Raw genomic sequence first — 288358 nt, 5'->3', positions numbered from 1 at the left:
ACAAGTCAGTGATTCAATTAAGATGCGCTTCAGTTTGGCTTTGGAAAATACGGTGTTTAAAGTCCAACTGCAGATGTTCCTGACAATATTAGCTCCTCAGCAGGTATGATGTGGACTGTTTGTTTAAAATTAACAGCAATAATTTGGGTTATTTCGCTTGTCATAAGAGAAAAAATGACCATTTTTTTAAAACATATTTTCATCTTAATCATTTGTTTGTAAACGTCACTTTATATTTATTAAATCCAATTTAAATATTTTTCTCTAAAATATTTAGTATTTAGCTCCCAAGCTATAGCTGAACATTTAGTTTACAAACTAAACATTTAGTTTGTAAACTAAATATTGAACTTAAAGTAAAACTTTAATATTTAGTTTGTAAGCTAAATATTTAGCTCGGCCAAATATTTATCTAGAAGGCAAATTCACTTGCTGATAAGTGAAAGTGGACGCATTTTGTGTTATAATTTCCATTTTATTGTTTTTGTTTGTTGTGGGATCCTTTGGGGGTTGGAAGAGACGTTTGAAAAATGATCCATTTCCAGTGTGAATTGACTGGTCTTTAACAGGGCAAACTGCCACTACTCCAGAAACTGATTATTTTATTTCATTTTTATTTATGTATTGTATTCATATGGATCACGTTTTGTATCAAAACAAAGATTCACTCGTGTATCATTTGAAAATGGCCTCAAATCATCAGTATTTTTGGTTATTGCAATTACTGAGTCAATTTATCGCCCACTAATATTTATTATGATATGCCTGGCTGCCTTTCTTCTTGCTCTGAAAAGATTACATTTCATTTCCTGCTAAAATATTATCAATAACTGTGACTGTCATTGTAAAATAAATAAATAAAAAGCAGCCAAACCAGTTGGGGATGAAAATGTCTCCAAAAATCAGACACATTTCCATCTGACACATTATATTCATTCATGGCTACATAAAACAAAGAATGTAAGTCAGTGTGCCTGACCCTGCATAAACACTTGCCATAAAAGTTAACTGAGGATTTGAAGGGGCCGGGCTGGTTGTGGAGCGGCCCAGAGCCGCCGCCTGGCGGGGCCAGCAGCTCTGGCGGGGCCAGCAGCTCTGGGCCGCCTCCGATCCTCGGATGACGCTGCAGCCGATTCCGTGCGAGGAGGTTACGTTGGGAACAGGAACGCCGTAAAGGCAGAGCTGCAGGATCTGGAAACTAGATTGGAGTGAATGAAGCAGTGCATCAAGCCCTGCTGGAGGTTTTTTTTTTCCGTTTTTTAACCTCTTCATCTGTTCAGGTGAAGTTTCATGAGCAGCGACTCTGAAGATTAAACAAAAACAAAATTATGCTTTGGCTCAACTATTGAATGTTTATTATTGTGATTCTGTTTCTAGGCCTGTCTTAATAAGCATTAAATTAGTTAAATGCATAATAAATTCAAAACAAGTTCAATATTTTTCATTTACATGATTGTTTCTTTTTTCTTTCTTTAAACCCTAAAATTGTATAATAAATGTCTTAAGTCTGGTGCTTTGGTCTCAACTAACCCTTAATGTAAATTATAATACATTTTATGCATGTTTTCGGTCATTTTGTTTATATCTTTTGGATATTTTAAATGTCTTCCAGCTCCCAACATAAATGTTCTTCAAAAATTATGGTTTATTAATCCTTGACAATGCGTTCTTGAATGTCTTGTTATGCTATTATTATTATTGCCTGAAAATTGTCTCACAACAATATTATAGTTTATTGCAATAACTTCAGGGACAATTTGACATCCATTTGTTATTATGACAGGTCTATACGTTAACTGTAAATTTGAAATCTCTTCCATCATCCTGGTAAGGGACTACAGATGAAAATTAGCCTTAATCTGGAATATTTATGTGATGAGTTTATGTTAATTAAAAATAACAAGCAGGCATCACGTAAGATTCCCTGCTGAGTTTTCAAAATTAACAAAAAAATTATCTATAGAGTGTTTTTAAACATTAAATATAGAAACTTGGGTAATTAAAAACATTGAAGTAATTTTTCTGAATTAATGCAGTTAAAAACCTTTCAGAACCTTTCATGGTTAAAAGTTTCTGCTGCGACCCGAAAGCGGCAGCGTTGTTGTGCAGAACGGTGAGGATGAGGAGGAACCACACATGGATTGCATCAGGATACTTTGCCGTTGGCTTAACACGGCACCCACAGTAGCTATCACCTTTTTCCCTGGATAAATGATTTCCCAGATGTTCCCAGACAAACGAAGCAAGTGTTCATCAAAGGAAATGTGTTTGCTGGAGTTTTCTGCTGCTCATGTCTGCTCCTCCTCCAAATTTTATGTTGTTTGTGTTTTTGACACAGAAGTTGCTTTGCATCAGAGATCATTACAACACAGTTTACTTTTTACAAAAGTGTAAAGGATAATCCAGAGTCGTGCTTTAAAACACTGAATTGGACACTTTGCATTTGGTAAAGGTCTGATGAAGAGGTCTGTTGCTCCACTGCAAAAACATAAAATCTTACCAAGTTTCTACTGCAAATATCTTAGTACATTTTGAATGAGACAAAACTAACAAAGAAGTAATTTTCCAATTACTTGTAAGTTAATAATTCCTTGATATTGACAGAAAACACACTGGTTTCATTGGCAGATTTTCCTTCACTTATAACAAGACATTTTCTTCATGTTCTAAGTAAAAATAATCTGCCAATAGAAATATTACTTTTTATCAATATTAATTAATTACTGACTTTAAACAAGCTGATACGTCTGGCTAAAAAGTTACTTGCACATTAGTTTTGTTTTATTTTAAGTGGACCAAGACTTTCTAGAAACTAGACCAAAAATACTTGGTAAGAATTTGTGTTTTTGCAGCATCCTGTGATTCATGATTGAGTTTCTGTCATTCCAAATTATTTTCACTTCATTATTATTTGCGGTTCAGTATTCAGGTATTATTCAGTGGAATGCAATTACAAATTATTTCTTGAAGATTAATCAAGTATTCCAAAAATATTGGATGATAAAAGTCTTAAATCTGGTGCTTTGGTCTCTTAATTTAAATTATGATTAATTTTATGCGCGTTTTCGGTTATTTTTTTTTGTTATTTTTTTTTGATATTTTAAAAATCTTCCATCCTTGCAACCTCAGCCAAGTCCAGCCTGCATCAACTAGCAACCAAAATAGAGGTCCAGCACATTTGGTCAGCTGGTTTTACCACTACTTGAAAAAGACAAGTGTTTAGTTGTTGACCTAGCATTCACTGCTCTTCTCTTTGCAGCCATTTTTACGTGTGGGGCGTGGCCAGTAGCAGCTCATTTGCATAAAAGTGACAGCGTCTTAAGCTCATGCTCAAAGGAGTTCAAAATAGGCAGAACTGAGATGTAATGAATATGTTTTGCAAAACCTCCAGACTTATCCTAACCTTCTCAGGGAAGCACAAGCCCTTTAAAATGTAAATACACAGCACTCTGATAAATGTTTGCTGCTGCTGTCCTGGTGATGTGATCTACTGAGCTGATCTTGTTCTCAGATACTCAAACCCTGAAACTAAAAGAAATAAATCAGGAGACTCCTGTCCTCCCCCTCCCTAAAGTAATTTTTTCCAACCCTCTCTTTTTGTTCTGAAATCCCACATGTGCCCAATATATCACTTAGACTGTATCACCTTCTCCCTTTGTTTATCATCTCCTCGGATGTCCATGTGGAATCCTCATCTTATCCCCTTCACCTTGTCTCCGGGACTTCCAGGCGTATTTTACAAGCCACCAGTCACTGAGCCTAATGGTTTGCAGCAGCAGAGCTGGTAGCACACATGATATCTTCAATGTAACAATCAAAGAGGCATGCAAGATTTTGGTATTTCCGCTGGCTTACACATGTGCTGCAGCTTCCAGCTCCAGAAGCTGTAATCTCAGTTTAAGACACGGAGGCGGGGTTGAAACTACTTCAAACAAATGAACATCTTATCGCCATATGTCACGACAGTGTTATGCAGCTAGAGAGAGAATCTCCCCACCTTCAGCTGGGAGCTGTTTGATGGCACATAAATTAAACAGGTTGCTTACTAGACAGCTGAACAGGGCCGGTCTGAAATGCTCTCGGGCCCCTGAGCAGAACCAGCCCCCATATGGCGATAAATTTGCTTTTTAGTTGCGTCAAACATTTGTCAGCTTTGATGTTTTTCGTTAACAAAAAGCATCACATATGTAATTGATATTTTGAAGCGCTCCAGCCCCGTTACCTAGCAACCCCCGCCGAGTTCCAGCCCCGTTACCTAGCAACCCCCGCCGAGTTCCAGCCCCGTTACCTAGCAACCCCCGCCGAGTTCCAGCCCCGTTACCTAGCAACCTAAGAAGAGTTCCAGAATGTTTTTTCAGGAACTTTCTGTTTTTTTTTTTAGGAACTTTCTGTTTTTTTTTTGGAACTTTCTGTTTTTTTCAGGAACTTTCTGTTTTTTTTGGAACTTTGTTTTTTCAGGAACTTTCTGTTTTTTTCAGGAACTTTCTGTTTCAGCTAGTATTTCATGACAGATTTATTTTATTAAATCTTTAAAAGACACTAACGCTTTGACATAGTAGATATCTTAAAATAGGTTTATCTAACCATGTACTGTTTTTATTTGTTGCTTTCATTGCGTTTTTTTGTATTTAGTATGTAAACCATTGTGTTAATGTTGTTATTTTTATGTCCTATATTGTTTGTTTCATGGGACAACAGCATTTCGCTAAATCCAATGTATTTACGACAGTATTATATGTTCATTAATATGGATTGTCCCGTTCAAATGAAAGGTTTTGCTTTATGGTAACTCATCCAGTTACTTTAGGTCAGTAACCTCAAAACTGCAAGAACAATAATGTGGCAAAGATGTATAATATGGCATCAGTTGGTAAACGTTTAGGAATTCCTAGTCAAAGTCCCGATTTGACTCGGTTAGTTTCAAGTTTACTTATTGAACGATATTTCTATTTGTTTGATGCTTTATTGTAGATTAAAGTTACTCTGGATTTACTGGTTGACTTTATATTTTAAATAGCAGTTTGGTCAGTTTTAGTAGCGTGCTGTGAAAATGTGAGCTTGAGGTTTTTCAACAGATTACCTGGAAATAGGTAGGACTGTTTTGTGTCATGCAAGGAAAACAGAGAAAGTGATTATTTTCTATTTTTCTGTACAGGAAGAGTTTGAACATCACACTCAAATTAGACTTTATACGGGTGGAAAATCGATTGTTTTGGTTTAAAAATGATATGTGAAATGTTCCAAGAATTTGAAGCGCTTTAAGAGGGAAATAAATGTTTTTCTACAACCGAAATATTATTTTGATGGTTCTGACCATCACACAGATCTGTTATGATAACAGTTTGCTCTGCGAGATAACTGCTCGCTGTGATGATTTCACAAGATGATTCCATGAGGGCGATAAAAACAGCAGCTCTCACACAATAATAAGAAATATGAATTGCCCACAGGATGACATCTGGGCTATTTTGGAAGTAAAACAGAGGATGGCACATCATCATCCAAATGAGCCATGAGCTGGTATAAAAGTACTCACGTTATGATCGTAACCTTGTACAAAGACATTTTGTTTTGTGGTATAAAAACGATCATAAACCACATGGGTTTAAAAGTTATTTTAGCCAGAAAATGGCATATGTTACTGTTGGCTGGATATTAATAGTAAAGTAATGATCTTTGCAGTTATACAAATGCTATTACATCTGATTTTAAAGGAAGGCTGGAGTTGTTAGCTCTGTTAGCATATAGCTAACTGTGATAATCTGCTCATTGACAGCTTGAAGAAACTTGAACCTCTAACAAATTACTCTGGATGTTTATATAAAATACATTTTATGTGAAAGAACAAGAACAAATTGCAGACATATACTGAGATATATCTGCATGTTCAAGTATTGCAATAGTTACAGTATCCATTACAAAAATGCATAAAACTTATATTACTCAACTGATGTTAAAAAAAAACACACCAAAAAATTGGCGTGTTTGTATTACTTAAATGCCTGTGCTCTTGTTTTTACATAAACTATTATTATTTGATTATTAGGCTCATTGTTTGTGTTCTGGATTTGTTTAGAGCGTTTTCGCAGTCCGGTCGACTCGGATAGATTGGAAGCCATAATTGCAACATTTGTTACATTTTCAGCTGCTGTGGTTCCATTTCTAACCTCATTGGGTCAAAAAAAACAAACCTTTTGAAAAACCTGTTCCCCTCCTCACCTGTGGGGGCGCTGCACCAAGAGCCACTGCAGGAATCAACACAAAAACCTCGAGCTAAGAGACTGAGCGCAACTTCCTTCCTCACAAAATGTAAATAAAAACAGTCGCATCAGAGTTTAGTGGTTGTAGGATGTTTCCATTGTAGTTTTGTGAAATAAACATTGATACAACTGAGAAACTCTTCATGTTAGCACGAAAACTTTTTGTAGAAAAATGTGATTGGCCTGTTTCCTTTATGCCATTTTACACAATTCCAAGTTGCACAGTTATAAGGTAAATAGAGAAACAAGAACACCAAACTAAACCAGATGTTAAAGCTGCTGTGAACTTTGACCTAATTTAAAACTCTAATACCAGTAATAATAAATCAAACCCTGAATAACTGGCTGGTATTTTTACTTCACATTATAACCTTTTAGGAGACATCAAGCATAATGTCATTTGATTTAAAAATATAACAACGAAGACACAAGAGGAGCAGCAGGACAGAACAAAAAGTGCCAGTGGAAGGATATTTTTAAAATTTAACTCCTAAATATTTGCCTGCTAAATGCTTAGAAGCCAAAAAACATACATTTCCCAGATTTCTGACCCCACGCAGAATGTTTTGTTGACTTTGTGAATTAGTAACACCTCATTGCTCCTCGAAGAAGAACCTCGCCTCCGGCTTTACAGAAACAAAATGACCCGGAAAACTTTTTGTTTTTCTGGTGAGGATGGAGCCGCTGGCCTTCCTGCAGGCTCTGCTGTGTCGCCGACATCCTGGTGTTTGGGGGAAAACAGAAAGCGACGGCGGGAAGCGATGAGTCGGAGCGCGGCTCAGTGGTCAGTGGGGACTTTCCGTGAATTTGGCCACTTTGGGACTCGGTTCCACGGGACGAGGATTTCTTGTTATGGTGGAAAAAACTGGCAAGCTGTGTTGGTGTTTGAAACAGCATGTGTCATATTAGCTGCTGAATGTGTTGATGGTTTCATGGAGGCCGGTTGCTCATCTGTGCTGTTTGTTTCCAAAGCAGCTTCGGCTGCGGGGCGAGAAAGGAGGCGGTAATGTAATCCACAGCTTATATTCTATTAACTCAGACAAAAACAGCAGTTCCAGCTTTTAAATCTTTGACTAGATCAGATGGATAACAAATATTTTTTCCTTTTAGAGTCCATGTGGTTTAATTGTTTTGTAAAGGTGTCATAACACTTTTACAGGTGATCGGTTTACTAAATATAACTCTGTTGTGTTGGTCCAATATTTTGAGCTTGAATCAGTTGCAACATGATCCCTACTGAATTATGTAGATCATAGTTTGTTTCTAAGATATTATAAAAAAATAACCTTTGCAAATGCAAATAATGAAATTTGGAACACACGGTTTACATATTAAGACTTTTCACACTGCAAACTAAAAAAGTCAACTGCCTAAAAACCTCAGTCTCGGTTCAGTTGAAGTGAACTCTGGTTCAGTTAGAAATGAGTATGTGAAGGCCAAGCAGACCAGAAAAAGCTCCAAAAGCAGGAAGTGAACTCCAGGGCAAGGCATTCTGGGTAAATACAACCAAAGCAAATGTATGAGCCTTGCGTTAGCAGAAGAAATGACTTGCAGCCTTTTACCAAAGAGAAATCCTACAAACAAAAGACAACTGGTTTGGTTGAAGTAAACGATTCGAATGTGAATACCAAGCAGACTTAAGTCCGATCCAAAAGTGCATTCTTCATTTTATGAAGAATGCACTTCATAAAACGAAGTGCATTCTGGGTAAATAGAACTAAAGTAAACGCGTTAGCCTCCCGCTAGCCGCAGAAATAGCTTGTGATCTTTATGTGTAACAACCATTTGTTCTTAACTTTTATGTTGCTGAAAAAGCATCCAAGGTCCAAGGTGAACAAATTATTTGCATTCACACATCATTAAGAAGTGAAAAGCGGGGACTTCGGCGCACACTGGGATCTTTCATGTTGGCCTCGACAGCTTTTTGAGGCTCGAATCAAAGAAATGCTGACAGTCCTCGTATAACTTAACACCGAGCTGGAGGAAATAAAAACAGTTCTGCGGCCTCAGAGCACTTCGACGAGCGGCGCGACCCAATCTGGTCGGGGTGTAACTGAGACGGCCTTGTCTGGTAAACCCAGGTGCAACAGAGGCGTTAAACGCTGGGAGGAAATAAGCAATAACTGGGAGTGTGTGTGTGTGCATATTTTTTCAAAGCAGTGTCAGAGTCGATAAGAGTCCTGCAGCGGCAGCGAACAGCTGGAAATTCAGCGGACTACAAACCGCTAAACCTGTTTCATACCCTGCAACTCCTATGTTTGGATTAAATTCCCCAATTTATACTTGTAGAACAATAATTTTCTCATTATTTTAGCAATAACATGAAAATCTAAGGAGTTTTAAAAATAATGTTTTGCGTAACATTTCTCATCTTTGAATTGAGAAGAAACAAGTTGACAGAAACCTAATACAGAGCAAGGCAAACATCCAGTTTTTTTTTCTTTTCTACGTTCCAGGTTTGTTGTGTCACATTAGATTATATAGTTCTGAATATGTGAAATTGAATACCGAGGTACAGAACGTTTAGTAAGAACAAATGTCAGTCTGCAGGCCTGCATCTGCTGTCGGGTCGGTGGAAACTTTCACAGTTTCACTGAGCAGGCGTCTGAAGTCACTTTTGGAAATGTTCCTCCTGAATCTTCATGTTCATTATTTCATCTTCAGCTTTTCCAGCTACAGAAGAAACAGAAAGAGTCCCACAGTTAGTAAAGTCCAAACGAGTGAACTGGATCTAATAGAACGTTTTCTGTTTGATTCAGCAGAATATTCTGTTGTCTCCTTGCATGTGATGTCACGCTCTTCTGAACGCTGCCCCGCTCCGCCATGACTGATGTTAAAACAACCTGTCAAAAACCGGCGTCTGGTACCTTCATATCGCTTTTATTTAGTTGATTTCACTTCGAAAATGTTCACAGGGTTCTGCGTGGTCGTCTGCACAAATTAAACTTGTCATTTTGTTTCGTAACTTTTAATCAGGTAAAATAGGGCGGCAATGGATCGCAGCCATCAATCATAATGACTGCTAGCCCTCGCAGATTTGTAACGAAGACCCAACCAGGTGTGTTGCGTTCACAGACAAATGAGATCGACTCCAACGACTAGAAGCCAGGAATAAACTGGTAAAAACCAGTTTGAGAAACAATTTCAGGCGCGCTCTGCCTGTCCCTCACTTCTGTCGTCCATCATGGTGCCAGAATGTTTTTGTGACGCAGCTGTAAAGGGTTAAAGTTCCCACAAGACTAAACTGGAAGTGATTGGCGCCATGTTGATAGGCACAAGCAAAGATGAACAAAAGGAAAATATACTGACACACTTAATCAATGTGAACGAGAAATGTATATCAACAAATTATTAGAAATTTTCTGGAAAAAAACGTGGAAATTTCTGAGTTCCAGAAATCTGCAAGTTGTTTAGGTTTACTGTAGTTGTTCAGGTTTAAAACTCCAAAATGTTTAACTTTACAAGCTCATAAATTTTCCATGTTTGAAAGTTGGAAATTTTCAGCTTTATTCAGAAAATTTCCAATTTTTTTCCTAGAAAATTTCTGTTATTTTCTGAGTTTTTTGGTGGAAATTTCCTGCTTACAAAGGCCCTGACCTGAAACCAGTGTTCTTTACTCACCATCCCTGCAGAATATGCTGCTGCAGCTGCTGTGAAGTCCATACACAGCATTTTGCATCACATCCTGCTAAAAATAATCTGCTAACTGCTGCTTTTAAATCACAGTTGTTATTATCTGCCCTCTGTTTTTAGCTTTTATATTAAGAATTTGAACATAAATAGTTCCTCCAAGAAAACCCAAAGTTGTCCCAGAACACATTTGTAACACTATACACAAGTGTTAAAACACCATGGCAACAATTTACAGCCACTTAAAGCTTATAAATTTGAACCGTATGACTATATCTGCTTCTACATCTGGAGTAGCAATTCTGGTGCTCCAACCACCTTCACCTACGGAAAACCACAGAAGAAATCCTTTAACTTTGGATAAAAAGATTCCTGCTAATCTTGCGTTTTATTGCCCATTTGCAGCACTATTTTCAGAAAAACTACGTCAGCGATCATGAAAGATGTTTTCATATTGAGTTAATTTGTTGCCATGGTTTCACCTCATTAAATGCAGTCATGAAAGTGTACCAGTGTATTCCTGCAGAAGAGGGGCTCGTTTTTCAATGTCCAACTGGATTTCTTTACTGCTCAGGCCAAACTCGTAAACGTCCAAAATTATCAGTCAACAGAAGAACCTTCAAGGCTCTAAAGATTTCAATTATATTTGCGAGCAATGCAGTTCACATAACACAAAAAATAACATAAATGCTTTATTAGACACGGATTATTACCCAAATAGACGTACATTTGTAATCGCAAACTTTTACTGTTAGTTGCAAAAGAAAGTCTTAATGTTTTATTAATCTTGTTTTATTTCAATGTTATAGTAAATATAACCCCAAACATCCAGACTTTTAAAAAAATATTTCACTGAACTTGGCCAATGAAGTGATTTTGAAGGAAGAGTAGCCCATTTTCTTTGTTTATTGTTGAGAGTAGACTAACCGAAAAGTAGACTAACCTGTTAGTAGACTAACAGGAAAATAAAAAAACACATCTGAACCCAACAGTTGGAGATCTCGTACAGTTTACTCCTGTGTTCACAAAATTTTACTGAGAGAATAACTGAAAATATTTGAGATCTCCTCTAAAAATGTTTAGAACTGCCTTTTTTTAAGAAATAGTTTAAACACTAAATTTAACCTAATATGCATCAATATTAAGTAGAAATCAGAAATTGTCGCCAGACCAAAAGCTGAGTCTATGGACTTCCTTATTGTTTTGGGGCTCAGCCAATCAGCACCAAGAACTATGAATGGTGCTCCGGGATTGGCTGCTTTCCATATGCCAGCCAATAGGGTGTCACGTAGCACAGCAGAAGATTTCAGTTTCTGAAGCTGCATTTACTGTCAAACATCTTAGATATTAAAATCTGTCATTTCTGAACCACAAACTGGGAAAATCAGCCTGTTTCATTAAAATGTTGCACATTTTGACTTTTTGTCTGACTCCACATCTCTCAAGCCTCTCCTTCTTTGATCAGTTTGCTAATTTTAATTTTGAATTTTAAAGACACCAAACAGCAATAAAAAATACATTTATATTTTACCTATCATTTTTTACTTAGAGGTGACGCTATTATGTCAGTCTTTGACAAGTAGCCCATCTAAAATAGAATTTAAAAAAATGTTATCTGGAATTTTCAAAATAAAAACCTTAAATCTAATTGTGACGTTTTCACGGTTATTTCAAAATAAACCAAAAATAACTTTAATTGCATGTATTTGATTAGGAGGGTGCACATTAATCATTGCCTAACCAATGTATAAATATGCAAGAATAATTACGATAGCTAAATGTAAAGAAAGCGCCTCACTGAACAATACTTCACACTTACTTTTATTATACTTCTTCCAATTTTCTGGAGGATGGGAAATTCTGCATAAAATCTACTAATTTAAGCTCCCAAACTAACACTCTATTGACCTTTAGGTCTGTTTTCACTAGCACAACTTGCAACCTTGCAAACAGATTCAGAGTTGGACGCCCTGCAGATGGGAAAAACACAGGAAGTGATTAAGACCCCGAGGTCGTCCGTCGCTGTAGCAGCTTCTCGTCGTGACACTTCAGTCGCAGAGGGATGCCGGCTGAACAGATAAAACTTCACTTAAAGCTATTTATTTGCTTACACAGCTTCCCAGCAGCTCACTTGACCTCCAGGGGTCAAAACAACCAAGCAACACCTGTCTCAGTCAACACTAATTGGAACAAAGTCTGTTTCTCTGTTTGGGGACAACAGAAACAACCATTCAGCTTCTTGATCTTCTGCATTCACACGCACGCACGCACACACACACACACGCAGACGTGTAGGGCTGTCTGCTTTTGTGCAGTATTTATGGCGAGTAGACACAAGGGAACCTGACACCACATTTACAACCAATTGCTGTGCGATGATGAAGTGGCCCATTTGGTTTGGATTCAGTGTTTGTTCTCCGGCCGGCAGATCCATCACGACGAGCAGCCAGGCTAACGTCGTTACGCACACAGCCATATTTATCCGCTAAAACCACCCACAACGCTGCAGTAATGACACTTTTTATTTCTATTTCAAGAATTTTTATGTGTTTGTTTCTGTTTCTTTTTGTTTTATATGTCTGTAAAAAGGTTTAATGCAGACATAAATCTCTGTTTTTGCTTGAATGTGTTTAAATTTCACTTCCTTGTATGTTATCATAACAAAGTTTATTTCTGTCGCATTTTTCGGCTTTACAACATAAAATGTGATGATGACAGAAAATGAATTTAATGTGTGTACAAAACCACAAAAGTTGATTTTAAATTGTGTTGAGGGTCGGATAGCCACTTCTGGAAATGACTGGCGACTGTTTTTAATAAAATATGGACTGTAGATGTTGGCGCCTTGCAGCCCTTCACAGATTGATGGTTGGCATCAGTTGCTGATGTCCTTCCAGCAAACATATGAGCAAACCGTCAAATTTCTTCCTTTGTACGGTAGCTCAGACTTACTGATTATCAAATAACTGAAATGAACTTTTTTTGCAGACTTTTTTGTTTTGGCTTTGAATTTGTAGACAGTTGTTTTTTTTAGTTTGTCTCAAACATGTAGAGAAAACGGAGTTGCTCTGTTATTCCTCACCGGAACAGTAAATAATCTTACCAAGTATTTTTGGTCCAGTTTCTGGTGCCAATATCTTCGTGCATTTTAAATAAGACAAAACTTAACTGAGCTTGGCTGGGGTTGCTCGGCAACAAGATGAAGTGAAATAAGTGAAACTGGAAACTTTAAAAAAAAAAAAAGACGTATTAACGTAAAACAAGCTCCTATATGTTGCTGAAAAGTTACTTAAAGTCAGGTTAGTCTTTTTTACGGCGTGTTAATATGTCTGGACTGGAAACTCAGCCAAAAACTCTCGGTGGGGTTTTGTTTTGTCGCAGCGCTGCTTTCTTTTTGTTGACATAATTAAGTGAAACATTGCCGCCGGTGGATTTAAGCGTTCCGAGGCGGATAATGCTGTTCGGTGACATCTAAATCTGCAGAACTCGCGGCCGTTTCAAGTTCCGCCTGCTCCCGGTTTTACTGCCTGACAGATTCTGGCTCTCGCATTCCCTCTTGCCGAGGCGTTCAATCCGCACCAAATGTTTCACATTACCCCAGTGTGAAAACCCTCCTATTCCTCAGATTCCTTTTTACAGGTCCGCGCAACCGTGGAAACTTGATATTTCATATTTCATTCTGGTTTGTGGATGTCATTGCAAGTGGACGCCGGTTCACATGCAACCCTCCAGCCCGCCGCCTTTGATCAGCCTGACCACGACTAATGGCGGACGGAGAACAAATGGAAGAAATATCAGGGGATTTCATGGGAATTGCCACTTTGGCCCGGCGCTGCTCTTTGCCGTTAAAATAGCCAGTTGGCACTTGGAGAATTAGTATGTTTCCTCTTAGATGATTGTTATGGTGCACATGTTGAAACACGATGAAGAAAATGAAGAAGCACTTTACGTTTTCATCTTTACTCTGAAGATTTGGCGACCTGTTTACTTCTTAACTCAACATGAGGGCCAAACAGACCAGATGTGGAGAATCTGCTGAAAAAGAGAATAAAAGGCAACTTGTTGCTGGAAACGTTGAATTTTACGCCTTGAAATGAACATTATGTGATACTGGGTTATATGTTCAGATATATTTATGAATTGTTCACATGAAAAAAAAAAACAGCAGAATGTCTTAAAATGACTAAACTGTTTTACCTGATTGCTTTAAGTTCAAATTGATGGAGTATTTGAGGCAAATTTAATTTAGTCTCATTTTTCCAGTAAATAATTATTTCTGTCTTGTGTTTTAATCACAAAAAAGATCATTTTCTTTAATGTTTTACTTCAATTATTATTTCTGCAGTTTGACTTTTAAAAAAAGTGGTGATATTTATTATTTTTCATGCATTTAGTTTATTTTCATAATTTATGAAACTTTAATTCTTTGTCGATTATGTTTTGTATTAAAAAAATTAAATCACAGTATTTGAACATATTCTGTTTCTCTCTTTGCTGCTCTTGGTTTTAATGGTCATATGCTGTTTTAATTGTTAAATGTAGTAAAGAGTGCCATGCAAAACTGAACAAATAAATACATAAATATTGATTTAAAAAAATTATACAGATGACAAAATAAAAAAAGCTTTTGTCAACTGCAGTTTTATTTATTTATTTTAATATTCTATTTTGTAAAACTACTGTATGTATTTCAGACTTTTATTCTTTTATTTTTAACTTTTCTTTTTATTTCATGATCTAATATTCAAATGAGTTTTTTTTTCTTCTTGTGGGCGGGGCCACTATGTCGCTGGGCGGAGCAACTTAAAAGAAAATGTATGAAACTTTAACAGAAGCTGGACACAGCGTGATCATTCAATGGGCAGAAAATGCAAACATTTGACTCCAGTGAGAGCAGCAATACTTCAGAATAAAATTACTCAAGCGAAAGTAAAAATACTCCTAAAAGTATATATTTCTTTTCCCAAAAAAGATACTTCAATGTAATTAAGTAAATGTAAGTAGTTACTACCCGGCTCTGCAAGTTAGTTGTTTCTTGTAATTTGGCACTCTTCTCCTTCCATATAATTCACTCTCGGTTTCTTGCTTTGTCTCTGTTGCTTTTTGTTTTGTATGTTAGCCGTTTTAGCATTAGCCTTGTCTCTGAATAAACACTGATGGATTGATTAACTGAACTTTCTTCTTCAAAAGGCTTTGATACCGAGAGCACAACCTGAAGTCAACGTTTTCTCATGTCCTGTTTCAGGCTGTAATAAACAGCGTTTGGAAATTTAATACTACATCCACAAAATCCCCATATGTTCTTAAAAGCTGTTCAGCTGAACAGTTCTGGCAAACAAAATTCATTCCATGGACCAAATATCAAGGGGCAGATGTAAAAAAAAAAAAATTAGAGCTGCGTAAATGCTCCAAATGTTTAAGAGTGGCCTGTGGATCCCCAGGGGCTCGTTCGGTAACTCCCTTTGTACGCCTTACAGGATGTAACTTTGCAAGCTGGTTTTCATTCAGCCTCACTTTCCAAAGCGTCACAGCGTCTTTTATTTTTTACCTGCAGGACAATAAGCGGTTTTGATGCATCAGAAAAGTTAAGGTGTGTGCGTTTTTTTTTTTGTCTAAACAGCATGTTGACCCCGCGTGGCCTTGGTTAAAAAAGGCTGATTTTCTGGTTCGCAGGGCAGGTTAGCCACGGTCCCAGCAGCAGGTGACTGGAAGGAGGTCACGATGTGGTCACAGGAGGGGGGTCTGCATGCCGAACCCTCCCAACAACTGCAGGGAGGGAGGTGGAGCAGAGATCCGGTAAAAAGACAAGACCGCACAACGCACCGGCCTGGAAACGTGTCGTCTCCTCTGGACAGGTTAACCTGACTGTGAGAATCTGAAATTAACGCGTCTTTTTTACTTTAGTTAAAGTCATTATGACGCGACAGTATATCATGAAACAGAAAATCTGACAAAATCAAGCTCCTCCACCTCCTACCGGTCAAAAACAACCAATCAGAGCCGGCAGTCTGGCTTTAATGCTGTCAATCAGTATTGTGTACTCACTGCTAAATGTGCTAATGGGGGAAAAACAACTTGCTGCTTTATTGAACTGTTTGGACTGTTTAAAACTCAAATGAAAACCAAAAACATGCCAAATGTAAAATTTTGCAATTGCAACGTTCATAAATAATTTGATTACTGACCGAATAAATAAAAAAAATTGATCAATTGTAACTAATTCTTCACTGTGTAGAATATCAATGAAAGCTTAAAAGCCATCGACCATCCAAGTATTAAAAGATGTGCAGCCGGCTCACGGTGGCGCGTTTCTGCAGGTTTCCTGCAACATGTTGTCTTCTGGGTGGTATCGCCTTTCACTTTTTGCCCTTCATATTAGTGGCAGCAAGGAGGCATAAATCTCCCAAAGTACCTGCTAGATATGAGCCCAGAGGAATCTGAACACAGCACGAATAATAACAAAAGGAATAATGTCCTTATTTTGATCTGAGTGACTTTAAAATCAAGCTGCTACCCGATATGATTCATAGAGCCTGTGTGAAATTTCCTCCGCTTGGCGTTCCCGTCCTTTCACATCCGACAAGATGAATGAGCTTGATGAGCTGCTCGGTTTCTGTCTCGGCCTTCTCACATTTGGCCTTCACGCTTCCCTTCCCTCCCTCGCCGCGGAGCCACGTTACGGGAGCCATGAGAAACGCCAGCCATCAAAGAACGACTCCGTTAGGATATCATGAGAAGGCGGAGAGGAGAAGAGTGAGAAAAGAAAGAAAACTCTGGTAATGCCTCATAAATTACGCTTTTTACGGAACGATGCGATTTGATGTGGGTGTCAGGTCCGCTTAACTGATTGGTAAGATCAGAGCCAGCGGGTTTTATCGGGCTTTGGGTTCGCCAGATGAAGCAAAAAGTGAGAAGGGAAGAGGACTGTTGGCCAAAAACAATTAGTCTCCAAGGACCGGTGCAGCTGCACCGTGCCAAAGATGTGCTCAAAGTCCAAATGTCAAACCAGATTGACTCATTTGTGGATCTGGTTCAAATATGTATGCTTTTCTATCTGGGAAGAACTCAAGACTCTTTACACAAACTCCCTCCAGTCTCAACAGAATCTGATGGCTCCGAACAGGAAGAGAAAGGCAGAGCGAATCGATCCCAGAGAGACGGCAAATGTAGAAATTAAATTTTAGTCAGCTTTTTTTTTATAAACCTTGTTCTTTTTGCTTTCAGAAAACTCTTTCTTCCTCTTTTGTTGGCGTATATTTTTTTATTTTTTAATCAATGTTCCTCCATGAGTCACATGAAGGCTTTTGTCATGTAATTGACGGGAACTTGGAACGAGCATTGTGAAAAAAACAGAAAACTAGCTGACCTGGAAAAAGGCGATTAGGACACAGACAGAGAAACGGGCGGAGAGAAATCCACCGATGAGCAATGAAAACCAGGCGGGTTTAAAAACCCAGGCAGAAAAAATACAGGAACCGGAGGAAGAGATGCTACAGCTGAAATGGAGAAAATATTTCCATTAACTGAAGTAAATTGAAACCATAATTAATGAGGGATTAACTATGAATAACTGGAGCTGTATTGTGCATTAATAAAACATACTGAAATTATAGATGTAATATTTTTGTGTTTACAATATTTTTGTGAATCCATTTTAGCCTTTCGATCTGATGTGAAATTGGTTTTTAGATGTTTAGTCTGAACATGAAAGACTGCTAGCTAAGCTAAAACAGCAGCGGTTGATTAGCCTCTGCTGCTATTAGCTAAGCTAGCATGGTTGATTAGCTAATTTAATCATCTGGTGATGATCTGTGGGTGTCTTTTTTTTTAACTGAACTGAAACACAAATTTCTACAGCACATCTGTCAAAGTCAAGCTACTTTTTTCTTAATAAAACTTTTTTCCTGAACTTGTCATTTTGACAATTATTAGCAAAGCACTGCATCCCTTTTTCTCTTACATGTCACTCATTCATTTTAGCGTGTTACATTGATAACTGATCTAAGAATTACATTAAGATGCAGAACGGCTAACATACAAACTGTTTTCCTTGTGGGTCAAAATTGTTGACTGAAAAATACCAACCAAGCAGTAGCCTGATATTTACAGACGATCTAAACTTGAAAGAGATTTTGCCTTTTGGAGATTTTTGAAATTTTATGATCAATCTCTTAAATTTCATAAAAAATTGGAAATTTCTTAGTTTTAAAATAACATTTTTCACATTTGAAATTCAGAAATTTCCAAGTTTTTGGAGAAAATTTCTGAGATAAATCTGAAAATTGCATTTTTTTTTTTTTTTGTAAATTGTCAACCTTTTGAACTCAGAAATTTCTACTATTTTTTAGAAGATTTCTGGCCTTAATCTCATTGGTGTGAACTGGTGATATAATAAACCTTCATGCAAACTTGGTGTTTTAATACAGTGAACCTCTGTTCAGCCGTTCACGATGCTGCAGGCATTTATCCTCTTCTATTTTTCCAGAAGTGGAATAAAGTCCATGCCGCCATCTAAATGCTCTGTGTAAAGCTGCCTTCTGCATGTTCCCCACTGACGACTTTTAACATTTTCTTCTGATTATTTTCCACCAAATCTCTCTGAACGCTGCGCATTTATTAGCAAACAATAGAGACCGCAGCGCATGGTGGACCCAAACCATGTTTACTGTTTCCTTCGGGACAAATTGCGACAAACCCACTGAATTGATAGACAAGTGCCACCATATCAAAAACATGCCGCTAAGCATTCTGGGAAATGGTTCCCATTATTTTTCTTCTTTCAGTTTTTCAAGTGCTAAAACTAGTTAATTCAACTGTTGGAGGTTCAACAAAATGAATGACAAGTTAACACAACGCACTGCTGTAAGTCTATCTTTTACAAACGCACAGATTTAGGTTAAAAATCTAAAACTCTCCAAATTACAGCACAACTAAATGCAGCTAAATGTTTTGCAGTGTGTGTGGAAACCGTCTCTGGTGTCGTTTCCACACAGCAGCCAGTTTGAGACGAGGATCAGCAAGTGCAGCCGTCACATTCCACATTTTAACAAGTTTCTTACCGCGTTCACGCTGTAGCCAAGCCGAACCACATGTAACAGAGCGGACACGGTGTCCAGTCACACAACACGGCCATAAGTCACGTCAAAACGCCCCAGAGGTCAACAGCTTCACGACAATCACCGACCATGAACACCTTCACTTTACCAAATGCAAGATTCTCATTTTTTACTTTGTTTTTACACTAAAAGGATCTAAAATCACCTTCATGTCTGAATGAGTCGTCCTGTCTTGTCATTTTGAAATAGAAATTATATTATATTTCTGTTTTCTACGCAGCAAATACGTGAAGTCTTACAGAATCATTTTGGTCTTTTTTCCAGCGCAAATATCTTAGTCGACTAAGACAAAACGTAAAAGCAATTTTTCAACAAGAAACTGGAGTTTTTTAAAAAGTAAATATTGATGAAAAAGTTCTAGTTCCACTGGGAGATTATTTGACTTTTAACAGGGGAAAAATAAGTTGTTCTAGGTGGAATAGCGAGCACTTTTTCATCAATACCAAGGAGTTATTTACTGTAAATAAACTCCTATTTCTTACTGATAAGCTCCTTTATATTAGTTTTGTCTTATTTCAACGGTATTATTTTGATGTTTTATCCATGTAAATATGAAACATCTTTTGACTTTTCAAAATGGTTTTACTTATTTTTTACATTTTTTGTAATGTTTGCACTTTATGCTGGTATTTGATCTTTTCCATCCATAGTTTTTGTTTTTCTATGAATATCTAAATATTCCTAAACCCAAAGTTAACTTTAAAATAAATTCCAATCCCAAAATTAGCCATGCAAAAAAAAGATTGTCAGAAAGTCGAACCTTTCATCGAAATGACCCAAACATTCCTGTAACATGCGAAACGTTTTAGTTCTACACGATGTTCTGCCACCTGGCCATGCTGGGTCTTCTTCTTTTTTATCATTTTTTCATGTGGGAATTCTTTCATAATTCAGCCAGGAATGTCAGATGTGTTCTCAAGACGATGCACCTGATACTAAAAAGCAGTTCAGAGCAGCTCCAGTACAAAACGGATCGCTCCCTGGAGGCCGTTGCCGTTCTGTTTTGCTCTGGAAGCCATCTTTTTTTCCACAAAGAAACTTGCTTTGACAGCCTGTCAGTGTGTCTTTAAATGTAGGAGATGCCTTTTTTAATCTGGGTGCATGCTAGCTTCTTCAACATGCATAAGTACCAGGATGAAGATGCATAAAGTAATTTCCTGTGTTTTTGTGTTCAGTGTGTTCGGGTCGGCCGCAGACCTCGGCTCAGTGGGGGGCTGGACGACCTGGCAGCAGCTTCAAAGAGCCCGAGACGTTTCAGGTTGGGTGGATTTAGGTTTTAATGCCCGTGTCAAAGTTTACGGTAACTTTTCACAGGAACAGATCTGAGTTGGACCAGGCAGGTGTTAACGCTCCCATCTCTCTGCCGTTCCTTAACACCAGGTCAGGTAACTCAATAAGATAAACACATCCACACTTGAGGATGAGCCAGCAGCTGTTCTTTAACTTAAAGGCCGATCTATTATGGATTTTCCAGGCACATAGTTCTGCATTATAGCAGAATCAAGAAACTATGTTACCTTCTATTGTTATAAAATGCTTTATACATCAAAAATAACTTGAAGGAAAATTGACTGGTGTCTTCAAATTGGTCTCTGTCTCTTTAAAAACCTTCAGCAGGTCATCACACTGAAGCCACAGTTAAAGATGAACTATTACACTCTTTGAACAGGTTAGGATAAGTCAAACAGGATTCATCAGTTTTTGCACAAAATCATTCTTAGATAAGGAGATTTTAGTCTGGAGCTCCTTTCAGAATGAGCTGCTTTACATTAAATCTAAAAAAGCTACAAATAATCTCAATTACATTCACATATAAAAATAGCTACACAAAGACGTCTAATTTTACAACTCTACATCTTTGAAAAGCAGAAGTAGAGCCTGCTGCACAACCAAGTGATGAAGTAAGAGGTTTATAAATGTCAAGTCAACAGAAAAACCAGCTGCCATTGTACAACAGAAAAACAGGCTGACCAAAGCTGGCAGAGCTCAGCTGGGGTTGTTAGGTGACGGCAAGTGATGTTACATTTTCCAGACACCAGAAAAGATGAACTTACTGCCAAACATCAGCTGGGTGTTGTTTTGTTTTGTTTGATTCCTGAAGCTGTAGAAATGCAAATGGAAGTAGAGAAATGTTCATTTTGAATAATAATGTATAAACACTACTCAGAATAACGTGTGATAGAAAATAAAATAATGTGTCATCAAAGCTATTCTCTGTTTTGAAATGAGGAATTAACCTTTTGCACATTTCTTCATCTTGAACTTCAGGGTAAATAAACTTCTGATTTTTTCCATGGAGGAAGTTAAAAGTTGAACAAAAAAAGTCCAAATTTCTGCCAACCAAACAATACAAACTAACTTCAGATGTTATCTGATATAATTTATTTTTACAAATCATAAATTTTGCATTTGACAGTTGTGAATTTTGTTCCAATAAATACTAATGTTGCTTTTGAATTGGTTACATTTTTTTTTTAAATCAAGCGAAGTGAGAATGAAAAACAAGGACATTATATCATTAATTATTTGATAAAAACTGCCTTTTATTTGCATTGTATTGTCAAACCCTGGATGAAAAAGAACAAATAACATATAAATGAAATAAACATTAATTTATTTAATGTCCAGTTGTCTAAATATTTTGCTCCTTGTTTTTTCTTTATTCCGTCTCCTTCTTGTTCATCTGTTGGAGATGGTACTGAGAAAACAGAGCATCTTCAGTCAGAGGCTTCTTCAGATTTGCTGTAACACAGACTGCTACAGCACATAATCATCTTCAATAATTCTTTGAAGAATCTGACGTGATATGAGCTCCAACAACATTTAATTTAATTTCCCTTTGAGATTAATAAAGTATTTCTGAATTAGAATTTATTAATTATTACATTACAATCAAATCATGTATATGTAAATGAGAGGGGTCCTAGGATCAAACTTTGAGGGACTCCACATATGATCTGTCTCCCCCACTGAAAAGTTACCATTTTTAATGTATTTAAACATAAAAACACCTTTGATTTATTTCCAGATTTAATGTTGGATAATCTGAACGTATTTTCTTTCATTCCTGCAGTAATTCTGTGTAGATCCTAAAGAAGCAGAACTTCAGTCAGTTCTGTGTGGCGCTTTGCTCTCCGCCGGCGTGCGGGCGCACAGATTACATACGATAAACGATGGCCATCAGCAACCTCCAGGCTGGTTATGACTGACGGGCAACCGGGCCGATAAGATACTGATGGAGCCGATAGAGGGGCTGATAGAGGGGCTGAGATACGACGCCTTGTTTCACACGCTCGCGCGAGTAGAACCGTGTTAACATTTTGATGAACAGCCGCGATCTTTATCTCACCGCCAATCTGTCCTGAAGCCATCATCCTATTAATTTTTTGGATGGGCGATAAACTGCCTCGTTGATTTGCAGATGGGAAAAGAAATTCCCCCAGTCCGGGTTTTCACTTTGATCAGGACCTGAGCAAGATGGCTGCTCAGATTTCAAATGAGGCGCACCAACACCTGTGTCCGTGTTGTTTGGCTTTGCTCCACTGGTTGCCTATCAACACCAGCCATGATAGACTGCCTTAAATATGAATGACCAACAAACCTGGAGAGGAAACAGGAAAACACCACTCAGAGAAACTGTGAGTGATTAATCCAGACAAACAAAAGATTATGTCTCCAGATGTATATAGAATTATTTTCTCAGGTAATAATTCTAGTTTGATGGATCTTCACGGTATCACAGCTGCTTCTAGGAGAGAATAAAAATGATCTTATTGAGACTTGTAAGATATTGTATTAAGATATTTGCACTAAAAATTAGACCAAAAATACTCCGTAAGATTTTGTGTTTTTGCAGTGCAGAGAATGTTGTATCTATGAATTTCAATTCATTAAAGATAAGAAAGAATATCACTTGTTATGACTGAATATTGTTCGTAGATGCTGTTTTTCTTTTTTACTATTCAGACTAATAAAAAAGTCCTTGTTCTCATCAGTAATTGGTTAAGAGTTCATGTATTTCCTGAAAATGCCTCTGCAAAGTGCAGCAGGCTGAGGAGCGGCGGCTCTGCAGCGGCAGACGGTCGTTTGTCAGCAGAGTGCTGCAGCTGCTGGAGCACTTTATTATTCTGCAGTTTATGATCTCGCCCATTTACCAAAGTGCTTCTTTCCCCAGGGGGTCTTTACCGGCCCCCCGACTTCATATTGGTACTTAACATTACCAATAAAGCTGGATCCAGTGTCAATAAACAGCAGGGCTGGTTTTAAACTGTTTCTGAGGAGCGACTCCAACAGGAGCAGCTCAACCAGGATCAAAAACACCAACAGTGGCAGGTGGAAATATTTCATTAAAAATGCTGAAATGAAACGAAAACCTGACGGTATCACATCGTCTCTGAAAGCTTTCAGCTTATGTCACTTTGAGCTGATTTGCATGAACTTCTGATCATATTTGCCTTTTGGCCTCATAAGCGTCACTTGTTGATGTTTTTATCCGTCGCTTCAGACAGTTCGGTTCTGCAGATGTAATCCAGTTTAACGTAGATTACCGTCGTTCTGTGTTCAGGACTCTGGGTTGGTTTTGCTTTTCATTTTATTTAACGTCATGTTTTAGTTCATTTTAGGCCTTCATGGTCCGTTTGGCATCATTATTTGAGTGTAATTAGAAATGTCTTATTACTTTGCTTATTTTCAGTCCTTGTTTCTAGTTGGGTTTTATTCTTTAGTTGTCTTTGGTTCTGTCCTTGTTTGTTTGAGTCCATGTCGATCCTCGTTTAATGATTATAGATTATCTCTATTTTATCTCTTCTTTCAGCCTCCCTGCAGTGTTTCTAGTGATGTTTATCTATTAATTTCATCACCAGAGGTTCGGTTATTCTTACATGTCTGAGTCTATGTGTGTCTGCCTTTAGTAATTCTAGTTAGGTTATTTCTTTGTTTAGATCTTCTAGTTTCTCTAGCTCTATGTTCCTTGATTCTTGTTGCTGTTAGATCAACCTGTTTAGGTCGGGTTCTGGTTTCCCTCTTATCTTTCTCTCCTAGTTCATCAGGTTTTCTTTAATCCTAGTGCTTTTGTATTAGTGGGATTTTTCAGTTCCTTCTGTGTTCCCAGCAGATCTCCTTGGTTTCCCTGTTCCCAGCAGATCTCCTTGGTTTCCCTGTTCCACCTTCGCCCCTCAGCCTGTGCCAATTACCCACACCTGCAGTCACTCTTCTCATCCGGCTCCATTTGCTCCCTCCTAGCACTGAAGCTCCTCTTTTTCAGTCTCAACTCGCCAGACTGTCTGGTTTCTCTGCTCACCACGTTGCCAGTCGTTGCCTTTGTTATCCCTCGTGTCTCCCGTTTCACTGTGTTTGGGATTTTCTCGTTTTCCCTGGATTTTGTTCATTTATTTTCTTCATTAAAATAACATCCACATAAACTACGTCTACTGCCGGCTGTGATTGTGTCCACTCCTGCACACATCATGACATTTTCCAGTTTTTGGCAGGAAGAAGAAGCCATTATAGAGTATCTATAGGAGAATAAACAAAGTGCAAGTTTGACTTGTATTTATGCAACAGCTCTTTAATGGGGATACCGTTTCGTTCGTCAGAATTTACTATTTGGCATCAAACAGGCGGCTGCAGTTGTTGTTGTGGTCCAGAGCCGTGTGTGTGTTTAATGTAAATATGTACTCAAGCTTTTCAGGAATATATGCAATGGACTCCATGCTGCTGATCCGTTTCCTTTTAACAACTTTCATGCTTTGTAAACGATCCAATCAGGTACGGAGAAAAGGTTCAGTTCAGCTCCACTTTATTTGTTTGGCTTTTTTAAAACCAAGTGAAACACAAGCAGCTGAACCGACACAAAACAAACAGACACGATGATAAAACAAGTTAAAATAGAGGTTTGTTTACGCAGATTCATTTGCAAAAACAGTAAATAGATAATAAATATTAACAGGACAGACAAAACATGCATCGGTGAAAATCTACATGTGGTTTAATTAAGAGTAAAAATAAATAAATGCAAATTAAAATCTCTTTTCCATAGGAGTGGGTCTAATGAATTAATTTGGTCCAGTACCATTTCCCAAATGTTCTGGACCATCCAAAGAAACAAAGAGGACCAAACATTTCTGGCAAATGAAACGGCACATTTGACCCCTAAAACCCCATGACCTGCATTTCTCTAAAAACTGAATTTTTAGATAAATCTCAGAAGTTTTCTAGTAAAAACAAGAACATTGGTGAGTTTCAAGAGTCAAATTTTGCTAGAAAAAAGATTTCAAGAATAATCTCAAAAATTTTCTAGAAGAGTCAGGAAGTTTTTTTCCCTTTAAAAATTTTTACAATTTGGAAAATGTTTGACTGTTGAAACTCAGAAGTTTCCAAGATTTTTCTACAAAAACTCTGAGATTAATCTCAAAATATCCCTTTTTTTTTCTTGCAAATTTAAACTTTTGAAGCTCGGAAAATTCCCCTTTTTTCTAGAAAATTTCTCAGATTATTGTCATAATTTTAAGGTTGTTTGGAGCTCAGAAATCTCTACAAAACTTTTGAATTTATTCTCAAAACTTCTGAGTTTTGGTAGAAACCTTTTTCATCCATGACGGCTTGCATACACCATAACCCCCACTAATACTTTGGATTCACTCTGACATGTTTATTTGAATTTATTCATTATTTGAAGACAGAGGTATTATTGAATGAGATGATTGTTTGTGTGACCGTGGTATTTTTCCGTACATGCGGCTTTTGATGCTTAATTTAATGTTGAACAGCTGCTATTATTGTAACATTGTTTATTTTGCTTTCACATGGTTCAGTGAGGTTAGTCAACCTGAAGGTATTGAACCAACTTGACATGATAATTATTGTCGTTTTTCATTCCACAGGTGCAACTATGCAAATATTGACTTTAGTCCCTTCAAAGTAAAGCGACTCGTTTCCTGTGAATGTTGAAACTGTGGGGTTTCTCTACTTTGCACCGGTTATCCTGGCCGCTCTTTAAACAACAACCCTTCAGATTGCCGTCACCGTGGCTATGGCTCACAGATCCACATTCAGAGGATGACTGATGCTGTGTTTGTGCAGTAAAGCACACCAAACCCCGCTCTTGCTGCTTTGCGCTAATTCCCTCTGTAGCAAAATGTCAGCAGGTTGGCACTCGCTCAAAAATAAGATACAATATTCCCGTTTATCAAAGACGGAGGACGCGCAAAGAAAACAGAGTTCTCCCAGGCACCTCGCCCTGAAAAACAACAAGAAGTGAAGCAGCTCAAGTGTTCCCATTTAGCGTCATTGTTGACATGACAGCTTGCCTTAGTGCCAAGCAGGTGAGAAGGGCCAGTTACATGCTTCTCTGGCACTTTTCATTATCACCTGCACAAAAGCGGCGCTGAAAGACGGGGAGGAGCAGCAGGGGTGAACCCAACAGTATCCCTGTGCTTATTCATTACAGCCGAAGGCATCTGCATCATGCCAGGGTGTCAATAAAGTTGTCTGAAACTGGAGCTGATTTCTTGCTAAATTGCACCATTAGTCACAGGTGCACATTTCAGGATTAGCCAATCACACAGAAGGTGTTTGTTGCACCAGCAGGGGGTAGTTTGAGCCCTAAATAAGGTTTCCATCTTCTTTGTTCAGGAGTTTTTTAAGACTACTGGCCAAACGTAAAAGTCACTTTTCTCATCTTTTGCAATTTTCAAGCAAAAAAAGTGCCATCAGTTTGAAAAATTGTATAAAAATGTTTTTGCTTTTGCTAATGCTTATGTTTAGAGAACAGTGGTTGCATAAAACCTTTTAACTTCAGTTAAAAGTCCAAAGTTTAAAGGTCTAAAAACATACGATCAGCTAGGATTATCAGTTATTTTTTCAATCCTATAACAATGAATAGAAACAAAACTGAAGTTTTAGCTTCAGTTATTACAGCTTGAAACTCCAAATCAGGAGGAAATCTGGGTTTGAACATTCAGAGCCACATAAAGACAGTTACAAAGTCGGCCTTCTGTCACCTGAAGAACATTTCCAGGATCAGAGGATTAAAGACCTAGAGAAACACCACAAATCTGGAACAAACTTCCAGAAAACTTCCAAACAGCCGAAACGCTGAGTGTCTTTAAATCCAGTCTGAAACTCGGCTGGTTTTGAGGCCCAATAACTGAAACATTGTCCAACATATTTGATGTGTATGATTTTGATGATGGCACTCATGAAATTGTAACATTTGTTGCTGTTTTTCATAACTGTTTTTATATTGTTATGATGAACTACCCTGTTGCTACACAAATAACCTTGATTGATTGATTGATTGATTGATTGATTGATTGGTCCGTCTTTGTGTCATTGGGTCAGAAACCTGGCGTTTGAGCAGGTTTGTACATACGGCCGTCCCTCCCCCAGCGGAGCGTGATCGGGTTTCTCCGTCGTTCTGCGGCGGTTGGAAGACAGCGTGACGCCCCGGCGCTGCTTAAGCTGATATTTGATAGAAGCCTTAATCGTTATTTTGGGGCAAAGCGAGCAAACGGCGCCCAGTCTGGCTGGATTCCACGCTTTCTTTTCTTGTGTTGTTTGGATTAACACATTAATGCGTCACGTTAAATCTCTGCCACTGAGGGGAAATTTTCAGCACTGGGCTTTAAATGCAAGACGACCTGCAGAGGAATAAGCCATCATTTTGCAATTCTATCTCGTTTGATTTCGCTCTCCAGTGAAAGGAAATAGTTCCCATTGAGCTCTGTGAAACAGCGAAACCATAACATTTGGTCAGTCTCTCGTGTGGTTTCAGGGGAAAAAGCAAAATATCCCGACCAGAACAGGCTTCCACAGGCTCACAGCGCACAGTGAACTCCTGCTGAACCGCTGGTTAATGATTATAACCCTGATACATGCTGGTCTGTATTGTAAATGAGGGCACACTTAGGGAAACCACAGGGGCCTTGTTATGCTTTTGCTGTTTTCTTGCAGCCTAAGCAGGTCCACCTGTTCCCTCTTAAGTCATGTTAGCTGGGAAGATTTTAAAGGTAACACCCAGAGGTAAAAACCTAGATGGCAGCGAGTTTCTGCACAACCTGGAATGGAAATATTAATGTCTTCACTCAGTTATTGTTGAGTGAAGACATTCACTCAACATGAGAAGAAGAGTGGTGATGTTTGGTAAGTCTGATAAAATAACAAACAACTCGTTTTACATCATTTACAGTTTCTGAAAGTTTGGATTTGCTTTCTAATGATGTCAAACAAATGAAATGAAAAACAAAAGTTCTTCACTACCAAATATCTTTCCAAGGATTTGTGGGCAAGTTTCTTATATCTCATCACGCCTGAATGAAGATAAAACTAACTTAAAAGTAACTTATCAGGAAGATCTAGAGATTGTTTTACGTAAATTATTAACTGATATTGATGAAAAAGTACCAGTAGTCTGCAAAATATTTATGGAAAAAATAATTATTTACTGAAAATAAACTCCTATATTTGCTGAAAAGTTATTTATAAGTTAATTTGGTTTCATTTTAAGTGTAGTAAATATGTATATTTTACTACATGAGACTGGAAAAATACATTTGTTTTTGCAGTGTAGATCTGAGTTACTTTATCAGAAACAAAAAAATCAGTTGTATTCATTTGCTGATTGAGTCATTTTTCATTAAATAAAAATAATAACTGTTGACGTGAGAGCAGAACACAGCAAGCAAGCAAAGTCGTGAAAAACAAAGAACAGTTCTCATCAGCTGAGACTCGTTCAAAAGAATTGAATCTCTTGTGAACAGAACAGTGATGCTGGGTTTTATCCATTATTAGATTTAACCACAATCCTACAGTCAGCCAGCTTCACGCGTCACACTTTGAGCATGAAGTTTGAGAAAAACTGAAAACTAGGGGGAACGGAGGAATGTTTTTTCTTTTGCGTTGCCTTGCAAAGGTTTTACATTCCCTCCCAATAATGTTCTGGTCAGTTCATTTGGCTACAATATAAAGTTTTAATGTTATTTATAAATGTGTTAATATCTCATTAGAGATATGTCTTATGCAATCTTTTTCTCTAGGATACAAATGCATTATACCTCTGTATAAGTTGTACAATGGCTGCTGGAAAGGACAGAGGATTGTATTGTTGACTTACTATTCAGAAACTATTTCCTCCATTCACATTGATTGTGCAGGAGGCTCCACTTCTGCTTTTCAAAGATGTACAGTTGTATAATTGTGCATCTACTTTCAGCCATTTTTAACAGAAAAATTGGGATTATTTAAAAAGCTCCAGATTGAAATCTCATTCTCTAAGGACGATATTATGAAAAAATGTTACGAACATGGACATGTTCATGATCTCCAAACAATATATTTTTCTTGTTTTTATTCATTTTTAATTTTTGGTCAAATAAAGCATTGAAAATGTATACCTGCGGTTTTTAAGTATCAGCTGTACAGTTTTCAAATAGAAATCGCTCCATGAGCTTTTCACTTGGCGACTTAATCCCTGTGAAACGCGATAAGGAAAGTTTGGTCTAGCAGGAGCAGAGCAACAGAAATACAGAGTTACAAGACGACACCTAATAACCAGCAGTATCATCACACTCATTTCTAGGTGCTGACTTCTGCTTTCGCTTTGGAAATCTATGGGAAAAAATAGACCAAACAAGCCAGTCATGCCCCACTGAAGTTACAGAAGCTGATCTGTTTTCTTTCCTGTGATTAAATGTTCTTCATGTCTTGACGATGCCAAGACATTCCCACATTTAGCAGTCACTTCCTGTTAAATGCCGTGAAAATCCCATCTGATCTGCAACAAAGCAGCTCTGACCTGTTGAGGCACAGACTGAACTCTGCAGGATCGACTGAAATAACTGGATCAAATAAAGGATCTGTGCTATTATGAAGGATGTCAGAATTATTGTACTGTTGCTTATGTGAATGCAGTCCACTGTTTGCACAGAGCAAGACCGAAACTCTGACCACATCATCATCGTTTTTAGGCATATCTTCAAACTCCAAGCTGGATAAACTTGAATATTTAATGAATTTAATCATAGCAGTGAAGAACCACGAGCCTGTGTGGCGCCCCCACAGGCAAGCAGGGGAACAGGTTGCTCAAAGGGTTTGGCTTGTTGGACACGGAGCAGTGAGAAAACGAACCGCAGCAGCTGAAAATGAAACACATGTATGGCGTCAATCGAACCGAGTCTTCCGGACTATCATGTGAAAACAGCTTTAGTCTCACTTCTGATTAGCAGACAAAAGGAGGGAGCTAAGATTAGCATGATGGCAGGGCAGCCGTCCAGCCTTCAAGCCTTAACATGAATAACCAGAGATGAAACATGAAAATACCAAATTTCAGACATGCAGAAAGATAATCAGCGATTACAAGAGGGGCTTCGTTCCTGCAATGCCAGTAAATGTTTTTTCTTTTGAATATTTTCTTCAGAAATGACAAGTTTCTCAACTTAAGCCTAAAGCTATCAGGATGTAGGCCTGTCTTAATATGCAATAAATAAATTAACTTCATGATGAATTTAAACAAACTAAAAAAATTCTATTTATCATTTCTCTCTTTCTACCAAAAACTGGTTGACAAAAGTCTTCAGTCTGGTGCTTTGCTTTCAACTTGCCCTCTTCTGGAAGGAGACTTTATGATTTATTTAACTTGTAAACAGTTTTGGGGTTGACTGTGACAGGCCTGAGTTCAGGACGGTGGGAGGAAGCCAGAGTACCTGGAGAGAACCCACCTGTGCACAGGGAGACTGCAGGCAGGATATTTCTGCAGCACTAACAACTGCAGCATCCGCTAAACTCCCTCTAAAGCTTTCAACAGAAAGAAACCTCTAAGTTCCTGTGAGGCCAGTTTGTCTGAAACGTCCCCAAAAATACTTTATTTCAAGTGTTTTGTTGCTCAGTTTTATTGTCAGTGTTAACACATTTGACTTTCCTTCATCAAAGCATTTCCTGTGGTCAGTTCATCATTCCCCCTTTGCTCCTCTGACTGCACATCGGATTCCTCCTGATGACTGCGCTGGGCCTCCTGGGCTCCTGGCAGCGGGCCAGGCCCGTCTACATTTCACTGATGGGCTCATGCAGCAATTTGCCTGAACAAACTTATCCCAGCTGTACACTTAAAACCTCTGGAAAACACATCACTCTGACAATTTCAGGCATGTTTGGGTTTTCGGGTGGATTTTTAAGGGATGTTCCTTCCTGTAAGCTTGTGTTATTTGAGTCAAAATAAAAATAGAATCAAAGTGACTAATGTCAGCTCGCCTCGCAAAGATGGTGTCTGGCTTGTGTGTTTTCAGAAAAGAAACGGAGGTGAGTGGGGACCTGTCAGGAGATGAACGGTGGAGCAACGCATGCTTTGAATTCACTTCTTTTTATGTTTTTTTTTTTTTTGCATCAGATGGAAGAAGCGACTCCCCTCTGAAGGCTTGAAGAGTTTTAATTTTGAGTTTTTCTAAAAACTGAAAGCACATGTCTGCCTCTCCTCCTTGGGCTGGTATTGAGTTTAGGACTTTGATTGAACTTAATCTAAATTTAAGAGGAAAACCAGGGATTATAACAGAAACATTTTTGCTGCTTATACTTTATTTGGCTTATTTTGTGGAGAATCTCTGTATATCTTTTCCGAAAGACTGAAAATATTTATGGATTTTATATATTTGTAAACTGTAAAGCACATGTATTGCTACCTCTACATATTTGGTAAAATTAAAGTTTGCTTTTTAGCAATAATACTTAGTGAAAAAAGTTAATGACCATATTTTACTGGTCTGTCTGAAGCTGATGAACCAAACATATTTTTAACCAATTTATCCTTTCATTTAGTAATATTAATCTCTGCTTAATATCACTAAAAACAATTGATAATGAAACCTCTGGCCAAAGTGAAGACTTGTGAATTGTCCTTTGCATTTGTGTTCAGGAACCAGAGATTTAAACGCATGTCAGTCTGGAACAGATGCTGCAGTCCTGACATATGAGGAAAGATGGCTGCTGACGCTTTTCACTTATTTTTTATCAGCCCAACTGCTTCAATATCACTCAGAGTGATTGGAGGTCAGCTGTTGGAAACCAACTATCCACTCCAACATGGAAGCGACATGCTGTTCGATGCTTCGTCAATCGATTGTTTCAGGATTGGGATGGGCAGACTCTGGTTTTGTGTTTGCTCTACACTGCCCCCTGATGGTGTGGCATGTTTAAAACGGCGCTCTGTTCAGCGAGTTTGTGTAGATGAAAACTTTTCATCAACCAATCGGGTGTGGACGCCGCTGTCGAGCAGATGTCCAGTCCTGAAGTCCTTCCACTGAGAGGACAGACTTTAATGTTGGTTTATAAATTACTGAACGACTTAAAGACAACCTGCCAGACGTCTTGGTTCTGGTTCTGCTCTGCATCCAGAACCAGCATTCAGCTTCCATGCACCACAAATCTGGAACCAACTTCTAGAAAACTGCAAAACAGCCGAAACACTGAGTTCCTTTAAATGTTGACTGAAACTCCTCAGAGCTGCTTTTCAACCTTAATAAATGAAACAGACCAGCGTATTTGACGTGTATTGATGATTTTGGTAATAAAACTAATCAAACTATAATGTCTGTTTGGTTGTTGACTGTATGCTGTTTTCTTTATAACTTTTTAATGTTATTATGTAGGGCACCTGGAGCTGCCTTGCTGCTGAAATGTGTTATACAAATGACCTGATTGGTTGATTTTACAGAAACTAATACCTCGTCGTTTTAAACCGGGCCTTACGATGAGGCAGAGTGGGAAGGCTGCAGACATAGAAACAATCAGAGACTCTCCACACACGATCCTGCGAAACAAAACACGAGCCTGACAAAAATGTCACGCCGATCTGATGGTGAGCAAGTCGTCACAAGATTCGTGTCCAGGGCTAGAAAGTTCCAGCTCTGACACAGAGAGGAGAAAAGCCTTTTCAGTGGTGCTGGTGCAGAGGGGCTGGGATCTGTGTTGAGAAAGGCCTTGGACTTTTTGACAAGCGCTTTGTTAGCAGAAGAGTCACATATTAATTGCAGTGAAGGGCGGCTGCCACTCGCTGTCAGGGAGCTTTCCTCTGCAGCGCCAGGTGAAATACCGCAGGCTCGTATTCAACATATAAATACTTTTCTTACGCATTGTTCTGCCAAAGTGAGTGTTGAGTCTCGAGTGAAAAGATGAAGGCTGACGAATCTGATCCAGTTTGTCAGAAACGTGTCTCTCCGCACCTGAGTAATGGCTGAAAGCCTTGAAAGCTGTCAAACTGCACAAGGCTGACAAAACATACATCATCATCCTGTGTTTACACACACGCTATTAAGACCGGTGTGCATTACAGCAAGTGGGAACCTGTAGCATAAATCTCGCAGGTTTTCAGGAGAAGAAAGTGATTATGAAACTGAAATAAACTTGTTTAGAATCTAAAATGTAGAGTTAAGAAGAAATGTGACTTCAGTAAAATCGGAGACGAGTCAAATAGGTTACGAGAGATAAACAAAAACATAAAATGCAAAGTAGAGGTTTATAGTTGCATTTAGAGCTTACTTAAAACATTCAGGTGTTTTAAGTGCTTTTAATTAATCTCTACACTGTTCAGCAAAAATAAGACAATTTTATACAAATCAGACTAGATTTTTTCCATGATAATCACCAAATTAAAACTAAATTGACTTGGGCAGCAGTAATTTGGGTTATTTAACTTGTTACAAGAGACAAACGGATTTGCATTTTTACAAAATATTTAACTCTGAGCAAAATATTTAGCTTCATACTAAGTATTTAATTATTTAAGCTTACTAAATATTTAGCCCACTAACTAAATATTTAGTTTAGAACTAAAGCCAAATGTTAAGTTAGAGAGCAATATAATTTTATGCTAAATATTTCGCTTGAAACTTAAAATTTTGTCTGAAATTGTGACACTTATAGATGGATAAAACATGTTGAAAATATGACTTTGGAAAATAAATCCTGATTTTTTTTCTCTCTTATTGCAGCTAAATAATAAATTGCTGCTGCTAATTTCTGACACTAAGATTGTTCTGGATCTGTCCTAATCCAACTTCATGTCTTCAGTCTTTCCGATGCGAAATAGTGCTCCTGTTTCCATTGTGTCTATGCAGCTCAGCACTGCCCCCTATCAGTGTGGCATGGTACTTTTTACACTTTCACTGCACATTAATGTCCCATCAGAAACACTAAATATGTCACATTCACTTGATATATTAGACAGACTGGAACGTTAGCATGTGATCATGCGCTAACTTCCTGCATCAGTAATCCGACGCCACCAGGTTAATTTCAGGGATTATGACGACAAACATTTAAAACTACACAGAAAATAAATTTATATAACCATCAAGTGGACAGAATTTCTCATTGTTAGTATTCTAAGTTGTCAGGATGACAGGTGAGCACGACCTCACCTGCCTGCCCTGTGTTTACCTCACTGGTACAGAGTTTACACGCAGGTCAAAACCCACGTGACAAATACTGCAAAATACCTTCATCTATCACTTCTGTCATGTTGCTGAACACATTTTTTGTTGAACTTTTAAAAGACTCTTTGCCTCTGGTGTTAATAAAGCTTTTCAGTTGCAGTCCAGTAGGGAGGATAATTCACAGTTTACTGGTTCCAACAGATTATTTACACGAAGCGCCTCTTGATAGGCACAAAATATCACATTCTGGTTTGTTTGTTAATTTTCTACAAGCATCAAGGGGTGAGCAGGTCTCTGAAGAACCTGTTGAGCTCTGATCTTCCTTGAAAGCATTTTTTCCAAATGCTTTTTCCGATATAAGAAGAATAGAAAATGCTCAATAAAGATGCGTGAGATTGATCTGACCAACAGTTGGGCTGACATGCATCTTTGGACAGAGACAAATGACAGATTTATGACAGAAGATATGCTTCCTTATGCATTGTTTCTTATACTCTGCTTAGAATGAAATATCAAGTCCCATCAAGGGATGCCTCATGATGGTTTTAAGCTACTTCCTGCAGCCACTAGCTGCGCTGCAGTGCTAACACTGACTTTATATTGAAATAGCTGGAAATGTTTCTGTTGGGGTAATTCTCAGCTCTTTCTCTAAGAAAAACAACAACTGATTGTAAACAGGAAACTTCTGAGGGATCAGACTTTGCATATTTTAAACTATTATGTCTCTGATTTCCTGAAGCCGCTAGCTCTGCTGCGGTGCTAACTACGATGCTAACAGTAGCTCTTACAGAAATTGGAGCAACAAATGGAGATTTAGTTTCAGCTACATAATTTTCATGTTGTTTTTCTGCTAAACACATCTCTGTTGGCATTTCTACAGGAAAAAAACACTACTTTGTTCTTCGCTGCTCATTTATTTATTTTATAGTTAAGTTTCTCCACCTGCCACAAGAGGGAAGAAGCTGCGGCTCCGTCAGTCTCTGCTTCATGTGTTCTCACATTCTTTTCTAAATAAATAGTGCTTGGTTTTCTCCACATCAGGTTAGAATCAAATATTTACATGTTAAAACTCTGGAATTGACAGAGTATTTTCTTTTACCATGACTGCATGATGTATTATAACAGCTGAATCTCTTGGAAAAGACGTAAGAAGATCTATGTCTTTGTTTGATTTGTTCAGCCACTCTGTGGTGGTTTTCTTATCTTACAGGTTGAATTTTACTCAAGATGAATGGTGAATGATGATGGATCACCTTTTTATTTGCCAAGTATTTTTCTGAAAGTACCTACCAAACTGTTTCCAACACTTGCTTCACTGTGTAACTAAACCATATGGTCCTTCAAGTTAAGTTGAAACAAAACCTCACTTGTATTTTATGGGTATGAACTTAGAAAAAAAAAGAAATAGATGAGATCCAGGAGTATTATAATTGAATTCTGTTTGTGGAAAAAGAAAATTCATCCAAACCACAATACAAACCTGATGCCATGTATTAAGACAGACAGCATTTCCCCCCTTCAGATACTTGATTCTCCAAATACAAACAGACATGTTGCCTCTTTTTAAGTCCTTAACACCACTAAGCCCACTTCTGTGCATCTGTTTGAGATGAAGTGGTGCTAACGGCTTGCAGATGCTGACTGTGCGCTGACGATGGGCAGGTATTCAGGGCTGACTCCATCACCCCCCCATCGACTCACTGTGACAAGCCTGAAACACATGCTGGCCTTCAGCTTTCTGCTTCACTTCTGCTACAAGTTGAAAGGCCTGGAAACACATTTGGATAAAAAGCACCAAACTATACAGTCTTGCTCTCTTTCATCTGTTTTCTCTGGTTCCATCGGGTTGTGAGAAGAGAACACAACTCAATTACAGACGTTGCAGAAGCCGCTCTTTTTCGTATACGTGCCTTAAAATGTTGCAGCAAAATGCATTGAGTACTTAGTTCATTCATTTTTTAATTCACATTTAGCAGAGTTAGTTATTTACTTGAATAACTTTTAGGAGTGTTTGTACTGTGCTGTACTTTTTTACTTGAGTAATTTTATTATGAAGTACATTTTACTTGAGTACAGTTTTTGTACCTCTGAAATGTAAACATTTAAATTTGTCGATTTCTAAATAATCTCTCGCACTGTGAGCAGATATAGATTAGATGGATTCGTCATCTATCCATATATGTAGCTGCATCTCTAACTGGCTACATATGTCTATCTAGCTAACCAGAGTTAGCAATCTAGCTATCTAAATAGCACAATAAATATCCAAATTGACTGATATGTTACTTTGTCAAACATGGAAAAAAAATTATTCTGAATCGCAAGATAGCGAATTAGAATAAATCAGCTAGCAACTAGCTGGATTGCTACCTAGAAAAATAGCTATTTATCTCGCGATTTAGCTAGTTGGCTAGCTAGATCTAGAGAGATGGATAAATTGGCTCAGTCAATTCAGATTTAATTGCTTTAGTTATGAAAACTAAACATTAGATCTAAAAGCTAAAATTTAAAGGCTCAGTTGCTATTTTATTTTATCATCTGTTAATAATCAACATCTGCTATTATCTGTCAGAGAGTATCATGGAGCAGGGTCATCATCGTGCTGCTGCTTTCTTTCAGCCACAGCCACCAGATGTCCAGCAGGTTGTAATATTAAACAGCAGGCTTTAACAGTGAATGGCAGGGCACCTGCAACAAAGGCAACTACAAAGAGGCTCGCTCTGACAGCGTTTCCTTTCTTCACAGCCTCCGACATGGCCCCCGCACCATCTTGGAAAAAGATCTCAGTGCTGTTGCTCTGGACCAGATGCCGGTCCCCGGAGAGTCCTCCGAAAGCAGCTTTTGCAAACATGGAGAAACTGAGGTGGAATGATAAAGGGAGGCACTGGACAACCGCCTGTAAATCTGCTTGAAGTTTTCCTTTCATGAGTTGCAGTTAAAGAGAGAAATAGCAAACACTTGTCAGAGCTTCAGGAGATCCAAAAAACAAAACAAAACAAAACAACAACCTGCAGCAATCTTTCTGGTTCAGACAGATGATTTTAAAGAACTTCACCGTGCTCCAAATTATTATGCAAATTGGATTTAAGTGCCATAAAGATGAAATTTTAGTTGTATTATTAAATGTATAAATGGTATTGTGTGTCAGGACTCTTTGAATCACTATAATTCATTTCAGAGCCGGTTGATCAGTTTGTCTGGTGAGTTCAATTAAAGGAAATTACTGCAGAAGGATGTTCCTCATTATTAACCAAGCCGCAGGTTCCAGGCAATATGGGAGACAGAAAAGATTTCTCTGGTGAAGAAAGTCATCAGATAGTGTAGTGCCGTATGACAAGGTCTGAAAACATGAGATATTTAACAAAAACTGAAGCGATTTTTTTTACTGGAAAGTGATTTGTGGCTGATTCAGAACAAAGATGGTTTGTACAGATAAAGGCTAAAGAGGAAAGTTTCTGTTAGACAAATTCATGGGACTAAGAGAGCAGCTGTTAAAATGCCCTTAGAAAGCAGCAAAAAGTGATTAGAAGCTGCTGGAGCCTCAAGGTGGAGGAGCCTCCAGAGGCTTGCGGTGCATGAACCGACTACTGGGCCCTAACCTGCTATTGGGCCCCTAACCGACTATCCATTGAACCGAAAAGTTCAATAGATGCAAGAATTGAGAGGGTGATATCAAAGACTGTTTGCAATTCTTTATAATCCATAAAATGCTTAGAAAACCTGCAGTGCAGAATAATTTGGAGCAGAGCATTTTGAATTTTTTATGTTTGAAACAAATACTGTTCTCATTGGGAGCTTTGGTCAGTAAAATTAGATTTATACTATAATAGTTCATGACTTGAAAATTATGCAGAAGTTTAAACTTGGATCCCAAATTACAAATTGGGGAATCACAAAAGTCTCATGCATATGGTCACCAGATTAGGGATGGGAATTTCTCATATTATCATTTAACATCTAATTCAATTATTTTTTTCCTTTTTTTCTCAGCAGAATCAACAAACCTCACCAAAGATTTTTACTCTTGTTTGTCGTCCAAGACAAAAACCATAAGACAAAATTGACAAAAGACAAAATCAGACATAAATTTGCAGCAAGACATAGAAGCTAAATTAATAATTCCTGAAGAAAATAATCTGTCAATGGAACTAGAACTAATATTGCTTTTCAACAATATTAAGTATTTATTTATTTAAAACAATCTCCTAATTCATGCTGTTATGTTACTTTTCGTTTTCTCTTAATTCAAGTGTAGTGATATATTTTCACTAAACCACATTTCCTTGGTTTAGGAAAATTGTTTTTGCAGCGTCGACATTTTAAAAGTTGACTCAAAATTCTCATGACAACTGAATATAAACAAACCTGCTGTTCAGTGAAAATGAGGAAACAGAATAGGAAAATATTTAGATACCAAAGTCACCAATTTAGCTCTTAGTTTAGGGTTTTAGTTCAATTTGATAAATGTGTAAAATATCATAATATTGATGTTGAAAAGTTGCCATTTAATTATGAAATCTTTTGATTGGATACCAACACCGTAACATTCCAGATGTTGTTTGTTTGATGTTTTTCCCAGTATGACAGTTTGGCAAGACGATTTCACTGTTTAGTCTGATTCAGGCCTGTCGCAGCGCAAACTTCTGCTTTTAAACCTAAATCTGGCAGGATGTATTTCTGTCCCAGTAAGCAATTAATCAATTAATTTAAAGCATGATACATTTAAACAAACTAAAAAAAATTACTTTTCTCTTTCGGTCAAAAACTTGATGACAAAAGCCTTTATATACTTGAATAGAAGTAATTCTTGCTAATAGTCATAAATGATACACTAGATGTGTTAAGGATTGTGAAACAAACTCAAACACAGTCGTGTTTTAAACAAACACATTTGCTCCTCATGACCAACACGCTGCCTGTCTCTGCTGTTTAAACAGTCACTTCATCATCAAACTCAGGGAAAAATGATAAGTACACCGCAATGTGAGCATTGGTTATTCAAATGGGACGCTCAGGTGACACAGAAGAAAAGCAAACAGCATGCTGCCAAATGTGGCACATGTAAAACTAATTATAGCGCACCTTTTGTTTGCACAAAGCTGCAAATTGCTGTGCGGAGCGTGCATCAACGTCTGCGTTTCTGTCGCTGTCTCAGAGGAACAGCATGTTTGAAAGGGAATAATCAAAAAATATTCAATTATTTTATAACTTCATTAACACATAATCCAAGATAATTGAATGTTGTTCTTTCTAATCATTTAAATCAGGAATAATAGGTTTATTTTACAAATATGTAATTCTTTCTTTCACTGTATAATAAATGTTTTAGTTTTGTGTGATGAGACAAACTGGTTTTTATCATATATAACTACCATGAATGTAGTTTACACTCATTCTTCTAGAAAAGAAGTTGCTTTTATTATTCTTTTTGTACATAAGTAGTAAAGAAAGTTTTCTAAATAAACACAATCTATGAATATTTAAGGTGATTTAAATACAACCTTAAAATATTTTAAAATGTATAAATATATAAATGTTTGTTATGAACAAGGATCAATGTTAAAAAACTTTATGCTGAAATCTGTCAGTTGTACAAAATCTGAAATTTTTCCCTTAACTCACATTTTCTCCTTCACAAAGTAACATTTTGAAATATTTATGAAACACTGCTGAATACATTTGAATATAATTGACATATATTTAAAAATTTACGTTGATTTGACACAACTAAGTAATGAACTGGAAACCACATGCCAATGTGCTGCTATAAAAATAAAAACAAGTTTTACATGCATTTTGCCAAACATATAATGTGCACTGAATATTTTTAGTGGTTAAAAAGTGTAAACCTAAAATGCAGCCGCTTAATAAAAAAAACACAATTTTAATTTGATTTGTTCAGGTTTCACACATTAAAACAGGATATTGGAAGACAAATTCATTGTCTTTGTGCCTGAATATTCCATTGTTCAACCCATCCGCTAAAAAAGGCCTTTGAATAAAATGTCATGCCACTGACTTCCCGGAGACTTTTTTACGGCACGTTTCAAGGTGAATGGAAGCCGCAACCACTAATCCTTTCACTGACAAATGACTGCGGCCAAACCCTTTCCTGGCTCTGTGACTCTAAAGACGCCGCAAAGTTGATTTGATTTGTTTACTTTGGGAAACATTTACATTTTGGAACCCTCTGTGCATCCTTTCTGTAGATACATAAGAAAGAAGAGAATTGTTGAGGAGGGGAAGTTGAGATCAAAGTTCAAATGAGCTTTGGTTATTGACCTGCGAGTCTAATCAAATGAGGTTGGTGAAGCCTGTGAGCGTCTTCCCGGGTCATCCCAGAGTCACTGCTCATCCACAATGCACACATAGCAAACTATTATTTGGAATAAGGAATGACGCATTGCAAATCCTGACTGAATACAAAAACAAACATTTAAACACTTACTATTGCTGCAAATGCATCTTTTTTCCCTTTAAATAAAGGTAACCTTTGACAGCGAATGTTTACACAAAAGGTATTTCTCAGAGTGAATGATGAGACATATTTTGAATACACATTTCTTTACACTAACCAACATTATATGATTTATTTGAATAAGGTACACTCGGTGTCAGTATAAACAGATACTGAGCTGCAGGGACAAAAACAGGATAATGATGATTATACGACTGTTGAGGTTTAACAAACAAATATCCAGTGAAAACAGCTTTATCTTTTCATAATGAAATCAAAACACGGTTTCTGATGTCAAAATGATGCAAATAAAGTTTTGCTAAACTTGTGTTTCATTTGCATGCTGAGCCTCTGGATCTCCACAATGCTATAATCAGACTTACTGATATTTAAATACCAGCTACATAGTTTCAGACTCAACTCCTGTTTGTTTTGAGCTCAGGTGCGTGTCATTCACAAAGACTTGCTATTAAACTTCAGGGCTGCACAAAACCCAGTTTTACAGCGACAACTGTGGGTCTGTGCTGCCATCTGGCGTTCATTTAACGAACTGCGTACAGAAACTAAAATGCCACATTTAACCTGGGATACTTTCTCTGACAAAACTTCTCCTTTGACGACAAATATCTGATCATTGTGGCAATGAAAACACCAATTTCGTCTAGTCATTATTTCTTAAGACCAATAAAACTTGAAATCTAAGATTTTTAATCCAGAAATACCTACAAAAAATATGTTAATGTTTGGAAATATGAGCTGGTGTCAAGTTATGCTGGGAAATGAAATTAGCTTCGTGAAGTTTGTCAGAAGAAGAAAGCATGAAGAGAACAACACTCCAGCCCATCCATATGGGACTATTTTGGAAGCGGTTGGATTTAATTAGTAGTATGAACAACTATGCAAAAAAACCCACCAACAACAAGGCTTTCAGTAAAAAAACAACCAAACAAACAGGTGTTCACCAACTTAAGGTGAACACCTTAGGATGGTTTATTGTAATCCACATATCCATATTAAACATCTTGAAGCTTTGACAGTCGCCTCAAGAATAATGTTTTCTGTGTTGTTTCTGTATTTTTTCCTTCCACTCAACTTCCAACTGATGTGGATCCGGCGTTTTGTGAACAGTCGGTTGGCTAAACAATGATTTTTTGTGGCTTACACTTTCTGTGGAGACAGTTAATAATTGTTGACTGATGAACTGTAAAGTCAGTACTTTTCTACGAGAATGAAAGGGCCATAGCATAATTCTTATCAATCAATGAAACCTTAGTTTGGTCAATTATTGCTTATTTCTTACTTTAATAAATAGAGCTAATTAGCAAAGTTAGCAATAAAATAAACCTTTGAATTGCCCTATGATGGGGTTTATATCACCACTCGTGAAAGACAACAGATGAACTTGAATACACATAGTTATTGTGTAATGAGTCTGCGAATTGAATTTCACGTATTGAATAGAAATCTTAGTACCTTTCTGAGAGCCAAACGAGTGTAAACAGAAAAAGTAGATCCAGATCTCACAAAAAGAGCCCAAACTCCTGATAAGTGGCAACAGAGCAGGCACACGCCCCATATAAACAAAACAAAAAGACTGACCGATATTCACCCAATCATCAGCCTCGGGAGGCGGAACTTCCGGTGACATTGACAAATCAGCGTTGGTGAAGCGAGACGAGAGCAAAGTGAATATGACAGCAAAACAACACCGAAGGGGGAGTGAACTTCTAGACACCCGTCATATTTCTGAAGAAACGTTACAGTAATCCCTTCTAACAGTGTACGGTTTCACAGCAACTGAAAGGTAAAATAATTCACGTCGCTCTTCTTTCTAATCTTTACGCTTTTCTAATAACTCTGCGCGGTGTTCAACTGTCCAAACTTTGTGACACGGAACAGATCACAGGCTCCGAAACGACAGCTAGCAGGCTAAGCTAGTTAGCTGTTAGCTAAGTTCTCGCTCGAGCGAAACAAACGCCTTTAAAATCGGCTCAATTATTTGCGCTGCGAAGCCCCGTCTTTCTCAGCGTCGTATTTAACCTGCATTAAGTCTCCAAAGGTGCTGGCACGACGCTGACAGAATCCCGACTTTCATCTTAAGTTAGATTTTTGTCTGCACATGATGGCCACCAGTTTTTAGAGGAAGCCATGATGATCCAATCAGAGTCGCTTCTTCTTCTTCTTCTTCATGGTGATAGTTCACCAGCTAACGGTCATGTAACTGTACAGGAATGTCTCAGAGAACCCGCTCAATGTTTAACTTTAACCTTTATATTTTGGTGTTTGAGTGCAGTGGTTTGTCAGCGGCAGTGTGCATTTCGGTGTTTTAGTCAATAAGACATTGAACTGCGCGTCTGTTCTGTGTTGCTGTTGTTAACCTGGATGAACTCCCTTCATTTCTACATAAAAATCTGCTTTTTGTATTATGGCAGCATATTTAAGGCAATAACATTTCATCAGGAAAAGACAGCAACAAACATTATACATGACTTCATATCGGCTTTTAATTAAATGTTTCCTATTTTGTATTTTTCTAGGTAGCTTTGTAGCATGGGCGGTTCTAGATGAGGGCAAAAGGGGCCAATGCCCCGCAGAACTATACTGAAAAGATAAGATTAAATCTATTCTGACTAATAATTGTCACGGATCAAATTAAATTTATCGCCTTCACAGTTTTAGTTTAACCGTGAATTACAGATTAAGGTGTTGTAGTTTTAGCTTTAGCTGTACTAGGATGACAGTTTTCATCTGCCAGATCAGATATCTGCAATTTGCAGTTATGAAGTTGAAACACAAATAAAGTCAAAATAAAAACCTTTTCTGCTTCCACAGAATTTTAGAAGGAGAAATTAGAGCAGTCAGGTTCCTATGATCAAATAACTTGAATTACTGATCATCTGTTGTCACAATAGCCAGAAACTCTGGCATTTTCAAGGTTTCTCCCAGAAAATGTACAGTCTGGTGAAGACGACTGTCCACCATGTTATTGAGTTAAAAGGTGTTTACAGTTGACAGGAATTTTGACAATAGTTAATTATGTGTAATTGTAAGACACTATATAATCAATGTTTAAAGTGTTAAAAAAGACAAACATAAAAAAATACAAATAAAATTAAAAAAATGTGCACTTCTGTTGTTTCATCCAAGTTAAAGTGTCCACGTTATTTTATGTCCTTATTTGTGACTTTTCACTTTATTCACTGAAGTTTTTGGCATGTAAACCAGTAAAGACAGGAAGTGGTTACAGAGTTCAAATGAAAAAAAGACACCTGACCTGATGTGACTAATACTGACCATACTATGTTGTCATGTTGACAAAAAATGGAATAGTACATGCAAAATGTTTTCCTTCATTTGTTTCCCTTTTTTGTTTTCCTGATTTAAAATCCAATACTTGTTTATTCTCCCTCAGCTGACTGGTGTCCTCTAAGACCGGTAGATGTCCACGCCGTCAGACACGTCAGGTGGCATGTCCCATCCTGGCCCATCACCAGGGGCAGGCCTGTCCCCAGGGCCCATCTTGGGCCCCAGCCCCGGACCTGACCCCTCACCAGGTTCTGTTCACAGCATGATGGGCCCCAGTCCTGGACCAGGGACACCCAATGCACCGCACGGCATGCAGGCCCAGGGACAAAGCGATTACTCTCAGGACAACATGTATCCTATGCATAAGGTCGGCTTTCACTCTACTGCCTCATATTGTGTTTAACAGTTCTTTGTTGTTGCACCGACAAAACATCTGAAGCAAATTCAAGCTATCCGGATGCAATTAATTTTTTTCTAAGTGGAATGAAGTTACATTTTCTGTTAAATTAGATTATTATCAAGTGATCGTCTTCACTTCTATTCAAAAATACCTTATTTGTCCCAAAGTGAAGTCAAATGCTGTAATTCATAACAGCAGAGTATCTCTAAAAGAGTCGTAGATGTTGATGCTGGAGGCAGGAAGGTTCTCCGGTAGCAGTCAGTCTTGCAACAAATCTGGAAATGCTTCTGACTGAAGACAGTTGGTTCTGCTTCTCTCTCTGCATTCATGAAGCCTCCCTTTCAACTCTTGTGAGATTTGGGCTTGTAGTTCAGATATTATGTGAACCTTTGAGATACTAATTAGCTGCTGAAGGTAGTAAAAATAATGCTTTGCTGCTATGGCTACAAATCATAATAAATATTAAAAGCAATGAAAGGTAAGAGCAAATGACCTACCACCTGCAAAAGCAGAGAAATTAATTGTAAAAAAAAAAAATTCAACCCCAATCAAAACAGATAAAACAAAAGCTATAAAAAACTTAATATATTTACTAACAGTCAGACCAGCGTTTTGAAGCAGGAAGAAGAGCAGCATGACCAAGTCTCCTGTTTCTCTGTCTTGTTTCAGCCCATGGAGGCGGCCATGAACGATAAGACGATGGCCGAGGCGATGCACTTCGGACACATGAAAGGTGTCGGCATGCGATCCCTGCACAGCGGCATGGGGCCTCCTCAGAGCCCGATGGACCAGCACAGCCAAGGTGAAGCTCTGGGTGTAAAATTTAAATAAATATACAAAGTTGATACCATAATCCAATTTTCTGTGTCTAGAAGAAATTACAACTAATAACCCAAAACTGAGAAAGCAAAGATTATTATTATTATTGTTAAAAAATAAATATCAGTCTTTACAGCTCTTGAAATTAAACAACCTGAGTCTGCAATGTATTTAATGGTGTTTTATGGGAGAAAGCAACAGGAGTTGTATGTTAATGTTCATTTTAAAAGAGTGGCTAGCATTTGTGTTTATCAAATGGGATAAACACAAAAGGTCATGACCTTTTACTTGAGGTCATGTTATAAGTGAAATAATCTGATATTGAAACTAGCACTTTTTAAAATCAATACTATAAAATTAGTGACTTAAAACAAGCTTCTATTTCTTGCTGAAAAGTTCGTAAGTTGGTTTTGACTTATTCTGCGCATGAGATAATTGCACTAGAATTTGGACAAAAATACTGGGTAAGATTTTGTGTTTTTGCAGTGAACAGAAATAGATAATAAATTTATATATCCAAGAAAGTATTCGAACATCTTCTCTGTTGGTCTGTCACAAGAAAAGAAGTAAAATACAAATTTCATCCTGATGATTGTGAATTTTCTGAAACATTGAACTTTTTGGGGGGTTTTGTGGGGTCAGGATACATGTCTCCACATCCATCCCCCATGGGAATCCATGAGCATGCCTCCAGCCCCATGTCCGGAGGTGGAGGCGGGCCGACCCCGCCCCACATGCCTCCATCCCAGCCCGGCCCCATGATGTCCATGGACCCTCAGGGAGGCATGGCCAGCATGTCGGGGATGGGCCAGCCGGGGCGCGGCCCCTCCTCCTTCAGCCCCGTCCAGCTGCAGCAGCTCAGGGCGCAGATCCTGGCCTATAAGATCCTGGCCCGCGGGCAGCCGCTGCCCGAGAACCTCCAGCTGGCTGTTCAGGGCAAAAGGAGCCTACCCACGATGCAACAGCAGCAGCAGGCGCCGCTGCCGCCGCAGCAGCAGCAGCCGCAACCGCAACAACCACAACAACCACAGCAGCAGCAGCAGCCGCAGCAGCAGCAGCAGCAGCAAGCATCTGGTGCTAGTCCATACAGGCCTTCAGGTAGGAAGAGCAACCAAACGTATATAATGACAGGTTTCCCTTTTTCAATCAATCATGTTTATTTGTAGCACATTTCATCAACAAGGTGGTTCAAAGTGCTTTACATCATAAAAACACAATAACACCAAGCCACAAAACACACAGTCAACCAGTAAACATTACATTGTGTTAAATGTAGTGATGCACCAATTTCAATTTTCTGGCCGATTGCCGATTATCAAACCTGATCTGCTGATTCTGATTTTAGCTGATGTAATTTTTTTCGTCTGAAATATTGCAAAAATGAACAAGAAAGTTGCTGAGTTGGCGACGGTGGAGTGACTGTCGTTAAACTGCAAACATGCAGACATGACCTGACGGGCCGGTTTGTCAGTCGAACCTCTCACTGCAGAGCAGTGAGGTAAACATGTTAATATCAGTAAAATAAAGAAAATCCTCGCTGATTAATTGGCTGATTGATAAATTGGTGCACACATAATCAAGTGTCAACATTGCAGATCAAAATGTTGGTTGGTGTTTCATTAATTATGGTTCAAAAGCAACTCTAACCAGGTGACTTCTTGGCCTTTTCTGGAAGTTTGTTCCGGATTTGTGGCGCATAGAAGCTGAATGCTGCTTTTCCATGTTTGGTTCTGGTTCTGGATGCAGAGCAGAACCAGAACCAGAAGACCTCAGAGGTCTGGAAGGTTGACACAACAGCAGCAGGTCTTCAATGTATTTTTACTTGTTACTTTGCAAAAAGGTTTTGCAACATTTAACACTGCAAACAAACACAGTTTTTTATTATTATTTATGCAAAAATAAATAAACAGAAACAACAAATAAAATGAATTATGAAGTCTCTTAGTTGAAAATAAAACACCAAACTGAAAACTTTCATCAACCAATTTTTGGAAGTAAGACAGAAAATAGAAAAACAATAAATTATGCAAATATTAATTATTGAGTTGTTTTAATTTAGTTGATTTATTGCAACAGGCCTAGACCTTTTTATTACCTACAGTTATAAAAACATGATTTGATTCCAACAAAAATTTACTTTGCTTATATCTTTTATCTGTTTTCCACTTTATAAATGACACAAATACTTGCAAATGTTTGCAATAAAAAATATATAAGTTGAAAAAAGTGTGTTTTTCTACATATGGCTACAACTGATTGCTTTAGGGTTATTTTTACATCTCCAGCATTTATTCAGAAAGCATCTCCTGGATGTTGCTGTTTTCTTCAGCTCACCTTGACATTTTCAGAAAACTTGTGTGTTGGATCTAACTGGTTTTGTCTGAAAGGTATGTCGATGGCTCCCATGAGCGGCCCCCAATCAAGCCCCTGCCCAACACCAGCACTGCAAGGACACAATCAAAGCACCGGACCCAAGCCTTGGACTGACGGTGAGTCAGTCCACCATCGCTTCTGATGCTGGAACAGAAACAGAAAAGCTTCTTCACCGACATATCATGTACACACTAAAGATGAGATTATTAAAAGTCTTATTTTATTTCCCAGGTCAAGCCAGTGACAATCAAGCACAGAAGCACCTAACCCCGGTCCCCAGTGGCCGCCCGTCTCCCGCTCCGCCCCAGGCGCCTGTGGGGGCCCCGGGCCCAGTACCGGGGGGTTCAGGGGCCGGTCACCCTTCAGGGCAGCAGGTGTCCCCCATGCTGCAAATGCAGCAGAAACAGAACCGGATCACCCCGGTCCAGAAGCCCCAGGGGTTGGACCCGGTGGGAATCCTGCAGGAGCGAGAGTTCAGGTAAAGTTTGGACCAGAGCCACAGGTTCACTGCTCTGATTTTTATTTTTTTGTTGTAGTCTAAAATGTGAAAACTGAAAATGAAGATGGAGATCTGGAACAAGGCTTCTTCTGTCTTTCCACACGGCTTGGCTGCTGATTTTAAACTCAGAATGAGCAGCATGAAAACTCAATGAAATGCATTAAAATTCATTGAAACATATTAAAATGCATTTCTATGAGATGTTTATCAGAGGAATTAATTTTCTGGAGCTTGAACTGAAATCATTGATAATGAATCACAAAACGAATCAACAAAGTCGTTTTCCCTTCAATCTGATAGAAAGTGGAGTTTATGGTGGCGGTCCTATTTAGTCTGAATTTGGATAAGTGCTTTATACATTTAGTTCATTTGCTATTTAGTTATGATGAATTTAATGAACATGGGAGAAATTAATCTAATTGGCATCTAGAGGTCAACAGTTTAGGTTGTTGCAGGTCAGTTTGTGACGTACATGAGTCGGAGATCTTGCAGTTTTTGTCGACTGAATTAATTAATTTTTTATTCTCTTTAGTTACTCCCTAACGATCTGTGATCAATGTCTCCATTCCGCTGTTGTTCCTTCTTATCGTTGGACAGCAAAAGCAATAATCGTAAAGTGAAAATGTGTTTCTTGTAATGAATTCCTAGTGATTTCTGTTTTCTAAAAAATATGTGTATTCTGTGGCTTTTTAACGGCGTGATGGTCTCTGTCAGGCTGCAGGCCCGGATCGCTCATCGGATCCAGGAGCTGGAGAGTCTGCCCGGCTCTTTGCCTCCAGACCTCCGAACTAAAGCGACGGTGGAGCTCAAGGCGCTGCGGCTGCTCAACTTCCAGCGGCAGGTAGGAAAGTCTGAACCTAAAGCTGAAGAGTTTCTGGCCTCCAGTTCAGAGCAGGAACTGTAATCCAGCACTGAAAACAACAAAAATAATTCACAGCAACTTTTGCAAGAAAATTAATCTGATTTTCTTCAGGTCTGCCACTACTTGTCTTTTGCTTTTTGGCTCTATCCAACATTTTATGTAATTAAAAAATGAGACATTTCTCTTACAGGCGAGTTTTTTGTAACAGTTTTTACTGCAAACCAGGACATAAAAAGAAAAACATTTGCTACTGCGCTATCTCTAGCATGAAGATTGTTCAGCCATGAGTGAAACCGTTTCCCCGCTTTACTTAAACATCTCCTCATTTTTTCCTCTTTCTCATGTAAACTAGCGATGGAAAAAACAAAAAGTTTTTTTGGATCTTCTCCAAAAGAAGATCTTATGTGACTCGTGCGCGTTCTGTTGAAACCAGATCTTCACTTTCACTGAATAAAAAGTCACACTTTTTCCTGACTGTCTGAAGTTAAATCAGATTAAGCTTCTCCGTTTTAGGTTAGTTGGAATCACCAGTTAGCAAAAACATTTTTTAGATATCTTTTGTAACTTTTTTCACTATGAAATACCTCTTTAATTTCTTTGTACTGATACAAATTTTATTTTATGCTATAGCTGTTTTCATTCAATTGTCACAAATTTTGAGCAAACTTTTCAAATGTGGTAAAAAAAGAAAATGGTAATTAAGTGTTGCCATTAATCAGACTATGCAAAGCTCAAACATTTATAGAAATGTGGTCAGTATTATAAAAATTTAAATAACTAGTGGCTGCTAAACGTTAACGCCACCTTTAGCGTGCTCAGCAGTATTACACATGGCTGTAATATACAGGAAGTACAAGTTGCTAAAGAGCATAAACCACAAATCTCAGAAAAATGAAGAGTCCTCTGCTCCACGATGGACGTTTGGACTTTTTCAGTTCAGTTTTCTGGTGAGGCACAGACCCAGGAGAGTTCACTCTGTCAGAACTTACTAAGAACTCAGAACCTCTAAATTTTGTGAAGTGAAGTCACTTATTTCAAAATTCAAGCCCTTTTGAATGTGATGCATCATAATGTGCATAAAAAAGCATTGATCGAAACTTTTTTTTTCCATCCAGCTGAGGCAGGATGTGGTGGCGTGTATGAGGCGCGACACGACCCTGGAGACGGCCCTCAACTCGAAGGCCTACAGGCGCAGCAAGCGGCAGACGCTCAGGGAGGCGCGCATGACGGAGAAGCTGGAGAAGCAGCAGAAACTGGAGCAGGAGAAGAAGCGTCGACAGAAGCATCAGGTGAGCCCTCTGAGCGGGGGCCAAAGGGTAGCTTTTAGTGTAAAACAGTCAAAATCCTGAATATTTTTAAACCTAAATCATTGTTGCTTGGTTTGCAGGAATATCTCAACAGTATTCTTCAACATGCCAAGGACTTTAAGGAATACCACCGCTCGGTGTCCGGGAAAATCCAGAAACTCACCCGAGCCGTCGCCACCTGGCACACAAACACTGAGCGCGAGCAGAAAAAGGAGACGGAGCGGCTGGAGAAGGAGAGGATGAAGAAGCTGCTGGTATGTCTGTGGCTACATCAGCTACAGAAGGACAAAATTATTTTCCTTGAGATTTTGTTAAATGATGTCTTGCCATTCAGTCCGCTGTGTTTCAGCCGGACGATTATTTCTGTCGCACAACGCTCTGACTCCCACCAGTGAGCTGCTGACCAATGCTAAGTGCTGTTAGCAGCTATGAGGAACATGTTTTAAACCGCCGAAAAGAGAGCGCTCACTCTGGGAAATATTATTTAAAACTTTTATCACTTAAAATGACTGACTTTGCTCTCTCTCGGCTTTGGAGTATAATTCTCTCCATTTTTAGCTTTTGCTTAATATCTTCTAGCTGCATTTTGTTGCTATGTGGCCAAAAAGAGTAATAATGTTTAAAAAATAATAAAACATAGATTGTCTAAAAAAATAAGAAGTTTTGTATTAAATTTTTTGGATCAAAAAAATAATTTTTTTAATCTAAAAAAATATGGTACGTTTTTTAAATAAAAAAAGTTGTATGAAAGACAGCTCCTCATTTTAAACTTGCTTTTCAATTTAAAAAAATTCATATGAAATGTTTTATTTCTCACTGAGCGTGTTCTTTGTATTTTAAGCAATGAAGTGTTTCTTAAAAAAAGGAGCCAAATTATTTATTTGTTGCTACAAAAGGTGAAAATTACTGTTACTAATGAAAGGGTTTAGAACAGCCATGAATTGAATCCATTGACAAAGTTCAGGATTTGTCCCCATATGTTTTTTTAACAGTTTTACATGTTTACAGTCAGCGATTAGGAAGTTGTGTCCGTTTTGAGTTTCTGACCGTTTGATGGCTGCACTAGGAGTGAGAAGGTGAACTAATTAGCCTCCTGTCTCCGTCTGTCCAGGAAGAGGATGAGGAAGGCTATCGAAAACTCATTGACCAGAAGAAGGACAAGCGTCTGGCCTACCTGCTGCAGCAGACGGATGAATACGTGGCCAACCTCACGACTCTGGTGTACGAACACAAAGCCGCTCAGGCTGCCAAGGAAAAAAAGAGAAGGAAGACGAAAAAGAAGGTGGGGAGAAGTTTTGGGTTTGTTCTTTTCTCCTGGCAAAACTATAAATACCAAAACCAAAAATATAAATTCTTTTATAGAAAATATTTCTGTAACACTATTAGCCTGTATTTGCAGACAGAACTGAAAGAAGGTGAAAACATGCAGCAAAAGGCACCAAAACTATTTGTCATTAAATAATTTGTTTGTCTTAACCATAATGTTGTGTATGTAAAACATAAATTCAACGTGTGTCATTAATCTTGTTTGTTTTGAGCACACTTTCACTATTAGCAGAGCTCCTTTGTCAGTTCGCACTTTTTCCTGACTTTTAAAATATTTAGCAGTTAGCTTCCCCTAAATTCATTCTTCTGGATAAATTTGAAAGCACAATTGTTTTTGTTTTATGAACTTAGTTTGACATCTACGTTGAAGTTTTGGCTATCAATTGTTGAAACATCTTCAAGTAGCTCAGCATTTACATTAATACTTTTATTTTGAAGTGGGTGAAGATAATTTACACAGCAGCTTTTCTTTTTCATTTCCAGAAGGTGGAAGGAGACGGTGAAGGTACCAGCGCCATTGGACCGGATGGCGAGGTTTGTCGCTGTGTTTGAATGTTGGTGTTTTTCCACCTTTATTATTGGAATTAAAGTTGTGTTTTTTCTGAATTGTTGGTCATGAATTACTGGGCATTTCTATAGAAATGAATATGCAGCTCTGCTCTGCACTTCTGAGCAGAGAGAAAAACATTTTAGTGACTATTGACTCTTTATTTTTCTCTCATCAGTAATAAATCTTTAAAAAAACATGAGTGAACCTGGTGGTCGTTTAGAGCCGAGACCAAAACAAACTCAGAAAAACAGGGAATATTGCATAAATTGGATGAATCTTTTATCCAACTCCAAGGAAGAAACAGATTTTTCTACTTAGTGCTGAAGTCTAAAGTTTCAGTTTCCTGTTTGGCCTGTTTTATCAAACAGTACAGATTAATTGCTTGGTCTTAATCTGTTTACCTTTTTGTCATACGCATCTTTAGAAACAAAAACCTGTCAGAAAGTTTTTGTGAAACTGCGTCGCGTTTGTTTGCTTGTTCTGCTCAAAGCGTCTCGTTGTGTTGCAGCCCATGGATGAGAGCAGCCAGATGAGCGAGCTGCCAGTTAAAGTGATCCAGACGGAGACCGGGAAGGTTCTGCAGGGGACCGATGCCCCCAAGTCCAGCCAGCTGGAGGCTTGGCTGGAGATGAACCCTGGGTGAGAAGCCGTACTGTTACGCTGAATCAGCTGCAGAAACCTTGACGATATTTCACTGAGCTCTGTTTGTGCTTTATCTGCTTGGAGCACATGTTAAAGGGCAGATTTATATGGAAATAAATGGAAAAGTGAACCAGAGCAGGATCACTGTTTCCCCTACTGCTACTGAATTATTTAAATGTTTCAGGTTGTAAAAAAAAAAAAGTTTCTTATGCTGTCTGGAAAAGACTAGCGTTTGATTCTGAGAAATGTTCTAACATGCATTTGAAATAGAAAGTTTTTTTCTTTTCTGACTCACTCTAATCTTGTCCAGAGCAGTCTGTGATTTTTAGCAGACTGTATTTTTGGGTGTGACAGGCAGAGGTTGAAAAGATGAACCGGAGCTTTGATGCGACGCATTCAGCCTTTCTGGGATCTGCTGGAGTATCAGCCTGAATGAAAAGCAGACGCATTTCTTTAGAAAGTTTTCTTTTAAACAGCTTCTTAATGCTCTGTCTGACTTCACTTGGAAAACATCACTGATCCTGAAAATGGCTAAATTTGATGCAGCTTCTCACAGTAGTAACATCCACACCGAAGAGTGTCATATTTTAAGTGTGGTGCATTCACTGATTACGCGCTTGCCAAGCTGAAAATCTGCCAATACCGGTTTCTAGTAGAATTAATTTATCAGACTGACACCAAATTAAATTAAATTAAATTAAATTAACAGTGCAATCCCTTCCTTTAGTTCTCATCACATCTGAAATTCTGTACAACTCATCGACCAAATTCCGTATCAGAGAACAAACTCATGAAGATGCTCTCTCAAAACTAAAAAAAAAAATAGTTACATATTTTCAGGGAGAAGATTGGAACCTCTCTTAAGTTAGAGAATATGCAGATGATATTCAGTTGTACACATAATTCAAACCAAATGAAAAGGTCTAAACTCCACAGTTAGTTAAAGTTCTGAGATGCCGTTTAATGGGTTTTCTTCAATTAAATTAAGATAAAACTGGAATATTTATCTTTGTGCCACCAAAATGCATAAATAAGATAAAAAAGACTCTTAGGAACCATCTGGTTTTACTTTGGATGGAAAGTCTCTGTTTCGTTCTTGTTTTTAATCATCGTGAAGTTCAGCTGCATTGTCTCGCATCCTGAACAGGGAATAATTATTCATCCTTTTATTCCAAAACAATTGGAATATTGCAATGAATTATGCAAAAGTCTTATCAAAACCTCTTGAGAGCAGTTGCAGAGTAATCAACTTACTGCTGCCAGGCTTCTGGTCAATTTGAGAGTCAGTTATTAACTTGAAGAGCCGTTCAGGGACAGACGCAGGCGGTATCAGAACGTTTCTGCAGGCAGACGGACACGGCAGATCCCTGGTGTTCTGCTGACGTTCTGCTGATGGTTCCTCATCAGACAGTGAAGAAACGAGGAGACAGAGCGTTCTGTTCGTGGCCTCCAGAATCTAGATTACTCTTCCTTTTGATTTAAAATACATTTCAAATCTGCTGTTTATTTACTTGTGTTTTTATTAGGGGTGCACCAATGAACCACCTGATTACTTTCGTTTTGGGTGAGCAGCTGATACATCAAGATGAAACCGATCTTAACTCTGATTTTTCTGTAGAATAATGCAAACCAGATGTGAAATGTTGAGTTGTTACAGACTCTGAGACAAAGCTCATGTTTGAGATGTCAAAAAAACTTTTAAATGATTCAGTATTTAAATGTCTAGATTGACATAAAATCTACTGGAAACGTTAAAAAAGTATGTTTGTCGGAACCTGACGATCTATCGTACTGGCAGCCTTCGATTCTGACCTCAATGCAGATTGAAATGAAAAACCAAACCAAGCGGTGTGCAGTCGTTCCTCAAGATGTTTCTGCTTCTGCCTGTTCTCTGAAATCTTCCCTGATGATGGAAACTTCCTGTGTCTGTTTTTGTTCTGACCAGGTATGAAGTCGCTCCACGTTCAGACAGCGAGGAAAGCGGCTCAGAGTTCGAGGAAGAGGTCAGTGACCTTCATCAGTATCACGTTCCATCCTCAGTTCTTTGAATCAGCTGCCTGCTGTTTGAACCAGTTGCTCCACCAGGGGGCGGTAGCTGCAAGCTTTATGTCCACAGTTTTAATTCTTAGCCTTTGATACATTTGGACTCTTTCTTTAATGATCTGCTTTCAATTTGGCCTTATCAGGACGAAGAGGAAATGGGCAAGGCGGAAACGGAGGAGAAAAAGAAAATTGATCCCAACAAAGAGGCTGAGAACGACGCCAAGAACGTCATCGAGTACTGAATTTGTTTTTCATTATCTCACATATTACATTTTAGCTCTGAGAACACGAGTCCGACGCAGGCATAACGAAGTTAAAGACGTGTCAGACGGGAGCAAAAGCACTTCAGCTGTTCTCTTCCTCTGCACACGTTCAGGTCGGCCAAACAAGACGTGGACGATGAGTACAGCGTCCCCACTGGGCAGACCAGCTCCCAGTCGTACTACGGCGTGGCGCACGCCGTCATCGAGAAGGTGGAGAAGCAGTCGTCTCTGCTGATCAACGGCATGCTCAAACAGTACCAGGTAAACATGCTCGCATCAAACCGCCTCCTACGTTTGAAATGCTGCGAACCAATCCACTTTTTTCACTTCCAGGGCTGATCTCTGAGGTTTACTAGGTTTCTATCCACCACAAATCTGCAATAAACTGCCAGAAAACTGCAAAACAGCTGAAACACTGAGTTCCTTTAAATCCAGACTAAAATCCCACCTGGTTAGAGTTTAGAGCTTTTGAACCATATTAAAGAAAACATTGAAAACATATTTGATGTGTATGATTCTGGTGAAGTTTTAATTTTGGTTTTAAATTAATTTTCCTATCAGACTCCTTTCAACTTCATCCGCAGTCATTTTTGCTCTTATTTACTGTTTAATGTTGCATATTTTCCTGTTAAGTCGCTACGCCAGTGTAGAAAAGCAGTTTGAAGTCTTTTTATGGACTCGTACATTGTCTTGGCAGTAATCAGTCAGAAAGACAGTTGTTTAACAGAAAAAACACACACTGGTGACAATAATGGAGTCGCCATTTTCTGCTCATTAAGATGGATTTTAAAAGCCTATTGGAGTAACAATAATTGTCTTGTTTCCATAAGTGAGAGAGTTAGCTGTAATTTAAAATTCATTCAGCGCACACAGTGCAGCATGCGTTTATATTAGAGCATCTGATTTTAGTTTAAATTCAGCAATTTGGTCAAATAGAGATTTCATGCTGAAAAAAAAATTAACTTTTATAACCCACAGGTTGTAATTTTTCAGCTCTGAATTACAAAAGTTAAAATTTGTAGATTTTCCAACCCAAACTTCAAATTTCCCAAAAATTACTGCTTTTAGAAGTGATTTATTTGATGTTGATTTTTCACTCCCTGAACAAACTGAAGGAAAATACATGATGATCTTAACAGAAGTCTGAGCTGCATAGTTTCTGTTTAACTTTAATATCCAAGCATTTAGGATTCAAACTAGACCTGCAGACTAAACCTGTTAGCCTTTTGCTGGAGTCCTGCTGGGAGGACGGATACGATCAGATAATAACTTCCACTGCTGCAAACACAATTCAGTCCCACACACATCATCAGTTTTAGAAGCATAAATTAACCACTTATGGGCCGAGAGAAGCAGCTTCATCGTCCATCACTGATGTTAGCTGATGCAGGTTTGCATCAAATTATGGGTGTTCCAGGAATGATGGGTTCACAAAGTTCTGTCCTGAAAATAAAAATGAAATTATTTATTGTATATTATTAAAATGATCAGTTAATTAAAATGAATGCATTAAAGTCCTGGCTATAGTAATTTGTGATGCCCGAATCTTTTTGTTGAATTTTGATGCCAGAGATAAGCTGGACAGATACTTTAAAAATCTGATTTAGTTTTTATTCTCCATCTTAGATTCAGCTTTGAACTTAAACATAAAGTTAGGTGAAGTTTTAATGCTTATAGTCACATTATCTTCTCGTTCTATGTTTGAGTCAGAGGTATGAACCTGCAGCTTATTTCTGTCTGTTACGGTTCATCTGTTTTCTTGCTAATCAGCTTTTCTGTGTTATAGCCTCTAGAAATTTAAATTAAAATTTTAAGAGCTCAAACAACACCTGGAAATCTGTATTTTTCAGCAAAAAGCTGCTCAGCGCAACTCTAACAGGAACAGGAAGGAAGTAATCTGCTGGAGATGTTTACTTTTAATAGAAGTTAAGCAGCATCCAGATCATTTGTTTAGGAATAATGGCATCTTGATAATCCTCCTATTCTTAATTAGCATATAAATTATGTGAAGCTGGCTGGCTGTAGCCTAGTTTTGTTGTTGTTTGCATCCATTAGCGTAATGTTTTGCAGCTTAGTCAGACATCTGGATCCTTCTGGAGCCATTTAAGCCGATGCCCATCTTGTCCTGCGTGTCTGTAAATGAGCTTTTACCTGTTGGAGGCAGTCAGACATGACCAAGCAGATCGGCTGTGATCCAAGTTTCACTGAGCCGCAGATTGCTGAGATGGAGGACGAACGACTAAATTGGGAGCAGCTCACATCGTTTTTCCTTCAGCATCCAGTTGTCTCTCTGCACACCCCCCTAATTTACCGTTTGGTTGGTTTTATATGAGCATTGCTGCTGCTGCTCCTTAGGGATTCTCCAATAATTGGATCACTTGTTTCCACTTCCAGCATCAGTCTGCATAACAAACCTGGAGAATTTACAGAGGTAGTAATATTTCTATTGTTCATTTGTGTTAATATAAGAGCTGCCTGCTCTGGGAGAAGGAGACATTGGTGACAGACGTGCTGATCAGAGACACAAGGATTATAATTGGACCTCCACTCTGCCGCCGCTGGCCTCCTTCTTGTTCCGTTTCAACATCCTGCCTTTTGCTCATTGTTATTTTGCAGCTTGCCGTTACTTTTCCACCTGCTTTATTTGCTGCAGTTCTGAAACGCAGCAAGATGGAAAAGCAAACACAGCGAGCTGACCAGGAAAATCTGGTTTGGGTTAGAAAAACTGACATTCAGATTTTATTTATTTCAATTCTGTTGTTTTTGCTTCAAACTGTCACCATAAAGAATTCACTTTTTTAATCTTATTACGCATTCACACCTCCACAAACCTATCAGACCTTCCAGTCAAACATACTAGAGTTGAATTACAGAGGATTAAACAGAACCGGTGTGTGGTTTCATCTGCAGTGTGTCATTTTCTGCGACAGAAACTATGCAGCTCTGCGTGTCGACGCCTGAAATGTTTTTTTGTTTGTATCTTTTTAAGATCCAGGGTCTGGAGTGGATGGTGTCCCTCTACAACAACGACCTGAACGGCATCCTGGCTGATGAAATGGGCCTGGGGAAGACCATCCAGACCATCGCCCTCATCACCTACCTGATGGAGCACAAGAGGCTCAACGGCCCCTATCTCATCATCGTTCCTCTCTCGTAAGAACTCCTCGCTGTGCTGCTACTGCAGATACACAGCAGTACAGAATGCAGGATGTTTTATTGGGTGGATCATTGTGTCACAATTTTATACAAATAAAAATCTAGACCTGAAAGGGGGAAGTGATGCTTTCAGCAGGGAAAACTTTGATTCTCTGCTGAATCAAAGGGAGCAGAGGTCGCGCTCGACTTTTATCTGTCATTCTGACCAACAGCATTAAAACTATCTTTACCTGCCAAATTATATTCATATCATATAATCATAAATAGGTTATTTTCATGTGGTTTAGTTAAGATTAACTGTGAATAAAGATCCCATCACACATAAAGCAGAAGAACAAACCTACATTTTTGTTTGTAGTGACAAAAACCACTGACTTATAATAAATAAAACGACTCCACTTGAATTAGCAGCTCTTCACCCGCTGGGGTCTGAACACGCAGTGCCTCACAAATTCCTCCTGGTCGCATCTGGAGAGAAATCGGCGCTAATTCATTAATCAGTCGGATCTGTCTGATCCAAACCGATCGGTTCAGCTCCCCGAGTTTTTTACCCTGCGCGGTTTTCGATGCGCGCTTTTACAAGGATTTGTTTGCATGGTTTCACTTCCCCGAAATGGACAAATGTTACGTCTGCTGCACTTCTGAGAGCTGCTCTCCGTCTGAGCGCGGGAGGGTAATGTCTTCCAGCTCCATTTGTTAAAACCGCTGGATGAGTTAAGTTTAGTTCTTTGCAGTGGCGGACCCGCGTCCGCACTGCGTACGTTACGGTCTAATTAACTTCTGCACCGTCATTTATTTCTTCAAGATAAACTGTTTAGACTGTAAATGGATAAGCTGCTTTCTCTTTAGTTTCTCTGTTCTGTACTGGAGACGAGAATTAAAGGCATCATTTCAACCAAAGGTTTGGGATGCGCTTATTAACCAGTCGCTCCAGAGCGTCCGGTCCATAACTCTTCAACACGCTGTCAGCTCTCGGTCAGAAACACGCATTTAGTTCTCATGACAGGATATTCAGAAAGGATTTGTTATTGATTGATTTTAGTTGCCTCTACGATTAACTCGATGAATTACAACCTGTCAAAATGACCGACGGTCTTTGCATTGTCCCATCATTTAAAAAAAAAAAAACGGTCATAAAATATTCCGTTAACGTGACTCTGGGAGGGAGAGCTTAATTTTTTAAATAAAAACTTTTGTTAGAAATGTCTTAATGTGAGTTGAAATCCTCCGACCATCTTGCAGGATTTCTTCTGTCTACCATTTTCTCTGAACCGTGGTTAAAATCGCAGATCCTCTCTGCGGTAATCTTCGAGTACCTCTCCACTCTCCCTCCTGTATCTTTGCACATGATGGGTTCAAAGTGGCTCTTAAAGTAATTCAAGCTGCTGCCTTTGAAGAGACACTTTGAGTGCTCCGGGTTCGCACCATCCAGTGATGAAAGTTAAAGCTGCAACATTTCATTTACTCTTTTCCAGGACTTTGTCCAACTGGGTTTATGAACTTGACAAATGGGCTCCTTCTGTGGTCAAAATTGCTTACAAGGTAAAATCAAATCTATTGTTTTATTTCACCTGAGCTGTTTTTCTTTTGTGTTTTTTTTTTTGGCTAACTTTATTTTTTTTCTATTTTTTCCATGTAAGGGAACTCCTGGTCTGCGTCGGGGTCTCGTCCCTCAGCTCCGCAGCGGCAAGTTTAACGTCCTCATAACGACGTACGAGTACATAATCAAGGACAAACACATCCTGGCGAAGGTAAGAGAGATCAAAGATGCCAACGGGACGCATCTTTGATCCGGGACGCTCTGAACTTGTCTAAAAAAACACTCTCTGGTTCTGCTTAAAAAGAAATCTCTTACATTCAGTTGTTTTTCTTTGATTTATATTTGTGTTCAACTTTGCAAGATAAATCCTGAATAAAATAATGAGCTTTGCAGCATTAAGAAAACTTAAAAGCATCAGTCTCTTTTTGCAATACTTAGCTTTTGGGTTCAGTCAGAGCTTTGATGTCCCTCAGAATGAGAGCAGGCAGTTTTGATGGATGGAAATCATCGAAACATTTACATCTTAAAAAAGGTGCATCTAAAAAGATTGGAAAATTATAAAAAATTAATTCATTCTACAAATGTATTAACGTTAAATAGGATAGATTTCAAGCATTTATTTCTGATCACTTTTCCTTACAGCTACTGCAAACCCCATTAGTAAAAATAAAAAGTAAAAATAACTGATACAAAAACAGTATTTTATGCTTTCAGTCGTCAACGGAGGAGAATCCTGACTTCATTCATTGACATTGTTAAAAAAGGTCAATACTAAAGAAACTGGTTGTATTCAAATTATTTTATCTTAGCTAAAATGTTTAGTGGAAGGAAAAAGTGTGGTGCAAAACTCGAGAGGGATTATAGCAGTCTTGAGGTTTCTGCAGAGTTCTTTAATTGTTAGGAATTTAATTTAGCACAGACAATAAGTGAAGAAAGGCCTGGTTGACTCAAAGGAAAGACAACCAAGGAGGAACAATGGAAGAGATTTATTAAATGGAGAAACTGACATTCTTGAATCAAAATGGATACGATGTAGAAACCCCAATGTGAGGGATGCAATGTGTGAGAACATCTTTTATGTTCCACCCATGTTTATTTTCTGTTGGGGAGAAAAAGACAAAGCAGTATATTATGTTTTTCAGCGAATTGTCTGGAGAACATGGTATTTATTCGCTAAGGCAAAGAACTTGCGATAAATTTGATGCCATGGGATAATTTAGTATTTTGCCATAAAGTACTTACTGATATTTCCTCTGAGTTTTCTTCACCGCTGCTGTTTTTGAGCTTTTTAACGACGCTGCAGTTCTGACTCCGCCGCCGGCGTTTTCTTCCACCCAGATCCGCTGGAAGTACATGATCGTGGACGAGGGCCACCGCATGAAGAACCACCACTGTAAGCTGACGCAGGTGCTGAACACCCACTACGTGGCTCCGCGCCGCCTGCTGCTCACCGGGACGCCGCTGCAGAACAAGCTGCCGGAGCTCTGGGCCTTGCTCAACTTCCTGCTGCCCACCATCTTTAAAAGCTGCAGCACCTTTGAGCAGTGGTTCAACGCGCCGTTCGCCATGACTGGAGAGAGGGTAACTGGTTAAACTGCTGCTCTTCTGTTAGCCTATTCTTAGTGGCTTAGAAAAACCTTAAAACTGGGTTTAAATGAACAGTTTTCTTTTAAAACGTGTAGCAAAACTTATTATTCTTCTATTTAGGAAGTATAACTGCCGGGCCGGTCTCTGAGGTTCTGCCTCTCGTCTGTTTCAGGTCGACCTTAACGAGGAAGAGACCATCCTGATCATCCGCCGTCTGCATAAGGTGCTGCGCCCGTTTCTGCTCCGCAGGCTGAAGAAGGAGGTGGAGTCTCAGCTGCCCGAGAAAGTGAGACGTTTACTTTGACTCTTGCTGTTATGACTCTGTTTACGACATGCAAAGTGTTGACTGCTGCTCGACTTTTAACCTGTCAGGATGACACCGCTGTCCTCATGGACCAGTTAAGGCTATTAAATCTCTGACGTGTAGAGATGATGCAGTCCACCGACCAGAGCTCAGAATCCCCAAACTTTCATTTTATTATTTTTTTTATTGGTAAATATAAAGTTATTGAAACGAATGTTCAATAATTTCACTGAACTTCAATCTGGAACCACACGGCATTCTGGGTGATGTAGGCAGAGCAAGAGCTAATTAAGCTGCTAGTTTGGCAGTTTGACAGATATTTAAAATAAAAAAACAATCAATAATTATCTACTTGTATTGATCTGAAACACTTAAACGGTTTTCCAGCCCCGTTTGAAGTCGTTTCTCAAACTCCCTTTAGACACCATTGACTTTACAATGTTTGTGTTCCTCGTCTTTGAAGCTGCTGAAAAACACCTTTTGAAATCTGCAGAAAATATTTTCAACAGAGAAACTTCATGACTGTTTTCCTCCTCTTCTTTAAGGTGACGAAATGTTTTGTTGTGCCACTGCAAGCGATCCCCTGCTTCCCTCAGAGTTGTTAATTTTTATCTTTTCTGAATCACATTTGAGTCTCTGCCCAGCTGTCTCTGAGATGGACTTTCTCTTTAAATCACATTGTCTTTCCTGACCTTTTAGTGACACTTTTCCACTTCATGGGGAAACTAAAGCTGTCAGCCTCTAGCTGCTGATATGTGCAACTTGTCAGCTGCAGCTGTTAATTATCAACAGTGATGGGGTCACCATGTCAGGAATGTGCAGTTTGAGGAAAATTTGGGCTTCAGAGTGAACTAACTGCCATATGAAGTTGTCAAAAATAATTGTTTTGGTTCCTTCCATTCATTCACTTTGTGTTCACTGTTTTCTCTCTGCGCCGTTGAGACAGAAAGTCTCCACTGATTATCCCTCCTGTTTCGCACTCGTCAGGTGGAATACGTCATAAAATGCGACATGTCTGCGATCCAGAGGGTGCTCTACCGCCACATGCAGAAAGGCATCCTGCTGACCGACGGCTCGGAGAAAGACAAGAAGGTGACTTTCATCCTCATAATGGCGCTTTCCTGCTGTTTTTACGTCAAAGGAACCGCTTCTGGACATTTTTCAGCCTGACGTGCATTTTGATAAAATACAAAATAAATATCAGAAGTTCATTCAAAGTTTAGGTCGTAACTCAACTGCTGGTTATTGTCATTGTTAGTTTAGCTAAATTCACAACATAACAATATTAAATTTTCTTCAGGGCAAAGGCGGAGCTAAGACTCTGATGAACACCATCATGCAGCTGAAGAAGATCTGCAACCATCCATACATGTTCCAGCACATAGAGGTGAGCTCTGCTGACAGGAAGACATGTTTTCTGATGTTTCATGACTTCAACTCCTTTATAGCCATTTCAGTTTTTCTCCCAGTAGGGTCTGCTCACTGGGTTACCGCAGGTTTTTGAGGTCTTAGAAGTCGGAGTTGTGTATTTTTGTCGTCAGATTCTCGTTAAAACATCATTATCTCCCATTGTGAACATTTTGATTTATTATCTTTGTTCATTGTTTAGATCAAGATAAACCAAAATGCTTTGAGGCGTATTTTCAAAGCTCTTCTCAGATACTTTTTTATTTTTAAGACTTCACACCTTTCCTAATAAAAATCTGACATTTTCTTTGATTCAGGAGTCTTTTGCTGAGCACTTGGGTTACCCGAATGGCATCATCAATGGGTAAGTTACACATAAAAGGGCCCTTCTTCTCCACAGCATCTCAGCTCATTTCATCATCTCACTTAAAAAGCATTGAATGTGAAAGAAGACGGCTCAATCAGGCATAAGAGTGAAAATGTAGCCGGACTTTCAGAACTTTTCAGAGTTTAAACAAGTTTTGGTTGGATTGACCAGACATATTCTACAGTACGGCTCAGGGTTTTGTTTTAATTAATTATGTTTTTATATTATTATCTTTAATGAACCTTTATTTAACCAGTTTGCTAAAAACCAAACACAGACAGACTGTTTGTTTCATTTGCATAGTAGCTGTATTGTCATTACGTTTCTCCAAAATGTGGCTCCAAAGGACTAATAATGCGCCTGCGCCACCACATTTCTTCTTTGTTTTATTTTACAAAGAAACAGCAGCTGAGCAGGTAGATCGTTTTTAACGCCATGGTCTCCTTCAGGCATGATCTGTACAGAGCTTCTGGGAAGTTTGAGCTCCTTGATCGGATCCTGCCAAAGCTGCATGCCACTGGACACAGAGTCCTGCTGTTCTGCCAGATGACGTCTCTGATGACAATCATGGAGGATTACTTCAGCTATCGCAACTTCCAGTATCTGCGCCTGGATGGTAAGATCACGGATACCTGCCAAGATGGCTGTCAGCTAGAAGGAACTGTCTCAAACATCAATAAACTTTCAATTGTAATGAACATTTATCGCATAAACGGGGAGACATTTTAAATATCCAGAATAAATAACCCAAATCTTTAAAGGAATAACAAGATCCTTGTTTTCAGGAACCACCAAATCCGAGGACCGAGCTGCACTCCTAAAGAAATTTAACGAGGAAGGGTCTCAGTACTTCATCTTCCTCCTCAGTACCAGAGCCGGTGGGCTGGGGCTCAACCTGCAGGCCGCCGACACGGTCGTCATCTTTGACAGCGACTGGAACCCGCACCAGGTCCGTCCATCTGAACATAATCATGTTAACATGTAAAGCAGTTGTTTTAAAGCCATTAACCATTTGGTTCTGACTTTATAGTCTGCGCAAAGTCATGGTTTCGCTTTTGACATTGTTTCCTATCATTGACTTTATAAAAAAACTTTTACTCTCTCAATGATTTTGTGTCAACAGGAAGCTATGACTTAATATGGTTGTTAGAAATCGATTCATAAATTTATAACCAAACCGTTTTCTTTCATTCTTTATAACTTTTAGCCTTATTGCTCACCTAATCATCCATTTGTAGGATTAAAACATCTGTGTTTTATTTGAAGGAAATACATTCTCATGGTGTCTGAAGCTTTTCCACTCATTGTTTTTCACACCAGTCCTATTTAGTCTGCATTAATCAAACTCTGGTCCTTTTGCTTTGGGCTCTGGTTCGTTTGTGGAGGTGAGAATGTATAATCATCAGAAAAGCAAACTGTGGTTTTTCTACAAACCTCGGTTCAGGTGCAGTTTGAATGAACATGTGAACCGAAGACCTATTCAAAAGCAGGAAGTGGACTACAGAGAAGGGCATTCTGGGTAAATAAAACCAAAACAAATGTGCAACTAGCTATAGTGGGAAAAATGGTTCATGGTTTTTCTATCAAAAACAAAAGAGAAATCCTACAGCCACTAAAGTCTGATGCCATTACATTTTATAACATCACACATTGTTTTTGTCACAGGCTTTATGTTGTTCTCTCATGTTCCATGTTTCCTTCTCAGCCACCTTTTGGATTCGCAGCGCAACAGAGATGCATGCAATACCTTTAATTCCTATTAATGACATTTTCTCCTGTAACTGCAGGACCTGCAGGCCCAGGATCGGGCTCACCGCATCGGGCAGCAGAACGAGGTCCGCGTTCTGCGCCTCTGCACCGTCAACAGCGTGGAAGAGAAGATCCTGGCTGCTGCCAAATACAAACTGAACGTGGATCAGAAAGTCATCCAGGCCGGCATGTTCGACCAGAAATCCTCCAGCCACGAGCGTCGCGCCTTCCTGCAGGCCATTTTAGAGCACGAGGAGCAGAACGAGGTAGGAAAGCTGCATTTTGATGCTCTTCATCATTCAGACACGACCCTCCGGAGCGAGTACCTCATTTAAGTTCTGGAGTTGTAAGAAAAGTAAATGGCTGATTGTTCCACTTGAGGTAAATTATGTGTTATGCATTTGGAAAATTTTAATTAAGTCCTTGTCGGCTCAATGAGGGCGTCTCTTTGATGTGCAAACAATTTGCCCTTCAGTCTTTTTTTTATAGCCTTCTAATCCAACCTTAGCTGTTTATTTCCTACTTGAAATCTGAACAGCACACTTGAGTTTTTCTCTGTCTGGCAATAAATATGTTTTAATCCTGAATGGGTGACGCAGAGCGTCCTGATGACCATGTCTTCTGCTTTGTTTCAGGATGAAGACGAGGTCCCTGATGATGAAACGCTCAACCAGATGATAGCGCGTAATGAAGACGAATTCGATCTGTTCATGGTGAGAAACTCATTTACATTTACTGAACCTTCTGAAGGTCTTTCTGAAACACTGATGATCTGTCAGCGCCAGAAACATTGAATCATTTCTATACACACTGCACAGAGACATCAGTTTGCATGAAAACAACCTGATTGCTGCAAACGTCTCTGGAATTTGGCATTTTGGTTTGTTTCTGTGTCGACCAGGCCCACCAGGTCGCCTCTGCATGTTTTCAGTTAACAGTAGTTACTCTGCTGTTACCAACTCAGCAACATTTCAGAACAAAAAAAAGACAGTTATCCAGAAAACTGCCATTTTTATACTCCTATTTATGTGATTTATTAACATGACTTAACCTTTTTCCCTAATAAATACAATCAAATGTAAAATAAAGTGAAAAAACATCAATCTGACCTGCAATATCTTTTCACACCCTGGTTCTTTTGTTATTTTCCAAAAAACTCTCATATTCTGAGCTGCTGTTGCGCCGCTGTCTGTTGTCCTGCAGCGCATGGACATGGACCGTCGGCGCGAGGACGCCCGGAACCCGAAGCGTAAGCCTCGTCTGATGGAAGAAGACGAGCTGCCGTCGTGGATCATCAAGGACGACGCCGAGGTGGAGAGGCTCACCTACGAGGAAGAGGAGGAGAAGATGTTTGGCCGAGGGTCGCGCTGCCGGCGAGACGTGGACTACAGCGACACGCTGACCGAGAAACAGTGGCTGAGAGTAAGAACTTTCTGTCATTTACGATTTATCCAACAAAACCTGCAAACATTGGATTAATTAAACCGAATGTTAATAAAAAAAATCACAGTTAAAAGCTCAAAATGGCTGACAAACTGGAACATAAATATAAAGTGAAACGCAGACAAAGCTGCTCACATTTCCCTACTTAGTAATATATGTTTCTAAATAATAACAATAATCGTTTAAATCAGCTTTTATGATTTTACTGAAGGCTTCTCTATCATTACAGCAGATGATTTGACAATTTAATGCATGGTATTTATAGCAAACTACAGCTTTTTCCCTCTAACTTGAACACAGCTGTTATAAATTTAGGATTAGTGTTGCAAAAAAAAAACAAAATATCTTTGTTTTGATGCCTTTATTTGGCTGTTACTGTATTTATTTGAATATTTTTAATAATTCACAGAGGGACAACAGAATCCTGTTTTTAAGGAACACTAAATATTTTATTTTGCTATAAATATTTTATTTTTATGGCAGTTTAATTTTAAATGTATTCATTGGAGAAATCTTTTGTTTCCTGTTAATTATGTGAATCAATTACAATAGTCATTGTGAGGCAGAGGGGACAGAAAGTGTCTTCCTCCATTTTGATTCACATTCACTTATAAGCACACACACACACACACACACACACACACACACACACACACACACACACACACACACACACACACACACACACGCACACACACACACACGCGCACACACACCCCCCCCCACACACACACACACACACACACACACACACACACAGAGAGAGAGAGAGAGAGAGACTTGATTTCTGTGCTGCTGGTTTTAAATGGTCTCTGATTTACAGAAAAACAAGGGAATGTCAAGTTGTTTCTTTTTTTTCTGCTTCAGTTTTGCTTCTGACGCTTAGTTGGCAGAAACTGCTTTTTAAAAATACTGCATCCCTTTACATTCTCCACTTGTAAATGTATACTGATGCTATTTATTGCTTTCATATTATATAATTATAATGTTTGAACAGAAGTAGAAGTTTTGCTTTGTGGGACGCTGGTGACAAATAAGCACTTTTCCTCTGGAGAAACACCAAAACCTCAGCAAATCAATTTTATTGAGTTGCTCAGACGCTTCAGGGAAAAGCGGAATTAGAACAAAGACACTTTCGGGCCAAGGTGACAGGATGTTGAGACCAGTGTAAGCTGTGGCTCAAACACACGCTCATTAGAGGAAGAAAAATGTGGGCCGACATGCTGGCGGCGTGATGCAGAGGAACGAAAACCACCAGACAAGGTGACACGCAAACAAGAAGATCTGGGTTTGAGGAGCAGATTTAACTCCACGTCTAAAAAACAGGGAAAAAATGCTCTTTTCTGACAAGTTAAAGTGTATAGAACACTGATAGACATGTAAATAACTAAAACATTTATAGTTTCATGGAGGGAAATTATAGCTGGTTGATTCGACTAAAAAAAGTATCATGATTTAATCGATAATTATTAAATGATTTGTGTTTCAAATGTCTGAAATACTGATAAACTAGTTGTGTGACCGAGGTTCATCATGGTAAAAAATTTGCTGGCCGATACATTGTCCCAGAAATGATCTTGATAAACTATAATGTTGTTTTGAGACTATTTTTAAGTAATAAAATGGCAGGAATGGCAAAATGATGCAAGTTTATTAATCTCAAAGATTAATAAACTTCATGCTAATGACTATTTAACACTGTCTTCCAGTTCCACAGTTAAATGTTCATCAGAATTGAAACTTTATTGATTTTGAGAACGTGTTGTTGATTTGTTATTATGCCATTCTTACCATCATCAACAGCAACATCATCATTTATCACAATAGCCTCCTTATTATCCAGCATCATTTGTTACCATTATTGTACTTACTGAGGCTAAGTGACGTTAACCGGGTCTCACTTTCAGGCCATTGAGGACGGGAACCTGGAGGAGATGGAGGAGGAAATCCGCTCGAAGAAGCGTAAACGCAAACGGCGTCAGGACAAAGACTCGTCCAGCAGAGACGACGGCGGCATGAAGGCCAAGAAGAGGCGAGGGCGACCGCCGGCCGAGAAGCTGTCGCCCAACCCGCCCAAACTCACCAAGCAGATGAACACCATCATCGACACAGTCATCAACTACAGAGACGGGTACGGCTTTCACTTTAACGAACTCAACCCAGAGACATGAAAACGTTGTTTAGACCACACTGTGCGTGCGTGTGTGTACAGTGGTGTCACTTCCTGCCCATATAGAAAACGCTGATTGCACTGATTGTGCATTGAGCTGTGTGTGAATGATGGTCAAAATGACTCTGAGGGAAGAGGTGGGAACCCATGAAGCATCTGATGAAGCACTGAAATATGAGGCCTGTGAAAATAGAAAAAGGTTTTCTCACAGAACTAATATTTAAAACTGTTGCAGCAGATTTTGGCACTGCAGAAAAACCCCTTCTTAAGAAAACAGAACTATAAATTTTAATGCGACAACATTTTTATTTTAATAGAATGACCAACAAATGTTTGAAAAGTCAACAGGCGTGATGTTTTGTCTGCAGCGTTGCTACATGTAGCTGGAAATATGAAAACTGATCAGTTTATGTTGATTTTAAATTATGTATAATCTTTCTTTTTTGCTGTTTATCATGTTTTAATGTTATTCATCAAAAACAAACCTGCCTTGATTCTTCCATGCATGTTTGAGAAATCCTTTAATCTTCATGGCAACCAGTCAGCTGTGCAAAACGTCTGGGTGGACCTAGCCCCGCCTTCAAGGACGAAGCTCCTCCCCACAGCTTCAGTTTCCAACCTTCTGTCTCACGAACAGCCCTTCTCTGCTTTTCCCCTCAGCTCCTTCAGACTAGCCATCAGCAATTATCAACACTGCTGATGTCATTATAGGAGCTGCTTCTCAGAGCAACGCTGGTTAAAAATGTTGTTAAAGGATTAACAAGAAGCCATATTGTGATGACTTCCTGAAGGAGGAGTTTCAGAAAGCGTGGGAGTTCTTAAAGAGACAGAGACCCAATTAAAGGGCCTTCATTTATGCAGTCAAATTTCTTGTAGGTTGTTAATAAAAAAAGTTGTTTTTAGAACAACTGAAGGCCACATAGTTACTTGATTATGCTATAAAATGCCACTATCTGCTGGGAAAATACATAATAGTTCTCCATTTAAAAAAGAAAGGTATATTTTTTACTTTCAAATCTGGAGAAAAGACAAAATTATTTTTGAACATCTGAAAGATTTTATTTTTAATATTTTAATCTGAGCTTCCCGATGTGCCGAGTGGACCACAATAAATGTAGCGCGAGGTTTAAGTCTTCATTATTAATCCTTTCATTTTTGACCTATTTTCAGACACATCCTGTAAGAACCTGATAGGATTCAGTCGTAATAAAAAGATCATCACACACTGGGATTCTTTCAAATTCACTCAATAAAGGATGAATCTTTTTCCTTGAATAAGTCTTGGTTCGACTCTTCGCTGCTTTAATGACGGCCGAGTTTTTATTCAGGCAGCAGGAGAGAAACCAGACGGCGAGATGCTGCTTGGGGCCTGAGCTGATTAACAGCATCTCTCTCCTTCGGTCCTCCTATAATCCTGATTGCAGACTTTAATTAGTGCCTCTCCAAAAAAAAAAAATCTTCACCTATAGGAAATAAAAAATGAGTTTTCATGCAGGCTGATCCTGTAATAATGTTCAGGTTTTTACTTTTAGCTAAAAACAACTCAAATATAATTAAGCCAGATATTTTTTTTATAAATCCAGAAGTTCAATTCCTTCCTCTGTCTGTCGTCGATTGTTATTCTCAAAGCACATGTTGGCCTGGATCATTAACAAAGAATAGGAAGGGAAAGTTGAGACTAAAGCACCAAACTGAAGACGTTTGTCTTTTCTCATCCAAATAAATACCAAAATAACCTCCAAACTGTGTGAAACGGTAAAAAATAAAACTCTTATGCATGTAGTCTTGTAGCAAAGCTTCATTTCCTCTCTACAACACATGAAGGTTTGTCAGCATGAAAATCTCAGCAGATAAGCAGAGAACTGTTCTGGGATCAGTTGTTTTCCTGATCTCACATCAAGAGTTGTAAATAAACAAACCGAGCAGCTCTGAGGTTTCTAGGAAGTGCAATCATTCATGGTGGCGTCACAGCGCGAGGCAGACATCTGAAGATATTCTTCCTGACTCCACATCCAGGGAACTTCACAGATTATATCAGACTACAGGGTGAGGTCATATTTCAGTCTTCTGACGCATTCATATTATTTATTTTTAACCTTGACTGTTAAGAGTAGAGCTGCAACAAACATTTTGGTTTCATCTAATTAGAAAGAGACTGAAGCAGAATATTAATAAATACTTGAACTAGAAAATAATTTTTATGACAGCAGGAATAAAAAGTTTTTATTAAAAATATGTGATTTTCTGGCACATTGTGGCATTTCATTGCACACTCATACAACTGTTACCTTTAGTTATTAAAATACTGTATATATGAAATATGACTAAAAAAAGCTCAACTTCCTTATTTAATGCCTTGAATTTGGGCCCCTGTTTCTTTAAGAAGCTCCTGCTCTTTCTGAAACTCCGCCTTCAGGAAGTCATCACAACATGGCTCCTCTTAACCCTTTAACAACGTTTTTAGCAGCGTTTTCTCTGAAATTATATAATGAGCTCAGCAATTCCACCGGGTGTTTGCCAATTGCTCCTGGCTAGTCTAAAGGAGCCGAGAGGGGGAGGAGCTCTGCCTTGAAGGCGGAGCTAAGTCTACCCAGCCGTTTTGCCCAGCTGAATGCATTAGAGCATAATATATCAAAAAGGCAACTTTACATAACAGGTGGGGAGCATTATATTATTTGATTTATAGCACAATCAAGTAACTATTTTACCTTCAGATGTCCTGTCTGTCATTTTGGCAGGTAACTAAATCAATCAAAATAACATTTTAAAATCCCATCACTGATTAGCATATTGTGGCATCTGCAAACATTTCTGCAACAAAGAGTTGGCCAAAACTCTGCCATAGAGATGGAAAAGATTTGTCACCAGCGATGGAAGTTCTTGCTTTTTCTGACATTAAGTAGAAAATCTTCAGGGGGAAAAACTTTGTTTTCTGCGTTGTGATGCTTTCTGATGGGAGACTTGGCGTGTGGGTGTTGCTTTGGACGCAAAACTCTCCAGAAGTCCTGCAGGCATTTCAGCAAACATCCAAACGCAGCAGCAGAGAGTTCACTCCACTAACAGATTGTCATTAAGAAGATTAATAGCAACCGTCGTTTTATGACTCTTCATTAGCCGTATTATCCAACCGTTTCTCAAATCATCCAGGACAAACATGAGAAGACATCTGCTTAAGTGGATGAAAGAGTTGCTGGTTTGTTTTTCTGCTTTTAATTTTGGTCCCATCTGGGCTGTTGAAGTTGTGATTAAAGTCAAAACCTCCGGCCCATTTTTTAAGATCCTATCAAATTTTGGAAAAGTAATAATTGAGGCGGTTGTAAACACGACAACAGGAAGTCTCCTGGCACAAACCGCCAGTGAAGCGGTGAGGTTAACGCTTGTGGGAGAAAACATTTCTGACAGAAGCAATCAAGTGTGTCTGTTTACAAGATGAATGTACAAGAGGAAACTCCTACTTCTGCTGACTGAAGTCTGTTTCTTTCTTTCCCTGGGGAAATTAGCTTTGGGGAAACTTCAGGTAGTAAACAGCCTTGGTAATCTTTGCTTGTACATGAGCTGGCAAATAAATATTCATGGGTTGCACACATATTGGACTTGGTTTTACAACCTTTTCACTTCAACTTTAATAAATGTTGTTTTCTGCAAGATGAATAGGATTGAGTTTATTAAAAATTAAAGGTATAAACTGCAAATATGTTCTTCCCTTTTCCTTTAAGCTTCTTAAAACAGGAACTCTTCTTGTTAGTTGCTAATTATAAAACTGTATATGAACTGAATCGCTTCAGTTAAACGGTCTTTCAACCTGGAAAGTTTTCCGGAAGTTTGTTTGTAAGCTGAATGCTGTTTGGTTCTGGTTCTGGATGCAGAGCAGAACCAGAAGACGGCAGAGATCTGGAAGGCTGACAGAGCAACAGCAGGTCTTTAATGCACTGTGGTGCTTAGCCGTTCAGAGGTTTATAAACCAACAACAGTATTTTGAAGTCTGTTCTCTGAATCCCAGTTTTGAGGTTTGTTTTCTGTGTTTGCAGGTCAGGCAGGCAGCTCAGTGAGGTGTTTGTGCAGCTGCCGTCCAGGAAGGAGCTGCCAGAATATTACGAGCTGATAAGAAAACCCGTCGACTTCAAGAAGATCAAGGTTTGCTGGTGACATCAGCCCAAACTTAACAATAAGAGCCTGATGAAGGTTTAGAAAGGGCTTTAGTTCAATCTCCACCGGCTGCTAAAATGTTTGGTACCACACAAACATCTCTGTGGTTTTTGGGGGGATTGGATGTTTCTGAATAAGTTTTATAGCAGCTTTGATCATAATTATTTGTAATTATACAGTTAATATGAGAAAATGCAGACCTTTAGTGTGAATGTAGATAACTCTGAGACTTGAAGAACATTTTCCTTGCCGATATCAGGAGCGTGTGAGAAACCATAAATACCGGAGTTTGAGCGACCTTGAGAAGGACGTGATGCTTCTGTGTCAGAACGCACAAACCTTCAACCTGGAGGGATCCCAGGTACAAACACCTTTTCTCTGATTAATCCTTCAGCTGCTCATGTTTTCAGATAAACTGCAGCACTTTCAACAAGCCTCACTGTGAACACTGAGTGTCGTCTTTCTGTTGGTTGGTCTGTCTGCGGCAGAACGCCACGTCTCTGTCCATTTTTGACACTTTAGTACTTTCTGCTGTGCTTTGTGTTGAATTGCCGACGGTTCAAACTAATTTTTTGAATAAGAAAATAAACATTTTACTCTCTAAAATGAGACAAAGTAGCTAAAACTGCCTGCTGAGTTATTCTCTGTAAAAATATTCAGAGACATTTTAATATCTTAAATAAATGTGTGTATTTTTGAACAGTTGTGGCTTAATTGCTGCTCTGAATATGTTGTTCTTTCAGTGTTTTGAGTTTGTGTGCTCCAGTTCAGATCAGCTGACAATAATCGATTAATCCGAATAATCACCTTAATATTTCATCACTTTGCACTGAATTCATGTTTTTAAATCCTTTGTTGGGGATTTTACATTTTCACACTTGCAGTTTGTGTTTGTTATTTAATAAGATGGATGGAAATAATGTTTTTTCTTCCCAAAATGCATTTTAACAACTTAAAATTCTCCATTCATGGTTGAGCCTTCTGGTCCCAAAGGGATCAGTCTGTTTGCCTGTGCAGAGAAACGACCTCTGCCGCCACTTTGAATAATTTTCCTGACCTTCGGTTCAAAGACATTTTTATTTTTTGTGAACAGATATACGAGGACTCCATTGTTCTCCAGTCTGTTTTCAAGAGTGCCAGACAGAAGATTGCCAAGGACGAAGACAGCGAGGATGACAGTGATGAGGATGATGATGATGACTATGACTCAGAGGCCGAAGGTAACACACACAGTTTAAAACACTGAATATCAACCGTGTTCATTAGGAATCGCAGCTGGAGGTCGATTCGGCGCCTTTCCACTGAAAACTCTGAGTCGCTGCAGCTCTGAGATATTTAGTGCACTTTTATACTTGGTAGTCTGTGAATCCTACCAAGAATTTACAGAGTAGCTGTAAATACTTGGTAGGATTTTGTGTTTTTGCAGTGAACAAAGTCGCTGCAGCTTGGAAGCGATACTTACTCCTGGTTCTGTTCTCCAATTTCTGTTCAGCCAAGTCTGTGCGGGTGAAGATCAAGCTGGGTCGGGAAGGACGTGGCCACGACAAAGGCAAGAAGAGGCAAAGCCGCGGAAAGGCCAAGCCGGTGGTGAGCGACGACGACAGCGACGACGACCAGGACGATAACGTAGGTTTCTGTTTTTATGGCAGAACTGTCCACTTTCAGCTCTGGCACATTTCTTGTTATTGGAGGTTTAAATCTCTTTACCAGCTGAAGTCAGCAGGTCACACAAAAATCTATACTTCAGGTAAAAAGAAAGTCAAAGGTTATCATTCAGTGTCATTTATATGAACTTTAGGTCAAAAAGCAAACCAGGAAATGGAAAACGGATGTTTGAGGCTAACGCCGTGTGAACTGGTTCTGATGTTAAACCAGACGTTTCCGTCCAGGAACAGCAGGACGGAGGCGTTTTATCCACGGTAGCGTTAGCTTCTGGACGCTAGCCACTAGCATGGGAGGCAGCACTGATACCGAACGAAAACCTGGAAGGATTTCCAGAGATCCTCCTCTGATGTTCGGCTGAAAGCTGAAAACACAAATGCCTCTCTGCTTTCTGACTGCCGTCTCTCTTCCTGCAGGATCAGTCGGATAAAAGCAAAAGCGACGACGACTGAGGAGGACCAGCTGCAGCAGCACCAGCTGCAGTAGCAGAAGCATCTGCAGCAGCAGCAGCTGCAGCAGCTGCAGCAGCATCTGCAGCAGCGTGAGGATGTTGAGCTTTAAAAAAAGAGCAATATCTTCATTTTCTACAGAGCTTCATGCTGTTTTCTCTGTTTTTGTTTGTAGTGCGTTTTATCTTCTCTGTCATCACCTTTAAAATCTATTACTAATCAATCAGTAACTTACAGCAATGCCAATCAGCTTATCATCTTGTTTTTTGGAGTTTTCTAGTATATTTTTATGTCTGGCACAGAAGAAATTCTCTATGAAAAACAAAGACGCACATTTGGTCGTTTTATGAATTCATCTTAAAGTTTGTGAATATTCCCCACATTAATATAAGAAATAAAAATTGATATATTAGTGAGTTTGTTTTCACACTCATGGGGAGGAGAAACAGTTTCAGGTTTTCTTTATTTTCATGTTTTGGTGCTTGAAATGGTAAAAATGAAAAAAATCCTGTTTTTTCCCAAATGCAGCCACTTTAACCAATCCAACTTTAACTGGGCTTTAAAAACGTTTAGTGTTACGCAATTTTCTTTGTTTCATGTTTTAATTGTCTTGGAAAGTCAACAATATTGATAATTACAGTTAAAATATATTTCAGCTGCCATTCTGTCTAAAAACATCTAATTTGACCACAAAATTTATTATAATTCTTAATTATATTCCATTATAATGAATAATTGCTTGGTTATTATATTCTAAACAGGAATTCAATCAGCTTCAAAGTATATTTTAGTTACTTTTACTGTTACTTTATTTAGAAAATAAAAACTGCTACAATGAGCTGAAAAAAAGTATTTACCTCCTTTACAGATTTTATTTTGTTTTTTTTTTGTCAAATTAAATATTTCAGATCAAAATAATTTTAATAGAGTAAATAAAATAAAAAACAATGCAAAGATTGTTGTTTTAACAAACAGTTTTTCTATTTACTCTATTTTTATCTTTTACATGAGAAGTATTTTACTTCTCATGTAAAGTACATTAGAAGTAATGTAATTACGTCTAATGTGTTTTTTTGTTTTTTTTCCTGTGTAAAAAAAACAAAAAAAATATCCAGCAGGCTATTTTTTTTTTTTGTCGTTTCAAAATGCCAAGCTACAGTACAAAACGCTTCTGATTTTTAAAGAATAATAATAGAAACGTACACTTTATTGTAAATTACTTTAACAGCTGGTATACAGATGGAAACGAGTATTTTATTAAATAACTGCTCCTTTCCTGAAAAGCTATTAAAATCTGATCTTTAAAATTTCTAAAATAATATAAATCTTTTATTTTAACGTGAAAGTGGATAAAATAAAAGATTTTAAAAAAATAAACTTTTCTCTTTAGACGTAAACAAACAGGCACAACCATAAAACCATTTTTAAAGTTGATGAAATATCTCGAGTTGAAACATGAAATTCAGACGGTTAGAAATGCAGTCCGCTTTTTTTTAGTTTTTATTTTATGAATGACAAACATCTTTACATGTTATTTTATAAGCTTCTATGTTCATTATATTCTGGTAGTTTTAAAAATGTTAAACACTTTTTCCAGTTCCTTTCTTGTTTATTATAAGAAATGTCTGTTGTTTAAATCACTGCATTGTAACGGACAGCAGCTTCGTAAGGAAACGTTTCGCCTCAAAGCGAGTTGCATGAAAACTAAACGGCGTCTCTCTGGTTTCTGAAGGGAATAAAAGCCCCTTTCAAAGCAGAACCTAAATGAACAGAATATTTTAAAGTGTATTGATTTATTCATCTAGTTTGTGTGTGGCTCGTTGTCCCGCCTCCGTTCTGTGTGTTTGTAGCATGAACTCCTGATGCAGATTTATCACTTCGCTCCGTGAAGCGCTCCGTCAGCGCGGCTTGGTGTTTGCTTTCTTTGCACAGCGTCGTTGTGGTTGTAATCTAAAAGCTCCCAGCAAATAAATATCCATGACTTTCTGCACAAAAAGGTCTGATTTTTAGTATTTTATTGTTTTTATTTGTTGTTTTATTTCTGTGTGTGGAGGGTGAATAAATTACTATTATTGAAAAGTGATTAAATTCAAAAGCAATAAGAATTTTGTTGTTTTACACTGCAAAAACTCAAAAGTTTTACCAAGTATTTTCTGACTATAAAATTGGTTCATTTTGCAAAACTGCAATGGAAACACTGCTTTTGCGTCATGCGAGTCACATGATCAACAACTGGATGTTACTACTGGCAGAAACCACGAAAAAGTAGACGACAGGAAGTGGTAGGAGGAATAATTTTAGCGACTTGTTTCAATTGCGTTTTCTTTTTAATGGAAACACCGTCATTGTGAAATTGTTGTTTTTTTTTTTACATTAGGAGAACATTGACGAACGTCTGCAGTCATTTTCCCACTGTTCCCGGCAGAAACTGAAACATCGCAGAGCAGCAGAAGAAGAAGAGCCTTGCTCTCCACGGCACATCAAAAACCGGCCTCCTTTTTTTATCCCTGCCATTTTAAACAGAGCTTCTCTAAGCCACTGACCATCCATGGCCTCCTTTTCATCCGGCGCTTTGAAGCGCCGAGGTGTTGGTTCAGGCCTGAGCCCGAGAAACGACGGGCAAAGTGGATGCTAATCCTCGTCTGAGCAGCCGGGACGTCAGGTGCCAGGGCCCATTCCTGCTCTCCCTCTGTAGCCTTTGTCTTCGCCTCCACCGCCGGGGATCTGTCCAACTCCAAATAAAATCAGGAATCTTTTTTTTCGCCTCCTGATGACTCATGGATTGTGATCTGAAAGGGCCAGGTGTCCCGTGTTGTGAAAGAGTTCGGTTTGTTTGGTGCATTCAAAGGAGGGAAGCGGCACGATATCGGTGCTAACGCTTGCACAGCTTAAAAGGAAAGCTGCGAGAGGGCTTTGAGTCCCTCCGGATTCCAGGGTTCACTATCAGTTTAACGCATGGTCGGGGAAAATCCTCATGGATTCTTTTCCTTTCAGATCGGAGGGCAGCTGAGGACGCATCTGATGTATCAGTTCACACCTGAACTGGAACAAAAGCAGTTTACATCAGATTTCAATAAAAGAAGCTTTTTACATCTGGAGGACATTTTAGTCAGAAAAAAATGAATTGAATTCAGAATTTGTTTTGTTAATTAATTGATCTCAAGCTCAATTTAAGGAAGTTTTCTCACCTGATAGTCCAGTAGATTCGCTTTGATTTGCTGCCTGTTCTCCTCCTCGCCTGCGGGGGCACTGCACCAAGATCCACTGAAGGAAACAACATAGAAACATCTAAAAAAGACACCGAGTGCAGCTTCCTTCTTCATGAAACGTAAACAAAAATTTTCACCATTTGTAGGATTTCTCTTTTGCGCTGGGCTAGCATGTTTGATTTGCCTGTATTTTCCCAGAATGCCTTGTGCTGTAGTCCACTTCCTGCTTGCAGAGCGGTCTGCGGGCCGCTTGGTGTTCACATCCGCAATCAAACCACACCAGAGTTCAACCGAACCGAGACTGAGGTTTTCAGAGTTCAACAAACAAACTGGACTTTCCAGACAAACTTTCAGAATGTAACTTTTATGAAAATGTTTTTTTAAATATATTTATTCAAACTCATCTGTCAAACCCAGAAGGCAAGTCTTGGCACTGTCAATCAAGCTCATGTATGCGCTGTTAAATGTATTAGAAGCAGATTATTATTACAGGAAAACTGCTGCCATTAATGGCTATGCTAACTAGCTTTAGCATTCATGATGAACCAGCTGTAGTGTAGCAAAGAGCCGCTGGTGCATGAGGGTCAGTCTAGAGCTGCAGGATACAAAATAATTCAGATGAAAAACCTTTTTTCTGACCCAGAACCATTAGTCAATATCTAATCTTTCCTTAATACAAACTGGAACATTTCTCTATGAATCTGACTTGATAAGAGAAAAAATCAATATTTTACTTTTTTCTGTCTCATCGAAACTCAGACGACTTGGACTGAAATGTGTTTTCCAGGAACATTTGGTTCAGTTCTGGAAAAGGAAAACCTGAAGCCCCTGCAGGGGGAAAGGAAGATGAAACGGTTTTGAACCGACAGCTACACAGAAGTAATGATGAGTAAAAAGACTAACTCAGCAGCAAAACAAAAACCTTCATCACTCAAAATTAATTCATTTTTCTTATTCAAAGCATAAAAGTTTATGTGGCAAAAATCTCAGCTTTGATATCAAACTGTTATCTGCTGCTGGTAAGACACTGACCGCTCAGAAACGCTTCAGAGAACCACACCATGTAAAATGAGCCTCCAGTTTTTTATTCACTTGCTTTTGAAGGAGTTCCATGAATCTTTCTGAATTTTCAGTAAAAGAAACTTTATTATTTATGGCAGCATTAAGTTTTTCACTCTTGCATGAAGCTGTCAGAATATTTTCAGTGAGACTTTGTTTCTTTTTCGTCATTTTTAATTGATTCGGCCTTCAGCCGTGTGAAAGCGAACAAGAAAAATAACTTTTAGATTCAGAACGCAACTCGAGTCATGATGTTTGCTGTTCTCATTTCAGAAAATCTGATAATTAAAAAGAGAAAGAAACTAAAAATCAGTCGTTGGGCATCATTTAAAATTCTGATCGATTTAACGGTGTCCGAAGTGCGGTTCGACGGCCATTTGTTGTCCTGAGACTGAGTTTTTTGTGGCCCCCAATTGCAGTTGAAGAATTGTTTTTTAACAGAAAACAAAGTCCAAATGTTTTTAAAACAAACTTTTATAAGCAGTAGAGCCACGTTTATCTGAAGAGCTCTGGAAGACAATGATCCAAAGTCTGAATGTCAAACTGAGCCTAAAAGAAATAGAAAACTTTCTGTTTTTACAGCAAATTAAACATTTGCATTTACAATGGAATAAAAAATGCTGCTTTTTTAGCTTCATTTTTGTTGGAATATTTTTGACCTGATGTTGGTCCAAGTGGCAAGAAAATAAAAACCCCAAATGACAATTTTTGTAAAATATATTTAGAGACAAAAGTTTTTTAAGTGCTAAATGTGTATATTTTTGTACAACTTTTGCTCTGAAAGTGTTGCTTTTTTTGAGTGTCTCCTTCAGCTGACAACGAACCGATTACTTAATTAATTGAAGATTATGTTGTGATTAATCAGATGAACCGTTTCAGCAAATTTAAGCAAAGTTTGCTTTTTATTTTTTCGCTGGTCTGTCAATAACGCACCTTCACTTTTATGCTTTTGATTTAATTTTTTTTAAACTTCACCGAATATAAATATCTCTGGATGCATCAGTGATGTAATTTTTATTTGTCTGTTTTTTCGGTTTATTTTCTCTCAGACTGATGACTTGTAGATTCCTCTCTTCTATTCTTGTCTCTTTCTTTTCCTTTTAATCTTTTCCACCAACTTTCTCCCTTTTTTTCTGTCTCAATTAAACCTGAATAATTTTCTAATCATCTTTTATACGTACATGAAGTGGAGCATCACAGCGAAAGCTGTAACTCTCCACTTGTGAAGGTAAATCTGTTGGCATCTCACTGACAGACATCATACTTTAAAAGAATGAATAAATGCACTTCAAAAATCTGAAAAGTTTTAAAATAACCTGAAGAAAAGTCAAACTTTCTAGATGTTAGTTTTAAAATAGCTGAGTTGGGTTTAAACTTAGACTGGTTTAAGTTTCTCCTGATTTGTTGGTTTGTTTATTAGTGACCATAAAATGACCTTTAAAACGGCCAATTTTATTCCCACCTTCCCTGTTTTTAACAAGCCCAAAGCCGTGACGTGATTCAACATCCAGCAGCAGCAGAAGAAGAGAAAAGGCTTTTTCCAGTTTGGCTAAATGGCCCAATTATGTCTGATCGGTGTGACATCCGGCCGGCGAGTCAAACGAACCTGCAGCAGGAAACGACTCAGAGCGGCTCAATATCTGGGTATGAAAATATGCATTTAGCCAGAATCCGTCTGCTTTCCTTTCACTGTTGTGTCAGAATAAATTTTGCAGGCACTTGTTCTCAAATTAGTTTTGAGTTTCAAGCTGAAGTTGGAATCAGGAGAAAACAACAACAGCAGAGGAAAGATGATTGGCAGCTTTGTTTTGATGCATTCGGTTCCTGGCTGAGGCAAAAACAGACGACGGTTTACAGAGGAAACCTTTAGAGTTCACAGAGTCGCTGCATCAAGTTCAGGCAACATCTGGATCTCTCAAGCGAGATCCAGATGTTTTCTGAAATCATGTAAGATTTACTTCAATGTACTGAGTAATAAATTAAAATAAGCTCAATAATTTTCCATTTTTCTCTTTTTTACAGAAACTGGATGACAAGATTCTTCAATTTGCTGTTTTTGTCTCAATCCTTTTTTGAAGGTCAATTTTGTTTTTCATAATTCATTTTGTTTGTTTTCCTGTTTTAGTTTGGATATTTAAAATATTTTCCACCTCCACTGTTAAATATTTATTAGAATTTAACGTTTGACAATATGTTTTGCATTATTATGCCATTATTATTGTTATATTACTTGTAAATGATCTCAAAATAACAATAATATAATTTATCGCGATAACTTCTGGGACAATTCATCATCCAGCAAAACAGGATTTAACATTAATTTCCTTTGGAGGATTTTTTAATTAAATCATTTCTTATCTGATTCTAAATCTGTAGGCAAATCTGTAAAACTTAAACTTTACAAGACAATTGGGACCAAATTTAACTTTAATGAGCCCAATTTATCTGATCAAGTGTATTGATCACAGAATATTCATCTCAAACACTCTGAAATAGACGAATGCTTGGTTTCCAGTGTGGTTAACTGGATCTTCCTCTGATTTCCAGTCTTCTGCTCACAAAGGCAGGAAATGGAGCGACGGCTCAACAGTCGCCGTTCAGCCAGGTTTGCATAATCACCCGACTCAAAGCAGTCTGGGAAATTAGCTGGGTGAAAAAGATTTCTTGATTTTTTTTTTCAAAAACAAATGGATGTAAATCTTAGAAATTGCTGCAATCATGGAGGTAAAATCATAAATTACCAGCAGCACCAGATGTAACTACCTCCAGCTTCAGCCTCCACAGAAATGGATTTTAACAGCCTTTTCGTTCTGTTTATACATTATTTTCAAAAATGCAAAGAAAATCCTTGAGAATCAGCTTTTTTATGCATATAATAGAACAACGTGAACCTGAGACGGTTGCAGCACAATGGAAAATTAAAGCTACAGCAGCTGAACCTCCCAGCATCGCAGCTGCAGATTTCAATAAACCTTTTATCTTTAATGGCAGAAAATTGGATTTGCAATTTTCTCACATGAATCTACGTTTTCCGCTGCGATACGATGATTATCTTAAAGCAGCTCTCCTGCACTTCCAGGCTGTTAAATGTTTTTTTGTTTTTTTTTATGTTGATGCAAATGGAGCCGTTGGAGCAGCAGCGCTGCTCAGCTGGAGGAGGAGCCGCAGCGCCGAGTCTGGATGGAGGAGGCGTGTGGATCCTCCATCATCTGATGGAGAGTAAAATGACTTTGAGGAATTTAATGTCTGAAAGAGAAGCAGGATTAGAAATGAAGCAGGTGAAAAAAGCAAAGACAATGTTGTCTCAGCGTTCTGATAACACAGCTGCAGCATCAGGACTTTATTGCACTGCAGGCATTTCTTCCCAATCCACTGCAGATCGGATCGTCTCACTGGACTCATTCCTCCAGAGTCTGGAACTGAAATCTGATGAAAATTAATTAACTTGTAAAGAGATGCTTAATTAAAAAATGGAGGAAGTTTTTCTTCACAAACATTTATGAGACATTTGTGTAAAAATCAGCAGGAACAAAATTTATTAATTTGATGAATTAATACAGAAAGTCCAGACTCTGCTTCATGCTTTCTGCTGCAGTAGAAGGTTTTCATGAGGTTTGTCCATATATGTTATTCATCACACAAAACCCAGGAATGGGCTGGTTCTGCTTCACCGGACGGCCAGCGATTCCTCTCATTGTGACCATGACAGCAATATGCTAATTTGCACTGAGAAGAGAGTTTTAACAGATTTATTTAAAGAGACCTTATGAAGAAATAGATGCATGATGCTGAAATAAAACAATCTTTGAGCATCCAGATGAATCCGCTGATGGTCGTCGTGTTGAGGCTCCCAGCAAGTCAAAAGCAAAATGTTCTTTTACTGAATGAGCGGCACAAACAGAACAACTTCCTGTTTTCCACCAGTTACCTGTGAAGCTCGTCTGGCTTCATGACGCGGTTCTGGGTTTCATTTCTTGCCATCATCCTTTCATGTGATTCAGGAAACTCATTTTGCAGGAAGTCCTGCAGCAATGAAACACTCAAACGTCCAGCATCAAACATTCAGAGCCTCATGAACTAAAGAATGAATCACATGAAGCATTTTCACCTGTTTGGGCGGAGAGCAGCACCGGGTCTGGACATGAGCTCAACCTGCTTCTCTTGTTTCACCGGCCACTTTCATCACTCAGATGGATTCAGCAGAATCTTAATTAGCCGTTCCCCGCAGACGGATTACATGGTTGAAATGCTGCTGACGTTGTGATGTGATTATTCTGAATTGTTGCTCAGACGCCAGGCTCACAGGCCGAACGTGCTCAGACTCAGAGTGCATCGGTTGATTTATTTAGTCCACCTGAGAGGTTCATGCTCTCTTCTTTCCACACCCGAACAGTTTTCACCTGAATGTGAATGCCGTTCCACCCGTAGAACAGCATGTTCGGACGTTTTGTTTCGCTCCCTCCCTCAGTTCGCAGCCTGGCCTCCTGCTGTGACGTAAACCAGAATCAGAGCTTTCGTTCAGCAGAACCGGCTGATTGGCCTCAGTGAAAAGTTTCCAGTTTTTGCAATAAGTTGAAGTTTTTTGGTGTCTGGAAAACGAGCCGTTAAAAAAAAATGTAACGTCACCTGTTACCTAGCAACCCCAGCAGTGCTCTGCCCGTTACCTAGCAACTGGTTTCATTGCTGTGCAATGGCTGCTGGAAAAGACACGTGTTTTATTGCTGACTTAACTTCCAGAGACCAATTGCTGCATCTTTGTTGGTTGTGCAGAAGGCTCCACTTCTGCTTTTCAGACATGATGGCACGGCCATCAGCATAAGCAGCTTCTCTTTTTTTTGGTCTTAAAGTATTATTAAATTATTTTGTGTTACTCCATCCTAACCGAATAGGTCACCTTGAAATCATAACACAGTTACAGTAGGAATATAAATAAGTGTCTCTCTTTTGGGAAATGGACTTTTGTTTAATTCCTCATATGTTTTTCAAACGGAGCTGACAGTTAATGATTTTATTGCTGCTTCCTGAGACACATTGGGCTGAAAATTTCTTCCTCCATCACTGAGTTTTGAAGTGATCCTTGAAATGGCCGGGAGAGGAGAGAAGCCAGCTCTGAAATCAGATTAAAAACCTGAGCGTGGCAGAAGAGCAGCAAGCCGAGAAACTGGGGTGAAGTCCAAACCCAGATGGACGAAACCAGTGAAATGATGGGAAAAAGCAAAAGTTTTCAGTTACAAAACAACTGAAGTTTAGAATGAAGAAAATGACACAAAAAGCCAAAATAAATGAGTGAATACATTTAAAGATGAGCCTCAGAGATCAGCTTCGTTTCTGCTTTGTCTTTAAGTTCCAAAAATCACAATAAATACTTAATTTAAAAATCATTTCTGCGTTTCCTACTAACTTCACGTCTTCAGTGATTTCCATTAAACTCTGGATTCTTTGGTTGTTTAAACATTGATCTCCTCCGTCATGTTTTTGTGATTCATAACAGAACTTCGTTAATTACCAACACTTTTTATCTGACCTCCTTCTATAGAAGCGTTTTAAATTTACCCACCATGCAGCGTGATTTTACCCATCATGCAGCGTGATTTTACCCATCATGCAGCATGATTTTACCCATCATGCAGCGTGATTTTACCCATCATGCAGCGTGATTTTACCCATCATGCAGCGTGATTTCACCCATCATGCAGCGTGATTTTACCCATCATGCAGCGTGATTTTACCCATCATGCAGCGTGATTTTACCCATCATGCAGCGTGATTTTACCCATCATGCAGCGTGATTTCCTCTCAGCACTGAAACCGACACGATCTCATCTCTGACTGCATCTCTAAAGCTGCTGCAATCAAAGCTGATCCTGAAAATAGTTTTAGTGTCACAGATGAACTGTTTCCAACAGGACTTGGTTGGAACTATGCAGGTTACCAAAAAGATCTGAACCACTCACAAAAATGATTTATTCTCTCATAAAAGATAAACCCTTAGTTCCTGTTCTATTACTTGGTTCTACAGTTTTTCATTTATTTCTCTGATCATCACTTACGGATTGTTTTGCTCTGAATACATTAAAATTTTGCATCTTTTTGCCTTTTTTCCAGGTAAATCCAAACTCCATGAGGTCATTTTCACTGTTTGCCACACGATTATCGTGCGGATGATGTGACTGAGTGATGACAGCATGTGATACTTCAGAGCAGCCAGGTCATCGTCGGACAGCTGCGCAGTCATCGGGTCGCAGCTGGAGCAGAAACGGACCATCTGAATCGGATCCACACAGGATGGAAGCCAATCAGACCAGCCTCAGTTGCTCATTTCATCTGGTAGAGCAGAAAATGTCTCAGAGGAATCAGGTCTGAGCTGCTGGTTCTGGAGGTTCTTTCATTTTAAAACCCAACATCACAATCACCAGACTGACAATTAAAAAATGAAGAAACACTGAAAATGGCCTTTAAATGTCCCAGTGGCAGCAGAATGAAACAGAAGTTCATTCTGCTACTGCCCACACACACACATACACACACACACACACACACACACACACACACACACACACACAACCACACACACACACACACGCACACACACGCACACACACACACACACACACACACACACACACACACACACACACACACACACACACACACACACACACACACACGCACACACACACACACACACACCCTGCTGACCAAACAGTGGGTGGCGTGAAGCGAGCCCTCTGCGTTCCTGCAGCCCTCTGCGTTCCTGCAGCCCTCTGCGTTCCTGCAGCCCTCTGCGTTCCTGCAGCCCTCTGCGTTCCTGCAGCCCTCTGCGTTCCTGCAGCCCTCTGCGTTCCTGCAGCCCTCTGCGTTCCTGCAGCCCTCTGCGTTCCTGCAGCCCTCTGCGTTCCTGCAGCCCTCTGCGTTCCTGCAGCTCTCTGCGTTTCTGCAGCCCTCTGCGTTCCTGCAGCCCTCTGCGTTCCTGCAGCCCTCTGCGTTCCTGCAGCTCTCTGCGTTCCTGCAGCCCTCTGCGTTCCTGCAGCCCTCTGCGTTTCCTGCAGCCCTCTGCGTTCCTGCAGCCCTCTGCGTTCCTGCAGCCCTCTGCGTTCCTGCAGCTCTCTGCGTTCCTGCAGCCCTCTGCGTTCCTGCAGCCCTCTGCGTTCCTGCAGCTCTCTGCGTTCCTGCAGCCCTCTGCGTTCCTGCAGCCCTCTGCGTTCCTGCAGCCCTCTGCGTTCCTGCAGCCCTCTGCGTTCCTGCAGCTCTCTGCGTTCCTGCAGCCCTCTGCGTTCCTGCAGACAGAGCGCAGCATCAGGAGGATCGTCGTTTAAATCACTCTGGCTGTGAATTCGCTCATCGAGGCTCAAACAGCAGAAGCTCCAGAAAATGTAGTTTTTTTTTTCTTGTGCTTTTGAGAGAAAGCTGAAGTGGAGGATGATGGATGGTTTGGAGATGTTGGGTGAAAGCAGAGGCTGTCGGCCTGTTTTCAGACGTCATTCAGTGACTTTATTCTCTTAGAAACCAAAAGCTGTGCAGAGCGAAGGGCTCAGCTGAAAACGCTCCACACAGGATCCTCTAAAATGCTCAAACTATTCCTGACAGTCACAATAAGGCGTCCTGACAGTGAAGAGCTGCAGCACATTTATCATTTATTTATTATTTTAACCAGAGGTTTGGACCTCAGTTTCTGTTGCCAATAATTATAGATTTGAATTCAGTTTATTCTTTTCTTGGTTGGTTTTTGAACTGCATTGGGGGCCGTAACATTTCTGGCAACCATTGGAATTATAAAATTCAATTTGCTTCATGGAAACGCCAATATTTTAATTTTTTTTAGCAAAAAAATAAATAAAAAGAATCCCAATGTTTTGATAAAAAGTTTTTGCAATAGGATGACTTGGGTATTTTTTGTATTGAAATTAGAATATTTCTCAAAATTGCAACGGAAACAATTTTTTTTGTCCTTTTTAAAGTCAAATGATGATGAAATGAACATGGAAACAACGAATAAAACACAGAAACAGCTGGAGGATGACGGCGTGGCAAATCGCTTGGTTTTTTCCTATATTAACGGAATATGAACAAAGTTTTGTGCACAAATTAAACACAGACGACAGTGCGTCCTTGTATTTTCTTTAAATATGGATATTTCATTGGTTTGGAATAATTGCTTCTCAGCTGTATTTAATTATTGTATAATAATAAAATAACGTGTAATAAACTCATAATTAAACATTATTGCAAAAAAAAAATAAAAATTTCCAGGATCACATAGTTCGTGAAGAACTCAGTGTGTTTTTCCCACTTTATCTGTTTGATGCTCAAATCCTGTTTTGTTTTTTTTCGTCACTTTAAACCTCGACTTTTCTAGGTCTGCGTGGATCAATTGGTGCAAATCGATGGAAACAAATTGGACATGCATTTTGTATATTATGTAAAATATTTTTTAAAATATTAATTGGCAATTTTTTCATATTCCAACAAACTGTCATGTAACTTTAATGTGTTTTGGACTGAAAGACGTTTTATTGAAGCTTCATCACTGATGACACTTAAAGCCACTTCTGTTAAAGTTTCCAAGTTTAAATCTTGGATTTAGAGACACTTAGACGGTGAAGATGAAGTTAATAAATATGGTAATTAGACAAAGTTTGACCTTTGACCTCTTTACTTATCTCCATACAGAAACATGTCAGCTGAGGTTCTGTGGAGTCGGTTTGCTGGAAAACGCTTAAATTACTCAATTTTGTCTTCCTGACGTCCATCTTATCCTACAACCTCCAGATCTTTATTTATCTATAATGTACGGAGAGAATATTTGTTTCTTTTAGAGACGGTCATCCAAGGAAGTATTTAATCCTGTGGAGTCAAATCTGAAATCTGATAAATTATTCCAGCCAGAACGCATCTTTGAATAATCCATGGATTATTCAAAGATTATTCAAAGTTATAGTAAGAGGAAAGTTAGATTGTCCTGCTTGGAGTGAAGCTCAGGAAAGTACCAGAGGTAATAAAATGGACTCCATTATCCTATTAGCCTCCAAGGACGAACACGGAGCGACTCCAGAGTTGCTCTAAACGTCCTGATGTTTCACTGAGAATTAATATTTTCACCGTTTGTCAGTTTAAAATGTGAAGTTTTAGAAACTTTCAGTGTGTTTTTGGTAGTTTCACGTCGTTTCGCCTTCCTGCTGATGAACCAGCAGGGGGTGTAACACACTCAGAATATTTCCACTTCATTCCTGGTGATTTCAGTGAAACGAATCAAAGGAATATTTCAGATTTCTGTCTGAGATGTTCTTTAAAACATGAGCGAATTTAAATGATGGTTCAGTTATTCACATAATCTGTTGGTTGATTCAAAAACACTTGTTGAAATATGAGCCTTTAAAGGTTCTTGGTGTCGTTTATTTTTTATATGAACTGTTGTGAAGCTCAGCTGGTAAATCAATCAGAAATTTCCACAGCAGGATTTTGCAAAAATACAAAGTTTTTCTTTGGTGTGCAGACTGTGCGATATCGATGACATCACATTAGAAATGGAGGGTTGGCAGAAAGCAGAGGATTCTGGGTAATTAGTTGGGCTTTCAGAAAGATCACTGGGGAATAATGGGTGAAGTTTGTAAAGTTACGCTGTTTAATATATTAAAAATTTGGTTATTTGTCATTTAAAAACAACGGGAAGTCGTATATTCAGTGTTCTTCATTTTTAGATCCTAACTGAACATTTGGCTACAATGCTAAATATTTAATTTGCTGCTAAATATTTAGTTAGCGAGTCAAATATTTAGTCTGAAGCTAAATATTTAGCTTACTGCTACATAATGTGCAAATTCACTCCCTGAAAACACAAACTTACAAAATAACTTGTTGATTGGCAGGTTAATTTGCATATTAGCTAAATATTTAGCTCTGAGCTAGCTCAATAGTCAGTTAGCTATGTATTAGTTTTTTGTTCAAACTTGAACCCAAAATCTTTTTTCTTCGTCTTGTTCTATTTAATAGCTTGAAGTTCCTATTAAAGTGGAAGAAAAACAAATAAAATTAGGTTTTTTATTTTTATTTGTGGTAAAACCTTCATAAATAGAGAAAATCGTTTGGTTCAAGTGAATAGTAAACACCGTTACTCTCCTTGTTCAAACACTGTCACATTTCTGTCACGTTTCATAAATGAAGCTAAAATATGCTTCCGGATTTTCAGCGGCTGTTATCAGCAGAGAGTGAATTGCTGCTCTCATAAATCCTTTTATCTCAGCTTCCACATCGCCTGACGTTCTGCAGCCAAGTGGGGAAAAGTTCAACGTCAAGCAGGAAATAGATTTTGCTTTACAAAGAAAGGAGGAAGTTTCCTTCAAATCCTGCACTAAACCCATCTGTTATATCTTATTTATTCTTTATCACATTTAAACTTAGAGTTATGTTGACAACTTGACAGCTGAAACCAATGTTAGTTATCGTTAGCTAGCAGGTTTTGGGGCAGTTATGGAGTAAAATATTGTGTTTGTTTCAGTGATTATTGTGTTTTACTGACTGAATGCAAATCAGTACCAGTATGGCGAGCGCCTGCCAGCAGAAACCTGCATATTTTTACATGTATTGCTTTGGTTTGAATGTCATTTTTCATTCAGTTCCTAAGTTTTGTGAGATATGAGATATGACAAGACACAGCTGTGTCAGTGGGTGTGGTGCAAATAAAATGTAATTTATATCCGACCCTCCGATGACAAAAGGAGTCCTGAAACAGTGACTCTGAGGTTTCATCAAGGTCGGAGCAGCTGTCGGTTGTTTTTCATTTCAGTGACAAGTTGTGATGAGAAAAACATTATCTGCATAACGACGTCTCTGCAGAGTCTGACAGCAGAACGGCACAAAGAGTTGATGGGTCTCATCATTCGCCCATCAAACGCTGCGATTTAAAGTTCCCTGAAATTTCATCACACTAAAAAAAAAAAAAAAATCCATCATATGCAAACATTGTTGAAAATTTCTGCAGCCAATGTATTCGTGTTCATCTTTTTATTGCACCAGTCACTGCAGGATAAAAATGCTCTACCTGCTTTTTCAAAATAATTTAGACATTTAAAGTGATTTTCTAAATTATATCCATCAGAAGGAGTTTGGTTTGAATGATTCTGGTTGAATTTCAGTTTCATCAGATTTTTCATACTGAACGGTTTGAGTAGATTTTAAAAAAAGCAGGAAGGAACGAAATAAATGGAAAACAAAATAGAGTTTCAGGTTGGCGAGCTGAAGCTCATCCACAGGATATTAAATTATATTTACAGTGTTCAATTAAACAAAACTTTTAGAAACATTGAGATTTGAGCCGAATAACAAGCCAGATAAAAATTCAGACAGTTGTTGTTTGACTGCAAAAGGCGATTAAAAATGAACTAATAATTATTCACTTAGTGTTGGTTATATTTAGATTGAAATAATTGATATTTAGTAATTAAGCTGAATATTTAGCTTCATTGGGAGTTTAGGTTCTGAGGAGCCATTTTTTGTTTTGATAGCTAATATGCAAAGTGAATTTGCATCTTACCTAAACATTTAGTTTAGAGATAAATATTTAGTGCTAACTAAATGTTTAGTTCATAAGCTAAATATTTAGGTTACTAGTTTGAAACCCTGACATTAATAAATGAATAAATGACATGGTGAAAATGTAACTTTTGAAAATGAACCTCCATTTATTTAGCAGTTTCGCCTCAATGCAAGTTTTATTTCAATATTATCCCGAATAAAAACCTAATAATGCTCCTAAACTTTTAATTTGAATATCAGATCATCTGCAGCAGACCCAGAACAAGTTTGACATCTTTAAAAGCTGAATTAATTTCTGTTTCCGCTACTTGATCAGGCTGGAAACAAGGCGGAGGAATGCCACAAAAAGACGAGGGGATTGCTCAAACACCTGAGGGAGGGAGAGCTTTTCAGACAGATTGGAGGTCTGACCTCCTCCAGGGAAGCTGCTAAATTTCTGCATGACCCTCCTCACAATCAGCCCAGATGGAGCGCGCTCTGCTTGCATGAATAATGCGATGCTGTTTGAGCCGCTGGAGGTTCAATCTGAGTGACGGACAGCGAGGTTTGCCATAAATTAACAGCTTCTCTTCTTTGGGCAAAGATGGGTGACCCACTGTGTCTTTCAAAAGCAGTGTCTCTCTTTGAAATGTCGGATATTTTCTGCTTTTTAGGATCCCAAACTTCATTGTTTTTCACTGGAATCACACAGAGTAGTGAAGTTGTTTTCCAAACTTTCACCAAATCCGACCAGAAGCTGAGGATGTGTTCCTCTGCTCCGAGTCCAGGAGGTAAAAGTTTGGAGAATAATTCAGGCTCAGTCAGACTGAATGCAAAGCTTCTGTGAACAGCAATTTTCAAATGTTGACCAGCTGCCCATTTTAACGGTTCAAGCAGTAAATATACTTTAACATGCATCAATACGCTCAGTGGAAACCGGATTAGCAAGCCTGTGAAAGCCAGACTTTCCAGTCTTCCATATCGTCAACAACCAGAGCCAATAGCATAGCATGGCATAAAGCACCCTTCATACTATAAGCAGTGCTGTACAAATCAATAAAAACAAACAATTACCACATTGAAAAACATGGAATTGTGTGTAAAATGCAGGAAATGATCTAATTCTGGACATGGAGTTAAAATGGCGGGTCTTAGTTTTCTCTTAGGGACAACAGCATCTTCACAGCATGTCAATTAGAAGCATTTCCGTATCTCCACTTCCAAAGCTCCATTTTAATGCAAATATTTTAGATATGAAAAAAGAAATCCAAGAATATGCAAATTTTCTGCAAATAACTTGGAGTTACGTTCGAATAAAACATCAGAAAAAATGTGACTCAAAGAATAGTAAATGATTAGAGCTAATATACCTGCTTGTTTACACTAAAGAAATGATCCGAACCAACCTTCATAAAGATGCTGCAAGAAGACTTAAAGCAGCAGTGGAGCAACAACACATCCCTGTGGGACACCAGTGTTCAAGATAACCAGATTAAAAACTGTTAATCCCATTTAATCAGAATACTGAGGTCAAAACTCCTGCAGTGATGGGCAGATGTCTAATACTGCTAATATTTTACACCAGGAACTCGTCAGCATGTTTCTCTCTGAATGTTTTCCATAAACATAAATTCTCTTGTTTGGTTTTGCTCTTTTGATCCACATGGATGTAATTAAAACGCGTTAAATGGGCTGTGACATCACTCAACCACAGATTTCTGTTAAAGTCTCAGAAATGTTTCACATCAACATGTGAGCCTGTCAAACTGAGGAGGTTGTAATGTTTGGGCAGCTTTTTCCCTTAACAAGTTAAATCATCGTTTCAAAACCAAAACCTTTGTCTAATATAAAAATGTGAGTTTTTTGCTGTTCAATTCGGTCATCTTTTGTTTTATTAGCCTGATAAAATATTCAAACTTAGTTAAACTATCAGGCCACACAGATTAACCTTGTGGTGCCATGTTTGGCTCCTAACAGGAAGTCGTGGTTGAAACGATCTGATTGGCTTACAGAGGTTTAACCTCTGCGCTCCGCTGCCCCCTGGGGGTTCGGCATGTTTAAACCTTCAAGAGTGGATTTGTGGGGAGAAAACAGATGTTTATAATATGACTGAATTAAACAGTAAGGTCCTAACTTATACTCATTCAGCAACCCGGAACAAACTTAGAGTCCAGAAAAACTACCTTAGCAACTACGTTTTAGATTCTTGTAAATAAAATATAAATAAAAAGTCCTTTCTTTACCTCAGATCAATTTAAACATCTCAGCTGACTGGGAAGCAAAACGGTTGATGTGTATGATTCACTCTTGATGTTCCTTTTAATCCAATATGTAAAACTCTGGGTTCAACAGAGAGAGACAGATGATGTCTGAACAATAGAGACTAAGCAGCTCTTAGATAACCAACTGGCACCTATTAATATCCAGCAGAGATGCATTAGATGACGTGAAGAAGAACGACACCCACTCCACGTCTGAGGCCCTTTGCATAACGGAGAGCAAAGCACTGATGTGCTGAAATGCAACAAAGACTTTTAAAAGCTGCAGGGTGTTTATTGGCCACGCTGTTTCTCAGACTTGACACAGTTTCAAACAATCTAACAGCGTGACGCCATAAAAAGGCCCCGGGGGCTTTGGGGGCCCCTGGGGCCTCTGGGGCCTCTGGGGCCTCTGGGGCCTCTGGGGCTCCGAGTCGTGGCAGCAAAGTCACAAGATAAAACTCAGCGACATTTTTCATCCCTTCACTTTAGCACCAAGTTACGGTTCTGTTACTTTGATCCAATTTTACTGAAATACAAGTGAATTCACTGATCTATAATCTCAATCAATCAAAAGTTCACTTTATTAAAAAGTTACTAAGTTATCTTTTTAGGAACAGCAGAAGATAAAAGATAAAAATGATCCTGGATATTTTTAGTGCATAAATAATAATGTGTTTTTCCTTCACTGCTTGGTTTCATGTAAAAATATTCTTTATTTCTGGAGATGACATTTAAACTGAGGTGGTTTAAAGGTCAACTGTGCAGGAAATCCCACCGACAGAAAATCAAGATCTGAAAACCAAATGCATCTTTTCTTTTACTCTCTAAATATGAACATATAACCAATCTTCATGTTCATGTCGAAAAAGTATCAGGCAAACAGAAAAGAAACGTATCAAACCCAAAAGTTATGGGCAATTTATTCTGTTTCTTCTTCTTTTGTGTCATGACTGTTGTTTGGGTTTTATTATGAATTATTGATGGTTAATTGATTTTGCGTTATCAGTTCCTCCTGATAAGTTATTCTGCTGTTCCTCATCCTGAATAGTTTCTGTTCTAGTTAAAGTTTTTTACTAATCAGTCAGTTTCTTTCATGCCTTTTCATTTTTTATTTTAGAGATCTAACAACAGCATGAAAAGAACAACAGCACAATAACGTTTCCACAAAAGAAAACATTTGCTTGTCAATAATGTCTGTTGACGTATTTTATGGTGAAGGGGGAAAATCGAAACCCAGCAGCTGCAGGAAATGAGCAAATAGTTGCTGGTCGTCTTTTTCATCTCTTGTTTACAAGATGAGGCGTAAAAGGCTGAGACGGCTCAGCTCGACCCACTTCCGCCTCCGCAGGGGGCCGACTAATTTACCTGCTTTACAGCTGTGGAGCCGGTTGCTGCTGCATCCACAGCGAGTGAAAGGAGAGGATGACGGGGGGCCAGAGCGTCACGTTTCCCACTCATCACAGAAAATCAGAGGGAAACCGCAGCAGGAGCTTTAACTAGGAGTTAAGTCATCATAAATTCAGGCAGTTTTATCTGACGAGACTGAAAGAGAACAGAATATGAATTCAGGTAGCTGAGGCACAATATGCTCTTGACATTATTACTCAGAATGTAACCAAGTGTCCATATCCACCTTTTAAAGAAACACATGTGAATGATTTTTGAGCGTGATGGTGTTTTTTTAACGCGGCCACACACACAGATCAAAGGGACGATGCAGTGCAGTAATTAGAAAACGTTCCTGTTGCTAATCGATCACAGCTGGTCTAAAGCCACCTTTCAAAACGTTCCCCTTACAAAAGCAATAACTTTATTTTAAACAAGAAACAGAAGCAAAGAAAATAAGCATGAACATGATATTATCATGGATACAATTTCCAGAGCCTTATAAAACATGTAAATTATGTCCAAATTAAATTAGGGCTTAAAGGTTGAGTGTTAAGTATAATTTGAATTGAGGTTGGCGTTTAGCGTTAGCTAAAGCTAAATACTGTTGGTGATTCAGCATTAACAGAGCTAGCTTTTTAGTTTAAGGGCTTTTTAATCTTTACATCATGTTATAATGTTTACCTGGATTGTTGCTTTGATTCTTTCCTCCATGTTTCAGAAATCCTTTAATCTCAGTAGCAACCATGCAGCTGTACAAAAACCTTCGAGGCGAAGCTTCTCCTCCTCTCAGCTCCTTCAGACTAGCCAGCAGCAAGAAGCAAACCCCTGCTGAGCGCATTATAGCAGCTACTTCTCAGAGCATCGCTGGTAAAAATGTTAACAGAGGAGCCATGTTGGAATGACTTCAGGAAGAGCAGGAGTTTCTTAAAGAGACAGAGGCCCAATTTCAAGGCGCTAAATCACAAAATCAAATTGCTTTTGATTTGTACAACTGAATGTAGCATAGTTATTTGATTGTGCTGTAAAATACAGAATATGCCAACTTTAAGACCAATCTAACTTACATTTAAATCTTCAGCACTATATACGACCTAGTTTTAAGTCAATAATTCCTTAATTATTAATGAAAAAGTACTATTCATAACCATAAGTGAAATAATCTGCCGGTGGAACAAGGTATTTTTCCTTTATTTAAGTTAAAATGTTTCTTACTTTTATTGGAGTAAGTTTTTGCTGAGAGAGTGAAAAACATGTCTTACATCATAATAATATGCAGTTAAATGTTTAAAGCTTAAACTGAATGTTTATGTATTTTTTCAAAAATATTTCAAAGATAAAACACAGGAAGTAGAAAACTTTAGGAGGACTCTGCAAACATCTGTCGTGGTTTTAAAGTGTTCAATTTTAACCATTTATTAGTGAGTCTTCATACAAACTGTTGCTTCAGGATCACTTTTATAAATATTTGATGGAAATATGCGCATTGAAACAAGGATGTTCACGGGACCAGAAAGATGAATTAACACTGCAGGAAATCTCACCATTGCTCAGGGAACGTCGGAGTGACTCTGCAGCTGCAGGCAATTAAAATGTCAGAGTCCTAACAACCAGAAATGTTTGGCTTTCTATTACCGTGTTTACACGAAGCTTTTCTTTGTGCAATTTAATTACCATCAGCCTTCAGAGGATCATGAAGACACATTATGGACACATTACATTTCAGTTGTGGGTCATAAACTGCAGTCAGAACAGATTGAGGTCGTCAGTAAATCAAGACAGAATTACGGGTTATTAGGGACAAGTTGCAAAAACATACATTTATTTATTTTTATTACAAAAACGACATATGTTAAAAAAAATAACTAAATGAAGAGACACAAAATACCAAGGTAAAAAATGGTTCTGTTTGCTCATTAAATTTGCTCATTCTTGTCTAAAATAAGTAAAGAAGTAAAGTTACATTTGGAGTTGCAGTCTGGAGCTACAAACCAATTAATGAGGCTCTGAGGGAGGATTTGACTGGTCCATTTCAGCATGAAACAAACAGATGTACGCAAGTATCACCGCTGGTTTCTGTTTCACACCTGAGGCGTTTCTGCATCCCTGACTGAGCTGGAAAAGTTTCAAACGTTTTAAATAAAATCATCTTCTTTTGCAGATCTGCTGCTGTGATTGGTATCGTTGTCCTGTTGATGACTCAGCTGGGGTCAAAGTTCGTCTGCTGGACAGATGGTCTCCTGTTTGACTCTATCGGTGTTTTCACGCATGCTTGACTCGGTTTAATTAATTGGGACCAAAATTACAACATTTGTTTCCTTTTCAGTTGGTGGGATTTGCTTTCACACTGCAGCGTGTTAAATGAAGCAACCTAAGCCAGTGGAGTAGATTTAAAGCAGCATTAGAGGTGACTTATTACTCTTCCTTCAAGATGATAGCTCTGTGGCCTATTCAAAACATCACATCATTGTCATATGATGAGATTTTGTTCTGCTCATTTCTACCTTTTTTGATCTGTTTTTTTTTTGTTTTTAGGAAGAGTTGTTTTAAGGCTTCTGTCACTTTAAATCCAAATACGCTGCTGTTGGCCACGCCCCCCAATTATGCAACCATATATCTTTGAAAAGCAGAAGTGGAGCCTCCTGCACAACCAACAAGGATGCAGCAAGTGATTTCTGGATGGTAAATCAACAACAAAACACTTTTCCAGCAGCCATTGTACAACACATAAAACCAGGAGGCTAAGGGTTAAGTCCCGGAGCTCAGCTTAGGTTGCTAGGTAACAGGGCTGGTGTCCCCCTGGGGTTGCTCGGCAACAGTGCAGTGTGACTTTTGAAAAGGCTCATTTTCCAGGCACCAAAACACATTAACTTATTGGTTTTGGGGAGTTTTTTATGCATTTTTACAGTTTATAGAAGCAGCAGGAACCCAAATGAAAGTACAACATGTTAAAATAACAACCTCTTTTAAAAGGTTCTTTCCCAGTTAAAAGTAAAAAATGAGAGATCATAAATATTTTATGATTAATTCAATTAATTTCTATAAGCTGCTGTACCTGATATTTAAACCAGAGCCTTTTCAGAGACACTTCTTCAATCAGGAAAGACAAAGGAGCAACATTATTACGATAAAACGAGGATGTCAAGGTTATTTACTCTTTATATATTCATAAAAACACAAATCAGATCGATAGAATGAACTGAATGTGAAAGTTTATGAAGAAAATCAGATTTTTTAACAGAAACCAAACAGCCTGCAGGGAAAGAGATGCTGCAGCTGTTGATGTTTGTTTTCACCAGGTGACCCGTCCAACTGGTTTTTTCCTTGCTCTCATTTCGTCTCCGAGTTTCTGACCCAGTTCATGTCCCCGTATCTTTCCTGCCTTGATTTCTGGATCTCTGGTGTCTTTCTGCCAAGTGGACATCAATTCCCACCTTTCCTTTATGCTGCAATTATGACTTTGTCTTCTCTGTGCATTTGTGGATCTTTTTGTTTGTGTGTGTTGATGATTTTGTGTTTGTTGTCCGCTGTGTTGAGGTCATGTCAGTGTTATTGCGTAGCATGAGGATGACCTCTAGCAGGTTGTTTGTAAATGTGAAAAAAAGCTCCAAAGAAAAGTGAATTTCTAGAAAGTGCAGTAAAAGTTCACACTGCAGGTCTGGATGCTCGATTAAGATTTTTTTCTTTTTCTAAAATCTGATTGTCTTTTAAATTGTGTATTCATTTATTATAGTAATTGATTATTGGTGTTGCACATCGTTGCTCTGCTACAGGAGAAATGATGGACGGAGCCATTTATGGACAGATTGTAAAGTTATTCAGAAATCAATTGGCGAAGGAAGGAAGGAAAAACTGCCATCAAGGTCTTTCACTGACAGACTGCTTTCATAATTTTGTAATTGTTCATGTGCTTTGAAAACAATTTGATACAAATCCGGTTTAGTTCCACATATGGGAGAGAAACAAATCAGATTGTTTGGGTGTGAAACGATCAGAATTGTTCAGACTGCTGTGAAAAAGCCAGATAAAGGCAAAAACAAGTGGGTGTTTGTCAATTTTAACACTCACTGCATATCAGCGCAAACACTTGATGGAAGTTGTTGCCACCAATGTTACTCCAAGGGGAAATTCATTTTTCCACACAGAGTGACAAATGTTGAAAAAGGCAAAACCTTTTTCCCTGCGGTGTCAGAAGGGCTCCTCAAACTGCTATTCTCCATTTATACTTGTAAATATTTAGCAGTTTCTGAAATGTTTAGGTGTTTTGGAAGGTGTTGCTTTGAAGCCACATGAACAAAAGAACTGAGTGCATTAAAATCTGCTGAAGAAATCCATCACAGAAACCCGGAGAACATCCAGAGCAGCCAAATCAACAGTTCACACGTTTCCAAAGAAAAGAGACTCCACTGTACAAAACAGCTTTCATGCAAACAGGAGACAAGGAAGGATTAACACAGGATCCTCTGCATGGGGAGGAAAAACCCTCACACTATGCAGCCAGGACAGCGGCACAGAGTTCAGGTGCAACCCGTTCACTCACATTTCCAATCCAAAGGTCAAATTAACCTTTTACTAAACATGAAAAGAAGCACCAAGAAGATTATTTTGTGGACGGATCGACCTTTGACCTGAAGCAGAAATACAGCAAAGAAAAAGTTTGGAAAATGTTTGATTTAGTGATGAAAAACAAAATCTGGAAAACATGGTGACTGCAGCTTCATAATTTCACATTTCACAGTGTCACCTGTGTTCACCATGTTACCTGTGTTCACAGTGTCACCTGTGTTCACCATGTCACCTGTGTTCACCATGTCACCTGTGTTCACCATGTCACCTGTGTTCACAATGACATCTGTGTTCACCGTGTCACCTGTGTTCACCGTGTCATCTGTGTTCACTATGTCACCTGTGTTCACCATGTCACCTGTGTTCACAGTGTCATCTGTGTTCACCACGTCACCTGTGTTCACCATGTCACCTGTGTTCACCATGTCATCTGTTCACCACGTCACCTGTGTTCACCATGTTACCTGTGTTCACCATGTCACCTGTGTTCACCATGTCATCTGTGTTCACCACGTCACCTGTGTTCACCATGTCACCTGTGTTCACCATGTCATCTGTTCACCACGTCACCTGTGTTCACCACGTCATCTGTGTTCACCACGTCATCTGTGTTCACCACGTCACCTGTGTTCACCATGTCATCTGTGTTCACCATGTCATCTGTGTTCACCACGTCACCTGTGTTCACCACGTCATCTGTGTTCACCACGTCATCTGTGTTCACCATGTCATCTGTGTTCACCATGTCATCTGTGTTCACCACGTCACCTGTGTTCACCATGTCATCTGTGTTCACCATGTCACCTGTGTTCACCACGTCACCTGTGTTCACCATGTTACCTGTGTTCACCATGTCACCTGTGTTCACCATGTCACCTGTGTTCACCACGTCACCTGTGTTCACCATGTCACCTGTGTTCACCACGTCATCTGTGTTCACCATGTTACCTGTGTTCACCACATCATCTGTGTTCACCACATCATCTGTGTTCACCATGTCACCTGTGTTCACCATGTCACCTGTGTTCACCATGTCATCTGTGTTCACCACATCATCTGTGTTCACCATGTCACCTGTGTTCACCATGTCACCTGTGTTCACCACGTCATCTGTGTTCACCATGTTATCTGTGTTCACCGTGTCACCTGTGTTCACCATGTCACCTGTGTTCACCATGTCATCTGTGTTCACCATGTCATCTGTGTTCACCACATCACCTGTGTTCACCATGTCACCTGTGTTCACAATGACATCTGTGTTCACCGTGTCACCTGTGTTCACCGTGTCATCTGTGTTCACTATGTCACCTGTGTTCACCATGTCACCTGTGTTCACAGTGTCACCTGTGTTCACCATGTCACCTGTGTTCACCATGTCACCTGTGTTCACCATGTCATCTGTGTTCACCATGTCACCTGTGTTCACCATGTCATCTGTGTTCACCATGTCATCTGTGTTCACCATGTCATCTGTGTTCACCACGTCACTAGTGTTCACCACGTCACCTGTGTTCACCATGTCATCTGTGTTCACCATGTCACCTGTGTTCACAGTGTCATCTGTGTTCACCACGTCACCTGTGTTCACCATGTCACCTCTGTTCACCATGTCATCTGTGTTCACCACGTCACCTGTGTTCACCATGTCACCTGTGTTCACCATGTCATCTGTGTTCACCACGTCACCTGTGTTCACCACGTCATCTGTGTTCACCACGTCATCTGTGTTCACCACGTCACCTGTGTTCACCATGTCACCTGTGTTCACAGTGTCACCTGTGTTCACCATGTCACCTGTGTTCACCACGTCACCTGTGTTCACCACGTCATCTGTGTTCACCATGTTACCTGTGTTCACAGTGTCACCTGTGTTCACCATGTCACCTGTGTTCACCACGTCACCTGTGTTCACCATGTCACCTGTGTTCACCATGTCACCTGTGTTCACCACATCATCTGTGTTCACCATGTCATCTGTGTTCACCATGTCATCTGTGTTCACCACATCATCTGTGTTCACCATGTCATCTGTGTTCACCATGTCACCTGTGTTCACCACGTCATCTGTGTTCACCATGTCATCTGTGTTCACCATGTCATCTGTGTTCACCATGTCACCTGTGTTCACCACATCATCTGTGTTCACCATGTCACCTGTGTTCACCACATCATCTGTGTTCACCGCATCACCTGTGTTCACCATGTCATCTGTGTTCACCATGTCACCTGTGTTCACCATGTCATCTGTGTTCACCACATCATCTGTGTTCACCATGTCATCTGTGTTCACCATGTCACCTGTGTTCACCATGTCACCTGTGTTCACCATGTCATCTGTGTTCACCATGTCACCTGTGTTCACCATGTCATCTGTGTTCACCACATCATCTGTGTTCACCACATCATCTGTGTTCACAATGTCATCTGTGTTCACCATGTCACCTGTGTTCACCACGTCACCTGTGTTCACCACATCATCTGTGTTCACCACATCATCTGTGTTCACCATGTCATCTGTGTACACCGCATCACCTGTGTTCACCATGTCACCTGTGTTCACCATGTCATCTGTGTTCACCATGTCACCTGTGTTCACCACGTCATCTGTGTTCACCAAATCACCTGTGTTCACCATGTCACCTGTGTTCACCATGTCATCTGTGTTCACCAAATCACCTGTGTTCACCATGTCACCTGTGTTCACCATGTCACCTGTGTTCACCATGTCACCTGTGTTCACAGTGTCACCTGTGTTCACCATGTCACCTGTGTTCACAGTGTCACCTGTGTTCACCGCATCACCTGTGTTCACCATGTCACCTGTGTTCACCATGTCATCTGTGTTCACCATGTCATCTGTGTTCACCATGTCATCTGTGTTCACCATGTCATCTGTGTTCACCATGTCACCTGTGTTCACCACGTGACCTGTGTTCACCATGTCACCTGTGTTCACCATGTCACCTGTGTTCACCATGTTACCTGTGTTCACAGTGTCACCTGTGTTCACCATGTCACCTGTGTTCACCATGTCACCTGTGTTCACCATGTCACCTGTGTTCACCATGTCACCTGTGTTCACAGTGTCACCTGTGTTCACCATGTCACCTGTGTTCACCACGTCACCTGTGTTCACCACGTCATCTGTGTTCACCACGTCACCTGTGTTCACCATGTCATCTGTGTTCACCACGTCACCTGTGTTCACCACGTCACCTGTGTTCACCACGTCATCTGTGTTCACCATGTCACCTGTGTTCACCGTGTCACCTGTGTTCACCATGTCACCTGTGTTCACCATGTCAACTGTGTTCACCATGTCACCTGTGTTCACCATGTCAACTGTGTTCACCACATCATCTGTGTTCACCACGTCACCTGTGTTCACCATGTCATCTGTGTTCACCACGTCATCTGTGTTCACCACGTCACCTGTGTTCACCACGTCACCTGTGTTCACCACGTCATCTGTGTTCACCACGTCATCTGTGTTCACCACGTCACCTGTGTTCACCATGTCACCTGTGTTCACCATGTCACCTGTGTTCACCACGTCACCTGTGTTCACCATGTCACCTGTGTTCACCACGTCACCTGTGTTCACCACGTCACCTGTGTTCACCATGTCACCTGTGTTCACAATGTCACCTGTGTTCACCATGTCACCTGTGTTCACCATGTCATCTGTGTTCACCACATCATCTGTGTTCACCATGTCATCTGTGTTTACCATGTCACCTTTGTTCACCACGTCATCTGTGTTCACCATGTCATCTGTGTTCACCATGTCATCTGTGTTCACCATGTCACCTGTGTTCACCACATCATCTGTGTTCACCATGTCACCTGTGTTCACCACATCATCTGTGTTCACCGCATCACCTGTGTTCACCATGTCATCTGTGTTCACCATGTCACCTGTGTTCACCATGTCATCTGTGTTCACCACATCATCTGTGTTCACCATGTCACCTGTGTTCACCATGTCACCTGTGTTCACCATGTCACCTGTGTTCACCATGTCACCTGTGTTCACCATGTCACCTGTGTTCACCATGTCACCTGTGTTCACCATGTCACCTGTGTTCACCACATCATCTGTGTTCACCACATCATCTGTGTTCACAATGTCATCTGTGTTCACCATGTCACCTGTGTTCACCACGTCACCTGTGTTCACCACATCATCTGTGTTCACCATGTCATCTGTGTACACCGCATCACCTGTGTTCACCATGTCACCTGTGTTCACCATGTCATCTGTGTTCACCATGTCACCTGTGTTCACCACGTCATCTGTGTTCACCAAATCACCTGTGTTCACCATGTCACCTGTGTTCACCATGTCATCTGTGTTCACCAAATCACCTGTGTTCACCATGTCACCTGTGTTCACCATGTCACCTGTGTCCACCGTGTCACCTGTGTTCACCGTGTCACCTGTGTTCACCACGTCATCTGTGTTCACCATGTCATCTGTGTTCACCATGTCACCTGTGTTCACCACATCATCTGTGTTCACCATGTCACCTGTGTTCACCATGTCACCTGTGTTCACCGTGTCACCTGTGTTCACCACATCATCTGTGTTCACCGCATCACCTGTGTTCACCGCATCACCTGTGTTCACCATGTCACCTGTGTTCACAGTGTCACCTGTGTTCACCATGTCACCTGTGTTCACCACGTCACCTGTGTTCACCATGTCACCTGTGTTCACAGTGTCACCTGTGTTCACCATGTCACCTGTGTTCACCATGTTACCTGTGTTCACAGTGTCACCTGTGTTCACCATGTCATCTGTGTTCACCATGTCATCTGTGTTCACCATGTCATCTGTGTTCACCGCCAAACTGAAGGGGAGCAGAAAGCGGACGGAGATTTCTACTTTTACTTTATGCTTCATATTGGGATAAAGGCGACAGAACGGGCTCCTCTCCAGTTCAAACCTGCAAAAAACCTTTTTAAAACAGCAAGACTTTATTTTTCTGCATTGTAATTTGTAAAGTTTTCACTAGATTTGATTGTACTTACCTACACTTGATTTGTATTTAAATATAATTTTAAGACATGCAGTTTTAGTTTGACACAAAAATATCACATTATTAGGAATTTTAATATTCCTAATAATGTTAAAATGATTTAATTTTAATGTAATAATTTTACATTAAAACAGGAACCTTTATATCTGCATGTTTCTGATACACCCATAAATCTGACGCACAAAGTCTGTTTTTCTGACGCACAAAGTCTGTTTTTCATCGTACATGTTGCTTATTTCGTCAATATATAGTTTTTGATTAAATTGTGATTAATTAATTATAGACCATGCAATTAACAATATCAAACATTTTGACCTTTTTAGAAGAAAACTTCCTCAGTTTTTAAGATTTTTTAAATTCTTTTTTCATATTCTGAATATATTCAGTGAATATGCTAAACTGGATTTTTGTTAATCTCATCTTTCCTTTCTGATCAGCTGCTGTCTATGAATAATTCTGAAGAAAATAAATCTCTAACATTCCCCTGATAATGTGCACAGATCTATCCTTTTGAATTTGCATCTGTTGAACAGAAAAATCCATTTGATTGCAGTTTTCTCTCTAATCTTTTCTCTTCAGTTCATATGTAGATTTTTACACTCCAGTGTCACCTTTTGACCTCGGTTTAATTGTCTTCCTCTTGTTCCCAAACAGTTCTGCTCAGTAGTGGCCGTTTTTTAACATGCGAGCAACAGAAAAGGGTAAAAGGTTTCGTCCCTGAGGGTGCAGTTAGTGGATCCGCTCTCTGCATCACATCCATGTTTTAGATTATGTTGCTGGAATGTCTGCTTTTGCACGGGGATTTTCAGATTTCCAGTCATCCCGCTGTTGTGGTCATAAAATAAAGGTCAGTGCTGAGGTTCGCGTCACCAGTCTGGCATAACTTTGGCAATAGACGTCACGATTCTTTGTCTTCAGGAGTTTTGTGTCTGAGGACAAAGCATGGGAGAGAAAAGAGAACATTTCAGGAACTTTCGAGAAATTTCTATCAGACTCAAAAGTACAAATTTACTTTTAATATTTGGACTCTAAAGGTTATAATGATCAGGGCCACACAAATGTATTTGTCTTTGTATGAACAACACTTAACTGACACTAAAATATGTTTTTTTTCCTTTTATATATGGAATTAAATGATAAAAGAAAACATAACAATTTCATAAAACACTCATTATACTAAGTCGTTTCTGATTTTCAGGTAAAATGTGCAGATAGAAAACATTCTGCAGGTCCAGATCAACAGAACTGAACCAGAGGAGCAGTGAAGTAAACGAGGACGACCCAAAGAGAACCGGAGCATTTACTCTGATTTGGTCCAAATCTTTAGATTTCTCTGTTTGGTGTAGGGTTAGGGTTAGAGTCAGGGTTAGGGTTAGAGTCAGGGTTAGGGTTAGGTTAGGGTTGGAGTGAGGGTCAGGGTTAGGGTTAGGGTTGCTGCCTCCAGCCTGGTTCCTCCTGGTGTTGCTTTGATCAGTTCTTTTGGATTCCTGACTGAACCTTTTAGTTTTTTGTATTTCTCATTTTGAGTAAAGTTGTTTATTTTCACCCACCTGCCTGCATCGGGTCCTGACCTTCACCAAAACATGACAGACTAATGTTTCAGACCAACACACACATTTAAAAACAATCTGGATAAGGTAACATGGCTGTTTCTGAACCAATTTAATTATCACACAGTAAGATAACTAACTAACTTATTGTTCTTTTGCTGATAAGTTATATGAATAAAGAAATATTCCCATCTCAATGTTTCACCTCAAAGTCAAACTCCACTTTTCTTAGAGACGTTACAAAAACCCCAAAATGAGTTTCAAACTCTGCAGGCCTCAGTTTGCATGTTAAATATCAAAATTCATGACTGAACCCTCTGAGACATAAGGCTTGTTTCTGACAGGAAAAAGCTTCTGGACTCCATGACAACACTCATCTGTGACCTTTAACCCGCATTAAAAAATAAACTCCAATTATTTTCTATCAAACATCTCACACCAGCAGCGTCTCCTTCTTCCATTAATCATTTTCAAACTTGTCCTTTTCAGAAATGTCAAAACCTTTTGTTAAGCTGTCCACAGATGATTTAACACGACTCATTGGATTTGTGCTGAGGGTCGGAGGTTCATGACGTCCGTTGGCGTCCGGATGTGTGTTATACGTTTACAAAGTTTAATCTGAATGAACATCAAGACGTTCTGAACAGATGAGACCAAAATGATTTGGGTTTGCAGCTCAGGGGAACCTTGGAGTCTTTGAACGAATCGTTGTTCCAAATGTGAGGCCAAACTTCTGCCGCCTGGTTCAAACTGGGTCATCGACACGACGATGATCCAAACGCAGCAGCACATCTGCTGTAGAACGACTGAAAAAGGAGAAAAAGTCGAGGTGTTTCATTAGCAGAGTCAAAGATCGGACCTTCATGTGTCTCATGAGAGCCACCAAGAAACAAATGTCTGCAAAACACAAGAAGCTGAAGCAGCAGAGGACAGAAAAGCCGTTTGAGTCTGAGAAGACCTGACAGAAAATGCGGCTTTGCTCTTCCTGCTAAAGATGATGCTACCCTGTTGCAATAATCAATAAACCAATTAATCACAGGATAAATTACAACAAGCTCAATAATTTCCATTTGCATTATTTAGTGTTTTTCTCTTTCTACCAAAAACAGGATGATAAAATTCTCCAGTTTGGTGTTTTGTCTCCGGTTGGAACGACAGTTTTGTTAACAGAAATTTCATATTTATTTTGTTTTGTTCTTTTATTTTGGATATTTAAAACGTCTTCCAGTTCCAGCTTTTAATGTAAATCAGGATTTAAAGTTTATTGAGCGTTGAGAATGTGTTCTTGTAGTATTATGCCATCACCATTAAAGAACCCGAAAACGGTCTCAAAACAACAATATTACATCTTATACAACAATTTATTGCCCACGGTTAAATCTACTGCATCAAAGTAGGTTATATGGAAAATGTACTGAAGAACAGTAACAAAGTTCTGGCTCTGCAGAAAACCCAAAAGAATCTGGTGCAATAAAAGCTCTTCCTCTAACCTCCTGAAAAAAAAAAAATTATCTTTCTATCTGCTCTGAAATCCAGTTTCTCCTCCCAGGCCTGCTTTTAATTTGCCTTGTGATTCTCTGCCAGTTGTAACAGCAACTTATTTGTCTGGATGTGCGTCTGTGAGGAGGACCAGATGTCGGCCTGTGAGGCCAGAAGAAGGAAGTCTCTGCAGCGGGTCGACCATGAACAGGATGTCACTGCTTCAGAAAGGAGCCACTCGTGTCTCAGCTGTCGTTATTTCCTTCTTTATCTCCCTGTTGCTGCTTCAGACTCCCACGACGTCTCATTTACCCTCCTCTGCCCTGAATCCTCTTCCTCTCACCTTCCTCATATTTGTCGCCGTGAGGCGGACAGATGTGTCTGTTGATCAGGCTTCCTTACCTGCTGGCCGTCCGGCACCCAAAGGTCACTTCGTCAAACTCCAGCCTGGATCCAGAACACTTTCCTATCGGGGCGAGGAGGAAACTTGGTGTCATGACACTGCAGACGGAGAGGAAGAACCGGCGATTGGAAAGAGAGAAAACAAGCAGAACATCTTGACTCAGACGTCTAATGGCCGTTTGGCTGTTCCCAATAAAAGCAGTGATGTAGGATCGTGTGTCGTCCATGTGTGACCAGCCGGAGTTCAGCGGCTCCATCTCTCTCTGCAAACCGCAAAGGGAAAAACGCCAGACTGATGTTTTCCTGCTCCGGTTTGTTTGCAGAGAAACAAAGGATGTAAACAAGAGAACAGCAGCAGCTGATCATCAGGACAAACTTATTAAAATGATCATATTTGCATCTTTAATGGTTTGATTTTAGTTATGTTAAAAAGAAAGAGCAGATTTCAAAAGGATGTGCAGTTCAACAATTTAACATTAAATTCAAGCAAATAAAGTTACATTTTTAGCTTTTTATTGTGAGAAAGGAATATTTTTCTACAACAGAATATTATAGTAAGAAGAAATAAATAAATAAGGTCAGAATAAAGTCAGAATATTGTGACGATAAAGTTGAAATAATTTTACTCTCATTGCAAATAAATCATTTCCATCTAAAAATGCTGCAAATGTAGGGGCCACATTTTTAAATCGCTACAAATAACCAAAAAATCAGTCCAGGAGCCATAAAAGGCCCCCGACCCGCATTTTGGACACCCCTGATATAAATGAGCTCTCAGCATAACAGCCAACATATTCCACTGTTCACCACAAGTGGAATATAATCCATTATTACTATTACAGGCACTAAATTCAGTCTATTTTAAAACTATCTAAATGAGATTGAACATAAAATATCACTTAGGAAGGTGGAATAAAACAATGATGTATAGTTTTTGTGTTTTTACAAATAAAAATCAGAAGGGTCTGGAATGCATTTGTGCTCAGTTGATTTTATGCTCCTATAACTTAGATAAATCAGCTGCCATTAGCTCTAACTGCCTTTAAAAGTCATTTCATTAGAACGCCCAGGACTGGCGTTAAAAACAATGTACAAGGAATTACAAACTCCTATTATTCTGCATTTTATGGAGTCTGTGGGTTTTGTAATGGGAGTTTGCTTCTGTTAAAATGTCTCTCCAGCAAATTGGAGCGCAGAAGTGAAAAACTAAAACTGAAGAGTCGTGATTTTCTGTGGCGCGCAGCCATAAAAAGGAAAAGGCTCTGTTGTGGAAATGACCGTCTGGCCTGGAAGAGTCAGAACTGACAGGAAGTTTTAATGAGCGTAGATCCATAAACGGGCCACAAGAAATTCCCACTTAACGCCAAAACCTCTCTGGTTTCTCCTGGAAAGCAGCAGATCACAAAGAAACATTTTTACTTGAATGGAAATAAAAAGCTATTTGGTAATCAGTTCACTTTTGTGCCCATAATCAGAGAATCCCTGATAGATCTGAATTAATAAACATGGTTTTGATCAACACTCTGGCAGAAATGCTTCAGTGTTGTCAGATCTATTTCTCAGATGTTTCTGGAGTTCAATAATAAATATTTCATATTCCTCACAAGTTTTTCTTAACAAGCGAATCAATCAATAATTTTCAGTTAGAAATCAGCTTGTAGGCAAAACCAAGCAGATTTGCAACAATACCTGCAGTTTCTCATCTTCATTCCGTCTGCTCCTCTTTTATCAATCAATCAATCAATCAATCAACCAATCAATCAATCAATCAATCAATCAATCAATCAATCAATCAATCAATCAATCAATCAATCAATCAATCAATCAATCAATCAATCAATCAATCAATCAAGTTTATATTTTGCCAGTTCAAAGAGCTTCACAACATAAAGTCAGTCATAGAAAACAATGGAGAAAACATTTAACATTTCATTTCTTACAGTTCAGAAGAAACTCCAGGCAGGTGGGTTTCAGTCCAGATGTAAAGGAACTCGGCGTTCCGACTGTTTTTCACTTTTCTGGAAGTTTATTCCTTCTAATGATTGACAGGTTATTGGTAGGATTAAGACCTGTGCCGTGTCTGGCTCAATGTTTCGATTTTCTGGTCATTTTGTTTCCACTTTTCAAACTTTCCATCGTCACTAAAGTTCCCATCAGAAACGACTCCGGAGTCAAATCCCAGTTCCTCCGTTTTCCAGACGTCCCAGACGTTCTGACGGAACTTCCTGGAAGAAAATGACTTTCCCAGAATTCTCTGCTGTCCATCTCCGCCTGTTGTTGATGTTTCTGTTGCAGAGAAGATTCTTCTTCCTGCTGATCTTCACACCAAACCAGGATTCAAACCTTGAAAGCTGCTGCCATCCCTGAGCAAGCTCTGCACCGGCGGCACAAACTGTCTGGGTTTGGTGCCACCTCCTGGATGGCAGACTCATTTTCACAGAAACCATTAAAACTGTTCATCAATATCTGTCTGTATTCAATAAATGCCTCTTCAAATCAAAGAATTTTGAATCTTTTTACATTAATAAGTTTAATCAGAATTTCATTGTTGTTTTTTGTGCTTTTTTGCAATCAAAATAACTGATTTTGTCAAGAAATCTTGCAATATTTATGCCTAACTCAATACACCTTTGGGCCATTGTTGATAGTAAAATAAATGTGAACATTTCTGCTAGAAAAACTCTGAAATTTTGAATTAATCTTAGAGATTTTAGGAGAAAATCTTGAATTTTTTCTGAGTGCGAAAAGTCAAAAAGTTGTTTGCAAAAAAAGCAAAATTTTGAGATTAATCTCTGAAATTTTCATGCATTTTTCTGCATAATTTCTGAGTTTCAAAAGCCTAAAAATGTAAAATTTTTGAAATGCAGAAATGTCAAAGTTCTTAAAATTTCTGAGTTATTCTAGGAAGGTTGTATTGTTTTCTGTAAAATTGTTGGAAAGTTTGACCTTTGTCATCTTCAGTACAGAAACTTTTTACCCTTGTTTTTGTAATTGCAATGGCTTTAATATACCGTCACACTCTTTTGTAAGATGTCCAATATGATTTTTTGTCACTCACCGCATCGACCAGACTGGAATCTGACATAAAGTTAGTTTGAGGCAGCAGCATCATAAAAGTATGAAACACCGCCACCTAGAGGAGGGAGTTAGCAGTTGCTTAAACCCAGGGTTTGTGACCATTTTTTAAAGGAAAATTTGCAATAAACTCACAATCATACATTAAAAATGCAGGAATTTGTTGATTTTGGATGAATTTCTGCAGGACTGATTGACATTTGGAGACCAGAAGGCCACATAAAATGCTGTGAGGGACCGGATTTGGCCCGCGGGCCTCAAGTTTGACACATGTGTTCTAAATAGTAATTTCACACAGACATACATACAATGTGATGACTGCTTGATTTTGGTTTATTGGACGTAATGCTTCCATGCACATCTGTTATTTTCTAGCATAAAGTCTAAAAGCTGCTGATGAAACTTTTCTGGTCATTTTGAACCAGGACCAAAATACAATCAAAAAGACTTTTAGTAATAAAGCAAACTTTAAAAGACAATAAAACTGTTTCCAACTGGTTCATGCAGTTGATTTCTCTGCACAGTAATATGGAGACAGTGAGGAATGTCACTACTTTCATGCAATCTTAAAATCTGACATTTACTGAGTTTGATTGCAGTAAAGGAGAGCATTAAATAATTGATAGTTTATCAATTAGTTACTCAATTATTAAACTGAAACATTTTCCAGTAAGAAGTTCTGTAAATCATTTTAGATCCAAACCATATAGCTTTTTGTTTTATTATTATTTGGGGTCAATTTTCTTTCTATTACAATAAATGCAAACATCTCAAAGAACCTCAAAATACAAATATTTTTAAAGATGACTTTTATTGAACATTTATTTAATCAGATAAAAAACTAATTGAGATCAAGACTTATTTCACAGGCAGCACACATTATGATAGACAAGTAAATAAAAATAACAAAAACAGAAGTTCATAAATGCCAACAATTTGACTCTGATGGGCAGCAGTTGTGACAATGTTAATTTAAACATTTTTAAAATTTTAAGATTTAAAACAGTCACTGTGTGAATGTTTTATTATTATTATTATCATTGTTTAAAATGTCAATTTGCGCAATTTTAAAGGTTGAAAATGTCTCGTGCCATTTCTCCTCAATGCTCCAGGTGAGATACTGACCACCGAGAGCTGCTCCACACATCCCCACTCAAAACAAGACTGGAAAAGTAAAATCAGACTAGGATTTTAAGTTTCACTTTTAGAACCAGATGATGGAAAGTTTGCAGTAAAGTTTGCAGTTTGCTCAGTCAGAGACATGGTGACGGTGCTGCAGCTCTTCCTCCTCCTTTTCCTCCTCCTCCTCCTCGGTCCCTGGTGTTGGGGCTCGGTGAGAGGGCATAGTCACGTCACGCAGGGCTGGTCTGAAGGCTTATTATCCCGGGGAACCGAGCTGCAGGCTGCCTCATTCTGCAGCTCTAGGCTGTCCGGCGAACTTCGCCCAAACTTTCTGGAAACTCAGTGAAGAAACAGAAACTCTGACAAAGTGACGCAACGCGCGTCCATCAAACTGCAGCTGCTTCCCCCTTAATGATCAGAGCTTCTCCTCTGAATGAGCCTCCTCTCGTTGCGCTGAGACTTTCTTTTAATTTGAGCCTCAGGTTGAGCTCCAGCTCCTCTCGTCATGTTATCACTCGCTCTCCTGCTTGTTGGATTTGTTTTGGCTGCAGCTGACAAGGTAAGTGTCTGCACCGCGACAATTCAGTCATTTATTTCGCTTTATTGTCAACTGGATGCAGAAGAAAGTGGGGCAGCAGCTTTCACAAGTTTCCCAGCACGCACACTGCTTCCTCTGTGCGCTGCGTGTTGACACTGCGCCACGCGTGGGTTCAGCCTGTCACACACACGAGCTGCAACTTACAAACATGTTTCTGTTTGAGGACTCAGCGCCAGCGAACCGGGCCTGCCCGAGGCAGAGTGAACTTTGCGACCTGCTCAGTGGCTGCAGCCCCACAGAGAAGCGAAAGCCCACCTGACATGTTGGGAAATGCCAGGAAGGGCTTTTAGGGCGTTAGCCCAGGGCGTCAACTTTTAGGGGCGTTAAATCTTTTTTGTTTTGTACCTAATGTAAAACTCATAAAATCACACGAGCTGCATTTTTTTTTATGAATACAAACAATATTCAAGTATTTGAAAAATTTATTGGCTCCAGCCCACATCCTCATAAATCCGGCCCGGATTGTCTAACAGAAACTGTGATGTGTTGGGAGAGTCGGGTTTAAAAGCTTGCTTATGTTTGTGTTTTCTACATTGATCATGAACTTTATTTAAAATATAAACTCAGACATAGATGTGACCGTTTGATGTGTGGTTCCAGATTATAGCAGAATCACATCTGCAGTTTCTGGAAAACTTACAAAAATGGATATGCAATAAAAAAGACTGAAAATATAAAACTTACAACCTGCTTTCTAATCGCAATAAACCAAAACGCATGCAACAGATATTTACCATAGCTGCTTATGAGTAACTCTAGTTAACTAAAGTTGAGAATCATGTAAAAAAGTGAAAGCAAAGCAGCTAAAAGTTGCAGAAGAAATGCAACAATCGCTGAATCAATCTGGTTTTACAAGTTCAAACATTCAGCAATAATTTCTTCCTCCATGTTTTTATTGAGCAATGCATATGCTAATAAACAGGTGGGATTTCTGTCTGATTTCCGATGGATCTCATTTCCGTCCAGCATTGATGCTGACATGTTGGCAGGTTTGCATCAGTGCTGCCGTTTCTCCAAACAGAAGAGTTTCTGTGATGCCTTATGCTACCATGTGGTCGTTGTGGAAACCTCACTTTTCTTCACAATCAGTTCAGCGAAACAAAATCATTTCAAGCTAATGCTACTTAATAGTGGAGGGAAATTCAAATATTGACGCATAAATACAAAAAGGAAAAAAGGAGATGCAGCTGAAGCTAATTAGACTGAGGAAACATTTAAGTAAAATCAATAAAACTGATTCTTACAGAAACTGGTCTGGCTGAAGTGAATGTAGAAACTGTAACATGTCCTCATTCTCAGGTCATTGTGTGTTCTTTAAAATCTAATTGTTTAATAACTGTAGGGTAGAAAGTTTTTGTTTTGGTGAGCAGAAACCATCGGATCTCCCCTCAGCTTCCTGGAAAGATGATCTTTTTAGCACAACTCCTCACTTTCCACGTCCATCAGAAATATTCTTCTTACAAACCTATTTATTTAGTCCAGAAATGGGTCAGTTTACCATCTGCAGCTGCAGGAAACGGCAGGTTTGATGCTGCATCGTCACCCATATATGGTAGTATTTTCTGTTTTAGAGCGCGCATCGCTCTGAGCATAATTTAAAAAATAATTTTTGTACACCGATTGCAGTTTTCTGGCCGATTACTTGTTTAAAACCGGCCTTGCTGATTCTGATTTGCTGAATTTGGCAGCAGCGCAGACATGACCTGGCTTTGCTGGCCAACAAATTGTTCCAGAAATTATCGCAATAAACGATAATATTGGTGTTTTGAGACCATTTTCAGGTAATGTGATGGTGATGAAATATAAAAATATAAGAAACTCTAAATTCTAATGAACATTTAACGCTTTATGCTTCTTCACATTTCTGAAGTCTGTTCTTCTTTCCCCTGCAGGCTGGTGAAGCAAACCGTGAAGGTAAGACCTGCTTCTTCCCTCCATGTTATGAATTCAATCCAAACTCCAGTTCCAGGTTTTCTCTTCCAAACTGCTGACAAGTTCAGGAGGAGAACTGCACACTGATCAAAGTGGGAGGAGAGTTTTTTCTGTTGAGCAGTTCTGTAACGCACTCCCGTCCCCTCCCCTCACACACACACACACACACACACACACACACACACACACACACACACACACACACACACACACACACACACACACACACCACACACACACTCCTGACTCCCCCGACTCACACACACTTATACAGCAACTGCTTAAAGGGCTTTGTTATAAAGGAAAGAGAATTCCACCTCTAAATCCTGCACATCTGTTCTCCATTGTGAGGTTAAGGAACCATTGAGCTGCAGCTGAGTCCACGTAGGATCCGTTTACGTCCGCAGTTATCTCTGAACACGTCTGGGCCGCCGCGCAGCGGGGCAGCGCTGGGCTGTGGTGCAGCGTTTGTGGCTGCCACTGTTGGCTCTCTGTGGCCATTATCGGCCTTGTAAAGCAGCCGCCGCGCTCGCCTCATGTGGTTTCTGCTTAACTTTTCACCTTTTTTCTGCCCCCCTTCATGCTGGAACCGACTGAAATCTTTGCCAAGAACAGCAACATGTACCACTGCAGATTATGCCTTTATTTGCCAATAGGACTTCACGTAGGGTGCATTCACACTGGCAACCATGTTAATCCACTTTCCTCATGTTATAAATGAAATAATCGCCCAACGGAACAAATACAATTTCACAAACATTAAGAAATTATTGACTTGAAACTAGCTTCCATTTCTTGCTGCAGAGTTACTTGGAAGTTAGAAAACTTTAAATCAGACAAAACTAAGATATTTGCAGAAGAAAAGAGACCAAAATATTTGCTAAGATTTTGTGTTTTTGCAGTATTTTTACAACACCTTGCTAAAGTATTCATACTTTACATACTGAACGTCCAAACAGTTTCACGTTCAGAACCAGAAATGCATTTTATGGGACTTTGTGTCAGGCCAACAAAAAGTTTTACATAATTTCGCATTTTTCTTCTGTTAAAATAAAAACCTGCACAGCATGGCGAGCGTCTGCACTCAGACGCCCTGAGTCAGCACTTTGTCAAACTGACTTTAGCAGCAAGCTCTCTGGAATATGTCTTTGCCTCTTTGCAGAATAAATCCACTTTGCTCAGATTTAAATGGAGTGTAACTGTAAGCAGCAAAATTTTATTCTTGCCAGAAAATTTCAACTGAGTTAATGTCTAGACAGGATCGTAAACCTGGTCTGAACTGTCCTGCTGTAGCTCTGGCTGCATGTTTAGAGTCACTGCCTTGCTTCAAGGTGAACCTTTTTGTTGGTTTCAGACTGAAAACACTTTAGACTGCATTCACACTGGTCCTGTTTGGTCCGCTTGAATCAAACTCTGGTTTGTTAGAAAGTCCGGTTTGTTTGGGGATGTGCGGAAAAACTCCGGTCCCTCTACAAACCTCGGTCTCGGTTCGGTTGAAGTGAACTCTGATTCGGTTTGGATGCGTATGTGAACGTAGCTGGACTGGAGATCGCTCCAAAAGCAGGAAGTGGACTACAGTGCAGGGCATTCTGGGTAAATGCCCCCAGACCAAAAACTCTAGCAGGAAAAATAGCTTGTGTTTTTTAGCAAAGACAAGAGAAATCCTAAAACAGCTAAAATCTGATGCTGTTTAAGTTTCATAGATTATTAAATTTCTCCTTCAGAGGTTTTCATGTCGAGTCCTTCAGTGGTTCTTGATTTAAATGTTTAATTCTGACAGTTTTTCCTCCAAACTGTGAATCTCTGAAGGGTGAATTTGAGATTTTTGAGGAAAAAAGTCACGTTTCTTTTTTTTTCTTTTAATGGCCGTTAATCTTTTCTGTACATATTAAATATTAAGAGATTATCAGATTTTATACTGATGGTATAAAAAGCCTCATATTTAGTGATTTTACTGAGCGATTTCCAGTGAAGCCATAACATTTCTGTTTGACGGAGTCGACCCACTTCTGGCCCGGCGGGCAGGCGCAGCCCAGGCCGATCGGTTCCTCTGCATTTCCTGGTTCTGCCTGAGCAGCGGCATGTTTGACGTCAACCCACTGGTTTCCTACTGGGCCGAGGTGGAGAGGGACTGGCCTGGCTGCTGCACACCATCAATCCTGCTGGTCTGAGACCCAGATGCTGCTGGCTGCTTGACTCGTGTGTTTAGGGCCCTTTTCTTTCACATGGTGGAAAAAATAAGCACATGGCCTACCTAGCATTACAGCTAAGGGGTTAGCATGTCAATGCTGCACTAAGCCCGACTGTTTCAGTTCAAAGTCAGGTTTATGTGTGGATTATAGTTCTTTAATTAAGTGAATTCATTGGGGAGACATTCAGGGAGAAGGTTGTGAGTTTAAATCCCAGCCTGGGGTCTTTCTGCATGTTTGCTTCCTGTGTGTGTGGACTCTGAACAGACAAAATATTCTTATTAGGCCACCTGGTTACATTAGCTTTCAGTGTGTGTGTGTTTACACTAAAGATGCTAATAAAAATGTGTATGATCTTGAGTAAATAACAGCTGTGTGTGTTTGAAGAACCATTATTTACTGAACTATTAAAGTCTGGCCCCTTTTCCAGGTGCTACATATAAAATCCACCTGACAAACTCGCAAACAAAATGGCATTGATAAATTAAATTATAAACTTAGTTTATATGTTGAAACATTAACAGATGTATCACACACAGAACAGGCTTTCAGCTGCCTATTCTGCTGTACTTTTCCTTCCACTAAACTTTCCACACATACCTAGCTGCAGCTTCTTCATCGGCCGCCGTCTGCAGACGGAGTGTTATTGACTGAATGCTGCCTTCCTTATGGTAGCAAAACATTTCTCCATATTTTAAATTGGCTTAAAGTAACATTATATTATAATTTTCTCAGAAATTAAATATTTGTTATTCACTAGCCGTTAAGTGGTAATCACGCAAATTTCCAGAAATAAAATCAGTATATATATTGCCTTGGCTTTTAATGAGTCTAGATAACAAGGTCTACTTTTTAAATTGGATCAGTGAACTAATTAATGTTTAATTTATTAAGATGCACTTGTGTTTATTTAGTCTGTTTTTCACATTATGCTGTTTATAAACTTTAATATTTAACATACTAAATAAACCTTTAGAGGAGCCTTTGGGTTTTTTGCATGGTACTGTCGGATCTACTACTGTAACTCGGCTGATCAATAAATTTGCATCAGACATTATAAAAGTTATTTTCTGTTCACTGTAAGTTTAGACTATTTTCATAAATAACTTGCCCAGAATCAAAATGTGTTCTCTTTGATTCTTTATGTGGAAAACTCAAATGCACAGAAATGGTTCCTTTTCTTCTTCCAGGTGGGAGAAACGGTTGTTCAAATCCTGCAGGGGTTTACACAAGCGTGACATTTCAGCACACAGAAGTGAATTTAGTTCTTGGCTGCACCTCCAGACCTCTGGCACCAAGAATATTTCATCTTTCAAAGATTCGTCACAGAAGCTTTAGCGTTAAAGCACTCTGTTGGGAAATGCATGTCATGATGCTGAGCATTACATCAGTCCTGCAGATGTTGCTGGAGATTTCAGGTGGAAATCTCAAGCAGTTCTTTGCTGACGTTAACAGAGACCAACGCCGACATGATTTAAGGGTGAACTTTGTAAATGTTCCGTTAAAAGGATGTTCTGTCCCGGATATTCAAACCCCCAGACATATCTGTGGTTTGCTTCTGCTGCCTGTCAGACGTGTTTATAATGAAGGAAGCCGGCGCTGCGTATGGAATTAAAGGTGCTCACAATGTGTATTATTATGGTGTCACAGCTGTAAAAAAGGTGCAAGTATTTTATGCCAAGTGTGTCAAATTTATAATTTTTCTTCCATTTTGCACTCTGTGATCTGCAATCTATGTCCTGCGGCTCAGAAATGTAATTGGGTTTTTGTCTTTGTGACACCTGCTTCAGGGTTTTTTGTCAAGATAATTATTAGATTTTACCGTTGAACAACTTGTTCCCCTCCTTGCCTGTGGGGACACTGTATGAAGATCCTTAACCTCTGAAGAAGACGCTGAGCTTCACTGCTTTCTTTACATAATGAAATGTCAGATTTTAGGTTCTTCCCACCAGCGCTAGCTTAGCATGTTTGGTTTGGTTGTATTTACTAAGAAAACAAGTGTATTAGTTTTGTCTTTTTTCATATTTACTAATGTACAAGTAACTTTTCAGCAGGAAATGGGGAAGTTGTTTTAATTAAATAATTCCTTAATATTTGTGAAAAAGTGTTTGTACTGATATTTTATTTATAACATGAGGAAAATGTTTTGGAACTAGAACTTCTTATAAATACTAATGTATTATTGACTTAAAATAAGCTTGTATATTTCTCTGAAAAGTTGCTTATAAGTTAGTTTTACCTTATTTCTAGTGTACTGAGATATTTGCACTAGAAATTTGACCAAAATACTTTAAGATTTTGTGTTTTTGCAGTGTAACTTTGAAAACAACGTAAAGGGTTCTCCCATCTGTCCTACCAACTTCTGTTTTGGTTTTGTTTTAAAGATTAGTTCACAGTTTTATTTCACATAAAATCCTACAGGATCAGTGAATAAGCCAGGATTTTTTTCGGTTTTTGATCATGTCTGCTTTTAAATATCGGGATTCTTTCTACTTGAGATCATTACTTTGACTTGAAACGATGGATGCACCGATTGCAGTTTTCTAGTCGATTGCAGATTGCCGATCTTTCTTGTTGAAACAGGAAGTAGCTGCCTGTTGTGAAGTTCTGCTGACACTTTTTGAAGAACCTGTTCTGTTTGTTGTGCCAGACCAGCTGCAGAGCCGGCTGAAGGACTACGGCCTGGTGACGCCCTTCAGCACCGACTCCCACGGCCACTTCCTGTCCCACCTGCTGTCCGCCACGCACAAGCAGCGCGTGAGGAGGGACGCGTTTCCCTCCGAGTCCGAGCAGAGACTCTTCTTCAACATCACGGCTTTCGGGAAGGAGTTCCACCTGCGCCTGCGGCCCAACGACCGGCTGGTGGCGCCGGGGGCGATGGTGGAGTGGCACGACGAGGTTCAGGGGTTCAGGAACGCCACAGCGGGCGCCAACCGGACCGACGCCACAGAGAGGATTCTCCAGCGTGAGCTGCTGAAGACGGACTGCACCTTCATCGGTGACATCACCGACGTCCCCGGAGCCACGGTTGCCATTAACAACTGCGATGGACTGGTGAGTCCCTCTCGGCTGTAAAGCCCTTCGCTTCTCCGTCTCCTGAAAGCCTTTCTTTTCCCCACAAAGCTCCATGACCTTATCAAGTGCGGTTAGGGATTGTGGATGTCTGTAACTCTTGAGCTCAGCCTTTCTTTACGTCAGCACTCGGCGTTTTTATGGCACATTGTTTCTGGAGACACCCTGTGACGGGCAGGAGTTTAACGGGTGACTGCTCACAAACACAGGTTTCCTCCAGACCTGCCCAGCATAAAACACAAGTTCCTATTGCGCCTGACAAACGTCTCCTTCCTATCAGCCCTCGTAAAACATCTGAATGGGAATCTGGGAACAACTCCAGCCAGAACCTCTTGGAGTGGAGTGAAGCACTCCAACATCTCCATATTTAGGAACAGAATCAGTCGAGTTCCCAGCTTTAAAAGTTACAGCGTCTGCATTTTAATGGTTTAGGGGTTGATGGAGAAGTTAATGTCAAGTTAAGCCACTTATGTGTTTCAAACAAATCTAAATCTCTTTAGATTTCCTCAAGCAGCCAGCAGGAAACCTGGAAACAAAACATGAAAATATAAAAACGCTGGGAAATATGAAAAAGCTTCTGCACCGAATCGCATTGAAAACCTCCTGTTATTCCACCAAATGTTGATTCCTGAACTCTTCCTGAGTTAAAACATTACTACTGTTGAGTCTGAATGAATATAAACTTGTTTTCTTTGCATTATTCGAGCTCCGCATCTTTTCATCACTTTGACCATTTCTCATTTTTTGCAAATACAAAATTTTTGCTTGGAATTTGGGAGACATGTTGTCAGTAGATCATAGAGTAGAAGAATGACATTAATTTTACTCAAACATGAACCTATAAAGAGTGAAATCAGAGAATCTGTTCAAACAGTCCAACCAGACTTCCAAAGACGTTTCCATCGATTTACTTTGTGTTTCTGTGAAGTTGGTTGTTTCTGGTGATGCGTTTAGAGAAGATGATGCTGCAGAGGTGAAGGTGAACGTTGCCCTAGCAGCACTATCTCTGTGGATGGGTCATGCTGTTCTGCTTTTATTTTGAAATGCATGCTTTAATTTACCAATCTATTAATAGGAATGAATTATTAAGTAATTATTTCCATGATTTCCTTGCAGATGAACTTGTTTCCAGTTCATTTCCACGTCCGTTCTGGGAGGTTTTCTGCCCAGTCAGTGTTCTGACTCCAGACAAGTCGCTGCTGTTTATGTTGCCTGTTGTGATAAATAATTGCTACATTTCTGTAACTCCTGCTTCTGTTTTGTGCTGCAGCAGCAGGAGATGCATGTTTCTGAAAACACCAAACCAGAACCAGGAGCTGCGTTTACTCGTTAGCAGGAATCGTTTATTGATGGGTTTGCTTTCCGCTGGAACGTATTTAGTGACGGAAACACCAGAGTTTTCATTAAAAAGCATTTTGTGACATTCTTCAGTGTGGCGTCTTTGCCCAACTTAGAGATTGAAATGCAACTTACTTTGGTGCTTCTTTGAGAAAATGTGGATCTTCCACACCTTAGTATTAATCTCTAAGTGATTAGCAAAGTTTGCACAATGACTTGTATAATCTGCCTGATTTATGGGTGTGTTTTATTGCTCCACCTTTAGCAGCAATAAATCTGTCAGTAGCTGTTTACTGTCAGATTTGATCTGCTGCTGCTGTTGCTGTGCAGGAAATGTGACTCATCTGTAATTATTGCGTCACTTCTTCAGACACTTCAAACATTAATCTGTTGCATGAAAGCTGCTTCTCCTCGTTTGGTTCTGGTTCTGGGGATGCAGAGCAGAACCAGAACCAGTGGAGCGACTTTAAAACCGGCGCCATGTTTTCCATCTTCCTGGTTTCAGTCAGAACTGCAGCAGCAGCTTCTGGATCAGCTGCAGCTGATTGATCGATTTGTTGGACAGACCTGCGAAGACGCTGCTGCAGCAATCGATGCGACTGAAGACAAAGGCACGGAGGATTTCACGGTCGACCGAGTGATCAGGCCTGTCGCAATATCGATCGGAATAATCAATTAAAACAAACTCAATCATTTCCACTTTTGACTTTAACCCCCTGCAAAAACACAAGATCAAACCAACGGGCAGATTTTCCATCACATAAAAAAAAATTGTTGAGGCATAAAATATTCTGATTATCTGTGTCTAAAACACGTTTTCTATTGGTCAGCACCGATCATTTCTGATTATTGTTTTAAATGCTGCCAAGCCGCTGATGTTAAGTTTCCTGTTTCTTCCACAGTTTTTACGCCGCAGTTTTTTATTTTCAAGCAGCTGTGAGAGACGATGGCCGAAACTAACACTGTTGCAGGTGACTCAGCAGGTTGTTGCTAGGTAACCGAGGTGACTCAGCAGGTTGTTGCTAGGTAACCGAGGTGACTCGGCAGGTTGTTGCTAGGTAACCGAGGTGACTCGGCAGGTTGTTGCTAGGTAACCGAGGTGACTCAGCAGGTTGTTGCTAGGTAACCGAGGAGTGAGTGTGTTCCTTCAGGCCACCAAGCTAGCTTAGCTTGTCGGGGTTGAGCAGCTAATGTCTTTACTCTGCCTACATCTCCCAGAATGCCGTGCAGTTCTGAATTGAATATTGTATCAACGATTGATATCGATCACGTGTTTATTGTCTCATATATTGATATGGTCAGAGTATTGGGTGAGCAGCGCCTCGGTTCTGTTTTCTGACTGTTCATGAGTCAAACAGCAGAGACGGATCGTGTTGCTATTTGCTCTCAACGACATGATGCACAATTAACTCAGGCTTCAAATCAACAGGGGAACAAAATACATTTCTAAAATGTCTGGATCTTTGCTCTCTGAACGGAGGATGTTTGACGGATTCTTCCAAAGCTTCCTGTTCCTGTTTGGGAACAGAGCGTTCATAAGAGACGTCTCTAAACGCACAGTAGCGTGCCTTTAGAGAGACGCTGCTGTGCAGGCTTCACTCGCTTCGTTCTGAGGATGAACAGGTGATCCGCACCTGACTTCCTGCCAACGTGACGCCGTCATGGCCGCCTGGCAGAACGCAGGTGAAGCTAGTTGTTAATGTAACACAGTTGAGAAGGGTACAATATTATTATTAATATTAATATGTTTTAGGTAGATGGGCCAATAGGTTCGGCTGTCGGAGCACGATGGGTGTTTAAATGACACACATACACAGTTGAGTGAATTTAAAAAACAATTAGCTTTAGTAACATGAATCATAAACTCACAAGTGGACAAGACACTTGTGAGTTTATGATTCACATAATAATAATATTATGTAAATTATATAATAAAAATAATAATATTTTTTTATTAAGAAAATAAAATTACACACAATAAAATACATGAAATAAAACAACAATACTTGGCCAAGTGCTAAATATCAAATTTAAATCTATTGGGTGCACCCTGGTAGTTTGCGCTCTAATCTCTTTTAGATGACAAATGAATCAAATTAAATCCTGGTTCAGGTCTCACTCAACATGGGAGGAAATCCAGATCTTTCTAAGTCCAGGTGGGAAGGCTCGCCATCAAAGTCAGTAGAGGAATCCACTCCAGGAACAATCCAGGAGAAGAGAAGAAAAAGCAAAAAACAAAAACACAAAAAAAAAAAAAACCTGATCTGTCAACAGACAAGACCAGCAAAACATAGAATTATTATTAAACCATTCTAGCTTATTATGTTTCATAACTGTTTGAAAAATCCTTTTCCAAGAATAATAAAACATTACATTTTACACAAACTCAGCAAAGGTTCCTGTTTTAATAACTAAGTAGGTCAAATAAAGATCATTATTTGACAACAAGATAAAAGAACAAAAACCAAATGAAAGGTACAAAATATGCTCACCGATCTCAGTGCGGCACGTTCAAAACAACTAGACAGGGACTCTCATTCCAGACACGGAGGGCACTAGACAGTGTAAAATGCATATTTTTTAAGTTTTAACTTAAAGAAAATGAATTAAGTAAAATAAAAATACATTATTTATATAGGCTTTACCTTCAGTTGAACTGAAAACAACTGCCAATCAACTGCCAGAAAGTGCAACAGTTCCAACTGATCTTAGTGGTTCTAACAGCAGAAAAACTGAAGTTCAGTTTTCTGAAACTTATCACTCTTTCTAACTTATAAGTTGGATTTAAACAATAACTATTTACAAAAAAAAATTCCTTCAAAGTCAATAAATGATATTAGAGAGAAACCAAAAGACTCTCACTCTGGCTCAGCTGTCTGATCAGGGTCGGATCTCCCGCTCACAATCAACGCTGCCAACACGGGAAAGAAGGTGGAGCCTCTGTGGCATTCCGCTCTCTGATTGGTCTAAACATTCATGGGAATCAAACTTCCCATTGGCCAGGCAGACTACCCCGCCTACCCAATCTCTATTTCCCAAAAGGCTATCCCCACTTTATGTGGGTTACACCAAAACGGCGCCTCAGAAAAAGAAAACGCTGCTTTCTTTGACATTTCACAAAGTCATAAATATTTTCTCTCCAACGCAAATCATCAGTCCAGGAGTATGAATGTAATTAGTTTAACTAACAAAGTACAATTAAAATGAAAGAAAACCATGGATTTCCTGGCCAGGTTGTAAAATGTTCTGTTCATTTTTAAGTCTGTCATTAATGATAAAATTATCAGTCATTTAATAGTTAGAAATTACATTATCAGATGCACCAAAGTATAAAGTCATGTGAAAATGTTAATGACAACAATTCATAAAAGTAACAAACATAACAAAATCAGGCCAAAGAAAAGATTTCCAAATCAGATGTTTTTAAAATATGAAACTTAACCTAAAACTGCAGGTTTTTGTCTGTCTGGTGAATTTTTGGTTAAAACATGTTTGTTTTTCTTTCAGTGGGTAAAAAATCCAGAAATACTTCATAATAAAATCACTCAGTAAGAGTAAAAAGTGCAGCGTAACAAAAATACTCCTGAAAGTTACTCAAGAAAATGTAAAAAGTTACATTTAATATCATTTATATCTTTTAGTTAATTGACATCTGCAATCCTGTAGCTGGTTAAGATTAGAACTGTAACAATAGTTAAAAATTGAGATAAAAATAGTCAGTAATTTATACCAAACCTGAAAAATCCATGAATATCATCAGATAATCATGTATCATCCTGTGATTTATGAGACCTATCATTATTTTAAAACGTCCTGATCAATGGCAGCAGCTCTTCAACGACCTCATCATTGATTCGCTATAGAAAAGGTTGATGACTAAAACAAAACGCTGAGATCTTGAGTAGAAGATATTGTTTAGAAAACATTAAAAAGATGAAAATATTTTGCAATAAGCAACATAAATGTCAGTTTGTCATAAAGTCAGTTTTTGAGAATTTTGCAGGAATATGAAGTTTCATTCAAACTGTGTTTTAGTACCTGATGTTTGGTTTAATGTATTGCTTTGTGCCATGAAGCTCCACGTCGCCCACGGCTGCACAGAGCACAGCTGACCTTGAGCTGTTTATGGATCCCCGGCTTCATGATTACCATAAAATAATAGTCTGCATCTTTTCAAAACGTCGACAGTCGTTTTTGACATCAACCTGCTGACCTTCAACATGCAGCTGTGCAGCAAAGCACTTACAGCAAGATTTTCTTTCTGAAGAGGAAACAAAAAGAGTCTGAATTTGATTTGCTTTAAACTAACTTTGAGGATGTTAACGTTTTCAAACTCGGAGCTTTCTGCAGTTCAAGTGAAATGTTGAATGTGGATAAAACATTTGAAACCTTCGGCATAAAACATTATAACCAAGGTGTGTTTAGAAAAAGCTGTTTTTGTTTAAAGTAATTGATTTATCTTAAAAAATCTCAGATTTGTGGTGCTTGTTTAAACATTTTAAGGCTCCATATTGACTGAAATGCATCAGATCTGGAGATGAAATCAGAACGGTTATTAAAGTCTCAGCGCCGTACAGAGATGGTCCATCAGCTTACTGGACCTTTTGAACATTTCTCTCATAGATATATGTACCTCAGCTGGTACATATATCTAAATATGTTCCTCAAAGACAGAAATTTACGTTGAATATGAATGAAAAACTTCAGAATTTAAATAGAAAAATTATATCAGTCCTAACTGTACTAAAATAGAAAAAAATCACATAATTTATGTTAAAAGATTTTATGAGGGACAGTTTTCTAAAAATCCTGGGCTAATGTCAGCATGTTTTGATATGACTTGTGTCAAAAAATCCCAGATCATCCCACTCAGGACAGAAAAGCAAACTATATTACCTTTTACCTTGAGTCTGTACGGCTAAGCTAGCATTGAAGAAATGCCCAAATTATTATGTTAAATTTGGAAATCAAGTAAAAAAAATAATTGTGAAAAACTATATAATTTTTTTTGCACTTGAAGAAAATGTTTTAGCAGTTAAACCAGTTAATAATTCAAAGCAATCTTTATTGGTCAATCCTGAATTATTTTTCAAATCTTAAAGAAGTTTTTAAAAGTATTTTATTCGTCGCTTCCTGTTTTGTTTTTCTACAACCTGAAATCAAGATCCAGACTAGATTCAGTTGAAATCCAAGAACCAAATGGAAAAAATAATTTACACTATGTGACTAGAAAGTCTAAACATTAAGCTTTTAAAATATGTGTATTTAAATGACATGAAGAACAAAGAGATGAACATCAGCTGTTGGAGCAAAATAAGGAAAATGTCTGGAAATGCCCTTGTTAGACTATTAACAATATTTTGTAAGACATGCCTTCATAATCTATTTTTTTTGGACAGCACGTTTCAGCAGTAAGGCAGTTCAGAGAACTTTCCACCATAAAACACAAAAATAAAAACTCATCAAAACAATGTGCAGTCAACACATTGAGTGTCAAAATCATCAAAACACGTCAAATATGTTGGTGAATGTTGCATTTATTGTGGTTAAAAACGGGATTTTACCCTGGATTTAAAGGAAGTCAGTGTTTCAGCTGTTTTGCAGTTTTTCTGAAGTTCCAGTTTGTGGAGCACAGAAGCTGAATTTTGTCAAGTTTTCTTTAGGAGTGCACTGATTGCAGTTTTCTGGCCAATCTCTGATTCTCGATGTCTGAAAAGCCTGACAGGCCGACTCCGATTTGTTTTTGTCTGAAATGTCGTTAAATATAGCAAGAAAATGTCTGAGTTGGGCGACGATAGTTAACCGTAAATGTGCAGACATGACCTGGTGGTTATCAAACCTCTCGCAGCAGAAGAACACAGTGGTTGGTTTTTACACCTTTGCTGAGGCAAATAAGATCAAGAGGTAAGATCAGCTTAAGGAAATCGGCTCCAATAAACTGGCTGGCCGAGGAATCGGTGCATCCCTCGTCTGCAGTTCTGGTTCTGGATGCAGAGCAGAGCAGACGTGATAAATTTAATATTTCTTTATTTTTGGATTCCATCACATTTCCTGTCCTAAAGCCTTCGGGGCGACTTTTAGGAAGAACAATTTGTAACGTACCTTCCTATTACTGCCACATAATTTGTACGTTTGCTTTGACGCGGAACGTGAACGGCGCTCCTTCCTTCAGATCGCAGCCCAGCAGCGCTGCTAACATCAAACAGTCACCAAATCAGGGGTTTCTGATGAAAAAGCTGGTGGCTTTGATCTCAAGTGGCAGCTCTGGCCCAAGGTAGGTGTGGGTTTTACTGTTTCTTAATTATAGCCAGTCTGCAGTCTGGAAGTCTTTACTGCAACAAGCAGGCAGCCCGGCGGCGAGATGCTTATGAGGCAGATCCTTCTGCAGCGTGGCTGACCTCCCGCTCTGGTCGGTGTGGGCGTCGGCCTCCATGCTGCCTCGTGTCAGCTGTTCTTCAAACAACATAAAACATCTGACGCTTTTAAATTCTCTATCTGCTCTAGTTGTTTTGTGATTCTGTTATGATCACAATGGCAGGCGAATCAGAACATTTCATTTGTAGATGAATAACTTCATGAAAAGTTGTTTGCCTGCATTTCTCAAGTGAAGTTTTAAAAAATGATCACTTTTCAAAAGCAGTCACTGGGCAGCCAATAAATCAATTAACTCGTTTAATCCCATTTTTTCTAACTTTTGGAAGCTCTGAAAGTGTTTTGGCTTTTAGGTGCTAGGTGAAGCTTTAAAATAAGACAAGCTCCATAGTTTCCATTTTTATCATTTCAATCGTTTTCTCTTTTCTCTCTTTCTCTCTTTCTACCAAAACCTGGATGAAGAAAAGTCTTCAGTCTGGTCTTTGGGTCTCAACCAACAGATTTTATAATTGATTGTATTTGTTGTTTTGCTTATTTATTTCCATATTTAAAATGTTCATTAAAATTTTCAGTTTATTTATCTTAGAGAATGTGTTCACATTTTATCCCATTGTTCCCATTACGTTACCTGAAGATGGTCTCAAAATAAAACCATCGTTTATCATGGGAACAATTGGAAAGACAGGAAGTTTGGTGTTGTGACAGTTCTTACAGTCAATCAGTGTTTCAGCTGTTTTGCACTTTTCTAGAAGTATTTATAGATTGGAAGAAGAAACTGAACTTTTATATTTTACTGCAAAAGATTGTGACATGATGATCAGCCATGTTTAATTACCAGACATCAGGATCGTATATTTACAGATTTGAAGCGTTTTGCTGCTGGACTTTATCATCTAACGGTTCGGATTTGCACCAGGCAGTTTGGAAACGACATGATGAATTTCCTCTGAGGCGATCTGATGCTTTTTGGAAACCTCCTTACATTTTTTGCTGGAGGAAACATTCTGACCCTCCGCAGGCCTCTTTTATCTCCTCTGCGGTTCTGGTTCTGCTGTTCAGCAATGAGCAGATAGTGCACGGTTTGTTTTCCTGCAGCCTGGAGGACAGAGATCACTGAGGACGAACCAAAACAGAAGGCGAGAGGCGTAAACACCGTAGGGGGAAAACAACTTCCTGGCAGCATTCGTGAATCTCCAGAGCTCACAGATTCATGTGTCATTTCTTCCAAGAACCAGCAGAAACTTTTGTTAGTTGAACTCTGGATTATTCCTGGATTATTTAGAAAACCTGGCAGTTATCCAGGAATCAGAATTTGCCAATTCTCCCTTGATTGAAATCAATCAGTGATTGGTACGCTAACTTCTGAAAAATGTATCATTTTTTTGTATTCATTCTACAAATGTATGAATCAACTGGATGTATTGGATGGATGTTTTGAGTTAAATGCATCTTTATCTGGTTCTTGTTTGTCTCTGTAGAAAACATAATGTGATCCCCAGATTAACTAACAGATGCTATTGAACTAAAACTGACAGCCTGACCTGCTTCCTGATTCATTTCCTTGGTTCTATGTTTCTTACTTCTGTAGAAACAAAGACCAAGATGAGAGTGTGAGGGAAAAAGTAACATCCGATGTTAGTTCTGCAGAACATTTTCTGCTCTCATATAGTTCAATGGTTCACATAGTTCTGGTATTTTATTGTGAAGTCATTTCCCTGAAAGGCAAAGACAGGAAGCTTCTGATGTCTGATATATTTTTGGACTGGAGGAGTGAGAGAGGAATCGCTGGCAGAAATAAATGTTCTGCCTCCGAAGTGGCTTCGAGATGAGTCCTGGAGTCGAATACAGAACATGAGCAATGAGTAAACATTCAGACTTTATTTGTTTCCTGGCCATCAAAGGCATATAAAAGGTCTTAAGCTGAACTTCCTGTTATTTTGGGATTTTTCTAATCTAGTAAATGCTTCTGAAATCCTCCTGACGCTTTTACATGAGACTGAAGCGCAGAGAGCAGAAATGACATTAAAGATCATTTCATTTATAGTCAGAGCTTCTTTTTAACCGTTACTGGCATTACATATTGAAACCAAGAAAATATTTTTAACTGAAAGAAATAAAAACAGTAATCAATGGGAAAAACTATAACTGACTGAAACTATGTGTTAGAAAACGAAAACATACGGAGACTATAGAAATCATGTCTATGACTATTTATTAGTCTTTTGAACTGATATTTATATATATATGTATAGATATATATGTATAGGTATATATGTATATATAGGGCCGCCCAGGAACAGGCCCTAAACACCAGAGCAATAGGGGCCCAGATCTACCACACCAGACAAGACCCAAGGTGTAGGTTGTGCAAGGAGGCCCCTGAGACAGTCCAGCACATAACAGCAGGGTGCAAGATACTGGCAGGGAAAGCGTACATGGAGCGACATAACCAAGTGGCAGGCATTGTGTACAGAAACATCTGTGCAGAATATGGACTGGAAACCCCGAGATCAAAGTGGGAAACACCCCCAAAGGTGGTGGAGAACGCCAGAGCTAAGATCCTGTGGGACTTCCAGATCCAGACAGACAGAATGGTAATGGCAAACCAACCAGACATTGTCGTAGTGGATAAACAAGAACCACCCGAGGTGGATGAGAAGGGAATTTTATTTTTTTATATATATGTATGTGTTTTTTTTCCGCACACCAAAAGTTTATGAGAAAACATAAGTTATTTGGTTATTCAACAATTTGAATCTATTTTTTAAATGCTCTCTTCTGTTGCATATTCATTACCTAATTGATGAAAATAATATAGAATAATAATATAATCAGAGTACAATACAAAGAAAATTTAAACCAGTACTGAACTACTAATAAAAACTAAACAATACCTAACTAATAAACAACTACAAATGAGCAAACTTACTCTGAAACCGAACAAAATCAACAGAATTGGACAAGAAATCACAATGAAATAAAACTAAGCCATAATGAAAAGTTCAGAACTGTTATAAACCAGATTACAACAAACTTCATGGCTGAAAATCTGCAGCAAGTTACAAGAAGAGGCGCTCTGTCTTTGTGAATGTGGAGAAATCATTCGTCAAGGTGTGAAGAGATCTCCTGAGATTATTGAAAACTTGAAGTGGTGAGGATCTGCATAGAGACACTGAGTTGTGGAGAGACGGGCAGTGAAGTGACAGCTCGGCTTTCGGTGTGAAAGGCTCACAGCGTGCCCTTTGTTTCTGACAGACAGGCTGACGGACGCTCAGGCAGGAGCCTCCGAGGACGCCGTCCTTACGGTCAGGGAGAAATGGGCTTAACGGAGTTTCACTTTACTTTTCTCCATTTCTTTTTTCTGAACAGGGAACCGTGTTCAGGGAATGTCAGCCGTTGCTGTTTACATCTGTATATTTTGTGCATGGACAACAACTCTGTTAGCTAAATGAAACCTGGAGCTGAAGGTATTATTAATTGAGTGCAGTGCGCCACAACAAAGGGAAAATTAAAGCAGAAAAATTGTTGAACAACTCAAAGCCTCATTTTTCTTGCTCTCTATGTCATTTCCATAGCAGCAGGCAACAGTCAGGATTCAACACCAAAAAACACGCAAACATTTCAAAGAACTGAACCGTCAATCCGTTACAGTTTCATGTTCTTACATTTGCAGTTTATTTTTCAATTATTAATAAGTGATTGGTGTGGTAGATTAGCATCTCCTGGTATTAGCTAAGCTTACATTGCTGTGGTAGATTAGCATCTGCTGCTATTAGCTAAGCTTACATTGCTGTGGTAGATTAGCATCTGCTGCTATTAGCTAAGCTTACATTGCTGTGGTAGATTAGCATCTGCTGCTATTAGCTAAGCTTACATTGCTGGTAGATTAGCATCTGCTGCTATTAGCTAATCTTACATTGCTGTGGTAGATTAGCATCTGCTGCTATTAGCTAATCTTACATTGCTGTGGTAGATTAGCATCTGCTGCTATTAGCTAATCTTACATTGCTGTGGTAGATTAGCATCTGCTGCTATTAGCTAAGCTTACATTGCTGTGGTAGATTAGCATCTGCTGCTATTAGCTAATCTTACATTGCTGTGGTAGATTAGCATCTGCTGCTATTAGCTAAGCTTACATTGCTGTGGTAGATTAGCATCTGCTGCTATTAGCTAATCTTACATTGCTGTGGTAGATTAGCATTTGCTGCTATTAGCTAAGCTTACATTGCTGTGGTAGATTAGCATCTGCTGCTATTAGCTAAGCTTACATTGCTGTGGTAGAGTAGCATCTGCTGTTATTAGCTAAGCTTACATTGCTGTGGTAGAGTAGCTAATTTAACCACCTGCTCTACTGATGATCTGTCAGAGTTGGTGTTTAGGTCGCCTTTTATTTATTTTTTAACTGAACCGAAACACACAAAATTCCACATCACATCTACATGTTAAGTTTTCAAAGTCAAGCTAGCATAAGATAACTTTCCCTTCCCTTGCTATTTTTTTTCTTAATTGGAACTTTTGCTGATTTTATTATCTAGTTGTAGTTTTGTCAATTAGCAGCAAAACCCAGTGTCTTGTTTTCTTTTACATATCAGGCAAATATTTAAGATTAATGTATTATGTTAACTTAACAGTTAGAACCAATGCTGGTCATTGTGAGCTTGCTTGCTGCCACCTAGCAGGTAGATGGAGGATCTTGCACGCTGCAACAGGTCCATACCTAACACATTTCGAAGTAGATAAGAAAAGCTGATACTGGCTTATGAGGAAAACATGATATGATCTACAACTTGATATGAAATAACCCCTCTGTGAAAGCATGATCCCCTCCCCACATAGCAATAGCAGCTCAGGGAAGAGTTGGAGGGAATGTGTCTTTTCACAGATTTTCTGTCACAACATGGTGACAATTTCAACAAATATGCAAAAAAAATCTATTTTTAATGAAAGTTACATGCTGCATATCAACATGAGAAACTGATCAACAAAAAGCAGAGTCGCTTCTCACACAAAGCAGATTTGGCGAATAACAGTTAGCAGGAAAACATAATTGGCCATCATGAAGCTTCACATCTTAAATCTTAAATTGCCAAACTAGCTGGGAATGAATCACCGCTGTCCTCTGTGTCATTTTAAATCCTCACTGCTTGAATCGGTTTGTGACAGCAGCCAATTAGCCAGGAGGTGAAACCTGGGATTCCTACTGGGATCCTGACTGCAGCCAGAGATGATTCCCAGGTGAACCAGGGAATCTGCAGAGCCGGGGTTTTCCTCTGGAGAGAAAAGGAACAATCAATACATGTCAGAGGAGTTTGGCAGCTCTGACCTGATTCAACATAATTGGAGTTGAGCGACTTCAGTTTTCAGCCCCTCATAACGCCCGTTTAGGTCTGACCGTAAGTTTTTACACATTGAGACAAAGTGTTGAAGACTTTAAGATGGACAAAGTAAATTAGGATGAATCAAACTTTGTTATTTTCCTATAAAAAACTACATTTTTTAATGCCCATTTGTGCTTGAACTTATTAATGATCTTACTGAACATAATAAATCAAAACATTCAGGAGCCGATGTTACGCACTGCAAAAACACAAACTCTTACCAAGTAGTTCCTCGTGCAAATATCTTAATACACTTGAAATAAGACAAAACTAACTTCAATTTCAGATTGCAACATTAGGCATTATGTAGCAGTAGCAACACTTTAATTTGTCAGGATTCAGCTTCTATGCACCACAAATCTGGAGAAACGTCTAAAAAACTGCAAAACAGCTGAAACACTGAGTTCCTATAAATCGAGACTATAAACCCTCCTGGTTAGAGTTTCTGTGGAATCATTATAAATAACTGACCATTATTCTGTTGTGCAATATTTACTGGTTTTCTCAGTTGTTGACTTTGTATTTCTGTGTGTTTTTGATGTAAAGCACTTTGAACTTTGCTCTGTTGCTGAAACGTGCTGCACAGATAAATGGAAACTTTGATTATGCCCAACAACGGTGGCTGATAAAGTCCAAAATCACGTATAGTTCCTGTCGTCAGTTCGGTTCGGACAGGTCTGAGTTCACACCAGAAGTGAACCGTACCACAGTTCGTGTGGCTCGAGATCAGCTGAAAAAGTGGGTCTGGGTCCGGTTGTCTGGTCCACACCTGGAACTCTGGTCCGTTTAAGGCAGACCGAATGTTTCAGGTGGGATTGGAGAAGGAGCTGGAGACAGGAGGCGCTGGTCTGTCTGTTGAGACGTAAACGCAACTGATGTGTCGTCAGATGTGTGAATGACTCTTCAGTGGAGCTGACATGAGCCGCCTCCATGCGCTGGCCGCCTGTCAGAGCTTTAATTAGAGCTGCTGTGAGTCAGTGGAGGAGCTTCAGTCATCGGATCTGGATCCCTCCTGGTGAAGCTCTGGAGGTTTTCCCATCCACAACTTTCAGATTCTCAGTGTCTAACAGCGCTTATGAATCATAATAATACACAAATATTAAACATTTCCTTATGACAAGACGGTGAAAATTTAGCACATTTAGGGAACGTTGACCAAAAAGTGTCCATTTATGCAGATGATATTTTACTTTTCATTTTGAATCTGGATGGTATTTTTACCGCTTGTGTTGTTTCTTCTTACCCAGGTAAATAACTGTTTAGGTTCTGAATATATTTGCACAAAAATACAGGATAAGAGAAAAAGTTGAAGTTGCTTGCAACCGTTTCATGCATGAATTATGGTCCTTTATGTGAGGAGTGTTTTCCAAAGTGTTTGTGATTTTCTTAAGGCATAAAAAAATTGTGGTATTTTTATTCCAGGTTAAATATTAAATTGAACAGAAATGTTCGTGTGCTTTCAGTGGATGGCCAGCAGTTGTTGGTGTATTGTATGCTGCTCTACTGTCCACTTCAGTGGTCTGTGTACATTTATAACATAAAAATTTACATGAAACACGAGGAAAAATGTCTGTTCGGTCGCTTTCCACTGCAGCGGCTGCTGTGCATGAAGGGTTAAGACGCTGAGCGGCGTGACATCAGGTGGCCTGGGAGTTTTTAAGTGATCCTGGAGAAGTTTGAGAAACGTTGGTTTCTATTCAAGACGTTTGATGAAACATCAGAGCTGACCTGACAGCGGCCTTTACTGGACGTCTGACTCGTGATTTTCCCTTCTCTCTGTGAAACCTGGCCACCTACTAATGTGTGTCAAGTTGCATAATCCTCCTGGTGTCTGTGTGTGAGTGTAAAGACTCTGGGCCTGATGAGTATCGCGTCAGTCGGACTCCTTTCAGAATAAGAGCGTTCCGGTACCTGCAGTTCCAGTCCTCAGAGGGAAGCTTCAGCAGGCTGAGCTTCATGAGGAGAGACAAACTGAGCAAATAAGATTCGCTGCTGTTTAGCTGAGAGCCGTGTGTTCACTGGCCTAAACTTTTGGCCTCACGGACATAAGAAAGCCTTTTTGACGCACAACCATCCTGACATAACTGGAGCTGCAGCAGACCAAGGGGAAAAAATAAAGAAAATATCCTATTTGATTAGAAGAAGAAAGCGAGCCAGTTCCTCTCTGCAGCGAGCTGAAGCAGCACAAAGGTTTTATTCACTAACAGTTGTTAATGTTTCTTGTTGACTTGGCCGTTCTTGTTGCAGAGGTTTGACCCCGGAGCTGTTTGGGTTTACGGTTTGAGGTTTGCAGAGCCAGGCTGCTCCTCCAGAGCGTTGAGCGCTGAGAGTGTGTGTGTGTGTGTGTGTGTGTGTGTGTGTGTGTGTGCGTGTGCGTGTGTGTGTGTGCGTGCGTGTGTGCGTGCGTGCGTGTGTGTGTGCGCGCGCGCGCTTCCTGGATGCTTTTATTGATATTTGTGTGTTCAAACATTTTTAATCACGACCTGCAGAAACTTGAGAGAAGCCCGCACTTTCTGTTGTCGTTTCAGACATTGAGAGCATTCACCAGCCTGAAGTTTTATTTTAGTCCGACTCCTCAGATCTCTTTAAATGTTCTCTCTGTTCGACAAAAAGACGCAGCTGAGATAAATTAGCTCATTGTTTAATAAACGATTCCTTTTTTTCCTTATTGCGCTCCAGGCTTTAACCTATTTATCTAAACTGACCTTAAATATGGAAGATCAAAAGTGACATAATTACAAATTAAAGCAGAAATGTATACTTACATTTTATTTTTCCGTTTTCTTATACATTTGTTCTGATAACCTTTCCTCATCTCTTTTTTTAAATTTTCTTTGTGTATTTCTGAATCATTATGCAAATGAGGAGGGCGGGGCCTTTAGGCTTCAGTCTCTACCGATTGGTTGGTTAACTTCACACTACTTGCATAAAGGAGCTGGTAATACGGACATTTTGATTTGTGATTGTTTTTGCTTTGGCGTCAGTTTTGTGTTGATATTTTTGTGATAAGCTCACAAAAACATATAGGATGTACAATTGCATCAAATTTTGTAAAATAGTCACGTTTTCAGTCTACAGACTGACATTTTTGGTTGGATTCAATGGAGTATTAGAAAATAAATAAAATTGAGAACAAAAAGTCTGAAAATTAAGATTTCATTCTAATATTATTTTGACCTTATTCCTGTGATTTTATGACTTTATTCTCATAATTTATATTTTTTCTCTTTTTCTTTTTAGTGTATCCATTATCAGTTTTTTTTAAGTGTGAGCCAGTAAATAAATGTTAAGCAGAAATGTTTAGAAACGTTTCCTGATGACTCAATACAATAATCGTTAATATTTTTATTTTCTTTTTCACATCACAATTATTTACTACTCTGTGTAAAGTGTGATAAAATATGAAGAAGTCTGTTGAGTATCAATTCTTGTGCAGATTAAAGACTTTTAAAAGTCGTGTGGACCAGGTAAGAATCCAGCTTGTGTGTTTTCACCCCATAAAGTCGCTTTAAAGGGAACTTTAGGGTGAAAATGCAGGTAATGACGAAGGTTCCCCTACATTTTTGAAAGCAAACACACCTTTGAACAACACCAGGGGTGAAAGGTGGCAGTGTCCTGCATGAATCCAGACCTTTTTAAACATGGCACCCCCCCTTTCTTCAGCTAACGCGCGCTCACACCAACCTCCTTAAGAAGTTTGGACTGAAAGAGGCTGTTTTCTGAAAACTGGAGCCCTTCAGCCGAATCCCATATGTTTTCCTTGGCAGCCGCCTGCTGTCTGCTTGGCTGGGCTCATGTTGGGGATATTAAACGGTTGGAACACAGGACTCTTGATCCCTATTTTTAACAGTTGTGTGTAAGTACCAACTGCCAGAGCTCCTGTCAAACACCTGTGATTGTCACCTCTGGCTGCCAAAGGGAAGACACCTAAAATATTTTAAACCTTCTGCACTAACATTATAAGAATGTAGTGATATATTTTGTTCTGAGTTTGCAAATGAAGAGCTTTTTTTTTTTTTTTTAAAGGAAAGAAACAGAGAAAAGGAATATTGAAATTAAACCTGCTTTTAATAAATGTGATTTTGATAAAATCACATTTATTAAGTTACATTATTTTTTTGCTACTGACTCCAACAGTGCTATTTATGCTAAGACAATAATTAAATAATGTTACGAGAATAAAATCTCAATATTATGACTCTGTTCTTGTATTATTTTGACTTTATTCCCATATTATTTCATCTTTATTCTTGTAATATGACTGTTTTAGTATGACTTAATTTTCTTCTTCTTATTTATTTATTTATTCTTATAATTCCTCGACTACTTTTATGTAGTTTTTTAATGTATTTAATGTATTACTTAGCTTGACCCTAATACTCTGTCATACTGTTTCAAAAGTGATTGAAGCTAATTTTATTTTAACCTTTTGGGTCATTCTGTCAACAGAAGAGCCTCAAACATAAATGCAGCACCTATATATAAAACTGTGGTTTGTAATGATATGCACTGAAATATTGAATAATATTCACTGTATTATTTGAAGTCATGCTGACAGAAAGTAGGCAGCACATTTTGAGACTAAGACTTCATTTAATAAAAGCTATTGTGATGTTTCTAGTTGTCACATCTTAAAAGATTCATTAGCTTCGCTTTTCAGCAGCAGGAACAAACAGAACCTGGGATTGAAATTTTCTGACTCAGATCCGTTTCCTTCTGTCTTTTACAGATTGTTTTAGCTCCATGTAACAGTAAATTATATTGTACTTCTTTGCAGTGCCTTTTTATTTAATAACACTGAGATAAAATGATACCTGTGATGCAATAGTGAATCTCTTGACCTTAGGTCGAGTGCTGATGAACAAACGTGATATTCTTTCTTTTGATCGAATATTTCAGAGCGATCAGCAGCAACTCGGCAGACAGGCCGTTTCTCAAACGCCGTTAATTATGGATTTCCTGCCTTTTATTGAGTCGTCAGGATCACTGGAAGAGGGCCTATGAATTCAGTTTATTTGTTATTCACACCAATATTCACCAATTACCAAAGAATAGGGACAAATATGGAGAATTAAAGAGGCTCATGTTTTTGTTTTCTTTCTTTCTGAAGTTAAATCAGAACAAACTTCTCTTGTTCTAGCTTGGTTAACTAATAATTATTATTTTATTTATCGACAAAAATACGTAATAAGATTTTGCATTTTTTGTAGACTGTTTACCAAATAAGATTTATATTTATTAAAATCACATTATTGCTAAAATCCCAATAAAAAAATCAGTTGGAAGTTTTTTTTGATAAAATCCAAGATAAAAGGTGGAAAATGTTAATGCAGTGATAATGTTTGTAATTTATGAAGTTTAGCTGAAGGTAGCGGCTCTTCTAAATGTATTTTAATGGTCTCGATGTTGTGAAGTTGAGGATTTATAAAACAAATGAAACAATGAAAAATTAATGTAATTTTTTTCCCATCTCTTCTGTGGTGAGCAGGGCTTTCATGTGCAGAAAGGCCAGTAAATCAGGCCTTTCTGCACATGAAAGCCCTGATTTACGGTATTGATTTTGTTTCTTGTGCCTTTTTAATGCTTACGCACAAAAATCCTGTGAAAACTGAAAAAGGTTTTTTAAAGAACATTTTCAGCCAACACTTACAGTTTGAAATGGCAAAGAGCTTTAATTTTCTCAAGCAGTGCTTTATAAGGCTTCATACTGATCCTTCGTCAATATGAATAGTGTCTGCTACGTTTGTTACAGAACGTCTGCTACATTTGTTACAGAACGTCTGCTACATTTGTTACAGAACGTCTGCTACGTTTGGTACAGAACGTCTGCTACGTTTGGTACAGAACGTCTGCTACGTTTGGTACAGAACGTCTGCTACGTTTGGTCTGCTACGTTTGGTACAGAACGTCTGCTACGTTTGGTACACAACGTCTGCTACGTTTGTTACAGAACGTCTGCTACGTTTGGTACACAAGGTCTGCTACGTTTGTTACAGAACGTATGCTACGTTTGGTACACAATGTCTGCTACGTTTGTTACAGAACGTCTGCTACGTTTGGTACAGAACGTCTGCTACGTTTGGTACAGAACGTCTGCTACGTTTGTTACAGAACGTCTGCTACGTTTGGTACAGAACGTCTGCTACGTTTGGTACAGAACGTCTGCTACGTTTGTTACAGAGCGTCTGCTACGTTTGTTACAGAACGTCTGCTGCGTTTGTTACAGAACGTCTGCTACGTTTGGTACAGAACGTCTAACGTCTGCTACGTTTGTTACAGAACGTCTGCTACGTTTGTTACAGAACGTCTGCTACGTTTGGTACAGAACGTCTGCTACGTTTGGTACAGAACGTCTGCTACGTTTGGTACAGAACGTCTGCTACGTTTGGTACAGAACGTCTGCTACGTTTGTTACAGAACGTCTGCTACGTTTGGTACAGAACGTCTGCTACGTTGGTTACAGAACGTCTGCTACGTTTGTTACAGAACGTCTGCTACGTTTGGTACAGAACGTCTGCTACGTTTGGTACAGAACGTCTAACGTCTGCTACGTTTGTTACAGAACGTCTGCTACGTTTGGTACAGAACGTCTGCTACGTTTGGTACAGAACGTCTGCTACGTTTGGTACAGAACGTCTAACGTCTGCTGCGTTTGTTACAGAACGTCTGCTACGTTTGTTACAGAACGTCTGCTACGTTTGGTACAGAACGTCTAACGTCTGCTACGTTTGTTACAGAACGTCTGCTACGTTTGGTACAGAACGTCTAACGTCTGCTACGTTTGTTACAGAACGTCTGCTACGTTTGTTACAGAACGTCTGCTACGTTTGTTACAGAACGTCTGCTACGTTTGGTACAGAACGTCTGCTGCGTTTGGTACAGAACGTCTGCTGCGTTTGTTACAGAACGTCTGCTACGTTTGGTACAGAACGTCTGCTACGTTTGGTACAGAACGTCTGCTACGTTTGGTACAGAACGTCTGCTACGTTTGGTACAGAACGTCTGCTACGTTTGTTACAGAACGTCTGCTACGTTTGGTACAGAACGTCTGCTACGTTGGTTACAGAACGTCTGCTACGTTTGTTACAGAACGTCTGCTACGTTTGGTACAGAACGTCTGCTACGTTTGGTACAGAACGTCTAACGTCTGCTACGTTTGTTACAGAACGTCTGCTACGTTTGGTACAGAACGTCTGCTACGTTTGGTACAGAACGTCTGCTACGTTTGGTACAGAACGTCTAACGTCTGCTGCGTTTGTTACAGAACGTCTGCTACGTTTGTTACAGAACGTCTGCTACGTTTGGTACAGAACGTCTAACGTCTGCTACGTTTGTTACAGAACGTCTGCTACGTTTGGTACAGAACGTCTAACGTCTGCTACGTTTGTTACAGAACGTCTGCTACGTTTGTTACAGAACGTCTGCTACGTTTGTTACAGAACGTCTGCTACGTTTGGTACAGAACATCTGCTACGTTTGGTACAGAACGTCTAACGTCTGCTGCGTTTGTTACAGAACGTCTGCTACGTTTGGTACAGAACGTCTAACGTCTGCTACGTTTGTTACAGAACGTCTGCTACGTTTGGTACAGAACGTCTAACGTCTGCTGCGTTTGTTACAGAACGTCTGCTACGTTTGGTACAGAACGTCTAACGTCTGCTACGTTTGTTACAGAACGTCTGCTACGTTTGGTACAGAACGTCTAACGTCTGCTACGTTTGGTACAGAACGTCTAACGTCTGCTACGTTTGGTACAGAACGTCTAACGTCTGCTACGTTTGGTACAGAACGTCTGCTACGTTTGGTACAGAACGTCTGCTACGTTTATTACAGAACGTCTGCTACGTTTGGCACAGAACGTCTGCTACGTTTATTACAGAACGTCTGCTACGTTTGTTACAGAACGTCTGCTGCGTTTGTTACAGAACGTCTGCTACGTTTGTTACAGAATGACATTTTCAGCTGTGACAGCTGCAATATGGAAAAATGTTTTTGTTAATAAGAGACAGATAATCTGTGAAAAAGCCAATCTCCTCCATTTTTCCCTGAACTGCTATTACTGTCGAAAAAAAAAACACCAAAAACAACCAATCAGAGCTAGGAGGCGGGTCTTATTGATGTCAATCAAGCCTGTGAATGCGCTGCTAAATATCCTAATGACGGGGAAACAGCTCACCGTTATAGAAAACTGTTTCTCCACTGTTTATCTGTGTCCAGGCAGCATTGCACAGGGCAAAGGGCATGATTGACAGCACTAAGACCCGCCTCCTTGTTCTGATTGGTTGATCTAGTTAGTACTGTGAGCACTAGGAGAAGTCAAAGAAGCTCAGTTATTTTCATAGATTCTGTCTCATATTAAACTGTCACAACAGAGGGACTGTTTCAACAAATATGTAGAGAAATATATATATTTTCCAAGTTTTAAAGGGTTGGGAAGACACGACTGCACTGAATCTGAAGTTTATGCTATTTGTGTGTCGGACAGAGTTTCAGATTGTCAGTTGGCCTCTTTGGGTAAATGTCTGTGTTTTCTTTGTTCTTTTATGAATCAGAGTGTAAAATGAGTTGCAGTTCATGTTTGACTGAATTCCAACGTGTCAGAGAATCTCAGTGGACTTTTGTTTGAAGGACCTTTAAAGCGTCTCGGTGACGTCCGAGGCCGTCCTGTTTGAGTCTTTCAGAATAAATTGCTTGTTAATAATTGATGAGTGGAAATAAACGGGTGAATTGGAGGTGGTGGAGTGATTTACAGAGGATCATTTGGTTTCCTCGCGTCTCGATGCTGGTGGCTGTAAAGAATTTGAAATGAGTTCATTGTGAATTTAGTTGCGTTTCTGTGATTGTGCTGCTGACACGCAGAAATCCTGGAGACGACATGAGTCTGCAGGCAGGAGATAAGTGCAGACATAATGCTGACATGGAAACGCCTTCTGTTCTGCACACACATTTCCATAAGACTACAGTTAGAGTAAACTCATTCATCAACAATAATTGGTTTATGTTATCATTACTACACCTGACAGTTCGTTGAAAGCAACGTTGTTATTGCTGTTTTTCTTACAATGCACAGCAGCACGTCTGGGTTATCCGTCTGTCCTTGCTTTTTCTCTGACATGACAGTTCCTGCGCTCTGCAGGGACTTCTGCAGAACACAATAACACACGTATTAAATCAGTTCTCTGGATTTAAATATTCATGTCTTTGGAGCATGAACTGATTTCTAAATCTGCTAAACCCACAGCTAAACTTCATTATTTAAAAACATTAGCTCTCATGAAGAGGCTTTTGAAAGTATCACTGCGTTGACATTTCCCCCCTTTTATCTTGGATTTGAACAAAACAAAATTTCAACAGATTTTTTGTTTGGGATTTTACAATGGGAAGTGACAATAAAGAGTAATAAGATGAAGAGCTGCATGACTTTCTGTGGCTAAATTAGCTTTAAGGCCTCATTGGGTGTAAATTGGTTTTATAGAAACTTTTTGGATAATAATAACTATAATCTCAGACAAACGATGGTTGTGATGGGCGACTTGTCGACGTCTGACTTTCACAGTTTGAATATGACGCACTTTAAAATGAATTTGGAATGCAGTTGCACAAAAGTTGGTCAGGATTAAAATATTTTACTGACTGAAATAAACGGCGTTAAAAGAGCTTGGGAGGATGTTTTTATTTTTGCATCATGAGTCACATAAGCTGGATGTTACTACTGACAGAAATGACAAAGAAGAAGATCAGTTCAAACTTCTTTTTTAAAAATGAGAATTAGCCCTTTTTTTCCCCCAAAGTTTATACTCACAAACAAGGTATTTTTGTAGGTGTATAAACAGTGTTTTACTGAATTACAACAGTTTTCTGGAAACATTCATTATGCTCATTAATGTATGTATTTTGTGTAGAACCAGTTGTAATGGCAACAAATGGCACCATAATTGATGAGTGGAAGTAAACGGGAGTTTCTGCTTGCAGTTAAAGGAAACAGAGCGACTTCAGGATTTGGCTGAAAACTCTGAGGATGATTAATCGCATGGAAATTAGACTCGAACTTCTTTCAGTTGAGCTCTAAGGAGTTTCCCTCATAAGGAATGAAGCCAAGTGGCAGACGGACAGCTAAAATGATCCACTTTCATACGTGATAACTGAAACATCATTAAGTATGGAAAAGATTTTGGCACGCATATCTGCTTTTTGTCAGTAGACCCATGGTCCTGCAGGACTTTCACATCTCGCTGTTTTATTGATGTGACCTGGGAGCAACTGCCACAAACTTTCCAGTTAAAGTGAACACAAACGTGAACTGGCTCAGTCGGCTGCTCCTGCAGAGGGAGGAGAAGAGGAGGCTCTGCAGATCAGGGACTTGCAAAACCCCAAATGGGTTTAGACAAAAGAATGGAGAAAGAATTCACCAAGCAGGCAATATGGGGCCCAAAGGTTCACCGTTCAACCTGGAGCCGGACCCGGACCCGGAGCCGCAGCCGCCGCACCCGGACCCGGAGCCGATTCCTTAGAGTCGGAGGCCTGTACACAAGTTTTTGTGTACAGATAAACATCTTGGTTTCTCCTTTGTCAATAGATATTGCATCATTTGGGTTTCTTTTTCTCATATTTCATGGTGCTGGTTATGATACAAAGTGCAAATAAGTTTTTAAAGAGACATTATTATATGTAAAATTGACTTTTTTAGCTTTTCATTATGTTATAATGTTATTCCATCGTCATAAATATACCTAGAGTGTTGCTTTGATTCTTTCATGCATGTTTGCATCTCCATGGGTAAACCAAGCTCCGCCTTTGAGATGCAGCTCTTCCCCCACTCAGCTCCTTCAGACTAGCCAGCAGCAATTAGCAAACCCCTGGTGGAACTGTTGAGCTCATTATAGGAGCTAATTCTCAGTGAAACTCTGGTAAAAATGTTGCTAAAGGGTAATGGAGGAGCCATGTTGGGATGTCTTCGTGAAGGCGGTGTTTCAGAAAGAGTGGGAGTTTCTTAAAGAGACAGAGACCCAATTTCAAGCTGCTAAATTCCAAAGTCTAATTTATTTTAAGTCATGTTTGATATATACTGCATAGGATTTTTATAACAACCAAGGGTGACAAAGTTACTTGATTGTGCTATAAAGCGGCCCCTTTAAATCCCCAGAATTTGTTAGAGGAAATAAATATGTGGTTCAACAGTTACTCTAAGTGTTTATGTGTGAAAAGGTTTTCACCATAACAGCAATGCTTCTCTACGCCATCTACTGATGCCACTGACAGTCACTCATCAGAGTATTATAGTTCCACCAGAGGTTTGCTAATTGCAGCTGGCTAGTTTGAAGGAGCTGAGTGAATGAGGCATGTGGAATCATAGGGAATGAAACCCAATTTGACATCATTAAGGACTAGAGTCTCAAATTTAAGGTTGGATTATTGAAATGAATTATTCAGAGTGAGATTACATTATTGCAGTAAAACATTAATAACTTAAAGATTCTTCCCACATCTTCCCCAGCAGTACCGGCCTGTGTACGGCGCTGTGTTGTCATCATTGACATTTTGCTACAAACTGTCACCAAGGCCGTTTTAACAAATGCCTGATGTTTCAGGCTCGCCTGCAGACATGACACTGGCTCCACCACATCATTTAGGTTTAATGAGCCGCACATCCAGTTTGTACGTTATTTCACTTAAAAGCGGTCCCCTCATATTTCCGCTCTAAATAAGAAACATGGCTGGTTTCTTATTGCAGGAAATCTGCAGGCTGCAGGTAGCCATGTTTGCTCCACTGTGCCTCTAATGACGCTCAGGTTTCTGATCTCCACCAGCGGTTGTCGGGTAACAAAGTGATAATTACAGACAGATGGGAAACTGCTGAAAAACCAACAGAAACAACGTCTGATGGTGTCGCAGAGACGTTTTCACACTGGAAACAGATTCTTCAGAGGACAAACCGCTGAATATTGCATCAGCACATCTGCTTTTTCTCTCTCCTATATTTTATTCATCTTCAACTGGGGCGCTGTTTTATTAGACATTTTGTCGTGTGTTGATGAGGGCTGCAACTAATCAATTCATTTAGTGGTTAATCAAAAAAATGGTGCATTCTACAGATTTTACAGTATTTTCTTAACAGAACAACACAAAAATATGCAAATAAATAATTCAGTTTCTTTTATTTAATAAAATCAACATTTTATTGCCTAAAGCGTATCAACACATTTTGTAAATTTGAACCAGGTGAAGCTAAAACTATCCAAACATTCAAAGACAAAGGTGGGTTTATCTAAAACGCAAATGCTATTTTTTTAATAGTTTTGGCTTAATTTCTGCTCTAAATATGTTTTTCTTTTTTTTCATCAAATGGCCTCTTTTTGTGAGTTTGTACTTCAGTTAGCGGTTAATTACAAAAATGATCTGATTATCTCAGCGGTCGATTAATCACAATTAATCTGATTAATTGTTCATTGTTAACAATAATAAAAACAGATTGTGAATGCATTTCTTGTCATATTCTTTCAGGTAAATCCAGTCATGCAGTTTCTCATAATGACGGAGAAAATCCTGAAATATCCAGACATTAATATTTGATTACAGTAAATAACAGAAAGACTTGAAGCTTGATCTTTATTTATTTTTCCTCTCAGAACTGCGTCTTTGTGGTTCTGCTCACTCATAGCGACCCGTTCTGTTCCAGGCTGGGATGATCCGAACCGACTCAGATGAATATTTTATCGAGCCTCTGGAGAAAGGCACTCAGGAGATGGAGGACCAGGGCCGGGTCCATGTGGTGTACCGCCGGTCGGCGCTGCTGCAGGCCCCTTCTGACAACTCACTGGATTACCAGCTGCAAGGTGGGAGGCCGACCAACAAAACACTCTACTTACAGGATAGATCAACTGGTGCTGCTGGATTACACAAACTTTATCTCCTTTCTTAAAGGGGGAGCAATAGCTACCAACAAATTTCCCCTGAGATGTTATTTCTTGTATAAAAAATTGGGTAATCAGGTTGAATGATTGCTAATTATTTGTGTTCTGACTGGAAGCAGCAGTGATTTTCTGCTATTCACTAAAGCTGATGAAAACAAGGTAAATTATGGTTAATTTTAAAGTTTTTTGCAGTCAAACAAGATATGGATGGAGCTAAAACAAAAATATCAAAAACAAGAAACGGATTCCCCCAATCGGAGTGGATTCACAGCACACATGTTTTCATTGGATGCTTATCATGACATAAGCATTTTATGTCAGGCAACATTGTCAGTTATTGATTAGGTTTTTTAAAAATATCTGAAATGCTGCCAAACTGTTTGCCTGATTTTTTGTTTTTCCTGTTTTTTTTATTTTTAAGCAGTTATGAGACATGAAGGCAAAACCTGAAACTGCTGCTGTGCAAGATACTCAACAGGTTGTAGATAAGTAACCAAAGAGTGAATTGGTTAGTCGATATGTCCAACCTTGCTTAACTGGCCATGAGAGTTTGAGTGGCTAAAGTCTTTCCTCTGCCTTCATTTCCCAGCATGCCATGCGGTTCTGGATCGGAGTTCAGCAAAATTATTGAACATTGTATCAATCAGACATATTATTGACCATGTGTCTGCTGTGATATCAATAGTTATTGAGTTATTGTCCAGCCCAAGATGTATTACAGACCCACCACTGTTTCTATGGCAGTATGATGCTGCGGGCCGGCTTTTTTATGAAAACGAAAAGGGAAATGATCTGAGCTGAATAAAGGGCGAACAAAGATAAAAACTCATCGTTTATGGAAGAAAACTTGTTTGACTGGGTTACAGTCGAGTGGATTAAATAAAAGCTTTTTTATCTGTTAGCGCGGTCCAGTCAAAGCCCAGAGATGAATCCAATTTGATTTGGAAACTCTGGAAAGACTTTGAAGATTGCTGTTCAGATGAACAATGAGAAAAAACTTCAGTCTTCGGCAGAGACCAACCACAAAAACTTGTTTTTAAATTGTAAAAAACCTAAAATTCACGAATCATGTTCTTCTGCTTTACTAATTCACTACTTTGTGTTGATAGATGGCCATAAAATGAACTGAACCTTCTAGTTTTGATAATACTTAACAATAAGAACAGCATTGTAACTTAGAGTCACAGCCTTTCATTTACCTTTATCATCACTTTTGTTGCTGTTGCAATAAATACAACAAAATATTGATAAAAACTCTGACTTCATAACGCCCACCCCTATGATCACAGTTATGTATGTAGCAACAACATCTTGGGAAAAGCACTTTTTCAGATCAGAGAAACCCAATCAGTTGATTCTCGGGCTGTAGCGACCCCTGGTGGTGGCAAAATGACACAACAGAAAAAAATAGCAATCATGTTTTTCGTTTGAGGGGCAAATTCAACTAAAACTCACGAATCCCGATAAGGCGCTAGCAAGGAATAGAACTGTAGCACAGCAAATGATACAGGAAGTTAGAAAAGTATTTAAAAGGTATTATTTCTGGTCATTTAGATGTTATTCAGTAAGATGAATATCCAACATCACCAACCTGCTGCATTGTCCATCTGTTGATGTGACTCCGTGCCGCCCAGCGTCCACCTCCAGCTTCATTCATACAGAACCAATAAACTGGTTATTACAATGTTATTACATGCCGGATGTGAGGAAATATCTGTTCAGTAATCATGAATACAGAACAGCAGGCATTTTTGTTTTAATGTTTGACTTTCTTCACTACCATTAAATGTTTTTTTTCTGCAAACTATCTGCTGGCAGAACTGGTTACTTTTAGGGAAACCATTTCCTTCAGTTTGTGCGTCCAAAATTATCTTTTTCATTTCTCCATATACCAACAAATGAACTGTAAATTAATGAAAAGTTTATTTATCTCTGAGTTTTCAGTCATTTTAGGTTGAGGCAGGCTGAAATTACAACATAGAGTAATAATCAGAGAAACATTAGCTGCTACAGTCAGTGTCCAATTTTATGGAAATTTGCAAATCAACCAATGTTCTGCATTTATCTATCTTTTTTTAAAGGCCTCTATTTACGTTTCTTTTTAAGACTCTAAATGATTCTGTTAGCATTAAAAAACTGTGACACGATTTCTGCTTATGAGAAAACTAATTTCCAGATGAGTCTGTTCAAACTAGCCTTTTAATTAGCCACAATATTGCTAATCAATATTGGCTTATTCTGATGTGAAACAACAGAAATCCTTATGTAGGAAAGTTGTGAATAATTTAGCAAATCCTTCTTTTTCAGACTAAAACTGCCAATAATGTTTTGCATCGTTAGCGACTCGCTAAGCTTTTAGCTTCTGTTTAACAATATGACGCTAACAAACTGTGGCAGCACAGTGCAGGCAGTGATTATTGATCACTGCCTCATCTGATCACTTTTTGTTCACCTGCTTCTGGGAAATGAATGGAGGCAACAAAGAAAAACATGTTCAGAAAGCGTACGCTTCCTTCTGCGTGAAAACGGAGGAACAGTAGATTAAAGCTGGAGTGTGACTGATCCTGTGGGAGATTATCACTGTGAGGCGCCGCCGCCACGGCTGCCATGTTTTAGTGTTGATTGGATTTCTTACCTTTCACCGGCTCAACTTCTGTCAGAGGATTGTTGAATTGATTTTGGCCGCGACACCAGATCTGTAATTCATCCTTTTTCTTATCCTGAAGCTAAACGCAAAAACTGACCTGAAGAAAACATATTTAATCCACCACAACCCAAAGATGGATGAATGGAGACAAATGTAATGAATACATATCTGTACGTTCAGTTTAGGTAAAGATATTTTTAGAGATGCTGCACTTTGAGTCGTCTTTGCTTAGCAACAGCAGCTGACGTTCAAAAAAAATATTTTGCTAACGTTGAAAAAATGTTGCAATTGTTGTACTCCCATTGCAAAAGAAACAAACTAAAATCACATGTAAATAAGTTTGTTCCTGTGGTAAGTCATGAAAAGACATGCAGCACCGGTTGTTTATGTGCAGAAAAGATTTTCAAAATAAGCTCATTTTGGTGCAGCAGAAAAACCACCTGATGCTGCACAAAAGCTGTAGAAAAACATGACATTTTTTGAAAATTGAGAAGCTGATTTGTTTTTGTAATTGGAATTTGTGCAATTGTATGATGAATGGAAACAGCTGGTGTTCACACTAAGCCATTTTCTCCAATTCGCTGATGTAGATAATTACATTTTGAGTGGGGCTTTATTTTGAGTAAATTGTTCTTTTTTTAAGCTGCAGAGCATATCTGGAAGCGAGCAGATTCGGTTTCTTACAGTCGTTCTGGATGCTGAGCCTTGTGTGCGCTCAGGACGCTGTGTTTGTTTTGGCATCTTCACTTCCTGTTGTGAGGCTGGAGGGTCAGGCTGAAGCTGCTGGGCACTCAGCAGCAGAGCGCTTCCAGTTTACCACAAGCAGAACCGTTACCTGAAAAAGCAGCTGATGGTGTCTCATTGTTTCTGTGGAAGAATCTCTTCATTGCCTCCCAGAACTGGAGTCATGTTTCTGAAATTTGATTTATTTATTTTTTTTATTTCATTAGTTGGATGATACACTTTTGAAATATTCGTTGGGATTGAGTTCAAATATGTTCAGATCCAAAAGGCATACTTTTCTAATTTGTTCAGAAAATATAAATTCAGCCGCTTACCTGCTTCACTAATAGTGTTCAATCTTCTACTGTAAGTGTGTCTGGACATTTCGCTGTTCTTGGTACAATTGATGCAGTTCAATCAAACTACCTGGTTTCTTAATTAAAACATCCAGTTTTAATTATAGTTCTCAAGCTTTTAACTTTGAGATCTATGTTGATGCCAGCTTGTTTCCAACATGCGCCAGGAAACCAACAGATTAAATAAACAGCATATTCTGTTCATCTTTCTTCTGACTGTATGAAAACTTCTGACCAGTTTCTGTTTCTTCTCCCGTTTCTGAGCATTTAGTTGTGTTTTTGTTGCACGTGTTGCAGCTGAGTGAATGAACTTCTGGTTGTGAGAAAAGCTGGGATGTTTTTGTTCGTGTAAATCCCATCGTCTGTTTTTATTGTTCATTGAAATCGATTGTTGTCGTGGTTTGAAGTCAAAAACCTGCAGCAGGATCTGAGCTGCAAGTCAAAGTTTAGTTCCTCCTTCGATCAACGTCAAAAGACCAGAGAACTTAAAAAACTCAACACATTTTACCCTTTGATCTGGATTTGATGTCTGGTTACTGTTTCACCTAACAGCCTTCTCTGCTGCTTTCACTGAGTTTTGATCAAGCCAGTTGGATTTACTGTATTTTGTTTCAATCAGTGTCACAAATCTGTCAGAATCTAATATAAACTATTGAAACTATTTTCAATTCATTGCTTTTCCCGTTGAATGACTTCTAACACACCAGTGATCACCTTTAATCAGAATAATTAATCAGGGATTATTAATACATTATTTACATGTTTTTATTTCTAAATGAGCAAAATATGACTTTCATATACCAAAAAGGAAGATTTGTCAGAGGTAAGAGTATTGGTTTTATGACTCCCACAATAATTTATGGGTAAATTTTTAAGCATTAATCTGCACAAAAACTTTAACTGTTCACTAAGAACAGTCTAAAACCTGTCTGCTGTGTTTTGGTCGTTTGGATCAAATAGGATCAGATTTGTCTCTCCGTCCATCTGAAGAGCAGCGTTGTGTTTAGCACCGTTACCTTGCAGCAACAAGGTTCCTGGTTTGAATCCCAGCTCTGGTTCATTTGGTGAGGAGTGAAAACTTAAGCGGACCAAAAACTGAACTCTGGTCTTGGTTCTGTGAACTCTGGTGCTGAAACACCCTGGAAAACTGGATCCTCACATTCTGAGACGGTGAGCTCAGCTGTGGGAACCGGGCCTTCAGCAGGTCGCAGCAGAGAAACTTTACCTCCTGTTTATGCAACAGGAATCTGAGCAAATAATTCTCCAGATCTCTCCTTCATTTTGGCAGTTTTTCCTCTGAAGCGTGTAGAAACGAGATTCTGCCGACTCTCCTGGAAGGACAAACAATCAGGAACATTTTGTGTTTTCCTATAAAACACATTTCTGTAGCAGAGGTGCCAAAGAAAGCAGATGTAAGGAGGAAGGATTACGCTGCTGAGGTGATAATAATCACCCTAAACATTGTTTCTTTGCAAAGCTGTCGGAGATCAACAGTTTGATTCTTTGGACAGATTTATATCTGAATGTACTGCCACTGATATTTAATAGTGTTTATTCATTTTTAGATTTTATTTAAGTTTCTGTTCTGTGAGGAAAAGCGTTTTTATATTCCTTGATGTACAGCTGTCGTTTGAACTGTACAGCTATTCTTTGTGGTCACAAACTGTAATATTTTGTACGACTTTCTACTTTCACCAGATGCATGTAAACAATTCTTGGATTTGATAGATATTATTAATATTTAGGCACACCGCTCAGAGTCCAGAGGCCACATCCTGTTGGTGTATTTAATTAATCAAGAATACAGGAAGGAAGTGAAGAGTAAAATGTTACAGAAATGCAATTCACTTCCTAAATTCTCCTGTTTCTTTTCATCCAGGGAAAATGAATGATTTCCACCTCAATATGAACATCTGCACCACAAACTGCAGATCTTTGTGTCATTTGTTCTGTTTCTGTGGAGCCGTTTCCTCTCTGACTCTGGAGCGCGTTCAGTTGAAAAGCAATGAACCAGTTCCTGTGTGGATCCTTCGAAGTCCTTCTGAAAACAAACTCTCCAGGACAGTATCCAGGCTGAACCGGAGTCGTAAAGTCGGTGGATGATGGAGTCTGAGCGGCTGTTTCCAGCAGATTCAGACATGAGGTTTTTTTTTTCCGGAGTCTGGCTGGAGTCGATGCCAGAGAGACGAAGACGGAGAGACGAAGACGGAGAACGTCGTCTCATTTGTTGGATGTTGGAGGAGATGAGCAGACAGAGCATGACGGATCAGTCAGAAGTTGCATAACTGAAACCTGATCTGCATAATGTCACTGCTTCAATGCTGTGCATAAGCAGGTTTTCATGTTTCCAGTAACACATCTGAAATTCTGCAGGAGCGGGGTGCACTTTCTCCAGAAAGCTGCAAACTCTGCAAGACGACAGCTGAAATTTCAAACTAATTGTCTTTGCTTTTCTGAGCTCCATTTAATGAACAGCTTGTGTTTTGAGCCGAGTCGATAAATGCAAATGAATCCTCAGTAGCAGCTAATGGCTTTTCTTAATCCACACCTAGCTGCGCTGCGCCGCACTGACGGACTCACCGTCAGGAATGCAAAACCACTTTGCTCTGAACTTCAGACATGATTCAACTCGACAATGAGCTCATAAAGGAACACATCACAGTCCAGTTGAACCGAGCCGCGCTTTGACTCAGTGTGTCGACAGGAGCTGCAGATTATTTCTATAACTTCAAGGTTGGCAGGTGTTTTGCTGGATTGTTAGTGAGGATGGCAGGTAGTAGTAACAGTGTGACTCCATTAGGAGTGTGTGAGTGTGTGTGAGACGGCAGCTTTCAGTTCCTCGGTGAATTGTGAGTCTCTGAACCGGTCCTCCTCACGCCTCCACCTGAATCTGCTCTCTCTGTGTGCATCATAAACCGGCGGATTAAGCAGATATTTTCCAGGTTGCATCACGTCTTCAGAAGTACGAGCCCCGCATGCGTCTGATGAGCTCTTTCCACCTTAAACCTGCTGATAATTAGCCACTGCACACCAGGCCAAGAATCTGGAGGAGGATGGAAAAGACCTTGAGTGTTGTGCAACATCCTGATTAAAAAAAACAAAAAAGAAGAAGGCTTGCTTAACTCTCCTCTAATATGCTTTATTTGTTTTCCAAAAGTCTTCTGGCAGCTGACTGGTGCATCTTTTTTTTTCTTTCTTTCCATTCAGTCTGCAGCAGAAAACCAGATGTTTTGGATTCTTCCTCCTTGTTGCGATCGTACATCCGTTCTGCCTTTTACAGACTGACGCTGTCTGTAAGATGGAGAATGTGATTTTGCAACACTTTGTTTTTCTCTCCCGGCTGCAACCTTTTTGCATTGTGTAAGAATGTGAATTATAGCAGGAGCAAGGAATCAGAGAAACTGGCCAGTGGCATGGATTCTGTGGTGGATTTATATATTTTGAGGTTTTGCTGGTTTTGTTTAAACTTTATGCCTGAAAACATTGATGACTGAGGCAAAGCAGATGTTTTAAACACTGAAAATATGAGTTCAACTCTGCAAAAACACTAAATCTTCCCAACCTTTCACTGCTAGGCAAGATATTGGAGTTTGTTTTAAGTCAATAGTTGCTTAGTTTTGATAAACTGGCAGATTTGTTTTACTTGAAATAAGACGTTCTTGCTGCATCTTGCTGAAAAGTTACTACTTATAAGTTAGTTTGTCATATTTTGTGCTTTTGCAGAGAACATTCACCAACTCGTCATGCAACTTACATAAACCTTTCAACATTTTTTACAACCACAGACTTTTATGTTTTTCATTAAGATTTGATGTGTCGGATAAACACAAATTTTTTTTTTAACGTTGTTTTAACCATTTATGATTGTATTTATTAACTATGTGCCTGTAGGTAACTGGTTGCACTAGACTAGATTTTATTTTGGGGTATCAGAATAGAAATTGCTGGAAACTAATGCACTTTGCAAAGTTCAGAAACTATAAATGGAGTTTGTCTTTTTTGCGGCCATCTCACAAGCAAAAAACTATGGTGGCCCAGAAGGGTGATGAAAATGCAGAAGCCACAGTGGAAGTTGAGCTAACGTCTGTTTCAGCATAAAAGACGTTTCATCAACAAGGCTCTCTGAAGTGCTTCACATAACAGAGATAAACCATGCATGAGTTGCTCCAGATCTTTAACTTTAGGTCTTTAATCCCAGAAACGTTCTCCAGGTGACAGAAGACCAACTTTGTAACTGACTTTATGTGACTCTGAATGTTCAGCTCTGAGCTGAGCTGATCCTGTTCACATAACGTCTGTTGTTGTTTTTGTTATTGAATTTCTCATTTCATCCTTCTGGGCCACTGAAGGCAACGATGAGTTTATGAAAACACAACCAGGTATTTCTGTCTCTGCAGACTGAATCAGTGAAGAAACCCTGAAATTTTGGGAGCAGGTCTGAGTTTGTTTGGGTGTTTTTTCCTGCGCTGCTCATTATCAGGAACTCGACCTCGAGTTGCGTAACGGCAGCGGCTGAACGTTTCCTCAGTCAGTACATTGTATTCCCGTCCAGAACCAGCAGACTCTGAATTATTATGATTCGTTATGTTTGGCCACGACGAGGGAGAATTAAACACAAGTAACAGTTTCAGAGAGATTCCCATCCATGTTGGAAACCCATCTCTCCCTTCTGGTGAAGGATATTTCTCTTTGGTATTTCTGAATCATGACCTCTGACCTTCACAAAGTGAGGCATGCAGTGCTGTTGCTCTGGTCATTATGTGACCTCCTGGATGAATCATCAAGCTGGTTTTGAACTCATTTCCTCTGAAGGTTCGTCATTCTTCCATTTCCACTTACTGGAGTCTGACAGCTTTGGAAAATGATTTTGTAACATTTTCCAGATTGATGTTTGTGACTTTCTCATCTGTTCTTGAAGTTTGATAGATGACTTGTTGCTTTTTTAGGTATTGTTTCATTATTATCAGAACCGTTCTATAAAGGGGTTTATTTTTCTTTTTGTCCGATCTGGAAGTAATCAGGTCTGGATCTGCAGAGTGAAACTCAACAAAAAATGATGGCTGATTATAGTTAATGCAGGAATTAATTTAGCGTTTTAGTTTGGCTAAAAAGCTAAAATTTACAAAACTTCATGTGCAAATAATCAGATAAATTTATTCTTGTAAAAGTAATTCTGAAATAATATCTGTGCATATCCAGTCTGTTTACTAAATGCACTGGAAACTGCTGAGACAAACTCAAATTCAAGGAAGCGGTGAGGAAAAGTTTCTATTTTCAGAGTCTGGATCGTGGATTCTGCGTCGGTTTGCTGACTGCTAATGTGTAGAGGGGTGATAAACAAGTTACGAGAAAATAGACACCCCAAACATAATTTTTGTATCTTTTAATTTCTTGTAACAAATTATTAAGCGTTGTTTCAGTTTGTCCACGCAATTCTCCACATAACCAGTAGGGGCGCATTGCATTGGTGGCATAGAAAAGAGTGAGCTCACAAAAAAAGAATAAATCTTCCATTTGGATGTTAACGAGAACTCAAGGTGTGAGTCTCATCTTTCCTGTGTCACAGCGCCACACGTTGGAGGAAGATCTTTTGTAATGCATTACTCTGCCACCCAGGGTTGCAGGGTAACAAATGCAGAAACAAACAGGACAGAAAACATCCTGTGTTCAGAAACATCTTCATCTCTGGCAGCCATTATTCACTTCACGCTTTCATATCGGTTCTTTATCAGCTGTTTTTTTTTTTTTTGGAAGGGGAAGCAGTTCAGCGATGACATTGGGTTGTTTGTTCTTGGACAGAAAAAAAAACAAAAAACAAATGCAGGTCATGAAAATATCTAGAAGTGCCTGAGAGGAAATACAGTAAAGTTTTCTTCCAGAAAGTGGGTTTGGAGCCGTTATGAATGGAGCCTAAGTTTCGCTGCGTGTTGTAGGTGAGCGACCCAAACAAGGCCCGGCGTTGTTCTGACGGGCCTCAGGCTCCTGGCTCCACAACAGATAAGCAGGAAAGAGAAGCCATTCAAATGCAAACAGCCTTAAAGAGCACATTTTATTTAATAATCTGGCAAATTGTTATTATTATTCTGCTTTGTATTTTGGCAACACTAAATGAGAACACTATTAAAGGTGCTTAAGGAGCTTAAAACAAAATGAACTGCTTCCATCGTGAAAACATACAAATCCACATCATACAGTCAACAGTTGTAAAAACCAACATCAGACGTTACATTTCATCAGGTGCCATCGTTAAAATCATCAATACAAATCACATACGTTGGTCAGGGTTTCATATTTTATGCTTCAAAGAAACTCTAACCGGGTCTGAAAGGAGATCAGCGTTTCAGATGTTTTGCAGTTTTCTGGAAGTTTGTTCCTAAAAACTTTCTTTGTGACGACACCTGGAGATATTTAATGTTCCGATTGTTGATTCTTGTGTTTTTCTGAAGCTCCAATTTATCATAAAGATAATCTTAAGATATATTTTTGCCATGTAAAGTTTGAATCGCAACCAAAATAGATCCAATCCAATTCTGCCTGAGCCAGCAGCCATTGAGTCGGAGCCTGAACCCAAAGAAGTTATTATTTCAGATTTACTGATTTTGTTTTTAGAGCACCATGTGAGGAAGCAGGTTTACTTACTTACTTTGCTTTTGTTCAGCGTCTCGTAACTCTGTTCTGTCACTTGTTACAACTGCAAGCGCAAATCATCTGGGGTGTGGGACTGATGGGCGCGTAAACATTTATTTATTACGCTTTTACAATCTTAATAACTTGCAGCTGGAAAACATTTTAAATACTCAAATAAAAAAAATAAAAATAATTATTCAGTCCCTGTAAGCAAACATTTTTCTTAAAAAATGAAGAGGTGCAAACATATAAAAGAATCCAATTTGAGATCAAGCATCTACAAACTATTTCTCTGCTGATTGGTTCCTGGTATTTGACTTATTTACCACAATTTAATCAGGTATTACTTTAGCACGCATTAAAAATGCCTTAATTATTTTAATATGAGTACAAATGATGTATCAATTTAAATATTATCTCCTAATCAAAACAGTGGTTTGATTTTAAACCATTGATCTGCTTTGAGTCTTTGTGGTTTTACTGTATTCCTTTAAATGTCCTGATGTTCTTCACTGACTGTCTTTTCGTGTGGAAATGCTTAAAAAACATCATTATTGTTGCCCTTTTCCAATCACAAAGTGTTTTTCCTAACAGAGAAGCATTAAATGCCAGACTAATCAGAAACAGCAGCTTTCTGCCTGCCTAATATTTTGTGCTCCTGCTGAGGATCATAAAGGAAATCTTACTGGTTTCTGTGTGTTTTCAGCAGGCCATCTTTAATATCTGTTAAAGTTCATATCTGCAGCCTTTGGCTTCTTCTTATATTGAAATCCCTGATCACAGCGTGAAGCTTTGACCCCGTTAGCCGTTCTGTACTTTTCTTTACTCTTGTTTCTTGTGAGGTCAAATCGACTCTGAGGCCTTTTCTGTCACCTGATGCTGTCGGTAAACTTCTTGTTGAAAGCTGTAGAGTTGCTCTTATAGCCGAGTTGCATCAGCGTGAGCCGCTTCTCTCTCCTTATCCTGTTTTCTCTTTTCACACATTCAGCTCCTCACTTTGATCCTCCTCATCGTGGCAACAGCAGCGCCAGGAATTTAGGAAATGCAGCTTTAGCAAACATTTGAGTTTTCATCTATAAATATGAGAGATGATTGGAAGCTAAGCTTGAATCTGCAGCTATAAACTCCAACTGATGGGGAATAATGTTTTTCACTGCAGGCCAAATATTCACACATTTCCTTTGAGTCATTTTTATTTTTAATAAAGTTTTAATCTCATTTCCTCCCCATTTAGTGGCACCCCTGGATGGAGCCCTTCAAATCAAAGTTATATGCAGTTCCAATTGAACATTTTTAAAATTCTGGCTCTGACTAAACAGGAACGTTTACTCAAGCTGCTATTTTTGTATTTTACGAAGATAAACACAAACTCAGTAGTATTTTTGATACTGATATTTTTGCTCTAGTTATAAAACCAAAATATGAAACAATTTATCTCTCATTTAGAAATGTTGATGTTCTTCATGCAACCTTTAATTTAACACTGTTTGCTTCTTTTTGCTTCTCAGCTTTATGTTTATGCAAATACATTTTATCACTCTATGCTAAAGTTAATCGTGTTTTAAGATAATCGCGATTACATTTCTGTGCCATGGAAATGCATTCAGCTGCAACAATCATTCTGGCTCTTACCAACTTTCCAGAATCCCATAGCAGCTATTTTAAAAAAAAGTTACTAGCAACAAACTAGCTGCTGTGTTTGGTAGAGACGTTAGCAATATAAAATATAATTTTAATGTTTTTCCTTTCCTTGACTCCGTTACTCTAAATTAACAGTAAAATAAAGCGAGTGTGTCCTTTGGTGCTTTTTGGGTAAATTAGATTTTCTACTCTATTGGATTTATGTAATAAAAGTTAAGGTGAAGGAATAGTTCTAAAATTATTTCATAAAGTTCATTTGAATTTGTTTTTGTATGCACTTTTCGTCTACATTTTACTCAGCTTTTTGGCGAGAATATTTCCTACTTATTGCTGCAGATGCAGGAGTTTTGCTGAACTTTTTAAGTTGCTCTCAAACATTGAATGTTTTTGCATTATTTAGCTCATCAGCTGAACAGAGTCTCATGTTTTTCTTTCTTTTCATGTTAACAGAGTTCATAACTTTTTACTGCTTTGAGAGCAGGAGGTCTGGGACTGAGTGTCTGTTTTTGAGGAATTACTGCTGAAAGAAGAGCAAAGATTTGAGTAAATGAGGTTTAGTTTTCATGTACTTTGATGCAAAGAGTATTTAATAATTCATTGTTTTGGTATTGACTGTAGTAAAGGATACACTGATGTGTAAGCGTGTTTATTCCCTCAGTTAAACAGAAAGTCATGGATTACTAAAACTAAAAATCATATAAAACGTTTTTATATATTTTGCTTTTGAACGTTCCAGACAATGAAGCTAATATCTGCATTAGATTAAAGGGACAAACTGCCTTTTACCTTTGCAGTGAAAGTCCCAGAACTGGTTTTGCTAGAAATCATTAGCTCGACTTTAATATAATTCCCAGTAGGAGGTTGAGTTCTGGCTTCAAATTTATGCCCTAAAGCCTCACAGGAGCCTGTTTAGTGATTTAAAAGTCCAGGTGGGCCACAGAGAAAGCACATAGACACACGCAGCGTTTTAACGCCTCCAGCGCTCAGCAGCGCCGAACCGCAGCGCCGCATGGCGTCTCCAGAGCCGGGCTGCTTCTCCAGCATCTTTTGGTCCTCTTGTGGTGCGCCGCTGGTAATTATGCTGCGTTGTTGGTCCTGTCAGCAGCCACTTTCATCTCTATTGAGAAATGAGAAAAGAGAAACGGACAAAGCGTTTCGGTCGTAAAATCCAGGGTAATTATTCTTGGTTTTATGTGCAATAGGAAGTTAAATTCCCTTTTGTGACGCAGCAAATTGCCAGCATTAAATCATCTGCAGGCTTGGAGGATCTTGGTATAGAAACAAGATATTAGCTTCTGGTTTGGCTTATATTTGCTCCGTCTTTTATACCTTGTGAGTTAATTGTTTCTAGTCTCATACAGGGGATAAAAACACAAAGTGGCTCTCAAAAGGGCCCTTTTGTTTTTGTGAGAGATGCAGTGTATGATTTTAAAACTTTTTCATTCAAGAAACTTTGTCTTTCCTACTTGGAAGCCAAAGTTTTAGTTTGCAGAGATGTTGTTATGCAATGTTGTCCAAAGTGTGGCCCGGGGGCAATTTGTGTCCGCTGAACTGATTTAGTGTGGCCCCCAATGGAAGCTTTTTATTTGTAATTGGTATTGGCATTGTGTTAACAATGGAAAATGTTAACACAGTGTATTCATCTTTTTACAGCCAGAATCATCTAGAGACTTTCACTGAAAAACTGACTTTGCTGCTCCCAAATCAGCTTTCATTTAATTTCGGAAACTTGGCTCAATCTAGGAAGTGATCTGAAGAATTGAGCCCCAAACCTTTGATTTTGGTTTCATTCTGTGAAGGTTTAAGAGGTTTAAGAGAAGCAGCTGTTTGCATCAGTCCAGCTGCCACTACCAGTATATAACATCACCTGCCTGAATGACAAAAGCTACATTTAAAGTGAATTGCAGCTGGATAATTTCTTGACATGTTGGATTTGTGATGCATGTCGAATGTTTTGATCGGACGCCTTCTCCTTTGAACGTCAGCGTTTGCCGATCCTGACCTTTTCACAGCCCATGAATCACACCTGAAGCTGTTTCCGACCATCCGCGTCCAGGAAATGAGAGGCTGAGGCTGATGAATGGAAATGTGCTGAAACATGACGGCGTTGTGATGATTTACTGGCTCTGACTCAGAGCTCCAACTCCACTGTTGAGTGAAAGCCGTTCTGACTGCGCTGATGTTTCATCCTCGTTTCTCTGTGGCGCGTTTCCACTTCGAGTCATCAGGCACAAAATCACTACAAAGGGCTGGGAATAAATCACTGATAACTCATAATAAAGTTTATTTGGAAGGATTTACACACGCCTGTTAAAATGCCATTTTTTGGATGCAGAAAACCTCATATATATATATATATATATATATATATATATATATATATATATATATATATATATATATTATATATATATATATATATATATCCTGCTCAGTTAATAAAAACTCGTCCAAATCCAGTTTTCTCTTGTTTACATTCTTGTTTTCAGTGTTTGTGCTTAAATCCAGGTTAATTTAATATCTGTGAGGTGAAGCCAATGATATTTTAGTTAAGTGTAAAGTAAGAATATATGTTTATGTTTAATAGTTAAATCTGAGGACTTTGCATTAAACTGCATTAAAGTGCCCAAACACAAACTCTTACCAGGTATTTTTGGTCCAGTTTCTAGAGCAAATAACTTAGTTTTGTATTATTTTAAAGTTACTAAGTTACTGGTAACTTTTCAGCAACATATGTCAGTTTGTTTTAAGGAAATAATTATTTAAATAAAGTAAATGTATTGATGTAAAAGTTCTAGTTTCACTGGTAGATTATTTCACTCACTGCATGTTTTAGACTAAATCATTTTCATTTATATGAAGAAAGAGCAGATTGTGTCAAAATGTATTCATAAAACCCATCAACAAGTTTTTAAAACATCAATAATGACCAGTGTCTGAATCTTAAATGTACTTTCTGAAATGAAATAATATGAAACATATTTTCACGTTGATTATTCCCTTCAGGATTTTGCAGTTTTTTTATGCGATCGAAATAATTGATTTGTGTTAAAAATGTGTACAAATAATTGTGCGATATTTGTGCTTGTGCACAAATGGGACTTTTTCATCACAGACTTTAACTTCACATGGTCAGTTCGGCTGGGGCAGCTGTGGAGTACAAGTAACAAATCCTGCCACCTGCTGGTGGGGGATTGCAACCACGTGAACCCATTTTTTGAGCTTTTTTATTGAAAATTGGCAACAGACTCAGTTTTAATCAAACAATTATGCATTAGTGTAAGAAAGTGCAGGGATCTTTTGAATTTGTGTGAATTTTTGCAATCGCAAAATCACAAAAAAAAAAAAAAAAATAGAAGGCATGTAGTTTGGCTTTAGGTGGAGAAAACTGATCGATTTGACTGTTACATAATATTTTAGAACAACAATCATGTTTACGCATCACTGTGGAGTCCAGATGGACTCATAAAAAGATATTTCGGCTGGATTTGGCAAAGCAACTCCCGTTATCCATTGCACTCACCCTCGTTATGCATTATGTGCCACCTACTGGTTGAAATTATTACATATGTGCAAAATAATTATTTTGTCACGTTTTGGAGTGATACTGTACTCTTCTGTAGAAATGTGACATGAAAAGTCCAAAAAGAGTTGCATGGTTGCATTTTTTTAACAATAACAACCTGATATTTTGTGGGTTTGCAGACGCTGTTGCCACAGTTTGCAGTGACTCCTGCACTTGATCTTCGTGATCCGCTTTGTTTAAAGCCTCACTAGTTTTGCCACAAGAGATGAATAACTTCCAGCTTAGCGTAGATTTAATGCTAATTCTTGGCCTTCGTATTGGTGAGGCTATCTGAGTGATTCCCAGACATGGCGGCAGAAAATGGGTCAATCCTGCAGCCCAGCGCTGCTTCGCAGATAAAAGGTCTTCGGTTTAATGTAACACGCTGCTTGGGGTTGTTGAAAATTTGGGATGCTGCCCAAATAATGAGAATGTTTTGTTTGTTTCCTGTCAGACCAAATAATATTTATGATTAGAAATATATTTATTTTCTGTGTCCACACAGGGTTAGACTTTGGCCACATTTTATAGTGAAAAAACAAGAACAGACAAGAATGAATCAGGGATACAAACAGTTAATCAAATCAGTTGTTGATTAATGGAATAGTAGATTTAAATGAGTTCCAATCAATTAATAGCATATGTCTAGACCAGAGTTTCTAAAACTTTTCAGGCCACCGGATTTGAAATTGTCCTGCAGTGACACAACATCACGTCTAAAAACAATAAAAGTTCAGTTCAACCCGAGAAACTGAAAAACCTTCCTGAATTCCTCCGATCACATAAATGTCTTCAGCTTTTATTTTGAGTGACCCGCTCTTAAGCTACTTATCTGTTATTATTTTTAAACACGATCTTTAGGTAAGCTAGCTGTGTGCTGAAACTTTACGCCCCTCATTTCAGAGTTGCATTTTAGCCTTCATCCAGCAGAGGGCGCCACTGGTCTTTAAGCAGAGCTGGTTGGTACAGAAACAAAGATGGCGGAGCAATACCAGAATGGGAACAGAGTCTGATGTGGGATAAAAAATGACTTTATGCGTCTCTGTTTATAAATATAAGCAACAAACTGCTGAGCTGCATGATGGGATAGAAACGACTTTATCAACCAAAACTTGCTGAAAAAATGCAGCAAAGCAGAAAAATTGGCAACGACATGCTATTGCTTGGAACACCCAGAAAATAAATGCGTAAAACATTAATATATTTCTAGATATTGCCAGACAGTCTAAGTGGGGGGATTATTGGTGTTGAACAATCTGTTGGCTTGACAATTAATTATCGATAAGCTCAATCAACTTTAGGGATGAAAGTTATAGCTTAATGAGTCAATCTAGTGGGGATTAACTCCGTCACAGCAGTGAGTAGATTTCCACTTGAGGCGCCGGCCGGCCTCTGGTCCATTTTTAGCCTGCGGTAGCTCGCAGCCACCTTGCCCCGCTGCAGCCCGTGTGGGCCGGCGCTGGCCGCTGCAGCCGGGTTCCCCTGGGAGCGGGTCGCAGGCCGGGGTCGGGTCTGCTGGGCGTGGCGCGGCCAGGCGGTGGCAACAGGGGCGCTGCTGAGGAGAACCTGTGCGTTTGAAGTGGTAGACCTGAGAAAAACCCGTTTACTCAGCAGCAGGACGACAAGAATGCCCGAGTCATGACGAGAGCGGCGCAGCGGAGGAATGCGCTGCACAATCCCAACTCTGTGGGAGCCGCGCCGCACTGAGGTGGCAGCCGTCTCTTCCTATTTATCCAGGCTCCCGCTCCACTCAATCACAGGCACAAAGGAACTTTTAAACGTTTCTCTTTTACGGCTGGGAGAGTTTTACACCGTCACTGGATTTCTGTGTAATCTGTGCATCATTTACTGCAGTTTCACCAAGATGTCTCCATGTGTGACCTTTCAGTCCAGGTCATTAACTCCTGCCAACGGTTTGGACCAGAGAGGGGCAGTAACCAGTTACATTTACCCAGGAGTAACGTTTTGGAAAAATGTACTGCAGAGTAATTTTTGATATCCTGTACTTCTTCCTTTAACTTGAATAATTTAATTATGAAATATTTCCACTCTTGAGTAAAGTTTCTTGATTTTCTGTCCACTGAATGAAGAACAAACATGTTTTAAATCAAAACTTCACCAGAAACAGACAAACCTTTAGTTTTTTCTAAAGTTTCATCATTTTTTTTATTGATAGAAACTGATTTGGAATTTTTTTCTCATATTTTAAAAATTTATATAAACTATTTTCATCCTTAAAATATCAAAATTTCCACTTAACTTTATATTTGGTCCATCTTAAGATGTAATTTTTAAATATTGAATGATTGATAATTTGATCAGTTGCTCAGTACTTGAGGAGACTTTTTACCAAATACTTTTGTAATCTTACTGCAGTAATTTCAAGGCAACTTTTTACTTTTACTTGAGTAAAAATATGTTGAACTGGTGCTGCTTTTGCTAAGTAAAATGCTTGGGCACTTTGCTCTCCTCTGGTTTAGACCAATCAGCCTCGTTTCTAAATCTGCTGAATAAGCGTATTCTTGAACACACGAGGTCATTGTAGCTCCATGTGACCTTTGTTTACCGACTCTGGTTTGTTTGCTGAGTGGTCTTCAGAAACTGACACAAACTCCATATTTAGCTTCATGTCTGCTCCACTTCGCTGCTGTGGGTCCAGATTTCTGCCTTTCCTTCTGCTTTATATCAAAATGAATTCATGACACTCTGAAATTTGTGGTTCAAGATCAGTAGCACAGTTCTGCTATTTTAGCTTTAATATTGGAGTTCATATTGGAGCAGCACCAAATAGTTCATTATTGCAGCATCGTCTCTTGCAGCATCATCTCTTGCATCAACCTGATACTAACATCTGTATCAAGCCTCATCTGCAAAGGCAGATCGATTCAGCCTAATTCTAAGCTTTTGAAGGTTTGTTTCAGTTTATTTACAAGAGAGAGATTTCTTGATAAAACAACGAAAACTACAAATACAGAAACAAAGCAAGCAATTAACAAAATGACTCAATTAAATAAGTTAATTAGACGTAAAAATACTGTGAAGGCTCAATCTGCATCAAAGCAGATGAGAATAAAGTGATATGATTGAATTTTTGACATGTATTAAATATAAGTGTTAATGAAAACACTTATATTTCCCAGATTATCCTTTTATATTCAACATCAGTTTTGTATCACATTAAAGTGGCAGCAGTATTATTATAACTTCACTGTGGTTGAAACCAGACAAAACAAGACTTAATGAAAGCCTTTCTGTGATTTCCCTCTTTCAAAGCAGACACTTAAACGCATCACCATGATTCCTTTAAAGCTTATCTGCAGGCTTTAGGCCTGCAGCTCTCCTGCAATATCCAGTCAGTCGGCTGACGCCCAAAAGAAGGATTTTATTTTAGATATTGTTATCCAAAGTTGAATTTTATGACATTATGACCATCAGATCTCTGCAGGAGAGTCTCCGACGGGATGAAGGCTTTCTTATCCACTTTGCCTCTCATTAGTTTTCCACAGATATTACGCCGTCCGAGTGAACGGCCAAGAAATATTTGGGGTGAAGTTAAGAACCGGCGGTCCGTCCATCACAAGCTAAGCCTTATCGGTTCCCCTGGTCTGGCTGCAGATTCAGTTCTCTCAGGTCAGACAGTTCAGTCCGTCTTCATCTGGATTCCAGGGAGAAGCTTGTTTTGAAGTCGGATGGTATTTTTCTGTCATGAAACCTCAGAGGAGGATCTGAGAACTGTAAAATCGCCTCACAGTCGCCGTGAACTGTTGGTCATCTCTGTTCAGAACGTCTCGCCTTCCTTATGCAGACGTATCTGAACGCTCAGCAGTGTCACATTCCCTTTATTCTCCCAGAAAGTCAAGGTTTAAGTCTGATCGGTGGTGTTCAGGGCTGTAGGCGCTGCAGTTGTTGCTATTCAGTCAACAACTCAGAAAGTCGAAGCTCCAGATTTTAAAGTCCTGAATAATAAGTACAAGAGGCTGATGCAATGAAACGCTGCAGGAGCCAAAATACATTCAGATGGAGGCAGGAGTAAATATGAGCTAAATATTAAAAAATGTTGTTAGATGTCACTCATCAGTCTGTAGATTGTTTTATTTTGACTTCCAGTGGAGTCCAACCTGTTTACCGCTCAGTATTCATAGATTACCTCGGAGCGTATCTAAAATACCTGAAACAAAATGCATTTCATCTGGATAATGAAATGCTTGGATGCACAAACAGCCTTCACATTCAAAGGCATCAAAACTGGAACAAATTCCCACAAAGTCTTAAATTTTCTCCTTCAGCGACTGTTAGAAAACCAGCATGAAATAAAATAACTTTGGCATTGATGACCACACAGCAGAAGTTTGCATTTTTATGATTCTAAATAATGTATGTTTGGACTTTGAATGACTGTTTTGTGATATTAGACTGATTCTTTAACTCACCTGCTCAATGTTCTTTCTTTTTTTTTTTTTTTGCTCATTTTCCCTGTTTCAAATAATACACAAAACTAAACACTGTTATTTTTACATGCTGTTGGCTGCTGCTTATGTCACTTATAACAAGACGCAATCTGAAATAATTTGCCAAAAAACCAAAAAAAAAATTGTTTTTTGGCAAAAAATAATTTTTTGACATAACTTCTTAGGTCAAGAAATTATTGACATAAAACAGCTAAATTTATTTGCTGGAAAGTTTCCTCTAAGTTAGTTTAGTCTATTTTCAAGTGTAATGAAATATTTGTAATGGAAACTAGATAAAAAATACTTTTGTGTTTTTGCAGGGTGCATAAATACTGAACATGCCTTTTTAAAAATAAAATGTAAATAAAATGATTATTCCTACTCTTTATGTAGACGCCTTTTTCAAATTTGAATCTGAAAAACTTAATTTAAGCTCAATATAGAACATAAGGGTTAAGAAGAATTTAAGGCTTAAATGTGTTTTTCAGGCAAGTGTTGAAAAAATGGTTCTGTTTGTAGATTTAGTTTTAACCAGCAGCTGTTTGAATCTTCAGAACCAGAGCTGGGTGTCGCCGGGACGCTGGACTCGCTGACGCAGCAGGTGAACCAGACGGTCCGCCGCCGCCGGCACCGCCGCGACGCCGGAGAAAACGACTACAACATCGAAATCCTGCTGGGAGTCGACGACTCGGTGGTTCGCTTTCATGGCAAGGAGCATGTGCAGAATTACCTCCTGACTCTGATGAACATCGTAAGTCTTTCATATTTCAGATCAATACGGAGGAAATGGGAACGAAAGATGTTATTATAACAGAAATACTCCTTGTTTCCTAGAGGCTATATTCAATACCAATCATGGAAGCTGGATTTGTTTTGTACTGTAGTAAAAGTTTCCCTCAGGCAGCTTTAAAGGATTAAATGCGAACGCAGCATCTATTCAAGGAAAACGCAGCTCTGGGCCTTCCTGGTCCTGCTGCTTTAATCTGTCTGAATTCCCCAACCTTTTCCTCAGGATGGAATGAAATGAGACACAATGTTACTGCCTATCATGGCAATACTGGCAGACATTAAACTGCAGAAGACCAACATGCTGACTCATGATTTTCATTTTCGAGTCCTTGCTGAATTCATAAAATGAACCACAAGGTGTGTGAACTCTACTGTTGAGGATGAGGTTTAACAACCTAAAAGCAGACTTTGAAAAGATGGATTTAGGCTTTTTGCATATCACTTACCAAGTTTAAACCTCAGAACGACTCCATAGCTAATTTATGTGAAGGAAGTAAACATGACAGCACAGAAAGTTTAAAGAAAAGTGAATAAATTAACAGAGTTCAGAGTTCAGATGGAGGACAATGGTTCAGTACTTTATCACTTGGATGCAACATGCCATGGAGGTAATGGAGATGCATGTTGGAGAACAAAGAACATCTTGTAGATCCTCAAAAACCTGGAACGGGTCGGTCCTGGGTGGGAATCTCAGGAGGTTATGACCTTTACCTGCATTGAGTTTTTGTTGTGCAGCAGGACAATAATCCAAAGCACATCAGTGAGCCATTCGATGTTTTATTTGTGGATTACCTCCAAAAATCTAAATCAGGGTTTTCCTGTGGCCTAGTCAAAGTATGGACTTGACTCCAGTTGATGACCCTCCAGTGAGGCGAATCGAGACAAACAGTCCCACACAGCTAAGGTTAGCTCACCAGTTTAGCAGACTGGAGTCGCAATTCTGCTAAGTTTTTCAGCATTGACCCAAACCTGTCACAACATAAGCTGTTCAGATCAGTCAATACCGATAATCATTGATTAGTTTTTGTTTTGAATATCTGGATAACTGGTAGTGATGCTTTTCCTGTTTTATCCACATTTTCTTCTTCACTCTGTTTATTTCTAAGCAGTTACAAAGCAGAGTGGAGAAACCTGAAACCGCTGCTGCGCAAGCGACTCAACAGGCTGTTGCTAGGTAACCAGATATTGAGTGAGTTGCTAGGTTACCAAAGAGTGAGAGAGTTAGCTGATGTCGCCAAACTTGATTAGACAGAATCCTTTCCTCGGCCTACATTTCCCATAATGCTGTGCGGTTCTGGATCGGAGTTCAGTGAATATTTTATTGAATATTAAATATTCTCCGATAAATTACCTATTCATATTGATCATGTCTATTGCAATATATATTGTTATTGATTTGTTATCTAGTGCCTTGTGTTTTATTTTTTATCATATAGAAAAATATACTTAAAATCATAATTTTAAAACTAAATTCTGCATTTAATGTGTTTATGTTACAAATTAGTTTAACCGTCTGGAGCAACAAAAGAGCATCAAACCTTTTCTCATCAAGCATAAACAAAGTTTTAGATGATTTAAAATCAAACTACTAGTTTGCAGAGTTTTGACGTATCGGTGATCCAGTGTTGAGTTGAGTGCTGTTTAGTGATGAATGCAGAATGAAAGGCAGTGCAGAGGTTCATGCAGGCTGCAGTCCTGACTGTCCGTGTCACTGGCTGATGCTTCAGACGCTGAGCCACTTTGAGCAGCATCACTGTCAGACGCAGCATCATTCCTGACACGTGTCAGCCTCCGCGCTCATGATGCCGCCTCAGTTCTTCTCCAGAGTTCACCACCTCCGTGTTTTCACTAAGCTTCTTCATCAGGGGTTTAACTTCGTTTTATTTTGCAGTCATCATGCATCAAAGCTGAAAGGAGCATGACACTATGTGTAGGTCAGGCGTTCTCAACCTGCGACTCCGGAGCTGCATGTGGCCCTTTGGATCATCCATAACTTTATCCTAAAATGCTGAAGACTTGAGCGTTGTTTTAAAGCATGGATGTGAAGTCCAATTCGGCACACGCTGGTTGTTCCAGAAAGCGTTGATAAAGCCCATAAACAAACCAAACAACCAGCTGCTTTCAGTAAATACTTAGTCTTTTACCACTGATCAGTCCCTCAAGGATATTGTGATTGTTTTTTGGATTTTATTCACTGATTCTGTGAAGTTAACTTCGGAATATTTGCAGTTTCAAGATATTTGCGCTTATGTACAACAATAAATGTGGCTTTTTGTTAGTGACCACATCATTCAGATGGAAAGTCAAACATAAAACAATAAAAACCAATTTAAAGCAAACAGTAAAATCAAACTTCAGTGCAAACACAAAGTCAACCTGCAAGTACAAGGAAAGTCATTTAGTGCTTTAAAACAAACTTCAGTGAGGAAAGAAAATAATAATTATCTTCTTGTCAGATGCTGTGGAGTGTTTCAGCGTTCACACAATTCTCCGTTTTGTTCACGTTAGAAATACAAGCTCTAACTTTTCATCAACTCTCTACTACTTTTCCAAATCTGGGGTCTTTACATGAGAAAGATGATTATTGAAGTCATATTGTTAGTGTCACTGCCTCTATTTAAAGCGCTCCTTGTTAGGACTCCTACTGTGGCGGCTTGGAAATCATCTGACTAATCACTTCTGGGACAAAGTTATTAATACGTTTAAAAGTCAGTTTTAGAATAGAAAAATGTCAAAACTGTAAAGATTCGACTTTTTCCTGTATTTTGCAGCAATGCCCCTTCACTGGCATCTTTTAATCTAAAGCTTTTTCTGCCTGTTTATATGATGACATCATAGATCTTGAACCCGATTGGCTGGTTTGTGTCCAGATAAAATGAAAGCCTGCAAATACAACTTAAACACACAAGATGCTGTGAGGCGAAATCCATTGAGATTCAATCTTACAAATGTTTAACTTTTGGTGCAGTTTCAGAAAAGTTGCTCACGTAACGTATCAATGTGAACAAAGTAAGTTTCAGGTCAAAATGTGCCGATCCAATAATCTGCTTTATGTGATATTAATGCGTTAATGTTGACGTCCCTCTGAATGATGCCTCTGGTTGAGGATCGTCTGGACGTTTTGGTCACTTGAAACATCCATTCCTGACGTGAACCTGATTTAGCTGGAATCAAACCCTGAGTGACGTGTTGCGATCCAGGAAGCTGCAGGTTTGATGACGTTTCTGAGGCCTGGCAGGTGAAAAAACTGCTTGAATCCAAGAGGAGGAAGTGATCCGAGCACAAAAACAGGGAACACACAAAAATCACGAGCGCAGAGAAAGATAGATTCTGTATTTCCACCAGCAAATACTGTTGATAATCTGACAGGGAGGTCGAGATGGAGAGAGAGAGCGAAGTAGGGAGAGAGAATTCGGCACGGCACAGGTGGGCTGAATGAAACTGATTAGGTGAATTGAATGGGCTCCTGAAAACATGAAAGAGGTTGAGGCTTAATTATTACACATTTTGTTTTCGGTCGCTGTTTTATCTGATGAAACAAGATGGTTTTAGTTCAGTGGGCGTCTTGGCTGCTCCTCTGGCTGATGCTCTCATTACCCGGCCAGTGGCTTCGGGTTTCAGGGTGTCGTACAGCCGCCGCTGCCAGATGATGATTGAAACGCTCTGCGCCTGCTTTTCAGAACCTGACCGAAGCTTCTCCACATCTTTCTGCTGTCTCATGATGTTTTGTTATTCATGTTGGTTTTTTTTTTACTTTGTATTTTTTTTCTGTTTCTCTGAAACTTACAGAGGAAATAATGTAGCCATTTGATTCAGTGTTGCTGTTAGAAACACTACCTTTCAGATTGCAAGACTTCTGAAGGATTCGACTTTTAAAACCCTTTCCTCTGACACGTCAATCTATTTTTACACCAATTTATTTAACCTTAGACATGTTGCAACAAATGTAATCCAGTTAAGAGTGAATCTCCTCCTGAAGTCACTGTAGTGACTAATTGCCATCTAAGCAGCTGAGTTCTCGCTGGTCATAGCGTCGTGTCTGAGTGTCCGCCGCTCTGTGCTTCTGACTCACATTGACTCAAAGTGAGATAACTGGCCATCCAAACACAATGGAGGCTTCAATCAGATTCCTCACAGCCTCAGTTCAGATCCGCTCTGAGCTGGTGTCATGGCCGCCGCTCCCCCAGCAGGGTCATTTCACCGAGATGCTTTTCACGGTAATTTGACAATCGACTGAGGCTATCGCTGGTCTGACGGGGGCTGGTTGGATATGCAGCATTAGATTGTCAAATTGTCAGAAGCGTTTCAGGAATACATCACGACTGCTGGGAGAAAGTGGCTGTGATGCCTCTGTACTGTGGGTTTAATGAGAGCTGCTTGTTCAGACGGAAGATGAGGATAAATGCCCTGAAGCGGCGCTGCTGGTACTTTCTGGCTCCACAAGCCGCATCTGTTTCTCAGCAACAGATGCGGCTTGTCTCATCCTCTAGTGAGGGCTTCATCTCGGCTGGAGATGAAGCCCTCACGGCGCGGCGTGAGGGATAATGGCGGGCAGATACTCTGAGATACTTTTGTACCTTTTGAAGTCATGTCGCCAAGAATTAGAATAGAGGATGGAAGACATCACAGAAACAAATCTAACACCTCTTCCATGTGAAAGTGGACGCAGCAGCGCCACGGTGGCCGTGGCGGCGCAGCGGCAGCAGCGCAGCGGCAGCAGCGCAGCGGCAGCAGCGCAGCGGCGGCGGCACCGCCGGGGCATGTTTGGGCTTCTGGGTGTCGTCCTCCAGCAGAGATTCCTGCAGCTCTGTCTGGCCTCGGCTCTCTGATTACTGGGACTGACAAGAACGTCCAGCTGCAGCCAGTCGAGTCTTTTGGTCTGGATCTGTCTGGATCCCGCCGTTCGCCTTATTCTCCCTCTCTGATCCTCACTCTGCTCACCTTCATCTTCCCACAGCTCTGTCTCTCCTCTCCTCCTTCCTAAATTCTACATTTATATTGACATTTATAGCACTTCCATCTGAATAACTTTTCTCCCTCCATGTTTTTTTTTCTTTCTACCCTTTATCTTCTTTAATGTCTCCTTTTCCACAATTCACTCCTCTTACCTTCTCTGTTATCTTCCTATATGTTTTCCTTTCTTCCTCCTCCTCGTCTTCCTCCTGTCATACATTCTTCTCCTCATTATATTTCTGGTTCCTTTTCCTCCAAATCTCTTAGATTTTTTATTCTAATGAAGACGGAGTTTCTTTTTTAAGGCATATGTGTATTATTAGAGCCTCTCAATGAGTCAGAATATTGTGGAAAAGCTAATTTATTCATCTATTTAATAGAAAAGGTGAAGCTCATATTTAGCAAACAGAGTGATATGTTTTCAGTTATTTGTTTCTATTCATTATAAAAGGGCAATATATGTATTTTCCAGGTACATAGCTCCATTTTGTGGCATAAATAAGTAAATATTTATTTCAATTGCTTTAAAATCCTGTAAACATCAAATATAGTTTTACTTCCTGATTTAACGCCTTGAAATTGGGCCTCTGTCTCTTTAAGAAACTCCTGCTCTTTCTGCTACTCCGCCTTCAGAACTTCATCACAGCATGGCTCCTCTGTTAGCCATTTAGCAACATTTTTACCAGCGTCGCTCTGAGAAGTAGCTTAGCAGTTCCACTAGATATTTGCTAATTGCTGCTCGCTAGTCTGAAGGAGCTAAGAGGGGGAGGAGTTGCGCCACGAAGGTCCATGGTGATTAAAGGATTTCTCAAACATGCATGAAAGAATCAAAGCAACACTCTGGAAATAACTTTACAACATGATGGAAAGCTGAAAAAACTGTACTGTCCCTTTAACAGAAATAAATTATGAAAATATTTTTAAATACAGAAAATGGCCTGGATGCTGACTTCACATAGTTGAAGCTGCTTATTCACAGAATGTTGTATCTGGAAAAATGTCAATAAGAAAGTTGAGAGGAAGGAAAAAATGTGGCAGAAGTCTTAAAGGAATGACGAAGCAAAGAGGTAGAGGGAGACTCAGTCGATGGGCTGGAGTCGGTACATTTTATAGCAGCTACATTAGCTGCATTTTATAACACATTTGGCTGACAGAGTCGTGCGTCCTTCCTGTGTCTGGAATCTTCTGTGTCTGTTAGTTTGCAGATGGTGAAGGTGAAGCCGCTTCTCTCTTTGTTGCTGAGATAAAAAGACACAGGCGGCGTTTCTGCGCCATCAGTTCTCCCTCTCAGGGAGTCAAGAGATCGATAAGAGCTTCACATTTGCCTCACATCTTTCAGAAAAGTGTCGGAGGGGAAGGTTATTACACTCCGCCTCAGTCTCCGAGACAGGCTTCAAAGAAATGTTGTGTCCAGCGAAGATTCATTTTCTGTCCAAACAGCAGCTCCAAGCAGCACTTCCCTGAGAAAAGGAGCAAAACGTCCGTCTGGAGTTTAGTGTTTACAGCTGGAGGGGGAAAATCAGCTTGATTTGGCTTTTTATGGAGTGCATTATTATCAACTGATTGGTAACCAGGTTTGATGAACACATTTCTTAGACAAAATGAAGAAAACCAGAAATTATGTTTTGTTTCTTGTAAATTTTTGACCATATGAACGTTTTTTCTAATTTAATCATGTGATATTGACTTATAAGCCCCTTCAGAAAAGCTGACTTCAAGTTTTATGTGTATTTATGGGAATGTTTGTGTCGCGATTTGACAACAGACAAACTTGACTGCAGACAAAACGCGACAGATTAGACAAGGACCCGACAAGGAACAAGAAACACTGAGACTAAATGAACTGAAAACGACACAGAAACCTAAATTAACACACAGAAAAACCTCACCGTTTGACCATTCGCGCAGAAAGGCATTTCTGAGGTCGGACACTGATGTTGGACGACTTGGACTGGCTCAGTCTCCACATTTATCTGGCCAAAGATGAAAAATCTCACTTTGTGACGTCACAAAACAAATCCAGAACGATGCTGTCGGTTCGATCCAGTAATTAGGATCAGGTCGAGTCGCTGACCTTGCAGCCGTCGCTTCTCCTGGATGATGACGTAACAATTGGATCTAGTAGATGATCTGTGATGAGACAGAAAGATTAGGGTGATGGAGAGGAGGCCTTCTAAGTTTACACCAGAGGATAAAAAGAAAACAAGAAAGTCATGCGAAAAGCTGATTGCAGTTCCTGATTCCTGTAATGATGATTATTAATTGAAAAGTGTATTAAAACTATTTATCATGAAGTTTATTTTAATCAAAATGTAAATCCAAAAGTTATCAAAGTGATTTTGTTTTCAGAGGTGGCTGAACAATTTCTATTTAAAACAAGTTGAATGAAAATAACTAATTAATTCTGTGCTTCATTATATGTAATTATGGTTAATAACTTGGCTTTATGTTGTCAGTTTAGCTCATCTATTCAACTCTAATAACACCTTCAGGTGAGAGTTTTCTGTTGTCCTCATTAAAACTCATCTTAGTTTTCTAAACTCTAAAACAGAGTCAGTTTCTATCAACAGTGGAAGTTATTAATGATTTCACAGCTGAAAAGACATTTATTATATATTTTAAAATGATTGCTGCAGCTTCTAGCCATGTCTTGATAACTAATAATAAATATGTTTGCATCCACAGCAGACTGTAAAGGCATCTGGAGATCCATATGGGGTGTTTGCAAATCGTATTATTTTTCCCCATTGGTCTAATTTTAGACTCCAAAACAGATTTTTGAGCCTCTTTGTTAGGATTTTTCTCCGTTTTCATAGAGAGTGGAGGATTGTCGACATCCTCCCTCCATGTTGCTCACAGACAGGATGAGGCGCGTTTTGCCCTCTGACCCTCCTCACTGCAGCGACCCGATGCTGATGGTCTCCAGTGGGGGGAGTGGGAGTTAACGACAGGAAGAAAGCCTGACGCTCCTCTTAAAGAGACAGAACGCCAATTTCAAGGCCTTAAATTGTGAAGCCAAATTTCTGTTAAGTCATGTTTGATATATATGCAACATTTTTATAACAACTGAAGGTAACAGTTACTGGATTGGGCTATAAAATAACATTAACCCTTTAATTAAATGTGAATTATAAAGAAGACCATAGAAATGCTAATGATGCTAAAAAACATGATTTCCAATTCTTTTGACTGACCTTTTACCCAAAGTCTTGATTTTTCTCCACATGTTGTTTCTGTGAAGATTCTCTCCACCTCCTCTGAGGTATAACTTTGACCCACATGCATGCAGATTTTATTAAAAGCAGAGGAAAAAAGTAGTAAAATAAATATTCAGTTTTATATTCTAAGCTGGAAACTTGTAACATATCACCGTGTTTTGTCCTTCTGTGTTTGCTCTGATTTGGTTTATGAAGTTAAAATCCTAAAGATTGTTGGGCAGGTGAGACTGATCTATTTGCTAATTTATTTTAATCTGTTTTTAGTTTATTTGACATGTTCAAATGTTATAGATTTAGTCCAGATAATATAAAAAGCAGAGAATTAGCCCTTTACGGTTGAAAGTCAGTTTTATATTGTTTAACAATTTTCAGAACCAACTGATGACCAGACAAATTCTGCTAGAGCCCAAATATTCACTGACTGTAATAAAATTAAATAAAATCACAATTCTGAGCTTGTCCTCCAAAACTCCCTCAGCTTTAAGTTTTGTTGCGATCGTCTTTGTGGTGCTGAAAGATTTTATATTTATCATTTGAAAGTCACTCTGACCTGCAGCCGGACTGCAAGCGACTATAAATACAGAGGAAATTACTCCAAAGAGACACAAACGGGCCATTAAAGCTGATATCCGGCGACTCTGTGTGTTTTCCGCTGGATGCATGTCGGCTTCAGTGACAGTAGAGTTTGCTGCACTGATTAGACCTTCAGCTCTTACCTGTTTCCCTTCTTATTGTTTGTGTGTTGGTGTTCTTCAACTGCTTGCATAAAAAGTGAGATTGAACGAATGTGGTGCACAGAGGGAATGAACTCTGCTGTAGCGGCGAGGAAGCAGTTTAGAAACTGCAGCATCAGCATTTCGGCCGATAGTGCTGATTGGTGGTACCGTTCAGATCTGGAGGAGCAGCTGACAGTAGAGCGTTCAGTTTAATCTGTGTCCTCCAGCCTTTTCTGCAGCCACATTCAGGAAAGTGGCCTCATCAGAAATGTGAAGTTTCTGGGGCAGAATGGATTTGCTGTTTGAAGCTGCAGCACTCGAGTCGATGAGGGACAGAAACTGCTCTGAGGACAGTCAGACGACTTAGTGAGAAATCGTCAGACCAGAGAAAATGTGAAGCGCAGAGCGGCGGCGGCGCTCTGGGAGGCGGAGAGCCAGATGTTGATTTATTCACAGACTTGATCGTTGCTCAATCATTTTTCTGCACAGCACGGCTGAACTGCGACCAGTCTGTCAACAAACGTCTCATCTCCATGTTTCCACTCGTTGCATAATATGACATCTCTGCAAATCTCAATATCAGAGAATCAATATGCTATCAACATGATCTGGTTCAGTTATTAGATTAATACACAACGTTTCCCTAAACAAAATCATGTAACTTTTCACATGATCTTGCAAAGCAAAAAGTTTTTTTCTCTACATAAATGCACAAACATCCAGCCGGGCGCTCAGCGGGGCGTTTGGAAGAGTTTGGTGTTCATGCAGACCAAAGATGGATATGCAAATGTTTGGATCAGGAAGGAGCCGGCGTGTGTCGGGAGGCGCCAGAGGGCAGAAGTGGTGGCGCGGGGGTGGGATGGGAGGGCAGATGTCACTGCGGCTTCACGCTGACTCATCACTCTGACTCTCTTCACTCTGACGGGTTGTGGGCTTGAAGGCCAGCCGGTGCAGAACCCTGGACTCCTTCACACACGTTTCCCCACCGGCTTTTACTCTGTTGCTCGTTACGTTTCCTGCTGGGATGAAACGGGAGATGAACAGAAACTGATCCGGTTTGTTGTGGGGAAGAAAAATCTCGGTGCACCGGTCCGTTTACATTCCAACCCTCAGCTATCTGGTGATGAGGATGAAGGTACAAGTTGGGCTGAAACAATTAATCTGATTAATCACGATGTCCCAGGATTAATCCTGTGCTAGATGCTAATTGCTGCTGGCTAGTCTGAAGGAGCTGAGTGAGGAGGGCTGCTCTGTGAGGCAGAGGCTTGGAAACTCTTCTTAGGAGGAGCTGAGTCTCGAGGGCGGAGCTAAGTCCAACCAGGCGTTTTGCAGCAGAATGGTTGCCATGGAGATAATAAAGTTATTCAAACATGCGTAACGAATCGAGGGAACAATCCGGGTTTGGTTTATATATGATTATAATGTGATGTAAAACTCAAAACAGGCAATTCTCATTCTGCCCCTTCAACTGGAGCAAACAAACTCAGAAAGAACAAAAACTATCGAGATTTTAACATAAGGTGAAAAAACAAGACTTTGACTGGAATTAAGTTCTGCCCAAAATTCATCAAGTGGCCATTTTAGCTTCGCCTGGTTCAAATTTTGCAAAACAAAAAATCTTCTATGAACTGCTTTTTCTATTTAATTATTTATTAGTTATTCCACAAATGGTTCTGCATGTATTGATATTAAGTCTTGCAGCTTTTCACATGTTGATGTTGGACGTTTCATGCTTTGTTTCTTGTCCTGAATTTTCCTCGTTCTCAAAAGCAGCACCAAATTCGTCTTAAGACGTTTTAAGTCAGTACTTTTGTCTGCAATTTCAGACGAGGGTCCAGCCGCTGTTGTTCAGATGATCTCAGTTTATTTTCCTCCTCCAGCAGCCATGAACCCTGATAACAGGACACAGTGATGGGCTGTTTATTGCTCCAGCGGCGGCTCAGGGCTGTGATTACAGGTCGGCTCACAGACTCCACCGATCGGGCGATGAAACGGGCCGGTGACACGGAGGCTGTTTGTGTAAATAACTGAAATATTTTCTAACTCTCCCTCCTGCCGCTGCATTTCCAGGTGAACGAGATTTACCACGACGAGTCGCTGGGGGTCCACATCAACGTGGTTCTGGTCCGGATGATCATGCTGGGTTACGCCAAGGTGAGTCTGAAAATCCACCAGTAGGAATCGTTTTCACACAGAAGGACAATATTCCCTTTAGTTTGTTCATATGCGACGTTCTAAACACATTTACAGACTTTAATCCTGTTAGAGCTACTAATTACATTTACTTTTGTTTTTTTTTTTTTGGAAAAATTTACTTTTAGGAGTATTTTTACTGCGCTTTACTCTTTACTTTTTTTGGGGTAGTTTTATGATAAAGTATTGTTACATTTATTTGAGTAAATTTCTGGATTTTCTTCCCATTGAATGAAAAACAAACATGTTTTCACCAAACTTTTACCAGACCTGCAGGTTTTGGAAAAAAATCTGCTTTTGCCTGATCTTATTTGTATGAATTGTTTTATATTGTTATATAGGTAATAATGCAGTCACTGACATTCTCAACATAAATCATCATTAGAATCAGATTTTGGTCCATTGAATGATAACAATATTTCACTAAATGCAAGAGTCATCCACTTAACATTTAATATTTCTTGTAATATTCAAACCGACTGGTGAAAAAGATTCAACTTGAAGTCCTGACAGCCAGGAGCTTTGATATTCACATGAATCCCACGGAGAGATTTAATTAGCTCTGTCTGGGATGATTTAGTGCAGATTGTATTGAATTAGTAGAAAAACAAAAGTATCTGAAAGTAGAAATAATAGGATTAAACAGAAATCAGTAAAAAGTAAAATAATAAGGCTTAAAGTGAATGTGCTTGGGTTTTATTTAATATTCGGCCATTTCTGGGGTAAATATACAGATAATTAAAACTAATTAAAACAAACAGCCAGTCTGAGATTTCCCAGTAAAATCTCCCAGAGACAAAAGAGGAGACAGAAAGAGTCGATGGATCTGGGAAAAACCTCAAGTTTTTTCTCCCAAAGCAGAAAAACCACAAAAGATTCATGTGAACTAATGGAGGTCATGCAGTTCAATGCCTGTGGAAGATTTAACGTCCAAATAAATCATTTATTTTTCAGCTTTTTTGTCAAGCATTGAGCCCCATATTTTTATAAATAACTGCTTAATGATTTTGTTAATTCTTCATATTCAGAGCAGAGGTTATGTCGCGCTGTGTGTGGGAGACCATTTGTTAATGGACTTTAGCGCCTTATATCAGTAATTAGCATCGTTATGCTGGCCTGCATCACAAAAAAACACAGTTTGCTCAGAGGAAACCTGAATTTTACACACTCTGTACAAACATGAATGACCTTTTCTCTTTCTCTGTGTGAGGTCAGGTAGGATTCCTGCAATGATTTATTTTTGCATTGTCAAAATAATTAGGAAGAGGGGCTGTTGCTGCGTTTTTATTACTGTCTTTAAATCCAGACGAGAAGCGTAGAAATATGTATTCCATGTTGGAATCGTGTTAAACGTTTCCACAAACAGCTTCCTGGATTTTGAACCCATTCCTCCTGATGAAACTGGCATAAATATCAGCATGATTCAGTTTTTTTCTCTTGGAATAAAATGTGTGATTTTCTTCCTGATCATTGACGTTTTTGTAGTTTTTGGAAGTTTGTTCCAGATTTATGGAATGATGTGAATGTCAGATTTACAGGCAGAGATCCTCAGCACCACATTATTAAAAAGCCCAAATTATGATTTACCTGTCTGTATTAAAATCAGATATTCACATTTTATGTGTCTTCAAATCAAACAAAGATAAAGTAAAATAATTCTTACTAGTGACTTATTTCCCTTTAGACTCTGTGCAGAGTTTGTTACTTTGTGTCCTCAAGGAAAATGAACCCGTCATGTTGTGCTGCTGCCTGAGAGGAAATAACAAGACACAGTGATGGGCTGTTTATTGCTGAGCTCTTTTCCCTTTTCCTCGTCTGCCAGTCCATCAGCCTCATCGAGAGAGGAAACCCATCACGGAGTCTGGAGAACGTTTGCCGCTGGGCGTTTGTGCAGCAGAAAGGCGATCCTGATCACGCCGAACATCACGACCACGCCATCTTCCTCACGCGCCAAGGCTTCGGCCCCACCGGCATGCAGGGTAAGGCCGGGGCCCGAGGGGGCCAAAGGGGGCCCGCTTCTAGTTCCAGTGTTTTCAATCTTATTTATGAGTTATCTTTAATTTAACACACTGCATTGGAATATATATGTCCATATTTTGCAGAAATATTTGTATTTTTGTTGAACATATGAACTCTTAGTTGATCTGATCAAATTGTCTGAGAAACCAAATTCTCTTTATCTGTGAGCGATAACCATCACAGTTGAATTATTTCATTCCAAAAGGCCGGCCTCAGTGAATCCATGATGTTTTGACTCCAAGTGAGAAACATGCAACTTTTTAAAATGATTTTTTTAGAAGCCTGACTTGTTTTTTACTTTGAAAAACATCATTATTTTCTCTTTTCCTTCATTGCTGTCAGAAACAGACACACACTGAAAATGACAAAATCTGAAAATCAGAGCTTCTGAGAGACACAAACACTGACATAAACAGATTTATCCTGGTGAGTTTAATATAGGATAATCCTGCTGGGTGTGTGCAACTATTTCATCATTTCTTTGTTAAAATAAAAAAAGCCGTTAAAATGAAAATGCATCTTATTTTTTAAATCATACTGTGGGAAACGAGCTGCTCTGCATGAGGCAGAGCAAATTCCTCTTCTTGCTAAACAACTCGCTTCTTTTTACTTCCACAACCTTGACGGCGAAGCCAGATGCTCTTAAAAGCAAGACTCTTATAAAGCAAAGGGTTTTATTCGGATACTTATATAATTGAAGGACTAATTAAAACAAAAAAAGTTTTGTTCAAACTTGATTTCTAATCCAAAATGTCCAAAGTTTTTAGAGACAAAGTAAAGTCATCAGATGATAAAATGCAGTTACTTTTGTTTCATCATGTTGCCACTTTGTTCTCAAATTTACTGATTGCCAACAAACAAAATTTAATGCAATTATTCTGGCAATTGAAAGCAGCCATGTTTTATCCACCAGAAGCTCATCTTCCAATCATCCTGAGAATAATGATGATGTCTGCTGCTCAGATGACGATTCACTGCGTCGCTTCTGCAAAGAAACAGAACAAACAGCCGTTTCTTCACAACAAAATCTATATCTAATTTTCACTGCAAAGAAGGTAAACACTGCAATCTAACCAATCAATGCAGATGAAGACGATGTCTGGAAGAAATTACCTTTAAATGAAGTCGGTTCTGACTTTGGAAACTAAAACAACTTATTTAGATGGAAGTTGGATTCAAATCAACTGTTTCATTTGAGCAGGAGGAACTTTTGCTATAAATCCCTCAATTTTTAAAGTTTGTATTCAACCGAAGCAACACTTGTTTCTTATTTTTCCACACCAGCATATTTCACTAAAGCTTCTGGTTTCACGGCGTTTCGGTCTGAAGCGACTCGGCGCTCTGAGGACATGCAGAATTTCAAGACAAAAGCCTTAAATGTAATTGGTTTGTGAAGTTCAGATTTGTGAAAACTCTCCCACATATTGACAAATCTTACATGCAGATTGTTTTCTTTTCATCAGCCTCTACTGCTGGATGATTTTGATTCCTTTTTAATTATATAGGAGATTCCAGATAGAACAATCCTCTTAGATTGCTTTTTTCCATCTGTGTCTTTATATAGTCTGCTTTTCCACTGTCAGGATCCTGACAAATTTAGCTTTTTGTGACAGAAACACAGAAAACGGCACCGACTCCCAGAAGCATCCATTCTGTCATAACATTGGATTAACCATGAGTTATATGGCTGGAAAATGACAGATTATGTAAAAAATAGACAGATTATCTCATCTCTTCAGTTATTTTTAAACTGTAGGTTCACTTCTACATTATAAAAAAGTAAAAACCTCAATTAAATACTAATAACAGATGGAAAGTCTGAGGCAAATCCAGCTATAGAGGAATTTATGTGGTGGAAAAATGGCTTATTTTTATATTTCATTTAATAAACATATGTAAAGAAATGTTTATATACAATATCCCTGATCATTAATAAAGTACAATAATGACGTGACAAATGTAGAAAGTGCTGAGTAATTACATAAATGTCAGGTTCTGTGTTTTTCTGTGTTTAATTCCGAGTTTCTGTGTCCTGAGTCTCCTCGTTGTCCTGTCTTCCCCTTGATTGTTCCCAGGTGTGTCTTGTTCTCCTGATTACCCTCAGTGTATTTAGTCCCTCCTGTGTCCTTTGTTCCTCCTCGGGTCCTTGTCAGATTGTCGTTGTTGTTAGTCGTCGTTCTTTTGTCTTTGTTAACCGCCTGTATGACTAGATGCTACCGGTGTGAGCCCTGGCTTCTGCTCAGCCGTGCTGCCTAGCCGCGGACTACTTTGTTGACGTTGTGGACTATTTTCATTAAATATTTCATCATTCACCATATCTGGGTCTCCAGCGTGCTGCCTCACCACCTCACTACTCACCATTTCATGACAATAAACATGATATCATATGTTGCAGCTCATGCTGAAAAATCTCTTCATGTTTCTGAAGTTCATGTTTTATTGTTATTTTGGACCTTTTTGTTTTTCTGTGGGGTTTGAGTTCGTGCCTCAATAATAGTGTAAATATTTTCCATGTTTGAATCTGAGGTAAGTTTGCAAGCAGAGAAAACCAGCAGCAGGGAGATGAAGACAAACCTGCAGGGTGAAGAGAGACAAATCCACAGAAAAAAACGTTTCTGTTCTCCCAGTTCAACATCCGGTTGGTTCAACATCCGGTTGGTTCAACATCAGCCATTTTGACTGTTTGACTGCAGATTAACTCCAGTCCACCATCTTGGTTTGGGCGCACAGCTTCCATCTCGTCTTTTGTGGTTTTCCTTTTCGTTCCTGTCCATCCTTCTCTAATTCATCCACTGTATGACAGACGCTCGTCTCTTGGTCCTCTGGCTGCTCCTCGGGTTTATATTCTGCTATCTTTGTGCCTCTGGGGGCCATTTTGCTGATCCGTGCTGATTCGTTCTGGGTTGTTGAAGCTCTTGGAGATCTGCCGATCCTTTCTTCTTCACACTTTGCAGGATTTTAGAGAAATGTTGAAAGCTCAGTGTGAGACGCCTTCATGCTGAGAGGTGAGAGTTTTAGCTTGATCCACTACAAAAAAACACTTTGAACTACTTCACTGAATCTTCACTTTTTTTTTCTTTCATGTCTAAAACCAGGACATGCAGGCATTACCGTCCGAATAATATGCCTTTCATAGCAGCACAAGCTTTTATCCCTCTCTTTCATCTCTGCAAATGACAGCATCCTGTTTAAATGAGGATTTATTAGCTTCCCTCTGCCTTCACTGTTGCCGCCACACATTCAGAAAAACGGTGTCCTTTGGTACCCGGCGAGTGACGGATCTGGTTCCCACTGAGCAAAAGAGAAATGAAACATGAGTGACATCTGCAGCCTCATATCCAGGCTTCAGCTGTTTTTCCTTTTTGTTTCTTGTAACAATTTTCTGTTAGCAAAACATTCAGTTTTTGGCTGAATCTGTTCTTCTGCCTCTGTTGACCCTTTAATGTTCTTACCAGCATTTCACTGAGCTGCAGCTCCTACAATGAGATCAGATACACCAGGTGTTTGCTAATTGTTGCTGGCTAGTCTGAAGGAGCTGAGCAGGGGAGGATCTGCGTCTCAAAGGCGGAGACGCAGCTCCCAAACATCCATGAAAGAATTAAAGCAACACTCCAGGTTTGTTTTTGAAGAGAGAATAGAATAAAAACCTGGTGGGTGATTGAAAAGTTTTAAAGGAATTTATTACAATTTTAGTTAAATCCAGGTTAAACTACTTTTTCATAGTTTAGTAAATGAAAAGACAAATTTTAAAGGTTGTCATTCTCAGAACATCCAGACTTTAGCTCTCTGTAACTTTCATCTTCAGAACAAAATGAGATTTGTTCTGCAGGCTGGAGCAGATTTTTAGTTTTTATTTCTTAGCCCATGTTTCCACCTTCTGTATTACATCAATTAAAGCTAAAAATCAATGGGGAGAAACAAACCAGCAGCTTCTTCCTCGTGGCTGATATCAATCAAATCACAATCCTCGCTTTAGTCCGCTTTGATTTCTTCAAGGTCATTAAGATGTGATTGGTTTTGTAGCTTCCTGTAGACGCTACAGGTCCAAACAGAATTAGTTCAGGGGTGTCTGGAGACAAATCATCGAACTGTCAGGACTTTATCGTCTTCCCTTGAGCCGCGGTTAGACTTTGACAAGTTTTGAGCCTCGTTGGAAGCAAAATATCATTAAGCTCCTCTGTTTCTGTGTGTGACATGTTTTGAAATTGAATCATTGACACAGGCTGACATAAACAGAACAATTTACCAAATTTAAGCCCACTGACGGTGAACGAACAACAGGAATTTAATGGGAAACATGGAGAGGAAGAACGTTTTGTGCTTTTCTAAAGTATCAAGTGGAGAAAAAGTGAAAACAATCAAGTGCAAACCTCCTAGCATGAGGCTAGAAGCTGAATGTTGGATAGCTTGACATTTTATTAAAACATGAAACCTATTACTTTTTCATCTAGCAGATAAATAACATTTTTTATTTTTTACACATTTTCCTTCTAGTTTTGTTTGGGGTTGTAGCTTTTGATATTTATATGCAGTTGTGACTGAAGGATCACAAGGTAGTTATGAAAGCTGCCAAAAGTTGCCAAAGAGTTAAATTACACACCTGATGGTTCAACAATCTGATGGAGCACATCTACTCTTCTCAGAGATGAATGTTTTCTGTGCAATATTTCCTAGACAGCTAGTGTCTCTAAAAGCTGAAGATTTATTGGGTAATTAGGAGAAATTTTGCATGAGAGGCGGAGCTAAAGACCTATCAAACCGGCTCCATGCCCAGGTTTTTAAAAGCACTCTGCAGCATACTTAGTCTAGCTGTAGTTTATCATAACCACATGTGGTGAACAAGGAAACCCACATTTTTATATGCAGAATCTGTATTCAGAAAGATATTTCACTTTAAGCCCTAATTCAGAAAACTAGCAACTTTGATGTGATGCATAGACATATACAGCTTTCCCCAAACAGCTGTATGTCAACTACAGCTTACTTACTTCATTTAGGCAAATCATACAATGATTGTGTAAAAACTCACAAAAAGTGAATGGAAGTAGTTGAAAGTCCCCATTTTCTTATCTTATATGTTTTATCCAGTGAATGTTTAGCTGCATTATATTTATCACTCCAACTCTATAAATCCATCTACTGCTATTTATTTATTATTTTGTAAATAGTTAACCCAAAAACACATTTAAAAATAACTTTACACATGTGATGTTTGATAGAAAAGATGTTCATTTCACATAAACACTGGAGAAAATCAACTTTGGAAAAATTGAATTAATTATTTTAGGAAAGCAACATGGAGGCATCACTAACACATTTTCTCAAACTTTATGCTCACAAATTACATTTGCTGTCATCTTTCTGGTCTGAATCTTTTGTTTTTGTTTTTTAACAGCTGTGGAGAAATTGCCATTTTTCCCCAGATGCCACAAACAGCAAGTTAGAGGGAAGAAACTGAAACAAGTGAAGCCAGAAATATTTATAAAAATAAACTAACAAGCCAGTCGGGTCATTCTGTGAAGTGGACACAAGATTTTATGAAAAAGAGAAAATTAATTCTCACACTGACTACTTATAAAGGTCGAATTAAAGTAAAATTAGAGCTGGCTCTGAGAACAAAATGCTGCAGGGACACTCGGTGACCTGAATTACATCAAACAAAGATGCAATTGCTGTTTTGAATACCTGATATTAAATAAAACATTTCACACAGTTCATTTGTAATTGCAAATTTGTCTTTGCAAGGTTTCCTTGGCTTCTAAAGCTATATTTTCTTAAGGCTTTAACGTTTCAGCTCTCATTGGATCCAGTACTTTTGGGCTGTACACAGATTGTCTCCATAGGCGTAAATCCCAGGGGGGTCTGAGGGGCCCGGACCCCCCAATCTTGGAATAGTCTAGAATTGTCTCCCCACCCTCCTCCTAAAAAATCATTTTAACTTTTGCATTTAAATAATGAAAAGACAAAAGAAACAAAAAAAAAAAAACACAAAATAAATCTGCCATTTATCTCAGAATAAAATATGTGTGAAGTGAGGAGTTAGCTGTTAGCTTTTAGCTGTAGCTCTGCAGCACAAACATAAAACCCTCCAGTAAATAAATACTAACAGCAAAAGACACATAAACCTTATATTTACTTTCACTGCTCAGTGGGAAGAAACACATTGACAATAAAAATCAGACTGCAGTTTATTTTACTACTTTGAATCATGATAAACTGCCTCATTAGCTAAACTGCTGCACTGCTTTCAATGGCTGAAGCTTTTTTACTAAAGGTAGCAAACATCTCATTAATATTTAACTCTTTGAGTTTTAGTTAATTAGAAGAGTTTGAAACTGGAGGGAGGATAGAAAAAACACAGTTATTATTTCTCACTGTTTTCAACGTAGAGCCTTTAAAACCACAAAATAAAATCTGAACATTTTTCTAAATGTGCTTTAAATGTTACGTTTAAGTTATGATTCTCCCCAGATATTCATTTCTATCTACTCTTTAGTTCTCAGCAGCCCAGGACATGCCAAAACTAAAAAAGGCTTAAAAGTTATAATTTAAACAGGCCATGACTTGTATTGGGAGCCATTTCAATAAATCGATGTTTATGAGGAACTTTATGAAGAGCAGTTACTCATTAAAGCTTTTCTATTTAGAACCTTAAATGTTTGTAAAGTTGTAGCAGAGATTAAATCAGTCAGACTGAACATTTGACATGTTTAATTTTTCTGCAGGCTGTTTAGTGAGAATAAAACATGTTCGATGTGCATTACTACGCGCTTTTTGTCCTGCAGCCTGAAGGTGGTTTAAAAAGTTTTTAAGCCACATTTTTGCTCTTAAGTTGCTCTTAAGAAATGTTCCTGTTGATGGTCCCCCAGTAATGAGATGGGATTTACGCCTTTGCTTTTCTGCTGATAAATGTTTTGCAATAATCCTTCTGGATTTGAAATGATCTGCTGTTGCTGTATTGGGGCCAAGCTGCAAACAAACTGCTACTTTTACAGAGCTGATTTTAGCAGCACATGGCCAAAAAAGGACAGTCAATTGTCAAACATTTCACAAAGAAAAAACAGAACAATGCTCATGAAGTGAACCACAGACAGGGATTATTGAAAAAGACTAAAAGCCTGGCGCTGTCTGAAAACATCAGAATGGGAAGATGACAGCTTGAAGTTTCTCTGCAATAAAACTGCCAAGAGTCTCCTAGAAGAAGCATAAAAGCAGAAGAGTCTGAATGTTGTGATGGAGAGTTAAAAGCAGAAAGACATTCAAAAGCACTTCAGGCTGATGTGAACCAAGCCGAAGTTGTGTTTTCTAGTCCTATCAAACACTGAAAAGGACCAGAAGAGATGAAAACACTGAAACAAACACGACGGGAAGAAAAATGGAAAATACAAAGAGACACAAGCAAAATCACTTAACTGGAGAGATTTTCTAAAGCTGCCTTTGGAACAGAGGATAGACGGTAATTCACTTCAGTAATTAAACTAAAACACTGTGAAGGCCTCAAAAAGTAAAATACCTTCCAGAGAAGTTCAGGATTCATATGAACGTCCTTTTGGCAAAAATGACTTTAAAAGCCCTGAGAATGAAGGAAAAGAAAAAACACTAAAAGCACATAAACTATTTCTTCTAACTACTTGATAACACAGATTTTTGTTTTTTTAGAACCTTTCAAAATGAGGAAAGTAAAAATGTAGTGTTTCTGCAGGGTCGTAGTTACCAAACTATTATTTTTCTGATTGCTTTATTTTATTTGTATCCAAATTGGTGCCAAATTCACATCCTCATCACAGAGCTGCAGTTTGTTCAAAGTTTTCATGACAACATGGATGGAGGGAGCCTGAACTCGGCTGCTGTTCGCAGACTTTCTTCATCTCAAACACCAAAACTGAAAACGTCTGTGCAGCTCTGAACGCTTTTCACATTCAGCAGGAAAAAAGACAGACGCCACGCAAACCCAGCAGAACCAGCGACGTCCAATAAAACTTTAGACGTTGTCCAGTGTTTCCTAACAGAAAAACAAACTGGAGATTTTTCTTTTTTGCTCATTTATTGTGTTGAACTTCTCTCAGATATTTTCCAGGCTGCTGTTTCTCCCTCAGATCCAAATTGAAACTCTGCTGGCAGTGAAAACGTTTCACACCGAACCGGACCTGACCTCGCGCCTCTGCCGGCCAGTTTAGTTGTGAATTATTTTCAGGTTCTTTTATTCATTTATAGGACTCTGTGCTTCATTTTCTCTCTCTGAACTGATGCAGCGACTCGCTGACCTTCTGTCAGCAGGTCAGAAGGATTTAAACGTGTGAAGCTCTGGGGTGAGAAGTGGAGGATTGGAAACGTTTTCCAGTGAAGATCAGGCAGCGTCCATCGCTAACTGCTTAGATTCTCTCTTTTATCTCTTAACCAAGTTTTTATTGTTTTAATTGTGGAAATTTGTTTCTTCTGTCTCCAGATATTTCTGTTTTCTGTTTGTTTGAAAATGATCTTACTGCAAAACACAACTTCCTCACTGCTTTGGTAGAGATTTCTAAATAAGTTTTGTCTGGAGAAATTTATCTCATTTATTTATCATTTATCGTCGTTTGTGTCAAAGTTTTATCACTAATAATTAACCGTGAAACAAAAACTTAGTTTATGTTTTAACATCTACCTGAAAGACGTCATAACTTTGAGAAAGTCACATGTTTTGTGACGGAGTTCGGTTTTCCGGTCTGGATGTTTCTAATTCCTCGCTGAACTTCTGTCCAGGTTACGCTCCGGTCACAGGGATGTGCCACCCGGTCCGGAGTTGCACCCTCAACCACGAAGACGGCTTCTCGTCTGCGTTTGTCGTGGCCCACGAGACCGGACATGTGTGAGTTCACGCTGGCGTTTCCGTATTTCCGGGCGCTCCTGAACGCAGCAACGTGATCAGGGCTTCATCTGATTGGCTGACAGTTTAATTCATCAAACTGCTTTGGAAATGGAAAAGTTTCCGACCAGAAAAAGAACAAAGGAGCTGAAAAAAACATAAGATGTCATTTATTCTAAATTAATATAGTAATTATTAAATATTGACTGGATTTGCAGTTTGGGAATCCCTTGTCTGAGTCATTGCAGATCTGAAATGTAGAAAGTGTTACGCAGGTTTTTCTTCTAGAAAGGCTGAAAATAATCGACAGTTTTCTGAGCAGAAAAAACAAAATTTCTGTTACTTTTTTTGAAAAGTAAATAACCAGGTTTGATAAATGTACTGAAAGCAGATCAAACCTGATCCAGGTGGTCATAATGTTCTGCCTGTCTGTACTGAAACTGAAACAACCCCATAAATGAACATAACAGATGAAAATGGCGGCAGAACAGTTTAATAACCGCTGAATAATCCTCAGGATCACAACTTGAAATAAATGTGAGAATCATTGATAACATTTATTCAATCACATTTACTTTAGTAACTTTTTTGAAAACAATTATTTTTACTTGAGTATTTTTATTATGAAGTATTTCTACTCTTACTGGATTAAATCTGGATTTTCTGCCCAAACACCTGCAGCTTCTGTTCAACTTTCATAAGTTTTTTATTGAAAGAAACTAATTTGGAAAAATGTTCTTGACTTTATTTTGTTACTTATGAGTTTTTGTCATTTTTGTCCTGAAAATGACAAAATTTGCACTTTACATTTTGGTCTGTCTGATGATGTCATTCTTTCCTATCAAATGACTCATCATTTGATCAGTTACTCAGTTCTTGAGCAGATTTTCTACCAAACACTTTTTTACTCTCGAATCATTTCCTGGACAGAAACTTTTTACTTTTACTTGAGTTAAGTTGAAGTAGCGCTGCTCGTTCTGGAGTTTTTGGGTTTTTCTGCTGAACGGTGATGATCAAAGAATCAGTTGCAACTGAAAGCATTTGATCCGCTCAGCCGGTCCAGCTGGATGCAGAGCTGAGCATGTGGATGTCAGGATTTAGGAGATAACAGATTGTAATCTGGATTAGGACGTCCCAGGTGTTTCGGTTCAGCAGATCCTAACGCCGTCGGCTGCGACGATGCTTCGTCCCGCCGCTTGATTGATTTTCTAGTGTTTCATTTTTTGTTTATTTGCTTTAATTTAAATGTGACGGTAATAACCAGTGAGTTTCTCCTCAAAAACAAACTATTTAAAATGAGTTAAATCCAGTTAAAGATTTTTAAAGTCAGTTCTCATTTTTGTTGGTAGGAAGAAGCTAATAGTGACTTTGAATGTTGTATTTAAAAATATTACATAAATGAAAAGAATTCACAATAAAATCATTTCACAAATTTTATCTAAAAGAAGTGAAACTAAATTGTGGCCCAATCAACTGGCTGGTTTCGTCCCTCAGTGAAAAACACGATTTTCAGCAGATTGTCCCCAAACCGTTGATCTTTCTTACTTTACAGCTCGTAAAACATGGATTTTATCCTCTGGTCAGTTATAAAACCAGTCAGACTTTTATCAGACGTCACCAGGAAAAACTGGATGATCCTGACGGTGATTTCAGCGAGGAGAACTCAGGCAGCAGCTGCTGGGCGTGAATCATCCTCCAGACTCTGTCCGCTGACCTTCACACGTCCTTGAACCCTCTGGAAATAGAAAACAGTGAATTGCTTGAGGAGCCTTTGCATGGCTGTAAATGCCAGCTCCTCCTGTTTGCATTTCCTGGCCACAGTTTCGTATTGATTGCTGGTGTTGCCAGGTGATGCTTTATGTATGGTCCTCTGGATTAAATGTGAGCAACCAGACTTTCTTAGTATCATTAAGTCATTTTGAGCAGCAATTTAAAGGTTTCTGTCTCTTTTCTTTAACATTGTCACATTAACTCTCAAGAAAAGTTTTGCTTTTGCTTCTTGGAGAAGCAGCTTTTTGTTTTTATTCTCAACTGATCTGGAAGTTTGTTCCAGATTAGAAAACAGCTGAAAAAACAAGTGAAAAAAGAGAAAGAAAGAACAAAAACTGCTTTATATTGCTTTATACTTTTTAAGTCTTTAGTGTGAAGAAGAACTGAAGATGCAATTAATCTGAAGTTGTTTTTATGCTTTTAGGAGGACGTCGCATCAGTTTTACTGCTTTTTCTTTTCCGTTGTATTTGGTGCTTCTGCTGCTGATGGTTGTATTGTTACCTATGTCTGATGTTAAAATATGATTTTTAAAAAAAAGATTAAATAAATGCGAAGAAAATGGAAGCTGGAAGGACGACATGAGGAAACAGAAATGATCAGCTGTGAAGGTTTATCTTATGCCACTGGTTTATTCCTCTAGTTTATGTTTTAGAAACCAAACAAATGAATGATTCTTCAGAAAATTATCATAAACTGCAAAGAAAGAGTAAAACAAAGTCCAGAGAGAAACACTTTTAGACCTTCAGAAAGTCTGAAAAACAACCAAACAGTTCAAAAAGATTTTAATGAATTTCTGTCACATTTTAAGCAAATTAGAAACACTTTCACACCGCTGGAGCACAGATTCTTTGATTTCTGATTTGTTCTCATGTAGTCAGGCGTGTTCAGCGAGCTGCATTAGTGAGGAACATGTGGGATGGTTCATGCAGAGGGTCAGAAAAAGCGTTTTGGGACATGTTGTCAGATTTCGTGTGGGTAAATGAGTCGTCCTGCTTTCAACACTCAGAGGATGAAACTCAGAAACCGTTTCAATCAACAAGCTCCAACATTTAGGAGGTTCATTTCACCGCACGTCTAAAATGTCATCCATCAGAGGTGGAGAGTTTTTATTTTGCCTCAGGTTGTTATTATTCTGTCATTTATTAATCAGCAGTTTAATCTAAGTCGCTATTTTTAATAGTACTTATTAAAGAAGGAAATGAAAAGATTAAGTAATTATTCATTTGAGCCAAAAAGCTACATAAAAGCATCAGTCATTAAAGTTCATGTATGATTATATAATTAGATGAAATTCTCTTAGGGTGTTATTTCTATCTATTCCTGCAGGTTGTACCAACACGACGGCTTTCATTTATTCAAATTTAGCACTTAATAAAATGTTCTATCCTGGGAAAAACCTCCAACCAGGTTTAAAAAGGCCTGGCAGTGAACTGGATATAATCTCTACCAGTAGATTTTGGTCAGAAATTCCCAATAATAACCAATAATTACAGAGAATTTATTTTTCTTTGCGGTAGGAGAGGACTGCTACGGAAGCTGAGAGCGGACATTTTCCACATCTACTTTTTACTGATGGGTTTTCTTGAGTTGGATTTAGACATTTTGAAAAAAACTGGATATTTGTCATGTGAAGAAAATCTGAAAAATGGGGAAAAACAAAAATAAAACCAGTTCACTCTGTCCTTGACTGGATCACACCAAATTCAGAGAAATCTGTTTTTTAAAATTATTTTTATTGCTGCTTCTCTTTCTTCTCTCTTCACTGGGATTATTTTGCACCTCGACCTTAAATAACTTGCTGTGGGAGGATTTCTTTAATCGCTTGTTCAGAAGGTGACTCTGAAACCAATGCTAACATTAACAGCGTTTCAGTTCGTCGCTTTGCGGTGAAAAGATTTATGTCGGATGAACAAACTGCAGTTCATTTCTGCAGCAGGACAGATGAGCTGAATATGGGATCATTTCTCACCCAAACTTTGGTTTTGTTGTAATTAAAGCTGCAGTGCCTGCAAACCTCATAATGCTGATTATAAGTTAAAAACACAAACATTTGGTGTCCAGATGACATCAGTCACAGAAAAACTCAGATTTCTACCCATTTAGTGTTTTTTCAGTAACTGAATTGTGGAATGCAGGAGCAACTTTCAGTCTCTGCCTGTGTTGCATTTTCAGAAAGGTTTTGAAAGGTCTTTGAAAAGACCGAACTTGCTGATCGAGGGATAAATTGTCTGCTGTGGTAATAATAGATTTAAATGTCAGTTTACTTATGAAAAGGTTGGATGGCCTCAGTCCCTCAGGTAGAGTTTCTTATCTAATATGTCAACCCTACTTCACTTTAGCTCTTGACCAGACAAATCAAGACGTGGTTCCATCCTGGATGGAGAAATGTGCAGATTCTTCACTGTTTTTTGGTTTAATTGATGAGAAATCTGTCCAGCAGAAACTGGAGATCAGGCTGAAATCCGGGAGAAAATCCCCCAGAATCCCTTTGGATCTATGATAAAAGTTGCTTTTGATTCTTAACTGGAATGTTTCATAATTGGTTACTATATCCATTTTGAACTGCCTTGCTGCTGAAATGTGCTAAACAAATAAACTTGACTTTACATTTGCAACCAAAACGATTAAATAAAAGAACTAAAACCGATCAACTCCTCTTTAACAGCCTACTGATTGGAAGCAAAATAAAGACAACTTTGCTCTTTTACACGGTTTAAAATGGAGTCGACACGAAACTTTGTCACAAATTTCACATTTCCTGAAAAGTCTCAATCTCCCCCGAATCAAATCATGAGATTCAGACTCTCATCTCCCATCGTCTCGCCCTGAGGCGGTGGAGCAAAAGCTGTTTGCTGTGAATCTCATCTCCCTGTGTGACCTTGTCCGGCTGCAGGCTGGGCATGGAGCACGACGGCCAGGGAAACCGCTGCGGGGACGAGACGGCGATGGGCAGCGTCATGGCGCCGCTGGTGCAGGCGGCCTTCCATCGGTACCACTGGTCCATGTGCAGCGGACAGGAGCTGAAGAGATACATCCAGTGAGTTCATCTTTCTGCTCCGTTTCATAAATAGGTGAAGAGAAGGAAACTTTCCCAGAGCTTCTCCTATGATGCACACTTCTCCTTCGGCTCTTTCAGATTCATAAATATTTCTACTATATAAGTTCATCTATCTCATGAATTTTATCACAAAGATGAAACATATTTGATAGATGAACCAACCTCAGTTATGCTCCACCGTAAATAAATAGACAGTAGGACAAAACCTGAATGTAAATGTTGCGTTATCTTTTTAAATGTCAGCTTGCATCCAAACCTGAACAGTTTCTGTTTATCTTTCATCGTCGTTCATAATTTAAAATAGGAACCAGAATCCTGGCATCTGCTCTTGAATAAAAATAAACTGGCTGTTGAGGCTGAGACGTTTCTGGTCTCTGCTCGATTCATTTGTCTCACTCCTAAAACACAACAGCAGATAACAGTAGGCAATCAATCACAGAGTAATCCTGACCACTCTGCACCTCTTTTCATGCAAAACAGACAAAAACTTGAAATTCTTTGCCACCAGTTTTGGAGCTGGTGATATTTATCATTTATTTTGGGGAAAACAGAAAGTTTTGCTTTCTGAAAGCTCACTTGCCAACATAGGAACATTTCTGATGTCACGGCAGCCATTGTGGTTTTTACATGAGGTTTGTTTGCATTTAAGAGCAGAATACCCAACAGAGAACTCTTTTTTTTCTACTTTCTGTTGGTTTCTGGTAATTATACAAATTAATAAACTTGTGTAATTCACTCACCCAATCTTCCTATTCATCCTGTTCGTATTCCACTCATTTGCACAACTTTTATGGCAGATGTTATAAAAAATGGTCTTTTAAAGAGGTGTGTGCATACGTACCATAAGATGTGAATGAGTCTAAGAGCCCAAACAGTCTCTTCTGGGATTCACCATAAGGTTGATGGAAATTGGCCACCTGGCTGTAATCTTATGAATTTACTTGTAAAAGTTCAGTATTTAAAAAAACACAAACAAAACCTTGAGCTTTAATGGAGCTAATTGCAGGATCCAATTAACTAATCACATTTAAATTCAAAATACAGAATATTTTCCATCACAAAAAACGTTTTTGCTGCTAAATTGTTGAATAAATAGACATAAGATCTGAAGTGCAGAAATATTTTTGGATTTTTGAAGCACAGATTAAACCCCAGAGATCCAGCAGAAGCGGCTTTGCTGTCCGTCACTGTTAGCGGATGTAGCTTGTGCGTTACATTTACTGTCGTACCAGAAACACGATAGAAAGGTTCCAGCTCAGGACTCCGTATTGAATCTCAGGTTTCAGCCATGTTTCATTTCCTTACAGCACCTATGACTGTTTGCTGGATGACCCTTTCAAACACGACTGGCCTCAGCTTCCTGAACTCCCCGGCATCAACTACTCCATGGATGAGCAATGCCGATTCGACTTCGGAGTGGGATACAAGATCTGCACCTCGGTGAGTCCATCCCTCAAAAGTATGGACTTTATGCCAGGATATAAACTAAGACCAAGTCAAGACCAGAAACCCATTCTATATGACACAAGAAAATGTAAAACAAATATAAAAACACCTGGATATTAAACACCAACTCTGACAGATCGTCAGTCGAGCAGGTGATTAATTGATCAGACAATCACTAATTAATAATCACAAAAATAAACATCCAACCTGAAAACATGAAACTGCAACAGACTGAATGTTTTGTTGGTGCTGAATCCTGATACATTAGTGGATCTGTTGTCAGTCAGCCGTTATTGGCAACAGCTATGTGTGTAGCGCCGTCCACACAGAGAGCAAGAAAAAGAAAAATACGATTGGTTCGGAGCTTTTCCTGCAGGTGGGAAAAGTTGGGCACAATCAGACGTTTGGTTTCTTCTGGATGCCGTTTCACAGATTGAGTTTTTATGATTTATTACTGAGGATTAGGCAGACATCTTGTTCTGCTCTCAGACAATCCCAGCACGAACAAAAACATACAATCAGCAATGAGTCACATTGTTGCTTAGATTTGAATCGATATGTTTTGCATCTAATAAAAACAAGGATATTAGCAAGTAAATTGGGCAATATTCTAGTAATTTAGTGATATGTCTACAGTTAAGGTGTTGAAATAATGGCCAAAGCTGGTCTGAGAGCACTGCAACTCTTTAATGCCTTAAAAATGACAGCAGAGACAATCCGCAGATCCAGAAGTTTTGCAGAAGATTCCCGATGAGAGAGACTCTGACATTTAGAAATGAGCAGATTCAGGAGCAAAACTGGACGTGTTGGAAAGCAACTGATGTGGTCATCTGGTTATTTCACCGTGTCTCCGCCCGGCAGGCCGCCATGCGACAGCGTGCCACTCATCCTGTCACTGTTTACTGCCATCACCAGGTTTGCAGCGGCTGGGTGGCGGCGCTCGATCGGGCGCTGATGTAACATCAACCGCATATTTTCCTCAATGTTAGCAGCTTGTTGTGTTTTTTGGAGTTCGTAAAGTTTTCTCATTTTAGACGTTTCAAAAGCTGGGAAGTGATTTCAGTTTCTTGCCATGGAAATGTTTTTCCTTCTGCTATAAAGTAAATAACGTTGCTCTGCACAGCTGATAGAGTTTCTGTTAACTTTTATTGCACCTTCTGAGTCTTTTGTGCCCCTACCTGAATCCGGGTCGTGTTTTGTGAAACTTGAAGCTTCTCTTAGTGTTTCGGATTTCCTAGCAGGTTGACATTGTGACCAGTGGTGATTTTCAGCTGTAAGTCCTCGGGGTGTTTTCTCTTTCCTACTTATTTTGGAGGAATGCATTTGTTCAGGGTCTGGAGGGAAACCTGGAGGGCGAGTGTCTGAGATTGTGATTTGATGACTAACCGTTAGAGGTTAGATTCAGGCTGACATGGCTCTAGAATGATGTCGGATTGAATGTAAGGCTTCAGTCGGTCCGCTCCTGCAGTGAACTGGACCTTTTTGTGCATCTCATCCAAACCTTCATGGTGAATTTGAGCTCCTACCAACTGGAAAGAGAGTCAGAAAAGCTTAATGAAGAACCAACAGACAGAAAAATAGGTTTATTATTCAGGCAATTATTCCGACATATTTAAAATGTGATTGCTTTGTCTCTTTGGTCTAATCATTTTTAATTGGAGGTTCATTTACTGTCTGAGCAAATGTTATATAGCCAAGTGAAAACATAAAATACATAGGAACAAAAAAAGTTCCCCACAGGGGCAATCATAAAGTGACGGAGTATTTGGGCCAAATGAAGTTCTGCCAAAAATATCTCAAATTCTTAGACTAATTTCACATGTTTACAAAGAAAGCTTTGTTGAAAAGTTATAAATTTGCCAGAAAAACATAGAAGTTCTCCATATTTAAACTTGTGAGAGTCATTGTGACTCAAAAAAACTCAAGTTTTCATAGATTCTAAAGTTATTTTCAGCATAACATAGGTGGAAGTCCTCTAAGACTGAAATATTAAATTTATGAAATGCAAATCTGAATGTTTTCCAAAGTATAAATGAGTTTGGGAGATGAAATAGGAAAAAAAAAATCTGGATTCTTTTATTAGGAAAATATCCAAATTCTATTTTTTTTCTTGCAAATTTTCATCTTTTCAACTCCAGACGATTACATTTTTGGGTGGTGGAGTTTTTAAAATACCTCATATGATGCTGACAATACAAGCAGCAACTCAAGCCCACAAATATCTGTTACTGAAATGATTTTGAAGTCAGTTTCTCTTCACAAACTGAGAAACATGCAAGTATTTCTCTCTGGTATAAAGTTCTGAATGGCCTCGTACTTTTAGCACATTTTTAAATTTTACAACAACGTAGCGTCACCAAACCTTCGATCCTCTCAGAAAAACATTTTTTGGGATCAGTCTGTATTTTCTGGGCCTGGACTCTGCTGATCAATAATCAATAATCACTCTGCCGATCAATAATCAATAATAATCATTAACTGACATTTGCGATTTGTCTATTTTTGAATGAAAACTGTAAAAACAGTAAATAAGTGTGCATATTTACTCTCCTCTCATAAGCATCTAAACTTGTTGTGATTTTCATCATAAGAGGAAAAAATCCACAGATATTTTTATCTGCTGTAGCAAAAGAGCAGCTCGGAAAACTGCAGCCAAGAATCTGAGAAAATTTATTGAATTTCAAATGTCAGAAATCAAGAATTCAGGTCAAACAGAACAATTTCTACATAACTTTAAGAGGTTCAAACTAAATCACAGAACAACTTACTGTCTTTAAATGTGGTTAGTAAACAACAGAAATGTATTTCATTTCTGGAAATGTTGGATTTTCTGCCGGAGACGTTGTCAGGCAGCGAGTCGGGAAGCAGAACTGGATCAGAATCGCCCGTGTTTGACGCTCTGATTCGGTCTGTTCGGCCCGGTCCGTTGCTCTCTCCTCTGCTCCTGCATTTGTGGTTTTGATTTTGCTTTTGTGTTTTTTGTGAATGCTGATGATTCCTCCCGTCCTCCAGCGGCGAGCCGTTCTGACACAAAGGACTGCTGGCAGCCAATCAGGGCCGCCGGCGTCTGACAGGATGTCAAGGCGCTGAACGTCGGTCCAGTTTTCCTCCTTTACATTGTTAGATTGTTAATATCTGGGATCCTTTCCTCATCATCATTTCCTTCAGTGAATAAAATATCACTAATACTTAAAATAAAAAAATAAGAAATAAAAATCTTTTAGCAATTTAATTGTAGAGAACGTCTGACATTTTTTTCCTGCACTTTTCTTGGTTGTAATTTAGTAAATTAATTATTTTAGTTGGAAAAATATCAACTGAGCATGTCCACGTTTTTTCCTTTGTGAAATTAATCTGAAAAATGTTGTCATGAAGACATTTGCACCAAAAAAACTAAGAATATTTTCATCTTTTTGAAAGAAAAAAAAACAGATATGCTGTCAAATGGGCATCAATTGAACTATTTACAATATTGAAACTGGGATAAAGTCAGATATGAGTCAGAGAAAACAAACACAAGTGGAAAATGAACCAAAATGCAGCTTGTTTTCTTGAGTAGGAACATTTTCCGGGTGCAGAATCGATGCCGTTTATTCAGGATGGTGTTCATGGTCTGGAATTGATTCTCAGAAATGAAATGAAATGATTAAAGGAAATAGGTTTTAATCACTGCCCTCTGAATGCTTAACAAGAAACTTTGATTATACAATCTGAGATGCAGAGGAAATCGTGTTTTTGTAGATGTAGTCATGAACTGATTGATTCTTGTCGCCTTCCTCTTTTCTCCAAGAACACAGCGGTTAACTCTGCTGCTTTGAAAAGGTGATCCCAGGAGAAATATTCACTGAAAAGGTTCAGATTTAAAGAGAACAATAGGATGAATCCATCACCACACGATTCATGTGACAGATGAGAAAAATATGAGACAGAACAAAAGCTGAAGTCAGTAATTTGGCTAAAGAAAGGCGAGAAAACACTAAATGTCTGAACTATTTCTGAGAGTTTTGCTTCAAATTAGATCCTAACCGAATAATAAAGTTCACTCCCAACAACAAACACAACGCAGGTTTTGTTCATAAAGTCTCTTACCAAAGAGTTTCTCAGTGTCCCTTACAGAATCCTCCTTAATTAATCTGATTATCTGCTCTAATCCATGAAAGAGGATATGGCAGCTATATCTGCAGGAAATCTCAGGATTAAGGTCTTAGCAGAGAGAAACTTCTTCATCCTCCATTATTGTTGCTCTGTCACTTTTTAGATGAAGAGAAGTTCACCTGAAAGTCCTGCTGACGATCAGCATAAATTAGTGGCTTTAATTAGAGCTTTAACCTGCTGCTGCTAATCAGGGTCAGTAATTAAAAATAAAACACACGCAAAAAGATTATTTTACTTATAACAAGACATTTAAGTGAAATAATCTTCCCATGAATTACAGAGTTTTTCATGAATATTAAGCTCCTATTTCTTGAAAACGAGTTTTGTCTCATTTCTAAAGTACCAAGACATTTGCACTAGAAACTAGATAAAAATAAGTAAGATTTTGTGTTTTAGCAGCGTTTTTAAAAGAAACTGCATTTGTTTGAATTTTAAAAACTGTGGTTCTTATTGCTGATAATTGCTAAAGAAATCTCCTGTAAAATCAAGCAGTGAATTTTACGACGTGACCTTTTGCTTTTCTCTCTGTCTGTTTTAGTTTCGGACGTTTGACCCGTGCAAACAGCTCTGGTGCAGTCACCCTGACAACCCTTACTTCTGCAAAACCAAAAAGGGCCCGCCTCTGGACGGCACCGAGTGCGCTCCAGGAAAAGTAAGATCCGCCGAGTCAGCTTTCAACGGGACGTTTTGCAACAATATTTCTAATTCAACTTGCAGGTTTAGTTTCTCCCTCTTATCCACAAGAGTGCAGGTGAGCTGCAGCAGGAAGCAAATCCTGAGTCTGGGTTTGTGCTGAGCAGCAAGGCAACAATGTCTGCACTATATGAGCCAGATATCAGGCTCTGTGTCTTGAGAAAAGGATCGTTTTTATTAATGTTACTATTTTATTATTAACAACAAAGGGAATAGTTAGGATAAATGATGTCTGGGTGCAGCAGCATGGTGCCTTACGCAGGGATTCAGAGGAAATAAAAATCACAAATAAGACAAATTTACCACATATTAAAAAATACTGGAAAAATGCTCCACAGTTTTCTCCACAGCGATGGAGAAAACTGTAAATTTATAACTGATGCATTTCTGTAGCGCATAAGAGGAAGGAGAGAGCTGAGGCAGGACGCAACGCATCAGGTCGCCAAGTCCTTACAGAGCAACGAAGAAACGTATAAATAACACACACACACACACACACCCACACACACGCGCACACACACACACACGCACACACACACACACACACACACACACGCGCGCACACACGCACACACACGCACACACACACACACACGCAGGCACTCACACGCGCGCGCACACACGCATCCACACACACACACACACCCACGCACACACGCACACACACACACACACGCACACACACACACACGCGCACACACACACACACACGCACACACACACACACGCACACACACACACACACGCACACACACACACACGCGCACACACACACACACGCGCACACACACACACACACGCACGCACACGCACACACGCACACACACACACACACACACACACACACACACACACACACACACCGATATGTCATTTAGAGCAGGCAGGGATCTGAACATGAATGTTTTTGGAGTAACTCTCAGAAAACCCCCAGATTTACTGCAAACTTCTTGTATAATTCAAATGTAAATCATTCTTGTTGCCCAGCAACAGGCAACAGTAATACACTGCAAAAATATTTCAGACGCACTTTAATTAAAAAAACAAAATCATGCAAGTTTTATATTTTAAACTTCCATGTGTGAGTTGGTGACAGACAAATGGACAGTAGTAAGTTATGTTAACCTTTTTATTCATTCTCTCAAATGTCCATGATTTCCCAGGGTGCTTAGGGGCAACATTTTTTTTTTATAAGACATGTTTTTTATAAGATTACATAAGTAAATATGTAATCTTATTGTAGTTTTCCTCTCTGTCGTCGTGTTTAGTGGTGCTACAAAGGTCACTGCATGTGGAAGAACCCAAACCAGCTGAAGCAGGACGGCGCCTGGGGCTCCTGGAGTAAATACGGCTCCTGCTCTCGATCCTGTGGAACCGGCGTTCGCTTCCGGACGCGCCAGTGCAACAACCCCGCGTAAGTACCGGGATGCATGCAGCATCTCTGGTAGGACTGCTTCTTAGTTTGTGTTTTCAGTCGCTGTGAAAATCTTCAGCCGCAAAAACTGACTGGTTAAGAGATTTGCTTCTGTAACAAATGCATTAGGATTGGAGATTTATTTTGATGTTAACCATTAAAGACTTTTTTAAAGAGTTAAAGTTAGCAACACCAGATTTTAAAAAAAATGAAACTGGAGTGAACAACTTTGTAGAGTTCCTAATTTAAGCTGAATTCCTAATGGACTCATTCTTCCTGATGTGACAGTTCCAGCAAATAAGAGTCTTTATGCAAAGATTTGCATAATGAGTTCAGTGCAGATTAATTCCTGTGTGGCTAATGTTGCCATTTTGTTGTTAAAGAATCACAAATGTTCCATTTCTGCACTTTAAAAGGGAGAATTAATGTCAGCCATGATGTCAGATGAGTTTTCTGCTTTTTAGCTTAACCTTTTACAAAATAATTACAAGAGAAAAAGAAGAAGACATTTTTGTTTTGGCTGTCAGAAGATAATCAGGTTAATATTCGAGGAGTTTCCTCCATCTTTCACTTTTCCTTTTTGGTCTCAGCTGTCCAAAATACTTTTTTGTAGAGCATTAAACTGCATAATTCAACTTTGATCTATTTTGTGTTACTTTGCGTCACACAATGAACAGAAAACACGAAGAAGAAAACGACAGGAAGCAGAGTTTTGTTCACGATTTTAATCGTTTTTCTTATCAGCAGAATATTGACAAAGTCGTATTGGAAACTCAGCCACTGAGATGTGAAGGAAATTTGCAATCAAACATGTTTAATGGCGTTTTAAATGGAGACAGGAACAGCTACACACCGACTTCCTGTTTCATGTACTGTAAGTGACACAGCGCCCCCAGAGGTGCGGCGCAGTACTGCTCACAGACTTCTTTCTTACATTTGAACAGGTAATGAGAAAATTCAGCAAATTTAGCACACAAAATTTTGAAATCATACAGAAATAAATTTGACAACCAAGTGGACGGACTGATCATCTCATGTTTTTACTTGACATGATTTTACTCCTCACTGGTTTATAACAGAAACTGAAAGTAAAAGTGATTTCATATCTCACTGCTCTTGATTGGTTTAAAATGCTTCTGATAATCTGCACACATTTCTTAGTAAATATGAGTTGAAATATGGCGACTTTTCTCTCTTAGCATGACTTTTCACTGCTGTTGGTCATCTGAGTCACATTTGGACAACATCAACGCCGAAGTGATCCAAAGCGCTTCAGGGGAAGCGTTTTTCTCTCTTTGGATTTCAAATAACAATTTGTTTTCCCACCGATCCCTCTGATGTTGATCCCTCTGCCTCCCACAGACCCTCGAACGGCGGCCAGGACTGTCCCGGAGTCAACTACGAGTACCAGCTGTGCAACACAAACGAATGCCCCAAGCACTTTGAAGATTTCCGGGCCCAGCAGTGCCAGAACCGCAACGCCATCTTTGAATTCCAGAATGCCAAACACCACTGGCTGCCGTATGAGCACCCCGACGGTAAGCAGGGAAACGAGCAGCGTGGCATGAAAATCCACGGGTTTGGCCTTGTAAATAGTGTTTAAAGCTGCAGTGCGCCACTTTAAAGAGTATATTTCTTCATATTTTATAAAAAACGTTTATAAAAAGTAGATACATTCTGTAAAATGTAACAGTTACACACTTTGTGAAGAAATCAATCTCCCCCACCTCCTTCTAGTGTTCTTATGCAGAAGAAACAACAATCAGAGCCAGAAGGCAGCGCTGTCAATCACATTCGTGTGTGTGCTACTAAATGGAGAAACAACTTAGCATTACGGGAAAACTGTCCGCAGTGGCCATGCTAACTATAGCCTGAGTGTCATGAAGCACTGAGCCAGAATACAATTGTTAGCAACACAGACACAGGAATGATTGACAGCATTAAGGCCCTCCTCTTGGCTCTGAATGGTTGTTTTTAATCATTTATTCCGAGGAGCTGGAGGAGATTAATCTTTACACAGATTATCTTTTTTATGTTATTCTGTCAGGACACAGTGACAGTTTTACCAAATAAGTTAAAGACCTGTTTGTTGTTATAAAGGTTACGTATTGCAGCGTCAAACTTTATTGCAGTTTGTTGAATTCTGAAAACAGTCGTAGTTTTAAGTGGCAGTTAAAAATAGCAGAATATCATACATTCTACCTTCTTTTATAGATTATTTTGAAAAATATATGTTAATCACATTCACACAGTTTACAATTATGCATTGTTTTGTGTAAGTCTGATCCATAAATTACAAATTGGAGTTTTTGTTGCCGAAGCATCAAAACACAATTATACTTTTTTCTTCAATGTTTTTTCACATTTTCACTGCTTCTTCTGCTTTGTGCAATTTGGAGCCAACTTTAAAATTGACCCTGTGCTTCAAGATGATGGATCCCCGTTTTGCTGCTGCAGAAAATGCTTTTTATCAGACTCCACTTCATGGAGCTCTTGGCAACTTATTACACCTGAAATGGTCTGGAGTTTGAAAGGAAAGCGTATTAAAAATAATGCAGTTTAATCCACGGAGGGAGTGGAAGGAAAGCAGATGGAAAGCAAAAGGCCAATATGTGCACAATTTAACAAAAGACAGTTTAAGACGATCCAGTTTTTAAATTTATTCTTTTTTTGATAGTTTTATTTTACATTAGATTACAAGATATGTGTCATTAATAAACAAAAAAATGAAACAGAAAATGTTTTAATTAATTAATATTGTTAACCACATGCTGTTTTTTTATTACAAATTTCTCACCGTATTATCTAGTTAAACTTTTAGTTTCCTTTTTTCTGAAAATATTTTAAATTTATGCTTTTAAATATGGAAAATGAATCTTAAAATTTAGCAAAAATATACACTCCTATGACCATTTATTATTTTTGTATTTTAGTTGAATTATTCCCACCACTCGTTCCAACATGGTCGTATATTTTCACCATTTTAATATCTTTAAATTGTTTCAGTTTTATTGGTCTATGTGAGGATTTTCAGATCTCTGGTGGAGTTTGGCTGTTTGAAACGATCAATATGACACAATTTCATGCCGCTGCCGTGTCAAATCTGCATCATATTAAGTGGAAATTGCTGGGTTTGTTGTCAATGTGGCTCCTGACACAATACTATTGTGACCTGCCAGACACTATGTCTCGTTGACTTGACTATCAAATTATCTTTTATTCCCACATGAGACGGGTGAGAAAACGGGTAATAACTTCCAATTTTGTCTGGCATCTGCTTTTGTGACATTTAAAACATATTTATTTGGAGTTATCTTATTTAGACTGGATCCAAAGAAGCAATAACTGCACAAACAATATAAGAAAATAGTTATACTGTTTTTTTAAAACAATCTACGACTCTTTGTTGTGATTGCATTGCAAGTATGTTTTAGGTCATTGAATTAAAAACTATCTGTACAAATGTTTGTGAAGCTTTATGGCAATTACTTAGATATTTCCTTCTGAAAGTAATCATACTTATTTTAATAAGATAAATATAATGCAGTAAACATTGTTTGTAGAGACGTAATAATCAGGTAATTTAGTCTGATTCTCATTTTCTTTTCAACACAAACTCATGTCTGATTTAATTGATTTAATTTTGCTATTGAATATAAAAAAAATCTGCTTCAGTAAATTTGAGTCAAAAATGTGAGCAGAAAAGTTTGTTCCTTAAACTGCATAAGACTTTCAGCTCTCCTGAAGTAGCACGTTTATGCTAATGAGCTAACTTTGAAAACATTTAGCACACTGAAATGCTAATTGATTTGGCTGTTTTGAAAACTTTTAGTTGACGTCTGTGTTGAAGATTTGGTATCAACTAAAATTAGCGCGTTAGCTTTAGCTTCCTCTAAACACTGTTGGCGTTGTGCCTTAGTATTAGCGGCGGTAATGTTTGCGATTAGTTCTTTAGTGTTAGCTCAACTCACTCTGCAACTGTTTGAAAACACTTTGCTCTTTATTTGAATTCAGGCTTTTTTTGGATTTTCTTTGCAGTTCAAAAATAAATTGGTATTGGACACTTCATGCTGCTACCCGGTTTACATGAATGCTAATCAGCTAGTTGCTGCAGCAATCACTCAATATTAGCATTAGCATTACATAAGCTTTTGCTCAACCACTCACCTCTACATGTCACATGCTCAAAGTGGCAGAGAAATATGACCTTATATTTAATTAATTTCATTATTAGCTGTTTGAGAACTCGCTGGGATCCAGTGTTTGTGTGTAGAGAGCATTGAAACTCATAAATTAATTAATTTGCTCATAAATATTAATACTTCATAGACATGACAGAACTTGTTGGACTTTATTTTAACATGAAAGACGTTTTAAACCCTGTGACATAGACTTCACAGTTACTTAAGAAACAGAGTAACAACCAATTGTTATTAAGAAAAATTACTAAATGAAAAGCTCTTTCAGGCCATCTATCCATTTTCCATGTGAGACACCCAGAACATCAAAGAGACACACTGGAGGAGGAGCATGCTCACAGGTCCAATTAGGGGACATTTTCCCAATTACATTTATTTGGTCTGTGTGGAAAACCGACCCGCATGGAGAAAGCACAACTCCACACATTTCTCATCAAAGCCCTGCAGATGCCTGGGAGTAAAATCGTACAAGCAGGAGAGAAACATTTAGTTCATCTCTGGCGTCTGATGGGTGATGCGGCCAAAAGTGAGTAGAAAACCTACTGACGCTGCCATGGCGACCTTTGACCTAAGCTGCAAAAGGCCGAGCTGCATTCAGGCTCACAGCTCACGTTTCTGTCACCGCTGCTGCAAACTGCTGCTGATGGAGTCATCCACATTTTCATTTACACACAACAGCAGTTTCTGATTCACATCATAAAAAACTAAATCTCACCAAACGTTCTGGTCCAGTTTCTGGTCCAAATGTCTCAATTCACCTGAAATAAGACAATAATTACTTAATATTGATATAAAAAAGTACCGGTTGTTCTGGTGGATTATATCACTTATGACATGGAAAAATGTTCTGTAATGAGTGAAATAATGCAACTAGAACTTTTTCATCAATATTAAGGAATTATTGATTTAATATTGCTTTAGCTCAGACATTTGTTTTTATTTTCTGGTCCATGTCAGCAGCTGCACAGACAGAACAAGAAGCCCTAAATAAAATGATATGGTGCAAATATGCAGGCATGTGGCAGGTTTTTTCTCTTTCTATTTGCATCAGCCTGCAGTTCAGCCAGGAAGTGGGTCACAGGTGAACCAGCATGAGGTGCAAGAACTGGAGCATCTGTGAGAAATGAGTTCTGTTTGAGATCATACATCTGAATGAAACAGTATTTCACTTTAAATATAAAAAAGATTGAGGTTAAATGTGTGTAAACTTAGTTTTGCTTTGTATTTATGCCATTCAGATAGATTCACTAATCTAATTAGTGCAGATTAATTGAACTTAAATAATAAATGCTCAGCCCTGCAAACAGGTTGAAAAACTTACTGAGTTTTTAACTAGCAGCAAAGCATTGTTACTTTACAGGTAATTATTTTGGCATGTCAATATCAAACAATAGCTGTGTTTCCATATAAATGCGTAATTTGACTTTTCAAAAATAAGTTTGCTTACTGGAAACACTGCTTTTCGATTCAACGTTTTGATGTGGTTTTCTGGTAGAAATTGGTTTATTTTCTCACAAACCTGCAGTGGAGACGCTTCTTTCACATCCGGAGTCACATGATCACCGACCGGATGTTGCTACTGGCAGAAAGCTGAAAGCTGCTTCTTCATGTTTGGTTCTGGTTCTGGATGCAGAGCAGAACCAGAAGACCTGAGAGGTCTGGAAGGTTAATACAACAGCAGCAGATATTTAAGCCGTTCTGTGATTTATAAAGTACCACTAGCTTTTGAAAGTCTGCTCTCTCAGTTTAAGGACTTTCAAATTGCATGATGTGCTCTAACTTCCTGGTTTTAGTCTAAAACTTCCTGGTTTTAGTCAGAACTCCAGCAGCAGCAGCGTTCTGGATCAGCTGCTGCTGCTGGAGGACTGATTTTTTTAGGCAGACCTGTGAAGACGCTGCTGCTGCAGATTTCATCCTGATCTCTGGTTTCCAGCTGTAATAGCTGAAGCTGTTCAGTGACTCTTTTTGATCTGTTCTGCTAGCTAACAAGCGGTGCCACCTGTACTGCCAGTCAAAGGAGACCGGAGACGTGGCGTACCTGAAGCAGCTGGTGCATGATGGGACGCGGTGCTCGTACAAGGACGCCTACAGCATCTGCGTTCGTGGAGAATGTGTGGTGAGGATTTTTGAAAACACATCATGTTTGAACTGCTGTTTGAACAGCGATCTTTAATTAAATTCATATTATCTGTCATCGACATTTGAACAAGTTCAAAGAAAATCTGATGGATTTAAAGACATAATCTGCAGAACCCGGCTGCTAGTGGTGGAAGCATGTTGGATTAGCGCTGCTGCATTAGTTTGTTTTGTTCAAACATTTCAGTCATTCCCTCTGGTTTTGGATGCTGTGCAGCCAAAACCAGATTTTAGCTTTTACTTGCTTTACTGTAATGATTTATAGCCGTAGCAATAAGATTCTTTTTTTTTTTTTTACAACCAGGAGATCAGCTTCTCAAAAACTCCTCAAATAAATCCTGAACTAGGATCAGAAATTCCAGACGAGTTGAAAAGGAGAAGAAGAAAGTTTAAACTTTTCCATCAATCAGATTGGACACTAAATATGATCGATACTGGCCAAAGTTGTTTCGGTCTAATTTCCAGAGCTAATCGTCGCCTTGTTGTGTTTTCTGTCTGTGCAGAAGGTCGGCTGTGACAGAGAGATCGGCTCCAACAAGGTGGAGGATAAATGTGGTGTTTGTGGTGGAGACAACTCCCACTGCCGGACCGTGAAGGGAACCTTCACCCGGACTCCAAAGAAACCAGGTGAGGTCACCAGGTGGGGTACCAGGTGAGGTCACCAGGTGGGGTACCAGGTGAGGTCACCAGGTGGGGTACCAGGTGAGGTCACCAGGTGGGGTACCAGGTGAGGTCACCAGGTGAGGTCACCAGGTGGGGTACCAGGTGAGGTCACCAGGTGGGGTCACCTGGAGCAGCACGCGGCTGCTCCAGGTGCAGCTAGCTGTGTGACATACAGCTAGCTGCACACTTCCTGCTCTATTCAGGATAGTTTAACAAACCCAGACAAAAATACAAACAAAAACAAGGAACAGCTTGCTACATATTTTACATTTGAAAAATCTGAAAAGTGTGGCATGCATTTCCACTCATCTTCCTTGATATTGCTCCTAATGTTGTTGCTGTTTAAATATATTTATTCTATGATTTAGCTAATATGTGTTTTAATTGGTTCTCTTCTGATTACATTGACTGTTTTAGGCTAATTATGAGTTTGTGTCAAATGAATATAATTAATATTAATAATGACCATTATCCACCTATTATTTTAGCAGAAACATAAAATAGTGCATGTTTAAGTTGTACTATAAAATCTCTTGCGTTAACCTAAAATAACCACTTAATTCCTGGATGTGTTCAAGGTTTTGAATGTCAGAGTGAAACTTTAAAACACTTTCAGCCTCCAAGGCCTTTTTTAATGTTGCTTCTCATTCATTCATTACTTCTTGTAATTTCATAATGGAAAGTTTTTAAAACCACATCTAAACACAGACACACACCACACTCTGTAATCACAAGTTATTTTAAAAGTAATTTTCTTGCTACCTTATAATTGCAACAACTAAATATAAAGTACATGACACATCAATAAAATCCTTAGTAAACATTCAGATATTTCTGGTCTAGTTAAAGGTCCTTAACTGTGTTCCTATCCCAGTATTGAACAGATGGAAATGAGATTTTTCTGGACGGATATTAATGTGTGGGACGTTTTGGTGAAACTGGAAGGCTGAGTAAGATTATGGAGGTGTAGAAATTGCAGCAGATTGTTTGCTAATGTGCTAAATTTGCATTCAGAGTGGATAAATGAGCCGTTTAGAAGAATTAGTCGGAGCAAATGAGCCTACATAGGAGGTGTTGTTGTATCGTTTTAATCAAAGCTGCAATTTCATTAAGAATCTTGGCGAAGCTTTATTGGTTGAAGCTCTGTGATTATTATTATTTTACACATTGCTAAAAAACCAGATTGTCTCTTAAAGAGGAAAACGGCTCCCTGCTGAGCCGACAATAGGCTGGAGAAGACGCGTTTAGTTTTTTTAGAAAATGTTTTCTCTGTTTTAGCTGTGGGAATGAATAAATAACTGGAATGGATTCACCCTCAGGTTTCTGTCTCCTCCTAACAGCAGCAAAGTTTGTGAGTGGAGATTTGATCCGAGCAGAGAAACGTTTTGAGCGCTCTCAACGTATGGCAGTAAAATTCCTCCATATAACTCAGTTTTGTTTTATTTCAAGCAAACTAAGACATTAGCACCAGACCAGAAACACGTAAGGTTTGGTTCTTGCAGTGTTTTATTTAACCAATCACCTTTTCTACAGGAAAACAGTTGAGCAAGAGAAATGACTCCCCGCTGATGGAAAGCTCACCATGCAAGTATCCCAGCCTGTAGTGCAGATGGACGTCTAACGCCGTAGAAATCAGAAGAATCGCGTCTCAAACCGCTGTGACTAATTAAGTGTCTGTTTTGGTTCTCCTGTCTTTGCCTCGTAATATGTAGAAGATGTTGTTCGTTGTCATGTTTGTGGCTTTTAAAAAGACAAATGTAGTTTTTCGGTCCCTCAGAACCGAGCCGCCGACCTTTGGAGGCAATCCAGCGTGTAATTGGTGGCTCTGAGTGTGATTCAGTGGAACCGGCGCTCGGTTCGGCCCGATGACTCACATCCACTGGGCCAATTTACCACAAGAGCCTTTTCTTTATTTCTTTATTGCCCTGCTGCTCCGATGGCCTCCAGATTCATTCTTTAAAAACGTGAAAAACGTGATTGAAGCTTTGAGTGCTGAGCGCAGCAGTCCAGCCGCACAGAGCTGCTCTGAAGTGAGAGTCGTACCACTTCAACATGTTGTTACTCAAGTAAAAGAAAAAAGTAGCTGCACAAAAAATGACTCAAAAAATATCTACTCAAGCACAGAGTTTAATATTTCCAAATTACATCAGCAGACAAAACAAAATATAAAGTTAAGTGGAAATTTTGGCATTTTAAGAACAAAAATTTATATAAGTAACAAAAAACAACAAAAATATTTTTCTTTCCAAATCAGTTTCTATCAATAAAAAACTTATGAAACGTTAATAACAGCTGCAGGTGTTTGTCTGTCTGGTGAATTTCTGGTTAAAACATGTTTGTTTTCCATTAATCCTGACATTTTACTCAGTTTAGAGTAGAGATACTTTCTGATAAAGTAACTCCAGTGAATGTTGCTGCCGTTCTGCCTGTGGTTTTCCAACCTGCTGCTCTCGGCGTGTCGGATCGTCCTGAGTGGTTTTGCTGTGGATTAGAAACTTTCCTCCTTGAATCGCCGCTGCTGCCAGGAGAGGCGGAGAAGCGACGACTAACTGATCTGTTTCTGTCTGAAGGGAAGACCAGAGGAGCCTTCTCTCTGCCCAAAGGAGCTCGCAATGTGTTTTTAAATGAAAGTGAGGAGTCTAGAAATGTTCTGGGTGAGTGGCGGCGGGTTTGTGAGCGGCGGACATCTGCAGCAGAAAAGCACAAATAGAGTAGAATAACTCTGCCACATTGAAACGGCCTGCAGAGGCAGTTCATTTACAGGCAGAATGAACTCTGTTTCACTGCAAAAACACAAAAATTCACAAAGTATTTTGGTCTAGTTTCTAATGCAAATATCTTAAACCCCCTTAAAATAAGACAAAACTGACTGACACGGCTCCGATTTCCTCAGATCTGGGATCAGTTTAGACTTAAAGCTGATTTTAGTCAAATTTGTTTCAGTTAACAACAACTGTTGCCAATGAGCAACTTTCTTCCTATATTTAGCAAAATCTGGTTAAAATCAGAATCAGCAGGTCAGGGTTTTTAAAGTAATTGGCCAGAAAACTGCAACTGGTGCACTTTCTTTAAGTCAGTAAATCCTAAATTTGATGGAAAAGTTCTGGTTATTTCACACTGGAAAAAGTACAGATACACCGATCCAATATCAATATCTGTATTTGATTAGACATTGCAAAAAATAAAGGATTGGGTGTCTGTGACAATGTTCCTGATCAATAAAGACTTTATTTATTTTACATTACATGTAGAATTTCTAATTTCACTTTCTGAACCATTTGTTGCAGTTTATTTTAGTTTCTCTTCTAATTGCTAGGACTGAACAAATGAAAGTTGTCTTTACATTATAATCATTTACTCAAATCTACATCCTCTTATCTTGCTAAAAAGTTTCTTATTAGTTAGTTTTGTCTGCTTTACAGAGTATTGAGGTATTTGCTCTAGAAACTACATCAGATGTACTTTGTATGACTTTGTGTTTTTGCAGCGCTGGGCCTGTTTCAATGTGTTTTCTGTAGGAACATTAACTTTTTTTTAACTTTCTCTCTTCTTTAAACGTCGCTGCGTAGATCCAGAGTGAAGAAAGTTTCTGCAGAAGTCTGATGTCCGCTGCTGCAAACAAAGAGTTTAGTTCTAGATCTGCTTAACTTTTCTGTCTTCTCTCGTCTTCCCTAACCTCCCCTTTCTGCTGCTGCTGCTGCGAACTCGCCGAAGGTTACCTTAAGATGTTTCATGTTCCTCCTGGAGCTAGACACGTGCTGATCCAGGAACACGAGGCCGGCCCGCAGATCCTGGGTAAGTGTCTTTCCTCCGGACGCCTCGGCCCGTCCTCACCGCCTCGCTGGAGCTCTAACTGGAAAATGTTCCCTAAAATCAGAGATTAGAAACTCTGCATAATTTATCTCGTCATTTTCCCGACCCGAGAGAATTCACCTGCTCATTCATTATTCATAAACCTGTTAAAGAGTCGCTTCTGGGTAAAAATGTGTTCTTAGAGTTTGAGTCCACAGATATTTCTGGCCGCGTGTCGGATGAGTCAGCGTTATTCAAGCTCAGATTACCAGTCGGGGCGAAGCCGCTTCATTTCTCTAATTAGGGAATAAAACCTCTAATGAAGACGTTGAACTCTGAAAGGTTGCTGAGAGGCCATGGAAAGCTACCCGGCTAAATGACTTGGCAAATACCACAACGCTTTTCAATGTTCAGAAAAGCAAAGAAATCATCAAAGCAATAATTTCCTGAAGACGAAAAGGACCAGCGGAAAGTTTCCACACATTTATTAGAGCTGTGATGCAACTTCTCCCCCTCCGTCTGACAAAATGAGTCGCAAAACTTTGGGTTGAAAGTTAAAGTTATGTTCAAAGTCACAGAGTGATCACCTTTTAATTTATTATTTTTGCTTTGATTTATATTTTAGCTTCATTTTCAACCATTTTTGTAACTTTTTAAATGTGTTTTTATTTAAATCGAAGGTGTTCAACATGGAGGCCGGAGCAGCTGGGGGCTAAAATTTCAGATTAAACATGTTTTGTTTTTGTTTTTTTCAAAATTCAAAGTTGTGTCTTTAAATACATAGTAACATTAATGTTAATCCAACATGTAACAAACTGGTAGGAGGCATAAAAACATGCTTAAATCTATTTTCTCATCAAATAATCTCTCCATTATTCTGACATTTATGAAGAAATAAATAGCTGTGATTGTTTGCAACCTTTGGAATCGAAGAGGAAGCAACACGAGATGTAGAAAATAAATCAAGGACCAGCGAACTTGAAAACCCGGCTCAGCATAAAAGTAATTTATTTTCAGTCTTTACTTCGTGTCTTCACGCTGATCTTAAACAGAAAGGAAGCAATAAACGATGGGTCTCCAAGGCCAACAGAGGCCACGGCTGAAAACAAAACGATGTTTTTTCTGTCAAAACACAAGTTTAATTTTCTGGCCTTTGAACAGAACAAACAGCAGAGAATCCATAACAACATATCCAATAATTCACAAAACAAAAACATCTAATCACAGAATCACAGTCAGGACAAAAGATGAAGTTTTAGGAAGCTTCAGCTTTTCCAGCAGACCTGCAAACAATCGAGAGAAGAAAAGAAAACGAGGTCAGAGGTCGTAACTGACCTGGAAAAGTTTGATCTGATTTTCATAATCGACCTCAAAACGTTTCCCAGTGTTTTTATTTAGTTTCTAGTGTAAATATCAAAGACCTGAAATAAAACAAAACGAACTTAGACGAAATGGGACTTTAAGTAAATAATTACATAATGTTGATGGTAGATTATAAAATGGGACAAATGTCTTGTTATAAGTGAATAATTTCTTGCTGCAAAAATCCATCTGAATTAGTTTAGTCTTATTCCGAGAGCACCAAGATATTTTAACTAGAAACTGAACCGAAGTTCTTTGTCAGATTTTGTTTCTGCAGTGTGAAAACTTTAACTTTAATTTATGTCTCATTGTCTTTCCATTTTATTTCTGTTCTTTTTAATGAACAGCTGAATCCTCTGTTTTCATTTACTGCTGCAAATAAAAGCCAACATAGGTGTCAGTTTATGCCAGGTCCTTTTAATATAAATAAATAAAAGATATAAAAAATATATCACTTTTTCAGCTCTGAGTGTAGATATTGTTTTAACTTTCTCAAACAGTTTGAAGAATCTTTTGCTCCACAAGTCAAATTTCTCGGGTCGTTTTCAGAAAACGTCTCATTTTAAGGACTTGCTGCTCTTTTTAATGTTTTATGAAAATAAAAAGAAATATGTTTCTAAATTCCATGTTAATATTTTTAGATATGACTTTCCCCTTCCTGTGTTCTTATTGATTGTAATACATCTGGAATAAGGTATTTTTCTATCTTTCCTTAACACTCGTTCCAGATTAAAAACATCTCAACTTGTTTCCAACATTTATTCTGCAAAAGCTTATCGGAGCAGCAGGATTCGGTTGTTCATCGGATAAACGACTAAATGCATCAAACATGCAGTTTATCTTTTCCCTTCATGTTTTGGAAATGACTCAATGAAAGCATAATTTATTCAGTATTTAGAACAAAAATAGCCTCTGACTAAAGCTGAGAGATGCTCTTTGAAGTGAACTCAGGAAAAATGACAAAATAACTAATTATTTCTGTTTTCTGTCTGTAAAGTAGAAATAAAAAATAAGATAAACTGTGGAGTGAACCAAACCAGCTGACATAAAGTCTTCTGGGCTGAAAGATGAATAAATCTGACCTGGAGATATTTTTAAAACCAAAATGCAAACCTTCACATTTATGTAACGTCACACTTTTGCCAACTTTCATTTCACTTTATGCTGGAATGAGTTGAAAATTCTTGCAAAAAATGTTTTATGTTTCTTTAAAGAGTTGAGACATTTAGAAAGAGATAAAATGACCAAAACCAAAAGGTCAGTTTTTATCCCACAGAGATTTGTTTATGGATCTGATAAATATCAGATCGGATCAGTCTGAGTTTTCTTTGGCAAAACTGATTTTTATTATAAAAGGAGCAGAAAGAGACTTTAAATGGCTGCTAACTTTTTAAACAGTGAAGTACAATTATTTCTGAAAAAAGCTACAAAGATCCAACAAAAAGAATGAACAACTTAAAATGACACAAAACAGAAAATTGAAGAAATTAAAGTTATTTTACATAATTTGAACATTTTTCAACACAGTTTAAAGACTCAGTTTGTAGCTATAGAAGAAAATGAAGCAACTTTTGCAGAAAGTTATGAAATGTTGAGGTTTAAACTGCGAGTTCATTGGATGTTGATGTTTCCAGGCAACTGAAACTTTAATACCACATGCAGAAACGCTGCTGCCCTGTTTCTGGGTCTGAGGTGGAAACCCGTCCCGAACCCTTTTCAGACACCTGGAACAATCATGTCTGCGGAGCGGAGAGGAGCGGCGCCGTCCGGCTTCTTATCGCCGCTCAATTCAAAAGCCAGCATCTGTGAGGAACCTTTGTGCACGTCGAATGGGTCGCTCTGACGTCCGCAGAGGCAGCAGCGGTGCCAAACGACGAGCAGGAATGGTTCTGAAACGACACGCACGCACGGCTGCCTGCTGCCGCTTTGTCGTGGGAAGGGTTCGCTTCTTTCAGGCGGAGCAACAGGAAACATCCTGGCTTCAGAACAGAAGAACCGTCATGGCCGCCCGCCGCAAACCGCCGGGGAAAACTGCTGGCACCGTTTGGAATAAGAGAAAACTGAATGTGGAGCAAATGGAATCACAAATGAGCTAAAAGTTCTTTAAATCGGCGTTTTCATCTGAAATGAGAGTTATCTTATTAATAGGTTTCTTTTTATTTACAGTGATCCAGCAGGCAGAACGTAACTAAAACACCAAAAATCCAAAATGCACAACATTTATGGATTCATGAGGCGTCAAACGTCACAGATTAAATTTTTCTTCAGGAAGTCCTACTTCCTGAAAATGCATAATCATTAGATAAATATATTAACTGATGTTAATATTAAAATACACAAAAATGTTTCATCACAAACGTCGCGACCCTCTTAACGGACCTCCACGACCCGCCTTTGTGTCATGCCCCCCATGTTGAGCACCTCTGATTTAAATCATACAAATCTTTAAAAAAAAAAAAAAAAGAAATTTAAACTAAAAAAATGTAATTAAATTAATATGAAACATAACTCTAAATAAATGTTGCGATCCGGTCCAGTATTTGGTGATACTGGGACCAGATTTCCACCCTTTGTTTTCCTTTGTTTACCGTTTTTCCGGGTTGTTTACGGTTCGCCCTGCTGCCTGCTGAGGCGCCTGCCGGGAGCCCAGTGAGAAAGAAAACCGCTTCACAACTGATTACCTTTATTTCTTTTATTCTCTTTGGCTGTGGGGAAAATCGATACTGCAGAACAGAAACACAAACCCAGCAGCTGCAAACATTTCACAGAGTCCGACCCGCTCATGTGAAGCGTCTGAACGCCAGCATCAGAATCGCTCCTCTTCATCAGTAAACGCTCTTCTTCTGCCGTCATTACCTGAAAATGACGCTGAGAGAAAGATTACTGGCCTGCTTGTTCTTCAAACTGCTGTTTTCTTCAAAACTCACATCTCCTGTCATGATGCTACAAAATGTTAGAGCTGCCTGAAACAAATAGTCAGGAAAGGGGCCAGTTTCCTCTGGTGCACACACTAACTAATGAGACGTCACAGCAAGCTGTGGGGTTTTAATGACCACAACAGAAATTTAGATTTTCAGAACAAATAATTGTGCTCATTAAATCCTGGAAAAACAACTAGAGAGTCTTCAGGCATCAAGTTTTTTCTAAGGACAATAAAACACCTAGAGCTGCTTTAACCATCTGCAGAAAAACTGGCAATAAAAGGAAAAATCCAAACTGCAAGTTGATTTCTCCCCTCAAGACGCCAAAAGTGATGATCAACGTCTGGTTTTCAGTCTGATAGTCACAACATTTAAGTGAATCTCAGTAATGGAAGTAATTTAGTCATCAATCAGTTTTTCAAGCTCATAAATCATACTTATATTAAACAAACAACTTTTGTTTCGTTGTCCCTGAAACACGTATGGGTTTTCTTTTTTCTTCTGTCTGGTCCCTTCTTGTACTTTTCAGTCTTAAAATTTATGCCAGCTCATTTTAATGTACATAAAGCACTTTAGTTTCGATAATAATGAGACATAAAAACAATACATATGAAAAAATTGAGAGTTGAGACATTTAGAAAGAGATAAAATGACCAAAAGCTTCTTTTTTTATCTCTGCAGAAACACAAAATCTAACCATCTAATTTACAAAAATATTTTCAGAAACATGTAGAAGTTTACTTTAAGTCAATTATTCCTTAATATTGATAAAATACTAACTCTTCTGGCAGTTGTCGTTGCTTATAAAATGGGGAAAATGTCTGAAGTGAAAAAATCCACCAGTGGAGCTTTTATTTTGTTAATAGTAAAGAATCATTTACTTGGTTCAAATGTACTTGTAAGTCACTTTTCTTATTCTAAGTGCACAAAGATATTTGCATGCATTCAATGATGATGAGGTTTTGTCACAAAAAACTTCTTTATATTTCACAACTGGCTTAAAAATAACTAAAAATCCATTTTTGTCTGTAGAAATCTGCCCACAACTCTGAATTTTTGCAAGTGCATAAATGTTAAAGTGTATGTCATTATCCATTGCATGATTTTTTTCTTAGTAAAAATTAAAAATGTTTTTTTTTCATTGTTACTAAAGTTGTGCACCAGAGAAAAAGTGTCTAAAACTCAGCGCCTATTAAATATTTCTGATTAATGTTGATATTTAAATAATCTAAGCTCTATCATAACCTTATGCTTTGCATGGAAGTGCAATCAGTGTTATTGTGTGTGATTAACTCAGACTTAAATGTTCAGGCAGCTTTATATAGATCAGAGCAGAGGTCAGGCTGGCAGAGGAGGTTTTCTGGATTTTTCTCCAGTCTGATGATTTCTCCCATGGAATGATTGATTGCAGCAATCAAGAACCAGGCAACAGGACACTACATCCTCAACGGGAAGGGAGACGAGCTGAAATCCAGGAGCTTCATTGACCTGGGAGTGGAGTGGCACTACATCCTGGAGGGAGACGTGGAGACGCTGCACACCGACGGACCTCTGCACGACCCAGTGGTGGTTCTGGTGAGGCGCTGCAGGGCAGAGGCTCAGAAACAGATTCACGCCACGAAAACGTCAGGAAACTTCTCTCAAAGTCAGATTTGCAAAAACACAAAATCCTACCAAGTATTTTTGGTCTGGTTTCTAGTACAAATATCTTGGTTCGCTTGAAACCAGACAAAACTAACTTAAAGTAACTTTTCAGCAAGATATCGGAGCCTGTTTTAAGTCAATAACTCCTCAATATTGATTAAAAAGTTCCAGTTCCACTAGCAGATTATTTTACTTATAACATCAGAAAATATCATGTTATAGGTGAGATAATCTGCCAATGGAACGAGAACTTCTTAAATAATATTGAACATCCAGGATTTCATGATTGTGTGATTTTGCTATAAAATTCAAAGATTTTGAGATTTTGAAAAAATTTGCAGTATTTGCGCTTATGTATGACTTTTTGTTAAATGGGACTTTTTGTTACTCGTCATATTGATAACCGACTGTAACTTGACACCAAGTGCAGCAAAAAGTAAGAAATACTGCAGCTAGTGAAGTTGTGAAAATTTTGAATAATCGCACAAATACACATTAGTGCTAAACACAACAAACACCTGGAGGCGTCTGGAGTTTAGAGGGCCCCATAAAACATTACGGCGGGCCGTTTGTGGCCCCCGGGCCTTCGGTTTGACAGGTGTTTAACTCCAGCTGTAGCGGTGTGATTTAATCTGAAGATTATTCTGAGACAAAGTGAAAAGGTTTCCATGAACCATTTTTAATGAGTCGTTGAGACGTGACTATGTTATTATTCAGAGCTGCTCTGATGTATTTCAGTAGGAAGATAATAACTTGTGTTTTTATTAAAGATAACACAGAATTAGAGAAGTAAAGAATTGCTTCACCTTCTGGTGTCGCAGTTCTTTCTCTAACCTTCATTCACTCTCCTCTAATTACCCGTCTCATCGCAAGCCAATTACCTTAGCATGGCTGCACAATGAAGCATCCTGGCTTTGTTATTTTCCCCTCCTATTGAAATTATCCACAGTTTATTTGAACAGCTCCAGTCTCTCACTGCAGATTTGCCGTGGATCAGGCTGTAACCCGCCGGCTTTTGTTTTCACTCTCTTCCTGGTTCCTAGATTATACCGAAGGACAATGAGACTCGATCCACATTAATGTACAAGTACATCATCCACGAGGACTCGGTGCCGGTCAACAACAACAACGTGATCCAGGAGGAAGCGTACGAGTGGGCTCTGAAGAGCTGGTCGCCCTGCTCAAAGCCCTGCTCTGGAGGTAAAGCGTCACTTTAACGTTTCCTTCTCCAAGTGCCACTCCGCCAAGCAGCAGTTCAGAAACTATCATCCCAGTTCAGAAACTATCATCCCAGTTTAATTCTCACACTTTAAACAAGTTGAATTAGTATGACAGAGCAAAAATATAAAATTATGACTATAAAGTCCTAAAATTACAAGAATAAAGGCGTAATATTCTATACAAATATAGCCATATGAGGTTAGTCATAATAATACGAGAATAAAGTGGCATTATGATAATAAGCACATAATGTTGCAAGCATGGTTATAAAACTAAAAGAAATAAGATGCATTTTACAAAACAAAGTTGGAATATTAGGAGAATGATTACATAATATTAAGAGAATAAATTTTTAATGTTGTAACAAATTCGGATTTTGAGTATAAAGTCATAAAAATATGAGAATAAAGTACATAATCCACAATAAAGCTTGGTTTTATTTGAATCTTTCCGTTATTTTATTTTATCTTTTACATATTTTCGCCCTGCACGTTCTATTGACTTACTGAATTTGACCCACATTACATGAAGTTTGGACTCCCCTGTTCTAAAGACTTTCCTTTCGATTTGTTTTCTCTTTCCTGATTTACGGACAGTCAGTTGCTATAAATCATCTGACGCCTCATTTGAATAATTTTTTGCTCTCTGCTCGTTTTAATCACTCGATGGGACCCATCTGTTGGGTTTTGAGTGGCAACGCTCTGCCTGCTGTGGTTGAGGATCTTTCCATCCACTCCACTGTCTGCTCAGTATCTGATCCTCTGCTGCATGAACCAAAAATAATGCAGCTTGTTTATTCGTTTGAGCTGGAGTGCTTGAAGCTGCAGAATGTAACTTTTATAAAAAATATATCTATATTTTTACATATTTGCTGAAACTGTCACCATGTTCTGACAGCATAATATGAGATAGAAAATCTGCCTTCTTCGGTGCAAACGAGAAGCAACCAATCAGAGCCTGGAGGCGGGGCTTAGTGCTGTCAATCATGCAGTTGGCAGAGCCTGTTGTAAATTCTAATGGTAGTTAGCACCGCGGATAAACAGCTTTCCTGTGCCGGTAAGTAATTTCTCCTCCTCTTGCACGTTTAGCACCGAGTACATGAGTATGATTGTCAGCACTAAGACCCTCCTCCTGGCTCTAATTGGTTGTTTTTGGTGCATCTCTCCACACGGCAGTAGCAGCTCAGTAAGGAGGGGGAAGAGATCGATCTTTTCACAGATTATTAGCATCATAACAAACTGTAACAACATGTTTTATATATATATATATATATATAGCTATATATATATATATATATATATATATATATATATATATATATATATATATATATATATATATATATATATATATATATAGCTATATAGCTGACTGGATAGCTCAATACATAAGGCATCAGTATATCACCCGAGAGGGCAGGGTTCGAATCCAGTCTGGGTCCTTAGGCAAGACCCTTCAAGCTACTGCCTACCTCATACCATGAGAGATACTAAGTTGCATAACATGCCGGCTCAGACGTCGCCCGGCCAAACAAGGTCTGCGTCAGGTGTTGGGGAACCAGAGCACCTTGATGACAAATGGGCTACTGGAACAAGACGGAAATGGGCGAGAGATGAAAATGTGGATCTGTTGGAATGCTACTACTCAAGTAACCCTAGTCAGAGAGGTTACATGCAAAGACTGGGGAAGGAATGGTTACTTCGACATCCCCAGTCAACACTAAGCGCTAAACAACTTGTAGCTCAGTGTTCCAACATCCGCAAACGGCAACTGCTATCACAACTTGAGATTGACGAGATACAACACAAATGCTACGGCAAAAGGGAGGAACCCGGATGTCAGGACTGTGGGGACTTAACTACAAGTCCCCACCCAGTGAGGGGATACACAGCCCCAATGAGCGAAACAGAGCTGAACGAGACAGCTGCTGACCTGAGAGAGAGAATCATGACCCGAATGACAACCAGGCCTCCCCGGCGCCAATTACAACGGCTGAGTGAAGTACCATCTGAAAGTCTCATTGAGAATGTGAATGCAGCATTGAGAACGATCCCTACCAACACCATAACAGAAACCAATGAGCTGATCTACAACTCAGCATCAGTGATCCTTGAGATACTTGGCTATAAGAGCAACCATGAGACCCAATACCCACCATGGAAAAGACGGTTAGAGGCTAAAATCAAGGTAACAAGGAGGGAAGTGAGCCAACTGTCAGAGCTCCACAAGGGTGCAATGAAAAGACCAGTACCCATAAAGTACAGGCAGATGCCCATACCTGAAGCACTCGAGACTGCCAAACAGAGGCTCCAAGCCTTGTCCAGCCGCCTAAAGAGATACACAAGGGGAGAATGAATCCAGAAGGATTAACCGGCTCTTCTCCACTCAACCAGCTAAGGTGTACTCTCAATGGCAGGGTAACAATAACAACAGAGCAGACCCACCAAGGCTGGAGACGGAACAATACTGGAAAGGCATATGGGAAAGGGAGGCGTCCCACAACAGCAATGCACAGTGGCTGATCTCTCTACGAGAGGACCACAGCAACCTCCCTGAGCAAGCCCCGGTAACCATCACTGTGACAGATGTCCAAGAAAGAGTCTCAGGTATGAAAAACTGGACAGCACCAGGGCCTGACATGATCCATGCCTACTGGCTAAAGAAACTCACTGCTCTCCATGAGCGAATGGCAGCCCAAATGAACCAGCTGCTACAAAGTGGGACTCACCCTGAATGGTTAACTGAAGGGCGGACAATCCTAATCCAGAAGGATCCATCAAAGGGTCCAGTCCCACCCAACTACCGACCAATAACCTGCCTCTCCACAACCTGGAAGCTCATGTCAGGCATCATAGCGGCCAAGATAAGCAAACACATGGATAAACACATGAGCACGGCACAGAAGGGTATCGGTGTAAATAGCAGAGGAGCCAAACACCAACTCCTCGTAGACCGCACAGTTGCCCGAGACTGCAAAACCCGACACACCAACCTGTGCATGGCTTGGATTGATTACAAGAAAGCCTATGACTCAATGCCGCATACTTGGATCATTGAATGCTTAGAGATGTATAACATCAACAGGACTCTGAGAGCCTTCATTGCAAACTCGATGAGGCTGTGGAAAACCACCCTTGAAGCCAACTGCAAACCACTTGCACAAGTGTCCATCAAATGTGGCATATACCAAGGAGATGCTCTGTCCCCGCTACTGTTCTGCATAGGCCTGAACCCCCTCAGCCAAATTATCAACAAGACTGGCTACGGATACAGACTCAAAAATGGGGCCAATATCAGTCACCTACTCTACATGGATGACATCAAGCTGTATGCCAAGAGTGAGCGAGACATCGACTCACTGATCCACACCACCAGGATCTACAGCACTGACATTGGGATGTCATTCGGACTAGAGAAATGTGGTCGGCTGGTGACAAAGAGGGGGAAGGTCATCCACACAGAAGGGGTCTCACTCCCACAAGGAACAATAGCAGACATAGAGGACAGTTACAAGTACCTAGGTATACCACAAGCAAATGGCAACCTCGATGAGGTCACAAGGAAAGGAGCCACAGCTAAATACCTCCAACGAATAAGGCAAGTCCTGAGAAGCCAGCTCAATGGCAAGAACAAAATCCGTGCGATAAACAGCTATGCCTTGCCAGTAATCAGATACCCTGCTGGAATAATTAGCTGGCCAAAGGAGGAGATAAAAGCCACAGATATTAAGACCAGAAAGCTACTAACAATGCATGGAGGGTTCCATCCCAAATCCAGCACCCTGAGACTGTACACGAGCCGCAAGGAAGGAGGCAGAGGACTAGTGAGTGTGAGAACCACTGTCCAGGACGAAACAACTAAGATCCATAAATACATCAGGGACAAAGCCTCAACAGACAATGTGCTCAGTGAATGTCTCAGACAACAGGGAACGGAGGTTGAGGTGCCAGAGATACCATCATGGGAGGACAAACCCCTACATGGGATGTACCACCAGCAAATAACCCAAGTGGCTGATATCAGTAAATCCTACCAATGGCTGGAAAAAGCTGGACTCAAGGACAGCACAGAGGCCCTCATCCTGGCCGCCCAGGAACAGGCCCTAAACACCAGAGCAATAGAGGCCCAGATCTACCACACCAGACAAGACCCAAGGTGTAGGTTGTGCAAGGAGGCCCCTGAGACAGTCCAGCAGCACACTGCACTGATACAGGGAAAGCGTACATGGAGCGACATAACCAAGTGGCAGGCATAGTGTACAGAAACATCTGTGCAGAATATGGACTGGAAACCCCAAGATCAAAGTGGGGAACACCCCCAAAGGTGGTGGAGAACGCCAGAGCTAAGATCCTGTGGGACTTCCAGATCCAGACAGACAAAATGGTAATGGCGAACCAACCAGACATTGTCGTAGTGGATAAACATCAGAGGAAAGCCGTTGTGGTAGATGTAGCAATACCAAGTGATTGCAACATCAGGAAAAAGGAGCACGAGAAACTAGAGAAATACCAGGGCCTCAGGGAGGAACTGGAGAGGGCCTGGAAGGTGAAGACCACAGTGGTGCCTGTGGTCATCGGGGCCCTCGGGGCAGTAACCCCCAAACTGGAGCAGTGGCTACAACAGATCCCAGGAACAACATCAGACATCTCAGTCCAGAAATGTGCAGCAGTCCTTGGCACAGCCAAGATACTGCGCAGAACCCTCAAGCTCCCAGGCTCAGAGGATAAGAACCACCCGCGGTGGGTGAGAAGGGAATTTTTTTATTTTATATATATATATATATATATATATATATATATATATATATATATATATATATATATATATATATATATTTCATAAAAGCCACTTTAAGCCTTGGGGGCCTGGGCACATAAAAATCTAAGATTTCCCTGCTGAGGTGGAGATATTTATGTCTGACAACACGATCCTGCTTCTGGAGCTCTGTGGCTGATTATTGCTGCCGTTTAAACCATTTAACAAATGTCTTCGAGTCAATTGCTTCCTTTTTATGCGCTGCCAAGCAATCCGTAATTAAAGCGAGTCTCCTCTCCCACAGGGTTTCAGTACACCAAGTACGGCTGTAGGAAGAAGGGAGACACAAAGATGGTCCACCGCGGATACTGTGAGGCAAACAAGAAGCCGAAGCCGATCCGCCGAATGTGTAACCTTCAGGACTGCACTCAGCCTCAGTGAGTACAGCTTGCAGTCACAAAGCACAGAAATACAATGATTACAGTTCAATAAAAGGATAAAAATGTTGCATTACCTAAATGTAATTCTCCTTTTTTTCTGAGATTTAGAGGAAAGTTGAAATGAAAAACTTATCCTGTTAAAATCAGCTCTGTTTTTTTATTTCTCAAAATACAAAAATTAAATTGTTAAGAGAAAGTGATGCTAAAAAAATTTGATTAAAAATGTGAGGATTTAATGCAGGTGTGGCAGAAGAGTGAAAAAGAAACTAAAACCTTGTTTGTTTTCTACACAGAAATTGGAAATAAACTCCCTTTGCTACTCAGGGTGAAACTTTCTCTAGAGTGCAGACATACTATGCACACTTTGCTCTCTGTTACAAGGGCATTGAAAGTCTGCATGTAAACATTTACTTCTAAATTCATTGAACATTCAAACAATGTCTTTGCACTTTGAACTACATAGCGCACAGCAGACCACATGTCAGACAATTTTTTATTATGAAAAAATGGAATTACATTTTTTTATTTATGAAAGCAGAACTAGACACGGCTCAGTTTCTGCCACCAAAGTTTTGCAAACTTTCAAAACTCCAACGTTTCCTTTTCGAGACCCTTTCAATAATTGAACGTCTTCGTCATGAGAGGTCAGAGGAAGACCAGAGTTTTCTGCATGATGCATAGTTTGTTTCCTGCATCTGTTACCGCTTACAAGAAAAACTCACGTAGGAAAATATAATCAGATTCAGTTATATTTTACTAGGATGCTAACACACCAGATGCTTTTCGTCTCTTTGTCTCCTTTTCTTCCAAGAATCTTTATAGAACAAATGACAAAAATAAAAAGAAGGTATGAGGTTTACAGAATAATACTTCACTTATAAGAACAAACAACTAACAGGGCTGCTAATAAACAAATCTGCCGGTTCGCCTCTTGTGATGCGGTGCAGCGTTTATTCTTCACCCAGAATGCATTGCTTCAAGGCTTTGCGAAACAATGAAACAATCTGCTGATGTCGTTTCTGATCATGGTCACTTGGAAAATTCATCAAGGACTCAACAACAATAAAACTAGAGTTTTAGCCTTAGCTTTAGCATTAGCACAGTAAAGTGCTAGTAAATTAATGCTTTATGATCAACGTTTTAATTAGCGGTTAGATTGAATAAAGTTTCTACATTGCTCTTTGTTGTGAAAATGTATATTCTGATGGTTTCTGTGATTGGTGTATTCATTACCAGCATGCAGACACTCATGATGGATGTCTGGGGAAAACCGAATATGAATACATGTAGAGTTGCACCCCACTTATAGTCTCAACTCATTTACAAAAACATCTCATTTGAACAATAGCATGTGTTTTGGCAGGTTAAACAAAGTCATATAAAAATACTTTATTATTTGAAAAAATAAATAGCCAAAGTCTTGATGAAAATAGTAATTGTTTGTTTGTAGAGGTTGGTTTCCTTTGGCTGCCAGTCAGGATCAGTTTGTGCCGCAGCAGAAATGACGGCGCCTTCGCTCTAAAACCTCCTCAGATTTTACCGAGTTTCATCTGCATAATATATGCAGATGTTTGCCTCAGAAATGCGTCCAAATTACAGGTGTTTGTTAGGCAGACATGGCCGTCTGCCCTGACGACGCGTTGATAAGACAATGGAGGTAATTTACAAGCTAATGAAAGCGGTGAAATTACTGCTTCCATTTCTGTTTAAGTCTAATGCATCATTTGAAACAGCTTAGCATGCATAAACAGAGGCTTATTTACTCACTAATGTTTTGAACTTTTTGTCAGTAACCCAGAAGTTTGAGAGAATGATTTCTCGCTGAACGTAGATGCTGTAGACAGACTGTAAATCTTCTCATTTCCCTTCTGCTTTTGCAAGAGTTTGAATTGGAGTTTTCTAGCTGCACCAATATCCTCTACCAGAATGAATAAACAGAGTCATCAAACTCGCCTGTGATGCATGTAAGGAGGAGTGTCTGTCTGCTAGTGCTGCTGAAACCTATTAGGAAGCATCAGAGCGTCATGTCAGATCAATACTCCCTGGTTTTAAGCAGAGCTGAAAGAAAGACTTTGGACTCTTCGGGTTTCTGAAGGGAAGATTAATCATGTTTTTCATGAAATCGTTGCTGTTTGATGAAATCCCAAGTTGCTGCTGAACTTTTTAAAAACTTCCTCAGAGCCGATGTTTGATGCAGTTTTCACTCAGATGTCTTTCTCTGAAATGCTTTGGTCTGTTTCTAAAAACAGATTAATTGAAGTAATTTTTAGTTGAGGCTGTAATTCAAAGTGCTTTACATGATGAAAGCAGAAAGTAGTTGCAGTGACATAACAAAGGGTAATAAAATTGCACTACAGACTTAAAGATATCACAGAATTTAGCTTTGATTTAAAGGAAGTCCGTGTTTCGGTTGGGAATCTTTTCATTGTAGTTTGATAAACTTGGGGCCCCCAAACAGCATCTTGCTCAGGGCCCCCATAAAGCTAGAAACAGCCCTGTTAGCATACAGCTAAACTAAAACAGTACCCTCCATTATCATCTGATTTTGAAGTTTGAGTTTTTATCCCCACATCCTTCGTCTTCCCTGGGTTTATCTGCTCTGAGCTCTTTGCTGCTGCTGTTGTCGGGCGTTGAACCGTCACCTCCTCTGCCACCTAATGCCTGCAGGAGTGTTGCTGATTGTGAAAGTGAGTGTAACACTGCTGAACTTTCAAAAATAAAGCCCTGTGATTTTCAGCTGTAAAAGCAGCATACGCCACCTGGACAAGGCCAACAAGAACAAGGTCTCTCAGAAAAGCTCTAGCTTTGATTATGGCGTCTATTCGCTGTGTTTCCAGAAGCTTCTGTCACAAGAGCTGGTTCCATCCTGTGGTGCATTACTTCTCATCAAAATCTTGTATTGATGATGGGAAAATCTGACTACTGATTGAACCTACGGTGGCTCTGAAGGGCAAACTGCATCAACAAATCACTAAGCTCAACTACAAATTAACAAGACAGAATAGGAAGTCGTGTAATCCGTCTTATTTATGGTTTTGTGGTTTTTATTTCCTGTTTATTTAATGTGTTTGGTTGTTTGCTTATTGGTCTTTGAGAGGGTAACCTTGCATGATTATGCTACCATCAGTATATTATTTGAAATGATCTCAAAACAACAATATTATCATTTATCGCAATAATTGCTGGTATAATTGATTAATTAAATTAGTCATTCAGGAGACATTCATGTTTTCCATCCACATTTTGTCCTTATAGGTGATGCTTCCACACTTTCCTTCCAGTTTATAATTCATTGTTTCAACATTTTGTTCTACAGAAATCTTATTTATTTTGATAGTATAAAGTCACACAGATGAAATATTATAAACAAAATAATCTGCCAAGTATTTTTCCATAAATATTAATAAATTATTTTCTATGTCTTGCTGAAAACGTGAATTGTAAGTTAATTTTTACTTATTTGAAGTGTATGAAGCAAACCTGGGCAAAAATACTTGGTAAGATTTTTAGTTTTTCCAGTGCATGAAAAACTGTTTTAGGACAAATAAGACAAACACAGAAAGCATAAAAGCTAGTTTATATTTTTGAACAAAATATGAGACAAATGACTTTTTATGTATTATTAAACCTAATACATGTTTTACTAAGATGAATGCCACAGTCACCACAAGATACATTTTTTGGGTTGTTTTTATCATTTCTTGCTTATTTTTCAGGCTTGTTTTTAACTAAACTCAGTCCAAAAAAACGTCTGATTTTTCTCCACACAAATGTTAAAATGAATATTGAATATAATATTAATAATAAGTCATAACTGTGAGTTTATCTAAAAATTCAGCATGAGGTATTAATTTTACCTCATGCTGAGCCCTGGTTCTTGTCATTTATAATGAAATAATGAACAAATTAATCAAATGATCAGATTCTAGCTCTAATCATGTGCAGGAATAATAATTTCCTCTTTGGAGAAGATTGTTGGAAGAAAGACGTGAATAAAAGACAGTTAATGATGAAACTACAATATGTCAACTACTGAGGTCGAATCCCGGTTATCAAAAAAAGAGAAAGTTTTTAATTCACCAAATTCAGGAGGATTTCTTAGTTCAGCTCCGCTTTACATCAGTGTGAGTCATATTGGAAAAGATCAAGCAGAGAAAAAGCAGCTGTGTGAATGACAGCAGGTAGAAGCAGCACTTTGAGGAGGGGAGCTGTTTGGCTTCCTGTGAGGCAGAGCAGAGAGCTGCTGCTGCTGACAGAAACGCTGTGAGTGCGTCTGCAGGGAGGACGCTCATTGGCAGCCTCGCCCACCCGAACGGGGACGCAGCATGAGGCGGCTGCTTCAGGTTATCATAAACTTCAATGCAGGTAACGTTTGAGAGCGCTAATGTTAGCCGCCGGCTGCTCCGTTCGGCTCCAGACCTGCAAAGTATGAAAAAAACTTTCAAATCTGAGGAACAACTTTTTTGAAACCAACTTTTATTTTCTCCCCTGAAACATGAACGTGATAAGTGTAAACTATTATTATTATTTTTATTTGGTAATAAAATCCAGTGCATATTGTTTTAGTTTAGAACATCAGGTAGTTTAGAACATCAGGTTCTGCAAGATATAGGCGCTTGTTTTAAGTCACTAATTCCTTCATATTTATGGCCAATCATTTCACCGATAGTATAAAAAACAATACATGAAATAATTTGCCAATGAAACTATTATTTTTCATCATTTTTAATGAATTATTAAAAATGATGAATGAAATATTCATCATTTTTAATGAATTTTATTGACTTAAAACAAGCGCCTATATCTTGCTGTCACAATAATCCATTTTACTGGATGATAAATTGTTCCAGACGTTACTGTGACAAATGATAATATTGTTGTTTTGAGACCATTTTCCAGTTAAATAAATCAGTAAGCTTTAGATTCTAATGAACATTTAACTCTGGAGTTGGACGAGGTTATAAATATCCAAAATAAATCAACAGAAACAATGAATAAAATTAATTATGAAGTCTCCTTAAAAAAGGAGATGGTTGAATCCAAAACACCAGACTGAAGACTTTTGTCATCCAGTTTTTGACAGAAAGAGAAAAAAAAACCCTATAAATTATGCAAATGATTTAGTTTATTTAGTTTTTTATTGATGCAAAACAAGCTTTTTTATCTTCCTGGAAGGGTATTGTGTTTTTTCACGTTTCATGGTTTCAGAAAACAGACTACTGCATTTTCAGTCAAACATTTTTGTTATGTTTTCCAAAGAAATGCAAAAATTTTCTGCAAATAATTTGAATACTGAGCAGCAAATCTGAGAGGGTCCAGTCCACCACTCCCCTGAGCTGAGGGCTGCAGCTGCAGACATTTCAGATGCGTTAAAACAACTTTGTGTTCAACATCAGGTTCTGCTTTTCTTCCCTGCTGCTGCTCCACGGCTGAAACAGTCGTCAGATCTGAAACGTTATTGTAGCGTCGTGTTTGGAGAAAACGTTCTGAAGAGGCAAACTTCATCACAGCTACACATTCAGCAACAAGAAAACAAAAAGGATATTGAGCGACATCCGAAGCAGCCCCTTGTGAAAGAACAGAGGAAGCAAACAGAAGCTGCACAACCGTTACAGAACACAAAAAATAATACGCCGCAGTGATTACAGAGTACAACCTCTCCCTTCAGATGGGATCCAAACAGCATTGACATCCAGAAAATGGATACTCACGTTTTATCCCAGCAGTTTTACTAGAGATCTCTTCAGACACAGAGACGCATCATCTCCACTCTCCCAGTAGAGTTAGAAATTAATCTGCAGCAGCTGGAATCTTCTACTTGAAAACAAATCTCAGTAAATCCATAACTTCACAGTTCAGACATGGGTCAGCATTCATCATTAAAACAAAAACTTCTTGCAAAAACATAAGAATGTACAACATGAGTTATTGTTTAAACTGAGATGTGCATTAATTTTTATAGCTCCAATACTTCTATGTACTCAAGTATTTAATAGTTATTTTAATGTAATGCACAGAGAAACATGAAGGGAGTTTAATGATCAACCCCATCAATTTATTTATGCTTCATTTTCTGCACATGTTGCCATGTTAGCATGTTTCCTGATTGTATTAAATTAGTCTCTTGGTTTGACTAGCTTCAACAATTATTGTAAAGTTTATTTTGGACGTTTTTTATTAAGATTGCATTCAATCACACCTGTGTGCGCGCTGCTCAGTCCTTTCCCCTTTGCTCTTTAACTAGAGCCAATGCTAGTTAGCAAAGCCACCGTTGGTTATAATTGGCAGACAATTAGTTTTCCTGTAATAATTAGTTCTTTTTACCTTATTAGTACATTTAGCAGCACATTGATGAGGATGATTGACAGCTCTACAGTTCACCTCCTGACTCTGATTGGTTGTTTTTGGTGCATTTCTTCAGATGGCTCAGAAAGGAGGTGTAGAAAATTGAAACTTTAACAAATAACAGATAAAATTGACATCAACTGAACTTTAAGTACAGTAACAGCCTCTCAGCTGAACTGAACCTCTTCAGTCTACAGTATTTTCACCATTTATTAACACATTTCACCACCTGGAGGCCATTTCAAATTGAACCTCTGCATCATTTGGTATCTTTCCACATTCACCTTTGACCTGAGGCAGTGGAGCCAATCCCAGCGCTAATACAACCGGGTACATCTTCAGATCCATGTTTCCACCATCATGCGGAAAGTGGAGCGTTGAACCTCAACAGGGGGAAAATTATGACCAAAGTAAGAATAAGACTGGGGTCAAAACTAAAATCCCAGCATGCATCAGCACTAAGGACCGGGGGGCTTTCCTTTACAACACTGGAGCCTGAAGAAGATCCTGTTGAATCTTAACAGGATTTTAACACAAGGCTGTGTTTTTTCCAATGGTCAACTACATTTATCTTTAAAGAAAGGAGAATATTTACCAGAATCAGTTGTCTTCAGCAGGCAGCCTGATGGCGCAGTACAAGTAGGTCATAGTTTCACATCGTATTTAACTTTGTCCTGTGAATCATTCAGGCATAAAATGACTCCAAAGCCCAAGTGGCAACAGTTGACACCTAAATCACAACCTAATTAGTTTTAAATTGCTTTTTTAGTCACTTTGTGACTAGCAGATTGTAACAAGGACACACTTTTTGGAAAACAATTAAATGTTAACGAGGTTTAGCAGACAGAAAAAGAAAAAAAATGATTCGGCACCAAAAAGGTCGTTTTCAAAGAGCCGTCAGGTGAAAACCAGAAAACAGAAGAGGATGATAAATACCAAGTGATTGCAACATCAGGAAAAAGGAGCACGAGAAACTGGAGAAATACCAGGACCTCAGGGAAGAACTGGAGAGGGCCTGGAAGGTGAAGACCACAGTGATGCCTGTGGTCATCGGGGCCCTCGGGGCAGTAACCCCAAACTGGAGCAGTGGCTACAACAGATCCCAGGAACAACATCAGACATCTCAGTCCAGAAATGTGCAGCAGTCCTTGGCACAGCCAAGATACTGCAGGACCCTCAAGCTCCCAGGCCTCTGGTAGAGGACCCGAGCTCAGAGGATAAGAACCACCCGCGGTGGGTGAGAAGGGAATTTATATATATATATATATATATATATATATATATATATATATATATATATATATATATATATATAAACTTTTTTCTGCTTTTGAACATGTTTCAGTCTTTTGTTCATTAATGGAAAATGTATTACTGTGAATTAATGAGTCTCTTTTAGAAATTAAGGTGTATTTAAAGTTCAGTTAATTTAAATCACAACACATGATGTCTTTACAAAAGAAAGTTAATTTAATTAATTAAATGTGTGTAAAGTCAATTACACACATTTTAATTGATCCTGGTGATCAAACAATGCAGTCAGTTAATATTTGTGCTGCCAGTCTATTAAAAATTAAAATAACCAAATTAATCACACTCTAGTGATTAATTTTATGTGATCATCTTTTTAATCTTCAAATGTTTTCTATAAAGTTCTCATAAACATGCATATGAAAAGTTTTCAGTTTTCTAGATTTTATTTTGTTTCAGACATTGATTTAGAAATGTTAGTTATAAGCTGTTTAAGGATACTTTATTATAAAATACAACCTGAATTTTATTGTTTCACATATGGAAAAATGTCTTGTTAAATAATCTTTCAGTAGAATTGGTGCTTTTTATTAATATTAAGGCATTATTAATTTAATAACAAGCCGTGTTTATTTTAAGAGAAAATACTAATAATACCTGCAAAAAGAAGCAAAAACTCAGTGAGTTTATATGAATCCTCCATACAAATTTTACATTTCTTCATTTGAGCAGAAATGTAAGAAATATGATTTTATAAAAACACATTTACAAAATATTAATGGAAATTTAACTAAAATATGCAACAATAAAAAGTGACAACGTTCAATTAAGTACGGTTTTAAATGATGTTTCTCTCTGCACCGGAAAGAAAACCGGTTTGATATTTAGGAAGATGAAGGTCTGAACTTTGCTGAGTTAAGTAAGAGTGAAACTTATTTGTTTTAAACTAATAAGTCCTCTTCACTTCCACAACAAATCTTATGAACAAAAATATAAATTTGAAAAGCGTTAATGTGGCTGATGCTAAGAATCTATAAACAATCTTCAATATCTTACTGAAAACTTGGTTTTGTCTTTTTCAAGAGTATTAAGATGTTTACACTAGAATCTAAATGACTTGGTAATATAAGCTCTGTTAATATTTTAAAGGTTATTTACCAAATCTGCATAATAACAGGAATCCATCCATCCCCACCTTTGTGGGGTCGGGAGGTGCTGGTGATTACCTGGACAGGTCGCCAGTCTGTCGCAATAATAACAGGAATATTTTACATTTTTGAAATAAGAGGATTCTCCTGGTTGAACAAACGAACAGTTCTAACACTGGGCTGGAGGGAAACATTTTAACCATGCCGTCTTTTTAATTTATCTTTTTTCTGTCGTTGAGCGTTAATTGGTCCTCCTGCCCGCTCTCCTGCTGAGTTATTATTCATTTTGACGTTTCAAATTTTCACTTTCAGGAACAGTTTTGAATAAAGTGGCATAGAAATAGGAAGCGACAGGTTGATTAGACCGTCTTTCAAAGTCTGCTGAGTTCCTCTTGCCTTGGTGAATATTTTAATGTAGTTTGTGACACTCTCTCCATGAATTTGTTACTTTGGCAAAAACGAGAACAAAGTGCTTCAGAAATACCAGTTTTGTTGGTAATTTGTTCTTTTATGAACATAGAATGTCGAGCCATTTGTCTTTCTTTTGTCATTTGATTGCAAACGATGGATGGAGCATCAGGCTGAACATTGCTGGAAGCAGCAAACAGATATGAAGCTCATAAACAAAAATAGACATTTACCCAGAGCATACAAGCATTTGTTCTTGTTCGCCTGAGCGAACAAACTTGCTCCAGAAAAGGAATATTTTCTCTGAAGGGAGTATTAGCGGTGAGGAAGCTAAGTGAGCGAGCTAAGTGAGGAAAATAACTGAGGAAGCTAACTATGTAAGCTAACCAAGTAAGCTAACTGAGTAAGCTAACTGAGGAAGCTAAGTAAGTTAACTGAGTAAGATAACTTAGGAAGCTAACTGAGGAAGCTAACTGAGTAAGCTAAATGAGGAAGCTAAGTGAGGAAGCTAAGGGAGTAAGTTAACTGAGTAAGATAACTTAGGAAGCTAACTGAGGAAGCTAACTGGGTAAGCTAAGGGAGGAAGCTAACTGAGGAAGCTAAGTGAGGAAGCTAACTGGGTAAGCTAAGGGAGGAAGCTAACTGAGGAAGCTAAGTGAGGAAACTAACTTAGGAAGCTAACTGAGGAAGATTACAGAGGAAGCTAAGTGCGGAAGCTAAGTGAGTGAGCTAAGTGCAGAAGCTAAGTGAGTGAGCTAAGTGCAGAAGCTAAGTGAGAGAGCTAACTTCCCCTTGCAGAGCAGATGATTTGGGGCAGAAGTGTGAGTCAGCTGCAGCTGTAGCTGTGACAGCAGCAGCAGCTGCAGAGCATCAAGTCGAACACAGAGATGACTGCCTCCCTCCGCTCGCCGTCATGATTAAAGGGACGTGTTGGATGTATCAGCAGCGTAGCAGCTCATTTGGAAAAGAACTACCATAAATAGCCACTGGGCTTTGTTTTGTTTTGAACAGAGCCACATCTCTCTGGGAATAAATACATATTTTTCTGTGATAAAATACCTCAGAAAAGCTTTCATGCCTTCTGGTGTTTTTGGATTATTACCAGCTAGAATTAAAATGGCGATCAACCAAGCATGTCTCCACTTTAAATTGAGACATGCTAAAAGATGTCCTATTCTGCAATAAACAAAAGAAGAAAGAAAGCTGACCTCAGGGTAAACATCTATTTAACCAAACCACGTCTTTGCTTCTTTGAACTCCTTCTTTGCAAACTTTGTGCAGGTATCTGAAACTTCTCCAGCTCCTTTAGCCTCCTGGCTGCTTTCTGCTTCAGCAATCTTTAAGTTATTTAGCATTTTCCCAATTGGATATGGGTTTAAGCTTTCTGACAAGGTCATTTTCTCTCATTTAAATATGTTCCCTTTAACCACTCAAGTGTATTTATAAGAGAAAATGGTCACAGAAACCATTTTTAATGGAAAACTCCCGTTTGAGTTAAGAAATTATTCAGGATTCCATAAATCCTGAATAATTTTCTTTGCAATGCAGAAATGATCATTCGACGCTGGCATGTTCTGAACCCGATGAAAAACCTGATGAAAAAGCCTTTTTTCAGTCTCATTAGCTCAGAGTAGCATCAGTAATCATGTCTAGCAATGCCTTTTGGTGAACTTTAGCCTTTTTTGTTTTTATTATTTTTTGTTGAAGCAGAGCTGATTTATTGGTTTTGTCTAACATTTTGAACCTTGATCAATATGTAAAAAGATTTGGCTTGTTTTCTAACCTTGTGGGTTTATTGTTTGATCCTGTCCACTCCTCTGTTCTTTAATTATTTATCCGAATAGTCAAAGATACTAATTTGACTTGCATTGTAATTTACAACTAACAATATATGGTAAATAAAGTTTTCCATGAATACGACCATCATACGTCCAAAATAATTGTTCCTGGAACTTTCATTATGCTTCATGCACACATCAGTCAGACTGTAGCTGTTATTAGTATGAATTAAAAGTCAAGGTGAGTAGGAAACATCTTAATTCTGATTTCATTCTTATAAATTGAATGCGCCATCATTACAGGAAGTAACGCTTCCTTGAATTTGTGCTTTCTGTGCATGCTGATGAATGGCTGATTTGCAACCTTTCCACCTCTTCTAAACATGCATCATTAGTTGAAATGTTAATAAATAAACACAACATCCTGAGGTTTATGGTTGGCATCTTGATCTTCTGCAAACATTATTTTTAAAAACACCCAATAAATGACAACTTGTGTACTTGTAGATGACATTTATTTAAAGTTGTTTAAAAATTACTTTTTACATCATAATTAGCCTGAGCGTCCTCTTTGTTTTAAATTATGCAGATGGATCTCTGAAGACTGGGAGCATTGTACCAAAACCTGCGGCTCCCTGGGTTTCCAGATCCGGACGGTTCGCTGCATGCAGTTCCTCCATGACGACACCAGCCGCTCCATCCACAGCAAATACTGCAGCGGGGAGAAGCCGGAGAGCCGGAGACCCTGTAACAGAACCCCGTGTCCGGCCCAGTGGAGGACAGGCGCCTGGTCTCAGGTACTCCAAAGGCTCTCTGACCAGAATAAAACTGAGGCTTGTATAAAGTTCTGTCCTTGGTCTCAGTTCACATCATTGGTAAAATGTCTGCTGGTCACAGCCCTTTAATTCAACTTTTACACTTGCATGTTTTCTAAAATAGCTGCAAACAGATGTGCAATTCCTCAATCGTACAACTTTGAAAAGCATTAGTAGAGCCTCCTGAACAACTTCAAAATTAGTTTAACAGACTGATAACTTCTTGATGCCACCTTAGGGAAGCAAAAGGGAGTCATTCAGTACCAGCAGAGAGTCAGGTTGTGGTGAAGTGTACGGCTGGAGTCACTACTTCCGTTTCCACTAACCATAAAATTGGGCAAATTGAAATTACAAAAATAGATTCACTCAATGGAAACACTTTTTTCACATCACACGAGTCACAGTATCACCAACAGGATGTTACCACTGGCAGAGACGACAAAGAAGAAAACAGAAAGACTAACAAAACCTAAAGATTTGCGCACATTTGTAGCTACTGATAGATTCAGTGTAATAGTTCAGAGGATCAGATCAGAGCAACAGCTACAGTCAGGTGGCTTGGCCATAATGACAGAGGCAAAGTGGAGATAGTTTGATCATGTTGTGAGGTCAGATGGCTGATTCTCTGGAAAGAGGATGTTGGAAAAAGAGGAAGACCTCAGAGAAGATCCGAGGACATGGAGGTGATTGTAGCAGAGGAAGATGGATGGGGTGAGGAGAACAGCTAGAATATGTCTGGACAACACATTTTTCCACTGGATGTCCTCATTTTTTCACGTAGTTCCCTCCTCTGTTTGCCCTCATGCATCTTGTTTTTGATGCCATAGTTGGAAAAAACACTACAAGTAGGTGTTTTGTTTTGCTCCTCATTTGCTGTAAATTTTTAAATTGAAAATATTTTTATGGACAGCATTCAGGCAAAAGGAAGCAGATTTCAATCAGGAGCTCATCTTTCCATCCAGGCCAGCTGGAGATTTAACAGGCAGCCAGCAACATCCTGCAAGGAGCATCCAGCAATTTAACAGCAGCTGCTGTAACCGAATTTAGCTACTGGCAAAAATAACACCTGTGTGACGTGATTTACACTCCATCAATGGTGTCATTTTATTGGATAAGTTCCTCTTAAAACTGTCATTCAGTTCATGGGGTATATTTCTATTATCTTGAGATGATTGAAGGTTCGTTATTAAAGCCAAAATGATCTTACTCTAAATTTATTAGTTCATTAGATGCATCAATATGGGCAAAATATTGTTCTTTTCTGCAGCACTTATTTTGAAGGGCTGTGCATAAAACTGACATAACATCTGTAATGAACATGAAGGAGAATCTTTATTACTGTTGTTGCATTAAAAGAGCTTTAAAAGTATAAACTTTGCAATATTGAGTAAATAATGACAATACACTGCTAAATCAATTAAAGCAAGGTATCAACTTTGCTTTAAAAGCGTTATTATTTGACACTTCATGACCACAGTCATGATTATGACAGCTGTTATGTCAGTCTGACATTCACCCCTTCATTTAAAGTGTTACTGTATTTTCTATATAATAAAGGTTTTTGTCTCTGAGTAATTCAATAGTACACAATGGAAGTAACCAAAGTTACCTACAACTTTAAGAAACTGTTTCAAAAAGTTAAAACAAAAATCAATTCAGTCAATAGAAAGTTGCATCATGAAGTAAATCTGGTTGGAAAGTCTTCCAGTTACCCAGCAGATGAAATGTTTTGGTTGATTCTGTTCCCTGCAGACTCCACCGTTCAGCCCTAACAAAGCGGGCTGGAGGTGAACACAATGTTGTGAGGCATTTAGCTTCCAGGTGGACGTCAGTTTGTTATCCTGGCCAATTACCCAGACGTTCTCTGGCGCCTGTGTGACCTTCCTCCACTAATTTCTGTTCTGTCCGGTTCCAGTGCTCCGTGACGTGTGGAGAGGGGCTGGAGCGGCGCCTGGTCACCTGCAAGACCGGAGATCAGTGCTACGGGGACAAACCCGAGGCGGTGAGGCCGTGCAGACCGGGACCATGTCATGGTGAGCATGTCACAGGTCAGAGGTCATTCAGTGACTTCTGCAGTTTGATCATTTTGACCATTTATCTTGAGGTCCATTTCATTTTTACATGTAAGTTTGTATTTTATTCCTCCCTTAAAGCTGAAGTGTGTAACTTTTATAAAACAAAAAGTTTTTTCCATATTTGTTAAAATAGTCTCCAAGTTGTGAAAGTTTAGTTTGAGACAGAAAATCTGTGAAAAGACTGAGCTCCCCTCCCAGTGCTAACCAGAAACAACCAGTCAGCAGGTCTCAGCGCTGTCAATCATTCCCGTGCACAGCACTGCCCTGTGCTACGCCACAGCTAGCATGAATGCTAAGGCTAGTTAATGGCAGATAAACAATTTCCCTCTAATGGTAAGTTGTTTCTCCACCTTTATTACAATTAGTAGAGAATACACAAGGATGTTTGACAGCGCTAAGCCCCTCCTCCTGGCTCTGATCGGCTGGTATTGGTCGGGATCGGTTCATTTCTTCAGATGGTAATAGTAGCTCAGGTAAAAGATGGAGGACATTGACCTTTTCACAGATTGTTGACAGTGAATATGTCAAAAAAATGTTTATAAAAGTTACATAACCCAGCTTTTAGGTCTATACTGTCAGTGAGAATAAAAACTTAGTTTAAACTAATAATTTATGTTTAGCTGATTTGCTTGCAGACTTTACTGTGCTTTTAGCTGTTTCTGCTGTTAAATTATATATTTTCCAAATACTGCAAATAGTTTCTGTGTCGTGCTTTAATGCATTAGTGGCACAGGAAGAAGGTTTTCTATTATTCTGATAGTTGCTCCGGAGCGGCTGTAATGCTTCCTGAGTGGTTTCGAACACCAGCACATTTCTATTCCTTAAGTATAAAAAAACCACCTACCATTGTGATTCTGACATATGAATAGTGAGTGACAGCGTGAACCGGAGTCACAGTGAAACCTTCCTGGAGTTCATTTGTGCTTTTCTAAGGTGAATCAAGTCACATTGCCTCACACTGCAGCAGAGCTCTGTTTTTCTGAAAGTGCAGTGAGTGACTTGTGTATAACCTCCATCTCTGAACAAAAGCAGCACTTCTCTGCTCTGCGATGCGTTTCCTGTTAGTGTGATATTTACCGAGCCGTTGTTGTCTTCCTTTTGTCTGACTTTCAGATGAGCCGTGCAGTGGAGACAAATCCATCTTCTGCCAAATGGAGGTGTTGGCAAGATACTGCTCTATTCCAGGCTACAACAAGCTGTGCTGCGAGTCGTGCAGCAAGCGCACTGGAAGTTTGTCTTTGTTCTCGGAGGCGGCGGAGATGGAGGAACACGTCCGCTTCGGGTCAGCCTCCCAGCTGCTGGAGACATTAATGGCCAACGCCACCGACAGCAGGAAGCAGAGCTCAGGAAAAAGCAGCGCTGCAAAACACATCACTACCCCAGCGCCGCTAAAGAAAACCCAGCCAAAGATCTCCAAAGCACCGAGGAGAGTCCCACGAGATTTACCCCTCACCCCGTCGCTCCTCAAGGAGCCAGAAGGTCAAAGGTCAGGTGGTTTGACGGGGAGCCAGCAGCCTACGTCATACTCTAAAGTTGAGAGATGAAAGTGAAGCGTGTTCCCTTTAGGACTCCTCATGGACAGTAGATTTTCCAGCCTCACCAAATACACCACAGAGAGTCGGAAGGTGAAAGGAAAAGTGCTGGTTCACTTTGTTTTTATCGATATTATCGCCCCCTGAAATGGACTTTAAATACGACGACGCTGACATGCCAGACAGCACCCTTAGTCTTTGAGCTGAAAGAGTTCAAATAGAGGCACACGCGATCCAAAGGGAATTTCGTTCCAGTCAAATTACAAAACGGAAAACTGATAAAGAGGCCTCTGTCAGTTTGTTAGTCTGAGTCCAACATGTAGTTTTCCAAAGAAATTGCTGCTTTATCCAAACACAGTATTGAAGTCTGGATTTTGGTCATCTTAAACAATCAAAACTTCAGTGAGATTTTTGATAAAGTTCCCAAATTGTTGTTCTGATTGGTTTATTTTTCAGTTTCTGTCAAAAATAATCTGAGGGCCTTTTAGCAGAAGCCAATTTCACACTGCAACATTCATTCTTAATAAAATCTGCTGCCTCCCACAGACATTTTAAGACTCCAACAACTAAAAACGACTAAAAACAAACATTAAGAAGAGTTGAATTATTTCTCATCTCCTGTTTTGAATCTGAATTGCTTTAACACAAAGATTTAGTTTCTGTTTTCTGCTGTCATCTGAATTTAAAAACCAATCATACATTCTGTTTATTTCGTTTTAATAATCTCTTTAATAGAAATATATATTATTTTGAGTTTTGAAATTGAGCAGTGTGTGCTTAAAGGTTGACATTAGGTTTTAATAGAAAAAAGAAGAAAATAGCTGCAGCAGACAGAGCTAATTAAATCTGTGAAAGGGAAAATTTCAAGCTGCATTTGTGAGGCAAGAAAAAATAAAATGTTTTGAACTATTAACTTCTGTATTAGACATGCATTAGACACTGCTCTTCTTACTAAGGTTTTTTTTTGGAATGCCTTAATTCAAAAAGACGTGAAGTTTTAACCTTTAACTGCCATTTTTCTTGCCAAAAAAACTGAAATATTTAGAAACTTGACTTGGTCAATTATGAGAAGAATTTAAATAATAAAAATTCATCAAAACTAACTTGAAATGTGCTAAATGTTAGCCAGCTTTGTTTTTTTAGATGTGCTGCATGTTAATTTCTATGACAGTATTTCTACAGTTTTCTGTGAATATCGCACCTGAGAATATTAGTATTACCTTGAGAAGTCAAGAAAACTTCGAAATATTCCCTTTTGCTGGCTTAGTGTGGCTAGCATGTTCAATACTGCTGCAGTCAATATCAAAAGGAACGAAAATTAAGTTAAAATATTTAGAACATGTACAAATATTCTGAATCTTTTCTTGTTACAAATATATTGGTTTTGTGTTTTTGTTTTTATGAACGGTGGCATCCTCGATTCTAGAGCTTAGCTTACCGTAAAGCCTCCATCTCTGTCCAAACATTAAATCTAGCATCTGAATCAGCCACGTTCCCCAAGTTAGTGCAAACATCAAATAAATTTGACTTTGGTTCCACTGTCAACATATCACTTTTATTTCATTTTAAAAAGCTTCACAAAGATTAGCTTCCTAGATACAGCGTCTGCAAAAAACATGACATTTCTGCACAGAAGAGCTGGATTATTGCATGAATCCAGAACATTTCGACTTGAAATGTTAAAAAAGTGAATCAAATCAGACACATACTCACAAGGTCACCCTGCTTGTGCTTGTTTTGACATTTTGAAATGCTCCTAAAACAAACATAGTTTCACTAAATTCTCATGAATATTTCTGGGAGCTTTAACTCCGTGTTGACATGATCACATGACCCTTGCTGCAGATTTATCAGATTTTATTAGACGTGAAATCCCTGTTTCACCTCATCCCAAAGCTTGGAACCAGAGGCTGCTAAGTTACAGTTTTATGCAGCATGAAATTGAGTGTTTTGGTGCTGAAGCAACAAGACTTACCAGGTGTTATGGAGTCCAGCATAGAGACAATATCGTCTCACACCATTAAACCAGCAGCAGACTGAACTGTCCTGTTTTATCTGACCTCAAATCAGGACTTACTTCGAGAAAAATGTGTATTTCTCCAGTTTTGGTGAGCTTGTGCGATTTTAAACCTGTTTCTCTTTTTAAACTGATAAGACTCATATTATAATCCATGAGCCTTTGTGGCTATTTGAGCTATCGTTCCCTTCTTATCGTCTTTATCTTCTACCCGTTCTTTTCTGGTATCAACCAGGCCTTTTTGTTCGCACAGCTGCTACTTACAGGGTATTTTCTGTTTTTCTGGCCATTGTGAATCTAAAAGATGACTGTGCATGAAAATCCTGAAATACTCAGACCATCCAACAACTGTGCCAAGTTCAAAATCCTTTAAATCCCCATTTTGTTCCCCATACCTAGTTAGTTTAAACTTCTGTCTAAATAAATTGAGTTTCTCCCTTTTCTGTGACTGATTTGAAATTTGAGTTGCTGAGCTGGTGCAGCCAATCAACTGGCCAGTGATTATATGTCTCATCTGATAAACTCTCGTTCAGATCGCAAGTCTTAAAGACTATTTGAAATTTTCTAAATGAGGCTTTAATTCACTTATTACTAAATTAACAAACTGGCTTCACTTGTTTTTAAAATGACAAAAAATGTGTTTTGTTCTGAGAAATGATCCAGCCAGCACCTCTTTCTTGTTGTTTTGACAGTTTTAACAAGCCTCTCGTTTTAACAAGCCTCTCGTTTTGACAGAAAGTGCTAAAAACTTGGCAGACATAAATTTCTGTTGCTTTTCTGAATACAAACAGCTATTATTTCCAAAACATTATGTAACAGCTCATAGGATAGACATCACATGAGCTGCCTTGTATGCACACATATTAAAGAAATTCAGGTGATGGAGATCTAAAAGAGATGAAATGAAGCAATGTTCTTTTTTGGAACATCAAGTCCCGTTGCATCTGTAATGTGTTGGAATCAAAGATGTTTGATTATGTTCTCAAACTTGTTTTCTTCTTATTTTTGTTAGCTTGTTTGGTTTTGTTTTTAGTGCCCCAAATTGGTCAGATAATGATTCACTAGATTAATCAGAAAGTAGGTCATGCCATCAGTTTCACTCTGTTTCTAGCCTCCAGCATGCTGAGGTGAGTGAATCGTCACCACTGGAAACAGTGTCATTGTTTCCAAAAAGTCATTTTTTGTAACTTGGCTTATCTGGGGGCCAATTTGTATGCATCTTATTGTATTTATGTTGCAGTGTTAAGTGCGTTGTAATGTGGTGACAGCATTATTTTTCTATTTCACCTCATCTACGTATTCCGTTAAAATGAATGTCAGATGCGCTATAGAGTATAAAATTAAGTTATTGTTAGAGTTTTCAAATATTTTTCTTTTAAACACGCTAAGGTGCTGATTTTTTTAATCAAGGATTTTCTAATTTGCTAATACTTTGTGATAATATTGATTAAGGGCATTGTACTGGTGCTTCAGGAACCAAAGGGCTCTACAGAGGGGAATGTGCTTTTATTTTTTATTAATCCTACATAAATACTTAATTTATGTAGGAAATAATTTAATTTTTACTTTCCTCTACTTTTTTCTGTTCAAGTATTAATGCCGAGCTTAATTTCAGCTGTTGGATAAATATTTTTATTTTACCGTGTTATTGGAAATCAAAAGTACAAACATGTGGACCAGAACAAAAAAAACTGTTCAACCTCTATTAGAAAGAATTTACTTTATAGCAATTTAACTTGAATAAATATATTAACTAATTTAATGGATTTACAATAAATACTTACTCATTCCAGTTGATTTATTGTTTTAGAGCTTGACGAAAAAAAGTCTAGAACTCAATACAGTTCAAAACGTTCAAGTCTAGGTTCATTTTTTTTACAGGATAAAAGCCAAACTAAACACAATAAGCTGGACTTTCAACAGAATCTTACTGTTTATAAAACCTTTTTTCTCCTAGATTCTTTAATAATCGCTTTTTTATGACGAACTGAAGTTCTGCAGAGAGAAAACTAATTTATTTCTGAAAAGGATTTCCTAACTACCACCATGCATCTGACTGCAATAGCCAAAGACACGGTTTTGTGTTTTCAGCAAATAGTTTTCAGCTTTTCACACTCACTCCTGTGTGCCAATGTACAGTAAAACATGTATATAGCATTGAGTGGATAAATATTTATTGAAAGTCAAATGGTTCTGCTTTTTTACAGTCTGTGCAGTGAACTGCAGCAGGTACATCATGGAAACCGAATCACCTTCTTTTGTCATTCAGATAAATAAATGTGATAGAATAGAAACAACTTTGTGTTTTTGCATTTAGTTGTAAACATACAGGCTCAGTTTTGAGTCATTTGTCAGAAGGCTGTTTCTTTTCTCAGCTGTTTTGTAGATGTTAAGAATCGTGACTGTACATCACAGCAGCATGTACTGACTGATCAGTTAATAAAAGGTGTTTTATGCTCCTTGACATTTTTTTTTGTTTGTTTTACATTTTCCTCCCCAGTTCCTTGTTAATTTCTGCCTTTAAAAGTTGCTGCTAATGTTCTAGAGAGCCTGATAATAGTGTAGTTGTAGGTGATAAATGACAATCCCTGAGCCGCAGACAGATGTTCTAGCATAGGATTCTCCATGTACTGTATCAACGCTGTTGTTTTATCCGTGCTTTCAAACACCGTTGGCTTCTCCTCTGTTTTGCTTTGTATTGTTTGTGTAGATGGAATTGCACACTACTGATGCTGTTTGTTGTACTGGGGAGCACATAGCAATAAAGGATTTGATGAATTAATGGGATTTCTTGCTTTTACTCTTTCTGCTTTTTTGGGGGGGGCGGGGGTTTGTCAGAGAAACATCCGTTCTTCTTGCAGGGTGGCGTCAGAGCTGGTGGCTCGCTCCAGAGGTCATCGGGTCAGAAGCAGGTCATGCATGCAGACGGAGAACAGCTCCATTCAGAAAGGCAACATCTATTATAAGCTGTTTGCCATGAAGATTGAATAATTTCTCAATCAAGCATGAAAGAATGAAATCAACACATTTATAACATGCTGTCAAGCTAAAAGAGGAAGAAGAATCTATTTTTCAGACTCATCTCAGTTTTTCCCAGAAGACATGCAAACTTTAAGGTAACATTCTGTTAAGTTAAACTCCTTGCTAAGGTCTCGCTACGTTTTATATAAAAGTAACACTGCATTTCAGAAAAAGAACACCAGCAGTAAAACACGGTGGTGGTAGTGTGATGGTGTGAAAGCACCAGAGATCAGGTCTTTATGAATGTTTTTAATTATTTAAAAAGCATTTTAATTGTGCAACTACTTGTAATTGTTGCCTGTTCTGCTGCTTGGCCAGGGCTCCCTGGTTAGATAAAATATCAAATAAAAATTTCAGTCTTCAGATATTGTCTCTTCCTTCCTGCTACCCAGAGGAGCTATATTTATCCTTAAGACAGGAGTTCAGACTTTGTTATATCTCTGCTTTCATAATTTTCTGCTTGCTGGTTTTTGTTTAAAGCACCAGAGATTTAGACCTACATATTTTTATTTTTTCACTGACAGATACTCACTGGTTAAAGAGAAAATCCCAGAGAATCACTCGACTGTTTATCGCTTTGTTTTCCACTTTAAAGATCCTGGCCATGTTTGAAGAAATCAGTCTGTCAAAAACCCCATCAGAAATGTGTGTTTCCTTTCCTATAAATCAAGGTGTGTGCTGCGCTGTGTGTCTTAAAGCAGCTTGCATATGCAGAGCTGCATTATAACCAGGCTCTGACTATTTTTATATCCGTAGCTGATGTACAATAGAATCAGTAGCAGGAACTCAGAAGGTCAAAGGAAAAGGTTTTAATTGTCTATGGGCCCTTTGGCTCAGAAGAGAAACATTTTAACAAAGGCTGTTGAATATTTTAACATTATCTTCCTACCGTTCAGCAGACGCAGACCTTAGGTTATGTCTTCTCCTTAAATAACTGGGAATATCTTCAAAATCACATTTTAAATATCAATAAATTGAACATATATACACTGTATTTATTCTCAACAAAGATTACATAGTATAAGCAAGTGGTGTAAATGTATATTAGGTGACGTGTTTGTTTCCTGCATTCTTTATTTCATCTCTTGAAGAAAAGATTAACTTAAATTTCATGCAAGAATTGGGCATCTATATCATTCATTGTAGTAATTCAGTTCAAATAATAAAGCGCATAAATAAAAGGCCCAAAAATGTCAGCCGTCTTGAAAAAGGCACTCATTCTGAAATTCAAGTTGCGAATGGGAAATAAAAAACACCTCCTGAGGGGTGAAGATGCTCATTTTTATGCTTCTCTCCTCACTTTTTTAACTGCAATATGCTGCACTATGGAGGTTCATTAACTGTTAGTCATAATCATCAAAATTAACGACAGCTGACACTTAAAATACATCATTGAGAGGAATGAGTCTTTATGAGGGTTTTACCTTTTTAAATTGAATTGCTGACATGAGTGAACTCCCTGATGACAATCTAATTTATTGGGATGCACATAATGATGTCTTCTCATTCTTTTTTATTTATCAAATATATGTTATTTTCATGATGGCTATCGTAGATCAGCCTGCAGCAGCGCAGTGTGCTCAACTTTGCTGTCGCGTTACTGGTTTTAATATCCTGTCACATTTCATTTCTTTTACTTATCTGATGAGCCAACAAGAAGGATGCAGTTAACAGAAGAACAGTTTGCTACTCCAGAGTCACTGTCACTCTTTCAATATCATATCACTCGTTTTCCAGCGTTAATTAGGAGCCGCCATGATTTTTCTTTCTTCTTTATTTTGGTGCAGCTACAGTGAACCCATGACAGAGTATATAAATGAGTTTGCAAAATTGAGGACTGACCTCACCAGATGTTTTTTACAAGCCCAACTAAATCTCAAGCTAAAATAATCAGTTTTTTTATTATTATTAACTACAAAAATAATAACATATCTAAGGATAAATATTTTTTCTTTCAAATCTAACCAGTGTTGATCTCAGTGTGCAGAAATGTGTTGATGCGTCATTGGGTTAATTCTCATTTTGATGGCCTTAGTGTCATTGCAGTTCTGTAAAACTTGTGAGAAAGAAGCCACTCACCCAGATCCATCCTGCTCCAAACTCTGGCACGCTCATGGTGTTAATTGGTGATGCACTCTGAACAACAGGCTTCTGTCTCAGACTGTGCAGGTGTTGGACAACACTCTCCTTACAACATGGCACAATTGGCCCCTTTACACAGTTGGCCCCTTTACAGTGAAATTTATTATACTTTATTATTCTACATACCAACACCTATTAATCTTCGTCCAAAAACAAATCATTTAGTTATTACCTTTTTCCATGAATGTGAAGCTTTTGTTTTTTTTCAGGGTTTTCTTTCTAATTGTTGAGTATTGATGTTTATGTGAGTTTTCAGTATCATTGCCAGGGTTCATATGGATACTTAATCTTTTAAAATGCTTGAATTTCAATTAGGTGTTTTCAAGATTTGGAAAGTGCTCATTTTGTAGTAAAGACTAAATTTGAAATTGAAATTAGATATTTTCTAACCACTAATAAAAACAATTTATTTCTCATTCCGCTGAAGTTAAAACGGACTGAACCGTATTGTTGTAGGTCAGTTAGAATTTCATCTATTTTGCTTCGTGTCACTTTAAATCCAAATAAGCTGCTGATGGCCACGCCCCCAACTTAATGTTTACACGCGCACTGGACAATTGCTGCAAACAGATTTTCAATTTTACAACCGTAGGTCTTTGACAAGCAGCGGTAGAACCTCCTGCGCAACCAACAAGAGTACAACAAGTGGTTTCTGTATGGTAAGTCAATACTAAAACACTTGTCTTTTCCAGCAGCCATTGTACAGTGGTAAAACCAGCTGACCAAACATGCTTGGAGCTCCTCTGGGGTTGCTAGATAACCATTTAGTTATTGGTTACCTACTGAATTACCTACTCAATTGTGATGTTACATTCCAAACGAAACTGCTAATTTTCCAGACACCAAAAACATAAATTTATTCCTAAGAGATGGCTGGGTGTGTTTTTTTTATTTTTGTTTGTTTTGTTTTTTTTGTTTGTTTTTTTCATTTTACTTCAGCTGTTTTTAGAAGCAGTAGAAACCCAAATGGAAGTTCAAAAAATGTATGAAATGTTAATTTAGACAATAGGATGTAGCTGTTAATTTAGCCGTCCTGTCTCAGCACCAACTTCCCACTTCACTCCTCTCCAAGGCTTAGAGCACAATATTCTGTAAGAGCAGTCAAACAAGGATTAAAGTGGAGTCTTTTTCAAATTGAAAAGTAGTCATTTGTTGCCAGGATAAAGGCTTGGTTTGTTTGGATAATGGCTGTTGAATAAACCTCAGTTGTAATTATCAAAAGACATTAAAGATTTTTCTTCCAGAATTAGCTTTTTTATTACAATTTGCATTCAATGTAGACTTCAGAAAAATATATTTATATAAACACACATATTTGGTTTGAAACAATTTTTTTAAAATGCAACTAAACCCACTTTTAAGGCATAAACCTGCCCCAGACAAATTTTTTAAATTCCAAAGTGGGTGGAGCCAAGCGACACAGGGGCGTGGCCAAGTGGTCAAACTTATTAATAAAAACTGTTGTTTTGGGGTTAGCTAAACATTAATAATTAAATATTATTTAATTAGTTTCAGCCTGAGGAAACAAACTTTTAGAGCCCCCTTTTGTTTTTTTGTTTTTTATAACAGTTAACGCACATAATGCAATTCTGAACAAAAGAGAAAAAGCTTGAGGTTACATGTTATTATTGAACTCTAAAGCAACTGTGGCAACATTTTGACCGTCTGACTCTTTCCTGTCTGTTTACAGTCGGGGTAAAAAATGTGAAATGGTAAAATTGGTTTCTCATTCTCGCATTCTGAAAATGTTAAACTACGTTGCCACAAATTGGCGAGCCCGGCTGTGACAAATTTTTAAAAGTTTCTTTATATTCTCAAAGTAAAACTTGTGTTTTTCCATCCAATAATTACTGGGAGCTTTATAAATACCAGCTGCCACAGAAACTGCAGACAGGTGGGACAAGAAATGCATGAAAATAACATTATTCTAATTGGCTCAATAACCTAATTTTACTTGTAGAGCAGTCAGGAAGGTTTCACTGATCTGCCTCTATATCAGACGTCTTAATTAAAAGAAACGGAAATAAAATGCCAACATATAATTTTTCAAATGTGAAACTCTTAAATGTGAAGACTTTCACATTTAAGTCACCATTTTTCTCCTCTGTGTTTATATTTAATTAGCTAATATTGTTTCACTTTACCATCTGCTTAGCATCTGTTCTACTGTTAAGATCTACAGGCAGGAGCGACTTTTTATAGCAATTAAAAAAAAAGATCTAATAATAATAAGTTAAATATGCAATTTGGGTAACGTTTCAAAAAGGTTGTGATTGCCTTTTGGACAATCACAAAGGCAGGTGACCCAGCATTAAGCACCAGTATCAGATTATAGTTTGGGATTTTGAGGGATTAGAAACTGCAAAAAGTAGATGACATAAACATCTTTAGGTCATTTTCTAATATTCTATTAATTAATAATGACAATATTGAATGTTCACTTGTTTTGACTCAGAGTTTGAATATTATTTGAATCTGAACTTGGAGGAAATCACCAGATATTTTAATTTCTCAAGGTTAATGAGATCTGATACCAACACAAACAAATGATCCCCTCTGGGATTCACAGCTGATTTCACTGTTGTGGTGGTAACGCCATGCACCCAGCCGAGGAATGCCCGAACATCCTCGTATCATCAGCCTCCGCAGAGTTCCCAGCTGAAGTGGAGGTCCATCTCAGTGGCAGGGCGCCACGGTGGCTCAGGGAGAAAGCAAACATTTGCGTGACAGCGTCTACAGCTGACCTAGTTTGTAAAAATAAGGACTGAATGTGCAGATTTCCATTTTCACTGGGGACTCAGGCTGCTTTCTCCACAAACATCCTGAGTCTGAGTAACAAGCAAATATTTCTGACAGACGCTGGCTCCATAAGGTCAAATACATAGAGGCGAAATCGAATCGGCGGATAGTTGAAAGAATGGACCGATCCAAAAAAAATGCACCGTCACATTGATGAGTAAAACAGCATCCCTTACAGCATCCCAGTAAGCTCATTTATGGATGAGCTTACTGATGGCAAGTTGGTCTGGAAAGCTGAAGTGATAAAAAGCAGGCTCCTAATCTTGCAGAAGTTGGTGCTCTAATGGTACTAATTCATTCACAGGGCTTTTGTCTCTGAGTGTGGAGGCATCAAAGAACATCATCAACATAACACAATGAAGATCAAAAAGATACAAGTGGTAAATATTGCAATATCCATATTGGTTGCAATGTGTGCCTATTTTCTTTCCTCTGTTTTCTCATCTGTTCTTCAATTGCTATGATTTTCACCATTTTGGACAATATCTTTATTGTGAGCATCTGCTGAGTTGAGCCTGTCCAACTATTAGAGTATAGAAAACGTACATTAGCAAACAACTATTGTACTCTAAACAGTCTTTTGCAATATAAACATTGGAAACTAATGTTGAGATGTGGATAAATTCACTATATAGTTTATATAACATATTTGCAAAAAACAATTGTTTTCTTGAAAAATATAATTAAAATCCCTCTAGTTTTTGTAAAGTGAATATTTTTTTTTATCGTTTCAACACGTGGGCTGGATGTGTTGCTGACAGCAGACTAAGAATCCACCAATTGCAGTTTTCTGGACGATGTGCGATTCTGTAAAAAGCCTGAGTTGTCAAGTCCGATTTTGGCCAATACCAATTTTGTTTCATCTGAATTGTTGCTAAATATAACAAGAAAGTCACTAAGTTACCAATAGTGGTATGTCGGTCTGTCAGTCAAACCTCTCACAGAAGAGCAGAAGAGGACAAGGATTCATATTCAGATCTTTGCTGAAGTAGATAAGCTCCGGGGATAAAATGGGGTTTACATGTAGGGTATCAACTGATCACTGATCTCCCAAGATCAGAGAAATTGGTGCCAATAAATCGGTGCACCTGTACTGCAGATCTTTGTTTTTTGGTATCTAAGCTTCACTTCATAGAAGAACTGTGAAGCCAGTGCAGTGTGCTCAGTTGTTTTGATGAAGCTGTACAGACTCCACTATTGAAAATGACATTCGGCTTCACAGCTGCCAATTTGTGCAGAAAATCCATCTAGAATGTCAAACTCTTGAGCAAAACTAACCGACTTACTGAAGTAAAGATGCTTATATTAAATATTTTATGCCTAAATCTGAGTTGGCTTCACTCGAAAGCCAATTGTAAAATGCACCTCCTGCAGCTTCGTGTTTTCTGACTCATTCTCAGTCAGGAGTGAAGTTCAAGCTCCCAACGCTTGCATCCTGGTTCTGTAGTGAACAATCTGCTGCCTGTGGGCCTGTTCCCTGCTTTAATTCCTTAGCGATGTCAGACTGCGTTTCCATCTCTCCTCTGTGCCTCAGAGTGTTGATAGCTTCAGTGTTTCATGTTTAATCATCATGGAAAAAGCCTCTCCTCTCTTGGCCCCTTTTGTTTTCTTTCGGTCCTGATTTCACGCTCAGTCATGGGAGAGGGACGGCCACACACCACATTTATCCAAACAAGTCATCCTGAAGAAATTACTTTGCAGAGATAAAGTGATGGATTTTATTCAGAATGTACAATCTTCACAGTTATTAATTACATGTTTCCTGGCAATATTTCAGTGAGATCTGTATGTAACTTTTTTTTTTTTTAAATGCTTTTGACGTATGTGTTGCAGCTGTTGCTGTGTCGCGACAATATGAGACAGATAATGTGTGAAAAGATCGTTCTCCACCTTGTCTCTGTGTTTATTGTCGTCTGATGAAATGCAATGCTCCCAATCAAAATCAACCCGTAGGAGGGGCTTAGCGCTGTCAATCAACCTCGTTAAGCACTGTTAACGAGGTTGACAGACAGAGGTTGATTGCTATATATACAGATATATAACAGATATATCTGTATATTATATATGAGATATTTTTAATTGAAGCAGAGTTTTTCTTTTGAAGTGTTGTATATTTGTGTCTACAGTGCTTCTTTTGAAAAAAGCCAGTAGTTAGTATTGAAAGCAACTGTGTGCTTTAATCATGACACTTTGTTGAGAGTTTTATTTTAAAGCCAGAAATGACAGAATGACTTATAAGATCTATTAGGATGGCTGACAGCCTTTGGTTAGAAAAATACCAAAAATAATAATGAAGTGGTTACTGTGGTGGCATCATGGGTAAAATTGAAAACATAAATTTAAAACTGAATCTGTTTTGTGGAAGTTTGTGATGTTTACTGATAAAATTGACGATTAAATCAACTTAAATTAATTTGCTGACACATTTCTCATTGCAGTGCAAAGCTCCACAAGTAAAATAAATAAAACATGCTACTGCAGGTAGTTATATTACGAGAATAAAGTCATGAATTTACAAGAATAAAATAGTATGAGATTTAAATAAAGTAAATAATACAAGAATACAGACATAATGAGAATAAAATAATGATAGATGAGAATAAAATTATATTAGTTGTACATGAATTATGTAGCATTACAAGAAAGTCATAATAATGAGAAGGAAGTCATATTTTGGGAATAATGTAATTTTATGACTATTTCTTATTGTGGAGCTGATACTGATACTCTTATGATAAAAACAAAGTATGAAAAACTTTTATCCTAAATATGCATATTTACTTTAAAAGAACCTGACTTTTTTGCAGTTTTACAGTTTTAAACAGCAACGCTTCCTGCTCTTTATAAAGATTCTCTAAATTTCTCTTTGAATTGTGACTCTGTGTTTTAAATATTCTCATTCTCCAATCCATCATGAGACGCCTCTAATCCAGTACCTCACTGGGATCGACCCATTCTTTCATTTTGCAGAAGCAAAGTTCTGCAAATTCTGGATTATATACAAATAATGGCCTTCAAAGCAAATGAAACACCTGAGTCTTAATTATTTGGACGGCTGAACAAAAACAATGTAGTGCAGTAGAATATGATCGGATGGAATCTGCTCCAGTCTTTCCAAATGTTGAAATATTTCAATCTAGTATTGTATTGTGTGTGGTGATTGAGTTTCTGCACAGAAAGTGATATTTACAGTGTGTTTATTACTTTACTGATGACAGTTTTAGACATTTTGCAGCTCAGAGGACCACGAATGCACCCACACACAGTTTGGTCACATTAACATGTACGAAGGCAGGACAGAGGAGAGCGCGTCAAATTTCAAAAGCATACACAGGAACAATGTTTGCTTTTTTTTGCCTCTCTCACTAATCCAGTTCTCTCAGCAGACAGTATGAACAAATCAAGTAAATATTTCTGAAATGCTGCATGTCAGTGACGGGCGCAATGAAACTTCTCTTCCAGCAGAAAACCGTTCGTTAATTAACACAGAGAGGGATTACACAGCAAAACAGGGATTATTTTAGAATAAAATAATACTGTTGACCTGGAAATCATTGGAGTGTTTCACAGTTATATTAAAATGATGCCTGTAAGAAAATAATATTGAAATATTAATAAAATGTGAATTCTTACGTCCTTACGTAGGGAACGTTTGGTCCAGCATTATATCCAGCTGTGGTGAAAAAAATAAAATAGTTTTGAATTTACACACAAGTATATTAATGATTGGGTCTGTACCAGGATTTTAAATAATTTAAACTTAACTTTGCATTTCAAACTGGTACAAAGATTATGCCAAAGCAGAAAAAAATGCGTTAAGTACAAAATACACATTGAAACCTCAAACTATATAACAAATACATAAATCTAGTTTCATTTAGAAAGTGTGAACTTTTTCTCTAAGCATAAATGTAACAGGAATCCATCAGTTTCATTTCCTCTTTAATAATAATTATGCAGTATGAAAGTGAATTATTCAACTACACTTTATTTTTAAAAAATCAAATAATGATAATAAACTAAAAACAGATTTTGTTTGCTGGAGTTATTTGTGATAAATATAGAAGAGTAGGACCAGATGTTTATTCAGGCTCAGCAAATAGGCTCTGAACATCCCCTTTATGCTCCATTAGGATTAAATACTGACTTAATTGGAAGGTAATTCAATAAGACTGTTTTCTTTCCACTCTCATGCAGTGTTGCTATATTAGCAAATGCAAAAGGCTAAAGTGGCAAGCACATGTAAAACTAGGGATAGCGAGAAAGAGGCTGCTGCACCAAATAGCAAGAAAAGGTGGAATGTAGTCAAAAAACAGCAGAGCTCAATATTTTTGTAATACTTTGATTTGCAAGAAATGAATGGAGACATCAAACATAGATGTCAGAGGTCTTAAGTGGTGGCATCAGGTGTTGAGTCTTTGATTTATCTGGCAGTTTCTGGAGAATCACAATGATCAAAACTCAGTGAAGTCGTGTTTTTACTGGATGTGAACATTTTGTAGCACTTTAAACCTAATAACACTTTTAACATGAAGAGCACATCATGTGAAGCACAGCTTGTGTCAGTAAATGCTTCAATATTTGATAGCAAAGGAAATGCATTAACTGAAAACCAGCTTCATCACACAAGATCCTGGTGGCTCTTTCTCTTGAAGGTGGGAACTTGGTGACTGCTGTGATTTTGGGATGAACTTCACCTAGTTGTTAGTATGACTGCATGCAATCAGAGAAAGACACAGTCATGTTTCACTTAGACAGAAGGACAATGTAGATGGCTAAATGCAGGGTATGCCATAAGTTTCCACACACAGGAGAATGTAAAATATATATTTCAGATAGACAAGAAGATGCGTAATTATACTGATGGCTGGACGGGGAAGCAGTCGCATGGTTGCACCAAACTTTAACAGAAAACATGGATCACACACATGACACTGTGGCAAAACTTATCTGCAAGTTTCAGAAAACTGGAAATGTTGCAGTTGAACCACAAAGTGGTCCAAGACGTACAGCGATTGCAGTCTCACTAAAATAAAAACGGTTCAATATGAAATGTTTGTTTTCTATGGATGGAAACTTCTGGCCCACCTTGTAGTTTAAGCAGATTTAAGTTTAAGTGATTTAAGGTTGATTGAAATATTATTCCAATATTTTAATACCATGCAGCTATGAGTTTAAGTGCATTTGAATTATGTGGTCAAATGTTAAATATTTGCTGAGTTCAAAAGAAAAAGAAAGAAGGGAAAATAGAAACTCAATGCATATGGAGTGCAGGCTCAGTTCTCTCCTTCCTTATCACAGCAGAAATGCACAGACTATTTGTTCCAACTGACATCTAATCGAACAGCTGCTGTTATCTGCTACAGCGCTTTTAGTTAAGCAATAAATCATTTCTGAGCTTGTTTATGTGCATTCGCCACGCTACACACAAACGGACACTTTTTCTTATCTGTAAAACGAGCATTTGTTTAAAGGTGGGAATATTTCTGAATATGAATGAGGAGCAACCCTTTGCTTCTGGTTCCTGAATATTTCAGATCCTATCACAGTTTTATACTTTCCAGCTTCAAGCGGAGATTAAAGTGGTGATGTTTACTTTCTTCTCTGACGTGCAGCAGCTTTTCAACATTAAAAATCTTGTATAAATTACTCATCAGCCCATCCTTAATGAATCATCACAAATAAATAATGTTTTCACTAATGTTGCCATAAAGCAGGAGGGTTAAGCTTTGCTCATATGCAAATATATATATTGTGCTGTCAGTTACAGAGGTAATATATCAAGTGTTTAATAGCCCTTCTCAATTAAATTGAACACCATGACTTCCTTTCTTTTCATTAAAATTAAACTGTTACAAAAACCAGCAGTTTCTGTGTCCAGGTGTTACGTCTGAGTAACATTGAACATGTAAGCAAAGATGCGAAAACCTCACATGCTCGGACGGAAACCAGTTGCATGCAGACTAAGCTGAGATTTCAGGAGTCATTCAGTCCACAGAACATGGAAATTCACAGTAATTCATCAACAATTGTATAAATGTGTTATTTTTTCACCACAGGCACTAAAAAGTACAAATCTTTTACATTCAAAATCTTACACAAAATGCATTTATGCTGCTAAACTGTTTTGGTTGTAATAGTAAATGAAGAGCAGTCCCGTAAATACAGTTTTCTGTGTGATTATCAGTGGCACTGAACAGACATCAGCAAACTGCATGAAATTAAAATGTTAAAAGCAACTTTTAAGCTGCCTCGTGTAATGTTTACAAAAAAATGTGTTGTACATATTTATTATGTCATAACAGGATGATATGAGAGATAATCAGTTAAAAGAATCTTCTCTGCCTTCTTCCAGTCCAAACTACAAAAATACACCATTCATTCTGGAGCAACCAATCAGAGCCAGGAGGAAGGTCTTAGCGCTGTCAGTCACTCTCACGCTCTTTATTAAACGTTTGCAGAATTAGAGAACTAATATCCAGAGAAACTCATCCATGCATTCATCTTCATTCGCATTGATTACTGCAGCAGCGTCTTCACAGGTCTGCCTAAAAAGTTGATCCAGAACGCTGCTGCTGGCGTTCTGACTAAAACCAGGAAGTTAGAGCACATCACCCAGTTCTGAAGTCCTTCCACTGAGAGAACAGGGTTTAAAATGCTGTTGGTAGTTTATAAATCACCACAAAACATTAAAGATCTGCTGCTGTATCACTTTCCAGACCCCTCAGGTCTTCTGGTTCTGCTCTGAATTCCCAGATCCAGAACCAAACATGGAGAAGCAGCATTCAGCTTCTATGCATCACTAATCTGGAACAAATTTCCAGAAAACTGCAAAACAGCCAAAACACCGAGTTTGTTTAAATCCATACTAAAACCAGCTGTTTACCTCATCATAAATGAAACAATGACCAAACATTGATGTGTAACGATGACGAAACATAATGTTTCAATTATTGATGCGTGTTCTGCGACATTGCTTTTGAATTATTTAAAGCACTTTGAACTGCCTTCTTGCTGAAATATCCTATATATATAAACTTGATCGATTGATTGATTGAATGATAGACTTCCAGTAATGCTGAGGCTAGTTAGCATAGCATGGTGACAGATAAACATTTTTTTTCTGTAACAGTGAGTTGTTTTTCCACAATATGCTCAACAATAGTAAGTTGAACCACATACTTGAGGATGATTGGCAGCATTAAGACCCTCCTCCTGTTTTTGCATGTCTTCCTCAGGGAGGAGGTCGAGGAGATCAATTTTTTCAGATTCTGTCTCAAACCTACTGCCATGACATGGCAGAGTTGTAATAATTATGGAAAAATCATGTATCTGTAAAAGTTACATACAGCAGTTTTAACAAAAAAAAACCCTTTAAATAAATCTTAATGTGAAAAAATATAATTTGGAGTTTGAAATTTATATTCTGAACATTTAATCTGATATTTTTACCTTCATTTTTTGTTCTCCAGACATGATGCAGCAACACTTGGTGACCTACAAACACAATGCTCACAAATGCAATCAGTATGTGCTTCAATCCATGTGAATAACAGCTAATTATCACCATTTAAACAAACCAACAGGGTCTGCAGAGACAATTACAGGCTGAAGGACTTTCAAACAAATGATGGCACTCAGGTAAAGCGAGAAGCAATGTTCAGGGAGGGCATGTTGACTAGTTTTACAAAGACGAGTCAAGTCAAGGTGACAGAAGCTACGTCTCAACACGAGAGATTTACCCAAAGGGGGAAACATGACCTGTAACCCAACTCAGATGGAAAAATGTGCTGAATTGAGCGACGTTGTTGTGCTGCTGCTATTTTCAAAGATCCCTGTTGAGACGGTGGTTTGTTTTTTGATCTCTGATGTGTAAAAACTCCCAGATTCACTCAGACTCAGCATGAGCTAATTATCTTGGCTGACTTTCAGCTTTGACCTCAGTATGACACAAAAAGCGGACTGCAGCCACCGTTTGAAAGAAAACTTACATCAAACATTTTCAAGATTCGCTGTAGCAGCAGCAACTGGCACCCTGGTATTGATGCACTGCAAAGACACACAACCTTACCAAGCATTTTGATCTAATTTCTAAATTTGATCTAAATTAGCAAATATCTTGGTACACTTAGATGAAACTAACATACAAGTAACTTTTTTATCAGAATATAGGAGCTTGTTTTGCATGAATAATTCCTTAATATTGATTATAAACAAGTTCTAGTTCCACTGGCAGATTATTTCACTTATGGAGAAAATGTCCTGTTACAGGTGAAATAATCTACCAATGGAATAAGTATTGTTTATAAATTGATATTAAGGAATTATTTACTTAAAATAAACTCCTATATCCTGCTAAAAAAGTTACTTGTTAGTTCTGTGGTATAATAAGATATTTGCACAAGAAAATTGTCCAAAAGTACTTGGTAAGATTTTTTATTTTTGCAGTGTGTCATCAAAGTTTTCAAATAAACCTTTAATTTTATTGAGTTTAACTGATGGATTAATCCTCTCACAGTTGTTCCTAAAAAATAAATCTAGCTGAAGCTGTTGTTGTAAAGTTAAAATAATTTTATATATTTTGATTGATCTGAGTGTCTTGAATCTTTTAATTAGGATGACTTTCAGTTTGCCAGAGTTATGAATATAACATGACACAGAGGGCCATTATGATTGTCTGCTTATAAAATCAGCTAATGGCGTGAATCTTTGTTGTTCATGTTGATTAAAGATATTTAATATGCACCTATTTTTAATTTTCAGAAATACTAATGAAAGCAGAGCTAATTAATTCTGTTAAACTTCATTTGAAGGATTTTTCTCAGCAGTCGGCTCACAGCTTCAGGCTCTGCAGGATGTAGAATATATATATACAGCAACACCACAGGTCAGAGGCCCCCCAAGGCCTTCACTTAGGCCCCTTTACAGGATCACTTTTCACAGGCATATAAAAATAAAGCAACAATAAATCTTTTCTTCTCCACATTCATTCACAGCAGGCTCACAGGAGATTCCTCTAAGTATTTACACATTTATGGGCGTCTTTGCAGAGCAGATTTCAAACTGAAAACTTTAACATGATGTAAGCAGAGCAGCTGTAGTCATTCCTTCATCAAGAGAAAATTTAGATTTATTTTGACAAACTAGTTTGAGGGCCATCAGCAGATTATTGGTTTTTCCGAAAAAATGATTGTCATTATGAAACAATAAATAAGAATATTGTAGTTTGAATGAGTTAGTCATAAATAAAATTTAAGTGTTAAAGGCTCAAAAAAGTGACACTAATGGAATATTTACTGGCCGTGTTTTTAGGTACGAGATCAGACTTCTGTGTGCCCAGTTAGTTCCTCTGCTTTTATTTGCTTATTTTTGTTTTAGATTGTATTTTGTGGATGTTTTACTTTGTCGCCGTGTTTCACTTCCTGTCCCGTTCAGGACATTCCCGTCAGTCCGCTGCTTAGTTTCGGACATTCGGCGACCCAGTCACAGGGAATCGCTAACAGTTTGTAAAGCCCGATTAATTTTGTGTTCTGACAGCTGCGGCGCCGTCCGACCCAATCAGATAACAAATTGGATCCGCTGTTTTGGTCTTTATGTAGACGAAAATACTTTGGAAAAACATTCTGGGCTCCACTGTAAAATAAGCGTTGTTAACCCAAAATCAATTTCCGATTTTCTCTTTGATAATGAAAAAGTCTCTGATTCACTGCGTGACTCAAATACTAGAACCAAAATCAAATGTTTCATTCAAACTCTTGAAATCTGCTCTGCAGGTGTCTCAGCCTATAAATGTTCACTCTTTTTATTATTTAATAAAACATAAACTTTTATAAGGAAGTAGTCTTCTAGTTTTACTTAAGTGACAGTTACGATACAAATGGTACAATGAGCTTTAAGTTCCCCCAATAAGTGGTTATTAAATATTTACCAAAGAGAGAATACTCTATTTAAACTGCTTGTTAAAAATGTTTTCAAGAGTAAACAGCAGAGGTAGGTTGTTCACTCAGAAGAATAAATGTAACTTTTAAACTAGAGCGGCACTGATCCGATATCAATATCTGTATCGGTCCTGATATTGGAAAAAAATCAATTATCAGTGTCAATGTGGCTGATTCATCAGGGCAGATCTATTCAGTATAATTCGATGCTCTGAGCAAAGTCATTATTTTTGATTTATTATACATCATATTTAGAGTTCCTAATTGCACTTCCTGAACCATTTAAGAAACGATCAACATAATGTTTTTGCCAGTTTCTTTACTATTTATTTTTTATATTTATTTGTTAAACTCCTAATTGCACTGACGGAACAAATTAAAGGAGTAGTGTTATGTTTTCCTGTCACATGGCACAATAAAGCCATAAAATTATGCCAAGAACTGGGACTAAGCAGGTTAGTCCCAGTTATTATAAAAATGCTGTTTATGCCAAATATGATGTAAAAGAAATGTGTCTTTGTAATTTAATGCCTTAAAATTGGGCCTCTGTCTCTTTAAAAAACTCCTGGTTTTTTTTCTTATGTTCCACCTTCAGGAAGTCATCACAACATGGCTCCTCTATTAACCCTTTAACGTTTTACCAGCGTTGCTCTGAGAAATGGCTCCTATAATGAGCTCAGCAGAGGTTTTTGCTAATTGCTGCTGGCTAGTCTGAAGGAGCTGAAAGAGAGAGAGGGCTGCTCTGTGGCTCAGTAGCCTGGAAACTTCAACTCTGAGGAGGAGCTTTGTCCTTGAAGGCGGGGCTAAGTCCAACCAGCCGTTTTACATGGCTGAATGGTTCTCATGGAGATTAAATGATTTCTCGAGCATGCATGAAACAGTCAAGGCAAAACTCCAAGTTTGTTTTTGATGAGGGACTAACATTATGACATAATATAAAGCTTGAAAATGCTGATTTTACATAACACTGCCCCTTTAAAGTTGTTGTTTTAAAATGTCTGGCCAAGCTTGTGAAGCTATTGGTGTATTTAAGTGTCATAAAATACATTTATCATTTGGTTCATTTATATCTTAAATATTATCTGTATTAGATCAGTATCAGCCGATACTAAACCTCAGATATTGATATCGGAAGTGGAAAGGAAATGTGCCGGTGCGTTCCTAATTTAAACTAGTTTTAAGTCTAAACTCAATATTACTCACCATTTAAACCCCATTCATTTTGGATGTGTTATTCTATGTAGGCACAGTATATTCCAATTTTAAACATCCTCAAATAACAGTTCAGAAAAGGCGCGTCTTCAGATGGACACGGCCGTCACGCCGCCGCTGCTGCCGGATCCCTGCTCCAGGTCCTCCATCACCAGCTCCCGCTCAGGAACGACGTGGTGGATCCGCCTGGAAGCCTTCTTGTCCAGGCTGTTCAGCGAAATGGGCTCCACGGTCGTCTGCACGTTGTTGGCCGGCAGCACCGAGTTGCCCTGCAGTCTGTGCGAGTAGCTCTTCCTGCGCTGGCCGTCCGCCGCGCACAGACTGATCTTAAACACGACCTGGAAACCCCGCCGGAAGTTCTCGTTGAAGAAGCCGTAGATGATGGGGTTGACGCTGCTGTTGAAGAAGGCCAGCCAGTGCGCGAAGGGGTAGATGTAAATGTTGATAATCCTGTATTGCTGCTCCGTCAGGCTGGCGTAGTCGCTCAGCATCATGAGGGTCCAGAGAGGCAACCAGGACAGGATGAAGAGCAGAGCGACGATCAGGAGCATTTTTATCACCCGCTGCTTCTTCTTCGACACGCTGTGGCGGTTGTCGGCGCCCGGCTTTCCTCCCGTCGGAACGGCGGTTTTGAAGAGCGTAATCCCAATCCGGGCGTACATAATCACAATGAGCGACAGGGGCGCCAGGTAGATGTTCGCAAACAGGACGGTGGTGTAGATCTTCCTCATTTCCTGGTTGGGCCAGTTCTCTCTGCACCAGTAGAAAGGACTGGTCTGGTTGTCGTAGCCCAGTAAGACGCGGACGGTGTGCTCCTTGGTCACCTGCAGCATCACACCGGACGGACACATGATGGAAATGGCCAGGACCCAGATTACCACGATGATCAGAGACGCCGTGGAAATGGTGAGCTTCTGCTTGAACGGGTAGACGATGCATCGGAACCTGCAAGAACACAGAAGGTTCTGTTTGGGTCGATTATTTGAAGCACTTTTCAGCAGCAAATTTCCAGATAAAACATTTTCCCTTGAAATAATCTGCCAGTGGTTTTTCACTTTTACCAAAAACAAACACATTTCTTTCTGAAGTGACTCATCAGTTAGTTTTGTCTTATTTCAAGTGTCTCTAGTTTCTATTTGCTCTTTAAACTTGACAGAAATTACTTGGTAAGATTTTATTTTTGCTGTGAGGGCAGTTCAAATTGCTTTACATCATAAAAGATATACAACAGGAAATAAACATTAATATCATACTAACAAGAAATAAACATTTAATTTGTCAAATGCAATCATCAAGCAAATTCACATCAATGGCCATCACTAATGATTTCTTTAGTTAATTATTCTATTAGTTAATTGATTAATTGGATAAAAACTTAGCACATTTTGCAATTTTTTTATTTTTTGCATAATATTAGAAAAACAATAGATGTGAATTAGCAAATAATTCAGTTTCTTTTTTGAATAAGAAAATGTTTTATTGGCTAAAGAGCAATAGCACAGCATTCGTTAATCTCTGTATTGTTTTTTAGATCAATAACTGAACAGTAAAAGTCTTTAATCTTTTAGTTAAGTGACCAGCTGTCAGCCTGCATTCTTCGCCACAGCATTATAAACATGGCAGCTATTAGCAGTAGCTGCTCTTCGTCTCCCTTCCTGTCTAAAGCTGCTGGTCGTCTGTCTGATGAGGTGCTTTTGAGTCGTGGCGCCACGTTTTGGAGTTAATGTGTCCTTTCCGGAGGCGCTGATGACCTTCTGGATTTCACATCATGACGGTGACATCACTGGACACCTGACCTCCGAGGAGACCGGCTCGTTTTTAAGCTTCACGGTTCTGGTCGCCTTTCCCTCCATTTTGTCCTCTGATGGAACATCGTGCGGCTTTTGGGCGGTTTATGGCGCTAGCTTCCCTTTTTTGCAACAGTTAGACAGGAAATGGGTGGATATAGTAAGGCTCCTATGGTCAAAGGTCAAACCCTTGCTGGCATTTTATAATAACCATGTTGTATTTTCTTTGTTTTTTTTAGCAAGACAAATTCCTCACTGTCCACGGACAGCAGGTGAAAAGTGGCATTTTGGTACTTCTGGCTCATTTACAGAAATGCTCATTGGTGTGCATTATCCCCCCTAAATACAAAAATAAACATTTCAAATGGAACCGTGCAAAAATACATTGTATAGCTATAGGTTATAGCTTTTAGGGCGTCCATTTTTTCCAGAAAACTTGTAATAATGAGTCACAGTTGTTCAGTCTTGTTCTCATTAAGAGAACTCTAATAAACTCGACTATTTATTACTTATTAATCTGAGGTTTGTAAAATTTTTAAAAATTGTTTTTATATTTTGGCTGCTTTTGAACATTTTGCTGTCTGGATTTTCTGGGATGTTCCCTATTGGAAAGACAGCTGTCGTTTGTGTTTGTACCAAGTGAATAACCTTTACTTAAGTTGAATAACAGGCATTAAATAGATCACAAATCACATCCCGATGCTTCACATATTGATGCGCAGCAGCTTCACCAACGTTATTACTGACATATTTTCATTTTATTTAATGAAACTAAATGTCCTGGTATATATAAACCTTATAAGTGAACCTGGGTGTATTTTCTTTTTGCCAATATCTAAGAAATCTTTTGGAGACATGCCTGCTGAAGCTTCATTATAACAATTCATATTTTTGCTAATTTTTAAAACAATTTTTAGCCAAATCTAAGATTTTTTTCCTTGCATTTGTTTGTGTGGAGGGGCGGAAGGGGATCATTTTTATTCAGTTTATTTGTCACTATGACTTGTTTTATTTTTTTGTGGATTTTACGATCAACCTCCGTTTTGTAAAAACCCATGAGTGAAAGAAATAAACCATTACCTGTCAACTGCGATGGCAACCAGTGTGAAGACGGAGGCTGAGACTGAAATCCCCTGAACCATGCCGCTCATTTTACAGACCAGGCTTCCAAATGGCCATCCTGTTGACAGAAAAATGACGTTTAGCTTGTTTACTGCAGGGAGCCTGTTCACAAAGATGACAGAAACACTCTGAAGCACGAGTTATGACTCTTAATGGGGCACTTAAGGTTGAGTGAGACGAGCATTCAGCTTTAATAGAAACTATTACCTGCTGAGGACTGAAAAATCCAAAAAGTGTTTTAGCAACGTCACGTTTGGTGGAGGTTTAATGGAGGTTTTGGTCTGTTTATACCTAAACCTGTCCTTCCCACTGCAATAAGGTTTAAAATCAAATGTAAAAATGTTCAGGTTTTACTAAAGTAAAATAAACAGTAAATGAATCGTTAAATCAAGCGAAGATTGGAAGCTTTTAATATAAATATTACAAGAAATCCTACTTTGCAGTTTCAGTATTACCCACCTGGCTGAATGTTGGCACATTCACATCAAGTGTAATCAATCAATCAATCAATCAATTAATGGCTTAGTTAAATAAAAGGATTGTAGAAACTGCTCAAATACCTCATTTGCTATTAAGAAATATGTCAAAATCAAGAGATTGGTCCAGAAATTAGAGATGACATCAGTGCCTTGTGGGTTTAAAGAGGATCTATGATGCAAAATTTACATTTGGCATATTTTTGTATTTCCATTTAGTTTCTACTACTTAAACACTCAGCTGCTTTTTTTTAAATAATTGAATGTTTTTTGCTGTCTGGAAAATGAGCCGTTTCAAAATCCTTCATAATGTAACGTCATAAATCAGTGGGATATTTTTGATTTGGACAGTTGGGCAAATTGATGCGTCAACTCATCCAAAGAGATCCTCTGCTTTTCATGCATTGACTTTAGAGTTAAGCAAAAATATTCCTGTATTTTGTTGGTCTTTAATATTCCAATTCTTCCGTGTGCAAAATTCATTTTTCACTTTCTGAACAGTTTGTGACGAAATAAAAACACTTTTAGTTATTTTTTAATTCATTAAAATGTCCCTGCAGAAAACTTCTCAACTCATCCTCAGTCACAATTCTTTTGTCATATTTTTCAGAGACTAAGTGGGTTTGTCACAATAAATAATCACACGGTAAATTAAAACAAACTCAATCATTTCCGTTTGCACGATTTATTGTTTTTAAGTTCAAACTTAATTTGTCAGTTCCAAGTTTGTGTTATGATTTTCTGTTTATCTTCTCAATAATAATAAACAAAAAGACAAAGAAATGTTGGATAACTCCTTTTCTCTGGATCTCCAGCTGATCAGAAACGCTGCAGCGAACTGAGTGGGAGCCGTTTCTGGTTTGTATTTTTGATGAAGAAAGTAAAGTAAATTATAGAATTGACTTTACTTTAATAGGATTTCCTGTGCTTAAAAGTAGCTGGAGGAAATCTTTTGTGAGTGAAAGGAGCGTTTGTTTAGTGTTTTCTTCGCTCTCGCCTCGTCTTTGGGCTTTTCGTCCTCCCCTTCCATTTCTTGTTTTTCTAAAGGAAGCTTAAGAATCTCAGAGCAACACGTTCAGCTTTGTAATCCTTTCAAAAGAGGGAACTTCAATCAGGCTTGTGCCAGAGTCCCTTTGCAACACCTACTTCTGGGCAGGCTTAGAATATGAACCATTGTGACCTGAGGTTTTACTCTTTAATAGCAGTTGTATGTAGAGAGGAACATTATTTTTCCTGCTCCAGGGTTTTAAGTATGATGACTAACGTTTCAAATCTAAACAAAATATAAAGACGGTTCACCTTCTGAACAGCAGCACAAACATTCATATCAACAGTGATAAAGCGATGATTCAGGTAAATGTCACATCTGTGTTTGTATCGCACAAAAAAAATTCAAACCTTTTTTCAGAATTTTCATTTTAATATCAAAATGTGAATTTTTCTCTCAAATTTCAACTTTTTGAGCTCAGAAATATCCTTGACTTTCCAAAAAATTTCTGAAATAAATCTCATGTCATTTTAGTACAAAATGTAACCAAGTCTACTGGACTATCAGGTATGAAAACATCCCAAGTAAAAACTAAAAAACTCACTGGTCAAGAAAAATGATACGAAATAAAGACATATTGTGATTTTTTTTTAACTTGAGCTATGAACTGAGTTTTATTGAAACAAATAAACTTCATTAGTCAAAGAATGTGCAAGTCGTAGATCCTGAAGACTCTTTTATAACAGTAAGAGTGGGTTTTTATCCAAGCTTCATGACGTAATTAAAATCAGATTTGTGGACGAAGGTCTGGTTCTGAGTAGACAGACAGATGTGGTTCATTTACCATGAACTTAAACAGAACATAAAAAATGTGGCTGTTAAAAGTCAAGTATTTTTAGTCGTATCTCATAGTAAGAGGATTTTTTTTCCACAACTGCATCTGGATCAACCATGTCTGTCACTGTTGAATTGAAATGGGTTGGACGGGATCGGTGCGGAGGTCAGAAACGGCCCCCGGCCCACAGTTTGGACACCCGGGCCTTTGACTGATGAACGTCGATCTGTTCTGACATCCAGATGAAAAACCTTCTGTTTCCAGACCTCACGGCGTCGTGCTCTTCGCCGCCCGGACGCCGCCGTGTCGAAGCGCAGCAGAGATCATGAGTCTTTGATCACAAAGCGTCCAGATGAAGAGCGGCTGGACGTCTGATGAGCTCGACCCGTTTCTGATTTACTGATTTCTTTGACTTCCTCGGTTTCTGATCTCTGTGACGTAAACAAGCCTTTTGCCTTCTGCTTGCTGAGTCCCTGATGCGCCTTTTTTTCCTCTCAATGTGCCGTCTGCTTCAACTTGACCCCTTTCTCCACACCACTGCTTTTTCTATTAGCATTTTGCTCAGATATGAAAGGAGTTTCTCTGCAGCAAATAAATGTCAAATAGACCGAGATTTCATATTACTTTTCTAGGCATCCTCTAAAACCTCTTGATATTACAGCCATATCCACCCAATCATGCACCGATCTGTCAGTAGCTTGGGGTTCAGTGCTTGAATATGAGGGCAGATTGACAGGAAGAAGCTGGAATTGAACCGTTAACCTTCGGATTGCTACTCCACCCAGTGAGCCTGTTTTTTGTTTCTTTTGTCTCATTTTTTTCTCAATTTCTTTGATTTTCTTTCATTTTTATTTAACCTCTAAATATGAGCAAATTTTAGAAATACATAAGCAAAGATGATATTTGTGACACAAATCGGCATGGGAGATATAAACATAAAGTTTAATCACAATTTTTTGTGATTCTATGGTAATAAAAGTGCAGATAAAAAATATTTATTAGCATTTTTGTAAGTAAGTGAATGAGACAGCAATCACAAAAACAAATACTGCACTTGAGAAACAAGCATTTGTAATTTAAAAGGACACCAGTCACATAAAGAGGTTTGATTTGTGTCACTAAACTGCAAAGTAGCTGCATATATTTATTATAATTTATTGGTATTTATTGATGCTCTCATTGAACAAACAGTAGAGAAAACACCAACAAAAAAACTAAATGCACAGGGTTTTTTTAAACATTAATTTTGATTCATCATGTCGATAAAACATAAACGATTAGAAATTTATCACAATAAATCATAAATGATACAATAAACGCCCACCCCTAAACATGAATGTGTGTTTTTCCCTCTCTGATGCTTATTTAATAACTCCACTTAATGATTCATTGATTACTAATCAGTTCACAAATTAATAATAAAAAAAAAGATTAACTGTTTCAGCCCTAACACATTGCTTTTTAATACAATTATCAAAAAGACATCAGTGATAATTAATCAAGCTTACTGCATTTTATGCCAGAATTAAATCACATTCACCAAAATCAGGAACTAGAGAGATCTATGTTCTTGTTGTAGGAAGATTGGTGGTAAAAAAAGACAAACAGATGAGAGGATGTGGAGGGCGAAGCTGTGAACTCGTGTCTGCAGCTTTTATTATTTCACTGCCAACAGGAGGCATAAGTTTTGTTTATTTTTTATTGTTTTACATGATGTTTGATAAATTTTACAATAAAAACACCCAAATTGTTTTTATTGTAAAAAAAACAAGACAAAAAAACACTTTGCGATAAAAGCTGCACTTTTCTGCAGATCTGCAGAATCAACAGCCAGGAAGTTCATCCGATCAAATGCGGTGAATTATTTATGAGGCGCAGATAGTGAAGCCTCCTGAGTTCTTCTGCTCCTCCTCATGAGCCTTTTGCTGCTGCTGTCACAACATTTATGGTGAAAAGTTGTTGAAATGATCTTGCTGTGAGATTGTGAACTTGGTGATAACGCCCAGAGAAAAACTGCTGACAGTGAGATTGGAGCGGAGCGCGGTTGACCTGGAGGAAGAAGGTTCTGGAGATAAATCGTGGTTATCTTGTCGCAATAAATAATTTAATCGCACAGTGAATTCAAATAACCTCAATATTTTCCATTTGTATGATTTATTGTTTTTCTCTTTTCTCTACAAAACCTGGATCATAAAAATCGTCAGTCTGTTGCTTTGAACTCAACTATTTTTTAAGGACAGTTTTGTTGACAGAGACTCCATAATTCATTTTATTAGTTGTTTGTTGTTTTGTTTATTTATTTTGGATATTTAAAATGTCAGAGTTAAATGTTCATTAAACTTTAAAGTTTATTGTGAATATGTTCTTGCACTATTATGTTTTTAAATGGCATAAATTAAAATGTATCATGTTTGTTGTCTCTGCCCCAATTAGCAGCTGCATCTTCGTTTCCATGCAGCTCTGAATTTATTACGTTGTTATGGAAAATGGATCAGAACCTGCATGTTTAAGATGCTTGCCTGGTTGAAAACTCTCCAATATAGATAATATTTTCATGATTTTTGAACTATTACAACACAGAATGTGCTGCAGAAATGCTAACTCGGGGAAAAAACGCCCAGATAATCAAACCTGCCTTTTTTATTTCTAATCCAATGTTTGGTTCTTTAAGGTGGAGAAACATGTCTAAAACTTACATCAATATTAAAGTGTTATTGACTTAAAACAATGAAAAGTTACTTGTAAGCAGTTTTGTCTAATTGTCTGTGTACTTAGTTATTTGCACTACAAACTAGATAAAAATACTTGTGATTTTTTATTTATTTTTCCAGTGTACAAATACAGATAATACATTTTATTTAAATTTGATATCATCAAACTTCTGACATGTAGGTGTTTTTATTTTCCTTTTATTTATTTTATTCATACGTAACACAGAATTTGGGCAAAGTTTGTAATGTCCACAAAAGATGTTACATAAAGCATGACAGTAACAATGAAAAACAAAATATTATAATTTAAGAGCAAATCAAAACAAAATCTGTTTGAGGTTTAGGAACAACAATGCGAGAGGGAATCTGAATCGATACCGATTTGGTATCAATATTATCAATATTGTGTCAATCTGCCACAGATTCCTGCTTATTATCATAAAACTGATCATTTCAATCAGTTTCTAAATTAATTAGCTAATATCAGCTTTGATAAGTACACATTCACCTGCCTACACCTGTCAAACTGACCTGCTGCTGTAAGTCGCCACATCTAACACGTATTTTTTGTGTCGTCTCAAAGAGAGTGAGAACGCCCAGCGGCTCCCGCAGACAACCAGCATAAAGCCTGCGAACCGCCGCCGCTGCCACAGAGGATCATGGGAGATCTGTGACTTCAACTAACAGCTGTCGGGTGAAATTAGCAGACTGCGTGAAAATCCATGGTGTTGCACTGAAGACTTTCTTCCATCACATCTGAAAAGATCAGCTCCCTGCAGGGTTCGCTTTGATCACCGCAGACCGTCAGGAACGCATCAGAGCCGCCATGTTTACGCTGATCATCTGGTCTGTTTCCTCCAGAACATCGGCTGCAGGTCAGATCACCAATCATCCTCCACACGGAAATATTTACAGCATTTTGTTTACGTACGTTTTTCAGTAGAAATATATATGGCAGCGTTTTGGGGCTGCTATAGATAGAAAAAAAAAGGAGTAAAAATTTCTGCGAAAACAAATCTCCAAAATTTTTTAGTTTAAAAAGTTGAAAATTTGCAAGAAAAAAACCTCAGAAATATTAATCTAATAAATTTTCTAGTGAAAACATTTATTTTTTTATATATCTATTTATTTTTTATGGTGCTTATTACACACCATTACTACGGTGCACAATAAGCATCTATAAATGGTATATTGTAAAAAAAAAATGCTTAAATGGTTATACATTGATCACATCACAGAAGGATCAATTTGACATCAGAGAAAAGTTGAGAAAAAAACAATGAAACAATGAAACACAAACCAAAAGGTCAACCATTTTTCCTCAAATGTTTCACTTTTTCTGCATTTTTATTCCACATTAACTTTAACGTTAAATTTCTGTGTTTCAACAGTGAAAATTTAAGAATTTCTGACTTTTGAAACTTAGAAACTTAATAATTTTTTTTGTCTAAAATATTTTTTGAGATGAATCTTAAAATTTCAGAATTTTTTAGCAGACATTTCTTTCTCCTTTTTTATTTTCTATCTAAAATATTCCTAATCCTCTGCTGTAGGAAGAATATTCTTAGTTTAACAATTCATTATTACCAAAATCACCGGCGTTATTTCTACCTCTGCACTGCAAAAACCCACAATTTACCAAGCATTTTTTGTCTAATCAGGTGTGAATAAAACTTATAATCAACTTTTCAGCAACATGTAGGAGCTCGCTTTAAAAAAATAATTCCTTAATATTAATGAAAAGGTTCTAGTTTTAATGACAGATTATTTTATTGATAACATGAGGAAAATGAAGTTAGTTTTTTCTTATTTTAAGTTTATTAAGACATTTGCACTATAGATTATACTGAAAATACTTGATTTTGTGTTTTTGCAGTGTAATAATGACCATATTCAAATGTATCTTAAGCATTATTTCTGATTTAAGTCACTGAATCTTAATTTTTGTTTTTAGGTCAGTATAAATATGAAACAAAATCTATTCCTTACCGCATTATGGAAAACCTCTGACATGTGAAAAGCATCGTCACACACATTCTCCTGGTTATGGATTACAGCGGCGAAGATTAAATTTGACATGTTTGCAGTAAAAGCAGAGGATGAATCTGACTGAGAACCGTCACATGCAGAGTCCAAAGGTTAATTAAGACGTCATTCCAGCTTAACGGCTGCTGAACACAGAATCCACCAGAGAATCTGAGATTAAATATGAAAATTAAATGTTATGATGAAAAGTGTCAGACAACAAAACATCAGATCAGATGAGGCGTTTTAACCCTCTTACGCTCTAAAGTTGTTTAAACCTGTAAAATATTTTTCCTTTGAAACCCAGAATCCTGCCAAGTTATTTTAATAAAAAAAAGAATAAACACAACCTAATCGATGGTAAAAAATTGATGCTAGCAACTCTGCAGCCCATTCCAGGCTCTGTTTCACACTCTGCTCACCTGTAATGATGTTGTCAAGAAGAGTGGTGGGCATGCAGAAAATCCCCACCAGCAGGTCGCTCACAGCGAGGTTCAGGATGAAAAGGTTCGTCACAGTCCGCATGTTTCTGCTCCTCAGCACGATGAAGCACACCACTCCGTTTCCCACCATGCACACCACGAAGATCAGCAGGTAGGACACGATGAAGATGGCGGCGGTGGACGGCTGGTGCAGGTAGTATCCAACATACGTGATGTTCCTCCTGGGAGTGACCGACTCCGCCGTGGACTTATAAAACGTCCAGTTGTCGTACAGTTGAGTGGAGTTGCTCTCTAGTCCTTCGTTCATTTTAAACCTGAAAAATTAGACAATTTTCAGTCAAGGTGACTCATTGTGCTTCCTTAAACAGGAACGGGTTACACAAAACATTTTACACACAAAATCATTCTTGATGATGATCTTTTTGTCTGCTTACTTCTGGCCTTTCTTTCACAGTGAGATGTTTGAGGGCACATGTGTCAAACTCGAGGTCTGGGGGCCAAATCTGGCCCACTGTAGCATTTTATGTGGCCCTCTAGACTCCAAATTGCATGGATAAGTCTGTCCAGTTCATCACAAATCCACAAAATCCCCACATTTTTTTCTGATTTTCCTGCAATTTTTCCTCACAATTTGGTCACGATGACACATTTTTCTGGCCGACAAATTGTCCCAAAATTTATTGTGATAAACAATAATATTTTGTTTTTGTTCTGAGACTGTTTTCAGGTCAAATAATGCAAGAACTTTAAATTTTAATAAACATTTAAGCCTGGAACTGGACACATTTTAAATATTCAAAATAAATAAAACAACAGAAACGACAAATAATACAAATTATAAAGTCTTCAAAAAAAGGAGATGGTTGATGCTTTAGTTATCCAGCTCTTGGTAGGAAAAGAAAAATTACAAACCGTGCAAATGGAAAATAATGAGCTCGCTTAATTTGTCTTGCGATTAGTTGATATATTGCTTATAGCCACTACTTACATGTGGAAATGGTTATACATCCTTAATGCTTTGAAAAGCAGAAGTGGAGCCTTCCGCACCACCAACAAAAATACAGCAAAGGGTTTCTGGATGGTAAGTCAACAACTAATCATTTGTCTTTTCCAGCAGCCATTGAACAGCAGTAAAACCAGATGACCAAACGAAGCTTTGATTGCTAAGTAACTTCCAGACACCAAAAGCTAAAACCAGTTGGATGTTTTATGTTTATTTTTGTTGTTGTTGATAGGAACAGCTGAGACCCAAATGGAAGTACAAAAACCTGCAAAATATGAATTTTGCATAACAGTCCCTTTCACAGAAAGGAAATGAGCGATTTATTTGGATTTTGTTATAGCAGCAGCTGTTTGCTTTGCTGTCTATAAACTAATAAGATTTGGTGAGATTCTCTCCCAGTTTGACCAGTTGAACAGGAAACCAAATGGAAGCAGCAGATTAGATGTCAAATTAGCCTTTAGCTACATCAATACCACAAATTTCATCTGAAGTCAAACCGTCAGCGCAGTCACGTAGTTTTGGCAAGTTTGTTTTCACATACAGCCCAGATTGCTACACATTTCTGCCTCCTCAGTGAACAGTGGAGTTAGTAACGCCGTTCGGAGTTTGACTAATTATTATGAACGTTATTTAGTGAAGAACCGTACAAAGGCACATAATTCCTCACTGCGTCAGAACTTTCCTCAAAAGTCTTCATGGTTTCCTTTGCAGAGTTGTTGGGTGTTCAGAGTTCTGCGTCCAAACATTTGAATAGAAAATTGAGTGGAAGGAAGACGTGTTGTAGGAAAAGTAAGGAAAAAAATACTTGCAAATGACTTTTCAGCAAAATATAAAACATTTAAGTTCATAATTCTTTATTATTTATGAAAAAGTAAAAGTTTGATGTAATAACTTGTAAATCTGCCAATGGAACTAGTATTTGTTTGCTTAATATCAAGGAGTTAAAGCAAGCTCTTTTGTGAAAAGTTAATTTGTAAGTACAGCGTCTTCAACTGCACTGAGACATTAGAACAAGAAACTAACCAAAATTACTTGGTACAATTTTGTGTTTTTGCAGTGTATGGAGGGGACAGTTTTATTTTCCTGCAGCTTTTGGAGCCAAAGGTGTCAGAGGAGTTTTCTTCAACCAGAAAAGTCCTTTGACCTTTAACCCCATAGGAAAACTGTTGTCAAGAGGAAGACGAGCGACACCAGATATAATAATCTTTCTGTTGTAGTGTGTGTGTGTGTGTGTGTGTGTGTGTGTGTGTGTGTGTGTGTGTGTGTGTGTGCGTGTGTGGGAGAGGGGTGGGGGCAGGAGGGTGCGTGTGTGTGTGTGTGTGTGTGTGTTTCAGTGTGTGTGTGTGCGTGTGTGTGTGTGTGTGTGTGTTTCAGTGTGTTTCAGTGTGTGTGTGTGTGTGTGTGTTTCAGTGTGTGTGTGTGTGTGTTTTTAAATCAGAGCAGATTTCTGATCCCAGCCTTCTGCCACTGAAATGGATGAGTTACATAAACGGATTACCAGCTGAAGTAAACATTTCAGAGACGGACCCAGCTCTGATGTTTGACACATTTTTCATCTCATTGTGAGTTTTTCTATTATTTTACCAAGTAAATTACTTGATTTCATAAGAAATGTAGAAACAACAAAAATCTTCTCTCTTATTCATGCAGCCATTAAAACAACTCATGCTCCTGTTATCTTAAGCAGCTGCAAACCTCAGATGTAATGATTAATGTGTGATAATTGGTATTATCTGATAACAGATCCAACATTTTCTTTTTGGGGAAAATCAGCATCATGTTTTACTGCATGTTGCTTTTAACTGGTTTGGTTTTATCAAAGTTGTTATCCTCACAGCTTCGCCGTGTTTTATTTATTTTTGGGAATATCAATCGTAGATTAGCACAACATCAGCTTATTAAGACTGACTGGTTCAGGTCCTGTCCAACAGGCTCTGGAGTTACGACACCTAGTGGCCGCCTGTTGAAACAGCAACAGAAATATTGCTCTTCTTCTGCAGCTTGTTTGCATTAATATATATTCTCTGTGAACAATAATGATGACATTTTTACAGCTCCAGACACATTTATTGGTCCCACTGGTAGAAGACATTAGGAAAAATCCATTTTTATTGCATCAGTATGATCTCACACTATGAAATATTGAAATATCCATCCGTCCTTCACTCAAGCAGATTTATGCTACAGGAAATGAATGCAACATTAAGATATTATTATTATCATTTTACAAAAACCTCATTGTACCCTTATTTATCCCTGTAAAGAGGGAATTTTTTCATTTAGTCTTCACTTCTTAAAACTGATTTCAAATTTCTAAGAACTTTTAATTAGTTCATTCTTAAATTTCTGTTTATATATTCTTAAACTGTTAATATATTTTTCTTAGTCACTCGCTGTGTTCCAATTACAAATGAGTGCAAAACTTCATCAATATTTTTGCTAATGTTCAGAAAATGCAATTTTGCAATTGCAGTTTTTCCATTAAAAGAAACGCAACTAAAATCACCCATGAATAAGTTTATGTGATAAGTTGTTACAAAAAAAACACATGCTGCACCATCATCCTCCAACCACTTCCTGTTGTTTTCTTCTTTGTGGTTTCCACCAGTGGCAACATCTGCTTGTTGATTATGTGTCTCTTGTGATGCAAAAAAATGTGTTTATAGTTTTGTGAAATAAACGAATTTCAATACAACAACAAAAAAATCCAAAATAAAATTCATCTTGGCACAAAAATTTTTGTATCGGAAAACAGGGTCTTTTTCTTAAATGCCGTGTTTTCATTAAGCAAATTTATATTTCAAATGTCACATTGTACAATTATATGTAAATGCAGCTACTGGCTGTTGGGTAAAAGGTCAAATTGAACCAGATCCAAAGTTCACTGTCATCTCCAGATCCTCAGCATTTCATCACCATCTGCAGATCATGTGTTCAGTAGTAACACAAATATCAACAAATGGAGTTTAATAAACTCAGCTTGAATTCTAACTGGAGTCGAGACTAATGTTGTTTTCACATCTTATAGTCTGGTAAGTTTGGTTTCATTAGGAACCAAAATTACAACATTTGATACATTTTCAGCAGCTGTGGTTCATTTTCACACTGCTCTGCATCAAACCAACCAAGAAAAGCAAAACTTGTTCCCCTCCTCACCTGTGGGGGCGCTGCACCAAGAACCAGAGAAGGAAACAAGACAAAAACATTTTGAGTGGACGTTGTTGTATTTACCCAGAATGCCCTACGCTGTAGGCCACTTCCTGCTTTTGGAGTGGTCTCCAGTCCACTTTGGATTCGCATTGAAACCACACCAGAGTTCCCTTTAACTAAACTCAGACCAGAGTTTCAGTTTTAGTTCACATCTGAGCTCGATTTTACGTTCACACCTCCACAAACGAACCAGACTTTCTGCACAAATGAGTGGATAAAATAGCGGTGTGTAAATGCAGCACAAGATTGAAATTTCTGGCAACAAAGAGTCAGAATTGGTCTGAGCATAAATATAAAAGTCAGTAAGAGGAGAACCAGCTAATACCCCGAAGGCACAGTAGTGGACTGGTCATACTGTGGGCTGGTTTCTCTTCTAACTGCCCTGGGAAACTTGTTAAACTACCTTAGGATAAGCTGGAGGGCTCTTCTCATGCTGGAAATCCTAATTAAAGTCAGGAATTACACCCAAAAATCTTAAATAAATAATCTTTAAATAAGTTGAGCAGGAAGTGCTGTGGTTGTGGAAGTTCAGTGTGAGAGAAAGACTTTTTTTTTTTCCTGATAAAAACTCTGGAATAAAATGGATCTTATTCCTTCATCTTTTCTCTCTGCTGCATTAAAGCCTCTCAAACTGATCTACAACCAGATATTTCCTTTTTTATCTGACTTGCATTAAACTACATTTAGTTAAAAGATTATTTTAATGATAAATGTTGCAGTGATATAAATTCCCTTTTGGGGACACGGTTCTGTTTAAAGCATTATTAATGCCGACCTTTTATGACTTGAATACCATCATGCTAATCAGAGCCGCTCAGAGTAAGTTAATAAAATAAATATTCTGAAACAGCTGGGAGACTGAAATCATTTTTGTAATTTTTTTTTGTCTGCTTCTAACACCAGACGTCCATTATACTCCAGTTCCTGTTCCTGAACCCAGTTGTGCAGATAACGTCTGCAGAAAGCAGCTTGTTCACATGTTGAGACCTCGTGCTGCTGAATCGATAAGATCACTTGTTCACACACAGATCAACAAGCAACAAGCAGCAGAGGATAAATGAAACCGAAAAGGACAGAGAGATAAACTCACAGCATCAGATACAACTGGTTTCATGCTATCTTTACTGGTATTTCAATATTCTTCTTGTTCCTCGATAAATTGTCCACAAATTGGCACCCAAAGGTGATATCAACAGCTGTCATCAGCTGGAATCTCATTAAGAGCTCAGAGCATCACTGCAGGCAGGTTAATCTGCAGGAACCTCATAAAGCAGCCAGACGCAGAGGAGCTTCATGAAACAGCAAAAAGTGTTTAGTAACAACATAACCAGGCTGCGACTCTTTATTTATTTATTCCTTTACAATCACAGGACACCGTAAATGTTTCTGCAAAATCTTCAAATGAAACAAAATATCAATCTTACTGTAACTGGCACTGTTTCATAACTGCTGCTGCAGCGTGTGAGTTGCTTTGCTTTGTCTTATTATGAACTCGCTCAAGTTTTGGCATGAAGGTTTGATTCACCTCCACTGAAGGGCGTTCATGATCAGAACCAGAGACATTTTTGGTTCACTTTGATTGTTATGACTGAATTATGAGGAAATCATTTAAATGAAACATGCATAAGAGTGGAAACTATTTCAATCACTGAATGTGATTTTGCAACAGCACCATAATGTCCTCCTGTAATCAGGCTGACCCTTCATTAGTTGGGATTCGCCCTGAACTCGGGAGAGAACCGCATGCTGTGCCAACAGTCTCTGCGCCCGGAACTGCTTTGCCGCTGCGCTTTTCATGCGCTCTCCTTTCCCTGCATGGGAACTTTGCTCCTCTAATTGCGCTCCTGTAGCGAAGCGCACCGGGGACCCAGAGGGACCTGAGGGGTCCCGGCGCGCTTCACTGATCCCCGCAACACAAAGAGGAGTCTGTCACCAAGTAATGACTGCGCACTGAGGCGGGGAGGGAAACGAGACGCAAGAAGCCGCTAATCTACTGACCTGAAACCCGCATCAAGATGTAAAGAAGTAGCTACATACATTTATTTGTGTGATCAGATCTTATTATTACATAAAATATTATAAAATTATTATTTTTTTACTCCTTATATGACGTCTTACCTGCTTTGAGTCCAGTTAAGTCGAACAACCAGAGATGCGCCTTGAGCAGCGGTAAAAAGAGTCCAGGTTCCTTTAAATCAGACATAGATTGAAGGAGCAGCTTCACCGATGAGCTCAGGAATGAAACCGCCGAGCTGCGCTCAGTCTCAGTCCAGCTTCGTGTGCGTCGCTGGCGCAGGCAGCGCGCAGAGTGAGGGCTGCGCTGCGCCGCGGCGCGCCGCGCCATCCGTCCGCCGCTGCCGCTGCGCTGACGTCTGCAGCGGAGAGGAGGGATTAGCGGGGGGCAATGGTTGAATGATATGCCCCTCTTGATCTCTTCCAGCTGGTAGAGAGTCTGATATTAAAAAGTCAAAAGAGAGAGTAGGAGGCTGCCTTAAGTGGGAGACATTCCTCAGAATATCCAATGGGATTCTAAAATTATCCATCAAAACAAAACCATGAGATGGTTTAACAGCAAAGTACTTTAACATATACTACTCCCCCAAAAAACTATTTTCCAACAAAAATGCAGGAATGAAAGTTTGACAAGAATAAAATGTGTGAAAGTGCAGAGCTCCTCCAACATGCTGCCAGCCTGAGCAGCAAAGTGGCTGCAGCAGCAACACTTACATCAACTTCTATTTAACGTTTTAGTTTCAAACTAAACAAACTGTTCAAACCCACACAAAGTTTAGACACGTTTTTGGTGGAGCTGTTGCGAGTTGCAGCATTCTGTAACTTCATAAGCAAAAATCTGATTAACTGTTTCATGGAAGTGTAGATGCTCAGAAATATGTACAGCTCATTTCAAATTATATCCTTCAGATCAGAATTACTAGAGGCATATCTTCATTAAAACTTCTGCGCAGTCAAAGTTTCCTGATCACACAAATACTTTACAATTCCCCAAAATCCTTTCATTGGGTCAAATTTAAAGAAGGTCAAGTAATTATGAAATTACCAAATCTTATAGTCAAATCAGTTGTGAGTGTGAAACAATCCAAAGTCAGCTTAACAGAAGGGGGCTGATGAAATGATTGTCTTCAAATCAGACTGACTCTTTGTGCTTCATAGCCACAGAAAAGATGCTGGTTGTCATGGATTTGCTTAAAGTGTGTTGGGGAATATAAAAGCTTCTTCCTCTGTAAAACACAGATTTATGCAGGAGTGCCTGCCTGGAGATTCTGGTGCACATTATTCAACACTTTGCAGAACCATTTTAAAAACATGACTGTGGTATGAAAGACAAGATCAACATACTGTATCCATGTTATGGTTAGAAATCTAATTAAAAATATGCAATTTCAGAGTGGAGAAAATATTTGATTGATTGGTATGTAATTAAACTTTATATTGACCTCTGCTGTGGAAGGCGCAGATTTAAGAGCCTGATAGTAATTATCTGCATCTCAATTAGAATGAAGTTTTTGACAGGCCTGCATATCTCTGGCTGGTCATTAATATATCCCATGGCAAACAACCATGAATACACACAATAAATAAAGACATAAATTATGTAATCCAGTGCAGTTTATTAAAGCGGCAGTATTATGTGTCTTCCAGCCACATGGTGCCGTTTTATAGCACAATCAAGTAATTATGTCACCTTCAGTTCTCTGAAAAACACAGCATATATATATATATATATATATATATATATATATATATATATAAAAAAAAAAAAAATCCCTTCTCACCCACCGCGGGTGGTTCTTATCCTCTGAGCTCGGGTCCTCTACCAGAGGCCTGGGAGCTTGAGGGTTCTGCGCAGTATCTTGGCTGTGCCAAGGACTGCACATTTCTGGACTGAGATGTCTGATGTTGTTCCTGGGATCTGTTGTAGCCACTGCTCCAGTTTGGGGGTTACTGCCCCGAGGGCCCCGATGACCACAGGCACCACTGTGGTCTTCACCTTCCAGGCCCTCTCCAGTTCTTCCCTGAGGCCCTGGTATTTCTCCAGTTTCTCGTGCTCCTTTTTCCTGATGTTGCAATCACTTGGTATTGCTACATCTACCACAACGGCTTTCCTCTGTTGTTTATCCACTACGACAATGTCTGGTTGGTTCGCCATTACCATTTTGTCTGTCTGGATCTGGAAGTCCCACAGGATCTTAGCTCTGGCGTTCTCCACCACCTTTGGGGTGTTTCCCACTTTGATCTCGGGGTTTCCAGTCCATATTCTGCACAGATGTTTCTGTACACTATGCCTGCCACTTGGTTATGTCGCTCCATGTACGCTTTCCCTGCCAGTATCTTGCACCCTGCTGTGATGTGCTGGACTGTCTCAGGGGCCTCCTTGCACAACCTACACCTTGGGTCTTGTCTGGTGTGGTAGATCTGGGCCTCTATTGCTCTGGTGTTTAGGGCCTGTTCCTGGGCGGCCAGGATGAGGGCCTCTGTGCTGTCCTTGAGTCCAGCTTTTTCCAGCCATTGGTAGGATTTACTGATATCAGCCACTTGGGTTATTTGCTGGTGGTACATCCCATGTAGGGGCTTGTCCTCCCATGATGGTATCTCTGGCACCTCAACCTCCGTTCCCTGTTGTCTGAGACATTCACTGAGCACATTGTCTGTTGAGGCTTTGTCCCTGATGTATTTATGGATCTTAGTTGTTTCGTCCTGGACAGTGGTTCTCACACTCACTAGTCCTCTGCCTCCGTCCTTGCGGCTCGTGTACAGTCTCATATATATATATATATATATATATATATATATATATATATATATATATGTGTGTGTGTGTGTGTGTGTGTGTGTGTGTGTGTGTGGGGGGGGGGGGGGGGTGTGTGTGTGTGTGTTTTATATCTATATTCACAGTGCCATTTCATGGCACAACATAACTTAAAGGAAAACCCACTGTGCAATTAACACCTTGAAATTGGATCTCTGCCTCCATCTTCAGGAAGTCATCACATCAATATTTCTCTATTGCAAGAGTAGCATTATGTATTTTCCAGGCACATTTTGCCATTTTATAGCACAATTAAATAACTGTTTAACCTTCAGTTGTTATGAAAATGCGATATGCATCAAATATGACTTAGAAGAAATTTGACTTTGTTGTTCTACGCCCTGAATTTGGGCCTCTGTCTATTTAAAAGATCCTGCTCTTTCTGAAACTTCAGGAAGTCATAACTTGGCTCCTCTTTTCTCTAAGAAGTTGCTCCTACAATGAGCTCAGTTGAGTTCCAGTGTTTGCTAATTGCTGCTGGCTAGTCTGAAGGAGCTGAGTGAGGGAGGGCCTGCATTCCCACATGTTTTGACAGTTAAATGGTTGCCATGGAGAATAAAGGATTCCTCAAACATCAGAAAGAATCAAAGCAACTTTCCAGGTTTGTTTTTGATGAGGGAATAACTTTATAACATGATGCAAAACAAAACAATATTTATTTTATATTATACTGTCCCCTGAAGTTTAAGGAGTAAGCCATGGTTACATTAGGTTGCTTTATACCACATAATATGCAGTGATTATTTATCACTGCATATTGTATATTCAGGTTCTTCTATTCACATCCTTTTCCTGGCTGCACAGTTTAGATCAGATTTCAGCTGTTCCAGAATTTCTATGACTTTTCATTTAGATATAAAACGGTAAATTGTTTCTTTTTCACTGGGTCTGCGAAAGGCTAAAAACAAGCAACAAGCTCTGGGAAGAGAAAGTGAATTAAGCTTTTTGCTCTTGTAAGAAAGAAGTATAAACTGTGGAAGAGAGAGCGATATTAGGCTGTTTAAAAAGATATAACTTTTTTATTGCTTGTATATTGACAGAACTAAAAGAACTCAGAATTCATAAATGTAAACCTATCTTTTCTGACATTGACGAGACAAAATATAATTCTGTTTTATATGTGAGTGGTTTCAATCTGAGTCACAACGAACCTTTTTCATTTTTATGTCAACCTTGGTTTCTTTGTGCTTTTCAAGAGAACAGGAATGGCAGTTTATTGAATGATGAGGATCAGGACGCAACAAATTTAATAATCTGCTAATGGTGTTTCTGCTTTGACCCTGTTCATTCTCACCTTGCTCTGGTATGTTAAATTTAAAATTTTAAATGAAGCAGACTTAGGATTAGTTAACATAAAGTTAAACTATTAAAGTATTAGTTTACTTTAATAGTATTTAAATTGTATTAAATAAAGTTAATGAAGTGTACTAAGTGCACTTTCATATACTTTTTTGGAACAACTTAAGTTACATTTAGTAAACTTTAAATATATTGCTTTTTATGTAATATAAATATGTTTGATTACTACATTTTGAGAGTACTATTTTTGTGATTGAATTTCATTTAAAATATATTTTGAACGTATTTTCAGTATTTTGGCATTATATATTGTATATGTTGTGATTAGAGTCTGCTACCATTACACAAGTTTGGTTAATTATAATTGCTAATGAAGTAACATTTTAGTTACTTAATGTATTTTATTATTCTGCTTTGCAACATTCACATTAATACTTCATATACACTACAGTACTGCAAACACATCAGGTACCAGAACACAGAAGGATCCATCACTACACACTTTACCGGTGAAACTAATTACATTGTGCTTTCAATATATTAACATTTTGGCAACACTTTATTTGATGGGGTGTGCAAAACACTGATATGACACTGTCATGATTATGAAGGAGTCTTTATGAATGTCTGACGGTTGTCATGAAGTGCATTTCGGTAAATAATGACACTTTTAATACAAAGTTACTTTAAAAGTTCATTAAAAGTGCCAACTTTGCATTAGAGTGTTTATTATAAAATAATGCAAAGTTAATGGACTTCTCATCCATCTTTTAAAGCAACTTATCATCATTTAAGGGGACACATACTAACAAGTGTCATTCAGTCAATAATAAAAGAGCAAAACTTATTTTATTGTTTTATCTACCCCAATCTTTCAACAACAAAAAAAACTATACTGCATTAGCTGAATGGAAGGAAAACAATGGCTCTTTTGATCCGTGGATTACGGCCCTCCCTGCAGTGGTTTTTCATGTGAGAACATATAATATCAAACTACATCTGTGTAAAGAAGACTAGACAGCTGCTGTAATGTTTATATGTTTAAAATGTATATTTAAACAGTCTGCAAGTTAAATTTTGACACTGAAAACTTGATTTCTAATCATGTTGAACATGATCTTTTTCTCTGCATGTCCCATGGAAGCTGCTTTTGAATCAAACTGTATTCTTTCTATCATTTCTGTTCGTCCAGCTCCAGTAGAAATTAAAGTTCCCATAGTAAGGAGACACAGGATGGCTTTCAGATGGCAGATTTCCTGAAATACTGTCAGCAAAAAAGTTTTTTGCTTCGGTGTGTTTTATATGCATAGAGGCAGCAGCTGGAGAACGGGGTCTGTTTGGAAACTGTCACAAAAAATTCTTTTAACCGCCACAATTTTTGGTTTTATTTTCCATGTGAGGTGAAAAAATTACTAATGCAGGGCATGTTTAAGAAGAATGAGTCATAAGTTGTGTGATACAAACTGGAGATGGTAGAGGAAAAAATAACTGGCGTGGAACCAGTTACAAGATTTCTGAAGGTTTTTGAAAGCCTCATTGCAGCCAGGAGTTTGTGGATAACCATTAAAATGAGCTTTTCTCATGTAAATTAAATTTAATTTGCAAACTTTTATTCTCCAACACTGAAGGTTTAAAAGACTTGTATTCATGGGAAACCCAAATGCTGCTTCAAAAGGGTTTAAGATGCTGATGTTGGGTCGGGCTGGACTATAAATCAGTAACAATACATATCATGTGAGACGTGATCAATATCAATAGATAATATATCTGAAAGAATATTCAATGGACTCTGGTTCAGAACCACACAGCATTCTGGGGGATGTAGGCAAAAAGAAGACTTTAGCTGCCACCAAATTTAGCTGATTTAGCTGGGAGCATCAAGTCACTTGTTCTTTGTTTGCCTAGCAACAACTTGTTGAGTAACTTGCTAAGTTTTTTCACTTTGCCTCATAACTGTTTAAATATAAAAAACACCGACATGGAGTGAAGATTGGATAAAACAAGAAAGATTACCAGTATTTTCAGGCAGTTTGTTTTTTTGTTTGAAATGAAAAATGACAGAGAGAGATAGTTATCTGTTATGTAACATGAAACAAATTATAAAATGTGTGTGAACAATGTGAAATAATTTGCGTTCATCTGAATATGTTGCTGAATTCCACAAGTCTAGTTCAAACTGACACAAAAATGTTGGAGGCCTTTGGGTTTATTTGGGAAACAGGGGCAATAAATATTGTGTGTTTTGTTGGTAGGTGGAGGTTTTGTTGGCTTACAAAGCCAATTCCATGAACTGCAAATAATGCTGTGCTTTACAAAACTTCAATCATCTCTGGTTGAGTGAATTACTAAATCTTTCCACGGTCTGCTTCATTTGAAAAGGCCTACACTTGTACTTCAGATTGGCAAAACAAAATGCTTCACTTCTTTTTTCCTTTCCAGAACAGAAAAAGCTTTTCATGAGCTTCTTATACTAAATATACCTGAATGGGTGTGTGTGCGTGTGTGTGTGTGTGTGTGTGTGTATGTGTGTGTGTGTGCGTGCGTGCATGCATGCGTGCGTGTGTGTGTGTGTGCGTGTGTGCATGTGTGTGTGTGTGTGTGTGTGTGTGTGTGCGTGTGTGTGTGTGTGTGTGTGTGTGTGTGTGTGTGTGTGTGTGTGTGTGTGTGTGTGTGTGTGTGTGTGTGTGTGTGTGTGCACTTTCTTGTTATTATGACTTATTTGGGGAACTAAGTTGCAGATATTGAGGACAATGTCATTGTGTTACAAGTTTCTAGGTCTTTCTATTCTTGACGGCCGTTTTGTAGGAGCAAAATAAGATGAACACGTATATATAGAATAGAAAACTCACAGGCTCCTGCTGCTCCACTACCTAAATATATCTTCACACACATCATAACACCTGTTGCACTGATATAAATTATGACAGTATGTTATAACAGCTGGAAGGGTTAATGCTACTTAAAAAGAGTGCCTGTTGTTTAATCAGAGTCTGCAGAAGATCATTAACCTGTGAATTCATCAGGAAAGCTTCTCTAATAACGTGAATGACAGAGTAAAGGTCAAAAATGTGTTTGTGTGAAACACAACATGAATGTCAAATTAAATCTGCCATTTTGCTTTTGTATTTGAACTCTCATTTTTCCAGAGTGGACTGATTATACAATGTACAGTACATGTGCATTGACTTTTAAAAATAATTGGGTGCACGGTTCTTTAATTTACAATAAATTTTCTCCAATTTCCAGAAGGTCAAATTATACACACCAGTTTAAATATACAGATACATTTACCTGCAGCTTATAATGAGCTTCTAGAATGCATTTAAACTTGTCCTTTCAAAGGTCAAAGCTGGTTATAATTGGTTGAATCTACAATCAAGTGTCTTGTGGTTGGACTGATCTCAGCAGACACACAGTTGCTGCTGCCGCTAGTCTGAAGGAGTGGAATGGGAGGTGAAAGGGAGTAAATTGAAACACACTAATTTGAAGAAAAAAAAATGTTTTTTTGATGAAAAGTTTTTTGCACAATTGTTTTTCAGCTGTATTAAAACTATTCTATTTTGTAAAAACTGCAACTAATATCACTTTTTTTTCATTACATGAGTCATGTGACTAGATTTTACTACTGGTAAAAAGATAAAGAAGACAACAGGAACTGGTTGTCTTCTTGATGGTGCGGCAATTTGTTTTGACAACATGGTTAAGATATAGTTTATAAGTTCAAGAATCTGCCAATAGAACAAGAACTTTTGCAGCAATGTTAAGAAGTTACTCACTTAAAACAAGTTGTTGTTGTTTTAAGTGATTTTATGTTACTTTTGTCTTATTTTAAGACATACTACAAGATTTTGTGTTTTTGCAGTGTTGTGATTAATTGGGATAATCACAAAGGTGGTTTGATTATTCTTGATCAATGTTAGTCTGATTAATCATGATTAATCATAGCACTAGAATCAGATTAATTGTGATTATTCACAGCCTGTGATTAATCTGATTACATGTTTTAATGGATTGACGGGACTAATATATATGTTAAATATGACTGCACAGCTCTGATTACTGATGGAACTGCAGCCTCTGAAAAGGCTAAAGGTCACCGTTGTTGTCAGATTGTGACAGTTCGGTGCCAAATGAACATTCAGGTTCTGAGCCAGCCTGTTCTCCTCTCCTGGTACTTGTTAAAAAAATCTCTGCAAACCGACTGGCTTCACTAAACCAGGGTCTGAAATGGAAACGACAACCACATGCTGCGTTTGAATTCGTCTGCAGATAAAAATATACCAAATTGGTCAGACTTCAAGAAGCAACTTTGATTTAAAGTAAACAAATCTGTTTTCCATAACTTCCTTTTACCAACTGGCGTTCATGTCTGAAAGAGTAAAAATGGGCGTCATATTTCCGCTTCATTTTGAGAAAAAAGTCTTTGAACAAATTAAATTTTTGTTCCACGTTGTCTGTTGTAATTGGAGTGCATAATGTGTGGGTGATGCAGAGCAAAGCTCTTATCTCATAGGAACAATGGGTGGATATCAGGAAGTGTGACAGTGTGTTTTCCTCTGGGTGGCAGGCTGGTAGGTGGAAGAGATTTTCCTTGTTTGTGAAATGTCACATCCACAGTGGGGTATTTGTCTCCTGTGAGAGCGCTGACAGGATGCTAATCATGGCTGCTGGTGCGCCCCGAGTCGCTTCTTGTGTTGTGATGTTTTAAACCAGAAGGGGTAGGAGATAAAAGTCTCTCAGTTTGTGTCTGAATCTTGTCAGGCGTCTTCAGAGAAGTCAATTCCCAAGTGGTTCAATTGTTTTGCAGCCACTGCAAATTCACAGGCAAGAGGAGACAGAGACGTTTCTAACAAGCAAGTTTACAGTAAAACTTCATTCCTTTTACAATCTGAAATACTTTACCTTCAAACCCTTCAAAAATATTTAAGCTTTTTGTCACATTCTATCAGTAATACCCAACAGCCATTGCACATATAAAAAGACAAATGTTTTGTTCTTGACTTAGCATCCAGAAATTTGGTGCATTCTTGTTGGTTGTGCAGGAGGTTCCACTTCTGCTTTTCAAAGCTGTACAGTTATATAATGGTGCATCTGTTTGCAGCCATTTTCAGGTGCAAGCGTAAACGTTGAGTTGGGGAGGCATGACCAATAGCAGCTTGTTTAGCTTTAAAGTGACAGCATAAAACAGCTGAAAACAGGCAGAACTGACCAGGCTAAAACCTAATTACCTAAGAAAGATATTGTGCAAAAAAAATTAACAAACATATTTTGTACAGACTACAGACCTATCCTAACCTGTTCAAGAGCGTATAATAGGTCACCCTATATATATATATAGAAAATTTGCATATTTTCATTCTTAAAGCTGCAGTTCTCAACTTCAAACGATTTTGTTTTAATAACAAAATGTCTGAGAGCTTAACTGATATCTCATTTTAACACTTTATGTTAATTTGGGTTTTATCAGTTAGAAAATCTTTGAGCCCCTCACACGTGTCTGCCTATTTTTGGATTTGAGAGAGCTGTGAAGACTTTAGTTGGTTCTTTTAATGTGGCATCTGCCAGATCATTTCCCAAGAGACTGTTCTGACTTACACAGACGAAACTTATTACCAAGAGGGAGTAACAGTGTTTTTATCGTTTCACTGCTTGAATAAATAAGGCAAATGGGGTTATATGTGATGTAGAAATAAGGGCATGTGCTATGAAAACTGAATACCAATTCAGTGAAGTCTATGAATATCAATTTCCTCATATTCGCAATGAGAAGAAGCTTAATAAACACATTTGCAATCATTATGCTTGGAGTGAATCAATCTATTCATACTTTTGAGAAAAGCTACTTTTAAGATAAAAACTAAAACGTTTTGAAAGTTATGACAGGTTCAGTGGCACTGAGGTATTTGTTTTATAAAAGTCTAATCAAATAAAATCTACCTGAAGACACAAACAAAGACTTTCTCCTGGATACATGTTTTAAATTGGTGCTTTTAGTGGATAATCAGGATGATGAAGCATTGCAGACAAATGGCATGAGGGAAAATCACTGGTTTACATGAAAACAATAAAATCAGCTAAAAGGTGTGAGAACCACCAAAGGCTAACACAGATCTAAGAAAACTAAATAGAAATGAACACATCAGTATGGCAAGACAAATCGAGCAATCATTAATTAAATTTTTGCATTACGTATGTTATTCTGTAGTAAAAGCATGCAGGAGTGTGTTTTATTTTGTTTACTTTTTACTTTTTACACAGATTAACAGACTTTATGTGTTGTAGGATGGAGAAGGACATTATGGTGGAGTTTTGGACTCTTTTGAAGGCCGGTGCAAAAAGTCAAACCTCATTTAAACCCTAATGAGACTAAGAAAATGAGCATTGATTCTAGAAGGTTGTAACCATTCTCTGCCACAGTCATTAAAGGAGAAACTATCCAAGCTGTCATTTATTACAAATATCTTTGCATTGCACTGACAATAAGCTTAGATGGGACTAATGAACTAATCGGCAAACTCAGACACAGCAAAGAATGTTCCTCTTACAGAAATTTCTTCTGTTTGCTGCAGACATTTTGTGCTGTTTTTATGGAAGGTATTTGTTTGCATTTGGTTTCTGTGTGTGAATCTTTGGATCCCGGTTCTGTCGGGGGGAACTGACAGAGAATGTGACCATCTGTTGCTGGCCTGCTCGGTTTGTTTTTGGACCATTTTTTAGGTAATTAAAACTTGTCACGCTGCTTTCAGTTTCAGAGTTCAGTCAGATCAATCCCACATGAATTAAATATTGGAACAACCTGCAGACATGCAGTAAAGTAGCCAGTAACAAATTACAAAAGTGTTTTACTTAAAGACTTAGTTTGAAACTATGACATTTATAATTGACTCTGAAAAAAATAATCCTTTTTTTCTCTGATAACGGCCTAAATGATCCGTATTATTGATAATTTTAAGAGGGTAAGAATAATGGTATTATTGTGGCCTAGTCAAAGTTTCTGTTTGAATCAAATTGAGATGGTGTGTTCTGGTTATGTTAA

At 38.6% G+C, this 288358-nt stretch overlaps 3 protein-coding genes and 1 long non-coding RNA gene across 4 annotated transcripts; 2 read left to right on the top strand and 2 right to left on the bottom strand.

Annotated features, from left to right (window-relative positions):
- The first annotated feature begins 42553 nt into the window (after positions 1-42553).
- On the top strand, positions 42554-77011 carry smarca2 (SWI/SNF related, matrix associated, actin dependent regulator of chromatin, subfamily a, member 2). The gene is made up of 34 exons (XM_055039063.1): positions 42554-42686; positions 44295-44555; positions 45258-45390; positions 46050-46505; positions 47795-47896; positions 48012-48258; positions 48994-49120; positions 50257-50430; positions 50529-50702; positions 51560-51730; positions 52258-52308; positions 52833-52963; positions 54912-54969; positions 55153-55244; positions 55386-55533; positions 58262-58425; positions 59904-59970; positions 60069-60179; positions 61307-61549; positions 61728-61841; positions 62847-62951; positions 63160-63246; positions 63584-63630; positions 64083-64249; positions 64419-64582; positions 65421-65648; positions 66018-66095; positions 66586-66804; positions 68733-68956; positions 73024-73129; positions 73401-73502; positions 74235-74361; positions 74634-74767; positions 75220-77011. Exons 2-34 carry the CDS (start codon positions 44322-44324, stop codon positions 75253-75255), a joined length of 4821 nt encoding a protein of 1606 aa, XP_054895038.1. The 5' UTR covers positions 42554-42686; positions 44295-44321; the 3' UTR covers positions 75256-77011.
- Positions 77012-112181: 35170 nt separating this feature from the next.
- Positions 112182-242194, top strand: adamts3 (ADAM metallopeptidase with thrombospondin type 1 motif, 3). The gene is made up of 22 exons (XM_055039473.1): positions 112182-112473; positions 114405-114426; positions 119284-119687; positions 145470-145626; positions 166266-166462; positions 177458-177541; positions 179403-179559; positions 188342-188447; positions 193109-193252; positions 194581-194713; positions 199413-199526; positions 200836-200981; positions 202344-202519; positions 207163-207296; positions 207820-207943; positions 211694-211774; positions 217466-217629; positions 218742-218898; positions 223979-224111; positions 235634-235841; positions 237775-237892; positions 239048-242194. The coding sequence occupies exons 1-22, from the start codon at positions 112420-112422 to the stop codon at positions 239476-239478; spliced, it is 3444 nt and encodes a 1147-aa protein (XP_054895448.1). The 5' UTR covers positions 112182-112419; the 3' UTR covers positions 239479-242194.
- On the bottom strand, positions 123463-124103 carry LOC129365923 (uncharacterized). The gene is made up of 3 exons (XR_008606567.1): positions 123906-124103; positions 123689-123760; positions 123463-123598 (listed from the first exon to the last, which is right to left on the bottom strand). It is a non-coding gene; the product is annotated as an uncharacterized LOC129365923 (long non-coding RNA).
- A 15614-nt stretch (positions 242195-257808) lies between the features above and the next one.
- npffr2a (neuropeptide FF receptor 2a) lies at positions 257809-277577 on the bottom strand. Its single transcript, XM_055039804.1, has 4 exons — positions 277314-277577; positions 270962-271296; positions 263463-263562; positions 257809-261540 (listed from the first exon to the last, which is right to left on the bottom strand). The coding sequence occupies exons 2-4, from the start codon at positions 271287-271289 to the stop codon at positions 260685-260687; spliced, it is 1284 nt and encodes a 427-aa protein (XP_054895779.1). The 5' UTR covers positions 271290-271296; positions 277314-277577; the 3' UTR covers positions 257809-260684.
- Between the last annotated feature and the right edge of the window lie 10781 nt (positions 277578-288358).

The sequence above is a fragment of the Poeciliopsis prolifica genome, unplaced genomic scaffold, assembly GCF_027474105.1.
Source record: "Poeciliopsis prolifica strain line A6 unplaced genomic scaffold, Auburn_PproV2 SCAFFOLD014, whole genome shotgun sequence".
NCBI lineage: Eukaryota > Metazoa > Chordata > Actinopteri > Cyprinodontiformes > Poeciliidae > Poeciliopsis > Poeciliopsis prolifica.
The sequence above is the reverse complement of the archived record's forward strand: the minus strand, read 5'-3'. Positions and strand labels throughout refer to the sequence as shown.

Bases quoted from the DNA above. Each gene is read 5' to 3' on its own strand.
- smarca2 (XM_055039063.1), top strand. From the start codon at position 44,322: ATGTCCACGCCGTCAGACACGTCAGGTGGCATGTCCCATCCTGGCCCA. The intron at 64,583-65,420 runs GTCCGTCCATCT...CTGTAACTGCAG, and splicing joins GCGACTGGAACCCGCACCAG to GACCTGCAGGCCCAGGATCG. The intron at 73,130-73,400 runs GTTTGCTGGTGA...TGCCGATATCAG, and splicing joins TCGACTTCAAGAAGATCAAG to GAGCGTGTGAGAAACCATAA.
- adamts3 (XM_055039473.1), top strand. From the start codon at position 112,420: ATGTTATCACTCGCTCTCCTGCTTGTTGGATTTGTTTTGGCTGCAGCT. The intron at 114,427-119,283 runs GTAAGACCTGCT...TTGTTGTGCCAG, and splicing joins TGGTGAAGCAAACCGTGAAG to ACCAGCTGCAGAGCCGGCTG. The intron at 217,630-218,741 runs GTGAGGCGCTGC...CCTGGTTCCTAG, and splicing joins ACGACCCAGTGGTGGTTCTG to ATTATACCGAAGGACAATGA.
- npffr2a (XM_055039804.1), bottom strand. From the start codon at position 271,289: ATGAACGAAGGACTAGAGAGCAACTCCACTCAACTGTACGACAACTGG. The intron at 263,563-270,961 runs GTGAGCAGAGTG...TTCTGTCAACAG, and splicing joins TCTTGACAACATCATTACAG to GATGGCCATTTGGAAGCCTG. The intron at 261,541-263,462 runs GTAATGGTTTAT...GTGTTCTTGCAG, and splicing joins GTTGCCATCGCAGTTGACAG to GTTCCGATGCATCGTCTACC.